Here is a 288,358-nt window from a genome sequence, read left to right on the forward strand (position 1 = left end):
TTGCCATGTGATCAGTGAATGATAGCTACGTGATCAGTGCATGATCAGCCACATAATAAGTGCATGATCAGCCACTTGATCACTGTATGTTCATCCACGTGATCAGTGCATGTGCAGTCACGTGATCAGTGTATAATCAGCCATGTGTTCAGTGCATGATAGAAAAGTGATCAATGCATTATAGTTACGTTATCAGTGCATGCTCAGGTACATGAGCAGTGCATGTGCAGTCACGTGATCAGTGCATGATAGTCACGTGATCAGTGCATGATCAGTCACATGATTAGTTTGTGATCAGTAACGTGATCAGTTCATGATCATCCACATGATCAGTGCCTGCGCAGTCACGTGATCACTGCATCATAGCCAGGTAAACAGTTCTTGATTAGTCTCATGATCAGCACCATTCAGACACGAGATCACTGCATGCTTAGTCACGTGATCAGTTCATGATAGCCACGTGATCTGTGCATGATCAGTCACGTGATCAATGTATGATCAGCGACGTGATCAGTGCATGATAGCCACGTGAGCAGTACATGATTAATCAGTATGATCATTCACGTGATCAGTGAATGATCAGTCATGTGATCAGTGCATGATCAGCCATTTTTTTTGTGCATGATCTGTAACGTGATCAGTGCATGCGCAGTCAAGTGACCAGTGCATGCAGTCACGTATCAGTGTATTATCAGCTTCGTGTTCAGAGTATGATCAGCCACATGATCAGTGCCTGATCAGCCTCGTGATCAGAGGATTATCAGCCAAGTGATCAGTGTATGATCAGCCACATGATCAGTGAATGATCCGCAACATGTTTAGTGCATGATCGGGCACATGAACAGTGTATGATCAGCCACGTGATCAGTGCATGATAGCCAGGTGATCAGTGAATGATAGCCACGTGATCACTGCATGATCAGCCATGGGATCAGTGCATAATAGACATGTGATCAGTGCATGATAGCTACCTGATCAGTGCATGATCAGCCACGTAATCAGTGCATGATCAGCCACGTGATCACTGTATGATCAGCCAAGTGATCAGTGCATGTGCAGTCACGTGATCAGTGTATGATCAGCCATGTGATCAGTTCATGATAGACAAGTGATCAATGCATGATAGCTACGTGATCAGTGCATGCTCAGTCACATGAGCAGTGCATAATAGCGACCTGATCAGTGCATGATCAGGCATGTGATCAGTGTATGATCAACCAAGTGATCAGTGCACAATTAGGCACGTGAAGAGTGCATGATCAGTGAGGTAATCAGTGTATGATAGCCAGCTTATCACTGTATGTTCAGCCACCTGATCAGTGTATGATCAGCCACGTCATCAGTGCATGATCCACAACGTGATTAATGCATGATCATCCACGTGATCACTGTATGATCTACTACGTGATCAATGAATGATACCCACCAGATCAGTGCATGATCAGTCACGAGATCAGTGCATGTTCAGCCACGTGATCAGTGCATGATCAGGCACGTGATCAGTGCATGATTAGTCACGTGATCAGTGCATGATAGCCAGGTTATCACTGCATGATCAGCCAGGGGATCAGTGCATGATCAGTCACGTGATCAGTACATGGTCAGTCACGTGATCACTGCATGATCAGCCACGTGATCAGTGTATGATCAGCCACGTGATCAGTGTATGATCAGTCACGTGTTCAGTGCATGATCAGCCACGTGATCAGTGCATGATAGACTACGTGATCAGTGCATGCTAGCCACGTGATCAGTGCATGGTCAGGCACGTGATCAGTGTATGATCAGCCACGTGATCATTGCCTACAATTACGTCATCAGTGTATGTGCAGTCACGTGATTAGTGCATGCACAGTCACGTGATCATCGTATGATCAGCCACGTGTCAGTGCATGATGGAAAGGTGATCAGTGAATGATAGCCACGTGATCAGTGCATGATCAGGCATGGGATCAGTGCATAATAGCCATGTGATCAGTGCATGATAACTACGTGATCAGTGCATGATCAGCCACGTAATCAGTGCATGATCAGCCACGTGATCACTGTATAATCAGCCACGTGATCAGTGCATGTGCAGTCACGTGATCAGTGCATGATCAGCCATGTGTTCAGTGCATGATAGACAAGTGATCAATGCATGATAGTTACGTGATCAGTGCATGCTCAGTCACATGAGCAGTGCATGATCAGCCACGTGATCAGTGCATGATAGCTTCATGATCAGTGCATGATCAGCCACGTGATCAGTGCAAGATTGCCAAGTGATCAGTGAATGGTTAGTTACGTGATCAATGTAGGATTAGCCACGTGATTAGTGCATGATCTGTCATGTGATCAGTGTATGATCAGCCACGTGATCAGTGCATGATAGCTTCGTTATCAGTGCATGATCAGCCACGTGATCAGTGCAAGATTGCCAAGTGATCAGTGCATGGTTAGTTACGTGATCAATGTAGGATTAGCCACGTGTTTAGTGCATGATCAGACATGTGATCAGTGCATGATCAGCCACATGATGAGTGCATAATATGCAACGTGATTAGTGCATTATCAGCCACGTGATCAGTGTATGATCAGCCACGTGATCAGTGCATGCACAGTCACGTGATCACTGTATGATCAGCCTCGTGATAAGTGCATGATTAGTTACGTGATCAATGTATGATTAGCCACGTGATCAGTGCATGATAGCCACCTGATCAGTGCATGATTTGTCAAGTGATCATGGCATGCACAGTCATGTAATCAGTGCATGATAGCTACACAATCACTTCATAATCAGTCACGTGATCATTGCAGGATCCGCCACTTGATCAGTGCATGATAGCCACGTAATCAGTGCATGAACAGGCACGTGATCAGTTCATGCACTGTCACGTGATTAGTGCATGATAGACACGTGATCAGTGCATGATAGCCACGTGTTCAGTGCATGTGCAGTCACGTGATCAGTGCATGATCAGCCACGTGATCAGTGCATGACAGACACGTGATCAGTGCATGGTCAGCCACGTGATCAGTGTATGATCATCCACGTGATCAGTGCATGATCAGCCACGTGATCAGTGCATGCACAGTCACGTGATCAGTGTATGATCAGCTTCGTGATCAGTGCATGATAGCCACGGAAAGAGTGCATGAACAGGTACATGATCAATTCATGCCCAGTCACGTGATCAGTGCATGATAGACAGGTGATCAGTACATGATAGCCACATGATCAGTGCATGATTTGTCACGTGATCAGTGCATGCGCAGCCACGTGATCAGTGCATGATCAGCCACGTGATCCGTGCATGGTAGCCACGTGATTAGTGCATGATTAGCCACGTGATCAGCGCATGATCAGCCACGTGTTCAGTGCATGATGAGCCATGTGATCAGTGCATGACAGTCACGTGATCAGTGTATGATCAGCTTCGTGAACAGTGCATGATCAGCCACGTGATCAGTGCATGGTCAGGCACGTGATCAGTGCATGATCAGTCACGTAATCAGTGTATGATCAGCCACGTGATCAATTCATGATAGCCAGGTGTCTAGTGCATGATCAGTCACGTGATCAGTGTATGATCAGCCACATGATCAGTGCATGATCCCCAACTTGATTAGTGCATAATCAGTCACGTGATCAGTGTATGATAAGCCAGGTAATCAGTGCATGATCAGACACCTTATCAGTGCATGCAGAGTCACTTGATCAGTGTATGTTAAGCTACATGATCAGTGCATGATCAGCCACGTGATAAGTGCATGATTAGAGACGTGATCAGTGCATGATCAGCCACGTGATCAGTGCATGCACAGTCACGTGATCAGTGTATGATCAGCCACGTGATCAGTGAATGATCAGGCACGTGATCAGTGCATGACCAGTCACGTGATCAGTGTATGATCAGCCACGTGACCAGTGCATGATCAGCCACTTGATCAGTGCATGATCAGCCACGTAATCAGTGCATGCACAGTCACGTGGTCAGTGTATGATCAGCTTCGTGATCAGTGCATGGTCAGTCACGTGATCATTGCATGATCAGCCCCTTGATCAGTGCATGATCAGCCAAATGATCAGTGCATGCAGTCACGTGATCAGTGTATGATCAGGTTAGTGATCAGTGCATGATCAGCCACGTGATCAGTGCATGATCAGTCACATGATCAGTGCATGATCTCTCATATTATCAATGTATGATCATCCACGTGATCCTTGTATGATCAGCCACATGATCAGTGTATGATCAGCTTCGTGATTAGTGCATGATCAGCCACGAGATCAGTGTACGATCAGGCACGTGAAGAGTGCATGATCAGGCACGTGATCAGTGCATGATCAGGCAAGTCATCAGTGCATGATCAGTCACGTGATCACTGTATGATCAGCCATGTGTTCAGTGCATGATATACAAGTGATCAATGCATGATAGCTACGTGATCAGTTCATGCTCAGTCACATGAGCAGTGCATGAGCAGCCACGTGATCAGTGCATGATAGCCACGTGATCATTGCCTACAATTACGTGATCAGTGCATGTGCAGTCAAGTGATCAGTGCATGCACAGTCACGTGATCAGTGTATTATCAGCCATGGGATCAGTGCATGATAGCAACATGATCAGTGCATGATAAGCAACGTGATTATTGCGTGATCAGCCACGTGATCAGTACATGATCACCACGTGATCAGTGTATGTTCATCCTCTAGATCAGTGCATGCATGGTCACAGGATCAGTGCATGATCAGCCATGTGATCAGTGCATTATCAGCCACGTTATCAGTACATGATCGGCAACGTGATTAGTGCATGATCAGTCACGTGATCAGTGAATGATCAGCCACGTGATCAGTGCATGATCATCCAATTCATCAGTGCATGATCAGCCACGTGATCAGTGCATGATCAGCCACGTGATCAGTGCATGATCACCAATGTGATCAGTGCATGCACAGTCACTTGATCAGTGTATGATCATTTCGTGATCAGTGCATGAACAGCCAGGTGATCAGTGCTTGATCAGTCACGAGATCAGTGCATGATTAGTCACGTGATCAGTGTATGATCATCCACGTGATCAGTGCATGATAGCCACGTGACAAGTGCATGATCAGCCACGTGATCAGTGCATGATAGCCACGAGATCATTGCTACAACTACGTGATCAGTTCATGTGCATACACGTGATTAGTGCATGCGCAGTCACGTGATCAGTGCATGATCAGGCACGTGATCAGTGCATGAACAGTCACGTCATCAGTGTATGATCAGCCACGTGATCAATGCATGATCAGCCCCGTGATCAGTGCATGAACAGCCAAATCATCAGTGCATGCAGTCACGTGATCAGTGTATGATCAGGTTCGTGATCAGTGCATGATCAACCACGTGATCAGTGCATGAACAGTCACGTGATCAGTGCATGATCAGCCACGTGATCAGTGCATGATCAGCCCCTTGAGCAGTGCATGATCAGCCAAATGATCAGTGCATGCAGTCATGTGATCAGTGTATGATCAGGTTCGTGATCAGTGCATGATCAGCCACGAAATCAGTGCATGATACCCACCTGACCAGTGCATGATCAGCAACGTGATTAGTGCATATTCAGCCACATGGGCAGTGCATGATCAGCCACGTGATCACTGTAAGATCAGCCACGTCATCAGAGCATGTGCAGTCACGTGATCAGTGCATGATCAGCCACGTGATCACTGCATGATAGACATGTGATCATTGCCTACAGTTACATGATCAGTGCATGCGCAGTCAGGTCGTCAGTGCTTGATACCCACGTGATCAGCGCATGATCAATAACATGATCAGCAATATTCAGACACGTGATCACTGTATGCTCAGTCACGTGATCAGTGCCTGATCAGCCACGTGATCAGTGTATGATCATCCTCGAGATCAGTGCATGCCCAGTCACATGATCAGTGCATGATAGCCACATGATCAGTGCATGATCAGTCACGTATTCAGTGCATGATCAGTCACGTTATCAGTGCATGTTCAGCTACGTTATCAGTGCATGATAGCCAGGTGATAACTGCATGATCAGTCACGAGATCAGTGAATGATCAGTCACGTGATAAGTGCATGATCAGGCATGTGATCAGTGTGTTATCAGCCACGTGATCAGTTCATGATAGCCATGTGACGAGTGCATGATCTTTCACGAGATCAGTGCCTGATCAGCCATGCGATCAGTGCATGATAGCCATGTGATCAGTGCATGATAGCTACGTGATCAGTGCATTATCAGCCACGGAATCAGTGCATGATCAGCCACGTGATCACTGTATGATCAGCCATGTGATCACTGCATGTGCAGGCACGTTAACAGTGTATGATCAGCCATGTTTTCAGTGCATGATACACAAGTGATCAATGCATGATAGCTACGTGACCAGTTCATGCTCAGTCACATGAGCAGTGCATGATCAGCCACGTGATCAGTGCATGATAGCCACGTGATCATTGCCTACAATTACGTGATCAGTGCATGTGCAGTCACGTGATCAGTGCATGCACAGTCACGTGATCAGTGTATGATCAGCCACGTGATCAGTGCAAGATCAGCCACGTGATCAGTGTATGATCATCCACATGATCAGTGCATGCACAGTCTCGTTATCAGTGCATGATAGCTACACAATCAGTGCATGATCAGTCACATGATCAGAGCATGATCAGCCACGTGATCAGAACATGATAGCCACATTATAAGTGAATTATCATTTACATGATCAGTGCATGCACAGTCATGTGATCAGTGCATGATCATCCAAGTTATCAGTGCATGCACAGTCACGTGATCAGTGCATGATAGCCACGTGATCAATTCATGGTCAGTCACGTGATCCGTGCATGATCAGCCATGTTTTCTGTGCCTGATCAGCTACATGATCAGTGCATGATCAGTCACGTGATCACTGTATCAGCAGCCACTTTGATCAGTGCATGCTGTCATGTGATCAATGCATGATAGCCACGTGACATGATCAGTAACATGATCAGAGCCATTCAGACATGTGATCACTGGATGCTCAGTCTCGTGATAAGTTCATGATCAGCAACGTGATTAGTGTATGAAGCCACTTGATCAGTGCATGATCAGCCACGTGATCAGTGTATAATCAGCCACGTGATCAGTGCATGCACAGTCAAGTGATCAGTGTATGATCAGTCACGTGATCAGTGCATGATAACCACGGGATCAGTGCATGATAGCCAACTGATCAGTGCATGATCAGTCACGTGATCAGTGCATGATCAGTCACGTGATCAGTGTATGGTCATCCACGTAATCAGTGCATGCGCAGTCAAGTGATCAGTGCATGATAGCGACGTGACCAGTGCATGATCAGTCACGTGATGAGTGCATGTTCAGCTACGTGACCAGTACATGAGTGCCAGGTGATCAGTGCATAATCAGTCTCGTGATAGGTGTATGATTAGCCACGTGATCAGTGCACGATTGTCACGTAATGAGTGCAGAATAGCCAGGTGATTAGTGCATGATCAGTCACGTGGTCAGTGTATGATCATCCACGAGATCATTGCATGGGCAGTCACGTGATCAGTGCATGATCAGCCACATAATAAGTGCATGATATCCACGTGATCAGTGCATGATAGCCACGTTATCAGTGCATGATCAGTCACGTGATCAGTGCATGAGCAGTCAAGTCATCAGTGCATGACCAGTCACGTGATCAGTGTTTGATCGTCCACTTGATCAGTGCATGATCAGTCACGTGATCAGTGCATAAGCAGTCACGTGATCAGTGCATAATAAGTCACGTGATCTGTGTATGATCATCCACATGATCAGTGCATGCACAGTCTCGTTATCAGTGCATGATCAGTCACATGATCAGAGCATGATCAGCCACGTGATCAGGGCATGATAGCCACGTTATAAGTGAATTATCAGTGCATGATCAGTGCATGCGCAGTCGTGATCAGTGTATGATCATCCAAGTTATCAGTGCATGCACAGTCACGTGGTCAGTGCATGATAGCCACGTGATCAATTCCTGGTCAGCTACATGATCCGTGCATGATCAGCCACGTGATCAGTGCATGATCAGTCACGTGATCAGTGCATCAGCAGCCACTTTGATCAGTGCATGCAACAGTCACATGATCAGTGACATGATCAGCCACGTGATCACTGGATGCTCAGTCACGTGATAAGTTCATGATCAGCACGTGATTAGTGCATGATCGGCCACTTGATCAGTACATGATCAGCCATGTGATCAGTGTATGATCAGCCACGTGATCAGTGCATGCACAATCAAGTGATCAGTGTATGATCAGTGACGTGATCAGTGCATGATAACCACGGGATCAGTGCATGATAGCCAACTGATCAGTGCATGATCAGTCACGTGATCAGTGCATGATAGCACGTGATCAGTGCATGATCAGTCACGTGATCAGTGCATGATCAGCTACGTGATCAGCACATGATGCCAGGTGATCAATGCATTATCAGTCTCCTCATGATCAGTGCATGATCAGTCCACGTGATCAGTGCACGATAGCCACGTGATCAGTCCATGATCAGTCACGTGGTCAGTGTATGATCATCCACGAGATCAGTGCATGATCAGTCACGTGATCAGTGCATGATCAGCCACGTGATCAGTGCATGATCAGCCACGTGATCAGTGCATGATCAGCACGTAATCAGTGTATGATCAGTCATGTGATCAGTGCATGATCACGCAATCAGTGCATGAAAGCCAGGTGATCAGTGCTTGATCAGCCACGTGATCAGTGTATTAGCAGCCATGTGAACAGTGCGTGCTCAGTCACGTGATCAGGGCCTGCTGATCAGCTGCGTGTGCAGCCGCGTGATCAGTGCATGCCTGTCACGTGATCAGTGTGTTATCCCTGGGCTCATCTGCTTGATAACTGCCAGCTGAGCTGATCATCTGCTTGATAATTGCCAGGTGAGCAGTGCGTGATCTGCCACTGTGATCAGTGTGATCAGTGCATGCTTGATGAGCAGTGCATGATGGTCACAGCTCAGTCCATGATTAGCCATGATTGATCAGTGCATTATCAGCCTCTTGATTATTACCTCCTGGGGCACGTCAACAGTGCATGATAAGCCACGTGATAAGTGCATGAGCAGTCACGTGATCAGTGCATGACTCATCCAATGCTCAGTCAGTGCATGATCAGCCACGTGATAAGTGCATGATCTGCCACTTGATCAGTGAATGATAGCCACATAATCAGTGCATGCTCAGTCACGTGATCAGTGCATGAGCACTCAGGTGAAGAGTGCATGATCAGCCACGTGATCAGTGCTTGATAGCCACGTGATCAGTGCATGATAGCCACGTGATCAGTGCATGAGCATCCACGTGATCAGTGCACGATCATCCACGTGATCAGTGCATGATCAGTCACGTGATCAGTGCATAAGCAGTCACGTGATCATTGCATGATCAGTCACGTGATCTGTGCATGATCATCCACGTGATCAGTGCATGCGCAGTCACGTTATCAGTGCATGATAGCTACGCGATCAGTGCATGATCAGTCACATGATCAGAGCATGATCAGCCACGTGATCAAAGCATGATAGCCACGTTATAAGTGAATTAACAGCCACATGATCAGTGCATGCACAGTCATGTGATCAGTGTATGATCATCCAAGTTATCAGTGCATGACAGCCACGTGATCAGTGCATGACAGCCACGTGATCAATTCATGGTCAGTCACGTGATCAGTGCATGATCAGCCCCGTGTTCTGTGCCTGATCAGCCACATGATCAGCATGATCAGTCACGTGATCAGTGTATCAGCAGCCACTGTGATCAGTGCATGCTCAGTCACGTAATCAATGCATGATACCCACCTGATCAGCGCATGATCAGTGACGTGATCAGTGCATGATTCAGCCACGTGGTAAGTTCATGATCAGCAACGTGATCAGTGCATGATCGGCCACGTGATCAGTGCATGATCAGCCACGTGATCAGTGTATGATCAGCCACGTAATCAGTGCATGCCCAGTCAAGTGATCAGTGCCCGAGCAGACGTGATCAGTGCATGATCAGTCACGTGATGAGTGCATGATCAGCCACGTGATCAGTGAATGAGTAGCGTGATCAGTACTATTCAGTCACGTGATCGGTGTATGATTAGCCAGGTGATCAGTGCCGGATAGTCACGTGATCAGTGCATGATAGCCTCGTGATTAGTGCATGACCAGTCACGTGGTCAGTGTATGATCATCCACGAGATCAGTTCATGCGCAGTCAAGTGATCAGTGCATGATCAGCCACATAATAAGTGCATGATATCCACGTGATCAGTGCTTGATAGCCAGGTGATAATTGCATGATCAGTTCCATGATCAGTGCATGAGCAGTCACGTCATAAGTGCATGATCAGTCACGTGATCAGTGTATGATCAGCCACGTGATCAGTGCATGAGCAGTCACGTGATCAGTGCATGATATCACGCAATCAGTGCCTGATCAGTCACGTGATCAGTGCATGATAGCCACGTTATAAATGAATGAACATTAAACTATCAGTGCATGACCAGTCACGTAATCAGTGTATGATCCGCCACGTGATCACTGCATGCACAGTCAAGTGATCAGTGCATGACTGCCACGTGATCAGTGCATGATCAGTCACGTGGTCTGTGCATGAGCTACCACGTTATCTATGCATGATCAGCCACATGATCAGTGCATGCTCAGTCACGTGATCAGTGCATGATCAGCCACGTGATCCGTGCATGCACAGTCACGTGATCATTGCCCGATAGCTACGTGATCAGTGCATGTTCAGTCACGTCATCAGAGCATGAGACCACGTTATAAATGAATTATCAGCCACATGATCAGTGAATGCGAAGTCATGTGATCAGTGTATGATCATCCAAGTGATCAGTGCAAGCACAGTCTCGTTATCAGTGCATGAGCAGTACATAATCAGTGAATGATCAGTCCATGATCAGAGCATGAGCAGCCACGTGATCAGAGCATGATAGCCACATTATAAGTGAATTATCATTTACATGATCAGTGCATGCACAGTCATGTGATCCGTGTATGATCATCCAAGTTATCAGTGCAGGCACAGTCACGTGATCAGTGCATGATAGCCACGTGATTAATTCATGGTCAGTCACGGGATCCGTGCATGTTCAGACTTTTTCTGTGCCTGATCCGCTACATGATCAGTGCATGATCAGTCACGTGATCAGTGTATCAGCAGCCACTTTGATCAGTGCATGCGCTGTCATGTGATCAATGCATGATAGCCACGTGATCAGCACACGATCAGTGACATGATCAGAGCCATTCAGACATGTGATCACTGGATGCTCAGTCTCGTGATAAGTTCATGATCAGCAACGTGATTAGTGTATGAACGGCCACTTGATCAGTGCATGATCAGCCACGTATCAGTGTATGATCAGCCACGTGATCAGTGCATGCACAGTCAAGTTATCAGTGTATGATCAGTCACGTGATCAGTGCATGATAACCACGGGATCAGTGCATGATGGCCAACTGATCAGTGCATGATCAGTCACGTGATCAGTGCATGATCAGTCACGTGATCAGTGTATGATCATCCACGTAATCAGTGCATGCGAAGTCAAGTGATCAGTGCATGATAGCGACGTGACCAGTGCATGATCAGTCACGTGATGAGTGCATGATCAGCTACGTGATCAGTGCATGAGTGCCAGGTGATCAGTGCATGATCAGTCTCGTGATAGGTGTATGATTAGCCACGTGATCAGTGCACGATAGTCACGTAATGAGTGCATGATAGCCAGGTGATTAGTGCATGATCAGTCACGTGGTCAGTGCGTGATAGCCACGAGATCATTGCATGGGCAGTCACGTGATCAGTGCATGATCAGCCACGTGATCAGAGCATGAGATCCACGTGATCAATGCATGATAGCCACGTGATCAGTGCATGATCAGTCACGTGATCAGTGCCTGAGCAGTCAGGCCATCAGTGCATGACCAGTCACGTGATCAGTGCTTGATCCGTCCACGTGATCAGTGCATGATCAGTCACGTGATCAGTGCATAAGCAGTCACGTGATCAGTGCATAATAAGTCACGTGATCTGTGTATGATCATCCACGTGATCAGTGCATGCACAGTCAAGTGATCAGTGCATGATAGCGACGCGATCAGTGCATGATCAATCACATGATCAGTGCATGATCAGCTATGGGATCAGTGCATGATAGCCACGTGATCAGTGAATGATCATCTACATGATCAGTGCATGAGCAGTCAAGTGATCCGTGTATGATCATCCGTGATCAGTGCATGATCAGTCACGTGGTCAGTGCATGATAGCCACGTGATCAATTCCTGGTCAGTCACGTGATCCATGCATGATCAGCCACGTTGTCATTGCCTGATCAGCCACGTGATCAGTGCATGATCAGTCACGTGATCAGTGCATCAGCAGCCACTTGATCAGTGCATGATCAACATGTGATCAATGCATGATCAGCCACATGATCAGCACATGATCAGTGACATGATCAGAGCATGATCAGACATGTGATCACTGGATGCTCAGCACGTGATAAGTTCATGATAGCACGTTAGTGCATGATCACTTGATCAGTACATGATCAGCCACGTGATCATGTGATCAGCCATGTGATCAGTGCATGCACAGTCAAGTGATCAGTGTATGATCAGGACGTGATCAGTGCATGATCAACCACGTGATCAGTGCATGATAGCCACCTGATCAGTGCATGATCAGTCACGTGATCAGTGCATGATCAGCGACGTGATCAGTGCATGATCAGTCACGTGATGAGTGCATGATCAGCTACGTGATCAGCGCACGATAGCCAGGTGATCAATGCATTATCAGTCTCATGATCAGTGTATGATTAGCCGCGTGATCAGTGCACGATAGTCACATAAAGAGTGCATGATCAGCCAGGTGATTAGTCCATGATCAGTCACGTGGTCAGTGTATGATCATCCACGAGATCAGTGCATGCACAGTCACATGATCAGTGCATGATCAGCCACGTGAACAGTGCAAGATAGCCATGTGATCAGTGCATATCAGTTACGTGATCATTGCATAATAGCGACGTAATCAGTGTATGATCAGTCATGTGATCAGTGCATGATCAGCTACGTAATCAGTGCATGAAAGCCAGGTGATCAGTGCTTGATCAGCCACGTGATCAGTGTATTAGCAGCCATGTGAACAGTGCGTGCTCAGTCACGTGATTAGGGCCTGCTGAGCTGCGTGATTCCTGTCTGCTCAGCTGCTTGATAATTGCCAGCTGAGCTGCGTGATTCCTGGCTGTTCATCTGCTTTATAATTGCCAGCTGAGCTGCGTGATTCCTGGGTGGTAATCTGCTTGATTATTGACAGCTGAGCTGCGTGACTCCTGCCTGCTCATCTGCTTGATAACTGCCAGCTGAGCTGCGTGATTTCTGCCTGCTCATCTGCTTGATAATTGCCACCTGAGCTGTGTGATACCTGTCTGCTCATCTGCTTGATTATTGCCAGCTGAGACGTGTGATTCCTGCCTTGTCAGCTGCTTGATTATTGCCAGCTGAGAGCATGATTGGTCACAGCTGAAGTCCATGATTATTGCCTACTGATTGCATGCTTTGTGCAAGCTAAGTCCTTGATTATTGCTGCTGATCAACAGTGCATGATTGATGCGCATGATCAGCTCTTTGATCAGTCCCTCCAGTCACATCATCAGTGCATGCTAGCCACCTGAAGAGCGCACGATCAGCAACGTGATAAGTGCATTCTGTTACTTGCTCAGTGAATGCTCAGTCACATAAACAGTGCATGATCAGTCTCGTGATCAGTGCATGATCACTCAGGTGATGAGTGCATGATCAGCCACGAAATCAGTGCATGCACAGTCACGTGATCAGTGCATGATAGCCACGTGATCAGTGCATGAGCAGTCACGTGATCAGTGTATGATCGTCCACTTGATCAGTGCATGATAGTCACGTGATCAGTGCATAAGCAGTCACGTGATCATTGCATGATCAGTCACGTGATCTGTGTATGATCATCCACATGATCAGTGCATGCACAGTCTCGCGATCAGTGCATGATAGCTATACGATCAGTGCATGATCAGTCACATGATCAGTGCATGATCAGCCACGTGATCAGAGCATGATCAGCCACGTGATCACATGATCAGTGCATGATCAGTCATGTGATTCGATGATCAGTGCATGCACAGTCACGTGATCAGTGCATGATAGTCACGTGATCAATTCATGGTCAGTCACGTGATCCGTGCATGATCAGCCACGTTTTCTGTGCCTGATCAGCTACATGATCAGTGCATGATCAGTCACCTGATCAGTGTATCAGTAGCCACTTTGATCAGTGCATGCGCTGTCATGTGATCAATGCATGATAGCCACGTGATCAGCACATGATCAGTGACATGATCAGAGCCATTCAGACATGTGATCACTGGATGCTCAGTCACGTGATAAGTTCATGATCAGCAACGTGATCAGTGCATGATCAGCCACGTGATGAGTGCATGATCAGCTACGTGATCAGTGAATGAGTGCCAGGTGATCAGTGCCTGCACAATCGTGATCAGTGTATGATTAGCCAGGTGATCAGTGCATGATAGTCACGCAATGAGTGCATGATCAGTCACGTGATTAGTGCATGATCAGTCACGTGGTCAGTGTATGATCATCCACGAGATCAGTGCATGCGCAGTCAACTGATCAGTGCATGATAGCCACATAATCAGCGCATGATATCCACGTGATCAGTGCCATTGATACCAGGTGATCGTTGCATGCTCAGTCCCATGATCAGTGCATGAGCAGTCACGTCATCAGTGCATGATCAGTCACGTGATCAGTGTATGATCATCCCCGTGATCAGTGCATGAGCAGCCACGTGATCAGTGCATGATCAGCCACGCAATCCTTGCATGATCAGTCACGTGATCAGAGCATGATAGCCACGTTATAAATGAATGAACATTAAACTATCAGTGCATGACCAGTCACGTGATCAGTGTATGATCCTCCACGTGATCAGTGCATGCACAGTCAAGTGATCAGTGCATGACTGCCACGTGATCAGTGCATGATCAGTCACGTGGTCTGTGCACGAGCTGCCACGTTATCTGTGCCTGATCAGCCACATGATCAGTGCATGATCAGTCACGTGATCAGTGTATGATCATTCACGTGATCCGTACATGCACAGTCATGTGATCAATGCATGATAGCCACGTGATCAGAGCATGATCAGCCACGTCATCAGAGCATGAGAGCCACGTTATAAATGAATTATCATTTACATGATCAGTGAATGCGCAGTCATGTGATCAGTGTATGATCATCCAAGTGATCAGTGCAAGCAGAGTCACGTGATCAGTGCATGAGCAGTCACGTCATCAGTGAATGATCAGTCATGTGATCAGTGTATGAGCATCCACGTGATCAGAGCATGATAGCCACGTTATAATTGAATTATCATTTACATGATCAGTGCATGGGCAGTCATGTGATCCGTGTATGATCATCCAAGTTATCAGTGCAGGCACAGTCACGTGATCAGTGCATGATAGCCACGTGATCAATTCATGGTCAGTCACGGGATCCGTGCATGTTCAGACTTTTTCTGTGCCTGATCCGCTACATGATCAGTGCATGATCAGTCACGTGATCAGTGTATCAGCAGCCACTTTGATCAGTGCATGCACATTCATGTATTCAATGCATGATAGCCACGTGATCAGCACACGATCAGTGACATGATCAGAGCCATTCAGACATGTGATCACTGTATGTTCAGTCACGTGATAAGTTCATGATCAGTCAACGTGATTAGTGCATGATCAGCCACTTGATCAGTGCATGATCAGCCACGTGATCAGTGTATGATCCGCCACGTGATCAGTGCATGCACAGTCAAGTTATCAGTGTATGATCATCAAGTGATCAGTGCATGATAACCACGTGATCAGTGCATGATCAGTCACGTGATCAGTGCATGATCAGTCACGTGATTAGTGCATGATCATCCACGTAATCAGTGCATGCGCAGTCAAGTGATCAGTGCATGATCAGCACGCGATCAGTGCATGATCAATCACGTGATGAGTGCATGATCAGCCACGTGATCAGTGTATGAGCAGTCACGTGATCAGTGCATGATCAGTCTTGTGATAGGTGTATGATTAGCCACGTGATCAGTGCACGATAGTCACGTAATGAGTGCATGATCAGCCAGGTGATTAGTGCATGATCAGTCACCCGGTCAGTGCGATCAGACAGGCGATCAGTGCATGATCAGTCACTTGATCAGTGCATGATCAGCCACGTGATCAGAGCATGATAGCCACGTTATAAATGAATGAACATTAAACGATCAGTGCATGAGCAGTCACATGATCAGTGCCTGATCAGCCACATAATAAGTGCATGATAGCCACGTGATCAGTGCATGATATCCACGTGATCAGTCATGATCCGTCACGTGATCCGTGCATGAGCAGTCATGTGATCAGTGCATGCGCAGTCATGTGATCAATGCATGATAGCGGCGTGATTTGTGCATGATCAGTCAGGAGTTCAGTGCAAGATCTGTCACATGATCAGTGTATGATCATCCACGTAATCAGTGCACGTGCAGTCAAGTGATCAGTGAATGATCGGGATGTGATCAGTGCATGATCAGTCACGTGATCAGTGCATGATCAGCTATGGGATCAGTGCATGAGTGCCAGGTGATCAGGGCATGATCAGTCTGGTGATCAGTGTATGATCAGCCACGTGATCAGTGCACGATAGCCATGTAATCAGTGCATGATAGCCAGGTGATTAGTGCATGATCAGTCACGTGGTCAGTGTATGATCATCCATGAGATCAGTGCATGCGCCATCACGGGATCAGTGCATGATCAGCCACGTAATCAGTGCATGATCAGCCACGTGATCAGTGCATGATCAGTCACGTCATCAGTGCATGATCAGTCACCTGATCAGTGCATGATCATCCACGTGATCAGTGAATGATCAGTCACGTGATCAGTGCATGATCAGCCACGCGATCAGTGCATGATCAGTCACGTGATCAGTGCATGATCAGCCACGTGATCGGAGCATGATAGCACGTTATAAATGAATGAATATTTAAACGATCAGTGCATGTGCAGGCACGTTATCAGTGTGTGATTCTCCATGTCATCAGTGCATGCACAGTCATGTGATCTGTGCAGGATAGCCACGTGATCGGTGCATGATCAGTCACGTGATCAGTGCATGATCAGCCACGTGATCAGTGCATGATAGCCATGTGATCAGTGCATACAGTTACATGATCAGTGCATGACAGCCAGGTAATCAGTGTATGATCAGTCATGTGATCAGTGCATGATCATCTACGTGATCAGTGCATGATAGCCAGGTGATCAGTGCATGATCAGCCACATGATCAGTGCATGATCAGCCACGTGATCAGTGCATGCACAATCAAGTGATCAGTGTATGATCAGTGATGTGATAAGTGCATGATAACCACGGGATCAGTGCATGATAGCCAACTGATCAGTGCATGATCAGTTAGGTGATCAGTGCATGATAGCGACGTGATCAGTGCATGATCAGTCACGTGATGAGTGCATGATCAGCCACGTGATCAGTGCACGAGTGCCAGGTGATCAATGCATGATCAGTCTCATGATAGGTGTATGATTAGCCACGTGATCAGTGCACGATAGTCACATAAAGAGTGTATGATAGCCAGGTGATTAGTGCATGATCAGCCACGTGATCAGTGTATTAGCAGCCACGTGAACAGTGCGTGCTCAGTCACGTGATTAGGGCCTGCTGAGCTGCGTGATTCCTGTCTGCTCAGCTGCTTGATAATTGCCAGCTGAGCTGCGTGATTCCTGGCTGTTCATCTGCTTTATAATTGCCAGCTGAGCTGCGTGATCCTGCGGTGATCTGCTTGATTTGCTGACAGCTGAGCTGCGTGACTCCTGCCTGCTCATCTGCTTGATAACTGCCAGCTGAGCTGCGTGACTCCTGCCTGCTCATCTGTTTGATAATTGCCACCTGAGCTGTGTGATACCTGTCTGCTCATCTGCTAGATTATTGCCAGCTGAGCTACGCGATTCCTGCCTGCTCATCTGCTTGAAAATTGACAGCTGAGACGTGTGATTCCTGCCTTGTCAGCTGCTTGATTATTGCCAGCTGAAGGGAAAGATTGGTCACAGCTGAAGTCCATGATTATTGATGCTGATTGCATGCTTTGTGCATGCTCAGCTCTTTGATTATTGCCTCCTGAGGCACATCAACAGTGCATGATAGCCACGTGATAAGCGCATGAGCAGTCACATGATCAGTCCAATTCAGTCAAGTGCTCACTACATGCTCAGTCACCTGAACAGTTCATGATCAGCAAAGTGATTAGTGCATGATCAGTTACGTGATCAATGTATGATCATCCACGAAATCAGTGCATGCCCAGTCAAGTGATCAGTGCATGATAGCGACGTGATCAGTGCATGATCAGTCACGTGATCAATGCATGATCAGCTATGTGATCAGTGCATGATAGCCAGGTGATCAGTGCATGATCAGTCACGTGATCAGGGCAAGATCTGTCACGTGATCAGTGTATGATCATCCACGTAATCAGTGCATGCGCAGTCAAGTGATCAGTGCATGATAAGCAATGTGATCAGTGCATGATCAGTCACGTGATCAGTGCATGAGCAGCCACGTGATCAGTGCATGATCAGCCACGTGATCACTGTATGATCAGTCAGGTGATCACTGCATGCACAGTCAAGTGATCAGCGCATGATAGCCACGTGATCAATTCATGGTCAGTCACGTGATCCGTGCATGATCAGCCACGTTTTCTGTGCCTGATCAGCTACATGATCAGTGCATGATCATTCAGTTCATCAGTGTATCAGCAGCCAGTTTGATTAGTGCATGCGCTGTCATGTGATCAATGCATGATAGCCACGTGATCAGCACATGATTAGTGACATGATCAGAGCCATTCAGACATGTGATCACTGGATGCTCAGTCACGTGATAATTTCATGATCAGCAACGTGATTAGTGCATGATCGGCCACTTGATCAGTGCATGATCAGCCACGTGATCAGTGTATGATCAGCCACGTGATCAGTGCATGCACAATCAAGTGATCCGTGTATGATCAGTCACGTGATCAGTGCATGATAGCCAACTGATCAGTGCATGATCAGTCACGTGATCAGTGCATGATAGGTCACCTGATCAGTGTATGTTCATCCACGTAATCAGTGCATGGACAATCAACTGATCAGTGCATGATAGCCACGTGATCAGCACATGATTAGTGACATGATCAGAGCCATTCAGACATGTGATCACTGGATGCTCAGTCACGTGATAATTTCATGATCAGCAACGTGATTAGTGCATGATCGGCCACTTGATCAGTGCATGATCAGCCACGTGATCAGTGCATGATCAGCCACGTGATCAGTGCATGCACAATCAAGTGATCAGTGTATGATCAGTCACATGATCAGAGCGTGATAGCCACGTTATAAATGCATGAACATTAAACGATCAGTGCATGACCAGTCACGTGATCAGTGTATGATCCTCCACGTGATCAGTGCATGCACAGTCAAGTGATCAGTGCATGACTGCCACGTGATCAGTGCATGATCAGTCACGTGGTCTGTGCTTGAGCTGCCACGTTATCTGTGCCTGATCAGCCACATGATCAGTGCATGATCAGTCACGTGATCAGTGTATGATCATTCACGTGATCAGTACATGCACAGTCATGTGATCAATGCATGATAGACACGTGATCAGAGCATGATCAGCCACGAGATAAGAGCATGATAGCCACGTTATAAATGAATTATCATTTACATGATCAGTGCATGCGCAGTCATGTGATCAGTGTATGATCATCCAAGTGATCAGTGCATGCACAGTCAGGTGATCAGTGCATGATTGTCACGTGATCAAAGCATGGTCAGTCACGTGATCCGTGCATGATCAGCCACGTTATCTGTGCCCGGTCAGCCACATGATCAGTGCATTATCAGTCACGTAATCAGTGTATGAGCAGCCACGTGATCAGTGCATGATCAGTCACGTGATCAGTGCATGATCATCCACGTGATCAGTGCATGTGCAGACAAGTGATCAATGCATGATAGCCACGTGATCAGCTCATGATCAGTGACATGATCATAGCCATTCAGACATGTGATCACTGCATGCTCAGTCATGTGATAAGTTCATGACCAGCAACGTGATTAGTGCATGATCGCCACGTGATCAGTGCATGATCATCCACGTGTCAGTGCATGCACAGTCAAGTGATCACTGCATGATACCAATGTGATCAGTACCTGATCAGTCACGTGACCAGTGCATGATCTGCTACGTGTTCAATGCATGATAGCCACGTTATCAGTGCATCATCAGTCTCGTGATCAGTGTATGATCAGCCACGTGATTAGTGCACAATAGCCACATAATCAGTGCATGATAGTCAGGTGATTAGTGCATGATCAGTCACGTGGTCAGTGTACGATCATCCACGAGATCAGTGCATGCGCAGTCACGTGAAGAGAGCATGATCAGCCACGTAATCAGGGCATGATAGCCACGTGATCAGTGCATGATAGCCCGTGATCAGTGCATGAGCAGTCACGTCATCAGTGCATGATCAGTCACGTGATCAGTGTATGATCATCCACGTGATCAGTGCATGATCAGTCACGTGATCAGTGTATGAGCAGCCACGTGATCAGTGCATGATCAGCCACGTGATCAGTGTATGATCATCCACGTTATCAGGCATGCGCAGACATGTGATCAATGCATGACAGCCACGTGATCAGCACATGATCGGTGACATGATCAGAGCCATTCAGACATGTGATCTCTGGATGCTCAGTCACGTGATAATTTCATGACCAGCAACGTGATTAGTGCATGATCGGCCACTTGATCAGTGCATGATCAGCCACGGGATCACTGTATGATCAGTCAGGTGATCAGTGCATGCACAGTCAAGTGATCAGTGCATGATAGCCACGTGATCAATTCATGGTCAGTCACGTGATCCGTGCATGATCAGCCACGTTTTCTGTGCCTGATCAGCTACATGATCAGTGCATGATCATTCAGTTCATCAGTGTATCAGCAGCCAGTTTGATCAGTGCATGCGCTGTCATGTGATCAATGCATGATAGCCACGTGATCAGCACATGATTAGTGACATGATCAGAGCCATTCAGACATGTGATCACTGGATGCTCAGTCACGTGATAATTTCATGATCAGCAACGTGATTAGTGCATGATCGGCCACTTGATCAGTGCATGATCAGCCACGTGATCAGTGTATGATCAGCCACGTGATCAGTGCATGCACAATCAAGTGATCCGTGTATGATCAGTCACGTGATCAGTGCATGATAGCCAACTGATCAGTGCATGATCAGTCACGTGATCAGTGCATGATCAGTCACCTGATCAGTGTATGTTCATCCACGTAATCAGTGCATGGACAATCAACTGATCAGTGCATGATAGCCACGTGATCAGCACATGATTAGTGACATGATCAGAGCCATTCAGACATGTGATCACTGGATGCTCAGTCACGTGATAATTTCATGATCAGCAACGTGATTAGTGCATGATCGGCCACTTGATCAGTGCATGATCAGCCACGTGATCAGTGCATGATCAGCCACGTGATCAGTGCATGATCAGCCACGTGATCAGTGTATGATCAGTCACGTGATCAGTGCATGATAACCACGGGATCAGTGCATGATAGCCAACAGATCAGTGCATGATCAGTCACGTGATCAGTGCATGATCAGTCACCTGATCAGTGCATGTTCATCCACGTAATCAGTGCATGAAATCAAGTGATCAGTGCATGATAGCGACGTGATCAGTGCATGATCAGTCACGTGATTGGTGTATGATTAGCCAGGTGATCAGTGCACGATAGCCACATAATCAGTGCATGATAGTCAGGTGATTAGTGCATGATCAGTCACGTGGTCAGTGTATGATCATCCACGAGTTCAGTGCATGCACAGTCACGTGAAGAGAGCATGATCAGCCACGTCATCAGTGCATGATCAGTCCCGTGATCAGTGCATGAGCAGTCCCGTGATCAGTGCATGAGCAGTCACGTGTTCAGTGCATGATCAGTCATGTGATCAGAGCGTGATAGCCACGTTATAAATGCATGAACATTAAACGATCAGTGCATGACCAGTCAAGTGATCAGTGTATGATCCTCCACGTGATCAGTGCATGCACAGTCAAGTGATCAGTGCATGACTGCCACGTGATCAGTGCATGATCAGTCACGTGGTCTGTGCTTGAGCTGCCACGTTATCTGTGCCTGATCAGCCACATGATCAGTGCATGATCAGTCACGTGATCAGTGTATGATCATTCACGTGATCAGTACATGCACAGTCATGTGATCAATGCATGATAGCCACGTGATCAGAGCATGATCAGCCACGTGATCAGAGCATGATAGCCACGTTATAAATGAATTATCATTTACATGATCAGTGCATGCGCAGTCATGTGATCAGTGTATGATCATCCAAGTGATCAGTGCATGCACAGTCAGGTGATCAGTGCATGATTGTCACGTGATCCATGCATGGTCAGTCAAGTGATCCGGGCATGATCAGCCACGTTATCTGTGCCCGGTCAGCCACATGATCAGTGCATTATCAGTCACGTAATCAGTGTATGAGCAGCCACGTGATCAGTGCATGATCAGTCACGTGATCAGTGTATGATCATCCACGTGATCAGTGCATGTGCAGACAAGTGATCAATGCATGATAGCCACGTGATCAGCTCATGATCAGTGACATGATCATAGCCATTCAGACATGTGATCACTGCATGCTCAGTCATGTGATAAGTTCATGACCAGCAACGTGATTAGTGCGTGATCGGCCACGTGATCAGTGCATGATCATCCACGTGTCAGTGCATGCACAGTCAAGTGATCACTGCATGATACCAATGTGATCAGTACCTGATCAGTCACGTGACCAGTGCATGATCTGCTACGTGTTCAATGCATGATAGCCACGTTATCAGTGCATCATCAGTCTCGTGATCAGTGTATGATCAGCCACGTGATTAGTGCACAATAGCCACATAATCAGTGCATGATAGTCAGGTGATTAGTGCATGATCAGTCACGTGGTCAGTGTACGATCATCCACGAGATCAGTGCATGCGCAGTCACGTGAAGAGAGCATGATCAGCCACGTAATCAGGGCATGATAGCCACGTGATCAGTGAATGATAGCCACGTCATCAGTGCATGATCAGTCCCGTGATCAGTGCATGAGCAGTCACGTCATCAGTGCATGATCAGTCACGTGATCAGTGTATGATCATCCACGTGATCAGTGCATGATCAGCCACGTGATCAGTGTATGAGCAGCCACGAGATCAGTGCATGATCAGCCACGTGATCAGTGTATGATCATCCACGTTATCAGGCATGCGCAGACATGTGATCAATGCATGACAGCCACGTGATCAGCACATGATCGGTGACATGATCAGAGCCATTCAGACATGTGATCTCTGGATGCTCAGTCACGTGATAATTTCATGACCAGCAACGTGATTAGTGCATGATCGGCCACTTGATCAGTGCATGATCAGCCACGGGATCACTGTATGATCAGTCAGGTGATCAGTGCATGCACAGTCAAGTGATGAGTGCATGATAGCCACGTGATCAATTCATGGTCAGTCACGTGATCCATGCATGATCAGCCACGTTTTCTGTGCCTGATCAGCTACATGATCAGTGCATGATCATTCAGTTCATCAGTGTATCAGCAGCCAGTTTGATCAGTGCATGCGCTGTCATGTGATCAATGCATGATAGCCACGTGATCAGCCCATGATTAGTGACATGATCAGAGCCATTCAGACATGTGATCACTGGATGCTCAGTCACGTGATAATTTCATGATCAGCAACGTGATTAGTGCATGATCGGCCACTTGATCAGTGCATGATCAGCCACGTGATCAGTGCATGATCAGCCACGTGATCAGTGCATGATCAGCCACGTGATCAGTGTATGATCAGTCACGTGATCAGTGCATGATAACCACGGGATCAGTGCATGATAGCCAACAGATCAGTGCATGATCAGTCACGTGATCAGTGCATGATCAGTCACCTGATCAGTGTATGTTCATCCACGTAATCAGTGCATGCGCAATCAAGTGATCAGTGCATGATAGCGACGTGATCAGTGCATGATCAGTCACGTGATTGGTGTATGATTAGCCAGGTGATCAGTGCACGATAGCCACATAATCAGTGCATGATAGTCAGGTGATTAGTGCATGATCAGTCACGTGGTCAGTGTATGATCATCCACGATATCAGTGCATGCACAGTCACGTGAAGAGAGCATGATCAGCCACGTCATCAGTGCATGATCAGTCCCGTGATTAGTGCATGAGCAGTCCCGTGATCAGTGCATGAGCAGTCACGTGTTCAGTGCATGATCAGTCATGTGATCAGAGCGTGATAGCCACGTTATAAATGCATGAACATTAAACGATCAGTGCATGACCAGTCAAGTGATCAGTGTATGATCCTCCACGTGATCAGTGCATGCACAGTCAAGTGATCAGTGCATGACTGCCACGTGATCAGTGCATGATCAGTCACGTGGTCTGTGCTTGAGCTGCCACGTTATCTGTGCCTGATCAGCCACATGATCAGTGCATGATCAGTCACGTGATCAGTGTACGATCATTCACGTGATCAGTACATGCACAGTCATGTGATCAATGCATGATAGCCACGTGATCAGAGCATGATCAGCCACGTGATCAGAGCATGATAGCCACGTTATAAATGAATTATCATTTACATGATCAGTGCATGCGCAGTCATGTGATCAGTGTATGATCATCCAAGTGATAAGTGCATGCACAGTCAGGTGATCAGTGCATGATTGTCACGTGATCCATGCATGGTCAGTCAAGTGATCCGGGCATGATCAGCCACGTTATCTGTGCCCGGACAGCCACATGATCAGTGCATTATCAGTCACGTAATCAGTGTATGAGCAGCCACGTGATCAGTGCATGATCAGTCACGTGATCAGTGTATGATCATCCACGTGATCAGTGCATGTGCAGACAAGTGATCAATGCATGATAGCCACGTGATCAGCTCATGATCAGTGACATGATCATAGCCATTCAGACATGTGATCATTGCATGCTCAGTCATGTGATAAGTTCATGACCAGCAACGTGATTAGTGCGTGATCGGCAACGTGATCAGTGCATGATAGCCACGTTATCAGTGCATCATCAGTCTCGTGATCAGTGTATGATCAGCCACGTGATCAGTGCACAATAGCCACATAATCAGTGCATGATAGTCAGGTGATTACTGCATGATCAGTCAAGTGGTGAGTGTATGATCATACACGAGATCAGCGCATGCGCAGTCACGTGAAGAGAGCATGATCAGCCACGTAATCAGTGCATGATAGCCACGTGATCAGTGAATGATAGCCACGTGATCACTGCATGATCAGTCACGTGATCAGTATGATAATCCACGTGATCAGTGCATGATGAGTCACGTGATCAGTGCATGAGGAGTCACATCATCAGTGCATGATCAGTCACGTGATCAGTGTATGAGCAGCCACGTGATCAGTGCATAATCAGCCACGGGATCAGTGTATGATCATCCACGTGATCCGGCATGCGCAGACATGTGATCAATGCATGATAGCCACGTGATCAGCACATGATCGGTGACATGATCAGAGCCATTCAGACATGTGATCTCTGGATGCTCAGTCACGTGATAATTTCATGACCAGCAACGTGATTAGTGCATGATCGGCCACTTGATCAGTGCATGATCAGCCACTGGATCACTGTATGATCAGTCAGGTGATCAGTGCATGCACAGTCATGTGATCAGTGCATGATAGCCACGTGATCAATTCATGGTCAGTCACGTGATCCGTGCATGATCAGCCACGTTTTCTGTGCCTGATCAGCTACATGATCAGTGCATGATCATTCAGTTCATCAGTGTATCAGCAGCCAGTTTGATCAGTGCATGCCCTGTCATGTGATCAATGCATGAGAGCCACGTGATCAGCACATGATTAGTGACATGATCAGAGCCATTCAGACATGTGATCACTGGATGCTCAGTCACGTGATAATTTCATGATCAGCAACGTGATTAGTGCATGATCGGCCATTTGATCAGTGCATGATCAGCCACGTGATCAGTGTATGATCAGCCACGTGATCAGTGCATGATAACCAGGGGATCAGTGCATGATAGCCAACTGATCAGTGCATGATCAGTCACGTGATCAGTGCATGATCAGTCACGTGATCAGTGTATGTTCATCCACATAATCAGTGCATGTGCAATCAAGTGATCAGTGCATGATAGGGACGTGATCAGTGCATGATCAGTCACGTGATCAGTGTATGATCAACCACGTGATCAGTGCATGCACAGTCAAGTGATCAGTGTATGATCAGTCACGTGATCAGTGCATGATAACCACGGGATCAGTGCACGATAGCAACGTGATCACTGCATGATCAGTCACGTGATGAGTGCATGATCAGCTACGTGATCAGTGAATGAGTGCCAGGTGATCAGTGCCTGTTCAGTCTCGTGATAGGTGTATGATTAGCCACGTGATCAGTGCACGATAGTCACGTAATGAGTGCATGATAGCCAGGTGATTAGTGCATGATCAGTCACGTGGTCAGTGTATGATCATCCACGAGATCAGTGCATGTGCAGTCACGTGATCAGTGCATGATCAGCCACATAATAAGTGCATGATATCCACGTGATCAGTGCCTGACAGCCACGTGATCATTGCATGATCAGTCACATGATCAGTGCATGAGCAGTCACGTCATCAGTGCATGATCAGTCACGTGATCAGTGTATGATCATCCCCGTGATCAGTGCATGATCAGTCACGTGATCAGTGCATGAGGAGTCACGTGATCAGTGCATGATAGCTACGCGATCATTGCATGTTCAGTCACGTGATCAGAGCATGATAGCCACGTTATAAATGAATGAACATTAAACGATCAGTGCATGACCAGTCACGTGATCAGTGTATGATCCTCCACGTGATCAGTGCATGCACAGTCAAGTGATCAGTGCATGACTGCCACGGGATCAGTGCATGATCAGTCACGTGGTCTGTGCACGAGCTGCCACGTTATCTGTGCCTGATCATCCACATGATCAGTGCATGATCAGTCACGTGATCAGTGTATGATCATTCACGTGATCCGTACATGCACAGTCATGTGATAAATGCATGATAGCCCCGTGATCAGAGCATGATCAGCCACGTGATCAGAGCATGAGAGCCACGTTATAAATGAATTATCATTTACATGATCAGTGAATGCGAAGTCATGTGATCAGTGTATGATCATCCAAGTGATCAGTGCAAGCAGAGTCACGTGATCAGTGTATGATCATCCACGTGATCAGTGCAAGCAGAGTCACGTGATCAGTGTATGATCATCCACGTGATCAGTGCATGCGCAGACATGTGATCAATGCATGATAGCCACGTGATCAGCACATGAGCAGTGACAGGATCAGAGCCATTCAGACATGTGATCACTGCATGCTCAGTCATGTGTAAAGTTCATGACCAGCAAAGTGATTAGTGGGTGATAGGCCACGTGATCAGTGCAGGATCATCAACGTGTCAGTGCATGCGCAGTCAAGTGATAAGTGCATGATAGCAATGTGATCAGTGCATGATCAGTCACGTGAACAGTGCATGATCTGCTACATGATCAGTGCATGATAGCCACGTTATCAGTGCATCATCAGTCTCGTGATCAGTGTATGATCAGCCACATGATCAGTGCACTATAGCCACGTAATCAGTGCATGATAGTCAGGTGATTAGTGCATGATCAGTCACGTGGTCAGTGTATGATCATCCACGAGATCAGCGCATGCGCAGTCACGTGAAGAGAGCATGATCAGCCACGGAATCAGTGCATGATAGCCACGTGATCAGTAAATGATAGCCACGTGATCACTGCATGATCAGTCACGTGATCAGTATGATGAGTCACGTGATCAGTGCATGAGGAGTCACATCATCAGTGCATGATCAGTCACGTGATCAGTGTATGAGCAGCCACGTGATCAGTGCATGATCAGCCACGTGATCAGGCATGCGCAGACATGTGATCAATGCATGATAGCCACGTGATCAGCACATGATCGGTGACATGATCAGAGCCATTCAGACATGTGATCTCTGGATGCTCAGTCACGTGATAATTTCATGACCAGCAACGTGATTAGTGCATGATCCGCCACTTGTTCAGTGCATGATCAGCCACGTCATCACTGTATGATCAGTCAGGTGATCAGTGCATGCACAGTCAAGTGATCAGTGCATGATAGCCCCGTGATCAATTCATGGTCAGTCACGTGATCCGTGCATGATCAGCCACGTTTTCTCTGCCTGATCAGCTACATGATCAGTGCATGATCATTCAGTTCATCAGTGTATCAGCAGCCAGTTTGATCAGTGCATGCGCTGTCATGTGATCAATGCATGATAGCCACGTGATCAGCACATGATTAGTGACATGATCAGAGCCATTCAGACATGTGATCACTGGATGCTCAGTCACATGATAAGTTCATGATCAGCAACGTGATTAGTGCATGATCGGCCACTTGATCAGTGCATGATCAGCCACGTGATCAGTGCATGCACGATCAAGTGATCAGTGTATGATCAGTCATGTGATCAGTGCATGATAACCACGGGATCAGTGCATGATAGCCAACAGATCAGTGCATGATCAGTCACATGATCAGTGCATGATCAGTCACGTGATCAGTGTTTGTTCATCCACGTAATCAGTGCATGCGCAATCAAATGATCAGTGCATGATAGGGATGTGATCAGTGCATGATCAGTCACGTGATAGGTGTACGATTAGCCAGGTGATCAGTGCACGATAGTCACGTAATGAGTGCATGATAGCCAGGTGATTAGTGCATGATCAGTCACGTGGTCAGTGTATGATCATCCACGAGTTCAGTGCATGCCCAGTCACGTGATCAGTGCATGATCAGCCACATAATAAGTGCATGATATCCACGTGATCAGTGCATGATAGCCACGGGATCAGTGCATAAGCAGTCACGTGATCAGTGCATGATCAGTCACGTGATCTGTGTATGATCATCCACATGATCAGTGCATGCACAGTCTCGTTATCAGTGCATGATAGCTACACGATCAGTGCATGATCAATCACATGATCAGAGCATGATCAGTCACGTGATCAGAGCATGATAGCCACGTTATAAGTGAATTATCATTTACATGATCGGTGCGGGCCAGTCATGTGATCCGTGTATGATCATCCAAGTTATCAGTGCATGCACAGTCACGTGGTCAGTGCATGATAGCCACGTGATCAATTCATGGTCAGTCACGTGATCCGTGCATGTTCAGCCACGTTTTCTGTGCCTGATCAGCTACATGATCAGTGCATGATCAGTCACGTGATCAGTGTATCAGCAGCCACTTTGATCAGTGCATGCGCAACATGTGATCAATGCATGATAGCCACGTGAGCAGCACATGATCAGTGACATGATCAGAGCCATTCAGACATGTGATCACTGGATGCTCAGTCACGTGATAAGTTCATGATCAGCAACGTGATTAGTGCATGATCGGCCACATGATCAGTGCATGATCAGCCACGTGATCAGTGCATGCACAGTCAAGTGATCAGTGTATGATCAGTCACGTGATCAGTGCATGATAACCACGGGATCAGTGCATGATAGCCAACAGATCAGTGCATGATCAGTCACATGATCAGTGCATGATCAGTCACGTGATCAGTGTTTGTTCATCCACGTAATCAGTGCATGCGCAATCAAATGATCAGTGCATGATAGGGATGTGATCAGTGCATGATCAGTCACGTGATAGGTGTACGATTAGCCAGGTGATCAGTGCACGATAGTCACGTAATGAGTGCATGATAGCCAGGTGATTAGTGCATGATCAGTCACGTGGTCAGTGTATGATCATCCACGAGTTCAGTGCATGCCCAGTCACGTGATCAGTGCATGATCAGCCACATAATAAGTGCATGATATCCACGTGATCAGTGCATGATAGCCACGGGATCAGTGCATAAGCAGTCACGTGATCAGTGCATGATCAGTCACGTGATCTGTGTATGATCATCCACATGATCAGTGCATGCACAGTCTCGTTATCAGTGCATGATAGCTACACGATCAGTGCATGATCAATCACATGATCAGAGCATGATCAATCACATGATCAGAGCATGATCAGTCACGTGATCAGAGCATGACAGCCACGTTATAAGTGAATTATCATTTACATGATCGGTGCGTGCCCAGTCATGTGATCCGTGTATGATCATCCAAGTTATCAGTGCATGCACAGTCACGTGGTCAGTGCATGATAGCCACGTGATCAATTCATGGTCAGTCACGTGATCCGTGCATGTTCAGCCACGTTTTCTGTGCCTGATCAGCTACATGATCAGTGCATGATCAGTCACGTGATCAGTGTATCAGCAGCCACTTTGATCAGTGCATGGGCAACCTGTGATCAATGCATGATAGCCACGTGAGCAGCACATGATCAGTGACATGATCAGAGCCATTCAGACATGTGATCACTGGATGCTCAGTCACGTGATAAGTTCATGATCAGCAACGTGATTAGTGCATGATCGGCCACATGATCAGTGCATGATCAGCCACGTGATCAGTGCATGCACAGTCAAGTGATCAGTGTATGATCAGTCATGTGATCAGTGCATGATAACCACGGGATCAGTGCATGATAGCCAACTGATCAGTGCATGATCAGTCACGTGATCAGTGCATGATCAGTCACGTGATCAGTGTATGATCATCCACGTAATCAGTGCCTGCCCATTCAAGTGATCAGTGCACGATAGCGACATGATCAGTGGATGATCAGTCACGTGATGAGTGGATGATCATCTACGTGATCAGTGCATGAGTGCCAGGTGATCAGTGCCTGATCAGTATCGTGATAGGTGTATGATTAGCCACATGATCAGTGCACGATAGTCACGTAATGAGTGCATGATAGCCAGGTGATTAGTGCATGATCAGTCACGTGGTCAGTGTATGATCATCCACGAGATCAGTGCATGCGCAGTCACGTGATCAGTGCATGATCAGCCACATAATAAGTGCATGATATCCACGTGATCAGTGCTTGATAGCCACGTGATCATTGCATGATCAGTCACATGATCAATGCATGAGCAGTCACGTCATCAGTGCATGATCAGTCACGTCATCAGTGCATGATCAGTCACGTGATCAGTGCATGATCCGTCACGTGATCATTGCATGAGCAGTCACGTGATCAGAGCATGATAGCCACATTATCAATGAATGAACATTAAACGATCAGTGCATGACCAGTCACGTGATCAGTGTATGATCCTCCATGTGATCAGTGCATGCACAATCAAGTGATCAGTGCATGACTGCCACATGATCAGTGCATGATCAGTCACGTGGCCTGTGCACGAGCTGCCACGTTATCTGTGCCTGATCAGCCACATGATCAGTGCATGATCAGTCACGTGATCAGTGTATGATCATTCACGTGATCAGTACATGCACAGTCATGTGATCAATGCATGATAGCCACGTGATCAGAGCATGATCAGCACATGATTAGAGAATGAGAGCCACGTTATAAATGAATTATCATTAACATGATCAGTGAATGCGAAGTCACGTGATCAGTGTATGATCATCCAAGGGATCAGTGCAAGCAGAGTCACGTGATCAGTGTATGATCATCCACGTGATCAGTGCATGCGCAGACATGTGATCAATGCATGATAGCCACGTGATCAGCACATGAGCAGTGACAGGATCAGAGCCATTCAGACATGTGATCACTGCATGCTCAGTTACGTGTTAAGTTCATGACCAGCAAAGTGATTAGTGCGTGATCGGCCACGTGATCAGTGCATGATCATCAACGTGTCAGTGCATGCGCAGTCAAGTGATAAGTGCATGATAGCAATGTGATCAGTGCATGATCAGTCACGTGATCACTGCATGATCTGCTACGTGATCAGTGCATGATAGCCACTTTATCAGTGCATCATCAGTCTCGTGATCAGTGTATGATCAGCCACGTGATCACTGCACAAGAGCCACGTAATCAGTGCATGATAGTCAGGTGATTAGTGCATGATCAGCCACGTGGTCAGTGTATGATCATCCATGAGATCAGTGCATGCACAGTCAAGTGATCAGTGTATGATCAATCACGTGATCAGTGCATGATAACCACGGGATCAGTGCATGAGAGACAACTGATCAGTGCATGATCAGTCACGTGTTCAGTGTATGATCATCCACGTAAAAAGTGCATGGGCAGTCAGGTGATCAGTGCACGATAGCAACGTGATCACTGCATGATCAGTCACGTGATGAATGCATGATCATCTACGTGATCAGTGAATGAGTGCCAGGTGATCAGTGCCTGATCAGTATCGTGATAGGTGTATGATTAGCCACATGATCAGTGCACGATAGTCACGTAATGAGTGCATGATAGCCAGGTGATTAGTGCATGATCAGTCACGTGGTCAGTGTATGATCATCCACGAGATCAGCGCATGCGCAGTCACGTGATCAGTGCATGATCAGCCACATTATAAGTGCATGATATCCACGTGATCAGTGCCTGACAGCCACGTGATCATTGCATGATCAGTCACATGATCAGTGCATGAGCAGTCACGTCATCAGTGCATGATCAGTCACGTGATCAGTGTATGATCATCCCCGTGACCAGTGCATGATCAGTCACGTGATCAGTGCATGAGGAGTCACGTGATCAGTGCATGATAGCTACGCGATCATTGCATGATCAGTCACGTGATCAGAGGATGATAGCCACGTTATAAATGAATGAACATTAAACGATCAGTGCATGACCAGTCACGTGATCAGTGTATGATCCTCCACGTGATCAGTGCATGCACAGTCAAGTGATCAGTGCATGACTGCCACGTGATCAGTGCATGATCAGTCACGTGGTCTGTGCACGAGCTGCCACGTTATCTGTGCCTGATCAGCCACATGATCAGTGTATGATCATTCACGTGATCCGTACATGCACAGTCATGTGATCAATGCATGATAGCCACGTGATCAGAGCATAATCAGCCACGTGATCAGAGCATGAGAGCCACGTTATAAATGAATTATCATTTACATGATCAGTGAATGCAAAGTCATGTGATCAGTGTATGATCGTCCAAGTGATCAGTGCAAGCAGAGTCACGTGATCAGTGTATGATCATCCACGTGATCAGTGCAAGCAGAGTCACGTGATCAGTGTATGATCATCAACGTGATCAGTGCATGCGCAGACATGTGATCAATGCATGATAGCCACGTGATCAGCACATGAGCAGTGACAGGATCAGAGCCATTCAGACATGTGATCACTGCATGCTCAGTCATGTGTAAAGTTTATGACCAGCAAAGTGATTAGTGGGTGATAGGCCACGTGATCAGTGCAGGATCATCAACGTGTCAGTGCATGCGCAGTCAAGTGATAAGTGCATGATAGCAATGTGATCAGTGCATGATCAGTCACGTGAACAGTTCATGATCTGCTACATGATCAGTGCATGATAGCCACGTTATCAGTGCATCATCAGTCTCGTGATCAGTGTATGATCAGCCACGTGATCACTGCACAAGAGCCACGTAATCAGTGCATGTTAGTCAGGTGATTAGTGCATGATCAGCCACGTGGTCAGTGTATGATCATCCATGAGATCAGTGCATGCACAGTCAAGTGATCAGTGTATGATCAATCACGTGATCAGTGCATGATAACCACGGGATCAGTGCATGAGAGACAACTGATCAGTGCATGATCAGTCACGTGTTCAGTGTATGATCATCCACGTAAAAAGTGCATGGGCAGTCAGGTGATCAGTGCACGATAGCAACGTGATCACTGCATGATCAGTCACGTGATGAATGCATGATCATCTACGTGATCAGTGAATGAGTGCCAGGTGATCAGTGCCTGATCAGTATCGTGATAGGTGTATGATTAGCCACATGATCAGTGCACGATAGTCACGTAATGAGTGCATGATAGCCAGGTGATTAGTGCATGATCAGTCACGTGGTCAGTGTATGATCATCCACGAGATCAGCGCATGCGCAGTCACGTGATCAGTGCATGATCAGCCACATTATAAGTGCATGATATCCACGTGATCAGTGCCTGACAGCCACGTGATCATTGCATGATCAGTCACATGATCAGTGCATGAGCAGTCACGTCATCAGTGCATGATCAGTCACGTGATCAGTGTATGATCATCCCCGTGATCAGTGCATGATCAGTCACGTGATCAGTGCATGATAGCTACGCGATCATTGCATGATCAGTCACGTGATCAGAGGATGATAGCCACGTTATAAATGAATGAACATTAAACGATCAGTGCATGACCAGTCACGTGATCAGTGTATGATCCTCCACGTGATCAGTGCATGCACAGTCAAGTGATCAGTGCATGACTGCCACGTGATCAGTGCATGATCAGTCACGTGGTCTGTGCACGAGCTGCCACGTTATCTGTGCCTGATCAGCCACATGATCAGTGTATGATCATTCACGTGATCCGTACATGCACAGTCATGTGATAAATGCATGATAGCCACGTGATCAGAGCATAATCAGCCACGTGATCAGAGCATGAGAGCCACGTTATAAATGAATTATCATTTACATGATCAGTGAATGCAAAGTCATGTGATCAGTGTATGATCATCCAAGTGATCAGTGCAAGCAGAGTCACGTGATCAGTGTATGATCATCCACGTGATCAGTGCAAGCAGAGTCACGTGATCAGTGTATGATCATCCACGTGATCAGTGCATGCGCAGACATGTGATCAATGCATGATAGCCACGTGATCAGCACATGAGCAGTGACAGGATCAGAGCCATTCAGACATGTGATCACTGCATGCTCAGTCATGTGTAAAGTTCATGACCAGCAAAGTGATTAGTGGGTGATAGGCCACGTGATCAGTGCAGGATCATCAACGTGTCAGTGCATGCGCAGTCAAGTGATAAGTGCATGATAGCAATGTGATCAGTGCATGATCAGTCACGTGAACAGTGCATGATCTGCTACATGATCAGTGCATGATAGCCACGTTATCAGTGCATCATCAGTCTCGTGATCAGTGTATGATCAGCCACGTGATCAGTGCACTATAGCCACGTAATCAGTGCATGATAGTCAGGTGATTAGTGCATGATCAGTCACGTGGTCAGTGTATGATCATCCACGAGATCAGTGCATGCGCAGTCACGTGAAGAGAGCATTATCAGCCACGGAATCAGTGCATGATAGCCACGTGATCAGTGAATGATAGCCACGTGATCACTGCATGATCAGTCACGTGATCAGTATGATAATCCACGTGATCAGTGCATGATGAGTCGCGTGATCAGTGCATGAGGAGTCACATCATCAGTGCATGATCAGTCACGTGATCAGTGTATGAGCAGCCACGTGATCAGTGCATGATCAGCCACGGGATCAGTGTATGATCATCCACGTGATCAGGCATGCGCAGACATGTGATCAATGCATGATAGCCACGTGATCAGCACATGATCGGTGACATGATCAGAGCCATTCAGACATGTGATCTCTGGATGCTCGGTCACGTGATAATTTCCTGACCAGCAACGTGATTAGTGCATGATCCGCCACTTGATCAGTGCATGATCAGCCACGGGATCACTGTATGATCAGTCAGGTGATCAGTGCATGCACAGTCAAGTGATCAGTGCATGATAGCCACGTGATCAATTCATGGTCAGTCACGTGATCCGTGCATGATCAGCCACGTTTTCTGTGCCTGATCAGCTACATGATCAGTGCATGATCATTCAGTTCATCAGTGTATCAGCAGCCAGTTTGATCAGTGCATGCGCTGTCATGTGATCAATGCATGAGAGCCACCTGATCAGCACATGATTAGTGACATGATCAGAGCCATTCAGACATGTGATCACTGGATGCTCAGTCACGTGATAAGTTCATGATCAGCAACGTGATTAGTGCATGATTGGCCACATGATCAGTGCATGATCAGCCACGTGATCAGTGTATGATCAGCCACGTGATCAGTGCATGCACAATCAAGTGATCAGTGTATGATCAGTCACGTGATCAGTGCATGATAAACACAGGATCAGTGCATGATAGCCAACTGATCAGTGCATGATCAGTCACGTGATCAGTGCATGATCAGTCACGTGATCAGTGTTTGTTCATCCACGTAATCAGTGCATGGGCAATCAAGTGATCAGTGCATGATAGGGATGTGATCAGTGCATGATCAGTCACGTGATAGGTGTACAATTAGCCAGGTGATCAGTGCATGATAGTCACGTAATGAGTGCATGATAGCCAGGTGATTAGTGCATGATCAGTCACGTGGTCAGTGTATGATCATCCACGAGTTCAGTGCATGCCCAGTCACATGATCAGTGCATGATCAGCCACATAATAAGTGCATGATATCCACGTGATCAGTGCATGATAGCCACGGGATCAGTGCATAAGCAGTCACGTGATCAGTGCATGATCAGCCACGTGATCAGTGCATGCACAGTCAAGTGATCAGTGTATGATCAGTCACGTGATCAGTGCATGATAACCACGGGATCAGTGCATGATAGCCAACTGATCAGTGCATGATCAGTCACGTGATCAGTGCATGATCAGTCACGTGATCAGTGTATGATCATCCACGTAATCAGTGCCTGCCCATTCAAGTGATCAGTGCACGATAGCGACATGATCAGTGCATGATCAGTCACGTGATGAGTGGATGATCATCTACGTGATCAGTGCATGAGTGCCAGGTGATCAGTGCCTGATCAGTATCGTGATAGGTGTATGATTAGCCACATGATCAGTGCACGATAGTCACGTAATGAGTGCATGATAGCCAGGTGATTAGTGCATGATCAGTCACGTGGTCAGTGTATGATCATCCACGAGATCAGTGCATGCGCAGTCACGTGATCAGTGCATGATCAGCCACATAATAAGTGCATGATATCCACGTGATCAGTGCTTGATAGCCACGTGATCATTGCATGATCAGTCACATGATCAATGCATGAGCAGTCACGTCATCAGTGCATGATCAGTCACGTCATCAGTGCATGATCAGTCACGTGATCAGTGCATGAGCAGTCACGTGATCAGAGCATGATAGCCACGTTATCAATGAATGAACATTAAACGATCAGTGCATGACCAGTCACGTGATCAGTGTATGATCCTCCACGTGATCAGTGCATGCACAATCAAGTGATCAGTGCATGACTGCCACATGATCAGTGCATGATCAGTCACGTGGCCTGTGCACGAGCTGCCACGTTATCTGTGCCTGATCATCCACGAGTTCAGTGCATGCCCAGTCACGTGATCAGTGCATGATCAGCCACATAATAAGTGCATGATATCCACGTGATCAGTGCATGATAGCCACGGGATCAGTGCATAAGCAGTCACGTGATCAGTGCATGATCAGTCACGTGATCTCTGTATGATCATCCACATGATCAGTGCATGCACAGTCTCGTTATCAGTGCATGATAGCTACACGATCAGTGCATGATCAATCACATGATCAGAGCATGATCAGTCACGTGATCAGAGCATGACAGCCACGTTATAAGTGAATTATCATTTACATGATCGGTGCGTGCCCAGTCATGTGATCCGTGTATGATCATCCAAGTTATCAGTGCATGCACAGTCACGTGGTCAGTGCATGATAGCCACGTGATCAATTCATGGTCAGTCACGTGATCCGTGCATATTCAGCCACGTTTTCTGTGCCTGATCAGCTACATGATCAGTGCATGATCAGTCACGTGATCAGTGTATCAGCAGCCACTTTGATCAGTGCATGCGCAACATGTGATCAATGCATGATAGCCACGTGATCAGCACATGATCAGTGACATGATCAGAGCCATTCAGACATGTGATAACTGGATGCTCAGTCACGTGATAAGTTCATGATCAGCAACGTGATTAGTGCATGATCGGCAATTTGATCAGTGCATGATCAGCCACGTGATCAGTGTATAATCAGCCACGTGATCAGTGCATGCACAGTCAAGTGATCAGTGTATGATCAGTCACGTGATCAGTGCATGAGAACCACGGGATCAGTGCATGATAGCCAACTGATCAGTGCATGATCAGTCACGTGATCAGTGCATGATCAGTCACGTGATCAGTGTATGTATATCCACGTAATCAGTGCATGCGCAATCAAGTGATCAGTGCATGATAGGGACGTGATCAGTGCATGATCAGTCACGTGATATGTGTATGATTAGCCAGGTGATCAGTGCACGATAGTCATGTAATGAGTGCATGATAGCCAGGTGATTAGTGCATGATCAGTCACGTGATCAGTGCATAAGCAGTCACGTGATCAGTGCATGATCAGTCACGTGATCTGTGTATGATCATCCACATGATCAGTGCATGCACAGTCTCGTTATCAGTGCATGATAGCTACACGATCAGTGCATGATCAATCACATGATCAGAGCATGATCAGTCACGTGATCAGAGCATGATAGCCACGTTATAAGTGAATTATCATTTACATGATTGGTGCGTGCCCAGTCATGTGATCCGTGTATGATCATCCAAGTTATCAGTGCCTGCACAGTCACGTGGTCAGTGCATGATAGCCACGTGATCAATTCATGGTCAGTCACGTGATCCGTGCATGTTCAGCCACGTTTTCTGTGCCTGATCAGCTACATGATCAGTGCATGATCATTCAGTTCATCAGTGTATCAGCAGCCACTTTGATCAGTGCATGCGCAACATGTGATCAATGCATGATAGCCACGTGAGCAGCACATGATGAGTGACATGATCAGAGCCATTCAGACATGTGATCACTGGATGCTCAGTCACGTGATAAGTTCATGATCAGCAACGTGATTAGTGCATGATCGGCCACATGATCAGTGCATGATCAGCCACGTGATCAGTGCATGCACAGTCAAGTGATCAGTGTATGATCAGTCACGTGATCAGTGCATGATAACCAAGGGATCAGTGCATGATAGCCTACTGATCAGTGCATGATCAGTCACGTGATCAGTGTATGATCATCCACGTAATCAGTGCCTGCCCACTCAAGTGATCAGTGCACGATAGCGACGTGATCAGTGCATGATCAGTCACGTGATGAGTGCATGATCATCTACGTGATCAGTGAATGAGTGCCAGGTGATCAGTGCCTGATCAGTATCGTGATAGGTGTATGATTAGCCACATGATCAGTGCACGATAGTCACGTAATGAGTGCATGATAGCCAGGTGATTAGTGCATGATCAGTCACGTAGTCAGTGTATGATCATCCACGAGATCAGTGCATGCGCAGTCACGTGATCAGTGCATGATCAGCCACATAATAAGTGCATGATATCCACGTGATCAGTGCTTGATAGCCACGTGATCATTGCATGATCAGTCACATGATCATTGCATGAGCAGTCACGTGATCAGAGCATGATAGCCACGTTACCAATGAATGAACATTAAACGATCAGTGCATGACCAGTCACGTGATCAGTGTATGATCCTCCACGTGATCAGTGCATGCACAGTAAAGTGATCAGTGCATGACTGCCACATGATCAGTGCATGATCAGTCACATGGCCTGTGCACGAGCTGCCACGTTATCTGTGCCTGATCAGCCACATGATCAGTGCATGATCAGTCATGTGATCAGTGTATGATCATTCACGTGATCAGTACATGCACAGTCATGTGATCAATGCATGATAGCCACGTGATCAGAGCATGATCAGCACGTGATTAGAGAATGAGAGCCACGTTATAAATGAATTATCATTAACATGATCAGTGAATGCGAAGTCACGTGATCAGTGTATGATCATCCAAGGGATCAGTGCAAGCAGAGTCACGTGATCAGTGTATGATCATCCACGTGATCAGTGCATGCACAGACATGTGATCAATGCATGATAGCCACGTGATCAGCACATGAGCAGTGACAGGATCAGAGCCATTCAGACATGTGATCACTGCATGCTCAGTCACGTGTTAAGTTCATGACCAGCAAAGTGATTAGTGCGTGATCGGCCACGTGATCAGTGCATGATCATCAACGTGTCAGTGCATGCGCAGTCAAGTGATAAGTGCATGATAGCAATGTGATCAGTGCATGATCAGTCACGTGATCAGTGCATGATCTGCTACGTAATCAGTGCATGATATCCATGTGATTAGTGCATGATCAGTCACGTGGTCAGTGTATGATCATCCATGAGATCAGTGCATGCGCAGTCACGTGAAGAGAGCATGATTAGCCACGTAATCAGTGCACGATAGCCACGTGATCAGTGAATGATAGCCAGGTGATCAGTGCATGATCAGTCACGTGATCAGTGCATGAGCAGTCACGTCATCAGTGCATGATCAGTCACGTGATAAGTGTATGAGCAGCCACGTGATCCGTGCATGATCAGCCACGTTTTCTGTGCCTGATCAGCTACATGATCAGTGCAGGATCAGTCACGTGATCAGTGTATCAGCAGCCACTTTGATCAGTGCATGCGCTGTCATGTGATCAATGCATGATAGCCACGTGATCAGCACATGATCAGTGACATGATCAGAGCCATTCAGACATGTGAACACTGGATGCTCAGTCACGTGATAAGTTCATGATCAACAACGTGATTAGTGCATGATCGGCCACTTGATCAGTGCATGATCAGCCACGTGATCAGTGTATGATCAGCCACGTAATCAGTGCATGATAGCCACGTGATCAGTGTATGATAGCCACGTGATCAGTGCATGATCAGTCACGTGATCAGTGCCTGAGCAGTCATGTCATCAGTGAATGATCAGTCACCTGATCAGTGTATGATCATCCACATGATCAGTGCATGCACAGTCATGTGATCAATGCATGATAGTGGCGTAATCTGTGCATGATCAGTCTGGTGATCAGAGCAAGATCTGTCTCATGATCCGTGTATGATCATCCACGTAATCAGTGCACGTGCAGTAAAGTGATCAGTGAATGATCGAGACGTGATCAGTGCATGATCAGTCACGTGATCAGGGCATGATCAGCTACGGGATCAGTGCATGAGTGCCAGGTGATCAGGGCATGATCAGTCTGGTGATCAGTGTATGATCAGCCACGGGATCAGTGCACCATAGCCACGTAATCAGTGCATGATAGCCAGGTGATTAGTGCATGATCAGTCACGTGGTCAGTGTATGATCATCCACGAAATCAGTGCATGGGCAGTCACGTGATCAGTGCATGATCAGCCACGTGATCAGTGCATGATAGCCACGTGATCATTGCATGATCAGTCACATGATCATTGCATGAGCAGTCACGTGATCAGAGCATGATAGCCACGTTACCAATGAATGAACATTAAACGATCAGTGCATGACCAGTCACGTGATCAGTGTATGATCCTCCACGTGATCAGTGCATGCACAGTAAAGTGATCAGTGCATGACTGCCACATGATCAGTGCATGATCAGTCACGTGGCCTGTGCACGAGCTGCCACGTTATCTGTGCCTGATCAGCCACATGATCAGTGCATGATCAGTCATGTGATCAGTGTATGATCATTCACGTGATCAGTACATGCACAGTCATGTGATCAATGCATGATAGCCACGTGATCAGAGCATGATCAGCACGTGATTAGAGAATGAGAGCCACGTTATAAATGAATTATCATTAACATGATCAGTGAATGCGAAGTCACGTGATCAGTGTATGATCATCCAAGGGATCAGTGCAAGCAGAGTCACGTGATCAGTGTATGATCATCCACGTGATCAGTGCATGCACAGACATGTGATCAATGCATGATAGCCACGTGATCAGCACATGAGCAGTGACAGGATCAGAGCCATTCAGACATGTGATCACTGCATGCTCAGTCACGTGTTAAGTTCATGACCAGCAAAGTGATTAGTGCGTGATCGGCCACGTGATCAGTGCATGATCATCAACGTGTCAGTGCATGCGCAGTCAAGTGATAAGTGCATGATAGCAATGTGATCAGTGCATGATCAGTCACGTGATCAGTGCATGATCTGCTACGTAATCAGTGCATGATATCCATGTGATTAGTGCATGATCAGTCACGTGGTCAGTGTATGATCATCCATGAGATCAGTGCATGCGCAGTCACGTGAAGAGAGCATGATTAGCCACGTAATCAGTGCACGATAGCCACGTGATCAGTGAATGATAGCCAGGTGATCAGTGCATGATCAGTCACGTGATCAGTGCATGAGCAGTCACGTCATCAGTGCATGATCAGTCACGTGATAAGTGTATGAGCAGCCACGTGATCCGTGCATGATCAGCCACGTTTTCTGTGCCTGATCAGCTACATGATCAGTGCAGGATCAGTCACATGATCAGTGTATCAGCAGCCACTTTGATCAGTGCATGCGCTGTCATGTGATCAATGCATGATAGCCACGTGATCAGCACATGATCAGTGACATGATCAGAGCCATTCAGACATGTGAACACTGGATGCTCAGTCACGTGATAAGTTCATGATCAACAACGTGATTAGTGCATGATCGGCCACTTGATCAGTGCATGATCAGCCACGTGATCAGTGTATGATCAGCCACGTAATCAGTGCATGATAGCCACGTGATCAGTGTATGATAGCCACGTGATCAGTGCATGATCAGTCACGTGATCAGTGCCTGAGCAGTCATGTCATCAGTGAATGATCAGTCACCTGATCAGTGTATGATCATCCACATGATCAGTGCATGCACAGTCATGTGATCAATGCATGATAGTGGCGTAATCTGTGCATGATCAGTCTGGTGATCAGAGCAAGATCTGTCTCATGATCCGTGTATGATCATCCACGTAATCAGTGCACGTGCAGTAAAGTGATCAGTGAATGATCGAGACGTGATCAGTGCATGATCAGTCACGTGATCAGGGCATGATGAACTACGGGATCAGTGCATGAGTGCCAGGTGATCAGGGCATGATCAGTCTGGTGATCAGTGTATGATCAGCCACGGGATCAGTGCACCATAGCCACGTAATCAGTGCATGATAGCCAGGTGATTAGTGCATGATCAGTCACGTGGTCAGTGTATGATCATCCACGAAATCAGTGCATGGGCAGTCACGTGATCAGTGCATGATCAGCCACGTGATCAGTGCATGATAGCCACGTGATCAGTGCATGATAGCCACGTGATCAGTGCATGATCAGTCACGTCATCAGTGCATGATCAGTCACCTGATCAGTGCATGATCATCCACGTGATCAGTGAATGATCAGTCACGTGATCAGTGCATGATCAGCCACGTGATCGGAGCATGATAGCCACGTTAAAATGAATGAATATTTAAACGATCAGTGCATGGACAGGCACGTGATCAGTGTATGATCATCCTAGTGATCAGTGCATGCACAGTCACGTGATCAGTGCATAATCAGTCACGTGATCACGGCCTGCTGAGTTACACGATTAGCGCCTGCTCATCTGCTTGATTAGTTCCTGCTCAGCTGCGTGATTAGTGCCTGCTCAGCTGTGTGGTTGGTCCCTCCTCAGCTGCGTGAGAAGTGCCTGCTGAGCTGCCCGTACTGTCTGCTCAGCAACGTGTTTAGAGCCTGCTGAGACATGATTCGAGTGTGCTTAGTCACGTCATTACAGTCTGCTCAGCTCCATGATTATCGACTGCTGGGCTGTGTGATTCCTGCCTCCTGAGCTCATTGTTTATTGCCTGCTCAGCTGCCTGATTCCTGCCTGCTCAGCTGCTTGATAATTGCCAGCTGAGCTGCTTGATTCCTGCCTGCTCAGCTGCTTGATAATTGCCAGCTGAGCTGTGTGATTCGTTCCTGCTCAGCTCCTTGATTACTGCCTTCTGAGATGGGTGATTCGTGCCTACTCAGCTCTTTGATTATTGCCTGCTGAGGCACGTGATCTGTGCATGATAGCCACGTGATCAGTGACTGCCCAGTCACGTGATCAGCGCCTCTCAGTCACGTGATCAGTGCATGATAGCCACCTGATCAGTGCCTGCTCAGTCACGTGATAAACGCATGATCAGCCTGGTGATCAGTGCCTGCTCATTCACATGATCAGGGCCTGCTGAGTTATGGGATTAGCACCTGCTCATCTACTTGATTCATTCCTGCTCAGCTGCGTGAGTAGTGCCTGCTCAGCTGCCTGATTAATGTCTGCTCAGTCACGAGTTCAGAGCCTGCTGAGACATCATTCGAGTGTCCTTAGTCACGTCATTACAGTCTGCTCAGCTCCATGATTATCGACTGCTGAGCTGTGTGATTCCTGCCTCCTGAGCTCCTTGTTTATTGCCTGCTGAGCTGCGTGATTCGTGCCTGCTCAGCTCCTTGACTACTGCCTGCTGAGCTGCCTGATTCCTGCCTGCTCAGCTCCTTGATTATTGCCTGCTGAACTGCCTGATTCGTCCCTGCTGAGCTCCAAGATTATAGCCTGCTGAGCTGCGTGATTCGTGCCTCTCAGCTCTTTGATTATTTCATGCTCAGTCACGTGATCAGCGCCTCTAAGTCAGGTGATCAGTGCCTGCTCATTCACGTGATCAGAGCCTTTCAGTCACGTGATCAGTGCATGATAGCCACCTGATCAGTGCCTGCTCAGTCAGGTGATCAATGCATGATCAGCGTCTTGATCAGTGCCTGCTCAGTCAAGGGATCAGGGCCTGCTGAGTTTCGGGATTAGCGCCTGCCCATCTGTTTGATTAGTTCCTGCTCAGCTGCGTGATTAGTGCTTGCTCAGCTGTGTGATTGGTCCCTGATCAGCTGTGTGATTGGTCCCTGCTCAGCTGAGTTAGTAGAGCCTGCTGAACTGCCTGATTAATGTCTGCTCAGTCACGTGTTTAGAGCCTCCTGAAAAGTGATTGGACTGTGCTTAGTCACGTCATTACAGTCTTCTCAGCTCCATGATTATCGACTGCTGAGCTGCGGGATTCATGCGTGCTCAGTTTCTTGATTATTGCCTGCTGAGCTTCGTGATTCCTGCCTGCTCAGCTCCTTGATTAGTGCCTGCTGAGCTGCGTGATTCCTGCCTGCTCCGCTCCTTGATTTTTGCCTGCTGAGGCACGTGAGTAGTGCATGATAGCCACGTGATCAGCGAGTCTCAGTCAGGTGATCAGTGCATGATAGGCAGGTGATCAGTGCCTGCTCAGTTACGTGATCAGCGCCTCTCAGTCACATGATCAGTGCATGATAGCCACCTGATCAGTGCTTGCTCAGTCACGTGATCAGTGCATGATCAGCCTCGTGATCAGTGCCTGCTCAGTCCCGTGATCAGGGCCTGCTGAGTTACGGGATTATCGCCTGCTCATCTGCTTGATTAGTTCCTGTTCAGCTGCGTGATTAATGCCTGCTCAGCTGTGTGAGTAGTGCCTTCTGAGCTCCCAGATTAATGTCTGCTCAGTCACGGGTTTAGAGCATGCTGAGCCATGATTCGAGTGTGCTTAGTCACGTCATTACAGTCTACTCAGCTCCATGATTATCAACTGCTGAGCTGTGTTATTCCTGCCTCCTGAGCTCCTTGTTTATTGCCTGCTGAGCTGCGTGATACATGCCTGCTAAGCTGCTTGATAATTGCGAGCTGAGCTGCGTGATTCCTGCCTGCTCAGCTCCTTGATTACTGCCTGCTGAGCTGACTGATTCCTGCCTTCTTAGCTCCTTGATTATTGCCTGCTGAGCTGCGTGATTCCTGCCTGCTCAGCTGATTGATAATTGCAAGCTGAGCTGCGTGATTCCTGCCTGCTGAGCTCCTTGATTACTACCTGCTGAGCTGCGTGATTCCTGCCTGCTCAGCTGATTGATAATTGCCAGCTGAGCTGCGTGATTTGTGCCTGCTCAGCTCCTTGAGTATTGCCTTCTGAGCTGCGTAATTCTTGCCTGCTCTGCTCTTTGATTATTGCCTGCTGAGGCACGGGATCAGTGCTTGATAGGCACGTGATCACCGCCTCTCAGTCACATGATCAGTGCATGATAGCCACCTGAACAGTGCCTGCAAAATCACGTCATTAGTTCATGATAGCCAGTGATCAGTGCCTGCTCAGTCACGTGATCAGGGCCTGCTGAGTTCCGGAATTAGCGCCTGCTCATCTGCTTGATTAGTTCCTGCTCAGCTGCGTGATTAGTGCCTGCTCAGCTGTGTGGTTGGTCCCTCCTCAGCTGCGTGAGAAGTGCCTGCTGAGCTGCCCGTACTGTCTGCTCAGCAACGTGTTTAGAGCCTGCTGAGACATGATTCGAGTGTGCTTAGTCACGTCATTACAGTCTGCTCAGCTCCATGATTATCGACTGCTGGGCTGTGTGATTCCTGCCTCCTGAGCTCATTGTTTATTGCCTGCTGAGCTGCCTGATTCCTGCCTGCTCAGCTGCTTGATAATTGCCAGCTGAGCTGCGTGATTCCTGCCTGCTCAGCTGCTTGATAATTGCCAGCTGAGCTGTGTGATTCGTTCCTGCTCAGCTCCTTGATTACTGCCTTCTGAGATGGGTGATTCGTGCCTACTCAGCTCTTTGATTATTGCCTGCTGAGGCACGTGATCTGTGCATGATAGCCACGGGATCAGCTCCTCTCAGTCCTGTGATAACTGCATGATAGAAACGTGATCAGTGCCTGCTCAGTCATGTCATCACCGTCTCTCAGTTACGTGATCAGTGCATGATAGCCACGTGATTAGTGCATGCTCAGTCACGTGATCAGTGCATGATCAGCCTTGTGATCAGTGCCTGCTCAGTCACGTGATCATGGTCCTGCTGAGTTACAGAATTAGCGCCTGCTCATCTGCTTGATTAGTTCCTGCTCAGCTGCATGATTCCTGCCTGCTCAGCTAATTGATAATTTACAGCTGAGCTGCGGGATTCCTGCCTTCTCAGCTGCTTGATGATTGACAGCTGAGCTGCGGTATTCCTGCCTGCTCAGCTGATTGATATTTGCCAGCTGAGCTGCGTGATTTGTGCCTCCTCAGCTCCTTGAGCATTGCCTTCTGAGCTGTGTAATTCGTGCCTGCTCAGCTCTTTGATTATTGCCTTCTGAGGCACGTGATCACTGCATGATAGGCACGTGATCAGCGCCTCTCAGTCACGCGATCTGTGCATGATAGCCACCTGATCAGTGCCTGCTCAATCACGTCATTAGTTCATGATAGCCAGTGATCAGTGCCTGCTCAGTCAAGGGATCAGGGCCTGCTGAGTTCCGGAATTAGCCCCTGCTCATCTGCTTGATTAGTTCCTGCTCAGCTGCATGATTAGTGCCTGCTCAGCTGTGTGGTTGGTCCCTCCTCAGCTGCGTGAGAAGTGCCTGCTGAGCTGCCCGTACTGTCTGCTCAGCAACGTGTTTAGAGCCTGCTGAGACTTGATTCGAGTGTGTTTAGTCACGTCATTACAGTCTGCTCAGCTCCGTGATTATCGACTGCTGAGCTGTGTGATTCCTGCCTCCTGAGCTCCTTGTTTACTGCCTGCTGAGCTGTGTCATTCGTGCCTTCTCAGCTCCTTGATTATTGCCTGCTGAGCTGCCTGATTCGTGCCTGCTCAGCTCTTTGATTATTGCCTGCTGAGGCAGGTGATAAGTGCATTATCGGCACGTGATCTGTGCTGGCTCAGTCACGTGATTAGCGCCTCTCAGTCACGTGATCAGCGCAAGATAGCCAAGTGATCAGTGCTGGTTCAGTCCCGTGATCAGTGCATGATCAGCCTCGTGATCAGTGACTGCTCATTCACGTGATCAGAGCCTCTCAGTCATGGGATCAGTGCATGATAGCCACCTGATCAGTGCCTGCTCAGTCACGTTATCAGGGCTTGCTGAGTTACGGGATTAGCGCCTGCTCATCTGCTTGATTAGTTCCTGGTCAGCTGCTTGATTAGTCTCTGCTCAGCTGCGTCTGAGTAGTGCCTGCTGAGCTGCCTGATTAATGTCTGCTCAGTCACGGGTTTAGAGCCTGCTGAGATGTGATTCGACTGTGCTTAGTCACGTCATTACAGTCTGCTCAGCTCCATGATTATCGACTGCTGAGCTTCGGGATTCATGCCTGCTCAGCTCCTTGATTATTGCCTGCAGAGCTGCGTGAGTCGTGCCTGCTCAGCTCCTTGATTAGTGCCTGCTGAGCTTCGTGATTCGTGCCTGCTCAGCTCCTTGATTATTGCCTGCTGAGCTGCGGGATTCGTGCCTGCTCAGCTCCTTGATTAGTGCCTGCTGAGTTGCGGGATTCCTGCCTGCTCAGCTCCCTGATTAGTGCCTGCTGAGCTGTGTGCTTCGTGCCTGCTCAGCTCCTTTATTAGCGCCTGGTAAGCTGCGTGATTCGTGCCTGTTCAGCTCTTTGATTATAGCCTGCTGAGGCACGTGATCAGCGCCTCTCAGTCACGTGATCACTGCATGATAGGAACGTGATCAGTGCCTGCTCAGTCATGTGATTAGCGCCTCTCAGTCACGTGATCAGTGCATGATAGCCACCTGATCAGTGCTTGCTCAGCCACGTGATCAGCTTAACCATCCTGGGATGAGATATGAAGAAACATGGTAATTTATTGGTTTGGATTAGATTTTGGTTGCCAGAGAATAGTTCTGTAAATCAAACACAAATTATTATTATTAGTTTTTTTTCTTATGGTAGATCCTGGAGATGGTGGTCCAAGAGCTCGTGTGCTCTGTGGAACCAAGCATCTTCTTTCTTACTAATCAGACATTCAGGCCTCTTTTGTTAAGGGACCATAGATGCCCCAAAATTTGCTTCAACTCCAACCTTCATGTTGTCATTCTAGCTAACAAGAAGAAAGGAAGAAAGTTAGAAGAAGGTTACTTTTTAGGAAAATCCCCAGAATCTGCACATGTCATCTTCATGGATATCTCAGAGGCCAAAACCTAGTCATGTGGACACACTCAGCTCCAAGGTACCTGGAAAAATACTGTACTCTTTTCATCCATATTTCTGCTTAAAGTTTGGCGAGCATAACATTGCTAAAGAGGAAGGAACAATTTTCTTCTTTTTTGATGTCTACAACATAAATAAGCTAGCTCAAGTGTATCAATAAATTTGTCTATAAAGAGAATTTAGGAAGAGAACCTTCCATGATGTTTTTTTTTTTTTTATGAGTCACAGGATGCAACAATAAGATATCAGTTATCAGTCCATGATTACACTCTTCTAGGGTGCTTCCTGAGACAGAAATTACCTTCTGTCTCTTGTATGCTATTATTATTTGTTCTGACATAGGCAAACCTAGTTCTACATGATATACAGAAAAAAATCACCTGTTTCTTTCACAATACCTTCATTCAAATTGCTGCCACAATAGAGACCTGTTTTGAAAGTTTTCAAAAGTAAAACTAGGTTTAATTGGTGAATTCACAAAACAAATAGATTTAAATTCATAGATTGCTTACTGAATTTCTACTATGTACCAGACAGTGTGCTAAGACAACAAGAGTGCAGTTTGAGCTGATCTTAACATGGCCCAGCCTTCCTGAAATTTTCTCTCTACTTAAGGGTACATATTGTAATAAGGTGATTTTACAAAAAAAAAAAAAAGTGTATATATATATATATATATATATATATATATATATATATATATAATTTTGGAAAGTAATACCAAAGAAAGGAAAAGAAATTTTAGACGAACTTGCCCATATGATGAAAGTATCACTACTTATTGTTGCTTTTTTCCCTCCCTTAGGCATGAGGTAGATAAAAGCTTTGGAATTCGGTGGCAAAAATCTGTGTGTGGAAAAGAGATCTTGTGAAATTAAAGGTCCTACACAAATCATGCATAGATATTGTGATAAGAAATCTTACAGAAATTATGCTATAAATACTAAGGGTGTTTCAAAAATATATTCTAAAAGCTCTGTTTCACATGATATCTTATATATCACATGAAATGAGCCTTTGATAGATTTCATGGTGTTAAAAGGATCATATTTAATTCCAAATGCATCCTTCAGCCTCCTCAGGAATTATGATGCCATTTATTATCTTCTTCCATGAGGTTTGACAAAATTGTGGCATATATTAACTGCTTGACAATTACATGTTGCCGAGTAACTCATTTGGTCTCAAGCTGATGCTCAATTAAACATCTAGGAAGACAAATAATTAAAAAAAAAAGTATTAGTTTCTGCTTTGTGATGTAAATGCTTTGCAGAATTTAAAGAATTTTAAGAAAGCAATATAACAATCTAAGATAATTGCCTTATTAATCCTGGAAGGGTCCTCATTTTACTGAAAATAACACAGAGCCTCACAAACATCTAACATGAATTTTTAAAAAACATTCTTCTGCAACAGTAGAATGGGGATAAATACTGATGTCTTATTAATTCTGAAGTTAGTGTGTTTGCTCTCCTTAAGTAATCTAATTATTTCACATTGTGAAGCTATTTGAAATTTAGGTTGGCAGTCAAAAGTAGCATAAAAGTGATCTCTAGTTTTATTTTCAGAAGCAATGTTTATCTTTAAATGCCTTTTTGTGGCATTTCATCACTCTCTCCAAGTAAAACTGTTTCCTATTTTCATTAAATACTGAATTAAAAAATGGTGACAATATAATTAGTTGACTTATGAAAGATGTTCTAATGCTTAAAAAATTAAATGACAAAATTATATTAAAGTTTGAGAGCATCTGATAGTACAGATGGAGAAGGCAATGGCGACCCACTCCAGTACTCTTGCCTGGAAGATCCCATGGATGGAGGAATCTGGTAGGCTGCAGTCCATGGGGTCACTGGGAGTTGGACACGACTGAGCGACTTTACTTTCACTTTTCACTTTCATGCATTGGAGAAGGAAATGGCAACCCACTCCAGTATTCTTGCCTGGAGAATCCCAGGGACAGGGGAGCCTGGTGGGCTGACGTCTACGGTGTCGCACAGAGTCAGACACGACTGAAGGGACTTAGCAGATAGTACAGATACTTCTGAAAGCAAAGCACAATACACATTAAAAATATCCCAGTCTTGAGAGTTCAAGATGGCAGTGTTGAAGCCTAACTCACTTCCTCTCATGGATGCAACAAATCTACAATCACATATGGAATAATTCTCGCAGAAAGGGACCTGAAAACTGAATGAACAAAGAGTCTACAACAAAAGGGGGAAAATATAGCATTAATATGGGTGGGAGAGGCAGAGAGACAGTCTTGCCAAGAAAAATACAGCAGTCCAACCAGTGAGCCACAACTGAGTGGAATCACAAAGGGTTAGATCTTTATCCTAACCAGCAAAGAATGCAGGCTCCACATCAGGAATCACAACCCATAATCCTGTATGGGAAGGACCAGCCCCCCAAGCACCTGAGCCAGAACTGTCTTTGAGTGTTTGTCTCCTGCAGAGGCATGGGTTAGCAGTGGCCTGCCATGGGGACAGGGGTGCTGGTTGCAGCAGACCTGGGTCACGCAACATTATTCAACATAGAGCCACAAAGCAGACAACCTACAAACTGCAGAACAAGTATACTAAAGAAATCTCACACTGTTAGGAAAGCTCTAGGACCCATAACAGATTTCCCAACCTGGGGATCTGGTAAAGGGACTGAGAACCCCCAGTAAATTTGACTTAGGGGGCCAGTGGAACTGACTGCAGAACTTTCACAGGACTGGGGAAACAGACTAGGTGACCACGTATAAAACCTTGCATGTGCCAGGATCCAGGAGAAAGGAGCAGTGTTCCCACAGGAGACTGAGTCAGACTTGCTTGTGAGTGTCCACGAGTCTCCTGTGGAGGCATGGGTCAACAGTTCAGCCTCAGGCCAAACAAGAGGAAGGGAACACAGACCCACCCATCAACAAAAAATTGGATTAAAGATTTACTGAGCATGGCTCCCCCATCAGAATAAGACCCAGTTTCCCCCACAATCAGTCTCTCCCATCAGGAAGTTTCAAGAAGCCTCTTATCCTTATTCATCAGAGGGCAGACAGAATTAAAACCAAAATCAGAAAACTAACCAATCTGATCACATGGACCACAGCCTTGTCTAACTCAATGAAACTATGAGCCATGCCATTTAGGGCCACCCAAGATGGATGGGTCATAGTGGAGAATTCTTACAAAACGTGGTCCACTGGAGAAAGGAAAGGCAAGCCACTTCAGTATTCTTCCCTTGAGAACCCCGTGAACAGCATAAAAAGGCAAAAAGATATGATACTGAAATATGAACTCTCCAGGTTGGTAGGTGCCCAATATGCTATTGGAAAAGAATGGAGAAATAATTCCAGAAACAATGAAGAGACGAGGTCAAAGTGAAAATAACACCCAGCTGTGTATGTGACTGGTAATGGAAGTAAAGCCTGAAACTGAAAAGAACAAAATGCGTAGGAACCTGGAATGAATTGCATAGGAACCTAGTCCACGAATCAAGGTAAATTGGAAATGGTCAAGCAGGAGATGGCAAGATCGAACATCAACATTTTAGGAATCAGTGAACTAAAATGGACTGGAATTCAGTTCAGTTCAGTTGCTCAGGGGTGTCCAACTCTTTGTGATCCATGGACTGCAGCATGCCAGACCTCCCTGTCCATCATCAACTCCAGGAGTCTACTCGAACTCTTGTTCATTGTGTTGGTGATGCCATCCATCCATCTCATCCTCTGTCATCCCTTTTCCTGCATTCAATATTTCCCAGCATCAGGGTCTTTTCTCTTTGCATCAGGTGGCCAAAGTATTGGAGTTTCAACGTCAACATCAGTCCTTCCAATGAACACTTAGGACTGATCTCCTTTAGGATGGACTGTTTGGATCTCCTTGTAGTACAAGGGACTCTCAAAGTCTTCTCCAACACCACAGTTCAAAAGCATCAATTCTTTGGCACTCAGCTTTCCTTATAGTCCAACTCTCACATCCATACATGACAAGTGGGAAAACCTTGACTAGATGGACCTTTGTTGACAAAGTAATGTCTCTACTATTTAATATGCTGTCTAGGTTGGTCATAACTTTTCTTCCAAGGAGCAAGTGTATTTTAATTTCATGGCTGCACTCATCATCTGCAGTGATTTTGGATCCCCCCCAAAGTAAAGTCTGTCACTGCTTACGCTGTTTCCCCATCTATTTGCCATGAAGTGATGGGACCAGATGCCATGATCATAGTTTTCTGAATGTTGAGGTTTAAGCCAACTTTTCCATTCACCTCTTTCACTTTCATCAAGAGGTCTTTAGTTCTTTTTCTCTTTCTGCCATGAGTGTGCTGTTGTCTGCATATCTGAGGTTATTAATTTTTCCTGGCAATCTTGGTTCCAGCTTGTGCTTCATCCAGTCCAGCATTTCTCATGATATGTACTCTGCATAATTCAGATGAACATTTTATCTAGTACTGTGGGCAAGAATCCCTTAGAAGAAATTGAGTAACCCACACAGTCAACAAATGAGTCTGAAATGCAGTACTTGGGTGCAATCTCAAAAATGACCAAATGATTTCTGTTCATTTCTGAGGCAAATCATTCAATATCACAATAATCCAAGTCTATGCCCCAAACAATAATCCCAAAGAACTGAAGTCGAATGGTTCTATGATGACCTACAAGACCTCCTAGGACTAACACCAAAAGAAGATGTCCTTTTCATGATAGAGGGCTGGAATGCAAAAGTAGGAAGTCAAGAGATACCCAGAGTAACAGGCATGATTGGCCTTGGAGTGCAAAATGAAGCAGGGCAAAGGCTAACAGAGTTCTGGCATGAAAATGCAGCAGTCATATCAAACACTCTCTTCCAACAACACAAGAGACGACTCTACACATGGACATCATCAGATGATCAATACCAAAATCAATTGATTATATATTTTTTGCAGCTGAAGATGGAGCTCTATAAGGTGAGCAAAATCAAGACTAGGAGCTGACTGTGACTCATATCATGAACTCCTTATTGAAAAATTCAGACTTAAATTGAAGAAAGTAGGGAAAACCATTAAACTCCTCATGCATTACTTAAATCAAAACCCTTCCGATTATACAATGGAATGACAAATAGATTCAAGAGGTTAGATCTGATAGACAGAGTGCCTGAAGAACTGTGGACACAACTCAATTTCATTGTACAGGAGGAGGCAGTGATCAAGAATAAGCCCAAGAAAAAGAAATGCAAAAAGACAAAATGGTTGTCTCTGGAGACCTTAAAAATAGCTGAGAAAAGAAGAGAAGTCAGAGGCAAGGGAAAAAAAGAAAAATATATCCATCAGAATGCAGAGTTGCAAAGAATAGCAAGGAGAGATAAGAAAGCCATCCTCAGTGATTAATGCAAAGAAACAGAGGAAAACAATATTATTGGGAAAACTAGAGATCTCTTCAAGAAAACTAGAGATACCAAGGGAACATTTCATGAGAAGATGGGCAGAAAGGACAGAAATTGTATGGACCTAACAGAATGAGAAGAGAGTGAGAAGAGGGAGCAAGAATACACAGAACTACACTCACACACAAAGCTTAATAACCATGATGCTGTGATCACTCACCTAAAGCCAGACATTATGGAATCAGAAGTCAAGTGGGACTTAGAAAGAATCACTACAAAGGTAGCGGAGGTGATGGAGTTCCAGCTGAGCTATTTCAAATCTTAAAAGAAGATGCTGTTAAGTGCTGCACTCAAGATGCCAGCAAATATGGAAAATTCAGCAGTGGCTACAGGCCACAGGAAAAAGTCAGTTTTCATTACAATCCCAGAGAAAGGCAATGCCAGAGAATGCTCAAACTACCACACAACTGAACTCATCTTTCATGCTAGCAAAGTAATGCTCAAATTTCTTCAAGTCAGGCTTTAACAGTACATGGATTATGAGTTGCCAAATGTTCAAGCTGGTTTAGAAAAGACAGAGAAATCAGAGATCAAATGGCCAATATCCGTTGGATGATCAAAAAAGCAAGAGAGTTCCAGAAAAACATCTACTTCTGCTTTAGTGACTATGCCAAAGCCTTTGGGTGGATCAGAGAAAACTGTGGAAAATATTTAAAGTGATGGGTATACCAGACCACCTGAACAGCCTCCTGAGAAATCTGTGTGCAGGTCAAGAAGCAACAGTTAGAGCTGAACATGGAACAACAGACTGTTTCCAAATCAGGGAAGGAATATGTCAAGACTGTATATTGTCACCCTGCTCATTTAACTTACATACAGAATACATCATTCAAAATACTGGGCTGGATGAAGCACAAGCAGGAATCAAGATTGCTGGGAGAAATCTCAATAACCTCACATATGAAGATGACACCACTCTTATGGCAGAAAGCAAAGAAGAACTATAGAGCATCTCTATGAAAGTAAAAGTGGAGAGTGAAAAAAATGGCTTAAAACTCAACATTCAGGAAAGTAAGATCATAGCATCTGGTCCCCTCACTTAATGGAAAATAGATGCAGGAAACAATGGAAACAGTGACAGACTTTATTTTGGGGGGCTCCAAAATCACAGCAGATATTGACTGTAGTCATGAAATTAAAGACATTTGCTCCTTGGAAGAAAAGTTTTGACTAACCTAGACATCATATTAAAAAGCAGAGACATTTATTTTCCAACAAAGGTCCGTCTAGTCAAAGCTATGGTTTTTCCAGTAGTCATGTATGGATGTGAGAGTTGGACTATAATGAAAACTGTGCCTGGAAGAATTGATGCTTTTGAACTGTGGTGTTGGAGAAGACTCTTGAGAGTCCCTTGGACTGCAAGAAGATCCATCCAGTAAATCCTAAAGGATATCAGTCCTGAATATTTTTTGGAAGGACTGATGGTGAATCTGATACTCCAATACTTTTGCCACCTGATGAGAAGAGCTGACCCATTGAAAAGACCCTGATGCTGGGAAAGATTGAAGGCAGGGGAAGAAGGGGACGACAGAGAATGAGATGGTTGTTTGGCCTCATCGAGTCTATGGACAGGAGTTTGAGTAAGCTCTGGGGGTTGGCGCTGGCAGGGAAGCCTGTCATGCTGCAGTACATGGAGTCATAAAGAATTGGACATGACTGAATGACTGAATTGAACGAGCCTACACAACATGCTACTGAATAACCAACAGATAATGGAAGAATTAAAAAAGGAAATAAAAATATGCATAGAATCAAATGAAAATATAAACATGACAACCCAAATGTATGGAATTCAGTGAAAGCAGTGCTAAGAGAATGGTTCATAGGAATACAAGCTTATCTCAAGAAACAAGAGCGAAAAAAAAAATAGCATAACTTTACATCTATGTCAACTACAAAAAAAAGAAATGAAGAACCCCAAAGTTAGTATAGGGAAAGACATCATGAAAATCAGAGTGAAATAAGTGAAAAAGAAACAAAGGGGACTATAGCAAATACCACAAAAACTAAAAGCTGGTTCTTTGAGAAGATAAATAAAATTGACAAACCATTAGCCAGACTCATCAAGAAAAAGAGGGAGAATAATCCAACCAGCAAAATTAGAAATGAAAATGGAGAAATCACAACAGACAGCACAGAAATTCAAAGGATCATAAGAGACTACTATCAGCAGCTATATGCTAATAAAATGGGGAACTTGGAAGAAGTGGATAGATTCTTAGAAAAGTAAAACCTTTCAAAGCTGAACCAGAAAAACAGTAGAAAGTCTTAACAGACCCATCACAAAGATGGAAATAGAAATTGTAATAAAAAATCTTCAGCAAACAAAAGTCAAGGACCAGATGACTTCATAGGTGAAAACTACCAAAACTTTAGAGAACAGTTAAGATCTATCCTACTCAAACTCTGCCATAAAATTACAGAGGAAAGTAAACTCCCAAAGCCACTCTATGAGGCCACCATCACCCTAATACCAAAACCAGACAAAGATGCCACAATAAAAGAAAACTACAGATCGTATCACTGATTAACATAGATGCAGAAATCCTCAACAAAATTCTAGCAAACAGAGTCCAACAACATATTGAAAAGATCATACATCAGGACCAAGTGGGCTTTGTGCCAGGAATGCAAGAATTCTTCAATTTTTACAAATCAATCAATGTGATACACCACATTAACAAATTGAAAGGTAAAAACCATAAGATTATCTCAATAGATGCAGAGAAAGCCTTTGAAAAAATTTAACAACCATTTATGATAAAAACTCTCCAGAAAGCAGGCAAAGAAGGAATATACCTCGACATAATAAAAGTCATATACGATAAATCTACAGCACATATTATGCTCAATGGCGAAAAATTGAAAGCATTTCCTTTAAAGTCAGGAACAAGACAAGGTTGACCACTCTTACCACTACTATTAAACATAGTTTTGGAATTTTAGTCACAACAATTAAAGAAGAATAAGAAATAAAAGGAATCCATATATAGAAAACTATAAAACACTGATGAAACAAATCCATGACACAAATAATTGGAGAAATATGCTATGTTTATGGATTGGAAGAATCAATTTAGTGAAAATAAGTATACTACCCAAAGCAATCTATAGATTCAATGCAATCCCAACAGTATTTTTCATAGAACTAGAACAAGTAATTTCACAATTTGTATGGAAACACAAAAAAAAACCTCGAATAGCCAAAGCAATCTTGAGAAAGAAGAATGGAACTGGAGGAATCAACCTGCCTGACTTCAGGCTATACTACAAAGCTACAGTCATCAAGACAGTATGGTCCTGGAACAAAGACAGAAATGTAGATAAATGGAACAAAATATAAACCCCAGAGATAAATCCATGCACCAATGGATAACTTATCTTTGACAAAAGGGACAAAAATTTACAATGGAGAAAAAACAATCTCTTTAACAAGTGGTGCTGGGAAAACTGGTCAACCACCTGTAAAAGAATGAAACTAGAACACTTTAGAACACCATACACAAAAATAAACTCAAAATGGATTAAAGATCTAAATGTAAGACCAGAAACTATAAAACTCCTAGAGGAAAACATATGCAAAACACTCTTTGCCATAAATCACAGAAAGATCCTCTATCACTCACCTCCCATAATAATGTAAATAAAAGCAAAAAATAAAGAAACAGAACCTAAATAAACTTAAAAGCTTTTGCACAATGAAGGAAACTGTAAGCAAGGTGAAAAGGCAGCCTTCATAATGGGAGAAAATAATAGCAAATGAAACAACTTACAAAGAATTGAGAGGGTAACAGGCAGGAAGGCCAGGGGTCTCCAAATGGAGGAAATAGCCTGAAAGTGTCAGACATTTTTTATCTCTCTTAAGCGGCAGGAGGAAACAAACTAGCAATAGTTTTTCCTTCTCTATACAAATTTAAAGGGAGGATTCTCTTAAAATACTGTGTTGCCATAATGACACCTGGTTTCACCTGAAGTTAGCTATTCTTGAGCCTAGAGATAACCAATGCCTTTTTCTTATGGAAATGTTTGTCTTAAGCTATGCTAATGTACTATACCTTTACCCCGAACTCTGTCTCCAAGTCAGTTCCGCCTCTTGGCCCAGAACCTACTTGACAAACCAGTATGGATACTGTTCCCCTAATCTATGTAAATGAAACTATTTATATGGTGGTCTGCCCTTCTTCAAGATTCAAGTTAATCATTTTATGGCCCAGGATAAACCATTTGGTGCCAAGATTATCCCAAAATGCATCTTATGGGTGAGGGGCCTGGTGCCATTCTGAATTTTAAGATATTCCTTTCTTTCATTAACAGACTGCTAGTGACTATTTAACATCCAGCTGAAGACTAGCAGGGGGGTACTCTTTCTGCCCCCTTCTGATGCCTATGTCAGAAGCTTTCCTATCTCCTTTATACTTTAATAAAACTTTATTACACAAAAGCTCTGAGCGATCAAGCCTCGTCTCTGGCCCCGAATTGAATTCTTGTCCTCCAGGTGCCAAGAATCCTGGTGTATTTGCGTGAGTCAACAACAACCTTTCAGAATTAATCTCCAGTTACAAGTAGCTCATGCAACTCAATACCAGAAAAATAAACAACCCAGTCAAAAAATGGGCCAAAGAGCTAAACAGACATTTCTCCAAAGAAGACATACAGATGGCTAACAAACACATGAAAAGATGCTCAACCTCACTCATTATCAGAGAAGTAAAAATGGAAACCACAATGAGGTTCCATCTCATGCTGATCAGAATGGCTGCCATAAAAAGGTCTAAAAACAATAAATGCTGGAGAAGGCGTGGAGAAAAGGAAACCCTTTTACACTGTTGGTAGGAATGTGAACATTCCTCCACTATGCGAACATTCTCCACTATGGAGAACAGTGTGAAGATTCCTTCAAAACCTGGAACAGAACTGCCATACCACCCAGAAATCCCACTGCTGGGCATACATGCCAAGGAAACCAGAATTTGAAAGAGATACGTGTACCCCATTGTTCATTACAGCACTGTTTACAATAGCTAGGACATGGAAGCAACCTAGATGTCCATTGGCAGATGAATGGATAAGAAATATGTGGTACATATACACAGTGGAATATTACTCAGCTACAAAAAGAATACATTTGAATCAGTTCTAATGAGGTGGATGAAACTGGAACCTATTATACAGAGTGATGTTAGAAAGAAAAACACCAATACAGTATATTAATGCATATATATGGAGTTTAGAAAGATGGCAACAATGATCCTATATGCAAGACAGCAAAAGAGACATAGGGGTAAAGAACAGACTTTTGGACTCTGTGGGAGAAGGCGAAGGTGAGATGATTTGGAAGAATAACATTGAAACATGTATATACCATATGTGAAATAGATGACCAGTCCATGTTTGATGCATGAAACAGAATACTCAAAACCAGTGCACTGCGACAACCCAGAGGGATGGAATGGGAAGGGAGGTAGGAGGGGTGTTCAGGATGGTGGGAGGGGGGGGTACATGTACACCTGTGGCTGATTCATGTCAATGTATGGCAAAAACCAGCACTGTCAGGAAGCATTTAACAGGAGGCTTTCTGTGTGCTATTTTGGATCTGTCAGGAATTCTCTGTTCCTTATTAAGAATTAAGAGGAGAGGATGTCTCCAAGCATCCCCTGGAGGCTGAAGAATCCAGGCATTTCCTTCGTTATTTTTTCTATATAGTGAGAAGTACCCTCTTTCTTTTTATGAACCATATGGTAAAAGTGATTATTTACCACCCTCTTATCTTTCAATATTAATGACCTCATGTTCCCTTGATAACTTGTAAGTTTTGGTTTTATCTCTGCTGAAAATAGCTAGTCTTGTAAGACAGTATAAATACCTACACAATGTTGAATAAAACACTTTGCTCCATCAGAACTTTGGTCCCTGTGTCTTGCTTTCTCTCTCTCTCTGTCTCTCTCCTTCTCTCCCTTTTTCAGACTGATCCCCTGGAGTGCTGAGGCTCTCTGAGTTCACTTTTCTGCCCGGGCTTCTAAGACCCTCTCAAGAAGGTGCTCTGCAATTGAAAGGGCGCCTGAGGCCTCCATGAACAGAGCAAGCCCCATGTCAGGGACTTTATTGGCTCTCTGCCTTAACGAAGGAATATCAGCCTCTTTCTCTCTCCTTTACTTCCTTATCGGTCGACTCTGGACCACCAGGTTCTGGTCTATTAAAGGACCTCAACAAATGGCACCCAGAACAGGAGCTTGGTACATGTATGAAAATTTGGATGGTGTGACCCCAGGGCCTATTGAGGCCAGTAAGTACTAAGACATGGGTAAAACGGCTGGAAACCCCATCACTTTTCTTCTTTAGTTCACCACTTATTTAAAGTTCAGGGACTTAATGAAACATATGCTGATTTTTTTAGCTAGATTACAAACTGATATTTCCCATACTGTAATTGGAGAAGAAGCCAAAAGGCAACTAGAGAAATTACTTGCTTATGAAAATGCAAATCAGGAATGCCAAAAATCTATAGCTCCAATTCGTGAGACAGGGACTATTATTGATTATTTGAAGGCTTGTTGCAATCTAGGATTAGAAACTCAAAAGATGCAAATGCTAACTGAAACAATGATTGCTGCCTTAAGAAAGGGAAATGAAGGATGCTTTACATGTGGAAATAAGGACCAATTAAAAAGGGACTGCCCTAAGAAAGCAAAAAATAAATAAATAAAAGGAAAAAATAAAAAGACTCCAAAAATCTGCCCTCGCTGCCGTAAAGGAATACATTGGGCAAAAGATTGTAAATCTAAATTTGACGTTAAAGGGAAACAAACCTATTCCAAGAAACTCCAAACAGGGGACCCCCCAGGTCCCCTTCAACAAAAACGGGAAAATTCCATCTTTTCCTTCAAACCCTCAACATCTGGCAGTGCTGCCGTTGATATACCAGCTTTGTTTTTAGATCCTATGAAGTTAATGAGCTCTATTTAAATTCAAATTCATGTGAACGGAAAAATATTTAATATTATAATGTTTATTTAAATATAAATATAATTGTTTGCTAATCTAATTAAGACATGTCTTAAGTCATCAATATTATATAATACTTTTATTATGCCTAGGTTTAAGGTAAACTAAATTTGTCAACAAAAAGGTAACTCTTTATATATGTATATATAAATATATAAATAAGATGAAAACTTTTAGATAAACTCTATAAAATAATCATATTTTTAATAGAATAATCTATTATTATAATCTAAAATAATCTCTTAGGATTGAGATATTTACATTTCTAGAGTTGTACTAAATAGTAAAAGTTTATTAAACAGATAGGTCATTTCCAAATAAAATAAGATTTTAAAACATTAATTACTGAACATTAATTTCCTCTTACAAAAAATTTTTCTTACAGAAAAATGAAAGAGATTTTTAACTATTAATAAATATATTATATAGTGTATAATATATTTATATATAATTTATATATAATAAATATATATAATATGATAAATATATTCACCAATCTATAAAATGCTAACATACAAGATACTTCATACTTGCTAAGGAAAAGTAAGATATATGCTTTTAATAAAAAGACACAAGGTATGACAAATTTGCCTTTAGAAACCCATGAATAGTATGAAAAGGCAAAATAATAGGATACTGAAAAAGGAACTCCCCAGGTCAGTAGGTGCCCAATATACTATCGGACATCAGTGGAGAAATAACTCCAGAAAGAATAAAGGATGGAGCCAAAGCAAAAACAATACCCAGATGTGGATGTGACTGGTGATAGAAGCAAGGTACGATGCTGTAAAGTGACTGGTGATAGAAGCAAGGTACGATGCTGTAAAGAGCAATATTGCATAGGAACCTGGAATGTTAGGTTCATGAATCAAGGCAAATTGGAAATGGTTGAACAGGAGATGGCAAGAGTGAATGACATTCTAGGAATCAGCGAACTAAAATGGACTGGAATGGGTGAATATAACTCAGATGGCCATTATATCTACTACTGTGGGCAGGAATCCCTTAGAAGAAATGGAGTAGCCATCATGGTCAACAAGAGTCCGAAATGCAGTACTTGGAGGTCATCTCAAAAATGACAGAATGATCTCTGTTTGTTTCCAAGGCAAACCATTCAATATCACAGTAATCCAAGTCTATGCCCCAACCAGTAATGCTCAAGAAGCTGAAGATGAACGGTTCTATGAAGACCTACAAGACCTTTTAGAACTAACACCCAAAAAAGATGTCCTTTTCATTATAGGGGGACTGGAATGCAAAAGTAGGAAGTCAAGAAACACCTGGAGTAACAGGCAAATTTGGCCCTTGGAATACGGAATGAAGCAGGGCAAAGGCTAATAGAATTTTGCCAAGAGAATGCACTGGTCATAGCAAACACCCATTTCCAACAACACAAGAGAAGACTCTACACATGGACATCACCAGATGGTCAACACCAAAATCAGATTGATTATATTCTTTGTAGCCAAAGATGGAGAAGCTCTATACAGTCAGCAAAAACAAGGCCAGGAGCTGACTGTGGCTCAGAACATGAACTTCTTATTGCCAAATTCAGACTTAAATTGAAGGAAGTAGGGAAAACCACTAGACCATTCGGGTATGACCTAAATCAAATCCCTTATGATTATACAGTGGAAGTGAGAAATAGATTTAAGGGCCCATATCTGATAGATAGAGTGGCTGATGAACTATGGACGGAAGTTTGTGATATTGTACAGGAGACAGGGATCAAGACCATCCCCATGGAAAAGAAATGCAAAAAAAGCAAAATGGCTGTCTGGGGAGGCCTTACAAATAGGTGTGAAAGGAAGAGAAGTGAAAAGCAAAGGAGAAAAGGAAAGATATAAGCATCTGAATGCAGAGTTCCAAATAATATCAAGAAGAGATAAGAAAGCCTTCCTCAGTGATCAATGCAAAGAAATAGAGGAAAACAACAGAATGGGAAAGACTAGAGATCTCTTCAAGAAAATTAGAGATACCAAGGGAACATTTCATGCAAAGATGGGCTCGATAAAGGACAGAAATGGTATGGACCTAAGAGAAGCAGAAGATATTAAGAAGATGTGCAAGAATACACAGAAGAACTTTGGGAGAATGGCAGTTAAACATGTAAAATATCATGTATGAAACGAGATGCCAGTCCAGGTTCGATGCACGATACTGGATGCTTGGGGCTAGTGCACTGGGACAACCCAGAGAGATGGTATAGGGAGGGAGGAGGGAGGAGGGTTCAGGATGAGGAACACATGTATACCTGTGGTGGATTCATTTTGATATTTGGCAAAACTAATACAATTATGTAAAGTTTAAAAATAAAATAAAATTTAAAAAAATACAAAAAAGATCTTCATGACCAAGATAATCACGATGGTGTGATCACTGACCTAGAGCCAGACATCCTGGAATGTGAAGTCAAGTGGGCCTTAGAAAGCATCACTACAAACAAAGCTAGTGGAGGTGATAGAATTCCAGTTGAGCTATTTCAAATCCTGAAAGATGATGCGTGAAAGTGCTGGACTCAATATGCCAGCAAATTTGGAAAACTCAGCAGTGGCCACAGGACTGGAAAAGGTCAGTTTTCATTCCAATCCCAAAGAAAGGCAATGCCAAAGAATGCTCAAACTACCACACAATTGCACTCATCTCACACGCTAGTAAAGTAATGCTCAAAATTCTCCAAGCCAGGCTTCAGCAATACGTGAATTGTGGACTTCCAGATGTTAAAGCTGGTTCTGGAAAAGGCAGAGGAACCACGGATCAAATTGCCAACATCTGCTGGATCATGGAAAAAGCAAGAGAGTTCCAGAACAACATCTATTTCTGCTTTATTGACTATGCCAAAGCCTTTGACTGTGTGGATCACAATAAACTGTGGAAAAATTTTAAGAAACGGGAATACCAGACCACCTGACTTGCCTCTTGAGGAACCTGTATGCAGGTCAGGAAGCAACAGTTAGAACTGGACATGGAAAAACAGACTGGTTCCAAATAGGAAAAGGAGTACGCCAAGGCTGTATATTGTCACCCTGCTTATTTAACTTATATGCAGAGTACATCATGAGAAACGTTGGGCTGGAAGAAGTAACAAGCTGGAATCAAGATTGCCAGGAGAAATATCAATAACCTCAGATATTCAGATGACAGCACCCTAATGGCAAAAAGTGAAGAAGAACTAAAAAGCCTCTTGATGAATGTGAAAGAGGAGAGTGAAAATTTTGGCTTAAAGCTCAACATTCAGAAAACCAAGATCATGGCATCCGGTCCCATCACTTCATGGGAAATAGATGGGAAAATAGTGGAAACAGTGTCAGACTTTATCTTTGGGGGCTCCAAAATCATTGCATATGGTGACTGTAGCCATGAGATTAAAAGACACTTACTCCTTGGAAAAAAGTTGTGACCAATCTATGTAGCATATTGAAAAGCAGAGACATTACTTTGCCAACAAAGGTTCGTCTAGTCAAGGCTATGGTTTTTCCAGTGGTCACGTATGGATGTGAGAGTTGGACTGTGAAGAAAGCTGAGCGCCAGAGAATTGATGCTTTTGAACTGTGGTGTTGGAGAAGACTCTTGAGAGTCCCTTGGACTGCAAGGAGATCCAACCAGTGCATTCTAAAGGAGATCAACCCTGGGTGTTTTTTGGAAGGAATGATGTTAAAGCTGAAACTCCAGTACTTTGACCACCTCATGTGAAGAGTTGACTCATTGGAAAAGACTCTGATGCTGGGAGGGATTGGGGGCAGGAAGAAAGGGGGACGACAGAGGTTGAGATGGCTGGATTGCATCACAGACTCGATGGTTGTGAGTTTGAATGACGTCTGGGAGATGATGATGGACAGGGAGGCCTGGCATACTGTGATTCATGGGGTCGCAAAGAGTCAGACACGACTGAGCAACTGAACTGAACTGAACTGAAGGAACTTATAGACACACAACTAGAATTAAAACATACTGAGGAATCTTGTTCTCCTTGGAATTCTCCTATTTTTGTTATTAAAAAATATATATATATATATATAACAAATGGTGTCTCCTAACAGACCTTAGAAAAGTTAATGCATCTATGAAACCTATGGGTACATTACAACCAGGAATCCCATCACCTACTACTATTCCTCAAAATTGGCATAATATTATTATTGATTTATAAGATGGTTTGTTTAATATACCTTTACACCCTTTAGACTGAGAGAGATTCACTTTCTCTCTCCTTTATCCTAATCATATTGGACCTCATAAACGGTACCAATAGACTGTACTGCCACAAGAGATGATGAATTTTCCCACCATGTTTCAGTACTATGTAACCAAAGCCCTTGAGCCTGTGAAAAAACAATTTCCTAACTTATTATTCACTATATGAATGATATATTGTTTTCGGCTCCATCTATCTTAGAAACCCAGCACATGTTTGATATAGCTCAACTATGCTTAAAAAATTCTGGATTAATCATTGTCCCTGAAAAAATTCAAACCTCTACACCTTACCATTATTGGGGGTTTGTTGTTAATAGACAATGTATTACTCCCCTCTCTTCATTTTCCCACAAGACTTCTTGAACAAAAACACCCAGTAATATGGATCTATATCCGTTTTAAGAAAATAAAGTTACTTACACCCTACCTTGATTTAATTGCTCTAATCATTATCAATAAAAAAGGACTAAAACTCTAATTGGCTTTGAAATTATTAGTAATTGCTCTACTTGTAGACCTCTACCCATCACACTTGTAGACCTCTACCCATCACACACAAGGTATTAATCCTCACGGTTTACAACCTAATGAACTATGACAAACAGATGTAACTCTTTGCCCTGAACTTTCTCCATTTTCTTTCCTACATGTCTCTACAGACATAAATTCCTCTTTTATCTGGGCCACACCTCTTCACAGTGAAGCTACACAACATGATATACCCTGCCTATATTTCTAGACACGTTAAACGATTTTTACAATCTTTTTCTATTAAACATATCACAGGTATTATAGGGATGTTGAAGCTGAAACTACAATACTTTGGCCACCTGATGTAAAGAGCTGACTCTTTAAAAGACCTTGATGTTGGGAAAGATTGAGCACAGGAGGAGAAGGGGACAACAGAGGATGAGATGATTGGATGGCATCACCAACTCAATGGACATGTGTTTGGGTGGACTCCAGGAGTTGGTGATGGACAGGGAGGCCTGGCGTGCTGCCATTCATTGTGTCGCAAAGAGTCGGACACGACTGAGTGACTGAACTGAATGGAACTGAGCACACCCATGCGTGGCCTCACATGTCCTCACACGCCCTCATTTGCCCTCAAATGCTCTTGCACACACTCACACACTCTTGCACATCCACAAACGTACTCCCAAGCCCTCACATGACCACGCACGCCCTCACACACCCTTGCAGGCCCTAATACACTCTTACCCATGCTCATACATTCTCACACATCCTGGCATGCACTCACATGACATCAAATGGCCTCACAAGCCCTCACACACTCCCTCCTGTATGCCCTTGCACATCCTTGCATGCCCTCTCAAGTGCTCACACAACCTCACACACTCTTAAACATCCTTGCACACTCTCACACACCCTCCCATGACCTCATGCACCCTTCCACGCCCTGTCATGCCCTTACATGCCCTTTAACACCCTAGCATGCCGTCACTTCCTCTCACATGTCCTCGCACCCTCTTGCATGCACTTGCACGCCCTCATGTGCTCTCACATTCCCTCACACACCCTCGCACACCCTTACACGACCTCACATGCTCTTGCCTGTCATCGCACACCCTACCATGCCCTCACACCCATTCGCACCCCTTAGCACGCCCTTGCATGTCCTCGTATCCCCTCACACATCCTTGCATCCTCTCGCACATGTTCACATATCCTCACATGCTCTCATATGGCCTCACACACCCTCGCACATTTTTCACATGCACTTGCATGCCCTCCCACAGCCTCGTACACCCGTACATGTCCTCACATGGCCTCTCATGTCCTCACCTCCTCTTGCATGTCCTTGCACCCTCTGACACCCACTTGCATGCCCTCACGCACTCTCACATGGCCTTGCACTCCCTCGAATGTCCTCACACACTTTCACAACTCCTTGCACACCCTCACACACCCTTGCACATCCTTACACACTCTCACATGACCTCACATGTCCTTGCAAACCCTAACATGCCCTCACATGCCCTTGCACACTCTCGCTAAATCTCGCACATACTCACATGCTTTCATAGGCCCTCGGAAACCCTCACATGCCTTTACATGCCCTCGCAGGCTCTTGCAGGGCCTCACATGCTCTTTCACTCCCTCTCTGTTCTTGCACGTACTCCCATGCCCTTGCACGTCTTTGTACACTCTCACACGTCCTCACACATCTCTCACACCCTTCAGTTTAGAACAGTTCAGTCTCTCAGTCATGTCCAACTCTTTGCGACTCCATGAATCACAGCATGCCAAGCCTCCCTGTCCATCACCAACTCCCAGAGTTCACTCAAACTCACGTCCATCGAGTCAGTGATGCCATCCAGCCATCTCATCCTCTGTCGTCCCCTTCTCCTCCTTCCCCGAATCCCTCCCAGCATCAGAGTCTTTCCCAATGAGTCAACTCTTTGCATGAGGTGACCAAAGTACTGGAGTTTCATCTTTAGCATCATTCCTTCCAAAGAAATCCCAGGGCTGATCTTCAGAATGGACCGGTTGGGTGTCCTTGCAGTCCAAGGGACTCTCAAGAGTCTTCTCCAAAACCACAGTTCAATACCACGCCCTTACCTGCTTTCATACACCATCTCACAGCCTCATACACCCCCACATACTCTCGCATGGCCTTGCATGCCCTCTCATGCTATTCATGCCCTCACACATTCTCGCACACTCACACACATCTGTGCATGCTCTAACATGCCTTTGCATGCCCTCATTGCCCTTGCATGCATTCACATGGCCACACATGCTCTTCCATGTCCTCACATGCTCTCACAAGTCCTCACACTCTTTCCCAACATCGTGCACCCTTGCACATCCTTCTATGCTCTCGCACATCCTTACACATCTTTGAATCTACTTGGCTGCCCTTGCACACCATCACACACTCTCCCACATCCTCGCATGCTCTTGCACACCCTTACACACTATTACACTCCCTCCCACTACCTCACACACTGTTACACTCCTCCCACAACATTGCAATCTTACACCTCCTTGCTCACCCTTACACTCCCTCACACATTGTCACTCACTCTTACACTTCCTCTGACACCCTTGCACACTCTTATACTCCATTGATAACCCTCATGCATTCTTATATTCCATTGCACACGCTCACATACTTACACTGCCTTGCTCACTCTACAGTCCTTGGACACCCTCACACATTCTTATACTTCCTCCCATGTTCTTATAATCCCTGAAATGACCACTAGTTCCAAGTGACTCCAAATCTACTATGCACCTGGGATCTCTCTTAAACTCCCTGGAACACCCTCTCACACTCTTACATTTCATCTCACACCCTATTACACTCTCTCACACACCCTCACACACTCTTATAATCCCTTGCAGACTTTCACAAACTCTTACACTCCTTCACATGCTCTTCCATTCCCTTGCACACCATTCCACACTTTTACACTCTCTCACATGCTACTACAATGTCTCGCACCCTCCTACACTCCTTTGCGCACGCGCACACACACACACACTTACACTACCTCACTCATCTTCGCACACTCTTATAGTTCTTTGCATGCTCTGAGATTTCCTCACACACCCTTAACACTCCATAGCACATTCTTGCACACTCTTGCACTACCTTGCATGCTGTTACAATCCCTTGCACATCATCACACACTCTTACACTCTCTTGCATACTATTACACTCACTTGCACACTTTCAATCTTATAGTCCCTCACACGCTCTTACACACTTTCCCACAACCTTGCACACTCTTACACTCACTATCATGCTCTTATACTCCCTTGCACAACCTTAAATGCACTTAAACTTCTTTGCAAGGATTTACACTCCCTTGCACACCCTTGCTCACCCTTACACTCCATAGCACACCCTTGCACACTCTTACACTATCATGCTTATACTACCTTACACAACCTTAAATGCACTTAAACTTCCTTGCAAGGATTTACAATCCCTTGCACACCCTCACTCACCCTTACACTCCATCAGACACCCTCACACACTCTTACACTCCCTTGATGCTCTTACACTCTGTGGCACTACCTGACAAACTTATACTCCTTCACACACCCTTCCACACTCTTACACTCCCTCTCATGCTCCTATCTCCCGCACACCCTTGCACACTTTTACATTCCATTGCAATCCTCACACACTCTTACACTCCCTCACACACCCTTGAACACTCGTACACATACTCACACACCATCGCACACTATTACATTCCCTCACATGCTCTGAGTCTCCCTCACACATCTTCACACACTCTTTCACTCCATCATACACTGTCTCACACTTTTACTCTCACTCTTACACTCCCCTGCACATTCTTGCACACTCTTACACTCTCTTGCACACTCTTAACAATCCCTCACATGCCCTCATGCACTCTTATTCTCCCTCACATACTCTTAAATACTCTTACACTCCCTTGCACACTCTTAAATTCCCTCTCACACCCTCACACACTCTTACACTCCCTCACAAACATACATCTGTGGTCACCTGCACATTGTCTCAGGGTCAGACCATATACATTTTGTCACAAATTCACAGTCTCCATGATTACCCCACCTACCAGACCGTGTACCTGGAGTCACATTTCCAGTTTCCAGGGTAATCCCCACATCCAGACCTTACACATTATGTCACTTGTCCACAGTCTCTGAGATAGACCCCTCCCAGACCCTACACCTGCAGTCACATGTCCAGTCTCCACGGTGACCTCACATCACCTACCCTGTACCTGGGGTCATGGTGACCCTCCTTCCACACTCTTTACCTGGGCTCACACGTCCATAGTCACTAGGATGACCCCCTTTCCAAACACTGTACCTGCGGTCACACGTACACAGTCTCCAAGGTGACCCCCTCTCCCAGAACCTGTCTATTTATTTTCTATTTGCTAAACTCTCACCCCTTAACAGTTCTTAATGGTGGTGGTTTAGCCACTAAGTCGTGTCCGACTCTTGTGACCCCATGGACTGTAGCCAGCGAGGTTCCTCTATCCATGGGATTCTCCAGGCAAGAATACTGGAGTGGGTTTCCATTTCCTTCTCCAGGAAATCTTCTCAGCCCAGGAATCAAACACGGGCCTCCTGCATTGCAGTATATTCTTTACCGACCGAGCTATGGGGGAAGCTTTTGAGCTATGAGGGAATGCCCAGACCCTGTGCCTGGGGTCACACTTCAACAATATCCAGGGTGTCCCTCCTGCCCATAACTTGCACCTGGTGACATATTTCCAGTCAATAGGGTGACCCCTCTCCCAAATCCTGCACTTGGGGTCACATATCCACAGTCTAGGGTGACACTCTCCCAGAAACTGTATCTGGGGTCACATGTCCAGTCTCCAAGGTGACCCCCTTCCAAGACCCTGCACCTGGGGTCACATGTCCACAGTATCCACAGTGACCCAGTTCCCAAACAATGTACCTGGGATCTTATGTCCACAGTCTCAAGGGTGACTGTGGACCAAGGTCACATGTCTACAGTCTAAAGTGTGATCCCACCTCCAATACCCTATATGTGGAGTCACACATCCACAATCTCCAAGGTGACACCCTCCAAGACCATGCACCTGGAATCACACATCCAGTCTTCAGGGTTAGCCCTCTCCCCAGACCCTACAATTTGGGTCAAACGTCCACATTACCCATGCTGACACCACTTCCCAGATGCTGTACCTGGGGTCACATGTTCACAGTCTCCATGCTGACACCCCTCTTCAGATACTATACCAGGTGTCACATGGCCACAGTCTCCCTGGTGAACACCTTTGCAGACCCTGTACGTGGGATCACATGTCCACATTCTGCAGGGTGAATGTCCTCCAAGACCCTGAACCTGGGGTCACATATCCACAGTTTCCAAAGTGAACCCACCTCAAGACCCTGCACCTGGGGTTGCACGCCCAGTCTTAAGGGTGACCTCACTTCCAAGACCCTTGTCCTGGGTTCACATTTCCACAGGCTCCATGTTGACTGCTTTGACGTACCTGCACCTGGGGTCACATGTCAAAATTCTTGTTGACATCGCTCACACCCCACACTTGGGTTCACATGTCCACAGTATCCAGGGTGACTACACCTTACCAGGTTCACAAGTCCATATTCATCTGGGTGACACCCTCCCAGAGCCTGTATGTGTGGTCACACATCCACAGTCTCCTTGGTGTGACCCCTCCCCAGACCTGGGACCCTGGGTCACATGTCCACTGGCCCCAGGGTAACCCCACTTCCCAGACCCTCTACCTTGGGTTGCATGTCTAGAGTCTAAAGGGTGACTGACCTCCCAGACCCTGCACCTGGGTTCACACATAAACAGTCTCCAGGATGGGACCACCTCCAGACTATGTACCTGGGGTCGCATGACCACAGTGCTCAGTGTGACATCTCCTCCCAGAGCCTGCACCTAAGGTCCCATGTCCATAAGATCCAGGGTGACCCCCTCCCACACCCTGGACCAGGGTCACATTTCTACCGTCTGAAGTGTGACTCCACCTCCCAGAAACTACACGTGGGATCACACATAAAGTCTCTAGGGTAATCCCCTCTTGATCCTGTACTTGGGGTCAAATTTCTGTAGTATCCAGGGTGAATCCCTCCCAGACCACATACATGGGATCACATGTACACAGTCTCTAGTATGAGCCAACATCCAGACTCTGTACCTGAGGTCTCATGACCACAATGTCCTGTGACACCACCTCCCAGTCCCTGCACTTAGGGTAACATGTCCAGAGTCTCCAAGGTAACACCCTCCCAGACCACTCACCTGATGTAACATGTCCACAATCCCCAGAGTGACCCCACGTCCCAGATCCTGCATCTGAGATCACACATCCACAGTATGCAGGGAGAGCACCCCCCAGACCCTGAATTTTGGGTCACACATTCAGTCCTCAGGATGACCCCACCAACTAGACCCAGTAACCAGAAACACTTGCACACAATCTGCACGGTAACCCTACCTCCCAGACCCTATCCCTGGAATTTCACGTCCATAGTCTCCATGATGAACCCCTCTCAGATCATACACCTGGGATCACACACCCACAGTTTCCAGGGTGACCCCCTTTCTCCCCTGCATCGGGGGTTATATGACCACAGTCTCCACGTTCACACTCCACATCAGATCCTTTACCTGGTGTCACATGGCCAAAGTTTCCCTGATGAACCCCTTCATAGACCCGATTCATAGGGTCACATGTTCATAGTCTCCAGGGTGAACACTCTCCCAGACCCTGCACCAGGGTTCACATGTCCACAGTCTCCACAGTGACCCCACCTCCAAGACACTTCACCTGGCTTTACACATCCACAGGCTCCAGGGTCAACCTCTATCCCAGACACTGCATTTTGGGTCACCTGTCCACTTTCTCCAGGGAGAAATCACCTAACAAAACCTTCACCTGGAGTCAAATGTCCAGTCTCCTTGGTGACACCTTGCCCAGACCCTGTACCTGGGGTCACATTTCCAGTTTCCAGGGTAACCGCCTATGCCAGATCCTACACCTGGGGTCACATATCCACATTATCCATGGTGACCCCACCTCACCAGAACTTTTACCTCTGGATAGTCTCCATGGTGACCACCACTCCCAGACTTTGAATCTCTGGTCACATTTCCAGTCACCAGGGTGACACCCTCCCCCTGATCCATACTTGTGGATACAGTCCACAGACTTCAGGGTGACACTACCACATTAGTCCAAGCACTTGGGATGACACAGCCACAGTTTCCATTGTGAGCTCCCTTCCCAGAACATATGCTGGTATTACACGTCTACAGTTTCCAGGGTGACACTGTCCCAGACCCTGTATCTGAGATCACATGTCTTCAGTCCCCAGGGTGACCTCTCCCAGGCACTATATTTGGGGTCACATATATAGTCTCTCCCATATTGCATTGTCTCAGACCCAGTACCTGGTGACACATGTCCATAGTCTCTGGGGTGCTGTCATTTCCCAGATCTTGTACCTGGGTCACATGTCCACAGTCTCAAATGTGAACCCCCACCCAGACCCTGTACCTGGGGTTAAATGTTTGCCATCTCCAGAGGACACCCTTCATACCCAGTACCTGAGGTCACAGTTACAAAATATCCAGAATGACATCCCCAAAAAGATCCTGAATCTGGTGTAATGCATGCACAGACTCCGGTGTGACCGCCCTCCCAGACCCTGCTCAGTTCAGTTCAGTCGCTCAGTCATGTCCAACTCTCTGTGACCCATGAATCGAAGCACGCCAGGCCTCCCTGTCCATCAGCAACTCCCGGACTTCACTCAAACTCACGTCCATCGAATCAGTGATGCCATCCAGCCATCTCATCCTCTGTTGTCCCCTTCTCCTCCTGCCCCAATCCCTCCCAGCATCAGAGTCTTTTCCGATGAGTCAACTCTTTGCATGAGGTGGCCAAAGTACTGGAGTTTCAGCTTTAGCATCATTCCTTCCAAAGAAATCCCAGGGCTGATCTTCAGAATGGACTGGTTGGATCTCCTTGCAGTCCAAGTGACTCGCAAGAGTCTTCTCCAACACCACAGTTCAAAAGCATCAATTCTTTGGCGCTCAGCCTTCTTCACAGTCCAACTCTCACATCCATACATGACCACAGGAAAAACCATAGCCTTGATTAGATGAACCTTTGTTGGCAAAGTAATGTCTCTACTTTTGAATATGCTACCAAGGTTGGACATAACTTTGCTTCCAAGGAGTAAGCGTCTTTTAATTTCATGGCTACAATCACCATCTGCAGTGATTTTGGAGACCCAAAAAATAAAGTCTTACACTGTTTCCACTCTTTCCCCATCTATTTCCCATAAAGTGACTGGACCGGGTGCCATAATCTTAGTTTTCTGAATGTGAGCTTTAAGCCAACTTTTTCACTCTCCACTTTCAATTTCGTCAAGAGGCCTCTGAGTTCCTCTTCACTTTCTGCCATAAGGGTGGTGTCATCTGCATACTTAAGGTTGTTGATATTTCTCCTGACAATCTTGATTCCAGCTTGTGTTTCTTCCATTCCAGCGTTTCTCATGATGTACTCTGTATATAAGTTAAATAAGCAGGGTCACAATATACAGCCTTGACATACTCCTTTTCCTATTTGGAACCAGTCTGTTTTTCCATGCCCAGTTCTAACTGCTGCTTCCTGACCTGCATACAGATTTCTCAAGAGGCAGGCCAGGTGGTCTGGTATTCCTATCTCTTTCAGAATTTTCCACAGTTTATTGTGATCCACACAGTCAAAGGCTTTGGCATAGTCAATAAAGCAGAAATAGATGGTTTTCTGGAACTCTCTTGCTTTTTCCATGATCCAGCAGATGTTGGCAATTTGATCTCTCATTCCTCTGCCTTTTCTAAAACCAGCTTGAACATCAGGAAGTTCACAGTTCACATATTGCTGAAGCCTGGCTTGGAGAATTTTGAGCATTACTTTACTAGCGTGTGAGATGAGTGCAATTGTGCAGTAGTTTGAGCATTCTTTGGCATTACCTTTCTTTGGGATGGGAATGAAACCTGACTTTTTCCAGTCCTGTGGCCACTGCTGAGTTTTTCAAATTTGCTGGCATATTGGGTGCAGCACTTTCACGCATCATCTTTCAGGATTTGAAATAGTGCAACTGGAATTCCATCACCTCCACTAGCTTTGATCGTAGTGATACTTTCTAAGGCCCACTTGACTTCACATTCCAGGATTTCTGGCTCTAGGTTAGTGATCACACCATCGTGATTATCTGGGTTGTGAAGATCTTTTTCGTATAGTTCTTCTGTGTCTTCTCACTACCTCTTCTTGATATCTTCTGCTTCTGTTAGGTCCATACAATTTCTGTCCTTTATTGAGCCCATTTTTGCATGAAATATTCCCTTGGTATCTCTAATTTTCTTGAAGAGACCTCTAGTCTTTCCCATTCTGTTGTTTTCCTCTATTTCTTTGCATTGATCACTGAGGAAGGCTTTCTTATCTCTTCTTGCTATTATTTGGAACTCTGCATTCATATGCTTGTATCTTTCTTTCTTTCTCCATTGCTTTTCACTTCTCTTCTTTTCACAGCTGTTTGTAAGGCCTCCCAAGGCAGCCATTTTGCTTTTTTGCATTTCTTTTCCATGGGGATGGTCTTGATCCCTGTCTCCTGTACAATATCATGAACCTCCGTCCATAGTTCATCAGCCACTCTATCTATCAGATCTGGGCCCTTAAATCTATTTCTCACTTCCACTGTATAATCATAAGGGATTTGATTTAGGTCATACCCGAATGGTCTAGTGGTGTTCCCTACTTCCTTCAATTTAAGTCTGAATTTGGCAATAAGGAGTTCATGTTCTGAGCCACAGTCAGCTCCTGGTCTTGTTTTTGTTGACTCTATAGAGCTTCTCCATCTTTGGCTGCAAAGAATATAATCAATCTGATTTCAGTGTTGACCATCTGGTGATGTCCATATGTAGAATATTCTCTTGTGTTGTTGGAAATGGGTGTTTGCTGTGACCAGTGCATTTTCTTAGCAAAACTCTATTAGTCTTTCCCTTTCTTCATTCCATATTCCAAAGCCAAATTTGCCTGTTACTTCAGGCAAATTGACTTCCTACTCAATATGCAAGCAAATTTGGAAAACTCAGCAGTGGCCACAGGACTGGAAAAGGTCAGTTTTCATTCCAGTCCCAAAGAAAGGCAATGCCAAAGAATGCTCAAACTAACACACAATAGCTCTCATTTCACATGCTAGTAAAGTAATGCTCAAAATTCTCCAAGCCAGGCTTCAGCAATACGTGAACTGTGAACTTCCTGATGTTCAAGCTGGTTAGAAATGGCAGAGGAACAAGAGATCAAATTGCCAACATCCGCTGGATCATGTAAAAAGCAATGGAGTTTCAGAGAAACATCTATTTCTGCTGTATTGACTATGCCAAAGCCTTTGACTGTGTGGGATCACAATAAACTGTGGAAAATTCTAAAACAGATGGGAATACCAGACCACCTGATCTGCTTCTTGAGAAATCTGTATGCAGGTCAGGAAGCAACAGTTAGAACTGGGCATGGAAAAACAGACTGGTTCCAAATAAGAAAAGGAGTAAGTCAAGGCTGTATATTGTCACCTTACTTATTTAACTTATATGCAGAGTACATTCTGATACATATGTTCAATTTCCTGCTTTTGACAATCTGATTGGCTTAGATCTCTCTGGACACGTTCTAACATCAAAGTCTTTTCTCTAAGATCATCTCTCATGTGATGCAGCTTGATTTTCAGCTTATTGAAGATGCTTTCCACCGTAGATAGTTGCCGGGAAAGTGTCTCCTTGTTATCTTTTAGATTAGCCACAGCGTACTTCATTTTGTCCCGCAAGCATAACCACTCGTCTCTTGCTCTCTGGAAGGCAAGTTCCAGATCTCTTTTTGGTGTCTGACCTTGATCATGATCATGTAAGGCAGCAGCCAGTCTAGAACGGTAGGATTTCACTTCCGTTTCCAATCTCTGTTTACTTTCTTTTTTCTTCTCCAGCTTAGAGTTTAGCATCATATTCTCAGCTGTCAGAGCATTAAGCTGGCCTGTATAGTGGGATATAGTTTTTGTTAACATTTCCTCATTCAGTTTTATTGCCTTTTGAATTTTTTATCATCATTCTTTATCATTCGTCTTCATTCTTTACTTTGAGAATTTCAACGTCCTCAAAATAGTTCTCTTCCTTTTCCTGGTGCTGATTTTTCAGTGCATCTATCTCCAGTCTTAGCATGGAAATTTCCTCCTGCAGCATGTGCTTTTTGTGCAACAGGTCTTTTGTTTCTTCACAACTATCATAAACCTAAGTGAAACAAAGGAGATTTTTAGCTAGTACTCAGTAAAGTGACATTCCATGATTTCTTCGGAAATGAAAGACTAACTTGTATGTTTATACAATGAAAAGACTGCACCAAGTGTGTCTCCAACAGGAACAAATAAGGTTCAATTCAATCCTCAGACTTTATACAAGCAGAAATTCCCAAAGGTTCAAAAATTTAATGGAAGACAATGAATCCATGAAAGTAAAAAAAAAAAAAAAAATCCCAAGAGATTTTCAAGAAGCTCAGAACTGGAAAGGCTTCTCTCTGAACTACAACAAACCCAGAAGGCTTAAAATAAAAGATTCATAGATCTGACTACACTTAAAAATTGCATCTGATGTGGAATATTTATATAATGGAAAACTAGTAAGCCATAAAAAAGAATGAAATAATGCTATTTGCATACAGGGACAGACCTAGACATTATCACCCTAAGTGATGTATGTCAGACAAAGACAAGTATTATATCATACTGCTTATATGTTGAATCTAAAATGAACTTATTCACACAACAGAAAGAGACCCATAGACACAGAAAACAAACTTATGGTGACCACAGGGGAAAGCAGGGTAGGGGAAGGGATAAATTAGGATGTTGGGATTAACATATACACACTAGTAGATATAAAATAACCAACAGAGATATATTGTACAACATAAGGAACTACACTTAATATTCTGCAAGAAGAATCTGAAACAGAATATGTGTGTACATGTGAGCATGTGTGTGAGTGAGTGTGCATGTGTATTAGTTACTCAGTCATGTCCAACTCTTTGGGACCCCATAGACTATAGCCTGCCAGGCTTCTATGTCCATGGAATTTCCCAGGCAAGAATACTGCAATGGGTAGCCATTTCCTCCTCCAGGCTGCTGCTGCTACTGCTGCTAAGTCTCTTCAATCGTGTCTGACTCTGTGCGACCCCATAGACTGCAGCCCACCAGGCTCCCCCATCCCTGGGAATCTCCAGGCAAGAACACTGGAGTGGGTTGCCATTTCCTTCTCCAATGCATGAAAGTGAAAAGTGAAAGTGAAGTCAATCAGTCGTGTCTGACTCTTAGCGACCACACAGACTGCAGCCTACCAGGCTCCTCTGCCCATGTGATTTTCCAGGCAAGAGTACTGGAGTGGGGTGCCATTGCCTTCTCCACCTTTTCTAGGGGATCTTCCCAACCCAAGGACTGAACCCAGGTCTCCTGCATTGCAGGCAGATTCTTTACAGTCTGAAACAGCAGGGAAGCCCCATTTATATAATATACACACACATATACATATATATCTGAATAACTGTGCTGTATATCTGAAACTAACAGAATATTGTTAATCAACTATAATTCAATAAACAACACCACCTGCTAGGTTTATAAACGCTGCATTTGATACCTCCTATACATCTACTTCACAGTAAGAGCCTTAACTCTGCATAAATAGACTAAATTTTGTGCAAAAGTTTTTCCTTGAGAATATGCTACCTTCTAACATTTTAATAGGCAATTACAAGAATTACACCTATTGACAACTGTACTAGGCACTTCTACAAACATTAATTAACTCATTAGCTGTAATGATTCTGGAAAGGAAAAGATTAAAAATATGAGTAAGCTGCAGCCTTTTCGCCAGGTCTTTGGACTCAACTAGTCTTCTTGCATCAAACCACTTGTCTCTAGTACAAACATATCAACACAAATAAGCTTCCTATTTCATTCATGGTACATACACTAATGGTAAATAAGCTAAAATTTAGAAAGCTCTTAGAAAACTATGAGATTATTTGCTGCTGCAATAACTTTCATTATCTCTCCATGTTTAAAATAATAAGATGGGGAAAATACAATGAAAAACACTTACTATCACTAAATATATATTATGCCATATCTATCACTGTTTTCAAAAGTTCCTTGTACTGAAATAGGACACTCACAGAGCAGAGTGCTCATTTTCTCACAAGTAGAAGAATCCCATCCAAAATGTGGTCTCTGAACTGCCTATAGTTTCCTCCTTACCATTAGGGGAAGTGATAAACTAACCTAACAATCAATTGAGGAAGTGAAATCATTACCAAAACCCAGAATATCTTTAATTGGTAGCGAGAGTTTCCCCCCACTCCTTGGTGTGGGGGAGGCACTTTTGTAAGTTTATTCTAAAGAAACAAGTTTTTAAAGTGTTCAAAAGTGTTTTTACAACTGATGCCACAGTTTTTACAAAATGAAAAACAGTAAATGATGTGAAAAGCTCGTTGACAGGGCATTGGTTAAAGAAATGACAGTGGAGCCAAGAATGGACTCTGATTCAGACACTGAAGGTGACAACGTGCATGGAGTGACCAACACATTCACTCCAAAGCAGAGGGACTTGGTCGGGTAACGCAGTCAATGGTGGGCCATACATGGTCTTCCTTGCCTAAACCACAATCAGGGTGCTGGCTCCTCTGAGATAGTCAGAAAAGATTTGAGTTTGATTCCTATGGAAAATATTAAAGGCCTCTCCTTGGATGAGGCCATCGTATGTTACTACCTGACTGCTCTAGACAAATGTATTTGAGTTACAAATACTACTTTCCTGAGCTCTTCCCGAGAGCTTTTTGTTGTGGGAATTCTGCTGCTAGGACCTCGGGGATGGGACACAGTCGAAGTTTGAGAGGAACATCGGGTGTGGAAGCAAATTCCTCTGCTGTGAGATGCCATTCGAGAACTCTGCAGAAGGAAGGACAACCAACTTCAAGAGTGTCTGGTTTCTACCAACTGCTAGAAAAAAATTCCTGCACCTCTCAAGGACGTCCGTTAACACCTGTCCTTGAGGACTCCGCTGTGAGGGAGAATGCAGCTGGGAAAGCTGGAGCCAGCTCTGAGCTGTTCATGGGGCAGGTGGACTGGAGGGCTGATGGGCACAGAGGGAGGTGGGTCCACGACCCTCAGCCGCCTGCCAGATTGAAGGCCAGAGGCAAGTTGATGTAAAATTAGGCACGATCTTCCCTCTCACTGCCCCTTCTCTTCTAGACCTATTCACTCATGAATGGTCCATCAAGGCTGAAGGATTGGTTGCCTGAGGTGGGCTGAGAGCTTAACCTCCAGTTTCTACACCATTCTCAACCCTGTGATTTCTCAGGATCTATTGTGTGAGCTACTGACGTGACCTCTTCCTACCTCTGCTCAAAAAAGTGCATCCAGCATGTCAGGATCATACAATTCTTATTTCTGGCCTTGTTACTTTGGGAACATTGAATTTCTTTTCTTTTGTTTTTAACAATTAACCTAAAATTTCCTATAACACTAAACAAAATGACACTAAATAAATGGTATTTTTAAAAGGGGGATATTATAAATAATATTGATTTGGTGAATCTTTGATTCACCAAAGATTACTCTATCCAATTCAGATTATTTCTCTCAGTCTTCACTTTCACTTCTACTGCTTGGAAAGTGAGTTCTAGGTGCTATTTCACTTCAACTTCTTTACTATATTGGTCTTCTTTTCTTCTTAAATGCTCCCTCATTTTTTCATAAAACAACTCAGCATTTCTTCTATTCTCTTCTTCTTGCTTTAAGGTGAATCTGCAAAATTTAAAACTCTTCTTAGAAAATCATGATATTATTCACTGTTTTAATAACTTTTGTTCCCTCTTCACAATTTTTAAAATAGTAAACATGGGGGGAATACAATGAAAAACACTTAATAATGGTCACTGTTTTCAGACAGAGGGTTAAGAATAAAACTGCATAAATTCTGTCCTCATTTTCTCTTGTGAAAAATGGCTACTTCATAAATCTGTGGATGGGAATGTAAAGTAATATAAACCTTCCTAAGAATAGTTTAGAAATATAGATCACAGACCATTTTTAAGTTCTCATACTTTGACCAAATTATACGATATTATTAAAGAAAATGTATTTAAAATAATTAGAAAGGTAGAAATGAATTTATAGAAAAGGTGTTCCTTGCAGTATTAAATAGAGTGCAGAAAAGTGAAAAACAACTGAAAGTCAATTTGGTAAATATTTAATGGGGTTTCCATTATGGTGGACTTCTGTATGCTCATGAAAATGATGATTTGGAAAAATATACATTAAGTTATTGGAAGCATTCACTGTTAAGAAAATGCTATATTATTTCAAAGAATTTCACATTCCACAATACTACTAAAACTTTCTCCTCTGTAAAATCCTAGAGGATATTAGTCCTTATAACATGTCTATGTCTCTGCAGTATTAAAGGAAACAATAATTCAAATATTTCTTTAAAAGCGAGGTGTACAGCACCTCAAGCTGCTGAGCTCTCGTTCCCTCTCCACTTTCTGATGCTCTAACTGTGATTTCACTTCTTTGGTTTCTGACAGCTCTTTTTGTAGCCCATGAACCTTACTTTTCATTCTGTAAAATTCTCCTCTAAGTAGTTCACAGTGGCTTCTTTGAAAATCTACTAATCTTTCATGCAAAAGAATTGTATCCTGAATTTTCAACAAGCCAACAGAACCTGCATGATGAATAAAACAAAGATAGAAACAAACAAAAATTTATATGAGTAATTTTTGAGTATAAAGGACTGTGCAATTCACGTTCACTCATCCACGCACTGAACAAGTATTAAGGGTCTATAATGTGGAAGATATTCTAAAGCTCTGCAAATAAAACAGATGCCCCTGGGTTTTGTTTAGCTTGAAGTCTAGTAGAAGACAAAGACAAATAAAATAATTATGAGCTCAGATAGATACTCTAAGAAAAGAGAGTTCTATGATCACATAACAGAACTGGGTCCAGGAAAGATTTCCCTGGGGAAGAGATGTCACACTGAGAAATGAAGGATGAACAGGAAGTAGTAAGTAGAGTAGGAAGAACAACCCTGTGGACAGTCTCCAGCTGCCATTATGTTTTTACCCAAGACAGAGTGAACAGCTACTGATTTACCTTCCTGAGTGGAGTGAGCAAAAACAACGCCGACAAAATATATTAAACAATGATTTTCATGACAAAGGACTTCAGGGAATGAAAGACAATGATCCTGGAAACACATGAGGTTAGCCTAAGGAATGCCCCAGCTCACTGCCTTGAGAGAATTTCCAGGCCCCAACACAGGGAGAAGGAATGGAAGCTGAGTTAGCCAGACTCCCTGACAGGAGGTGATGAAGCTGACAGTCTGGTGAACCAAAGTGGGCAGAGAACACAGATTAGAACCGCAGAGAGGAGAGAGTGGAAGAGAGAGAAAAAGGACCCTGGAGATCTGAGGAGGAGCCCCTCGGGTATTCAGTAGAGGAACGAACAGAGCCCATCTGGGAGAAACCACCTGACACCAGGGAGAAACCATCTGAAAAGACTATAGGAACCTGTGACTGGTGCTCACTCAGTCCCAGGAATTCTATCGATTCTCATGAGCTAGGCTGGAAAATTCCTAAGGCAGGAAATAATCAGTCCTAGCCCCAGAGCCCCTCTGGATGCACCTATCGAATCATGAGAAGCAAGAGCCACAGAAGGATCTCTGGAAAACTCTCAATATTTGGAAACTAAATCACATGGATCTAAATAACCCTTGGATCAAAAAGGTAATGAAAAGAGAAAGTACAAAGTATTTTGAACTGAAGGAAAATGAAATCGTTAAGACTAGAAGATATTTTAGGGAACTGACAAGCTGATTCTAGAATTCATGTAGAAAGAAGGGTGAAAACTAAAACCAGATTGAACCACACAATTGTGACCTTTAATCACGCAGCAAAGAGAGGCAACAGTTGGGCTTGAAGCAAGGGGGTAGCATGATGAGACCTGAATGTTTAAAAATAGGCAATAATTACAGTTGCTGTGCAGACTGAGGTTCTGCCAGGTGGAGTGGCACGGAAAGAAGTTCTGAGATTATTTCAGTTACTCTAGGAGGAAAATGATGCTGACCTGACCATGGGTGAAGGCATAGGAAAGAAGAGTCAACAGAAGGTACAGTGAGTGAGAGTATCATAGGCCTGTGGCTCAGAGTATACACTGACTTTCATGTCCTTTTAATGCAAATCAAACTTATGAGATGCACAGCACTGTAGCATATCCCTGGCTCTAGAGCAGTACTGACAAGGTGTGCATATATCACTACTCTATACACAGACAGGCTTTCCATTAACACTTACACTGCGGTCCTACCTTTACACCCCACGTTGAGAAGTTTTATTTGCAAAGTGGAATTCGTAGAGTAAAGCAAGTCACCATCCTCAGAAACAGTCTCGGACGACTGAGTAAATCATCCAGTTCATTCACATAATTAATTTGTTCTTTGACTTACACAGAGGTGCCTGGTAGGCTGCAGTCCATGAGGTCGCTAAGAGTCGGACACGGCTGAGCGACTTCACTTTGACTTTTCACTTTCATGCATTGGAGAAGGAAATTGCAGCCCACTCCAGTGTTCTTGCCTGTAGAAACCCAGGGACAGGGGAGTCTGATGGGTTGCCATTCATGGGGTCGCACAGAGTCGGACACGACTGAAGTGACTTAGCAGCTTAGCAGACCTACACATAAACAATACTGTTTTACAATGTCCTTAAAATCTGTATAAATACACCAAGTGTACAGAGGTGATAAATCTCCATATCAAAACAAAATCAGACATTTCTTAAAAGAAGAGATTTTTATCAAAAGGATAACTTTATCAACAGTGTTTCTAAATGACGTGTTCAAAGTAAACTTCTCTACAACAAAGGAAGACTTTCTATTTTACCACTATTCCTTTGACAAAGTATTTTCGACAAGGACAATATTTTTGAAAGTTCTCCTTTTTTTTTTTTTTTTAATATACCTTCTTCTTTTCATAAAGTGTTTTCCTTGCAGGCCTAAAAGAACAAATGATTCTTTTCAGGCTGACAGCAAAAGAGACACTGATGTATAGAACAGTTTTATGGACTCTGTGGGAGAGGGAGAGGGTGGGAAGATGTGGGAGAATGGCAATGAAACATGTAAAATATCATGTAGGAAACGAGTTGCCAGTCCAGGTTCGATGCATGATGCTGGATGCTTGGGGCTGGTGCACTGGGACGGCCCAGAGGGATGGTGTGGGGAGGGAGGAGGGAGGAGGGTTCGGGATGGGGAACACATGTATACCTGTGGAGGATTCATTTTGATATTTGGCAAAACTAATACAATTATGTAAAGTTTAAAAATAAAATAAAATTGGAAGAAAAAAAAAATAAATATTCAAAAATACAAACAATACCTAAACTTTTCTTTTTTATATAACTCTTTGCTTTGGCAAGTAATTGTCTATAAAGGATGCAGAAATAAATGAGAGCAGCATTAAAGGACACAGAAAATATGTCAGTAATATTAATAAAGTATTAAAGTTAGATCCAAGGAAAAGTAAAAACATAAAGTTACTTGTGTTGTGTGATAGGAAACAGTATACCAGTGTTTTTGGCACCTGTTCTTTTCCGTAAGAACTAACTTTTATGGCAATATGACCTATCTGGGAGGTATTCCTTCAGTCCTTCTAAGAAAGAAATCTATTTGAATAACCAAAATATTAGCTTTTTGAGGATGTCCTATGCTTTGGCCATGCATTATTAGAAGCACCTGACATGTCCTAAAGGCATTTTCATTCCCACAGTCATTCTGGGATATAGGTATAGGAAGAAATGGAGCACACAAAGGCTGAGGAACTTGCCCAAGCCCACTCAGTATGTCACCAACAGACCAAGAATTCAAAGCCAGGAAGTCTGGCTTCAACACTGCTCTTTCAAAATATGCTGATAAAGTAATATTGAAAAGTCTTTCTAAGTAATACAATAGCAAATGAATCTATAGTATTATTTCAGGTCTAGTTATAGCTATAAATAATGATTTCTGAATCTTAAAACATATTTCTCAAAAATTAAAAAGACTTCAGAGGTAGGCAAGCCTGCAAATCTACTGTCAATAAAGTTTTGTTTTCTGTAAAGAAATTTATCAATAGGCATTCATTCACCCATTCTACTGTTTCTTCATGCATCTGACATACATGTATTGACCACACATTATGTGTTAATGACACACTTAGTAAAGGAAGCACGGGTATTGTCATTTAGATCTTTATCATACAAAAGGAATAATTTGTGAAAGATTGTTAATAATGTTTTTCTATTGAATATAAACAAAATCTTTCCCTTTTCCCTGGAATCTATAAACAACTATGAAGTTAATATGATGTGATGTTTCAGAGCACTTTACAAAATCATAGCTACTCATCATGCTACTGTCAACTAGAATCAAGGAATGACCATATCCTTATCAGTATGGCCTAAGTGTTTGTAAATTAACAATTAAGTAATTTTTGAAAATCTATATATGATAGAATTAACTTAAGCAACCATCTGCATATTCCATTACATAGAAATATTACACTTCAGAACCAATGAACAAGCCCTTACCATAAAACTACACATGAACAGAAGTAGTATGTACAATTAGTTCACTGTAATTGTTTAAAGATAATGTCATACAGTCAATAAGCTTTCTAGTATTGGAAATGCAAACAAGACTAAACTAAATAAACACGCCCTCTGCTGGCTCATTTCCAATAGCATGTTGCTGCTACTGCTAAGTCACTTCAGTCGTGTCCGACTCTGTGCGACCCCATAGATGGCAGCCCACCAGGCTCCCTCTTCCCTGGGATTCTCCAGGCAAGAACACTGGAGTGGGTTGCCATTTCCTTCTCCAATGCATGAAAGTGAAAAGTGAAAGTAAAGTCGCTCAGTAGTATCCGACTCCTAGAGACCCCATGGACTGCAGCCTACCAGGCTCCTCTGTCCATGGGATTTGCCAGGCAAGGGTACTGGAGTGGGGTGCCATTGCCTTCTCCCTCCAATAGCATACATACTCTAAAAGCTCCCTTCTTAGCATAAAACAAGTAACATCTGTGAACTCCACATTCCTCTTCAGTTACCATCCAGTTCTTCATTGCCTGTCCCAATAACATTCCCTACTGAATGTTTACGTGTATTCATTACAGTCCAGCTTCCAAGGGGACTATTTACTGAAATGACTTCCTGGCCAAAGGCACTGGCCCTCACCTTAACCTTTCAGCAGCGTTAGTCCACTAGAGTTGCGCAATCTCTTGTCTAGTCCTGAGCACTGTATAATGCTGCTCTATTTCCAGAAGAAGTATTCAGTGCTAATATTTCTTCCCCTATAAACAAGGAATCTGGAGAATGTACCTGTCATCAACTTGATCCACTTCCCTTAAAATGATGTCATCATTCACGTGCAGCAGAGCACCAGTCATGTCTTTTCAAATATTGGTGCCATCACACGTTCTTCCAGTGTCCATTTGTCATCATTCTTTTTCTTTACTTTCTTCCTGTGCAAACCAGGATCTCTACTTTAAAAAGTCCACAAAAAAGCCAATGTTTTCTAATAATTCAACTGATAAAGAATAAAAAACAACCAATTCTTATAAAATTCCAACTCTTACCCATCTTAAGTCATTGATTAATTCACAAGACAGTTATAGAGTACCAACCATATTCAAGAAAACAAATTCTTCCTTCAAACACAGATATGATTATGATACAATATGATATATAAAACTTGACATATGAAAGTGGTAAGTGAAATAAGGAAGGATTTGTAGAAGTGAAGAGAGGAGGTCATGAGAAACAGAAAAGGGAGAAAATCATTCTACTTGGAGATTCGAATGTGAGCACAAACATCAGGCACAGGGCATCTGGGTTTTTTCCGAGGAACCTGGAAGGAAGAGCACAAAATACATGGAAGAAAATAGAGAGATGCATCTGGAAAGACACTGAGAAGAACCTCAAGGGCTACACTGAAAACCTGGAGTCTACTGGCTAAGTGCCTTGACTCTTAGACATGGGAGTCCTAAGTAGATTTACACTATATTTTTCGTTTTGCTTCTAAATATAATAATGGTGAATTTAGGGACTTCCCTGGTGGTCCAGTGCTTAGGAGTCCACCTACCAATAAAGGGGGAAGGTGTTCCATTCCTGGTCAGGGAAGATCCCACATGCCATGGTGCAACTAAACTATGCTACACAGCTACTGAAGCTAGTACCCTAGAGCCCACACTCAGCATCAAGAGAAGCCACCACACTGAGAAGCCCAAGCACTGTGGCGGCAAAGACCCAGCAGAGCCAAAAATAAATGAAAAAGAGAATTGACAGAAAAAAGCCACACTTAATTCAGGTGGTATTTTAAATGACATGAGGCACATATACCATGAAAGAAGAAACCAAGGAGATATTTGGCCAGGGGAGGAGAGCTCACTTTTAAACCACCCGCATGATGTGGTGACAGCAGCATCATGGCTGAAAGACTGATGCCTCATTGGTTCTCCCGCCACCAACAGCAATGTGGCCTCCCTCCATGGAGAGTGCTAGGAGAGAAAAACCTGTCAGCCAAGAGTACTCTTTCTAGAAAAGTTGTCTTTCAGAAATAAAAGAGAAATAAAAACTGTCCCACACAAAGCAAACCTGATGGAGTTCATCGCCACTAGTCCCGCCTCATGAGAAATGCTGAAAGAAGTCCTCAAACTGAAATGAAAGGATGTTCATCAGTGACAAAAAAAATTTAAATATACAACACACTGATTAAGGCAAATATGCAGTCAAACCCAGAATACTCTAATATGTAACATTGTGGTATGTTAACAAAGGAACTCTAGTAATAAGGCTAAACGACAAGAGTATTAAAAATAACTGTATCTCTTGTAAAACATAAAATCTGTACATCACAAACATTAGCTCAAGTTAGAAATTATTTTATAGGAACATAACAAGGGACGTGCTGTTAAACAGTGATATAGGATTACCTATCAGAATGCTCATTCTGCACAGCAGGAAACTACTGGTTGCTGTTTCCTCCACTCTTTCTCTGCTGAAACAATCTACTCTCATCAGCAGCATCACATATGTTCTCTGATATTTCCACTTCACTACTTTTGTGTTTCTTTTCTTCTTCAACCTTTAATGGAAGTTGGACACTAAGAATAATTGCTATGTATTGATTATAAAGACCTTTGTTTTCAATTTTATTATTTGACTCAGTGCTCACCCTGAATTTAAGTGATAAAAACATTTTTGTGTTTATTTTAATTTTATCACTTACAAGTCATTGAAATTTTTGTAAAATCTGCTCCTTTCTGTTTGAGGAAAAGATAAAATTCCCCAAATTTTCAAAAATGGCTTTCTTAATAAGATGCAATTATTCATATTCAGTCTTACCCATCTGGCTGGCAGAGACAGTGAAATAAAAAGACAAGGACACAAAATCTGTCCTCTTTGGTCTTTACTACCTGGATTTTCCATTAAACAGCCGGATATAGATGTGACACCTTCGCACCTCAGAAAGGAAACAATCTTCTCTCTGCATTAAAGCTATTCTTTCCCCTCTGTCTTTTACATTTTTTTTTTTTCACTTGGATCTGGGAGATAGCAAAAAGTGACGGTGTTCACTAAATTAAATGAACCAGAGTTTACCAAAACACAAGGAGCAGAATGAAACTGAGGATTTGTTAGTTAATGTGGAATTCTGGAATATAAGTAATGCTTCCCAATTCCACATTCAATAACCATCAAACCTTACAGCTAGAGCATATAGAAATAATTACCTAGTATTGTCCCACTATTTACCAAAAACAGCAATAAAAAAAAAATGTTCAAGGTTTTGTTTAAGGCCCTAAACTGGCACTCCCTAGCATTTTATGGCACCAAAAGAGATGATACAATTCTGGAACGTTGAATGTTTTATATTACCAAATGAATTCATCAGATTAATCAGATAAGTTAAAAGCATGACTTTGACACAGTAACTCAATGCCTTAGTTGGGCATAGGGCTCATCTCCTTTTTTTTTTTTTTAAACAGGAGAATACATAGAGTTTTTTTTTTGTTTGTTTGTTTTTGTTTGTTTTGTATTTCTGTCTGTTGTTCAAACTCAGTCAAAGCACCTCTTACACAAAACAGCAAACAAATAGTTTTAAAAACTTATTACTGAAGAAAGAAAAATCTCACAGCATCTCAGAACTCAGTCTTCTCCTTTGTAGATAAACAGTTATTTTTTTTTTCTTTTTTGCTCAGGGTTTATATTACCTATTGGCTTCCCTGGTGGCTCAAATATTAAAGAATCCACCTGCAATGGGGAAAACCTGAGTTCGATCCCTGGGTTAGGAAGATCCTCTGGAGAAGGGAACAGCTAGCTGCTCTGGTATTCTTTCTGGCCTGGGGAATTCCACGGGCAGAGGAGCCTGGCAGGCTATAGTCCAAGGGTTTGAAAAAAGTTGGACATGACTGAGCTACTATCACACACACACACGCACACTTGTACACACTATCTATGTAACAAAATCACACATGTCAAAACTTTCTACATTTTAGTAAACAACATAATGGAAAGGTCTGTCTCAAAAGATACATCTGCGAGTGCTGATTAAGGCATATGTGGGAGCACATGTGTTTGTTATTAAAAAGATCCTGAAGCAGCCATGCTGGAAATCTAAGTTCCCAGCAATTGTGGAAAGCAGAGAAGATCACACATATTCAACCACAGTGAAGAGATTAGAGGGAACACATGTTCATGTCCCATCTATCAGTCAATGCTTTCTTCCCATCCTATGGAAATATAACTTATATTTAACCCAACAGCTTTAAAGGGAAAAAAAAAAGACACAAAACCTTAGCTGATTATTCTTCTTAAGCAATATCCTTGGTGCTTATTTTGGCTCAGAAGACCACATGGTACATAGCTAAATGAGTTTCCCAGTCCATATGAAGACTGACAGAGAAGAATTAGGTATGAGAATTGATTGAGGACAAAAGCCATGAAAATAGTTTCCTGAATTCCTGTTATTGAGATAATAATCAATTTCTACATAATTACTGTTGGGAAGCATAGTACAAAATAGCCGTATTAGGAGAAAGTCCTTGGGAAAATGGTGAAGGGCCAGAAGTACCCAGCTTTATGTACTGCAGACAGAAAAACATCTCCTGCCTTTGGTTATTCTTGGCACCAGGATTTAATAATAAATAGAGATGTTACTTGAGAAAACAGGTTGTGGGATAAGCACATGAGTCACTTAGAGTGCGCTGTCCTTGAAATGTTTTTACTGATTATGTGTTAACCCTGTATGCACTCTGCTGGCCATATATTTTAAGCTCTTTGTTCCTGCTTCTTTAAAAAGGCTTGACTGGGGAAATAAACTTGTCAGTCCTTGCAAGAGACTGTCCAAGTGTCATTCTTTCAGGTTCATCGCTTCCAAGTCCCGGGGAGAAAATCCCCAACAAGTGGTGCCATGAACAGGGACTTGAAAGGAAGGCTGAACAAAGAGACAAGCCCCTGCAGAAAGAGGTAAGCAGGATGGGACACATAGCAGTAAAATTCCTTTCATTTCTATAATGCATCATTTTTTGAAACAAAACAGTGTTAATGTTTCAAGAGATCAGTTGAATGACTGCTATATTTTACTGGAACAATTCATGGTTCCCAGAAGAGGGGACACTCAATCTAGACATATAGAAAAGGGTTAAAAATAATGTTTTGCGAGCATATCAGCAAGGGTTACATGGTCACTTATACAGGCTATCATAAAACAAATTAAGGGCATAATGTTGATTTGGAAGTAAAAACTATTCAACCTTTACATGAATATGAGCTTAAAGAACAAGATATACAAGGTGCTTTGAAATATAAGAATGTTATGCTCAATCAGACACAATCCTTAGAAAAACAACTTAGAGACATATATATACAGGATGTGTCAAAACTGAAGCCACCTAGAACGGAGATCATTTAATTCAACGGAAAGCCCAAATCTGAGGTTTTTCCTTCTGCTCCGCCTGTAACAGCAATTGCGAACTTTGCTCATACTAACCACTTCACTCCTCCTCGGGAGATGCCTGCTTGTGCTTTTGCTTTCCCAATACAATTTGATCAACCCATCCAAGGTCAAAATTCTTGGGATGGTATAGATTTTGGCATGTTGTCTAATTTTAAGAAAGCATGTACTCTGTATGGACCTATTTCTCCTTACTGTATAGAATTTCTCAGAGGATGGGCTGACCATTGGATGCCATATGATTTTTTTCAAGTAGCAAAGATGGCTTTAAATCCTCAACAATTACTGCAATGGAAAATATGGATTAGTGATGAGGCCCAACAGCTGATGATTGACCAGCAATCTCATGGTAACCCTGCCAATTTAACTTATGATATACTGACTAGAACAAGGACTATGACTGATGTAATGGTGCAATTAGCTAATATTACCCTTGAGATGTTGCATTTCATTAAAGAAACTGCCTGCAGGGCATGGGCAAAGGTTGATAGCGCTAACTCTGATGGTTCATTTGTTAAGATTATTCAAGGACATGAGGAGGAATATTCTCAATTTATAGGAAAATTAAAGGATGCAATTGAAAAATCTATTAAGGATGTGACTTTACAAAATATTATTTTAAAACAACTTGCTTTTTTTTTTTTTTTAACAACTTGCTTTTGAAAACGCTAATGAGGAATGTCAATCCATGCTTAGACCAATTCGAGAGACTAACTCTTTTATGGAATATTTGAAAGCATGTAGGGATATCGGATATATGTCCCATAGAGCAAAATTGGTGGCATTGGAAACCTTTAATGTACAAAAAGCTGCTAATGCCAAATGTTTTAACTGTGGGAAGCCCAACCATATGAAAAAACAATGCCACATACCAACACAGACCAGAAAAAAATAATAATACTTCTAATAAGAAGAAACCCCCAAGAATATGTCCAAGATGTAAAAAGGGGTTCCACTGGCTGAATGAATGTCATTCTAAATTTGATAAGGATGGAAACACCTTGAACCCCAGTGCACAACAAAAACAACAGGGAAACTAATAAAGGGACCATCCTCTAGCCCCACTACAAAAGGAGGACCTAATGTTATGACACTACAAGCAGCTATAACTAAGAGTGCTTGCACTGATATACCTAGTCCCTATGATATGGAACTAATAGAATTATACAACCCCCAGAAAATTCCCACTGGATATAACAGCCCAATTCCACCCAGGACAATGGGACTGATTTGGGGATGTTATAGCTGCACAATGAGAGGTTTAATGGTATTGACCAGTGTTATGGACGAAGATTATGAAGGGGAATACATGCTACAGTAAATGTTATGAAAATGGGAAATATATACTTATAAAAAGGGGAAAGTTTTGCACAATTATTACTTTTACCATATGTCAAACCAATGAAGGCATCTGATAAAGTTCGGCAGGGAGGCTTTGGCAGTACCAACCTTACTGCTGCACTATCCGCCTTATTAAAGGAACATCAGAAACTCATGCTTACTTTACCATACAGGGAAAGAATTTCACAGGCATATTAGATACCGGAGCTAACATTTCAATCATTAGAGCTGCAGAATGGCCCCTTGATTGGGGTAAGGTTATGGCTCCTTCTAGACTATTAGGAGTGGGTGAAACTGATGCCACACAAACTTTTGTCAGAGCATCCTATTTACAAGTGTATGGCCCTAATCAAATTGTAACTTATCTTAAACCATATATTACTAATATCCCAATCAATTTATGGGGACGGGATTTTCTTGAACAAACGAAAGCCACAATTTCTTTAAATGAACCTTTTAATGGGGGCCATTGAGTTAACACTGCTGCCTCTCGATTGGGAATCTGATACCCCAGTATGGACACCTCAATGGCCCCTAACTAAAGAAAAATTGGCAACTCTTATGCAATTCGTTAATGAATAATTACAAAAAGCTCATATAGAACCTTCATTTCCCCCATGGAATTCCCCTGTATTTGTAATAAAAAAGAAATCAGGAAAATGGCGAATGTTGATAGATTTAAGACATGTTAATAATACCATGTTACCTAGGGATCCCTTACAACCCGGATCGCCCTCCCCTTCTATGGTACCAAAAGGATGGTCTGTAGTTATTATTGACTTACAAGACTGCTTTTTTACTATACCTTTGCACCCTAAAGATAGAAAATGTTTTGCCTTTTCAGTTCCTTCTATAAATCACATGGCTCCTGTTAAAAGATTCCAATGGAAGGTGCTACCTCAGGGAATGATGAACTCCCCTACCATTTGCCAATATCTCATATCTGTTTTATTACAACCCATTAGAAATAAGTATCCTACTGCATTTATAATTCATTATATGGATGATATACTTCTCTCTATGGAATCTGAACTCTGTTTACAACAGCTATACAATGAAGTTACTACTACTCTTCAAAATCATGGCCTGCTTGTAGCACCAGATAAAATTCAATGGAAAGCACCCTTTAATTATTTAGGACATGTTATGGAAGAATCTAAAATCAAACCTCAAAAAGCTCAAATTTCTGTGCAATCTCTATGCACGCTGAATGATTTTCAAAAATTGGTAGGAGATATTAATTGGCTGTGGCCATCTGTCGGCATCCCCACCTATGCCTTACCAAATCTATTAAAATTTTAGAGGGATCCCCTGACCCTAATAGCCCTAGGCAGCTAACAAAAGAGGCCAAAGAAGAACTGGCCTTAATGGAGAAACACATTCGACAATCTTTTTCAACTTGGCTAGATTATGATCAACCAGTTTCTTTATATATATATTCCCCACTGAACATTCGCCCACTGCAATTATAGCTCAACATAGCCCAATAGAATGCGTATATTTACACACTAGTCTAAAAAAATTGTATCATATATTGAGAAAATAGGGCACTTAATTGTCAGAAAGAACCCATGTACAAACTTTGATTGGATTTGATCCATATGCAATACATGTCCCCTTGACAAAAAAAGAATTGCAAATTGCCTTACAATATAACTTGACCATGCAAATGGCATTAAATGATTTTCAGAATGTTATCTCATTTCATTTACCGAAAGGAAAATTATGGGACTTTCTACAATGTACTAAATTCATTATAACTAATATCATTGCATCCCAGCCTATTTCCAATGCACCCACCTATTTCATTGATGACAACAAGAAAGGCATAATAGGGATTGTCGGCCCTGATATCAAAGAGAAATTACCCACTACCTATTCTTCAATACAAAAAGTTGAGTTATATGCTTTATATGCTCTTTTGTCACTTCAACCATTATCCTTCAACGTATATACTGATTCCAAATACCTTGCTTCCCTTTTTCCTGATTTTGCTACAGCCTTTTTATACAACCTAGATGAAGAATTATATACTCTCTTTTCACAGACTCAAGCTTTAATTCACTCATGTACGGAACCCTTCATTATTGCACATATACATGCTCATTCAGGTTTACCTGGCCCTCTGGTTGCAGGAAATGGTGCTGTTGACAGGCTCATAGCTCCTATTTTCACATCTGCCAATGGCGAACATGCTAATCTTCATACCAATGCTAACAGATTGCACTCTAAATACCATATTCCTCTCACTGAAGCACGGCATATTATTAAAACCTGTGATGTCTGTGCCCCTCTGCACTTATGAACTACGATTTCAGGAGTTAAACCCCAGGGGCAACAGCCTAATTCCCTTTGGCAATCCGATTTCACTCACTGCTCCTTAGGAAACTTTTCTTTACTTTTTGTCTCAGTTGATACATTTTCAGGCTTTATCTGGGCAGTTCCTGTCTCTTCAGAATCCAGCAAACACGCCATTTCCACACTCTTACTCAACTTTCCCATTATGGGGATTCCTTCTGTCTTGAAAACAGACAATGGACCTACATTCACCTCACATTCATTTCGTTCATTTTTATCAGAATGGAACATAATACACATTACAGGAATACCCTATAATCCTCAGGGTCAAACTATTATTGAAAGAGCCCACCACACCCTAAAAACTCATTTTTTAAAACAGAAAGGGGGAATATGGAAGAGGAGATACACTTCTTATCCCATGAACCCTCAATTACTATTATCTTTAACCCTTTATTCCCTAAATTTTTTAAACTTAACAAAAAATAATTATGATACTCATGCAGATAGACATTTTGCAGAAGACAAAAACAGCAAATTAGACATCAATACACCAATATGGTATAAGCAATTTAATCAATGGCTGCCAGGAATCTTACGACTCCTAGGTAAGGGTTATGGTCTTGTCATTGCAGATGGAGAGGAAATCTGGGTTCCCCTTCACCATGTCCATTACCGAGAGGGACCCCCAAGACTGGACTCCCTTGGGAAGTGACAAAGTTGATGCGAAGGTTCTCATCAATGACCCTGGAGGAGCCAATGAGGAAACGCCATGATCTGAATCCTTACCCAACATGGGCTCAAGTGAAAAACATGACTCGTCAGGCTGAGCAGACACTGAAGAGCAAGAGGAACATCATAACTGCTCCTGGTTTAATAGATCAAGCATTGGAGGCTTTCATAAATCTAAGACAAGTTTGTGGACTGATAAGGACATATTGCTGAATTGGTATAATGGGGGCTTATCACCCTCACGACCCAGGATTATCATCCCCATTGTGGGGCCAAAGCAATGGCACATTTGGAAAATCCCAGCAGCTTTAGAGCACTTCGCTAATGTTTATGGGACTATGAGTGTGTTTCGTCCTTCTAATTATATCTTCCTATATAATAGTACTGGCTATATTCAATAATGTGTTCACTTTCCGTACTTGTTTATTGTAGGGCATTTTGATATTGACTTATTGGCCAAGATTGTCAATTGTACTGCATGTGCATTGTATACCTGCCTTAATCACACCATTTCATATCACAATGTTAGCATTGTGCTAGTTAAACAAAGATCTGAGTTATGGCTTCCTGTAAACTTAACTGAACCTTGGCCTGATTCTGTATTTCTTTCTGTATTGTTGAAAACTGGGCTTAGGTGATGTAAGCGCATCATTGGGTGGATTATTGCAGGCATCTTAAGCCTTATCTCCATTGTGACTGTAGGAACTTTGTCTGGTATGGTTTTACATAATTCTATACAAAATCATGATTTTATCACTGCTTGGCACAAGGACTCACATGATCTATGGACTCGACAAGCTTAAATAGATCAGCAATTACAAACATGAATTAATGAGTTATGAACTGTGATTATCTACTTAGGAGATCAAATGCAGCAACTGACTTTCCAAACACGTATACATTGTCACTGGAATTTTACTTCTTTTTGTCTGACTAACATGCCCTATAATACCACTGAATATCCTTGGGATAAAGTTAAGGCGCATTTGCGGGATCTCACAGATAACTCAAGTTTAGACATCAATTTGTTGAAACAACAAGTTGCTAATTTTCAGGTTAGGGTACCTAGGGAATTGTATAGCACTCAATTCTATGATACTTTAACCAAAACCCTATTGTCTCTAGACCCTAGAGCTTGGCTTTCAGGAAGCAATATTTTTATATATGTATTAATCACCCTGCTCTTTTTGTCATTGCTTATAGGATACAGACATCTTTACTCAAGACTCCATGCCTCCCACAATGGAGTCCACCTAGCAGCTGCCGTGCTTAAATTAAAAACAAAAGGAGGATATGTTGGGAAGCGTAGTCAAAATAGCCGTATTAGGAGAAAGTCCTTGGGAAAATGGTGAAAGGCCAGAAGTACCCGGCTTTGTGTACTGCGGACAGAAAAACATCTCCTGCCTTTGGTTATGCTCGGTGCCAAGATTTAATAATAAATAGAGATGTTACTTGAGGCAACGGGTTGTGGGATAAGCACATGAGTCACTTAGAGTGTGCTGTCCTTGAATGTTTTTACTGATTATGTGTTAACCTCATATGTGCTCTGCTGGCCGTATACTTTAAGCTCTTTGTTCCTGCTTCTATAAAAAGGCTTGACTGCAGAAATAAACTTGTCAGTCCTTGCAACAGACTGTCTGAGTGTCATTCTTTCAGGTTCGTCGCTTCCAAGTCCCAGGGAGAAAATCCCCAACAATTACCTCTTTGGATGACACCACTTTATTCATAAATGGAAAATCAAAACAGACCACATCATCAAGAAAGAGAAAAACTGAAGCAAGAGAAAATGAGAAACTCTTTTGGAAGTTTAATTTTCTTTTTCCAGAGCCAGCAACTCTACTTGAAACATGTCTATTTCATTCTTAAACCTCTGCATATCCTTCTCTAATTCTTCATTTACATACACTTCAGATGCACTGTGACTATTAGGTGGAAAAGAATCCCCATTTTCTAATTCAGGTCCCATGCTTCTATTGTCACTAGTGCTGCAATTATCTGCATGCAGTGGCTTCTGGAACCAGTCCTGTATTGCTTTATTTTTCAGATCAGTATTTTAACAACAGCAAGGGGAACATGAATTTTTATTTGAATTCTATGTTTCATCTTACCAGAGTAGACAAGCCACAGACTAGAATGACATGCCTGTCCCGTATCTAATTTCTGACTAGTGGGATCTTGCCTCATATTTTGTGACATTTGCATATCAATCTCTTGGTCTTTCACTTCAAATATAACTACCGGCTCCCCTACTTTTTTATTTTCTGTATCATTATAAAAACTCTCCTCAATTTTCATAAACACATGTTCAATGTCTAGTTGATAATTTTCAAAGTCTACTTTATTTTCAGGGAAACAAAGCTTTGAAGATGACCGACAAGTCTATCCAAGGGACCCAGAGTTTACAGACCATGGAAAAACATTTTTGAGACTGGGTTCTTTTTGTTCAGGAAATGCTTGGAATACTAGAGAGACAGATACTCCAAATGCATCTTTTTCCTCACAATCAGGTATATTATTTGTGAGATTAGGAGATATTTCCTTTTGGTTTGCTCCTTATTTAGGGTTATCACATAGTCGGTATTTTGGTATTCCTCACAAAATTTCACTGAACTTCTGCTTTAACTCATTTGTGATGGGTGTTAACTTATCTTTCCATTCTAATTTGCCTTGTTTGACACACATTTTTTCATACAGTACTACACCAGATATTGAAATTTACAGTTTTACATACCTGTGCATGGTTATTCTCATCTTCATCAAATTTTCCTTGTTCTTCCTCTGTTATCATTTCCAAGTCTAGTCCTCTTGACAAATCTGCATGTTTCGTTAAAATTACTTAGAATGTTTAGATAAAAGACATAATCCTCATTTAAAACAGAGATCTAAAACATTGTATAAAACAACAGATTAAATCAATCTTAATCTTCAGCTGAATATTTACTTCTTTAAGAACTACTTCCAATGACCTGAAAACTTCAACAAACCATTTAGGAAATACCAAATGTCACCAGGTTACAGGCACACAAACAGCTCAAAGATTCAGTCACAGATTGACCAAAACAGCAGTGAACAAAATAATCAGAAACCAAACAAAATACAAGATAGACATATAAAGTCACCATATATTCTCTTCTCTACTTCCTAACAGGACCTTTTAACAACATGCCAAGCATCAACTGCAACATTATTCATGGTTTACAAAATTCCTCTTCCTTTTTAGCTTTTATCAGTTCCTTCATCTGAAATGCTTCCCTATACTCTTCCGACAAATTACTTTTCATCTTTCAAGGCTCAACCTGCTTTGTGAAGTTGTCTTTGATTACTGCCATCTTTCCCCTGATAAAGAGGTACACCTTTCCTTGTAGCTCCCTTAGTACTTTAAAGATTTTTCTAGTGTACCTTTCTAGATTTTCCTAGTGATAGATATAGATCTGAACTGTAAATTATTTCTTTACATGTCTATCCTCTTGGCTCCTAGACTGCAGGGGACAAGCTCTTACAAGTCACCTTGGTATATATAGCATTTTTGTTTGTTTGTTTTTTAATTTATTTTTTTTATTGAAGGAGAACTACTTTACAGAATTTTGTTGTTTTCTGTCAAACCTCAACATGAATCAGCCATAGGTACAGATAGATCGCCCCTTTTGAACCTCCTTCTCATCTCTCTCCCCATCCCAACCCTCTAGGTTGATACAGAGCCCCGGTGTCTCTTATTCAATAATTATTTCTCAGGATTCTGCTCAGTACTAGACATTGGAGTTTAATGAAAAATGTAGGAAAAGGTGTCAGGGATGGCTTTTCTAGAGATAATGCCTGAGTACAGACTTACACAGTTCAAGGGAACAGAGGGCAGGAAAGGGACAGCATTTCAGGCTGTAGCAAGACTGGGAGAGGAGCACACACACCACAGGGTAGATATTTGTCCAAAGTGAAGGGATGGGACTGACGAAGGTCATGGCATCCAGTCCCATCACTTCGTGGCAAAGAAATGGGGAAACAATGAGAACAGAAACAGATTTTATTTTCTTGGGCTCCAAAATCAATGCAGATGGTGACTGCAGTCATGGAATTAAAGGACACCTGCTCCTTGGAAGAAAAATATGACAAACTTAGTGTATTAAAAAGCAGAGACGTTACTTTGCTGACAAAGGTCCATCTAGTCAAAGCAAAGGCTTTTCCAGTAGTGATGTATGGATATGAGAGTTGGACCAAAAAGAAGATTGAGCACCAAAGAACTGATGCTTTTCAACTGTGGTGTTCAGAAAGACTCATGACAGTCCCTTGGACTGCAAGGAGATCCAACCAGTCAATCCTAAACAAAATCAGTTCTGAACATTCATTGGAAAGACTGACACTGGTGCTGAAGTTCCAGTACTTTGGCCACCAGATTCGAAGAGCTGACTCATTAGAAAAGACCCTGATGCTGGGAAAGGTTGAAGTCGGGAGGAGAAGGGAATGACAGAGGATTAGATGGTTGGATGGCATCACCGACTCCATGAACGTGAGTTGAGCAAGCACCAGGAGATGGTGAAGGACAGGGAAGCCTGGTGTGCTGTGGTCCATGGGGCCATATAGAATCAGACACGACTGAGCGACTGAATAACAGCAACAGGGACAAGCGACGAGGGCACCAGCAGCAGTTCAGAATTCTAGAGCAAAGGACTGAAAGGGCTAGAGATAGAGGGTCAGGCAGAAGTCAAATTATGAGAGCATCAACGGTGCTTTAAGAGGTCTAGACATTAATGTGACTCAGAGTGCCTCATGGTCACGTGTGCTTTTGAGATTGGTGACTCTGAAGACCACGGGAGGGAGGAACCTGAAGGACATACGAATAACCAGAGGAAGGTGAATCTGAAGGCATTAATACTGGGAATAACAAGGTGATGGAGGCCTGAACTGAGGGATTGTTTACAGAAATATTTAGGATATAAAACTTTCAGGGTACAGTATAGAATAAATCTTTAAGAAACCAATAAATGTACAAATCCAAGGGCCCTGAAGGATAAAATAACTGCTAGCTATTTTATAAAATGTACTGGCTGAGAAGAAAATGATCAACATGAATTGACTGAAGCAGCTTCTATCTATTTTTCTATTTTGTAGTTTTCCTATCTCACATCATCCAGTGTTGAAGGGACTCATGTAGGCATTTTTTTTTTTTAATTTGTTTTTCCTGGACCTACCAAGTTCATGGAGAGACAAGAGCAAATGACTCAGTTGTATAGATTAAAAGAAAAAAAGACAAACACGTTGAGTTTAGAGCCTGTGGTCACTATTCTAGGAGATAACTGAGAATATTCTGTAAATGCAAGGTGAAGATAGAAAAGAATAACTTACCATAGTCCTGACCATATGACTGATTAAGGGTGCTAAATTAGTTAGTATTTATGGACAACACTTTCTTAGATGTGGTTACTCAATAGACTGGGCATCCTAATAGAATCAGAATTGACTTCTATATACTGCTTTTAAGTGATACACCACTCCTTTATACCAACTTTTCTTGTGAACTCTTAATTCATTACAAATACTAAAACAAGTTGACATACTATGTGGACACAGCTGAGAAGGAGGTACTATGTAGCAAATTTCCCATGACTCCCACTCCCACTGGGAAAGCTAATTCTAAAAAATATGAAGTCACAGAAAACACAAAAAATATTTTAGTATTTGGTATCAGAGTTGCTTTTGCAGTTATACTGAATATAATCATGACTAATTCTTATGAATTGACAGCCATATAAAAACACTGGTATGAAGTCCCATTTTGAGAAGGCAGTCTCTAGATGGCTACCTAGTCTCCCAACTAGTCCCAGAGTTCTAAATGTAATCCTGCTACCCACTCTCAGGTGTATGCTAAACACCAGCCTGAATGAACTTACATTTTCCTAACTCTCTTTGTTATTTATTGTATTACTTTGGTCAGATGGAGAACGCAAACACCTTGCTAAGAGGTATTGATTGGCTGTAGGCTGCATAAAAGGAGTCAGCACAAGGTAAACTTTGCCACAGAATCTAATTTGGAACCATCAGAAGGATGGTAAGGCCATGCCCAGGTGGCCCACAGCTGAGTGCTCTGGGCTTCTGTATTACCTTCTTTGCTTCCTCTGTTTCCTGGCAGCTCCAACTTGCATAGCTGACAGAGAGAGTAATTCCCTACCAGGAACACTGTTACAGTCTTCATCTTCATTTTATCTATTATGGTCTTCTGTCCAAATTCTGTGGATGCTGACTGACTTTTGGTCATTGAATGGGACACAAATGCACACTGACCATCAACTTTCAAATGCCTGGCTCTTTGACAAGTCTCATTATTGAGGCTCAAAGCAGCAGAAGCCCCATTTGAAAAATGTGAAAACAAAGTCTCCACTTATTAGAATGTGAGAATACAACTCTGACTAACTTGTACAAAGTCTTTCTTCAGAGAATCAGTTCCATGCCCTCCTCTCCCCTGAAACTCACTAGTCCTTCACAGCTTACAGTATCTCACAGGTCACCATCATTCATGAAGAGATGTAAACTAGTGTGTCTCATTTCTTCTACTTTTTAATTGCCTAGTATTACTGATTTTGATTCACTAAACTTCTATTACATATTCTGTATTCCATAAGAACTTTACCAATAATTATTTTTTCAACATCAGTTCAGTTCAGTTCAGTCAATCAGTCATGTCTGACTCTTTGCGACCTCATGAACTGCAGCATGCCAGGCCTCCCTGTACATCACCAACTCCTGGAGTCTACCCAAACTCATGTCCATTGTGTCAGTGATGCCATCCAACCATCTCATCCTCTGTCGTCCCCTTCTCTTCCTGCCCTCAATCTTTCCCAATATCAGGGTCTTTTCAAATGAGTCAGCTCTTTGCATTAGGTGGCCAAAATATTGGAGTTTCAGCTTCAACATCAGTCCTTCCAATGAACACCCAGGACTGATTTCTTTTAGGATGGACTGAATGGATCTCATTGTAGTCCAAGGGACTCTCAAGAGTCTTCTCCAACACTACAGTTCAAAAGCATCAATTCTTCTGCATTCAGCTTTCTTTATAGTCTAACTCTCACATCCATACATGACTATTTTTCAACATACAAGTATATTATTAAGAAAATGTACATCTACCTTATTTTACACTTAATTGTGCCTTATAATACTGTGTGCTCTAGAGACCATGGTTTTAAAAACACTTTTAATGAATGTTACTACTTTAATTAATGTTACAAACCTAGACAACATTAAAAAGCAAAGACATCACTTTGCTGACAAAGGTCCATACAGCCAAAGCCATGGTCTTCAGTAGTCATGTACAGATGTGAGAGTTGGACCATAAAGAAGGCTGAGCACTGAAGAATTGATGCTTTCAAAGAGTGGTGCTAGAGAAGACATCTGAGAGTCCCTTGGACAGCAAAGAGATCAAACCAGTCAATCCTAAGAGAAATAAATGCTGAATATTCACTGGAAGGACTGATGCTGAAACTAAAGCTCCAATACTTTGGGCAACTGATGTGAAGAGCTGAATCACTGGAAAATCACTGGAAAATCCCCTGATGCTGGGAAAGATTGAGGGCAGGAGGAGAAGGGGATGGCAGAGGATGAGATGGTGGGATAGCATCACTGATGCAATGGATATGAACTTGGGCAAACTCTGGGAGATGGTGAGGCACAGGGAGGCCTAGCATGCTGCAGCCCATGGGCTCACAAAGAATTGGACTCGACTTAGCGACTGAACACTACCACCAATGACAACTTCTTTAATTACAATGAGATGGTCTTTCCTCAGATTATCAATATCTTCAGGACTGATTTTTAAGTCCTGGATAGATATCATAAACTTATATAAGACCTGATAGTCTTGTGGGTGACCAATTGTTTCCATGTGAAAATAGGATAAGTCTAGGACAACACTAGATCCAAAGAGCACAGAGCACCATGAGGGAAGAATGAACGCAATACAGAAATATTTGCTTAACAAAAAAGGAACTCTCAGGTCTAAATTTCTTCAGAGAAATCAAAGAGACAAACAAGAAATGTAAAAGTTAAACTTTAAACCCCGTGTCAACACAAGGCTTCCTTTATCATTTCACATCCAACCATGCCAATGGTTTTAAATGGTGGTTCTGTAGTGTGCCCTGAGAATCCCTGAAGTCCAAAGACGCACTGGGCCAGGGGATCCAAGAGGTCAAAACTCTTTTCACAACAACTCTAAACGTAATTGCATGCTCAATTATGTTCTGAGTGTACACAGAAGTTCTCCAGAGACAGGATATGTGATATAAGAACTCTAGTGACGAATGGAATTAGCTATTATGATTGTGTGTGCCTTTTTTAGTTTTATTTCTAGGAGTCTCTGGCTGAGGCGAGGGTTGGAGGTGGCCTGATGCACGGTCAGGATAACTGAGTGCTGCAGTGCATGCATGGGACCTGTTGAAGGAGGTGCCATTATCTTCATTACCTCCACCATAGTTTGGCCTCAGGTCAAACAACAGGGAGGGAACACAGCCCCACCCATCAACAGAAAATTGGATTAAAGATTTACAGAGCATGGCCCCGCCCATCAGAACAGGATCCAGTTTCCCTCTCAATCAGTATTTCCCATCAGGAAGTTTCAGGGCTTCCCTATAGCTCAGTTGGTAAAGAATCCATAAGCTTCTTATCCTTATCCATCAGAGGGCAAGCAGACTGAAAACTTCAATCACAGAAAACAAACCAAACTGATCACATGGACCACAGACTTGTCTAACTCAATGAAATTATGAGCAAGCCATGCCGTGATGGGCCATCTAAGAGAGTCGGGCTATGCTGGAACATTCTGACAAAACATGGTCCACTGGAGAAGGGAATGTCAAACCACTTCAGTATTCTTGCCTTGAGAACCCCATGAACAGAATGAAAAGACAAAAAGATAGGACACTGAAAGATGAACTCCCCATCAGCAGGTCAGTAGGTGTCCAATATGCTACTAGAGATTGGTGGAGAAATAAATCCAGAAAGAATGAAGAGATGGAGCCAAATCAAAAACAACACCTAGCTGTGGATGTGACTGGTGATGGGAGTCAAGTCCAAGGCTGTAAAGAGCAATACTGCATAGGAACCTGGAATGTCAGGTCCATGAATCAAGGGAAATTGAAGTGGTCAAGCAGGAGATGACAAGAGTGAACATCGACATTTTAGGAATCAGTGAGCTAAAAGGAACTGGTTTGTGGTTTAGGCAGTAAGTCGTGTCTGATGCTTCTGACCCCATGGGCTATTTGTAGCTCGCCAGACTCCTCTGGAGATAGGATTTTCCAAGCAAGAATGCTGGGGTGGGTTGCCATTTCTTTCCTCAGGAGATCTTCCTGACCCAGGCATTGAACTCGGGTCTCCTGCATGGCAGGTAGATTCTTTACCAACTGAGCTACGAGGGAAGCCCCCAAATGGACTGGAATGGGTGAATTTAACTCAGATGAACATTATGTCCACTACTGTGGGCAAGAATCCCTTAGAGCAAATGGTGTAGCCATCACAGTCAACAAGAGTCCCAAATGCAGTACTTGGATGCAATCTCAAAAATGACAGAATGATCTCTGTTCATTTCCAAGGCAAACCATACAATATCACAATAATGCAAGTATATGCTCTGACCAGTAACACTGAACAAGCTGAGGTTGAACAGTTCTATGATGACCTACAAGACCTTCTAGAACTAACACCGAAAAAAGATGTTCTTTTCAATATAGGGGACTGGAATGTACAAGAAGGAATTCATGAGATACCTGGAGTAACAGTTAAATTTGGCCTTGGAGTACAAAATGAAGCAGGACAAAGGCAAACAGAGCTTTGCCAAGAGAATGTACTGGTCATAGCAAACATCCTCTTCCAACAACACAAGAGAAGACTCTACACACGGACATCACCAGACAGTCAATGATGAAATCAGACTGATTCTATTCTTTGCAGCCAAAGATGGAGACGCTCTATACAGTCAGCAAAAACAAGACCGGGAGCTGACTGTGGCTCAGATCATGAACTCCTTATTGCAAAATTCAGACTTAAATTGAAGAAAGTAGGGAAAACCATTAGACCATCCAGGTATGACCTAAATCAAATCCCTTAGGGTTATACAGTAGACATGACAAATAGATTCAAGGATTAGTTTTGATAGACAGAGTGCCTGAAGAACTATGGATGGAGATTTGTAACATTGTACAGGAGGCATTGATCAAGAACATCCCAGAGAAAAAGAAATGCAAACAGGCAAAATGGTTGTCTGACAAGGCCTTACAAATAGCTGAGAAAAGATGAGAAGCTAAAGGCAAGGGAGAACAGGAAAAATATACCCATTTGAATGCAGAGTTCCAAAGAATAGCAAGGAGAGATAAGAAAGCCTTTCTCAGTGGTTGATGCAAAGAAATAGAGGAAAACAACAGAATGGGAAAGACTAGAGGTCTCTTCAAGAAAATTAGAGATACCAGGGGACCATTTCATGCAAAAATGGGCACAATAAAGGAGAGAAGTAGTATGGACCTAACAGATGCAGAAGATATTAAGAAGAGGTGGTAAGAACACACACATAAAAACAATATAGAAAAGATCTTCATGATCCAGATAAGCACAATGGTGTGATCCTTTACTTAGAGCCAGACATCCTGGAATGCGAAGTCAAGTGGGCCTTACGAAGCATCACTACGAACAAAGCTAGTGGAGGTGAAGGAATTGCAGTTGAGCTACTTCAAATCCTAACAGATGATGCTATGAAAGGGCTGCACTCAATATGCCAGCAAATCTGGAAATCTCAGCAGTGCCTACAGGATTGGAAATGGTCAATTTTCATTCCAATCCCAACAAAAGGCAATGCCAAAGAATGCTCAAACTACTGCATAATTGCACTCATCTCACACGCTAGCAAAGTAATACTCAAAATTCTCCCAGCCAGGTCTCAACAGAACACGAAATGTGAACTTCCAAACTTTCAAGCTGGATTTAGAAAATGCAGAGGAACCAGAGATCAAACTGACAACATCCACTGGGTCATGGAAAAAGCAAGAGAGTTCCAGAAAAACATCTACTTCTGCTTTATTGACTACCCAAAAGCTTCTAATTGTGTGGATCACAACAAACTGGAAAATACTTAAAGAGATGGGAATACCAGACCACCTGACCTACCTCCTGAGAAATCTGTATGCAGGTCAAGAAGCAACACTTAGAACTGGACATGGAACAACAGACTGATTCCAAATAGGGAAAGGAGTATGTCGAGGCTGTATATTGTCACCCTGCTTATTTAACTTATACACAGAGTACATCATGCAAAATTCTGGGCTGGATGAAGCACAAGCTGAAATCAAGATATCCAGAAGAAATATCAATAACCATAGATATGCAGATGACACCACCTTTATAGCAGAAATCGAAGAAGAACTAAAGAGCCTTTGGATGAAAGTGAAAGAGGAGAGTGGAAAGATTGGTTTAAAACTCAACATTCAGAAAACTCAGATCATGGCATCCGGTCCCATCCCTTCATGCAAATAGATGGGGAAAGAATGGAAACAGTGACAGACTTTATTTGGGGGGGCTCCAAAATCATTGCAGATGGTGACTGCACCCATGAAATTAAAAGATGTTTGCTGCTTGGAAGAAAAGCTATGACCATCCTTGACAGCATATTAAAAAGCAGAGACATTACTTAGCCAACATCAGTCTGTCTCGTCCAAACTATGGTTTTTCCAGTAGTCATGTATGAATGTGAGAGTTGGACTGTACAGAAAGCTGTACACCTAAGAATTGATGGTTTTGAATTGTAGTGTTGAAGAAGGCTCTTGAGAGTCCCTTGGACTGCAAGGATCTCCAACCACTCCATCCGAAGGGAACTCAGTCCTGAATATTAATTGAAAGGACTGATGCTGAAGCTGAAACTCCAATACTTTGGGCACCTGATGTGAAGAACTGACTCACTGGAAAAGACCCTAATGCTGGCAAAGACTGAAGGCGGGAGAAGAAGGGGAAGACAGAGGATGAGATGATTGGATGACATCACCAACTCGATGAGCTTGAGTCTGAGTAAACTCTGGGAGTTCTGATGGACAGTGAAGCCTGGTGTGCTGCAGTCCATAAGGTCGCAAAGAGTCGGACACGACTGAGCAACTGAACTCAACTGAATTCCCATATAGTAAACATCAATAGACATAAACAAAAGTTCCTTGGAATTCTCAATAATTTTTAAGAGTATCAGATCAGATCAGTCACTCAGTCGTATCCGACTCTTTGCAACCCCATGAATCACAGCACGCCAGGCCTCCCTGTCCATCACCAACTCCCGGAGTTCACTGAGATTCACGTCCATCGAGTCAGTGATGCCATCCAGCCATCTCATCCTCTGTCGTCCCCTTCTCCTCCTGCCCCCAACCCCTCCTAGCATCAGAGTCTTTTCCAATGAGTCAACACTTCGCATGAGGTGGCCAAAGTACTGGACTTTCAGCTTCAGCATCATTCCTTCCAAAGAAATCCCAGGGCTGATCTCCTTCAGAATGGACTGGTTGGATCTCCTTGCAGTCCAAGGGACTCTCAAGAGTCTTCTCCAACACCACAGTTCAAAAGCATCAATTCTTCGGCGCTCAGCCTTCTTCACAGTCCAACTCTCACATCCATACATGACCACAGGAAAAACCATAGCCTTGACTAGATGAATCTTTGTTGGCAAAGTAATATCTCTGCTTTTGAATATGCTATCTAAGTTGGTCATAACTCCTTCCAAGGAGCAAGCTTTCTTAAAGCCAACAACTTTCAGAATCACTGTTTCAAAAGATTATGTCTATCCAATAGTCATTAAATTATGATTACTTCCCCTACTTCTAATAATCAAAGATGCCACAAACTCACACACACACACAAACACATGCACATACAAACACAGACACACACAGCCTGCTCATCAAAACATCTGATTGTCCTACATTCATCTGTGTAATAATACTATAATGAAACAATTATAAGCTGAAGTACAACTGACATATTAACAAGTGAAGTTTTACTCTAGGGAAAGGTTCGAGTTCAAACAAGCACTTTTGGACACTGGAAAAAACTTAGAGTCTAAAATTTAATCTCGGAGAGTTCCTGAGAAGTATAGAGATTCCAAATTGAGAACTTCAGAGTGTTGAAGCATATACAGAAACATGTTGAGTTGAAGCTTACAATTTAAAAATTTCTTGTTCTTATCCTTGTAAATATCTTTTATTTCAAGACACAAGTATCAACTATAACATTTGCTTTGTGTATGTCCAATTCTTCAATTAAATTTGCAAAGAAAATATTAGAAGTATGAAGAATGAGCATTTCAAATAGTTCAGTGTCCCTCTTTCCAGACTTAACTGTGTACTGCAAAATTTACCTGAACTGGATATTTGTAAATCCTTCATTCTGACTGTTTTATTAGCTGCAGACTCTTTCATTCTGACTGCTGGCTGAATGGGGTTTGGAAACAAGTTGATTACTAAATAATGTACATAGGAGACGATCCACAGTTCAGAATTCAAGACAAAATCATAAACCTTTTTACCTTCACATTAGGATATTTCCCAGGAGAATCTAAAAGGAAAAAGGGACACAAAGTTAATTACATGTAAATATGAAATCCAGCTGTACATTCATGCAGAGTTAGTACCAAGCAGAATCCTCACACTCAGCCTTGGCACTGAATACATTCAGTTTTAGTGTCTTGTTTTTAGGGGGATCTTAGGACGCTGGTAAGACAGACACCGGAATCCACCAAAGATAATGAAAAGGAAATAATACATTTAATTGCCACAGAATTATTAGAAATTAAAAATCTTACACATTTCAAAATCAGCGTAGTATTTATTAAAAATATTTCTAGCATTTAGGGAATGAACCCTATTAATCTGTTTGGCTTCAAAATTTAGTTTGGTTTGGTACATCATACTAATGCTTCAAAGGATTTCTATGAAACAACTTTCAAAGAATCAGCTATCTTAAAAAAAAAAAAGTCAATGCCTCCTTTTTCAAATTAATCTAATTTGAATAACAAATACCAGCACAACATATATCTTTGATGCCTAAGAGTTACTCGGAGGGTCTGTGGTTTCCCCCACTTCTAGCACTCCCTCCCACCTCCAGGATTCTCTGGAGCAATAATGATCTTATCTCTTTTCAGGGCAAATACACTGAAGTCATCTAGAAGGAGTTCTATCAAGTGTCCTCATGAACTCCAAACTCACCTCCCTAAGGCCTTCTTTTCCTCCCTTTGTCCTTTCACTAGATTCTCTCCTATCCAAAGGGTAGTAATATCTGGATCTGTGGACTTAAATCTTCCTTCTTGACATCCTTTCTATGGATCATCCCTACCTGTGATCTTCTTTATAGACTGGGGCCTGGTGGATTGGAGTCAATGAAAAGAAAGCAAAAGAGAGAGACTAATATTCCCTGGGTTAGGTGGTAAACCAATAAAGCCCTAGAATAGGGCTTGTACTGCTCACTAGGGCACAGGGCGTCTTCTCAAGGTCTTGGTAGCCTGGGCAGGAAAGTGAGCTCGGCAGGCCTCCATGCTCCAAAGAACTAGCCAGAGAAACAAAGAAGGACACAGGAGACCCAAGTCTCCAGTGGAACAAGGGTGCATTATTCATGTTTGTGTGAGTTTATATATTGTTATACAAGGAAGCTTTAGGCAAAAAAATAAAGTTAAGAAAATAACAAAAGCCAGATGTAAAACAATGGTTACCAAGGGAATAACAAGGAATAACAATCGCCACAAGGCCAGAAGACAATCCATATCTTGAGTAAGAGGGTCGTGACTAAACAGTTTTACTGTAGGGTAAAAGTTACTGAAGGAAATCCACGTATGCATTCCGTTCTGTGACCTCAGTCCTGGGAATAGCGTGCCGCTCCACTTGTTCCTGTATACCAGGAACTGATAAGGAACAGAGGGTTCATGAAAAACAGAAAACAACATACAGGAGTCCTAACGTTAAACATTACCTGACACCTACCATTTCTTTCTCCTCTTTGCTTAGCAATGGTATCTTACACCTATAACTGCTACTTCAACTCTTTGCTTCTCTCTGGCTATAAACACACTCAGAAAGAAACACAAAATAATGCTTTTCCTTGATCCTGTTATGTCCTGCATTATCCAATGCTCTTCTTCCAGATTTCTCTATATGCAAGGCTACACCCTTGCTACTCGGAGAGCTTATTAGAAACACAGAATCTCAGACCTCCTGCTCAGCATGTGCACTTCACACATGGTCCCCAAGTGACTAATTAAAATTTGAGAAGCTCTGGTCTACATGAAGTCTGCTTCTACATGACTTCAACTTAATTCATTCTCCAGAAATCTCAACCTCTGTTTCCTCACGTGAACACGTCCCCTCAAACTGAAATGGCATTAGAAGTTGGAAACCTTCCAGTGGACTCTCTATGAGGCTGTGGGTTCCTTGGTCTCCCCCATCACGCATCCTGTTCTCTCCTTCTTCCCAGCTCTCTTGTTTTGTCCCATGTGACACAATGCTGGAAAGCAGCACATTTTGTATGACACCAATTTGTACACATTACAGCTGAGCACCTATGCCCACGCTCCCCCAGAGGATGACACACCACTCTGCACGCCCAGGGACCACAGTTCCGAACGTCTTCCTAATAACGAGTAAACAGGAAGAGGCGAGAACTTTGCTGTTCTTCTCTGACAAGTTTTGGTGCCAGAAGCTCACTTCCAATTCACTGTCCATGTCAAATACTCTCCCTTTATCTAAAGACCTTCATTACTTATTGCCCCCTTCCCCCACAGACCTGTGCTTCCTTTTCTTCATTTCCTCCGTGTACCCTCTGCCTCTCTCATCCTTCATTCCCTCTTGCCTCTTATTTCTTGACTTTCTTTAGGTCATAAAGTATCTTGAAACAGAACTAATAATTTGTTTTTGGTCATGTGTCACATGGAATGTTAATTCCCTGAGCAGGGATCGAAACTGAACCACCTGCATTGGAGAATCTTAACCGGACAAAGTCTTAAACAGTGGACTGCAAAGTAAGCCTAAGAACTAATAATTTAGCTCCTTAAACCGGATTCTCAATGTAATCTGTGGTAGACACCTGATAAGATACATAATTGCCCTCCTTTTCTCATCTTTTTTTCTCACTACCCATCTGACAGGTGATTTTCTTTGCCTATTAGAATGAATCAGCATTCCCATTTTCAATCAATGTTCTGTCAAATGATTTTTCTGTAAAATACAGTTCTTACCTTCTACTTGTCCAATTAATGTCTTTTTTCCTCTTTGACCAGCAGTTCCAGGTAAATGATCCACATACTTCTGTGGAAGGCTCTCAGAGATACTCTGCTAGAATGGATGATAACAATGAGTTGCATGAAGTTTTCCTAATCACTTTTGGAGAAATACCCTACCTTTAACCTGGTTAACACAGGTTTTGCCAAGATCCCACAGTTGCTATATGACAGAACCAGGATGCTGAATTCAAACACGGTGCTGCATCACCAAGCAGTGGCTGCCACATCTAGGAGATCAGGCCCTTATTATCTCCTTCCATAGCTGCCACCTTCAAACAGGGCACCGTTACTTTATGTTACTTCAAGTACGGCTGTCATAAAGGTACTCTGCACGTGCTACTTAAGCTATGCAAAATGGCTTGCACTTACTAAAACATCACTAAAGCTAACTACTGTTATTGTAGCCCCACATATTTATTACTATTTCCCATGCTTTTGCATCTCTTGAAACGTTCCTTGCAGATCAACTTGACAATCCAAATGCAGCAATACTTTCAAGCCTCAAGCACTATCTTGTCAATGTCGATTTGGTAAATAACCACAGTAGAAATAAAAATCAAAACTACACTGAGATACCATCTTACACCAGGCAGAATGGCCATCAACCAAAAGTCTGTTACCTCTGCTGCTGCTTAGTTGCTTCAGTAATGTCTGACTCTGTGCCACCTTAGGACTGAAACCTTCCAGGCTCCCCTGTCCATTGGATCCTCCAGGCAAAAATACTGGAGTGGGTTGTCATGCCCTCCTTTCCGACTCAGGGATCAAACCTAGGTCTCCCACTGAAGGCAGATTCTTTACTGCTCAGCCACAATGAGATACCACTTCACACCAGCCAAAATGGCCATCATAAAAAAAGGCTACAAACAATGAATGCCGGAGAGGGTATGGGGGGAAAGGGAACATTCTTGCACTGCTGATGGCAAGATAAGTTGATACAACCACTATGGAAGATGGTATGCAGGTTCCTTAAGAAACTAGGAATAAAATCACCATATGCCCCAGCAATTCCACTCCTAGGAGTATACCCTAAAGAAATCAAAATGGAAAGAGACACATGCACCCCAATGTTCATTGCAGTGCTGTTCATGATAGCTAGAACGTGGAAGTAACTTAGATGGCCATCGACACATGAATGGATGAAGATGTGGTGGTACATATATACAAACGAACATTACTCAGCTGTAAAGAGGAATGCATTTGAGTCATTTCTATTGAAGTGGATGAACCTAGACCCTATTATACATAGTGAAGTAAGCCAGAAAGAGAAATATAAATATCTGATACTAACACATATGTATGGAGTCTAGAAAGATGGTACTGACAAATTTATTTGCAGGGCAGCAATGGAGAAACAGACAGAGAGAATGGACTTAGAGACACGGGTGAAGGGAAAGAGGGGAGAGGGTGAGATGGATGGAAAGAGTAACATGGAAACTAACAATTCCATATATAAAATAGATGGCCAATGGGAATTTGCCCTATCACTCGGGGAACTCAAAGAGGGGCTCTTCAACAATTCAGAAGGGTTGGATGGAGAGGGAGATTGGAGGGGGGTTTGGGAGGGATTGGACATGGGTGTACCTAAGACTGATTCTTGTTGATGTCTGACAGCAAACAACAAAATTCTGGAAAGCAATTGGACCACTTTCTAACACCATTCACAAAAATAAACTCAAAATGGATTAAAGATCTAAACGTAAGACCAGAAACTATAAAACTCCTAGAGGAGAACATAGGCAAAACACTCTCCGACATACATCACAGCAGGATCCTCTATGACCCACCTCCCAGAATATTGGAAATAAAAGCAAAAATAAACAAATGGGACCTAATTAACCTTAAAAGCTTCTGCACATCAAAGGAAACTATTAGCAAGGTGAAAAGACAGCCTTCAGAATGGGAGAAAATAATAGCAAATGAAGCAACCGACAAACAACTAATCTCAAAAATATACAAGCAACTCCTACAGCTCAACTCCAGAAAATAAACGACCCAATCAAAAAATGGGCAAAGAACTAAATAGACATTTCTCCAAAAGACATACAGATGGCTAACAAACACATGAAAAGATGCTCAACATCACTCATTATCAGAGAAATGCAAATCAAAACCACTATGAGGTACCATTTCACACCAGTCAGAATGGCTGTGATCCAAAAGTCTACAAATAATAAATGCTGGAGAGGGTGTGGAGAAAAGGGAACCCTCTTACACTGTTGGTGGGAATGCAAACTAGTACAGCCACTATGGAGAACAGTGTGGAGATTCCTTAAAAAACTGGAAATAGAACTGCCTTATGACCCAGCAATCCCACTGCTGGGCATACACACTGAGGAAACCAGAAGGAAAGAGACACGTGTACTCCAATGTTCATCGCAGCACTGTTTATAATAGCCAAGACGTGGAAGCAACCTAGATGTCCATCAGCAGATGAATGGATAAGAAACTGTGGTACATATACACAATGGAGTATTACTCAGCCATTAAAAAGAATACATTTGAATCAGTTCTAATGAGGTGGATGAAACTGGAGCCTATTATACAGAGTGAAGTAAGCCAGAAGGAAAACATAAATACAGTATACTAACGCATATATATGGAATTTAGAAAGATGGTAACAATAACCCGGTGTACGAGACAGCAAAAGAAACACTGATGTATAGAACAGTCTTATGGACTCTGTGGGAGAGGGAGAGGGTGGGAAGATGTGGGAGAATGGCAATGAAACATGTAAAATATCATGTAGGAAACGAGTTGCCAGTCCAGGTTCGATGCATGATGCTGGATGCTTGGGGCTGGTGCACTGGGACGGCCCAGAGGGATGGTATGGGGAGGGAGGAGGGAGGAGGGTTCGGGATGGGGAACACATGTATACCTGTGGCGGATTCATTTTGATATTTGGCAAAACTAATACAATTATGTAAAGTTTAAAATAAAATAAAATTGGAAGAATAAAAAAAAATAAATAAAACAAAAATATGGCTACAAAAAAAAAAAAAAAGAATAAATGAATTTTTTACAACCCTATTTGAACATTCAGATGGTTTACGGCCTCTTTCCCTGTAAACAGCACATTAACGACTGTAACTTCTTATCTATGTCTTCTGGAATGGCAGGTAAAGATTAAAGGAATGACCTAGATATAAAAAAAGGAGTAGAACTATGATTATCCAAATTGAAGGTTTAAAAGTTTTCAAATACATTTATGATGATCAATAAGGACTCAATATTCACATTGGGAAAGAAAAAAACAACTAAAAAAATCAAGTAACCACAAGGACTAACTTTTCTATATGGAAGAATTTACATGTTAGTTTCACAAAACACAGAAATGACCTGGTAATTTCACATCTATGAACACTGAAATTAATAGTTTCTTAAAAATAATACGGGGGGCTGGGGCATGGTCCTAAGATGGCAGAGGAATAGGATGAGCAGACCACTTTCTCCCTCACAAGTTCATTGAAAGAACATTTGAACGTTGAGCAAATTCCACAAAACAACTTCTGAATGCTGGCAGAGGACATCAGGCACCCAGAAAGGCAGCCCATTGTCTTCGAAAGGAGGTAGGACAAAATATAAAAGATAGAAAGAGAGACAAAAGAGGTAGGGACAGAGATCCATCCCAGGGAGGGAGTCTTAAAAGGGGAGAAGTCTCCAAACATCAGGAAAAACTCTCACCGGTGGGTCTGTGGGGAGTTTTGGAATCTCAGAGGGCAACATAACTGGGAGGAAAAATAAATACATAAATAAATAAACCCCATGGAACACGTGCCTAACTGGAACTCCCTGTGCTTGCATCCACCACCAGCAAGTGGGGGCTGAACAGGGAGGCACGGGCTGCACTGCTTAGGGTAAGGACTGGGCCTGAATGTCCTGAGGGGGCAATCTGAGGGAACTAACATGAGACAGCAACCCAAACTGTGGGATAGCCAGAGAGAGTGAGAGAGAGGAAAAAAGAGAGAGAGAGACAGAGAGAGAACTATCCTGCAAAAAGCCCTAACCTAAGGCACTGCCAGGCCCGCTCAAAAAACAAAGGAATGATAAGGTGTCCATATGTGCGTGGATTTATCTCTGGGCTTTCTATTTTGTTCCATTGATCTATATTTCTGTCTTTGTGCCAGTACCATATTGTCTTGATAACTGTGGCTTTGTAGTAGAGCCGGAAGTCAGGTAGGTTGATTCCTCCAGTTCCATTCTTCTTTCTCAAGATCGCTTTGGCTATTCAAGGTTTTTTGTATTTCCATACAAATTGTGAAATTATTTGTTCTAGCTCTGTGAAGAATACTGTTGGTAGCTTGATAGGGATTGCATTGAATCTATAAATTGCTTTGGGTAGTATACTCATTTTCACTATATTGATTCTTCCAATCCATGAACATGGTATATTTCTCCATCTATTAGTGTCCTCTTTGATTTCTTTCACCAGTGTTTTATATTTTTCTATATCTAGGTCTTTAGTTTCTTCAAGTGCTGCTGGGAAATCTGGTCAACCACTTGTAAAAGAATGAAACTAGAACACTTTCTAACACCATACACAAAAATAAACTCAAAATGGATTAAAGATCTAAACATAAGACCAGAAACTATAAAACTCATAGAGGAGAACATAGGCAAAACACTCTCTGACATACATCACAGCAGGATCCTCTATGACCCACCTCCCAGAATATTGGAAATAAAAGCAAAAATAAACAAATGGGACCTAATTAACCTTAAAAGCTTCTGCACATCAAAGGAAACTATCAGCAAGGTGAAAAAACAACCTTCAGAATGGGAGAAAACAATAACAAATGAAGCAACTGACAAACAACTAATCTCAAAAATATACAAGCAAATCCTACAGCTCAACTCCAGAAAAATAAATGACCCAATCAAAAAAATGGGCCAAAGAACTAAATAGACATTTCTCCAAAGAAGACATACAGATGGCTAACAAACACATGAAAAGATGCTCAACATCACTTATTATCAGAGAAATGCAAATCAAGACCACTATGAGGTACCATTTCACACCAGTCAGAATGGCTGCGATCCAAAAGTCTACAAATAATAAATGCTGGAGAGGATGTGGAGAAAAGGGAACCCTCTTCCATTGTTGGTGGGAATGCAAACTAGTACAGCCACTATGGAGAACAGTGTGGAGATTCCTTAAAAAACTGGAAATAGAACTGCCTTATGATCCAGCAATCCCACTGCTGGGCATACACACTGAGGAAACCAGAAGGGAAAGAGACACAAGTACCCCAGTGTTCATCGCAGCACTGTTTATAATAGCCAGGACATGGAAGCAACCTAGATGTCCATCAGCAGATGAATGAATAAGAAAGCTATAGTACATATACACAATAGAGTATTACTCAGCCATTAAAAAGAATTCATTTGAATCAGTTCTAATGAGGTGGATGAAACTGGAGCCTATTATACAGAGTGAAGAAAGCCAGAAGGAAAAACACCAATACAGTATACTAACGCATATATATGGAATTTAGAAAGATGATAACAATAACCCTGTGTACAAGACAGCAAAAGAGACACTGATGTATAGAACAGTCTTATGGACTCTGTGGGAGAGGGAGAGGGTAGGAAGATTTGGGAGAATGGCATTGAAACATGTAAAATATCATGTATGAAACGAGATGCCAGTCCAGGTTCGATGCACAATACTGGTTGCTTGGGGCTAGTGCACTGGGACGACCCAGAGGGATGGTATGGGGAGGGAGGAGGGTTCAGGATGGGGAACACATGTATACCTGTGATGGATTCATTTTGATATTTGGCAAAACTAACACAATTATGTAAAGTTTAAAAATAAAATAAAATTGGAACAATAAAAAAAAATAAATAAATAAAATAAAATAAAATTAAAAAATAAATAAATATGATTTTCACTAAAAAAAAAAAAAAAAAAGGAATGAGTGAATACCAGAGGAGAGCTAGATGGCTGTGGATCGGCCCATCCCCCACTGGAGACAGGGAAGCAGGAGGGGGACAGCCAGAGCTGGAAAGAGGCAAACTCGGCTCCAGAGAGGCAGCCTCTAGCAAGCAGGCACCCAGTCGCTAACCAAAACCTCTTGGGATTCTGGATGGTTGACTTCTGCCAGGAGGGTCGCAGCCAGAGATCAGCTCCCCAGAAGAGACATAGGGCACACTGGAGACGGGCGCACCCACTGCCCCCCAGGAAACTGAGTGGCTGGGACCAGGGAGGTGATAAGACAAACTCCCCACCTAGGGAGACAGAGCTCGCCAAGCTCCTGGTCGCCTGAGCTGCTCAGACCTGGGAAGGGCAAAAAACGCAGGCCCAAAGGAGTCTGCCCCTTTGTGGACTACCTGAGAAACTGAACCTGAGTGGCTTAGACCTCAGAAGTGCACACAACCCAGGGCCCGCTTCAGATAGTTCCCTGGCAGAGCAACCTAGAGCCTGAGAAGTGTAGAGTGGGAAAGCACATGAGCCATGAGCAGAGGCAAACCCAGTGTGGCTGAGACACTGTAAGCACTCCCCACACATGCCAGTAATATTTGTTTGCAGTGTCCCTCTGTCCCCACAGCAGTACTGAACAAGTGAGCCTAAATAAGTGACCACCTTTGCCCCTTTGTATCAGGACAGAAATTAGACACTGAAGAGAACAGCAAACGGAAGAAGCTAAAATAAACAGTGGGAACTGCTTTGGAAGTGACAGGTGCAACAGATTAAAACCCTGTAGTTAGCAGCGACTTCATTGGAAGGGGCCTATAAATCTTGAGAAGTATAAGCTGGATCAAGGAACTATCTGAAACTGAACTGACCCCACACTGCCCACAACAGCTCCAGAGAAATTCCTAGATATGTTTTTACTATTATCATTATTTAAATATATATATATATATATATATATATATATATATATATATATATATATAATTTTTAAGTTCTCTATTACTTTGTCATGGTCTTTGTAGATGAGGACCTGGGGACTGGAGTCAATGAGAAGAGGTACACAGGGGACCCAAGTCTCGAGTGAAACAAGGGTGCTTTGTTTGCAGAAAAGCATGTTTATATATCTTTATACAAGGCAGCTTTAGGCAGTTAAAAAAAAAAAAAAAACTGAGCAAAAACAAAGCCAAGCAAATAACCATCTTCGAAGGGCCAGAAAGCATTGCATGTCTGCATAACTGAGCAGATTACGTTTCAGTGAGATCACTGGAGGGAGTCACTGAAGGGACCAAGCAGATCACCCTTTCTCAGGATCTCAGTCCCGGGAAATGCATGCAGCTCTGCTCATTCCTGCAGCAACTGATGAGGAATAGAGAATCCTTGAGAAATGGCACACAAAAGAAAAGAATAACATATTGGATTCCTTAAAGCTGAATGTCCCCTGACATCACTCCTTTAATTTTCATTTTTATAACCTACTATTACCTTGCAAAAAAAGACCCTATTTTTAAAGCAAACTTCATATATATATTTCATAATTTTTGTGACTTTGTTTTGTTTTTCTAATATTGTATTTTTTAGAGTCTAACCTCTACTCTAGATTTTTAATCTTTGCTTTTTGGTATTTGTTATCAATTTTGTGTCTTTAAGAACCCAATCTTCGGTACCCATTTTTACTTTGGAGTGTGACTACTGGCTTGATTGCTCTCTGGCTTGATTGCTCTCTTCCCTTTTTGACTCTGCTTTGTCTCCACCAACCAGGTCGCCTCTATCTCCTCCCTCTCCCTTCTTTTTCTACCCAACTCTGTGAATCTCTTTGTGTGTTCCAGACTGTGGAGAATACTTAGGGACCTGATTAGTGCCTTGATCTGTCTCTCTCCTTTTCATTCACCCTTTTCTCCTCCTGGTCACCTCTGTCTCCTTCCTCCCTCTTCTCTTCTCTTTGTAACTCTGTGAACCTCTACAAGGGGTCCAGACTGTGGAGAGCACATAGGGAATTGATTACTGGCTAGCTTGCTCTCTCCCCTTTTGATTCCCCCTCCCCTACTCCTGGTCACCTCTATCTCCCTTCTCCGTCTTCTCTTCTCCATATAACTCTATGAACCTCTCCAAGTGCTCCTCACTGTGGAGGAGCTTTTCATCATTAACCTAGATGTTTTATCATTTGTGCTGTATAGATGGAGAAGTCTTGAAGCTACTCTAAGAATAAGACTGAAGACCAGAGACAGGAGGCTTAAGTCCAAAACCTGAGAATACCAGAGAGCTCCTGACTCCTGGGAACATTAATCAATGAGAACTCATCCAAAGGCCTCCATACCTACACTGAAACCAAGCACCACCCAAGAGCCAACAAGTTCCAGAGCAAGACAAGCCACACAAATTCTCTGGCAATCTAGGAACATAGCCCTGAACTTTAATATACAGGCTGCCCAAAGTCACACCAAACCCATAGACATCCCAAAACTCACTGCTGGACACTTTATTGCACTCCAGACAGAAGAAATCCAGCTCCATACACCAGAAAACTGACACAAGCTTCCCTAACCAGGAAATCTTGACAAGCCAACCGTCCAACCCCACCCACAGCGAGGAACCTCCACAATAAAGAGGAAACACAAACTGCCAGAGTACTGAAGGGCCACCCCAAACACAGAAATCTACACAAGATGAAAAAGCAGAGAAATACTCAGCAGGTAAAGGAACATGATAAATGTCCATGAAACCAAACAAAAGAGTAGGAGATAGGGAGTCTACCTGAAAAAGAATTCAGAATAATAATAGTAAAAATGATCCAAAATCTTGAAAACAAAATGGAGTTACAGATAAATAGCCTGGAGCCAAGGATTGAGAAAATGCAAGACATGTTAAACAAGGACCTAGAAGAAATAAAAAAGAGTCAATCAATAATGAATAATGCAATAAATGAGATAAAAAATACTCTGGAGGGAACCAACAGTTGAATAGCGGAGGCAGAAGATAGGATAAGTGAGGTAGAAGATAGAATGGTAGAAATAAATGAAGCAGAGAGGAAAAAAGAAAAAAGAATTAAAAGAAATGAGGGCAACCCCAGAGACCTCTGGGACAATGCTAAATGCCCCAACATTCGAGTCAGAGGAGCCCCAGAAGAAGAGGACAAAAAGAAAGGCCATGAGAAAATACTTGAGGTGATAATAGTTGAAAACTTCCCTAAAATGGGGGAGGAAATAGTCCTCCAAGTCCAAGAAACCCACAGAGTCCCAAACAGGATAAACCCAAGGCAAAACACCCCAAGACGCATATTAATCAAATTAACAAAGATCAAACACAAAGAACAAATATTAAAAGCAGTAAGGGAAAAACAACAAATAATACACAAGAGGATTCCCATAAGGATAACAGCTGATCTTTCAATAGAAACTCTTCAGGCCAGAAGGGAATGGCATGACATACTTGAAGTGATCAAAGAGAAAAACCTACAACCCAGATTAAGCTTTACAAATAAGCGAAAGCTGAGAGAATTCAGCACCACCAAACCAGCTCTCCAACAAATGCTAAAGGATCTTCTCTAGACAGGAAACACAGAAAGGGTGTATAAACTCGAACCCAAAACAACAAAGTAAATGGCAACAGGACCATACTTATCAATAATTAACTTAAATGTAAGGAGGTTGAGTGCCCCCACCAAAAGACAAAGACTGGCTGAATGGATACAAAAACTAGACCCCTATATATGTTGTCTACAAAAGACCACTTCAAAACAGGGGACACATACAGACTGAAAGTGAAGGGCTGGAAAAAGTTATTTGATGCAAATGGAGACCAAAAGAAAGCAGGAGTAGCAATACTCGTATCAGATAAAATAGAGTTTAAAATAAAGCCTGTGAAAAGAGACAAAGAAGGAAACTACATAATGACCAATGGATCAATCCAAGAAGAAGAAATAACAATTATAAATATATATGCACCAACATAGGAGCACCACAATATGTAAGGCAAATGCTAACAAGTATGAAAGCTGAAATTAACAATAACACAATAATAGTGGGAGACTTTAATACCCCACTCACACCTATGGATAGATCATCTAAACAGAAAATTAACAAGGAAGCACAAACTTTAAATGATACAATGGACTCGTTAGACCTAAATGATATCTATAGGACATTTCACCCCAAAACAATGAATTTCACCTTTTTCTTCCAAGTGCACATGGAACCTTCTCCAGGATAGATCACATCATGGGTCATAAATCTAGCTTTGGTAAATTCAAAAAAATTGAAATCATTCCAAACCTCTTTTCTAACCACAAAGCAGTAAGATTAGATGTCAATTACAGGAGAAAAACTATTAAAAATGCCAACATAAGGAGGCTGAAGAACATGGTTCTGAATAACCAACAAATCACAGAAGAAATCAAAAAAGAAATCAAAATATGCATAGAAATGAAGGAAAATGAAAACCAAACAACCCAAAATCTATGGGACACTGTAAAAGCAGTGTTAAGGGGAAAACTCATAGCAATACAGGCTTACCTCAAGAAACAAGAAAAAAGCCAAATAAATAACCTAACTCTACACCTAAAGCAACTAGATAATGAAGAAATGAAGAACCCCAGGGTTAGTAGAAGGAAATAAATCTTAAAAATTAGGGCAGAAAGAAATGCAAAAGAAACAAAAGAAACCATAATAAACAAAGCTAAAAGCTGCTTCTTTGAGAAGATAACTAAAATTGACAAACCACTAGCCAGACTCATCAAGAAACAAAGGAAGAAAAATCAAATCAACAAACTTAGAAATGAAAATGGAGAAATCACAACAGATAGCACAGAAATACAAATGATTATAAGAGACTACTATCAGCAACTATATGCCAATAAAATGGACAACTTGGAAAAAATGGACAAATTCTTAGAAAAGTATAACCTTCCAAAACTGAACCAGGAAGGAATAGAAAATCTTAACAGACCCATCACAAGCATGGAAATTGAAACTGTAATCAGAAATCTTCCAGCAAACAAAAGCCCATGTCCAGACAGATTCACAGCTGAATTCTACCAAAAATTTAGAGAAGAGCTAACACCTATCCTATTGAAACTCTTCCAGAAAATTGCAGAGGAAAGTAAACTTCCAAACTCATTCTAGGAGGCCACCATCACCCTAATACCAAAATCAGACAAAGATGCCACACACACACACACACACACACACACACACACACACACAGAAAACTACAGGCCAATATCACTGATGAACATAGATGCAAGGATCCTTACCAAAATTATAGCAAACAGAATCCAACAACATAGTAAAAAGATCATACATCATGACCAAGTGGGCTTTATCCCAGGGATGCAAGGATTTTTCAATATCCACAAATCAATCAATGTAATACACCACATTAACAAATTGAAAGATAAAAACCATATGATTATCTCAACAGATGCAGAGAAAGCCTTTAACAAAATGCAACATCCATTTACGATAAAAACTTTCCAGGAAGCAGAACAGAAGGAACATACCTCAACATAATAAAAGCTATATATGACAAACTTACAGCAAACATTATCCTCAGTGGTGAAAAATTGAAAGCATTTCCCCTCAAGTCAGGAACAAGAAAAGGGTGCCCACTCTCACCACTACTAATCAACATAGTTTTGGAAGTTTTGGCCACAGCAATCAGAGCAGAAAAAGAAATAAAAGGAATCCAGATTGGAAGAGAAGAAGAAAACTTTCACTGTTTGCAGATGACATGATCTTCTACATAGAAAACCCTAGAGATTCCACCAGAAAATTACTAGGCTAATCAATGAATATAGTAAAGTTGCAGGATATCAAATTAACACACAGAAATCCCTTGCATTCCTATACATGAACAATGAGAAAACAGAAAAGAAATTAAGGAAACAATTCCATTCATCATTGCAACGAAAAGAATAAAATACTTAGAATATACCTACCTAAAGAAACAAAAGACCTATAGATAGATAGATAGATAGAAAACTATAAAACACTGGTGAAAGAAATCAAAGAGGACACAAATAGATGGAGAAATATACCATGTTCATGGATTGGAAGACTCAATAAAGTGAAAATGAGTATACTACCCAAAGCAATCTCTAGATTCAATGCAATCGCTATCAAGCTACTGACGGTATTTTCACAGAACTAGAACAAATAATATTACAATTTGTATGGAAATAAAAAAATCTTCGAATAGCCAAAGCAATCTTGTGAAAGAAGAATGGAACTGGAGGAATCAACCTGCCTGACTTCAGGCTATACTACAAAGCTACAGTCATCAAGGCAATGTGGTACGGGCACAAAGAGAAATATAGATCAATTGAACAAAATAGAAAGCCCAGAGATAAATCCATGCACATATGGACACCTTATCAACGATAAAGGAGGCAAGAATATACAATGGACAAAAGACAGTCTCTTTAACAAGTGGTGCTGGGAAAACTGGTCAACCACTTGTAAAAGAATGAAACGAGAACACTTTCTAACACCATACACAAAAATAAACTCAAAATGGATTAAAGATCTAAACATAAAACCAGAAACTATAAAACTCCTAGAGGAAAACATAGGTAAAACACTCTCTGACATAAATCACAGCAGGGTCCTCTATGACCCACCTCCCAGAGTAATGGAAATAAAAGCAAGAATAAACAAATGCGACCTAATTAAATTTAACGGCTTTTTCACAACGAAGGAAACTCTAAGGATGGTGAAGAGATAGCCTTCAGAATGGGAAAAAATAATATCAAATGAAGCAACTGACAAAGAATTAATCTCAAAAATATACAAGCAGCTCCTGCACCCCATTCCAGAAAATTAAACAACCCAATCAAAAAGTGGGCCAAAGAACTAAACAGACATTTCTCCAAAGAAAACATACAGATGGCTAACAAACACATGAAAAGATGCTCAACATCACTCATTATGAGGAAAATGCAAATCAAAACCACCATGAGGTACCATCTCACGTAGGTAAGAATGGCTACTATCCAAAAGTCTACAAACAATAAATGCCGGAGAGAGTGTGAAGAAAAGGGAACCCTCTTCCATTGTTGGTGGGAATGCAAACTAGTACAGCCACTATGGAGAACAGTGTGGAGATTCCTTAAAAAACTGGAAATAGAACTGCCATATGACCCAGCAATCCCACCGCTGGGCATTCACACTGAGAAAACCAGAAGTGAAAGAGACACGTGTACCCCAATGTTCATCGCAGCACTGTTTATAATAGCCAGGACATGGAAGCAACCTAGATGTCCATCAGCAGATGAATGGATAAGAAAGCTGTGGTACAGATACACAATGGAATATTACACAGCCATTAAAAAGAATACATTTAAATCAGTGCCAATGATGTGAATGAAACTAGAGTCTATTACACAGAGTGAAGTAAGCCAGAAAGAAAACCACCAATACAGTATACTAATGCATATACATGGAATTTAGAAAGATGGTAACGATAACCCTATATGTGAGATAGCAAAAGAGACACAGATATAAAGAACAGTGTTTTGGACTCTATGGGAGAAGGCAAGGGTGGAATGACTTGAGAGAATAGCACTGAAACATGTATATTATCATATGTGAGACAGATCGCCAGTCCAGGTTTGATGCATGAGACAGGGTGCTCAGGGCTGGTGCATTGGGATGACCCAGAGGGATGGGATGGGGAGGGAGGTGGGAGGGGAGTTCAGGATGGGGAATATATGTACATCCATGGCTGATTCATGTCCGTGTATGGGAAAACCACTACAATATTGTAAAGTAACTAGCCTCCAATTAAAATAAAAATAAATAAATAAAAATAACGTGGAATGTACATGTTGTTAGAGATATTTTTAAAAGGAAAATTATCTTCCACAGATAATTTTATAAACTCTGCTGGTAATTTTTCTTTCTTTATGATTTAATAATAACAAGTAGTCTATATAAAAAAAAAGCATGAATCATGATTTCATTCATTTACTGTATGTAATTACCCATTATTTGCTGACATTCAGAAAAAAGAAATCAGAATCTCTCCAGAGGAAAAAAATATACTTCTACATTTCTTCTTTCAGACTATTGCAGCTGAAAATTTTCTCATTTAATGAAGAGAGATTTAGAATCTCATTTATAAAATTATAAATTATAATTTTAGTAAAAAGAATAGATAAAATGCTTATGTATTTCCTCTTTATTTTCAGAAAGATCTAAAACATCCACCAAGGTTATAGCAAACAGTAAGATAAATTAAATAAGTGCATTAAGTATTTAGCGTTGGACATGACTGAGTGACTGAACTGAAGTTAGAAACCATAAGAAACAGAAGGGCCAGAAATTCTTAATTCATAATACGTATCCAAAGGCCTAAAACACGGCTCATCTTGAATTATCTCTAAACAAAAGTTTTGCTAGGATAAGTAGAAGACATCACTTCATTTCAAAGTGAGAATTTTTTTTTAAAAGAGAAATCACTTCAAATTTAAATAAACTTCCAGAGGGAACTAAATTAAATATATATATATATATATATATATATATACACACACACACACACACACACACACACACACACACACACACACACAAATACACAAGTATAAACAAATCACATTGCTGTACACCTGAAACTTACACAGTATTTTAAACTGACTGCACTTCAATTCAATGAAAAAACAAGAATCACCACCAACCTCGAAAACAACCACCAAAAAAAATAATGAACACATTTTTTTAAGTTCTTCATAAAAATCAGCTATATGTCTTTCAAAAGAGTATGAGCATTGTTTTTCTACAACCTCACTTTCTCTTCTTAAGTTGAATTTGAAATAATTTCTTGCATATTTATAATATAGAGTTCCTGGTCTGACTGACCCCACTATTTCTGTTGGGTTTGTATAATATCTGTCTCATCTTCATCCTCATTCCATCTTATATTCATCTTGTCCTTCTTAAAGGAATTCTTCCCCTTCATCCTCCTCCCCAACTTCATATTCATCTGGTTGTTTTTCCTTAGTGCTTTGTAATTCTTTTCTTTCATAATGGCATACTTATTATGCCAATATTTATAAATCTGAATCATGTACATGTATGGCTTTTATTATCACGCCATTTCATATCGTGACTTTGAGGGCTTCTATTTCTGCGGTGGGATCTTTTTTGCCACCATAAGGATCAGGGGACTGTTATGTGAACAAATACAGGGAAAGAAGAGTTACAAACAGAACAACTTACCTTTGTACGACCAAGGCCTGCTACAGACTTGAGAAGTTTTGAAACAGGCTCAGGCGATGGGAAGGCAGGATGACAGATGCCCTCAAACCAGGGTGATGGTTTGGGAACTGTTTCAACTACATCTTCAACATTACTATCAGAATTACTGTCCTGAGAGAAAGTTGTACTCTCTGGTCTCAAAATGCCACATTTTTCTTCTAGTACAGTGAAAACAGGAGAGAGTACATGAGAACATGTGTCATTTCAAATCAAGGAATAACACCAGGAGGACAGTCTTCAAATAACTTACTGTTTCTCTTGGATTGCTGAGAAGCCTTCATTAGCCTCGTTAACTTTGATTTCAAGACATGCTGGAGAAGAAAATAAGAGTTTGAAGAATATAACAAGTATCAACCTGAATAAAAGAATTATAATATCCCCCATTCCTCTATGATCTAACACAAAGAGCACAGGCTCTGGAGTCATTCAGATGTGGATTCAAATCCCAGTTCTGTCACTGACCTGCTCGTGGGGAAAGGATTATGATAGATAACATCAGAAGCCCCAGATGTTCCTCTCCTTACCCCTAATTGACTGCTATACAAATACTAGGACACCCACTAGATTACTTTCTCTACCAAAATGTTCTAGAGTAATAATTTATCCCCAGTAGTTTAGCTGCTGTTGCTGCTAAGTCGCTTCAGTCGTGTCTGACTCTGTGCGACCCCATAGACAGCAGCCCAGCAGGCCCCGCCGTCCCTGGGATTCTCCAGGCAAGAACACTGGAGTGGGTTGCCATTTCCATCTCCAATGCATGAAAGTGAATAGTGAAAGTGAAGTTGCTCAGTTGTGTCCGACTTTTAGCAACCCCATGGACTGCAGCCTACCAGGCTCCTCAGTCCATGGAATTTTCCAGGCAAGAGTACTGGAGTGGGTTGTCATGCCTTCTCTGCCAGTTGTTTAGAGCACTATGGAAAAACTAAGACATTTAAATTAATTGCTATATTTTGAAATTTGCTTCCATGATTAATATATACATGGATTATCACTTGTGGAGGGAAATATGAAAGTTTAGGTTTTAACAGAACCTTATTTAGATGGGCTAGAACTGCAAACACGATAAGCTACTTCTGTTTGTCAAACAGCTAGAGACCAATGAAACAGGGAAAGAAATTCAGCTGCTTCCATGAAACAGGGAAAAAACAAGGTTAAACCCATAGGGCAATGATCATGAATGAAAGCCACACTCTAAATAGAAAGCCATAAGCAAACATGTTCACAATAGAGACAGAGAGAGATGAACTGAAATAACAGACACTGAAGAAATGTGTTCTGCAAGGAAAAATTAGGTTAACAGTAAATATTTAAAAAAAAATTTTTTTTAAGGTAGAAGAGGAAGAAGAAAGGAAAAAGTGAGACATTCCTAGTCAAGAACAAACTTTACAGGAAAAAAAAAAAGTATAATAAGGTATGTGGAGAAACATATATTTAGAATTTATATACAATAGATCAGTAACATATCAGTATTCTTAAGGATATACTATGAGCAAAGCCTCCATTTCATATGATTTTATTAATATTTTTTATGCATCTACACTGTTCTTCAAATTTGATGAAAATATCAACATCAGTTCAGCTCAGTTCAGTTGCTCAGTTGTGTGCAACTCTCTGTGATCCCATGGACTGCAGCACACCAGGCTTCTCTGTTCGTCACCAACTCCCAGAGGTTTTACAAACTCTTGTCCATTGTGTTGGTGATGCCATCCAACCATCTTATCCTCTGTCATCCCCTTCTCCTCCAGCCTTCAAACTTTCCCAGAACCGGTATTCTCCAATGAGTCAGTTCTTCGCATCAGATGACAAAACTATTGGAGTTTCAGCTTCAGCCTCAATCCTTACAATGAATATTCAGGACTGATTTCCTTTAGAATGGACTAATTGGATCTCCTTGCCGTCCAAGGGACTCTGAAGAGTCTTCTCCAATACCACAGTTCAAAAGCAGCAATTATTCAGTGCTCAGCCTGCTTTATAGTCCAACTGTCACATCTATACATGACTACTATAAAAACCATAGCTTAGACTAGACAGAACTATGTTGGCAAAGCAATGCCCCTGCTTTTCAATCTACTGTCTAGGTTGGGCATAGCTTTTCTTCCAAGGAGCAAGCGTCTTTTAATTTCATGGCTGCAGTCACCATCTGCAGTGATTTTGGAGCCCAAAAAAAGATGTCTGTCACTGTTTTCATTGTTTCCCTATCTATTTGCCATGAAGTGATGGGACCAGATACCATGATCTTAGTCTTCTGAATGTTTTGTTGTAAGTCAAATTTTTCACTCTCCTCTTTCACTTTCATCAAGAGGTTCTTTAGTTCTTCAATTTCTGCCATCATGGTGGTGTCATCTGCGTATCTGAGTTTATTTATATTTCTTCTAGCTATCTTGATTCCATCTTGTGCTTCATCCAGCCTGGCATTTTGCATGATGTACTCTGCATATAAGTTAAATAAGCAGGGTGACAATGTATATCCTTGATGTACTCCTTTCCTGATTTTGAACCAGTTTATTGTTCCATATCCAGTTCTAATTGTTGCTTCTTGTCCTGTATACAGATTTCTCTGGAAGCAGGTCAGATGGTCTGGTATTCCCATCTCTGGTTCCTCTGCCTTTTCTAAATCCAGCTTGACCATCTGAAGTTCATGGTTCACATACTCTTGAAGCCTGGCTTAGAAAATTTTGAACATTACTTTGCTAGCATGTGAGATGTGTGCCATTATGTGGTAGTTTGAACATTCTTTGGAATTGCCTTTCTTTGGGATTGGAAGGAAAACTGACCTTTTCCAGTCCTGTGGCCACTGATGAGTTTTCCAGATTTACTGGCATATTGAGTGCAGCACTTTCACAGCATCATCTTTGAGGATTTGAAATAGCTCAACTGCAATTCCATCACCTCCACTAGCTTTGATCATAGTGATGCTTCTTAAGGCCTACTTGACTTCACATTCCAGGATGTTTGGCTCTAGGTGAGTGATCACACCATCCTGGTTATCTGGCTCATAAAGATCTTTTTTGTAGGGTTCTGTGTATTCTTGCCACCTCATCTTAATATCTTCTGCTTCTCTTAGGCCCACACCATTTCATCTTTTATGGTGTCCGTCTTGGCATGAAATGTTCCCATGGTATCTCTAATTTTCTTGAAGAGATCTCTAGTCCTTCCCCTTCTATTGTTTCCTCTATTTCTTTGCAGTCATCACTGAGAAAGGCCTTCTTATCTCTCTTTGCTATTCTTTGGAACTCTGCATTCAAATGGGTATATCTTTCCATTTCTCCTTTGCCTTTTGCTTCTCTTCTTTCCTCAGGTATTTGAAAGGCCTCCTCAGACAACCATTTTGCCTTTTTGCTTTTCTTTTTCTTGGGGATGGTCTTGATAACTGCCTCTGGTACAACGTCATGAATCTCCATCCATAGTTCTTCAGGCACTCTGTTTATCAGATCTAATCCCTTGAATCTATTTGTCACTTCCATGTCTAATCATAAGAGTAAATACTACATGAAACTAATTTCAGAGTAGGAAAACTAATTTCACAACAGAACACTTTACCTTGGTTTTAAAATCTAAGACTTCATCATTTGATGTAGGCCCTAAATCAATGCCAGGTTTGTTGGGAAACCTTTAAAGCAAAAACATACAATAAAAATGAGTGACCTCATGTCCTTGAATAAAAGAAGAAAAAAAAAAGCAAGTGAAAGTTTGTCGATATATTAAATGAACTTTCTTGACATTAATAAAATTTGGCCTGTTTTAAAACAGCTTTTTTTTAAATTTTTTTAAAGATTTCTTGATGTGGACCTGGAGAAGGAAATGGCAACCCACTCCAGTATTCTTGCCTGAAAACTTCCATGGACTGAGGAGCCTGGTAGGCTACAGTCCATGGGGCTGCAAAGAGTTGGACACAACTGAGCGACTTCTCTCTCTCTCTGTCTGATGTGGACCACTTTTAAAATCTTTACTGAATTAGTTCCAATGGTGCTTCTATTTTATCTTTTGTCTGTCTGACCCTGGGTCATGTGAGATCTTAGCTTCTCTGACCGAGTATCGAACCCACACTGCCTACATAGGAAGATGTCTTACTAACCATCTTAATCACTGCACCCCCAGGTGCAGTTTTTCATTACCTATTTCTGAATCCATCTCTCCCAACTTATGAAATATCTAGTTAACACTCATTCTTAGTTTCCATAACAGAGAGTGATAGCCAGTGTATCGGCAGAGCCTAAAAATAATTTTTCACTAAAAGTTCTAATTGCTGAACTGAAAATCCAACTGATGGATTGAAATAATTCTTGTTTGCCCAAACTGGAATAAACCTGATGACTTAAAACAAAGTGGAAGAATAGGCTTTTCCTTCTCCATTGTCTGTTCAAGGTTCAGAGACCAATCTGAGTCCATCCAAAATGGGAGTCTTGGTCCGTCAGCAGGGATACCACTTACTGAGATGGCACTTCTCTCCTTTACTCTAAGGGAGTACAGGGAATTTCCCCACAATGTCGAAAACTAAAATGTACACATGTCAAAGAACTAATTTATATCTTTAACTTATATGCTACATAGGTACTTCTGAGTCTCTGCTGAGGGCCATGGGAGTGGACGTGGGAGCCAGGAAGGCCAATTGTCAAATCACAGGTCAGCTCATTTTAACCAGGGTCAATTCATTAACCTCCTGAAACCACAGTTGCCTAATTAAAAGTAGAACACAGCTACTTTACAAAGCTGCTGTGATGACTCTATGAGGTCACAAATGTTAAGCACGTAATGCAGTGTCTAACCCAGAGTAGAACACTCAACAACCATTAGTTTCTCTTCTCCATGTTCCCTTATTTAAACATATAATTTAAAACATCCATAAAATCCTACCTCCTTGAAGAGTCCTCTTCAGAACTCTCATCCACTATTAAAGAAAAAAGCAAGATACATTTTAAATCAATGGAAGAAAAATACAGAGTATTAAAACCTCAAGACTGAGGCTTTGTTTAAAAGTATTCATTTCAAACCACACATGGAGGCCACACTAGAGGAAGAGAACAGTGGTTGTACTATACTCATAGGTTACTAATACCTAAGAACCGCTCCTCCCCTTTATAGTCATCAAATGCCAAACAAAACATCAAAGAAAAGAACTGCTGTTTACAATGACCATAATCCTAACCAAACTCCAGGAAACTGACAGAAAATGATACTATACCATTAATACAATAAGTACTATAAGCTGACAATAGCATGCTTAAACAGCATAGTATTTCTGGATTTCTATTGCCTGGAGCACTGAATAGAGACTATAGACGTCTTGCTGGGACATGACTACTTCTCTGGCTCTTCAGTTCACAATGAAAACGCCCTATCACAGGGAAGCTTGGTCAAAGGCACTGAACCTCACAGCAAGGTAAAATATCAGAAACAAAACTCTTCTCTTCCTGGCCCTCTTTCCAAAGGCAAGAGAAGTATGAAAGATGTAGTGATTCCAGGTTTATAAAGGATAATCTCTTGAAAGGCAGGTGGGGGAGCGCAAACGAGTAAAAGGGCTCAATTCAATGGTGAGAATAGGGACTAGACTTGTAGTGGTGAGCATGAAGTAGGGTACACAGACGCTGAAAAAGTTCAGCTTCTGTGTATATATATATATATACATACATAAATATACACTAACATGTTTAAAAAGAATCTGTTGAGACTATCTCCTTCCATTGCTCAGGAGTATCTGGACCACACAGATCAGGATTGCCCAAAGAGTGCTGTGTACTAGTGAGGGATATCATTATATCAGTCCTTCCCATTATATGGCAAATGTTTATAGAAATCATGCTTTTTCAGCTTGGAAGGCATACATCATCACATCCTAAGCTGATGAACAAAGGGAGTTAGGGAAGGATGGAGGGAACCACGGACTCTGGTGCTGTTGGACAACATTTTCCAGGGTCGTCATGATCTGATGCTGGAGGGATGACTCACATGCAGTGACTCCACGGGGAGAGGAGCACTGCAAGCTTAAGCAAGGAGGGCAGGGGCAGTCATTTGTAAACGTTTTCACCCTGTGACATCAGAACAATGCTTAGTACATAAAAGACACTTGAAATGTATCTGTTTAGTGAACAAATGAACAAATAAATAAGCATGTTTTCTTTGAGAAATTTCTTTAGAAAAATACAGAAATTAACCAGAGAAAAACTGTATTCTGAGCATATTGAAGACCAAGACACTGTCATCACTGTATCTCCTCTGACTAGTGTAATAAACCAAACTACAGCTCTTTGATAGATGTTTTTGTGGTTCAGTCACCAAATCTTGTCTGACTCTTGTGATCCCATGGACTACAGCTCACCAGGCCCTTCTGTCCATGGAATTTCCCAGGCAAGAGTATGGGAGTGGGTTGCCATTTTCTTCTCCAGGGGATCTTCCCGACACAGTGATCAAGCCATATCTCCTGCATTGGCAGGTGGATTCTTTACTACTGAGTTACCTGGGAAGCCCCCTTTGATTAGATAGAGGTCTACTCAGTTAAAGGTATCCTTGGACACCCTGTACAATGTGCTAGATGCCACATCCAGTGGACCTAATGCTGTTTTTGTTAATGCAAAGTATTTTTGTGCTTTTATTAGAACCTGCAGAGTCCCAAGTTGTTCTATTTGAATATCTATTATGATAATCTTTTAACTGATGGCAAGAGAACATCTTATTCTTACAAAACTATACTCTCATGACAATTGTCCAACACACAAAAGAAAATATCTGAGCCTAATGAAGTCAACCTATCTCACTCTCTCTGGATCTGTAAGGAATGAAGTTGGTAATCTAGACCTGCTTGGTACAATAGGCAAAATAACTGGTTCTCAACCAGGCATTGCTTTTCTGCCTTCTGTACAATCGGTAGGTATCTTTCAGAAATAATCTCTCTCTCTACTATGCTGCACACTGCCTCAGCTTTGCAGTTATTGTTTATCATTTCTTATCCTACCAGGAAGGGATTATTCAAGTTCCCAGTTTTAATGATGGTAACTATTTTAGTGAGACTAATCACTACACAGTGAAACTGAAAGTGAAAGTGAAGTTGCTCAGTCCTGTCCGACTCTTTGCGACCCCATGGACTGTAGCCTACCAGGCTCCTCTGTCCATGGGATTTTCCAGGCAATAGTACTGGAGTGGATTGCCATTTCCTTCTCCAGGGGATCTTCCCAACCCAGGGATCGAACCCGGGTCTCCTGCATTGTAGACAGATGCTTTACTGTCTAAGCCATCACTCACTAAATGCAAACCATTTTTAAAAATGAAAGTTCACTTTCATAAGACATCCAATCTGCTGTACTATGACTATAGATGAAATATACATCATACTCACTTAATTTTTTTTTTTCTGATTTACACAAAGATCTAATATAGGACTTTAGGGGCCATATTCAAGAGATAGATTTCTTTTCAGACAATACTGTCTTTGATGTTAAATCACCTACAATTAACTTCTTAAAGAATTCTGAATACTAGAATATAAAGAAATTAATTAAAAAATAAAATACACATGCAATTTACACTACTTTTTTCATAGTTCTTTCATTATTGAAACTTCCTCATTCCTACTTTATCTATGGTAGAATCACCAAGAGTAATTCAGTATCAGATGACGTACCTGGGTTGCTATTTTCAGGAGAAGTTTTAGATCTCTTTTCTTTATATTCAGAAATCAGTTGGCGAAAGCTATGTATTAAAAATGTGATAAATAATATTTTAGCACTGATACAAAAAACTACCAAATTCTTAGATCGTTTCAGACAATGTCAGAAATAATATCAAAACTTCAATTGTCATATACATTTCAAGTTTCTAAGTTCTATAAACTTTTATTTAGCATGTAGTAAAGGAGAAAGTAATGGTATAAATTCACCCTGCTTATTTAACTTATATGCAGAGTACATTATGAGAAATACTGGGGTGGATGAAGCACAAGCTGGAATCAAGACTGCCTGGAGAAATATCAATAACCTTAGATATGCAGATGACACGACCCTTATGGCAGAAAGTGAAGAAGAACTAAAAAGCCTCTTGATGAAGGTGAAAGAAGAGAGTGAACAAGTTGGCTTAAAGCTCAACATTCAGAAAACTAAGATCATGGCATCCAGTCCCATCACTTCATGGCAAATAGATGGGGAAACAGTGACTGACTTTGTGTTTTTGGGCTCCAAAATCACTGCAGATGGTGATTGCAGCCAAGAAATGAAAAGACGCTTACTCCTTGGAAGGAAAGTTAGACCAACTTAGCATATTAAAAAGCAGAGACGTTACTTTCTTATCATAGGTCCAACTAGTCAAGGTTATGGTTTTTCCAGTAGTCATGTATGGATGTGAGAGTTGGACTATACAGAAAGCTGAGCACAGAAGAATTGATGCTTCTGAACTGCAGTCTTGGAAAACACTCTTGAGAGTCCCTTGGACTGCAAGGAGATCCAACCAGTCCATCCTAAAGGAAATCAGTTCTGGGTGTTCAATGGAAGAACTGATGTTGAAGGTACTGATGTTGAAGGTGAAACTCCAATATTTTGGCCACCTGATGCGAAGAGCAGACTAATTTGAAAAGACCCTGATGCTGGGAAAGATTGAAGGCAGGAGGAGAAGGGGACAACAGAGGATGAGATGGTTGGATGGCATCACCGACTCTGTGGACATGATTTTGGGTAAACCCTGTGAGTTGGTGATGGACAGGGAGGCTTGGCGTGCTGTGGTTCATGGGGTCCCAAAGAGTCAAACACAACTCAGCAACTGAACTGAACTGAAAGGAAAAAGAAAAGGAAGATGATATAGTCATGAACTCAGGGCAGTACAGCTCCAATAATTAACTAGATTTAGCTTGGCATACGAAAAATCTCTCGAGCTTGTAAATCCTACCTCTATAACCAACTGCTCTTTGTTTCTGGAGGAGTTGTTTCTCTTCAGTTCAAAGTCTTCCTCTACACAACTGGGATAATACTACCTTATTTCAAAAGAGGATTAATAGGATATAATGAGATAATATATGCCCAAAATGCTTGCAGAAACAAAGAGTGGAATAATTTCATCTTCAACTTTATTGCTGTAACTACTTTGGAATTCCAAGTAAATCCCAATGTGTGCTTTTTCATACGTTTATCATTCAAGTGTTGCATGAAACTGTTATTAATTCTGGTGATTAGCTGTTCTTTGTGGTTTGTAATTTAGGGAATCTCAGCTTTTAGATAATGTATACCTAAATTTATTTATAACATATGAATTCACTACATTAGAGAACATAATGATCCCCCATTATTGCAGCTAATTACACCAAGAACAGAAAACTAATCACAATCAAGACCTGGGCTGGACCACTACTCTTTCTTATCTACCTACTCAAACTCTGAACCAGCAGATCTTTCTGACAATGCTGTTTAATCTCCATGTTCCTCTCCAATTCACTTGGAAGACATATCCCTACTCTTACAGTGGGTACTGGCAAGTTCTAGATAGGGCTTACCTCTCTGAATTCCAACTATCTTACTTGAGATTTAGGGATTTCTGCTGAATGGGTTCCTTATGGGGCAGATTCTGAAAACATTTAAGGTGGAGGCAGACAGAAATCCTTTGGAAGATTTTCATTATTACAGGAAAGAGATCCCATGAGGGGCCAAGCATAATTAGGGAATCTCAGGCAAGCTGGCACCCACTACTCTGGGAAGGATGACAGGGAACCTGTGACCTAAGAAAAGGTGCCCCTACAGGACAGAAAGCTGCCTTGAGGTTCAAGTCTAGATTCAAAGGAGAAAGGGAAGTCTGCTCAATCCCTGCACGAGCACTTGACCCTCTCTGACAGCCTAAAATGGTCCCCCCTGACATCTGCTAGAATAAAAGATAAATAAGAGCCTCAAGGGCACCTCATTGTGAAGATCTAGGCTTCCATGTGGGCTCCACATAAGGTGTCTGAGTGAGGGGGGAAGCTAGGTGGCCCAGCTGCCCGAACTGGGTGCTGTAGCTTTGTTTGCAGCAGTGACTGAGCGACAAGCATACATATGAGAACAAAGGAGTTCTCACTCTGAAGTCGACGTGTGCATCACATTAAAGGCTGGGGAACCTGGACCCAGAGGGGCAGCCTGGGAGCAAAGGTCAATCATGAGCCCACTGAAGGATGAGTTTTGTTTTTTGTTTTTTTTCTTTTAAAATGATTTTATTAAAGGTCTTTATAAAGCCACATCCAGACTCCAGATCCAGCTGCCAAGCAGACCCTGTCAAGACCAGCTGTAGCAGCAGTGCTGCAGCAGTAGAATCAATGCAAGGAACAGAATGATGAGAAGGAATTATTTTCTCCCCTCCAAATGACTTGTGGAAGAGGACTGTTTCATTGATCTTAGGGAACCCTCTGGGTTCTTGGAAAATTCAAGTGGAAGTGTATAGAGAGGAAAGCCCTCAAGAGAAAACAGGATTTGCTGCTGAAATAAATATTGCAAGACCCAAAGAACTACTTAGAAATATCACAACTGTGACACTGTTCATATGCCATACCAAGAGGTCACACTTGGAATGAAATAGCTAATGTCAGGCTTTCTAAGGATCAAGGTCTACATGTCCTGAGATAAAGCACCCCGAGCCCATAGTGAAGAGTATCTAATTGGCCTATGCTTGGCTTTCAGCTCTTGAGGGGGAACATCTCACCACCATTCTCCAAACTGTCTGCACCAAACTGGAACTCTCACTGGTCATGTAGCAAGTAACAGATAAAATTATTTTTGGCTGCAGTTTAGTGAGAACTGGCATTTTATTTTATTTATTTTTATTTTTTTTACAGAATAGTTCAAATTTTATTTTTTTTAAAAAGACTAGTGTATGTAGATAGTAAAATGTCTGGAAGATGTATAAATATATACCAAGATCTTACTGTGTTTATTTCTGCATGATGGAATTACAAATGATAGTTTTCTTCTATATAATAAGAAGAAACTATTATATAAGAAACTTTTATATTATATAAGAAACTATTGTATAAGAAACTTCTATATAAACTATTCTAACTATTCTATATAATGGTTTACATTTACAAAGCCATATTTCCTCTCCTCTAGCTCTCACACCCCAACCCTGATGCCTGGAGAATAGGATATATGCAGTTCTTTGTTTCTTTTTACCACTTGATATAATTATAGGTACACACTAGACACAATAAAATTTATCATCATCATTTTATCAGTTATATTTCTTTTTTTATTTTTTATTTTTTTAAATTTTATTTTTTAACTTTACAATATTGTATTGGTTTTGCCATATATCAACATGAATCCGCCACAGGTATACACGTGTTCCCCATCCTGAACCCTCCTCCCTCCTCAGTTATATGTCTAAGTCATTAAGCAAAGAGTTCAGGTACTGTAATGAAGTGACTTGACCAGAATTACACAACTAAGGGTAAATCAGAATAGGATGTAGGGCTCATACCCCTAATCTATATTTCTTTAAAAAATCCTTTTTTATTATAAAAGTGTTCAAACATACATAAAAGAGGGAATATAATATACTCTCATGTACCACCACCACCACCCAGCTTCAACAGTTATAATTTTGCCATTCTTATTTCATCAGCTTCCAATCATTGTCCATCTACATCTGACTGGAGGATTTTTTTTTTTTTTCCAGAAAAACATCTACTTCTCCTTTATTGACTACGCCAAAGCCTTTGACTGTGTGGATCACAACAAACTGTGGAAAATTCTTTTTTTTTTTTTGCAGAGCTGGTGATATTTATTTTTTTATTTTATTTTTTAAATTTTATTTTATTTTTAAACTTTACAATATTGTATTAGTTTTGCCAAAAATCGAAATGAATCCACCACAGGTATACCTGTGTTCCCCATCCTGAACCCTCCTCCGTCCTCCCTCCCCATACCCTCCCTCTGGGTCGTCCCAGTGCACCAGCCCCAAACATCCAGTATCGTGCATCGAACCTGGACTGGCGACTCGTTTCATACATGACATTATACATGTTTCAATGCCATTCTCCCAAATCTCCCCACCTTCTCCCTCTCCCTCTCCCACAGAGTCCATAAGACTGATCTATACATCAGTGTAGTATCTGTTCTTATCAGAACTGGCATTTTAATGTGAACACTTACATATTAAAACCACTAATAACAGCATATTCTTCTGCAGTCCACCTAAAAAACATCTTGAGAAAAGATGTCAGCACCTTGCTGAAGAAGTCTGACGACATTTGTTGATTCATACTTGACAGCAAGCATGAAGGCTGTTCTAAAACAACAGAGAGATGACTTCAGCCTCAGGAAGTTGAGTTGATTTACTTAAACAGTTAATTTGATATGGTTTACCAAGTGAACGCCTTGCCCTTTCATGAAGAACTGACCATTTACAAGCTCAAGTGTGCATCTTTGCAAATTACCTCCAAGACCAAAATAAAGGGACAGAAAAGAAGCCTCCTGTCCCACTGGGAATCCAGGTAGCAGCACTTACTATTTCAAAAGTCCCTGATGGGGACTTTCCTGGTGGGCCAGTGGATAAGATTCCAGGCTCCCAGTGCAGGAGGCCTAGGTTCCATCCCTGGTCAAGGAACTTGATCCCATATGCTGCAACTAAGAGTTCCCACAACTAGGACCCCACATACCCAAATAAATAAATGTTTTTTAAAAATAATAATGAAGTCCTTGATGGACAAGAAACGATGCTGAGGTCACTTATCTGAGGCAGATGACTATCTAAGGGATAAATTCCCTATTTCCTCCTTAGTCTGATATATTTGGCTTCAAAGTCAGCTAAAGGTTGGGCTAAGGAAAGGCTACTGGCAAGTTTAAATCAAAAATATTGATAATAATGGGAATAAAAATAGTCATGGTGGCAGTTAATGATGTAGACAAGCATGTGCTAGGCGCTAAAAATGAAATACTATATATAAAATCTTTCTCACACACAGGCACCTTTGAAAGATGCATTACTATTTGCCTTTTGTATCAGGAAACTTATTTGCTGATGATAACCCTAATCGGCAGGAAACCTAGGAATTGAACCTAGCCTGAATCTAAAGCCCATCATTTTCATCTGTATCATTCACCTCTGACTTGTCTTGGTTAAAGGAACTGTTTATCCAATAAAAGCTATCTTTCTTGCTTCTACCTGCATTAAAAATGCAAATATAAAAATGTACTAAAATGAGAAAGGATAAAAACTATGAGACCGCAGGATCAGGTGACCGTAAGTAATAATCACCTTTTTGTGGCTGTTGTTATTTAGTTGCTATGTTGTATCTGAGTCTTTTGTAACCTAGTAACATCAGCATTTTTCAATCAGAGTAATTTAAAACAAAGAGTTATCCAAAAGACAAAATCAAGTCTTTTAGGTTTACTATGCATCTTATAAAAATATATACATACAAAGCAGAGGTTAAAGAATTCTTTTAAAAGAATTAAGAAACTCGATACTGTCATGAGGTAAACTAAAAAGCAGAATCCATATTTCACAAAGCTAATAAAACTAATTTGAAATACCTCAGCTATTATAAGATCAACCAACCAAACAAAAAGAGGTTGCATAGGACATCGGTCAATACTTTAAAGGAATATGAATCCTGATATACATTCCTGCTATATATTGTTCATGATTCTCAGTCAGAATAATTGATATTCTACCTAAGTAGATCACAAATGAATTCTCTTATTCATTTAATCTTGATATTATCATCCTAGAATAGCACTAAGGGTTTTAAAAAGAAAAAGAACAATGGTACCTTTTCATCTTATCAACCGCATGTATATTTGCTTCTTTCTTTACTAAAAACTCCACCATTTACCCTCTCCTTTCACATATAGCAAGTAACAGTGGTGTCAGGTCATCCTGTAAAACAGGATGTTTCCAATGTACACAGTTAACCTATTTCTAAACTGAAATTAAAATCGTGCAACCGATTTTCTGAACTTAAAAATAAAAGTCAGAAAGTAAATGAAAGAGAGCCCCCTCCTAATTGCCCTGTGTATCTTCTTTCTCTTTAATATGTTCCTCATCTGGGCCTTCCCTGGTTGTCCAGTGGCTAAGTGTCAAGCTCCCAATGCAGGGGGTGGGGTTATCATTTAGCTACTGTATCAACTGCATATTTTAGGGACAATGCTGAGGCAGAAATATATAATACTATCTATAGCATGCATAACCTATCCAAGGATGACCATGAGTAAACTCAAAAGGTTTACAGACATTCCAGTGGGAATATTATTCTCTATATGAACATGCAAAGAGAGAAACTTTTGTTTTTCTTTTTCAAAAAGCCAACTGTGGGAACCCTGTTTTACTGCTTTCTCAGAAATGTCTCCTGGAATTTAATCTTACTCATTCTCTCTTCCTTGCTTGCTCTTTCCACCGCCCTTCCTTAAGTTAGACGTTCTGGCGGAGAGGTCAGCATTAGCTAGATGCTAACTGCATGCAGAATGAGCACCCTCCCCACCTTATCTTCAAAGACCCTTCTTGATGACTCTCATGTGATTAACTCCAGACCACCAGGAGGAAGCTTCCAAAATTCTAGAGTTCTGGTGTCTGTCTTGCTTTACTGCTCTTAGTTAAAGATTGCAACATAAAATTACCAATATATACATGCTCAACATTTTCTCAGGGAGTTGCTCTTCCACCAGCTCTCCCTGCACTGTATCTTATAATCTTGTGTGTTTGTGAGAGTTATTCAGTGTGAAACTGCCACAACCAACTTAAAAATTCTAATTTGAAAAAATTAATTCCATTCTTAAGAGATTTTTTAAAATATGAAATCAATTATAGATTAATTATACTGTCTTTAAAAACCTTCAAATATTTATCAAAATAAACTATCAAAAATTGGAAACTCAAATGCTTATGGATGGAAAGCTGATGACCTAAGTAAGTGAAAAAGCCAGGTGAGACCAGTAACCCAGAAAACACCCATCCCACACAGAAGGGGTGGCCTCTGCACGCAGACCAAACAGTAGGATGGGCTCAAGGGGGTCCAGATTTGGTCCTTGGAGAAGCCTGAACTTCCGCATGAGCCTCCTAAATTTGAAATGTTGACTCAGTGTATGGAGGTAAACTAAACATATCCAAGGGTCATGTTTGGTTTATGGCCCACTCTTGGTTTTATGTTTGCTGTTTCCAAACAGGTGGGTATAAAGCAAATATTTGTATATGAAACCTTTCCTTTCTTTAGTATCACACAAAAAAAGTTTTTTTTTGTAAAAAATGTTTCACAAAAAAAAGTGGGTCCCAATATGTAATAAATACAGCTATTAAGACTCATCATTCAATTAAACATAAATTCTTTTAAAAAGACTCAAAATTCACAGTCAAGAATGTTTCCACTGCCTGTTGAAACTACAATCTATCTCTAGAATTCTTCTAGATTGTTAATAAAATGGATCATGAGTTTCCAAGCCAGCTGAAAATAAATGCTTACAACAATTCCCCTCTGTACTATTACTAACTTCATGGGTTTTAAAGCTCTCATCTGCTTATGCCAGGGATCAGCAATTCTAACAGACACCCTGCAAGAGTCTGTCCTGAAGCTGACACCAAAAAAGGCTCATGAGTTACTATTACTGCAGTCAGGAAAACCCTGCTGGTAACAAACATCTGTTGACCTAATGACCTGGATGATAAGTGAAGGTGCAAAATCCTTAAAGGGTCAGACTCTACAGATGAAGTGACTTCACCATGAGCAAATTGCTAAAGACTCTTGGAGTGTCACTGAATGATGAGTGGTTGGAAGGAAAAGGAGTTATCGTTCAAGCCCATAGATATTGCCAAAGATACTCCTTTTAGTATCTCAAGCACAGGGGCAGAGAAAAAGTCAGGCTAATATTGTTGAAAAGGAGGGAGCTGATGGAAGTAGCTAGCATTTATCAAACTCCAATGCTTCAGGAGACTACTTTCTTTTGTGAAGGGTGCATTTAGAAATTAGATGTATTCACTCCATAGTTATTCATCAAGGATTGGTTCAGAATCTCAAGGGAATAGTTCTAAATACACACGTCCAAGAGTTCCTCGATTTACTCAGTCAAAATCTACAGCGAACAGCCTAGGCTTATACATTTTTAAAATAAGTTTTCCCAAATAATTGTGGTTCACCAGCAGAATATAGCTGAGAATTAGTGCAGCAACCACTTTAGTCTCATCTCTTACTCACATGGCCAATTCCTTCTCTTACATGAAGGTTTGAATAAAAAAGAAAAGTGTAAGAGGCAAGAGTCATCAAAACTGCAATTTTTAAAATTTTCCTGGGTAAACAGTGGTAGAACAGGGAATAGTAAACCCAAAAGGCAACCTGATCTCATTTATTTATAAACCCCTTACTTCCTTCCCATTGAGACATTCTAGATGGGAGAGCAGAGTCTAGACTCTTATCTAAGTGGATGGTTCTGCCAGAATAGGATAATATCAGGTAGTTATTTGTTCTTCTCTCTTAATTCCCACTTAATCATCACCTGCTCACTGTCAGTCTGTTTTGATCAGAGTCTTCTTAAAACTGGCACCTAGGCAAATTTATAATTCACTCACACTCTTTTTCAAAATAACAACTATTATCCCTGAAAACTGAAAAGCATATAAGAAATATATAAACTGAAGGGAATAAAAAGCACAAACCAAAATCTCAGGACTTCCGTGGTGGTCCCGTGGCTGGATCTCAGTTGTCCCAGGAAAGAGGGCCTGTGTTCGACCCCTGGTCAGGAAACTAGATCCTACATGCTGAAACTAAGCCCAGCTCAGCCAAATAAATATTAAAATAAATAAATCCTCTTCTTGGCATTTCCCAACTGCCAAAATTCCAGCTTGACTTGCACTTTTCACTAGCTTCCTCCTTTTCATTTCCTTTTCCCCTCTTAAGACTTGGGCAGTGAAAGAGAAACTGTGTTTATATAAACCATTTTTCATAAAATGGCAATTTGTGAACAGCACCAAGATTTCTAATATGTTGTAAAATGCTTTTGTTATGTTTGAATTTTAAGACAAAGTCTACTGAGACCAATTTTGCTTTACTCTGCTATTTTAGACTGATTCAAAAAAAAAAAAAAAAAAACCTTAAGTGGGGGAAAATATTTGCAAAATGTTTTACCTTTAACAAGTGCAGTGTTATCATGAATACCAGCCATAAACGCATAAAGGAATGCTTTACTCTCTAATGCTTTGGGAATATAATTTAAATTGAAATCTTAGACAATTTAGTTCCTTCAAAATACTTTTACTCAGGGAAGGCTGGAGCTTCCAAAGAAGGAAAACTGAGCCCACCTGTTAGAGTAGAGGGAGTTCCTGGTGGGGCTGCAGCTGCAGGACGTCACGTGTGTCCTGGAGAAAGCAGGAGAGGCGGCTTCACCGTCACCAGCTCCACACACACACAGCTGCAACCCCACTGAGCAGCTCCCTGGGGCTGATTGCGGGAGACCCTGAAGTGTACATCGCAAACCAAGCAGTCATCAGCACAAGTGAACGCCCTTGCTGGGAGTCAAACATGACCTGACCCTATTGGCCAGATCTTGGAACCGGGGTCCTGGAGGGCTCAGGGCTCCAGGCCTGCTGCCTCCCAGACCCACTTGTACTCACCCAGATCCCCCTCATGGGCACTGGGTCTCCTTCCTCCTTCCACCCACCCCCAGGGGCACCCATTCTTTGAGCCCCTGGAAGCAGCCACTCTTCACATCACTTCACTTCCCCCAGGTCTTCATCATTTGTGGGCTCTCAGTCTACCACCCACTCCAGGCATGTTATGACGGGAAATCTTCCTTCTAGGGTAGATGGCTGGCTGGGAGACAGAGCTTTGCCCTCTCTGTGGGCTCCAACATGTTTCCCACTGCAGTGGCTTTGGAGTTGTTTCCATTGTAACAGGGCTTGATGGACACTATTCAGTTTACCTATTTACATAGTTAGAAATAAAACACTTCTACTCTTTCCTGGAAAATCCCATGGACGGAGGAGCCTGGTAGGCTGAAGTCCATGGGGTTGCAAAGAGTCAGACACGACTGAGTGACTTCACTTTCACTTTCCACTTTCATGCATTGGAGAAGGAAATGGCAACCCACTCCAATGTTCCTGCCTGGAGAATACCAGGGACAGGGGAGCCTGGTGGGCAGCCGTCTATGGGGTCACACAGTGTCGGATATGACTCAAGCGACTTAGCAGCAGCAGCAGTTTAAAAAAAAAAATGCTTTGCAAATATTTTGTAGATAAAGTTAGTTGAGATACACCTTGTTCCTGGCTTCTATATTGGCATCGCAGGAAAGCAGCTTTGTTGCGAGTGATATATTCTGGCAAAAGACAGCGTACTGGAAAGCAGTGTTCCCACAGACATCCAAGACATTTGGGTCAGCACCATGCTCCAGCAGAAGAGTTGCACACTCCTCTTCTTGGCATTCTATGGCCTTGTCAGTGTTGTGCCAAGAAACAGAGTGTAAATTCTAGGAATTCAAAGTAAATAGTCCACAAGCTTCACCAGTTTGCTATATCTAAATGAGATGAATTCACTTTTAGTCTCAGTAGTTAAATCACATCCACCTTGTGTGGACACAATTCGCTGCCCCATACCTTCATCAGTGCTGTCCTGTTTTCATTGTCATAGAGGTTAAGCAGGTATTTTCTCTCCAGGTACAGAGTTACCACTGCTGAATGGCCATTGGCACAGGCCAAGTGGAGGACAGTCCTATGAAAGCAAGAGGAGTTTTCAGGAAACTGTAGCGTTACTGTTTCAAAACAAATAATTGTTCCTGTGATTGAAAACATTCAATACCATGCTATTCCTACCGCTCTAAAACAAATATTTCATTTCCTTCTGGAGAAAGAACATTATATATTAGCATTAGCTCTTCTTAACACTAATGAAAGAACAATTTACTTGAATAGAATGACCATGACCTTGAGATTCAGCTCAACTTGGGTTTGAATTTGACTTTCACTCTGTCACTTAGCTGTTGCTCAGCCTCTCTGTGCCTCAATTTCCTCATCAACAAAATGGAGAGAGAGAAGCAGTTCTCTCACAGGACAGCACTGCTATGCTTAAATGAGATCCATGCAGAGTTTAGAACTGTTCCTGGCACAGGTTACAGCTCAGTAACTGTTAGGTAATATAATGATACTTATTACTATTACTACTATTTTACAAGGACAACATCTCAATGAAGTCAAAGGATATCATACCTCCTTTGCAGATACATTTTGAGGATTAGAGACAACACTGTGCTTCAATGATTCTAATATGTTCATTTCTGACATTTTAATGTCTCTGACATTGGAATGAAATTTATAATTCACAATGTATGTACAACTATAATTGGTAGCATTTTTGCTTGCTCATTTCTCATTTTTCCTGTTGATCTAATTACCATAAAGTCTTTTTGTCTAAGGTTGCTTCTTTTTAATTAAAATACCAGATCAGATCAGATCAGTCGCTCAGTCGTGTCCAACTCTTTGCAACCCCATGAATCGGAGCATGCCAGGCCTCCCTGTCCATCACCAACTCCCAGAGTTCACTCAGACTCACGTCCATCAAGTCAGTGATGCCATCCAGCCATCTCATCCTCTGTCGTCCCCTTCTCCTCTTGCCCCCAATCCCTCCCAGCATCAGTCTTTTCCAATGAGTCAACTCTTCACATGAGGTGGCCAAAGTACTGGACTTTCAGCTTTAGCATCATTCCTTCCAAAGAAATCCCAGGGCTGATCTCCTTCAGAATGGACTGGTTGGGTCTCCTTGCAGTCCAAGGGACTCTCAAGAGTCTTCTCCAACACCACAGTTCAAAAGCATCAATTCTTCGGCCCTCAGCTTTCTTCACAGTCCAACTCTCACATCCTTACATGACCACAGGAAAAACCATAGCCTTAACTAGATGAACCTTTGTTGGCAAGGTAACGCCTCTGCTTTTGAATATGCTCTCTAGGTTGGTCATAACTTTCCTTCAAAGGAGTAAGCATCTTTTAATTTCATGGCTGAAGTCACCATCTGCAGTGATCTTGGAGCCCAGAAAAATAAAGTCTGACACTGTTTCCACTGTTTCCCCATCTATTTCCCATGAAGTGATGGGACCGGATGCCATGATCTTCGTTTTCTGAATGTTGAGCTTTAAGCCAACTTTTTCACTCTCCACTTTTACTTTCATCAAGAGTCTTTTTAGTTCTTCACTTTCTGCCATAAGGGTGATGTCATCTGCATATCTGAGGTTATTGATATTTCTCCCAGCAATCTTGATTCCAGCTAAAATATAGATGATGCATATTACATATTATTATATATTACAGGTACACAACATAGTGATTCACAATTTTTATAGGTCATACTCCATTTAAAGTTATTATATGATATTTTCAATATTCCCCATGTTGTACAATACATTCCAGTAGCTGGCAGGATTTTAGTTCCCCCACCAGGTATTGAACCCTAGGCCCACAACAGTGAGTCTTAACCACTGGATGACTAAAGAACTCCCTAGATTCCCTTGACTTATGAAAAGGCTGAAAGTTGTCTTAAAATATCAATCCTCAAAAAAATAAAAATAAAATAAAAATAAATTGAAATTGTGCCAAAAAGACAAGCCCTGTCTGCTAAGCTGACTTGCCTATAGACAGCTTGATCTACAGAGAGTTTTAAATTTTTTGTGTTGTTAAAATGTTAAATCAACACCCAGATTTATTTTCTTTGTGTGTGTGTGTGTGTGTGTTTGTGTGGAAATCCAGGAAACTCCAGATTTCTTACTTTTGAAATCATTCTTAGAAAGATCTTTGGGGTGGGAGGAAGGCTCACAAGGAAGGGGATATATGTATACTTACAACTAATTTATGATGTTATACAGCAGAAAAGAACACAACATTGTAAACAATTATTCTCCAATTAAAAAAATAAGGTTAAGAAACAGTAGAAATAGAAAAAACAGAAGGTCTCTGTTAGCAGATAAAAAATGTATAAATAGGAATCTGAGTTTTATTCTGGTACTTTTCTCACTCTGCATATTTGAAATGTTTGATCCATACTCTATCTGAAACTTTTTGGTGAGATAAAAATTGAGTTATTTTTCTCTTTTACCAGGTTATTTCTCCACCATCTACACACAGTTTATCATTTCTAACAGAAAAAGTCATCATTTTCAAGTTCTAAAGTGTTACATACATTTGGGTGTTTGGGTATTCTGTTCTATTCATTTATCTATCTTTACAGTTGTTAGTAAATGAACACTTTGTGGGCACTTATAGCACGTTTTGATATCTAGAAGGGTAAATCTTCCTCTACTATACAAAACTTTTAATTTCATCACAACAATTAAAGACAGCATATGTAACCCAAAATCTTTAAAACCATGAAATGTTGATTTGCTTTAAATATAGAAAGACCATACATCCTAAGAAAATGTCTTTCTATTCAAGGACACAGCCAGCTTCCTACCTCAAAGCTGTCTTCTAAGGTCCTTCAGCAAAGAACACATACACCTAAGTGTACACTGATATAAAATGGACATTGAAATGTATCTGAAGAATTTTTAATCCAGAAGTTTATTTGGCATGGGAATTATCTTGCTCACTATGCAGTTTTCTGTAATATATAACCTTATGGTATAAAAAATGTATACATTAAAAATAAGATATTGACAACACCAGAAATCTGTCCACTGCCATGATCCACAATAGGCGATCCATGAAGAAGTGCATTCATAAATCACGTGAGAAAAAAATGTGAGAGCCATAAGGTTGAGAAGATTTATTGAAGGCTATGTAACTTGAGAGCTTTTACTCATGAGTACATCATGCTAACCCATGTGAATAAAAAGTAGGAGGAAGAAAGGAAAAACAGATGCTATTCATGTTTCATTTAATTTCTGTGATTACCGACATTCAGTTAAATGACTTCAAAACTATCAGTAAAGCTCTATAAGGGGAATTATAAATGGGTCCAAAACCAGCTAAGGCTTTTTGCTGCCTTTAAAGTCTGTGGGATGCTGGATCGCAGGAAGGTATCCAGGAGCCTTGGAGGGGAAACTCACAGGAGGGATCTCTGCCAGGCCCTTCCACTCTGCTTACCTGTCCATCTTGTCCCTGTCGTTCAGGCCATTTTTTCCAAATAACAGAACATGCTGCACATTGGCTACGTTGCCCACAATGGCAGCTTTGTGGATCTTTCTGAGGTCTTTGTCTCGGATGCGGTACCCGGGCTGGAAGTTGATTCCATGACCACTGTCTCTCACTGGGTTGATGGAGGAGCCAAAGCGCTACACACCCTTCTTACTCCCAAAGCCAAAAATCTTCATCGCAGAGCCTACAGACACACACACCTTACCTCTCCCTCGGCTCTTCAGAGTCCCCTAAACCCAACATGAGCACTACAGTTAAGCCAGAGCTGTCCTGCCAAAACCTCCCAGCTGGGAAGCTCAACGGTTTGGAATCTTTCATCCCAGAATGATCGTTGCTAAGCAACACTTCTAAACACATTGCCCATTCACACAGAGGCCTGGCATGCCAGCCCAGTGCTCATATGCAAGAACTGTAAGTTGATTTCCTGAAAGAAACAAACACTATCAATAAACCTTTACCTAAACTAAGAAGGAAAGAAACTGAAATATAGAAAAGGAAACTGAAATATAGAAATGAAAGTGACATTATAACTGTATAACTGTCAAAATAACTATAGTATCCAAAGCAATCTACAGATTCAGTGCAATTTCTATCAAATTACCAATGGCATTTTTCACACAACTAGAACAAAAAATTTTACAGTGTGTATGGAAACAAAAGACCCCAAATAGACAAAGCAATCTTGAGGAAGAAAAGCAAAAGCCAACAGAATCAGGTACCCTGACTGCAGACTACTCTGCAAGCTTCAGTTATCAAAACACAGTACTAGCACAAAAACAGAAATATATTGAATTATCAATGGAACAAGACAGAAAGTCCAGAGAGAAACCTACGTACCTGTGGTCAATTAATCTAGGATAAAGGAGGCAAGATTATACAAAGGAGAAAAGATAGCCCCTTCAATAAGTGGTGCTGAGAAAACTCAACAGCTACATGTATAAGAAGGAAATCAGAACACTCCCTAACATCATACACAAAAATAAACTCAAAATGGGTTAGGCACCTAAATATAAGACAGGTCCTGTAAAACTCAGAGGAGAATATAGGCAGAACACACTCTGACATAAATTACAGCAGGATCATTTTCCATCCACCTCTTACAGTAATGAAAATAAAGAGAGAAATAAGCAAATGGGATATAATTAAATGTAAAAGTTTTGCACAGTGCAGGAAATCATAAACAAGAAAGATGACAACCCACAGAATGGGAGACAATATTTGCAAATGATGCAATTGACAAGGGATTAATCTCTAACATATTCAAACATCTCAAAGAGCTCAATATCAAAAAACAAACAACCTGATCAAAAAATGAGTATAAGATCTAAATACACATTTCTGTAAGGAACACCTACAGACGACCAAAAAGCACATGAGGGATGCTCAGAAAGGATGCTCTGCATCACTAATTATTATAGAAATGCAGAAATACTATAATAAGGTATCATTTCAAACCAATCAGAATAGCCACCATCAAAAAATATACAAACAATAAATGCTGGAGAGAGTGTAGAGAAAAAGGAATCCTTCTACACTGCTTATGGAATGCAACTAGGTACACCCAGTGTAGAAAACTCTATAAAGTTTGCTGTAAAAACTAAATATAGAGTTGCCATATGATTCAGCAATCTCAGTGCTGAGCATATATCTGGAGAAAACTATAATTCAAAAAGGTACATGCACCCCAATGTTCACTGCAGAACTATTTACAATAGCCAAGACATTGAAGCAACCTAAATGTCCATCAACAGAAGAATGGGTAAAGAAGATGCAGTATACACACACACACGCACACACACACAGACAGACACACACACACACAGCGAAAATGGAATATTACTCAGTCATAAAAAGAAATAATAACGACATTTGCAACAACACAGATGGATCTCAAATTACAATACTAAATGAGGTAACTCAGACAGAGAAAAACAAGTATCACATCACTTACATGTGGAATTTAATAAAAATAAACTTATTTACACAACAGAAACCAACTCAAAAGATCTGAAAATCAAATTATGGTTATGAAAGGGGAAACATGAGGGGAAGGACAAATTAGAAGATTGGAGTTAACATATATACACTATTTTCTAGTAGTCATGTCTGGATATGAGAGTTGTACAATAAAGAAGGCTGACTGCCAAAGAATTAATGCTTTTGAACTGTGGTGTTAGGAGTAGACTCTCAAGAGTCCTTGGACTGCAAGGAGATTAAACGAGTCAATCCTAAAGGAAATCAATCCTGAATATTCATTGGAAGGACTGATGTTGAGGCTGAAGCTCCAATACTTCAGCCACTTGATGTGAAGAGCGGACTCATCAGAAAAGATCCTTTTGCTGGGAAAGATGGAAGGCAGGAGGAGAAAGGGGACAACAGAGGACGAGAGGGTTGGATAGCATCACCAACTCAATGGGCATGAATTTGAGCTAACCCCACAAGATAGTGGAGGACAGAGGAGGCTGGCGGGCTGCAGTCCATTAGTTGCAGAGTCAGACACGACTGAGTGACTAATACTTTCACTTTGAATATGGAAAACTTAACAGTGCTGGTTTTTAAATCACTTAAGTTAGCTGCAGAGAAAATAGTATCAAAAGTACTTAGATACTACTGTTTAAAAGTAGTATTCAGTTCAGTTCAGTTCAGTCGCTCAGTCGTGTCTGACTCTTTGCGACCCCATGAATTGCAGCACGCCAGGCCTCCCTGTCCATCACCAACTCCTGGAGTTCACTCAGACTCACATCCATAGAGTGAGTGATGCCATCCAGCCATCTCATCCTTTTTCGTCCCCTTCTCCTCCTGCCCCCAATCCCCCCCAGCATCAGAGTCTTTTCCAATGAGTCAACTCTTCGCATGAGGTGGCCAAAGTACTGGACTTTCAGCTTTAGCATCATTCCTTCCAAATAAATCCCAGGGTTGATCTCCTTCAGAATGGACTGGTTGGATCTCCTTGCAGTCCAAGGGACTCTCAAGAGTCTTCTCCAACACCACAGTTCAAAAGCATCAATTCTTCGGCCCTCAGCTTTCTTCACAGTCCAACTCTCACATCCTTACATGACCACAGGAAAAACCATAGCCTTGACTAGACGAACCTTTGTTGGCAAAGTAATGTCTCCGCTTTTCAATATGCTATCCAAGGAGTAAGCGTCTTTTAATTTCATGGCTGCAGTCACCATCTGCAGTGATTTTGGAGCCCTCCCCCCGCAAAAAAAATTAAGTCTCACAGTGTTTCCACTGTTTCCCCATCTATTTCCCATGAAGTGATGGGACCAGATGCCATGAGCTTAGTTTTCTGAATGTTGACTTTTAAGCCAACTTTTTCACTCTCCTCTTTCACCTCCATCAAGAGGCTTTTTAATTTCTCTTCACTTTCTGCCATAAGGGTGGTGTCATCTGCATATCTGAGGTTATTGATATTTCTCCTGGCAATCTTGATTCCAGCCTGTGCTTTTTCCAGCCCAGCGTTTCTCATGATGTACTCTGCATATAAGTTGAATAAGCAGGGTGACAATATACAGCCTTGATGTACTCCTTCTCCTATTTGGAACCAGTCTGTTGTTCCATGTCCAGTTCCAACTATTGCTTCCTGACATGCATACAGACTTCTCAAGAGGCAGGTCAGGTGGTCTGGTATTCCTATCTCTTGAAGAATTTTCCACAGTCTATTGTGATCCACACAGTCAAAGGCTTTGGCATAGTCAATAAAGCAGAAATAGATGTTTTTCTGGAACTTTCTTGCTTTTTCGATGATCCAACGGATGTTGGCAATTTGGTCTGTTTCCTCTGCCTTTTATAAAACCAGCTTGAACAACTGGAAGTTCATGGTTCACGTATTGCTGAAGCCTGGCTTGGAGAATTTTGAGCATTACTTTACTAGCGTGTGAGATGAGTGCAATTGTGCAGTAGTTTGAGCATTCTTTGGCATTGCCTTTCTTTGGGATTGGAATAAAAACTGACCTTCTCCAGTCCTCTGGCCACTGCTGAGTTTTCCAAATTTGCTGGCAAATTGAGGGCAGCACTTTCACAGCATCATCTTTCAGGGTTTGAAATAACTCAACTAGAATTCCATCACCTCCACTAGCTTTGTTCGTAGTGATGTTTTCTAAGGCCCACTTGACTTCACATTCCAGGATGTCTGGCTCTAGATAAGTGATCACACCATCATGATTGTCTGGGTCATGAAGATCTTTTTTGAACAGTTCTTCTGTGTATTCTTGCCACCTCTTCTTAATATCTTCTGCTTCTGTTAGGTCCATACCATTTCTGTCCTTTATCAAGCCCATCTTTGCATGAAATGTTCTCTATTTTTTTTTTGCATGAAATTGGTATCTCTAATTTTCTTGAAGAGATCTCTAGTCTTTCCCATTCTGTTGTTTTCCTCTATTTCTTTGCATTGATTGCTGAGGAAGGCTTTCTTATCTCTTCTTGCTATTCTTTGGAACTCTGCATTCAGATGCTTATATCTTTCCTTTTCTCCTTTGCTTTTCACTTCTCTTCTTTTCACAGCTATTTGTAAGGCCTCCCCAGACAGCCATTTTGCTTTTTTGCATTTCTTTTCCATGGGGATGGTCTTGATCCCTGTCTCCTGTACAATATCACAAACCTCCATCCATAGTTCATCAGGCACTCTGTCTATCAGATCTAGTCCTTTAAATCTATTTCTCACTTCCACTGTATAATCATAAGGGATTTTATTTAGGTCATACCTCAATGGTCTAGTGGTTTTCCCTACTTTCTTCAATTTCAGTCTGAACTTGGCAATAAGGAGTTCATGATCTGAGCCACAGTCAGCTCCTGGTCTTGTTTTGGTTGACTGTGTAGAGCTTCTCCATCTTTGGCTGCAAAGAATATAATCAATCTGATTTTGGTGTTGACCATCTGGTGATGTCCATGTGTAGAGTCTTCTCTTGTGTTTTGGAAGAGGGTGTTTGCTATGATCAGTGCATTAATACTACTTAAATGTAGTATTTTTAAAATGCCATATAAATTTTCATCATATACACAAAAATATTTCCCTTTAATAAGAATTTTCTCATCATGCTTAATGAGAAAAAACTAAAATGTCATGAAAACAGTCCAGAAGGGAATTTTTACTATTTATCTTTCAGATCATATATTTTTTCTTCAAAATCTGTACATATTCTTGTGATGTTTTCAAAAGCAGGTCCTGAGACAGATTTGACCCATCTGTAGCTCCTAAAGGAGACAATCCATAGGACTCAGATTCAAATTTAGCAGCAGCTGGAAAGAAAAAGGATTACATTCTTTATCTAAAATACTTGAGTTAACTCAGTATTAGTAAAAAAAAAAAAAACTGAGATATTTCTAAGTGCTCTGAAAAATTAAACATATCTATAAATGACAGAAAACAAAATACAAGATTACAATTATATAATCATCCCATGGTCCCACATGTGGCTGAGTATCAGAGCTTCTGGATTTCTCATTCTTCACTCATTTACTCAATAACTATCTGCTAAGATGCTGAGACAAACACTGGAATTACAAGATGAAGGTGACCCAGTCACCCTGAGAAGTGATAATGCCATAAACTGTAAAAATAGATGAACAGACAATTTCCATATGGTATCATAAATACTAAGACAGATATACAAGATGGCACAAGGAACACTAAGAAGGGACAGCGGGCTTTGTGTCAATACTGCCAGCTTTTTGGTGGAGGTGGTATGGAAGTAGCTACCTGAAGGATGGGAAAAAGTACAAGAGTCAGAGGGGAGAAGAATGTACAAAGACCAGAGGTGAGGAAAAGAATCTGTGGGATCCTACACAGTCTGGCTGGTTAGATGCACAGCTAAGGGGCAGAATAAGGTGGTAAAGAGATAAGGCCAACTACTTTGGAAGGACCCACATTGATGCAGGTGTTTGGGGCTTTTCCTGAGGGCAAGAGATAAAACTACTGACAAAGTCAATGACACAGAAATTATAAAGTCACCCACCAAGTGACAGCTACACAAACATAACGGTGTGAGTCTGGATGTTCTAGCCTTAACCACTACCAGACACTTGAGACGTTGATGAACTCCATGCTTTCTGAGAATGGTGTCAGGGTGCAGATGGACAGTTCCACAGTGATGGCAGTAGTAGAGAAAGGATACAGCCAGAAATAAATAGAAATACATAGATATTTTGAGATTTTTTTAAACTATGGAACATGATGAATAAATAAGGAAGAAGAATATTTTTCACTATGACTGCTCATGCTTTCACATTTTTCATTAGCTATGTATAAGAGGAAATGGCAACCCACTCCAGTATTCTTGCCTGGAGAATCCCATGGACAGAGGAGCCTGGTGGGCTGCTGTCTATGGGGTCACAGAGAGTCGGACACGACTGAAGTGACTTAGCAGCAGCAGCAGCATGTATAAGAAAAAAAATATTTAACATAGCATCTGCAATCCAAACAATGGAAAGAGATGCCATTTATTGTCTACAGTGTATTTCAGAAATCAATATCTAAATTTAATTCATACATTTTGGCAACATACCTTCTCTTAGTTCTCTAGTTTTACTCCTTTCCAACTCCTGCTGCATCTGAAATAAGTCAAATAGTATTTATCCTTAAGTTAAGCAAGAGATATTATCATAGGAATGTTATACAGCTTACTAAATATGACATTTAAATAATACTTTTAGCGACTAGACCTAACTTGAAGATTACTTAAGTAGAAAAATAATCACATAAATAAAATGCATTCCTACTTATTTCACTTATAAATAACAGAGAACATATATATAGAACGTTAACTGATAAAAAATACAATAAATATCAGTCTATCGAGTACACATAATTTCAAAGAATTAGAGAATGACCCATGATCCTAGGAATGACCCACATGATTACTATCTTCTCCCCCTAACAGCTCCTGCCCTAAATACATACTTCTGAGACCTTTATTTTGATTTCTAGATGAGGATCCTGTTCAAATGGAGGAAGTAGTTTGAGTTGAATGTTTTTAAGGAGAACACACCTGAAATTTTCTTTAAACTTTTCCATTTAACAAAAACACAGAAAGATGAGAAAATTATACACAAGGAAACAATGTACCAGCAAGTTTTTATTCTAAAGGTGTTTAGTGAGAAGGATTAACACATAACTGTTAGTTTCCAAACTATGTCCCATAGAAGGGGAAGGTCCCACAGGGGTCACTGCAGGGTTGAGGAACTGAGAAGTCACAAGTGCAGGACCTCTGGCCACTCCTTTGGCTAAAAGGGTTTACACTTATCTCTGTTTTATATAATATGGTTCCACACAAAATTTTTTTAAAGAAAGTTTGTTTCCTTTGAAAAAAAAAAAACAAACTTTTTTTAAGGTATGAGAGTCATGATTTAGGCAAAGTTCTTAATTCTACAAAAGAAGTAAGAAAGCCAATGACTTTCTTACTGAGTCCAGAGTCCTATGCCAGCTACTTCCTCAGATTAAGAAAAAAACACATAGATTTTTAACTATAATGCAGAGAAAATGAATATGTAAAACCTTCTTACATAGTTCAATAATGCTTGTGACGTGACATGACATAGTAGCTTTCTAAGTAAATCATGTTTTAAAGGTAAGAGGGATGGTATGGAGAGGGATGTGGGAGGGGGCTTCAGGATGGGGAACATGTGTACACCCGTGGTGGATGCATGTTGACGTATGGCAAAACCAATACAATATTGTAAAGTGAAAAAAAAAAAAAAAAAAGATAAAATAAATAAATAAATATCTTAAAAAAAGAGTAAATTATTGTCAAACTCCTATATGTAGCAGTCATTTGACATAGTTAATTCATAAACATACATTTAAAAAAAAAAAAAAACACACACACGACAGGGAACTTGAAGGAGAAAAGTTTCAAGGTGAGGACTTATAATCCTACCCTCCTTATGAGAGGTGAGGAGATTTACCTAATGGGTGAGTTTGGGAGAAGGAACTTCTCCCAAAGTGCTTGCTTGGTTCCAAATCACTACTTTTAAAAGATGTATGTGCCCACAGCACTGTGAACTTGGGTGTGCAGTAAGCGGCCTGTGTCTGGAACGGGGATCAGGCATTTTCTTCCTCCTCTTAAGCCTGCATGGGGAAGTGTCTGACTTGGGATGAAGTGTTCTGAGGCCCGCTGTGACCACACAGCTAAAGCACATCCTCCAGTTTCACAGCTCTCAAGTACTAAGACCCATTGTAGATGCAGTGTTGTCAAAGAAACCTTAATTGCTCTCCTACAATGGCAAGAAGCCAAATGAAAAAAACAGGTTGAGACTGCATTTAACAAGGGCTACTTTTCTGTGCATCACAAACATCAGGAAAACACCATTGAAACCATAAACCTGTGTGCACTGACTGAAATGGATATTTTAATCATAATGATTAACAGTGAAAACTGGTTGCATTTTAAAACTCCCATCATTGCTATCTTAGATACCATTCATCCAGGTGATGTCAAGATAGAGATAAAGTGATCTTCATTTATAATGTTTAAATGTTTGAATTAACTACAAATCTAGGAATATTCTACAAATGCTCAGCAAGATTGTCTTTTTTAATTTTAAATAAAAATGCTATAGGTAAAATAGCAATTAAAGAAAGTGACAAAAATGTCATTTTTGTAAGAAACGACAAAATTTATGTAAGAAAATGACAAAAAATGTTAAGCCAAAACTAGAAATTAATGTTTTGGTTTAGTATTTTAAGTTTATTTAATTCATAAAAAGGATTTACATAGGATTCCTTTAAACAAAAAGCATCCATATGTGGTTAGTGTTTAGATGCCAGTGATTCACTTATGCTTAGAGGTAGAAAAACTTCATTGGGTACAGCAGAGCTTGGAAATGATTATGAAGCATTGCCAACTGAAATCAATTAGAAAGGAAGTGAAACATCTGAAAGAATAATTTTGGATACTAGGCAATAAGATTTCATTTCTAAAGTAGAATTTAAATGCAGCTTTTCAAGAAATTTAATAATTTAGTAAGTATCTCTTAAAATCAAGAACTCTGGGACAAAAAAATCATAAAATTTCTGTCTCCTTTATTAGCATAGCTAATTATGGCTTGTACTTAGTGTGCATTAAGTCAAATAAACAACTCAGAATTTCACCAAATTAAAAACAAGGATCATTCATATCAAAAATCTAAAACCCAGCGCAAAAAAAGATAATAGAACTAACCTTGGTCAAGTAAGGCTCCTCAAGTAACAAGTCACAGTTGGGAGAGGAGAGAAAGGACATCAGGGAGAAAGGGAGGTGGCTTCACAGTGACACCTGCTGCCCTCTGGGACACACCTCCCTCCAGGAAACAGTTCAGGGATGAAGAAACACCCCATCCCACAAAGTCACTTTCAAGCATTTGCTTTCACCACCCTTGTATACATGTTTCACTCATGACCTCGAAGAAATTAAGTTTTGGCTCTGAGGAATCATCTAGAGTCACAATCTAGAGGGGGGGACAAGAAAGTCAATGGGTTATTGAAAAGAGCTAAAACAGCCCCAGGAACAATTACAAGTACCCCCTGCTTTTCCAAAGTTCACTTTATGTTACTTCACTTCTAGGAAAGGCCTAAGTCAGCATCTGTTTTTGATAATAAAAAAAATTTTTTTTGAAGAGACTTTTTGATTTCATATAAAAAGTTTCAGCATACGTTTTACAGTGAGAGGCATCGCGCTCCCCAAGCAGGGAAACTGGCCCCACTGAGCTCCTTCCCTGGAAGCCACACCTCACATCTCAGTGTCAAGTCACCACAACCCTGAACCCTATATGGGAGCACCTGTGTTTCACTTGTGCATATTCATTTTAGGCTTCAACTAGCAGAATGTGCCCTCGGGTACCTGCTTCTCTGCTTTATGCTGCTTTGGCTTATGAAAGGTTTCCTAGGAATGCTCTGCTCTCAGACAGTGGGGAAACCTGGACTAGGCACTGGAGGTGCCATCTGCCCTTTCCATCCTCCACACACCCTCCCTCAGTCAGATAACCATACTATTTCTAGCCACTCTGTGAATTATCCTGTCTTTCACTCCTGTGTTAATTGCCCCCAATTTCACAAGCATGCCTTTATGCAGTGTGCTGCTGCTGCTAAGTCACCTCAGTTATTTCCGACTCTGTGTGGTAAAACTTAAAAGGACACCGTGTTAATAGTTTGTCTTAGGCCACCCTCTAGCAGTGACCATCTAGTTAGCTTTCACTTCCTACTAATCTCATGAACTGTGCTCTATAAAAATTAGGCTTTAGAGACAAATTAACAAACTAAATTTACTTTCTGTGATTCTGTGTTTTGACTTACTTGTCTAGTTTACCTTCCAATGACTTTCTAACTTCTAGTTCTACTAGGTAGAGTTGCTTATATTTTCCCAACTCTGCTTTATGAGAATCTTCTTGCAAAATCTTCTTGGAGAGCTCAGATTCCAAGTCTTTAATTCTGAGTTCCATCTGACTTCTTATGGAAGCATTATTCTTCTCTTGTAACTGCTCTTAATTCTCCTGAGATGTTGCTTGTATCTAAGGCAAATTTAAAAAGATAATATTTTAAAAATAATCATTAACCTGGAAAATGGTATTTACTCCCTTTACTTTTGAGTCAGTGATTCAGAAAACAATTTTAAAGGTTAAGCACTGGGACGACCCAGAGGGATGGTATTGGGAGGGAGGAGGGAGGAGGGTTCAGGATGGGGAACACATGTATACCTGTGGCGGATGCACTTTGATATATGGCAAAACCAATACAATATTGTAAAGTTAAAAAATAAAATAAAATTAAAACAACAACAACAACAAAAAGAGCAGAAGTTTAAAACAATTATTATCAATGTGAAGTGAATTAAATGTGAATTATAAAATTAAAGTGGAATTATTGTTATAGTGGTGTTTATTTAATCTGATAATTCAAAGAACAAGAGGATCAACTTAAAATTTTAAAAATTTAACAAGACAACTTAAACATAATTCAAGAGGATGGGACCAGTTCTAAACCACGATATTTTCTTTTCCTCCTAGTAGTCTTGTTTTATACCAATTGGTCTAATAATTCAAAGGACTCTCCAGTGAGAATCATTCTGATAGGTCAATTTGGTGATAACTGTGATGGAAACAGAAATATTTAAAGGGAGAAACAAATGCCCCCTTCCTTCCAGAAAACTACCAAACCAACTGCTCTAAGGGAAGTAGAGGAAACACAGAAGCTGTATAGATCCAAAACATAATTTACAATGAGGTGAATTCAAGAACATGACAGATGAACAAATTAACCTGCAAAAATAGGTTGACTTCCTTTAATTTCTCTACGAGATCCTGTCTCACCCTTTCATCAATCTCCCATTTATACTGCTCTACTTCACTGTGTTTTATCATATTCATTTCTATATGACTTCTGAGGTTCACTACTTCTTGCTCCAACTTCTTTTTATTCTCTAGTTTTTCACATTTCTTTTGCATTAATTTCATAGATAATAACTCCTCTAGAAGAACTTGATTTTTTGCATCCAGGTGCAGACATTTTGAAGACGCAGTTTCCAGCTCTGCTGTAAGATCATCAATCTGCAAGAATAAAACAATACTGTTTGGTAATGAGGCAAGTGGACTGAGCACAGCCTAACTCAAACCCAGGATCAAATAGATACGATGGTATCTGTATTGTAGAATGTAGGACCAGGGATTACTCAGAGAATCAAGAAAGAAGTTCAAACCACCAGGAGTCACAAAATATATTCTTCACTGTCATCATCTTTGTCACACAACATTTGCACTTGATTTTACACTCTTTTCTATTTTTTCTCCATAAAATCACTACAAGTCACCACTTAGTAGAATGTCTCTTACTCCTTCCCCCCATCTTAATGTCCCATGTTTTAAAGAAGTTTGAGTTATCTAGGGCTGAGTTAATAAACACTTCCCAAAAGAAGATTGTGAAAATAACTCTCATTAATAAATCTTATAAATATGGATTCTAATCCCATGTATTTTTCTGAACTATGAATAGTTTTTGCTAATTTGAACTGCATTCTAAAGAAAAATAATTCAAAAGGTTAAAGAAATCCCATCTAATAGCTTAGTGAGATGATCCACACATTTTTCTGAACAAAAACAACAAAAAAAAAATGCCTCATTTTTGTAACCATTTTTGTTACTTTTCACAGAACAGAACATACCAAACAAAACAACTAACAAAATTTGCAGGAATTTCAGGGACACCAAGTTGCAAAGAACTTTCCTTTAGACAGAATGATTACTCAGTAAGTCGAGGTGAGTGGATGTGGTGGTATTGAAACTGTCTACAAATTCTTTGACACATTTCTCTGAAATTCCCTCCCCTTAAATATGTGCTGGCCTCAGTAACTAATTTCTACTGGATGGAGTCTGGGGAAACTGACTTTTGCTCTGTGGGAAAGCCCACCCTTAGCATAAGTCACTACACTGTGAAGAAGCTCAGACAACATGCTGAGCACCTTCCCAGTACCCCCACTGACCGCCCCCAACTAATGCCCCATACAAAAGCCATCTCCAACTGCCAGACATGTGCATGAACTAATCTTCAGATGACTCTGGTCCTCACATTCATGATATCCCAGCTGATGCTGACTGGAAAAGAAATGTGCTGGCCTCACTCACTGAGTCTTGCCCCAACACAAATGTTTGAACAAAGTAAATGCTGTTTTGAGCCACTAGGCTTTGGCGTGGTTTATTATACAATTTGCTGGCAATAAATACCTGGCACAGATACTGATATTAAAAATGCCATTAAAAAAGAACTAAAAGATGTGAGAATGCCTTTCAACCTGGAGGTAGGTAAGATCTGAATGGATTCAGAGAAAGAAATGAAAACCCAAAGGGCTTCATGACATTGTAAACTGAATCCTGATGGCCCTTAAAGAGGCTGCTGGTAACAGCTTCTAGGCAAGAGAAGAAAACAACACTGAAACACAGGGGAAAGGAGACTCTTGCTACGAACCAGTTGAAAGTAACATCAATGAGAGGGATAAGATATCAAAAAAAAAAAGGGGGGGTAGCTATTAAATATAAAGGAACCAGGCTCAATTACATTTGGGTTCAATATCTGTTATCTCCTTTACAGCATCTCCACATGTCCAGTGGTCACACAATGCTAAAAGAAAGAAACAGCTTCTGGGCTAAGATAAAACCTAGGGTGCTGTCAGGAAAACATGGTCTAAAGGTGAAGCCTGTAGACTGTAAAACCCTTCATTAAGACCATGGAAAGACTTAAGGTGGTGCCTCAAATTCCTTTAAAGATCTTAAGGGCATAAGAATTTTAAAGGCATCATCCTACAAAGCTTCACAAGAAGCCCAAGGTGAAGAGCTTCTCTCAAAAAAAGATTTGTGAGGGTAGCCTCTCCAATGACGTGAACCCCAATCCAATTTTCAGGACAGTAAAAGCTTTAAAGAGAACCTTGGCAGCAAAAAAACAGTGCTTGGCCTAACAGAGACCAAGACATACAAATAAGAATAGCCCTTTGGGATTTTCTTAGAAGTTCAATAAAGAGGAAGCTGGCTTAAGAAACATGACTCAGCTACAGACAGAGGTCATTTCTTATGAAAAGGACAGCACATAGAGCTCAGAGGGTAGAGCAAAGGAGAAGCACTCCTATGGGCAGGACCAAGTCCTCATCAAAGAGCTTGCAGCACCAAACCGGACCTCAGAGCTGCTATGGACTATGGTGCCTCCCATTTCCCATTTCTGAATGGGAGAGTCTAGTCATTCAGCAGAATGGTGGGGGTGTGGGTGGCAGATAACTTATCCCTTTAGTTCTCAAGTCTTAGTACTGAGAAGGTTGTGCTCACAGGGTCACACTCTAGAAACCACACCCAGAAACCTCATCTGCATGTGCCACCTGTACCTGATGAAGATGGTAAGACCTATACTTGAGCCTGGGCCTGACACTGTTAACAACTGAGACTTGTGAGGGAATGGGTAGGGAAAAGGGTATTTTTCATTGGAAGGAATATAAAAAAAATTGTGGCCAGTGAGTAACTGTGCTAGTTTTAAATTTACCCATTATTTTTAAAAACTTTATTCTGTAAAAAAGGTAGAATATAAGCCAAGTATAAGTGACTTGCTCCTATTGAACAGAAGATGATAAAAATGATGCTGTGTGAACTGCAAAGCGAGATTAGACAAGGCAGCAGAGCTTCTGCCTGGCTCTCAACCTGGCAACCAGGCTCCACGTTGTGAGTAAGCCCAGGCTGCAAAGAGAGCCTAGGTGTTCAGGGTAGGTGTTTCACTTGTCTGCCTTCACCAAAGTCCAGCCAACCACAGATACCAACTATCAGACATGGGAATGAACACACCTTCACCCGATTCCAGCCCCCAGGCCTTGAGCTGCCCCACCGGAAGCTGAGGGGATAAGAAGCCAGCCGTCCTGGCCACCTTTTCCTAAGTGTAGATTTTGAACAAAACCAATGTTGTGTATTGAAGCCACTAAACTTAAAGCTGATTAGGAAAAAACAGAAAAATGGATTTTTGAAAAAGAGAAAATAAAGAAACATAACTTGAATGCAGGTAGAAACTGGTCTCCTATAAACTGGAATATAATAAAAGGTGAGATTTTTAATGACAATGTTGATGAGAAGCATATAACTAAAAGGAAGACTTAAGAACTATTCAGGAAGAAGTTTTTTCAGGGTTCCCTTCAATTACAATTTCTTACAAATAGGCAGGTATGACTCCTTAGAATTTCTGCTCGTTTGAAAGCAATGAAGACTAATAAGCAATGAGACATATGATTCGAACTTTAAGAAATAACTAGAAATAGTTTAATTACCAAAATCAGACTTTTGACCTCATCTCAATTTACTGAAATTCTAAAACAGATGGGTAGCTTTGAGTAGTTATTAATCTAGAACTCAATCTTCATTGTCCTTTCCTCAGAGAGAGAAATAAAACACCACGAGATGCCACTTCATACTTTCTAGGATGGCTATACTCACAGAGACAGGTAACGACTAGTGTTGACAGGAATGTATAGAAATGGGAACGTTTTACATACTTTGGATAAAAATATAAAATGATGCAGCCGTGCTGGAAAACAGTCCAGGCAGGTCCTCAAAAGGTTAAACAGAGTTGCTGTGTAATACAGCAATTCTATTCATAACTGCTTTCCCAAAAGAAATGAAAAAATATATTCACACCAAAACTTAGACATAAATGTTCACAGCAACATTACTGACATTAGCCAAAAAGTAGAAACAACCCCAAAGGTCCATCAGATGATGAATGAATAAATCAAATATGGTACATCCATACAATAGAATATTAGTGAGCAATAAAATCAAGGAAATACTGATACATGTTAGATGTACCTTGAAAATATTATGCTAAATGAAAGAAGGCAGTCACAAAGGATCCCATATTGTGTGATTCCACTGACACAAAATGTCCAGAAAAGGGACATCTACACAGTCAGGGAGTGGAGTCATGGTTTCCTCAGACTGGGAAGATCAGGAAAGGAAAACTGGCACAGGGTGTTTTCTTTGAAGGGTGATGAAAATGTTCTAACGTGGTAATGCCTGTATAACTCTTTAAACACAATAAAGTTACTGAACTGTATGGTTTAAATGAATGAACTGCATGGTATGTTCATTAGATTTCAACAAACCTGTCACCCAAAACAATGGATGCTTAGGGTCATTAATGCTGTGCTGGTTAGCTTCAGATCACCAGCCAGAGTTCAAGACAGAGAGAGTCAAGAGTGTGCCCTTTTTATCTCAAAATGATATAGGGAAAAGCTGTCTTTTTTACTGGTGTCCAACCTAAAAAATTAATAGACAAATCTGTGTTTCACTGCTGAAAGCATGGAATGATTTATATTTCCCCAAATTAAGTGATTTAGGGGTTCTAAAACTGATTAAAAATTACCTTATGTTTTAGCATATTAATTTGAATATCCATTTCAGTTTGACTGGTTTTTAAATCTCCATGGAAACTAAGCTCTCCATTTTCATATTCATTTAACTTCCTTCTTGTCATTTTTAAGAGTTTCTTAAATCTGTATAAATGTATAGAATGAGTAAGTTCTTTAAGAGCAGATATCTAATAATTAAACAGATATATGTTCTATCAGATAAAACAAACAAATTATAAATTATAATCCTTTCTCATTGTTCAAATTTAATATTCCTTGAAAGTATAATAACTAAATTCTAATCTTAGATAAATATTATGAAGAAAAATTTTATCACATTTAAATATACTGTGTGTGATATATATAATATATGAGTTCTTATAAATAAGTTAACATCAATTTTTAGCATGCTAGTGTGAAATATTAATTTATTATTAAATGTTAGTTATAAACCAGAGATCAGTATTCAAGCTAAAGATGAAGAGATATTATATATGAATGTTTTTTGAAAAGACACAAGACACGTTTTTTTTCCCTATTGACCACAGCCTCTACAAAAAGAAAACGAAGTAGATACAAAAAGCCAACAAGATTCTTACTCAAAATTGAGAAAAAAAAAAAAGAAAAAGAAAAATATTTGGAGCCTGAGTTAAATGGGAAATAACCCAGGCTGAGAGTTTTAGAAGAAAGGAAATCAGAAGAGAGAGCGAGGGTACCAGTCTCTTCAAGACTGTTTTAAGAGGTGTAGAAATCTTGCCCAGCACATTGTTAACATAATGCAAAGCAATGTAGAGAAAATTAAAAGAGAAAAATATTAATGAGAATCAGAGAAGAACCCTTTGTATAATCATCCCTTGGCATCCACAGAGGACTGGTTCAAAAATCCCCCAACACTCTGTATATACAAAATCCACGGATGCTCAAGTTTCCCAAAGCACATTTTCCTATACTTTCAGTCATCCCTAAATCACTTACATTATCTAATACAATGTAAACGCTTTGTAAATAGTTATAAATACAGTGTAAACACTATGGAAATAGTTGCCAGCTTGAGACCAATCCAAGTTTTGCTTTTTGGAACTTTCTCAAAAAAAATTTTTTTCCCTGAATACTTCTGATCTTGGGTTGGCTGAATCTGTAGATGATGAGAGTTAACTGCACTCAGCAAAAACAAAAAAAAACAAAAAACAGAACAAAAACAGAAGCAGTTTTTTTATCTTACCGATCAAAACATGGTCACTAATTTTATTATTCTTTAAGTTACACATAGATTTTTGTATGTACATTTTATAACTAAAATTTTGGGGCAAAAAGAAAATATAAGACAAATCAAGATACTTTTTAACGTTGTCCAACAATAACACAAGTAGGTTTTTAGATAATAAATTACTTCAATGATGAAGGGAAGGAACACAATTAAAAGAAGGCAGGATTACCAAAAAGAACAAAGATACTTTGCAGAAGTAAAAATTCAGCATAGATAATGAGGAAGAGAGTGACATTACTATATGCAGAGGCATGGTTGTTACTGTTTTAGAAATCATTACAGATAAGTATAACACTGCTGCACTCAAAAACATTTCAGATTGTGCTGACTTTCCACAGTAAACCTGGAAATAGGATAATGTGTTTAATTATGAACATACACATAAAAAATGAATTTGTGTCTAAGGTTTTTAAAAAAATAAAATTATACTTTAATTAATAGTTGAGATTATCAGAAATATTAAAATCTTACCCAGTAATCTCTTTTTCTAACTCACTATTTTTCTTCTTTTCTTTTTCTTCTTTTCTTGGTCCAAGCTATTTTCCAGAGATTGTTTTGTGTGTGTGTGTGTGTGTGTGTGCTTGTGTGTGGTTTTATTTATTTTTAAACTTTACAATATTGTATTAGTTTTGCCAAATATCGAAATGAATCTGCCACAGGTATACCTGTGTTCCCCATCCTGAATCCTCCTCCCTCCTCCCTCCCCATACCCTCCCTCTGGGTCGTCCCAGTGCACCAGCCCCAAGCATCCAGTATCGTGCATCGAACCTGGACTGGCATCTCGTTTCATACATGATATTATATATGTTTCAATGTCATTCTCCCAAATCTCCCCACCCTCTCCCTCTCCCACAGAGTCCATAAGACTGATCTATACATCAGTGTCTCTTTTGCTGTCTCATACACAGGGTTATTGCTATCAGAGATTGTTTTAATTCAATGCATTTCTTTAATTGTTCCTTTTCACCCTCAGACTTAGAAAAAAACAAGTTTAGAAAATTATTTTTAAACACCTAGAGAGACTTACTCTTCCTTAAACATATTATTTCTCATGAGTTCACAAGTTAATACGAATTTATAGTAAACACAGTTTTTAAACCTGATTGATGCCAATAACAGATTTCAAAATTGATGACTTTTCCTAAAACAACTTAAATGATTTCATCATTTTTCTGGAATTTAAATTGCCAACATTTATTTGTTAAAAATAGAGACTTTTACACATAAAATACTAAATGTTAATGAAAGTTCTTATAAACACTGCCTATATTTACATTTTACTTTCTAGAGATGCTCTAACATCATTTTCATCAATAGTTCAAGATATTCCAGGTTTTGTTAAGTCACACCTGACTAAAATAATCTTTGAAAAATTCCCATGCAACTCCCATCTCTAAAAAAAAAAAAAAAAACCTAACAAATGAAAAATACAGTCATTCAGAAAAATGGTTCTATGCAGACATAGTGTCATAGTGTTCATTCTTAATGAAGAGAACAAACTAAAATATTTAAAATGATTCATTCTCAAAAATCTCACAGAAAGATCTTGATTACAAAAGGAACTCAAAATTCTCAATCAAACCATTACTCAAATTTCTGGACTCAGACAGATATTTGTGTACCAATGTTCAAAGCAGCAATATTAACAATAGTCAGAAGGAGGAATTTCATTAACAGATGAATGAATAAACAAAATGTGGTCTATATAAAATATTGCTTTTGGATTATCACAATTTTTTAAATTAAAATCTTACTATAAAAATCATGAATTTCATGAATTCAGTCGACTTCTTCTATAGAGGAATCACAGTACTAGTAGCAAGCAGAATCAATAAAAATACAATAATTTAATCAATGAGACTTTTCATATTGTCCAAAATATTCCTATATATTACTAGTAAAAAAATTAAAATCCCTTCTCAGTATGACAGAAATTAAGAGACAAAGACACCAATGTCCCCGTCTACTCAAGATAAGGCCTGATGCCTCGTACTGACTCCAAAGTAACACCGAGAATAAAGTCACAACACGAAGGGCCACTGACACCCCGGTTGCATCCTCCAGAAAAAGACGCAGTTTCCAAATCCAACTGGACAAGAGGCCTGACACCTAATTCACAACTCAAGGAGCAAGTCTAGTTCAGTGCCTCAACACAAGACGAGGCCTGCCTCCCCTGTTCAAACTCCACAGAAACCTCGAGATCCATGTCAGAAATGGAGAAGAACCCTGAAGGTCCCACCTCAACTCGAGATGAGGCCCTATTCATCCCTGCAGTGATGCAAGACCAATTCCGAGGTGCCCCTCGCAACTCGAAAGCAGATCTGACTTCCCTGAAGAAATACAAGTGGGTCCCGCAAGTCCCCACGCAACTCGAGAGGAACCCTAAGCTTCCCACTATAATTCCACAAAAACCACGAAATTCTCCCATCCACATGAGATGAGGCCTTTTTATGCTGCAGCGTTTCCCAAGAAATCTCACGTTCCCTCTTGGAACTGGAAAGGGAACTTGACACCCTTTCTGAAACCTCAGAAGCTTCCCAAGATATCTGTGCCCACTTAAGAGGAATGCTGAGTTTCCTGCCACAACTCAAGAAGAGCCCTGTTTTCCCTTCCTCAACTCTAGATAACTGTCGATTACGCTGCTTCGTTGGTAAAGGAATCTCAATGTTGCTGTCACCCCTCAAGAGGAGGCCAGTCTCACCTTGAAACTCGAGTGCATTCCCGGCAGTCGTGCCTCAGTTCAAAAAGGCCCAGATTTCCCCATCCATTACAGATAAGACTAATTCCCCTGCACTGACTCGACTGCAATCCCGAGTATCAACTCAAAACATGAATGGAGGTGTGACAACACTGGTGTACCTCGAGAAAAAGCCCCAGATTCTTATGCCAACTTGACAGGAAGCCTGACACCCCTTTTACACCTCGAGAGGGAAGAGGAGTTCCATGTCTCCACACGAAATGAGGCCTGACTCCCCTGTTGACACTCCATAGGAACCCAGAGATCCATGTCAGAACTGGCGAGAAATACTTAGGTTCCAGCCTCAACTCGAGATGAGGCCCTGTGCCCCTGCACCGACTGGAGAGGAATCCTGAGAGCCCCCTTGCAACTCGAATGGAGACTTGACTTTCCTGAGGCAACACGAGTAGGTCCCTGAGGTCCCCGTAGCAACTGAAGAGGAACATCAAGTTTCCTGCCTCAACTCGAGAAAACTCAGGAGATTCTCCTCTCAACGCGCGATCAGGTCCCTTTCCACTGTAGCATCTCGAGAGAAATCCCACCTTCCCTCTTAAGACTCGAAATGGTACTTGAAACTCCTTAGGCAACTCAAAAAGTCTCCACTCAAGAGGAACACCGAGTTTCCCACCACAACTCAAGAAGAGCCCCATTTTCCCCTCCTCATCTCAAGATGAAGGTCCATTCCCCTGCTTCGTCTGCAAAGGAATCGCGACATTCCCGTCGCACCACAGGAGGCCGGTCTAACCTCGAAACTCGAGAGGAACTCAAGGAATGGGCCACCGTTTGAAAAGACCCTGAGGTAACCATCGACTCGAGACAAGGCCTCATTCCCCTGCAACGACTCGAATGTCATCCCGAGTATCAACTCACAACATGAAAGGAGGACTGAGAGCCCCGTGGCACCACTAGAAATAGCACCAGATCCCTACCTCAACTCGACAGGAGGCCTGACACCCCTTTTTCACTTCGAGAGGGAAGCAGAGTTCCATGTCTCCACACGAGACGAGGCCTGACTCCCCTATTGAAACTCCATAGGAACCCAAAGACCATGTCAGAACTGGAGAGGAACCTTGATGTTCCATCCTCAGCTCGAGATGAGGCCCTATGCCCCTGCACCGACTGGAGAGGAATCCCGAGAGGCGCCTCGTAACGGGAATGGAGACTTGAATTTCCCGAGGGAACATGAACGGGTCCCTGAGGTCCCTGTCGCAACTCAAGAGGAACTCCAATCTTCCTGACGCAACTCGAGAAAACCTAGGAGATTCTCCCATCAAGGCGAGATTAGGCCCCTTTCCACTGCAGCAACTAGAGAGAAATTCCACCTTCCCTCTTGAGCCTTGAAAGGGCACTTGACACTGTTTAGGCAACTCAAGAAGTTCCTGACACACCCGTCTCCATTCGAGAGGAACAGCGAGTTTCCCGCCACAACTCAAAAAGAGCCCCATTTCCCCCTAATCTTCTCGAGATGAGGGTCCATTCCCCTGCTTCATCTGCAAAGGAATCCTGCGTTCCCGTCACACTTCAGGAGGAGGCTGGTCTCACATTGAAACTCGAGAGGAACTCCAGGGTCCGGGACACCATTTGAAAAGACACCGATGTCCCCATCCACTCGAAATAAGGCCTCAATCCCCTGCAACAACTCGAATGTCACCCCGAGTATCAACTCACAACACGAAAGGAGGACTGAGAGCCCCGTGGCACCTCTAGAAATAGCCCATGATCCCTACCTCAACTCGACAGGAGGCCTGACACCCCTTTCCCACCTCGAGAGGGAAGCAGAGTTCCATGCCTCAACACGAGATGACTTCTGACTTCCCAAGGGAATGTCCATAGGAACCCAGACATCCCTGTCAGAGTTGGAGAGGAAACCTGTGTTTCCCACCTCAACTCGAGATGAGGCCCTAGTCCCCTGCACCAACTCGAAAGGAATTCTGACCTGCCCCTTGCAACTCGAAAAGAGACCTGAATTCTGTGAGGCAACAGTAGCGGGTCCCTGAGGTCACCGTCACAACCCAAGAGGAACCCCAAGCTTCCCGCCCAAACTCGAGAAAAACCACGAGATTCTCCCCTTAACGCGAGATGAGGCCCTTTTCCAAAGCAGTGTCTCGAGAGAAATACCACGTTCCCTCTTGAAACGCGAAAGGGAACTTGACGCCTTTGATGCAACTTAGGAAGTTCCCCGACATACCTGTCCACACTCGAGAGAAACACCAAATTTCGTGGCACACCTCAATCTGAGCCCCTTTTCCACTTCTCATCTCGAGATGAGGGTCAATTCCCCTGCTTTCTCAGGAAAGGAATCCCAGTGTTCCCGTCACACCTCAAGAGGAGGCTGGTCACACATTGAAACTCGAGAGGAACCCTCGTGGGTTGTGCCAAAATCCCAAAGACACCAATTTCCCCATCCACTCGAGATAAGGCCTGATGCCCCTGCACCGATTCGAATGTACCCCCAAGTATCAAGTCACAACACGAAGGGCCACTGACATCCCGGTTGCATCCTCCAGAAAAAAAAAAAAAAAAACACGCAGGTTCCAAATTTGACTCGACAAGAGGCCTGACACCTCATTCATAACTCAAGAGGCAAGCCAAGTTCAATGCCTCAACACAAGATGAGGCCTGCCTCCCCTGTTCAAACTCCACAGAAACCGTGAGATCTATGTCAGAAATGGAGAGGAACCCTGAGGTTCCCGCCTGAACTCGAGATGAGGCCCTATTCATCCCTACAGTGATGTGAGAGAAATGCCGAGGTGCCCCTCGCAACTTGAAAGCAGACCTGACTTCCCTGATAAAACACGAGCGGGTCTCCCAGGTCCCCATGCAACTCGAGAGGAACCTTAAGCTTCCCACACAAACTCCAAAAAACAATGAAATTCTCCCCTCCACACGAGTTAAGGCCCTTTTACACTGCAGCATTTCCCAAGAAATCCCACATTTCCTCTTGGAACTTGAAAAGGAACTTGACACCCTTCATGAAACCCCAGAAGCTTCCCTAGATACCCGTCCCCACTTGAGAGGGACACTGAGTTTCCAGCCACAACTCAAGAAGAGCCCCGTTTTCCACTCCTCAACTCGATATGAGTGTCAATTCCTCTGTTTCGGCAGTCAAGGAATCCCGATGTTGCCATCACCCCTCAAGAGGAGGCCAGTCTCACCTTGAAACCGAAGCACATCCCTGGCAGTCGTGCCTCAATTGGAAAAGACCCCGATTTCCCCGTCCACTCAAGCCTGACTCCCCTGCACTGACTCAATTGGAATCAAGAGTATCGACGCAAAACATGAAGGGAGGTGTGACAGCCCCGTGGCATCTCGAGAAAAAGCCCAAGATCCCTATGCCAATGGACAGGAAGCCTGCCACCCCTTTTACACCTCGAGAGGGAAGCAGAGTTCCATGTCGCCACACGAGACGAGGCCTGACTCCCCTGTTGAAACTCCATAGGAACCCAGAGACCCATGTCAGAACTGGAGAGGAAACCTGAGGTTCCAGCCTCAAATTGAGATGAGGCCCTATGCTCCTGCACTGACTGGAGAGGAATCCCAAGAGGCCCCTCGCAACTCGAACAGAGACTTGCCTTTCCTGAGGCAAGACGAGCGGGTCCCTGAGGTCCCTGTCACAACTCGAGAGGAACCCCAATCTTCCCGACACAACTCCAGAAAAACCACAAGATTCTCCCCTCAACGCGAGATGAGGCCCTATTCATCCCTGCAGTGACTCAAGACAAATCCCGAGGTACCCCTCGCAACTCGAAAGCAGATCTGACTTCCCTGAGGTAACATGAGCGGGTAGACCAGGTCCCCACACAACTCGAGAGGAACCCTAAGCTTCCCAGCACAACTCCACAAAAGCCATGAAATTCTCCCCTCCACACGAGATGAGGCCCTTTTACACTGCAGCATTTCCCAAGAAATCCCACGTTCCCTCTTGGAACTCGAAACTTGACATCCTTTATGAAAGCCCAGAAGCTTCCCAAGATACCCATACCCACTCGAGAGGAATGCTGAGTTTCCCACCACAACTCAAGAAGAGCCCCGTTTTCCCTGCCTCAATTAAAGATTAGTGTCAATTCCTCTGCTTCATTGGTAAAGGAATCCCAATGTGCCCGTCGCCACTCAAGAGGGGGCCGGTCTCACCCTGAAACCCGAGCGCATCCCTGGGAGTCGTACCTCATTTTGAAAAGACCCCAATTTCCCCATCCACTCCAGACAAGCCTCATTACCCTGAACTGACTCGACTGGAACCACGAGTATTGACTCAAAACACGAAGGGAGGTGTGAAAGCCCCGTGGCACCTCAAGAAAAAGCCCCATATACCTATGCCAACACAACAGGAAGCCTGACACCCCTTTTACACATCGATAGGGAAGGGGAGTTCCATGTCTCCACACGAGACGAATCCTGACTCCCCTGTTGAAACTCCATAGGAACCCAGAGATCCATGTCAGAACTGGAGAGGAACCCTGAGGTTCCATCCTCAACACGAGATGAGGCCCTATGCCCTTGCATCAACTGGAGAGGAATCCTGAGAGGCCTCTCGCAACTGGAATTGAGACTTCACTTTCCTGAGGCAACACGAGTGGGTCCGTGAGGTCCCCGTCACAACTCGAGAGAAACCCCAAGCTTCCTACCCGAACTTGAGAAAACCCAGGAGATTCTCCCATCAAGGCGAGATGAGGCCCCTTTCCACTGCAGCATCTCGAGAGAAATTCCACCTTCCCTCTTGAGCCTCAAAAGGGCACTTGACACCGTTTAGGCAACTCAAGAAGTTCCCGACATACTCATCTCCACTCGAGAGGAACACTGAGTTTTCCACCGCAACTCAAGAAGAGACCCTTTTTTCCGTCATCATCTCGAGATGAGGGTCCATTCCCCCACTTCATCTGCAAAGAAATCCCGACATTTCCATCCCACATCAGGAGGAGGCTGGTCCCACATTGAAACTCGAGAGGAACCCTCGTGGATCTTGCTACAATCCCAAAGAGACTTATTTCCACATCCACTCGAGATAAGGCCTGATTCGAATGGAAGCCCAAGTACTGAGTTCCAACACCAAGGGGCACTGACACCCCAGTTGCATCCTCCAGAAAAAGCCGCAGGTTACAAATCCAACTCGACAAAGGCTTGACATCTCCTTCCTATCTCGAGAATCAAGCCGAGTTCCATGCCTCAACACAACATGAGGCCTGCCTCCCCTGTTCAAACTACACGGAAACCCCGAGATCAATGTCATAATTGGAGAGGAACCCTGAGGTGCCCGCCTCAACTCGAGATGAGGCCCTATTCATCCCTGCAGCGATGTGAGAGGAATCCCGAAGTGCCCCCTCGCAACTCAAAAGCAGATCTGACTTCACTGAGGAAACACCAGCAGGTCCCCCAGGTCCCCACGCAACTCGAGAGGAACACTAAGCTTCCCACCACAACTCCAAAAAACCACGAAATTCTCCCCTCCACATGAGATGAGGCCCTTTTATGCTTCAGCATATCCCAGGAAAAGCCCCGTTCTCTCTTGGAACTCGAAAGGGAACTTGACACCCTTTATGAAACTCCAGAAGCTTCCCGAGATACCCATGCCCACTAGAGAGGAACACTGAATTTCTCACCAAAACCCAACAAGAGCCCCATTTTCCTCTCCTCAACTCGAGATGAGGGTCGATTCCCCTGCTTCGTCTGGAAAGGAATGCCGATGTCCCCATCACACCTCAGGAGGAGGACGGTCTGAACTTGAAACTGGAGAGGAACCCAGGGGTCTTGCCACAAATCGAGAGACTCGGAGTTCCCCATCCACTCGATTTAAGGCCTGATTCCCTTGCACTGATTCAAATGGAACCCTGAGAATCAACTCACAACACGAAGGGAGGACTGATACCCCAGTTGAAAATTCGAGAAAAGCCCCAGGTCCCCAGTTCAACTCGACTGGAGGCCTGAAAACTCTTTTACAGCTCGAGAGGAAAGCAGAGTTCCATTCCTTAACACAAGTCGAGACCTGACTCCCTGTTTGAAACTGCAGACACACCGCAAGATCCATGTCAGAATGAGAGAGGAACCCTGAGGGTCCCACCTCAACTGGAGATGAGGCCCTCTTCCATTGCACTGACCCCAGGGGAATCCTGAGAGGCACCTGACAAATAGACAGGATTCCTGACTTCCAATAGGCACCATGAGAAGTACCCTGAGGTCCACGTGGCAACTCGAGGGAACCCCCACTTCCGGCCACAACTCAAAAAACACCTTGAGATTCCCCCTTCCATGCGAATTGAGGCTTGATTCCCCTGCTGTGACTCCAGAGCACTCCTGTGCTCGCCCTCGCAACTTGAATGGAGACTTGACTTTCCTGAAGCCACACGAGCTGGTTTGAGGTCCCCGTCACAACTTGAGAGGAACCCAAAGTTTCATGCCCCGATTCGAGAAACCCCAGGAGATTTTGCCCCTCAACGCGAGATGAGGCCCCTTTCTTCTACAACATCTCAAGAGAAATCCTACCTTCCCTGTTGAGCCTCAAAAGGGTACTTGACAACCTTTAGGCAACTCAAGAAGTTCCCTGACATACCCGTCTCCACTTGAGAGGAACACCGAGTTTCCCACCACAACTCAAGAAGAGCCCCGGTTTCCCCTCCTCATCTCGAGATGAGGGTCCATTCTAATGCTGTGTCTGCAAAGGAATCCCGACATTCCCGTTGTACCTCAGGAGGAGGCCGGTCTCACCTTGAAACTCGAGAGCAACTCCAGTGGTCGTGCTACCATTCGAAAAGACCCTGATGTCCCCATCCACTCGAGATAAGACCACATTCCCCTGCAACGACTCGAATGTCACCCCGAGTATCAACTCACGACATGAAGGGAGGACTGAGAGACCCGTGGCACCTCTAGAAATAGTCCCTGATCCCTACCTCAACACGACAGGAGGACTGACACCACTTTTGCACCTCGAGAGGGAAGTGGAGTTCCATGCCCCAACACGATACGACATCTGAAACCCGAGTGGAATCTCCATAGGGACCCCCAAATCCCTGTCAGAGCTGGAGAGGAACCCTGAGGTTCCCGCCTCAATTCGAGATGAGGCCCTATTCATCCCTGCAGCAATGGAAGAGGAATCCCAAAGTGCCCCTCACAACTCGAAAGCAGATCTGACTTCACTGAGGAAACACGAGCGAGTCCCCCAGATCCCCACACAACTCGAGAGGAACCCTAAGCTTACCACCACAACTCCACAAAAACCACGAAATTCTCCCCTCAACGTGATATGAGGCCCTTTCCCACTGCAGCATCTTGAGAGAAATCACACGTTCCCTCTTGAAACTCGAAACAGTACTCGACACCCTTTATGAAACTCAAGAAGTTTCATGACATTCCTGTCCCCACTTGAGAGGAACACTGAGTTTCCCAACACACCTCAGTCTGAGCCCCTTTGCCCCTCCTCATCTAGAGATAAGGGGCGATTCCCCTGCTATGTCTGGAAAGGAATCCCAACGTTCCCATCGCACCTCAAGAGGAGGCCGGTCTCACATTGAAACTCGACAGGAAACCTCGTAGGTCGTACCACAATCCCAAAGACACCAATTTCCCCATCCACTCGAGATAAGGCCTTATTCGAATGGAACCCCAAGTACTGAGTCGCAACACCAAGGGGCACTGACACCCTGGATACATCCTCCAGAAAAAGCCCCAGGTCCCCAGTTCAACTCAACTGGAGGCCTTAAACCTCTTTTACAGCTCTAGAGAAAAGCAGAGTTCCATGCCTCAACATAAGTCGAGACCTGACTCCATGTTTGAAACTACAGACACACCGAGATCCATGTCAAAACAGGAGAGGAACACTGACGTTCCCGCCTCAACTCGAGATGAGGCCCTCTTCCATTACACTGACCCCAGAGGAATCCTAAGAGGCCCCTCACAACTCGAAAGGATTCCTGAATTCCCATAGGCACCAGTAGAAGTTCCCTGAGGTCACTGTCAAAATTCGAGGGACTCCAAACTTTACTGCCGCAATTTGAGAAAGACCTTGAGATTCACCCTTCTACGCGAATTGAGGCCAGATTGCCCTGCCGTGACTCGAAAGCAATCCACACTCCCCATTGCAACTCGAATGGAGACTGGACTTCTCTTGGGCAACACGGGAGGCTCCCTGAGTTCCCCGTCATAAATCGAGACAAACCCCAAACTTCCCGCCACAACTCGAGAAAAACCACGAGATTCCCCCATCATCACGAGTTGAGGCCCCTTTTCCTGCAGAGCCTAGAGAGCAATCCCGAGTTCCCTCTCAAAACTCCATAGAAGGCTTGACTCCCTTTAGGCCATTCAAGGGCTCCAGGAGATGCCCGTTGCAACTCAAGAGGAGAGCAGAGTTCCTTCCTTCAACTCGAGACGATGCCTGACTCCCCAGGCGAACCTTGAATGCAACCCGGAGATCCCTGTCCCCACTGGAGAGGAACATGGAGTTTCTGGACACAATTCTATCTGAGGCCTACTTCCATACAGTGAATTGCGAGGAATCCAGAAGTGCCCGACACAACGTGAAATGAGACCTGACTTTCCTGAGGCAATAGGAGCGGGACCATGAGGTCCACGTCGCAACCAGAGAGGAATCCCAAACTTCCTGCCAAACCTTGAGGAAAACCAAGAGATTCCCCCTCAAAGCGAGATGAGGCTCTTTCCCAATGCAGCATTTCAAGAGAAATCAAAAGTACCCTTCTGAAATTCGAATCGGTATTCGACACCTTTATGCAATTCAAGAAGTTCCCTGAATACCTGTCCCCACTTGAGAGGAATACTGAGTTCAGGGCACACTTCATCTGAGCTCTTTTAACTCTCCTCATCTCGAGATGAGGGTTGATTCTCCTGTTTTGTCTGGAAAGCAATCCCGACGTTCACGTCGCAACTCAAGAGGAGGCCAGTCTCACATTAAAACTCGACAGGAAACCTCGTGGGTCATGCCACAATCCTAAAGACACCGATTTCCCCATCCACTCGAGATAAGGCCTGATTCGAATGGAACCCCAAGTACTGAATTGCAACACCAAGGGGCACTGACACCCCGGTTGCATCCTCCAGAAAAAGCCACAGGTTCCAAATGCAACTCTGCAAGAGGCCTTACACCCCACTCACAACTCAAGAGGGAAGCCAAGTTCCAAGCCTCAACACAAGATTAGGCCTGCCTGCCCTGTTCAAATTCCACAGAAACCTGAGATCGGTGTCAGAAATGGAGAGGAACCATGAGGTTCGTGCCTCAACTTGAGATGAGGCCCGATTCATCTGTGCAGCGACGCAAGAGGAATCCCGAGGTGCCCCTCGCAACTCAAAAGCAGATCTGACTTCCCTGAGGAAACATGAGAGGGTCCCCTATGTCCCCACACAACTTGAGAGCAATGCTACATTTCCCACGACAAACCCACAAAAACCAAGGAATTCTCCCCTCCACATGAGATGAGGCCCTTTTACACTGCAGTGTTTCCCAAGAAATCCCATGTTCCTCTTGGAAGTAGAAAGGGAACTTGACACCCTTTATGAAACCCCAGAAGCTTCCTGAGATAACTGTCCCCACTCGAGAGGAATGCTGAGTTCCCTGCCACAATCCAAGAAGTGCCACTTTTTCCCCTCCTCAACTCAAAATGAGGGTCGATTCCCCTCCTTCATCTGGAAGGGAATGCCGAGTACCCATCACACCTCAGGAGGAGGCTGGTCTCAAATTGAAACTGGAGAGGAACTGAGGGTCTTGCCACAATTCGAGAGACACGGAGTTCTCCATCCACTCGAGATAAGGCCTGATTCCATTGCACCCATTCGAATGGAAGCCCGCGAATCAAGTCACAACCTGAAGGGAGGACTTAAACTCAATTTCCTAATTCAAGAATAGCCTCAGGTCCCCAATTCAATCGACTGGAGTCCTGAAACCACTTTAAAGCTCTAGAGGAAAGCAGAGTTCCATGCCTCAACATAAGTCGAGACCTGACTCCATGTTTGAAACTACAGACACACACTGAGATCCACGTCAGAACAGGAGAGAAACACTGACGTTCCCGCCTCAACTCGAGATGAGGCCCTCTTCCATTGCACTGATCCCAGAGGAATTCTAAGAGGCCCCTCAAAACTCGAAAGGATTCCTGAATTCCCATAGGCACCAGAAGTTCCCTGAGGTCACCGTCGCAACTCGAGGGACCCCAAAGTTTCCTGCCGCAACTCGACAAGGACCTTGAGATTCCCCCTTCTCTGCGAATTGAGGCCCGATTCCCCTGCCGTGACTCGAGAGCAATCCCCCGCTCCCCAACACAACTCAAATAGAGACTGGAGTTCTCTTGGGCAACACGGGAGGCTCCCTGAGTTCCCCGTCATAAATCGAGACAAACCCCAACTTCCCACCGCAACTCGAAAAAAAACACGAGATTCCTCTGTCATCGCGAGATGTGGCCCTTCTTTTCCTGAAGGGCCTAGAGAGCAATCCCGAGTTCCCTCTCAAAACTCCATAGGAGGCTTGACTCCCTTTAGGCCACTCAAGGGCTCCAGGAGATGCCCGTTGCAACTCGAGAGGAGAGCAGAGTTCCTTCCTTCAACTCGAGATGATGCCTGACTCCGCAGGCGAACCTTGAACGCACCCGGAGATCCCTGTCCCCACTGGAGAGGAACATGGAGTTTCTGGACACAATTCTATCTGAGGCCTACTTCCCATACAGTGAATTGCAAGGACTCCAAAGGTGCCCGTCACAATGCGAATTGAGACCTGACATCACTGAGGAAATATGAGCAGGACCCTGGGGTCCACGTCACAACCAGTGAGGAACCCCAAACTTCCTGCGAAACCAGATGAGGCCCTTTCGCAGGAAGAAACCAAAGGAATGGATACTTGACCCCTTTAGGCAAAGAAGTTCCCTGAGAGAGGAATGAGGCCCTTTTCCTCTGCAAAGCAATCCCGTTTCCTGTCACAACTCAAGAGAAATCAAAACTTTGTGACAATCCTCCCATTCACTCGAGATATGATTCGAATGGATACTGAGTCGCAACACCTTTAGGCAAATCAAAGGTTCACAACTGAGAGTTGCCTCAACACTGAGGCAAACTCCACAGAAACCCTGAGTTCCCTGAGGTTCACTCGAGATAAGGCCCCTGACATACACTTGCAACTCGAAAGTAGATCTACTCCTGAGGGAATACCAGTGGGTCTCCCAGTTCCGCACACACCTCGGAATTCTCGCTGAGGCTCTTTTACTGCACGAAATTCCCTCCTCCTTTCTCGAGACTCTGGGGGAATCGATTCTCCTGCTCTGAAGAGAGGTCTGGAAAGACAAGTTCCCCATCCAGTCGTAAGGCGTTCCTGTCACAACTCAAGAAGGGAGGACCAGTCTCACATGGAGGCTGAAACCTCCACAGGAAGACCTGCCTGTGGGGCCTGTCGTGCCACACAGATCCACAAAGACACCGATTTACCCATCCACTCGGAGGAATCCCAAGAGCCTGAAAGGATTCCTGAATTTAGGCACCATGAGTAGTTCCTGAGGTCGCGCAACACGGCACTGACACCTCGAGTTGCACGAAGAGGCCTGACCACTGGACTTCGCAACACCTCCCTGAGTTCATCCCCCAAACTTCCCGCCACCTCCAGAAAAAGATTCCCCATCAGCCAGGTTCCAGGAATACCCGTTGCAACTCGAAGAGGCCTTACACCCCAGGGGCCTTGACACCCAGAAATCCCTTCACAACTCGAGAGGGAAGTCGAGGCCTATTTCCAGTGAAGAGGAATCCAGAGTCAACAAATGACCTGAAGAGGCTGAGCGGGACCTGAGGTCCACGTGAGCCCTGCCAAACCTTGAGGTCCAACTCTCCACAGAAATGAACCCTCGAGATTCGAGAAGTTCCCTGTCAGAGGAATGAGAGAGGAACCATGAGGTTCGTGAGGTGCCTCAACTCGACAGATACAGACACCGCCCTCCACTCATAAGGCCATGAATGGAACAGTACTGATGGGGCACTGAGACCCGGATCCTCCATCCCGAGGTGCCCCTTGCAACTCGAAAGTAGATCTGACTTCCCTGAGGAAACACGAGTGGGTCTCCCAGGTCCCCACACAACTTGAGAGCAACCCGGAGCTTCCCACTACAACTCCACAAAAAACACGGAATTCTCTTCTCCATGCGAGGTGAGGCCCTTTTATGCTGCAGTGTTTCCTAAGAAATCCTACGTTCCCTCTTGGAAGTAGAAAGGGAACTTGACACCCTTTATGAAACCCCAGAAGCCTCCCGAAATACCCATCCCCACTCCAGAGGAACCCTGAGTCTCCAACCAAAACCCAAGAAGTTCAGCTTTTTCCCCTCCTCAACTCGAAATGAGGGCCCTCTCAAATCCCTAGGCTTCACTGATCTGGAACTGAGGGATGCCGAATGCTGCGACTCGACCCGAATTCCCCTGAAGAGGTCCACAATGTCGGTCTCAAAGTGAGTCGGTCTCATTGGAAAACTCCTGGGGGTCTTGCCACTTTGGAGTTCTACACGAGGTAGAGTTCCTTCAACCATTTCCCGAGGGGGATTCCCTTGCACCGATTTGAATGGAACCCTGAGAATCAACTCACAACATGAAGGGAGGACTGATACCCCGATTCTAAATTCGAGAAAAGCCCCAGATCCCCAATTCAACTCAACTGGAGGCCTGAAACCTCCTTTACACCTGGAGAGTAAAGCAGAGTTCCATGCCTCAACACAGTTGAGACCTGACTTCCCATTTGAAACTAGACACACCCCGAGATCCACGTCAGAACAGGAGAGGAACCCTGATTTCCCAGCTGAACAGGAGATGAGGCCCTCTTCCATTGTACTGACATCAGAGGAATCCCAAGAGGCCCACCACAACATGAAAGGATTCCTGAATTCCAGTAGGCACCATGAGAAGTTCCCTGAGGTCACCGTGGCAACTCGAGGGACCCCAAAGTTTCCTGCTGCAACTCGATAAAGACCTCGAGATTCCCCTTTCATCACGAATTGAGGCCTGATTCTCCTGCCGTGACTCGAGAGCAATCCCGTGCTCCTATTCTCAAATCTAATGGAGACTGGACTTCCCTGGGGCAACACGGGATGCTCCCTGAGTTCTCGGTTGTAACTCGAGAGAAACCCCAAACTTCCCGCCACAACTCGAGAAAAACAACGAGATTCCCCCATCATCGCGAGATGAAGCCCTTCTTTCTTGGAGGGCCTAGAGAGCAATCCCAAGTTCCCTCTGAAAACTCCATAGGAGTCTTTACTCACTTAAGGCCACTTAAAGGACTCCAGGAGATACCCGTTGCAACTCGAGAGCAGAGTAGAGTTCTTTGCTTCAACTCAGACGAGGCCTGACTCCCCAGGGGAACCTTGAATGCAACCCAGAAATCCCTGTCACCACTGGAGAGTAACACAGAGTTTGTGGATACAAGTCTATCTGAGGCCTATTTCCCCTGCAGTGACTTGAGAGGAATCCAGAGGTGCCCGTTACAACTCGAAATAAGACCTGACTTCCCAGAGGCTATATGAGCGGGACACTGAGGTCCACGTCACAACTCGAGAGGGACCCAAAACTTCCTGCCAAACCTTGAGGAAAACCACGGGATTCTCCCCTCAAAGTGAGATGAGGCACTTTCCCACTGCAGCATCTCGAAAGATATCCCACATACCCTCTTGAAATTTGAATCGGTACTCGACACCTTTATGCACTTCAAGAAGTTCCCTGACATACGTGTCCCCACTTAAGAGGAATACCGAGTTCCAGGGCACACTTCATTCTGAGCTCTTTTACCCCTCCTCATCTCGAGATAAGGGTCGAGTTTCCTGCTTTGTCTGGAAGCGATCCCAACGTTCCCATCACAACTCAAGAGGTGGCTGGTCTCACATTGAAACTCGACAGGAAATCTCGTGGGTCGTGCCACAATCCCAAAGACACCGATTTACCCATCCACTCAAGATAAGGCCTTATTTGAATGGAACCCCGAGTACTGAGTCACAACACCAAGGGGCACTGACACCCCGGTTGCATCCTCCAGAAAAAGCCACAGGTTCCAAATGCAACTCGACAAGAGGCCTGACACCCCATTCACAACTCGAAAGGCAAGCCGAATTCCATGTCTCAACAAAAGACAAGGCCTGCCTCCCTGTTCAAACTTCACAAAAAAACCCTGAGATCGATATCAGAAATGAAGAGGAATCCTGAGGTTCACGCCTCAACTCGAGGTGAGGCCCTATTCATCCGTGCAGTGATGCAAGAGGAATCCCGAGGTGCCCCTTGCAACTCGAAAGTAAATCTGACTTCCCTGAGGAAACATGAATGGGTCCCCCAGGTCCCCACACAACTTGAGAGCAACCCGGAGCTTCCCACTACAACTCCACAAAAAAAAACACGGAATTCTCCCCTCCATGTGAGGTGAGGCCCTTTTATGCTGCAGTGTTTCTTAGAAATCCCACGTTCCCTCTTGGAAGTAGAAAGGGAACTTGACACCCTTTATGAAACCCCAGAAGCCTCCCAAAATACCCATCCCCACTCCAGAGGAACCCTGAGTCTCCCACCAAAACCCGAGAAGTTCCACTTTTTCCCCTCCTCAACTCGAAATGAGGGTCAAATCCCCTGCTTCATCTGAAAGGGAATGCCGACGTTCCCATCATACCTGAAGAGGAGGTCGGTCTCAAATTGAAACTGGAGAGGAACCGGGGGGTCTTGCCACAATTCGAGAGACACGGAGTTCCCCATCCACTCGAGGTAAGGCCTGATTCCCTTGCACAGATTTGAACGGAACCCTGAGAATCAACTCACAACATGAAGGGAGGACTGATACCCCGATTCTAAATTCGAGAAAAGCCCCAGATCCCCAATTCAACTCAACTGGAGGCCTGAAACCTCTTTTACAGCTGGAGAGAAAAGCAGAGTTTCATGCCTCAACACAGTTGAGACATGACTTCCCACTTGAAACTTCAGACACACCCCGAGATCCACATCAGAACAGGAGAAGAAACATGAGGTTCCCGCCTGAACAGGAGATGAGGCCCTCTTCCATTTTACCGATACCAGAGGTATCCTGAGAGGCCCCTCCCAACACAAAAGGATTCCTGAATTCCCATAGGCACCATGAGAAGTTCACTGAGGTCACCGTGGCAACTCGAGGGACCCCAAAGTTTCCTGCTGCAACTCGATAAAGACCTCGAGATTCCCCCTTCATCGTGAATTGAGGCCCAATTCCCCTGCAGTGACTCAAGAGCAATCCCACGCTCCCCACTTCAAATGTAATGGAGACTGGAATTCCCTGGGGCAACACTGGATGCTCCCTGAGTTCTCAGTTGTAACTCGAGAGAAACCCCAAACTTCCCACCACAACTCGAGAAAAACAACGAGATTCCCCCATCATCGCGAGATGAAGCCCTTCTTTCCTGGAGGGCCTAGAGAGCAATACCGAGTTCCCTCTGAAAACTCCATAGGAGTCTTGACTCCCTTAAGGCCACTTAAAGGAGTCCGGGAGATACCCGTTGCAACTCGAGACGAGTGTAGAGCTCTTTGCTTCAACTCAAGACAAGGCCTGACTCCCCAGGGGAACCTTGAACGCAACCTGGAGATCCCTGTTCTCACTGGAGAGGAACATGGAGTTTCTGGACACAAGTCTATCTAAGGAATATTTACCCTGCAGTGACTTGGGAGGAATCCCCAGGTTCCCGTCACAACTCAAAATGAGACCAAACTTCCATGAAGTAATACGAGCGGAATCTTGAGGTCCACGTCACAACTCGAGAGGAACGCCAAACTTCCCACCAAGCCTCGAGGAAAACCACGGGATTCTCCCCTCAACAGGAGATGAGGCCCTTTCCCACTGCAGTGTCTTGAGAGAAATTACACGTTCCCTCTTGAAACTTATACAGTACTCGACACCCTTTATGAAACTCAGAAGTTCCCCGACAATCCTGTCTCCACTTGAGAGTTACACCGAGTTTCCTGACACACCTCAATCTGAGCCCCTTTGCCCCTCCTCATCTCGAAATGAGGGGAGATTCCCCTTCTTTGTCTGGAAAGGAATCCCGACGTTCCTGTCGCACCTGAAGAGGAGACCGGTCTCACATTGAAACTCGACAGGAAACCTCGTAGGTCGTGCCACAATGCCAAAGACACTGATTTCCCCATCCACTCGAAATAAGGCCTGATTCGAATGGAACCCCGAGTACTGAGTCACAACACCAAGGGGCACTGACACCCCAGTTGCATTCTCCATAAAAAGCCGCAGGTTACAAATCCAACTCGACAAGAGGCTTGAAATACCATTCACAACTCTAGAGGCAAGCCGAATTCCATGTCTCAACAAAAGACGAGGCCTGCCTCCCCTGTTCAAACTCCACAGAAACCTGAAATCGATGTCGGAAATGGAGAGGAACCCTGAGGTTCCCGCCTCAACTCGAGATGAGGCCCTATTCATCCCTGCAGTGATGGGAGAGGAATCCTGAAGTGCTCCTCGGGTTTGAAAGCAGATCTGACTTCCCTGAGGAAACACGAGTGGGTCCCCCAGATCCCCACGCAACTCGAGAGGAACCCTAAGCTTCCCGCCACAACTCCACAAAAACCACAAAATTCTCCCCTCAACACAATATGAGGCCCTTTTACAATGCAGCGTTTCCCAAGAAATCCCACGTTCCCTCTTGGAATTCGAAAGGGAACTTGACACCCTTTATGAAACCCCAGAAGTTTCCCAAGATAGCTGTCCCCCTTCCAGCGGAATGCTGAGTTTCCCGCCAAAACCCAGGAAGAGCCCCGTTTTCCTCTCCTCGACTCGAGATAAGGGTCGATTCCCATGCTTAATCTGGAAAGGAATGCCGATGTCCCTCTCACATCTCAAGAGGAGGTCGGTCTCTACGTGAAACTGGAGAGGACCCGTGGGTTTGCCACAAATCAAGAGACACGGATTTCCCCATCCATTCCAGATGAGGCTGATTCTCTTGTACCGATTCTAATGGAACCCCGAGAATCAACTCACAACATGAAGGGAGGACTTATACCCCATTTCCTAATTCGAGAAAAGCCTCAGGTCCCCAATTCAACTCGACTGGAGGCCTGAAACCTCTTTTACAGCTCGAGAGGAAAGCAGAGTTCCATGCTTCAACATAAGTCGAGACCTGACTCCCTGTTTGAAACTGCAGACACACACTGAGATCCATGTCAGAAAAGAGGAACCCTGAGGGTCCCACCTCAACTTCCATTGCACTGACCCCAGAGGAATCCCAAGAGTGCCCTCACAACTGTAAAGGATTCCTGACTTCCCATAGGCACCATGAGAAGTTCCCTGAAGTCACTGTCACAACTCGAGGGACCCCAAAGTTTCCTGCCGCAACACGAGAAAGACCCTGAGATTCCCCCTTTTCTGCCAATTGAGGCCCGATTCCCCTGCCGTGACCCGAGAGCAATCCCCCGCTCCCCAACACAACTCAAATAGAGACTGGAGTTCTCTTGGGTAACACGGGAGGCTCCCTGAGTTCCCCGTCATAACTTGAGAGAAACCCCAAATTTCCCGCTGCAACTCGAGAAAAACCACGAGATTCCTCCTTCATCGCGAGATGAGGCTCTTCTTTTCCTGAAGGGCCTAGAGAGCAATCCCGAGTTCCCTCTCAAAACTCCATAGGAGGCTTGACTCCCTTTAGGCCACTCAAGGGCTCCAGGAGATGCCTGTTGCAATTCGAGAGGAGAGCAGAGTTCCTTCCTTCAACTCGAGACGAGGCCTGACTCCCCAGGTGAACCTTGAACGCAACCCAGAAATCCCTGTCACCACTGGAGAGGAACACGGAGGTTCTGGACACAAGTCTATCTGAGGCCTATTTCCCCTGCAGTGACTTGCAAGGAATCCAGAAGTGCTCGTCACAACTCAAAAGTGACCTGACTTCCCTGAAGCAATACGAACGGACCCTGATGTCCAGGTTGCAACACAAGAGGAACCCCAAACTTCCTGCCAAACTTCGAGGAAAACCACTGGATTCCCCCCTCAAAGCGAGAGGAGGCCCTTTCCCACTGCAGCATCTCTAAAGATATCCCACATACCCTCTTGAAATTCGAATCGACACCTTTATGCAATTCAAGAAGTTCCCCGACATACACGTCCCCACTTGAGAGGAATACCGTGTTCCCAGGCACACTTCATTCTGAGCTCTTTTGCCCCTCTGCATCTCAGGATGAGGGTCGATTCTCCTGCTTTGTCTGGAAAGGAATCCTGACATTCCTGTCGCAAATTAAGAGGAGGCTGGTCTCACACTGAAACTCGACAGGAAACCTCGTGGGTCATGCCACAATCCCAAAGACACTGATTTCCCCATCCACTCGAGATAAGGCCTGATTCGAATGGAACACCGAGTACTGAGTTGCAACACCAAGGGGCACTGACACCCCGGTTACATCCTCCAGAAAAAGCCACAGGTTCCAAATGCAACTCTGCAAGAGGCCTTACACCCCATTCACAACTCAAGAGGGAAGTCGAGCTCCATGCCTCAACACAAGATGAGGCCTGCCTCCCCTGTTCAAACTCCACAGAAACAGAGATCGATGTCAGAAATGGAGAGGAACCCTGAGGTTCATGCCTCAACTCAAGATGAGGCCCTATTCATCCCTTCAGCAATGCAAGAGGAATCCCGAGGTGCCCCTCGCAACTCAAAAGCAGATCTGACTTCCCTGAGGAAACACGAGCGGGTCCCCCAGGTCCCCATGCAACTTGAAAGCGACCCTAAGCTTCCCACTACCACTCCACAAAAACCACAGAATTCTCCCCTCCACGCGAGATGAGGCCCTTTTTCGCTGCAGTGTTTCCAAAGAAATCCCAAGTTCCATCTTGGAAGTAGAAAGGGAAGTTGACAACCTTTACGAAATCCCAGAAGCTTCCCGAGATACCCGTCCTCACTCCAGAAGAATGCTGAGTTTCACGCCACAACCCAAGAAGAGCCACTTTATACCCTCCTCAACTTCAAATGAGGGTCAATTCCCCCGCTTCATCTGGGAATGCCAATGTTCCCGTCACACTTCAAGAGGAGGCCAGTCTCAAGTTGAAACTGGAGAGGAACCCAGGGGTCTTGCCACAATTCGAGAGACACGGAGTTCCCCATCCACTCGAGATAAGGCCTGATTCCCTTGAACTGATTCGAACGGGACCCCAAGAATCAACTTACAACATGAAGGGAGGACTTATACCCAGGTTTGAAATTCGAGAAAAGCCCCAGGTCAACTCCACTGGAGGCCTGAAACCTCTTTTACAGCTGGAGAGAAAAGCAGAGTTTTATGCCTCAACACAGTTGAGACATGACTTCCCATTTGAAACTGCAGACACAGCCCGAGATCCACATCAGAACAGGAGAGGAACCCTGATTTCCCAGCTGAACAGGAGATGAGGCCCTCTTCCATTGTACTGACACCAGAGGAATCCTAAGAGGCCCCTCCCAACACGAAAGGATTCCTGACTTCCCATAGGCACCATGAGAAGTTGCCTGAGGTCACCGTAGCTACTCGAGGGACCCCAAAGTTTCCTGCCACAACTCAAGAAAGGCCTCTAGATTCTCCCTTCAACATGAATTGAGGCCTGATTCCCCTGCCATGACTCGAGAGAAATCCCACATTTCCCATCTCAAATATAATGGAGACTGGACTTCCCTGGAGCAACATGGGAGGCTCAGTTGTTCCTGGTCGTATCTCGAGAGAAACCCCAAACTTCCTGCCACAACTCGAGAAAAACCACGAGATTCCCCCATCATCACTAGATGAAGTCGTTCTTTCTTGGAGCGCCTAGAGAGGAATCCCGAATTCCCTCTGAAAACTCCATAGGAGTCTTGACTCCCTTGAGGCCACTTAAAGGAGTCCAGGAGATACCTGTTGCAACTCGAGAGTAGAATAAAGTTCTTTGCTTCAACTCAAGACAAGGCCTGACTCCCCAGGGGAATCTTGAACGCAACCCGAAGATCCCTGTCCCCACTGGAGAGGTACATGGAGTTTCTGGACACAAGTCTATCTAAGGAATATTTACCCTGCAGTGACTTGCGAGGAATCCCCAGGTTCCCGTCTCAACTCGAAATGAGACCTGACTTCCCTGAGGCAATACGAGCGGGATGCTGAGGTCAAAGTCGCAACTCGAGAGAAACGCCAAACTTCACGCCGAGCCTCTAGGAAAACCAAGGGATTCTCCCCTCAATGCAAGATGAGGCCCTTTCCCATTTCAGGGTATCGAGAGAACTCCCATGTTCTCTCTTGAAACTCGAAACGGTACTCGATACCCTTTATGAAACTCAAGAAGTTCCCTGACATACCCGTCCCCACTTGAGAGGAACACCGAGTTTCCTGACACACCTCAATCTGAGCCCCTTTGCCCCTCCTCATCTCAAGATGAGGTTTGATTCCCCTGCTTTGTCTGGAAAGGAATGCCAACCTTCCCGTCACACCTCAAGAGGAGGCCAGTCTCACATTGACACTCGACAGGAAACCTCGTGGGTTGTGCCACAATCCCAAAGGCACCGATTTCCCCATCCACTCGAGATAAGGCCTGATTCGAATGGAACCCCAAGTACTGAGTCGCAACACCAAGGGGCACTGACACCCCAGTTGCATCCTCCATAAAAAGCCACAGGTTACAAAACCAACTCAACAAGAGGCTTGACACCCCATTCCTAACTCAAGAGGCAAGCCGAATTCCACGCCTCAACACAAGACGAGGCCTGCCTCCCCAGTTCAAACTCCACTGAAACCCCGAGATCGATGTCATAATTGGAGAGGAACCCTGAGGTTCTGGCCTCAACTCGAGATGAGGCACTATGCTCCTGCACCGACTGGAGAGGAATCCGGAGAGGCCCCTCGCAACTCGAATGGAGACTTGAATTTCCTAAGGCGACACGAGGGGTTTGAGGTCATCTTCGCAACTCGAGAGGAACTGCAAGTTTTCTGCCAGGAATCGAGAAACCCCAGGAGATTCTCCCCTCAATGCGAGATGAGGCCCCTTTCTGCTGCAGCATCTCAAGAGAAATCCCACCTTCCCTCTTGAGCCTCCAGAGGATACTTGACACACTTTAGGCAATGCAAGAAGTTCCCCCGACAAACACGTCTCCACTCAAGAGGAACACTGAACTTCCCGCCACAACTCAAGAAGAGCCCCGGTTTCCCCTCCTCATCATGAGATGGGGTCCATTCCCTTGCTTCGTCTGCAAAGGAATCCCAACATTCCCGTCATACCTCAGGAGGAGGCCAGTCTCACCTGAAACTCCAGAGGAACTCCAGGGGTCGTGCCACCGTTTGAAAAGACCCTGATGTCTCCGTCCACTCCAGATAAGGCCTGATTCCCCTGCACCAGCTCCAATGGAACACCAAGTATCCTCTCACGACAGAATGGGAGGCCTTTCGGCCCTGCCTATCCTCTTGAAAAAGCCCAAATTCCCCACCTGAACTTGACTGGAGGCCTGACACGCCTTGGACAATTCGAGAGGAATGCAGATTTCCATGCCTCGACACCAGACGAAGCCTGACTCCTTAGTTGCACCTTGATAGGAAGCCCGAGATCCCTGTCGCCACAGGAGAGGAACACTGAGTTTCCCGACTGAACTCCAGACATGGCCCTATTCACGGGCAGCGACTCGAGAGGAATCCTGACGTGCCCCTTGCAACTCGAAAAGAGACCTGACTTCACTGAGGCAACACAAACAGGTCCCTGAGGTCCCCATAGCAACTCGAGAGGAACCCAAGTTTTTGGCTGCTACTCGAGAAAAACAATGAGATTCTCCCCTCAACGCGAGATGAGGCCCTTTTCCAGAGCAGTGTCTTGAGAAAAATCCCACGATCCCTCTTGAAACGCAAAAGGGAACTTGACACCCTTGATGCAACTCAGGAAGGCCCCCAAGATACCCGTCCCCACTAAAAAGGGACACCAAGTTTCATGACACAACTCAAGAAGAGCCCCGTTTTCTCCTTCCTCAACTCGAGATGAAGGTCGATTCCCCTGCTTCGTCCGGAAAGGAATCCTGATGTTGCCGTTGCCCCTCAAGAGGAGGCCAGTCTCACCTTGAAACTCGGGTGCATCCCCGGGAGTCACGCCTCAATTTGAAAAGACCCCGATTTTCCCAGCCACTCCAGGTAAGCCTGATTCCCCTGCACTGACTCGACTGGAACCCCAAGGATCGACTCAAAACACGAAGGGAGGTGTGATAGCCCCATGGCACCTCGAGAAAAAACCCCAGACCCCTAGGTCCACTCGACAGGAAGCCTGACATCTCTTAGAAACCTTGAGAGGGAAGCAGAGTTCCATGTCTCCACACGAGACGAGGCCTGACTACCCTGTTGAGACTCTATAAGAACCCCAAGATCCATGTCAGAACTGGAGAGGAACCCTAAGGTTCCAGCATCAACTCGAGATGAGGCCGTATGCCTCTGCACCGACTAGAGAGGAATCCCTAGAGGCCCCTCGCTAATCGAATGGAGACTTGACTTTGCTGAGGCAACATGAGAGGGTTTGAGGTCCCCGTTGCAACTCAAGAGGAACCCCAAATTTCCAGCTGCGACTGGAGAAACCCCAGAGGATTCTACAGTCAACGTGAGATTTTGCCCCTTCCCACTGCATCATCTCGAGAGAAATCCCACCTTCCCTCTTGAGCCTCAAAAGGGTACTTGACACCCTTTAGGCAACACAAGAAGTTCCCCGACATATCCGTCTCCACTCGAGAGGAACACCAAGCTTCCCACCACAATTCATGAAGAGCCCCGGGTTCATATCCTCATCTCGAGATGAGGGTCCATTCCCCTGCTTCGTCTGCAAAGGAATCCCGAGGTTCCCGTCGCACCTCAGGAGGAGACCGGACTGACACTGAAACTCAAGAGGAACTCCAGGGGTCGTGCCACTGTAGGAAAAGACCCTGATGTCCCCGTCCACTCGCGCTAAGGCCTCATTCCCCTACAACGATGCGAATGTCACCCCGAAGATCAACTCACGACACTAAGGGAGGACTGAGGGCCCTGTGGCGCCTCTAGAAACAGCCCCTGATCCCTACCTCAACACGACAGGATGCCTGACACCCCTTTTCCACCTCGAGCAGGAAGCGGAGTTCCATGCCCCAGCACTAGAGGACGTCTGCCTCCCCAGTGGAATCTCCATAGGGACCCAGAATTCCCTGTCAGAGCTGGAGAGGAACACTGAGTTTCCCGCCTCAACTCGAGATGAGGCCCTAGTCGCCTGCACCAACTTGAGAGGAATCTCCAGAGGCCAATCACAACTTGAAAGGATTCCTGACTTCCCAGAGACAACATGAGAGCCTCCCTCAGGTCCCCATGGCAACTTGAGGAAACCCACACTTTCTGACGCAATTCGAGAAACACCTTGAGATTCCCCCTTCCATGCGAATTGATGCCTGATTTCCCTGCCGTGACTCCAGATCACTCCCACGCTCGCCCTCGCAACTTGAATGGAGACTTGACTTCCCTGAGGCAACACAACAGGCTGCCTTAGTTCCCAGTGGTACCTGGAGAGGTTACCCAAGCCTCCCGCCGTAACTCGAGAAAAAGCACGAGATTCCCCCGTCAACGCGAAATGAGGCCCTTTTTTCCTGCAGCGCCTCGAAAGCAATCCCGAGTTCCCTCTCAAAACTCGAGAGGAGGCTTGACTCCTTTCATGCAACCCAAGGGGGCCCAGAGATCCCCGTCACAACTCAAAATGAAAGTCAATTTTCCGCCACAACTCGAGAAGAGCCCCATGTGTCCCACCTCATCTGGAGATGAGGGCCCATTCCCTGCTTCAACTCAAGAGGAATCCCAACTTCCCTTCACACCACAAGAGGAAGCCTGTGTCACCAATTGAATCTCGAGTGTATCTGGTGGATCCTGTTGCAAGGAAAAAGGATGCTGAGCTCCCACTCAGTTCCAGATAAGTTTTAATTCCCCTCCATCGGCTCCAATGGAACACCGAGTATCCTCTCACAACAGGATTGGGAAGCCTGTCGGCCCTGCCTATCCTCTTGAAAAAGCCCAAATTCCCCACCTGAACTCGACCGGAAGCCTGACACCCCTTTGACAACTCGAGAGGAATGCAGAGTTCCATGCCTCAAAACCAGACGAGGCCTGACTCCCTAGTTGAACCTTGATAGGAAGCCCTAGATCCCTGTCGCCGTGGGAGAAAAACACTGAGTTTCCCTACTGAACTCTACACACGGCCCTATTCGCGGGCAGCAACTCGAGAGAAATCCCGACATGCCACTCGCTACTTGAATAGAGACCTGACTTCGCTGAGGCAACACGAGCAGGTCCCTGAGGTTCCCATCACAACTCGAGAGAAACCCAAGCTTTGCACAGCATCTCGAGGAAAACCACGAGATTCTCCTCTCAACACTAGATAAGGCCCTTTTCCAGAGCAGTGTCTCGAGAGAAATCCCACGTTTCCTCTTGAAACATGAAATGGTACTTGAAAACCCTTGATGCAACTCAGGAAGGTCCCCGAGATACTAGTCCCCACTCTAGAGGAACACCGAGTTTCATGCCACAACTCAAGAAGAGCCCCATTTCCCTCCTCCTCAACTCGACATGTGGGTCGATGCCCCTGCTTCGTCGGAAAAGGAATCCCGACGTTGCCATTGCCTCACAAGAGGAGGCCGGTCTCACCTTGAAACTCAAGCGCATCCCTGGGAGTCATGCCTCAATTCAAAAAGACCCCGATTTCCCCAGCCACTCCAGGTAAGCCTGATTCCCCTGCACTGACTCGACTGGAACCCTGAGGATCGACTCAAAACACGAAGAGAGGTGTGACAGCCCCGTGGCACCTTGAGAAAAAGCCTTAGACTCCTAGGGCCAATCGACAGGAAGCCTGACACTTTTCAAACCTCAAGAGGGAAGCAGAGTTCCATGTCTCCACAGGATACAAGGCCTGACTCCCCTGTTGAGACTCCATATGAACCCAGAGATCCATGTCAGAACTGGAGAGGAACCCTAAGGTTCCGGCATCAACTCGAGATGAGGCCGAATGCCCCTGCACAGACTGGAGAGGAATCCTGAGAGGCCCTTGCTAATCGAATGGAGACTTGACTTTGCTGAGGCAACATGAGTGGGTTTGAGGTCCCGGTCGCAACTCGAGAGGAACCCCAAATTTCCTGCCACGACTGGAGAAACCCCAGGAGATTCTCCGCTCAACCTGAGATGTGGCCCCTTTCCACTGCAGCATCTCAAGAGAAATCCCACCTTCCCTCGTGAGCCTCGAAAGGGTACTTGGCACCTTTTAGTCAACTCAAGAAGTTCCCCGACAAACCCGTCTCCACTGGAGAGAAACACGGAGCTTCCCGCCACAACTCAAGAAGAGCCCCAGTTTCCCCTCCTCATCTCGAGATGAGGGTCCATTTCCCTGCTTCGTCTGCAAAGGAATCCTGACATTGCCGTTGCACCTTAGGAGGACGCCTGTCTCACCTTGAAACTCGAGAGGAACTCCAGGGGTCGTGCCACCGATTGAAAAGACCCCGATGTCCTCGTCCACTCAAGATATGGCCTCATTCACCTGCAAAGACGCGAATGTCACCCCGAGTATCAACTCACGACATGAAGGGAGGACTGAGAGCCCCGTGGCGCTTCTAGAATTAGCCCATGATCCCTACCTCAACTTGACAGGAGGCCTCACACCCCTTTTCCACTTTGAGTGGGAAGAGGAGTTCCATGCACCAACACGAGACGACATATGACTGCTCAGTGGAATCTCCATAGGGACCCTGAGATCCTTGTCAGAACTGGAGAGGAACCCTGAGTTTCCCCCCTCATCTCGAGATGAGGCCCTAGTCACCTGCACCAAATCGAGAGGAATCCCCAGAGGCCCCTCACAACTTGAAAGGATTCCTGACTTCCCGGAGACAACATGAGAGGCTCTCTCAGGTCCCCGTGGCAACTCGAGGGAATCCACACTTCCTGCCGCAACTCAGAAACACCTTGAGATTCCCACTTCCATGTGAATTGAGGCCTGATTCTCCTGCCGTGACTCCAAAGCACCCCCATGCTCGCCCTTGCAACTCGAATGGAGACTTGACTTAACAGAGGCAACACTAGAGGCTGCCTGAGTTCCCCGTGGTACCTGGAGAGGAATCCCAAGCCTCCCGCCACAACTCAAGACAAACCACGAGATTCCCCAGTTAACGCAAGATGAGGCCCTTTTCTCCTGCAGCACCTCGAGAGCAATCCCGAGTTCCCTCTCAAAACTCGAGAGGAGGCTTGACTCCCTTCATGCAACTCAAGGGGGCCCAGAGATCCTCGTCACAACTCGAGATGAAAGCCGAGTTTCCTGCCACAACTCGAGAAGAGCCCCGTGTGACCCACCTCATCTGGAGATGAGAGCCCATTCCCTGCTTCAACTCAAGAAGAATCCCAGCTTCCCCTCGCACCACAAGAGGAGGTCTGTGTCATCAACTGAGTCTTGAGTGGAACCCCACAGATCCTGCCACAAGGAAAAAGGACAGAGTTCCCCTTAGCTCCAGATAAGTCCTGATTCCCCCACACCGGCTCCAATGAAACACTGAGTATCCTCTCACGACAGGATTGGGAGGCCTGTCGGCCTTGCCTATCCTCTTGAAAAAGCCCAAATTCCCTGCCTGAACTCGATCGGAGGCCTCACAGCCCTTTGACAACTCGAGAGGAATGCCGAGTTCCATGTCTCAACACCAGACGAGGCCTGACTCCCTAGTTGAATCTTGATAGGAAGCCCAAGATTCGTGTTGCAGCCAGAGAGGAACACTGAGTTTCCCGACTGAACTCTAGACACGGGCCTATTCACAGGCAGCATCTCGAGAGGAATCCCGATGTGCCCCTCGAAACTCGAAAAGAGACCTGACTTCGCTGAGGCAACATGAGCGGGTCCCTGAGGTCCCCCTTGCGACTCGAGAGGAACCCCAGGCTTCCTGCCACAACTCGAGAAAAACCACGAGATTCTCCCCTCAATGCGAGATGAGGCCCTTTTCCAGAGCAGTGTCTCGAGAGAAACCCCACGTTCACTCTTGAAACGTGAAAGGGTATTTGACACCCTTGATGCAACTCAGGAAGGTCCCCAAGATACCCATCCCCACTCGAGAGGAACACCGAGTTTCATGTCACAACTCAAGAAGAGCCCTGTTTTCCCCCTCCACAACTTGAGATGAGGGTCGATTCCCCTGCTTCATTGGGAAAGGAATCCCGATGTTGCCGTTGCCCCTCAAGAGGAGGCTGGTCTAACCTTGAAACTCGAGTGCATCCCCAGGAGACATGCCTCAATTGGAAAAGACCCCGATTTCACCAGCCACTCCAGGTAAGCCTGATTCCCCTGCACTGACTCGACTGGAACCCCAAGGACTGACTCAAAACATGAAGGGAGGTGTGACAGCCCCATGGCACCTCGAGAAAAAGCCCCAGATGCCTAGGTCCACTTGACAGGTCCATTCTTTGAAATCTCGAGAGGGAAGTGGAGTTCCATGTCTCCACACGAGACGAGGCCTGATCCCCTGTTGAAACTCCATTGGAACCCCGAGATCCATGTCAGAACTGGAGAGGAACCCTGAGGTTCCGGCCTCAACTCGAGATGAGGCCATATGCCCCTGCACCGACTGCAGAGGAATCCCGAGAGGTCCCTTGCAACTTGAATGGTGAGTTGACTTTCCTGAGGCAACACGAGCGGTTTTGAGGTCCCTGTCGCAACTCGAGAGCAACCCAAAGTTTCCTGCCGCGACTCGAGAAACCCCAGGAGATTTTGCCCCTCAACCCGAGATGAGGCCCCTTTCCACTGCAGCGTCTAGAGGGAAATTCAACCTTCCCTTTTGAGCCCCAAAAGGGTACTTGACAACCTTTAGGCAACTCAAGAAGTTCCCTGACATACCCGACTCCACTCGAGAGGAACACCCAGTTTCCCGCCACAACTCAAGAAGAGCCCAGGTTTCCCCTCCTCATTTCGAGATGAGGGTCCATTCCCCTGCTTTGTTTGCAAAGGAATCCCAATATTGCCATCGCACTTCAGGAGGAGGCTGGTCTCACCTTGAAACTGGAGAAGAACTCCAGGGGTCGTGCCACCATTCAAAAAGACCCCAATGTCCCCGTACACTCAAGATATGGCCTCATTCCCCTTCTACAGCACGAATGTCACCTCACGACACGAAGGGAGGACTGAGAGACCTGTGGTGCCTCTAAAAATAGCCCCTGATCCCTACCTCAACAAGACAGGAGGCCTGACACCCCTTTTCCTCCTCAAGCGGGAAGCGGAGTTCCATGCCCCAACACGAGACAACGTCTGCTTCCCCAGTGGAATCTCCATAGGACCCCTGAGATCCCTGTAAGAGCTGAGGAGGAACCCTTAGTATCACACCTCAACTTGAGATGAGGCCCTAGTCGCCTGCACCAACTGGAGAGGAATCCCCAGAGGCCCCTCACGACGTGAAAGGATTCCTGACTTCTCAGAGACAACATGAGAGGCTGCCTCAAGTCCTCATTGGACTTCGAGGGAGCCCACATTTCCTGCCACAACTTAAGAAACACCTTGAGATTCCCCGTTCCATGCGATTTGAAGCCTGATACCCTGCCTTGACTCCAGATCACTCCTGCGCTTGCCCTCACAACTCGAATGGCAACTTGACTCCCTGAGAAAACATGAGAGGATGACTGAGTTCCCCATGGTACCTGGAGAGGAATCTCAAGCCTCCTGCCTCAACTCGAGAGAAACGACGAGATTCCCCCGTCATTGCCAGATGAGGACCTTCTTTTCCTGCAGGGCCTAAAGAGCAATCCTTAGTTCCCTCTCAAAGCTTCATAGGAGGCTTGACTCCCTTTAGGCCACTCAAAGGGCTCCAGGAGATACCCGTCACAACTGGAGAGGAGAGCAGAGTGCTTTGCTTCAACTCCTGCCACAACTCGAGAAAAACCACGAGATTTCCCAGTCATCACCAGATGAGGCCCTTCTTTTCCTGCAGGACCTAAAGAGCAATCCCGAGTTCCCTCTCAAAGGCTTGACTCCCTTTAGGCCACTCAAAGGGCTCCAGGAGTACTGGTCGAAACTGGAGAGGAGAGCAGAGTGCTTAGCTTCAACTCGAGACAAGGCCTGACTCCCCAGGTGAACCTTGAATGCAACCCAGAGATCCCTGTCGCCACTGGAGAGGAACACAGAGTTTCTGGACCCAAGTCTAGATGAGGCCTATTTCCCCTGCAGTGACTTGCGTGGAATCCCGTGGTGCCTGTCACAACTCAAAATGAGACCTGACGTCCCTGAGGTAATATGAGCAGGACCCTGAGGTCCACGTCGCAACTTGATAGGAACCCCAAACTTCCCGCCAAGCCTCGAGGAAAACCAAGGGATTCTCCCCTAAACGCAAGATGAGGCCCTTTCCCACTGCAGCATCTCAAGAGAAGTCCCACATTCCCTCTTGAAACTCGGAACGGTACTCAACACCCTTTATGAAACTCAAGAAGTTCCCCGACATACCCATCCCCACTCAAGCAGAACACCGATTTTCCTGGCACACCTCAATCTGAGCCCCTTTGCCCCTCCTCATCTCGAGATGAGGGTCGATTCCTCTGCTTTGTCTGGAAAGGAATCCCGAAGTTCCCGTCGCACCTCAAGAGGAGGCCAGTCTCACATTGAAACTCGACAGGAACCCTCATGGGTCGTGCCACAATGCCAAAGACACCGATTTCCCCATCCACTTGACATAAGGTTTATGCCCCTGCACCAATTCCAATGGAACCCCAAGTATCATGAATAAATATGAATAAACATTAAAACCATTTTCAGTGAAAAATATCCATATAAAAAAGGCCACGTGGATCCCATATTCACCATGTCTGCTTTAAATCCATCAAGTTTTCCCAAATCACTGAAAATCTGAGTAACACTCTTAAAAAGAAAAAAAAAAAAGTATGGGAAGAAAAGATATATTCATACAATTGAACAATTGCTGAAATGTAAGTGAGGCTGTGGATTACATTATACTGTACAAACCATATGATTTCCTGATTTTGGAGATTATGTGCAGGTTTTGCTGGAGCATGCACCCATTTTGGATAAAACACATAGAGTATTTCAGATGATGTGGCAAATGCGAGCACTTTTTCCATTGTTAGGTGTTTTCTGTACATTTTAAATTCCTGGAAAGTAAATTATGTCTCAAAACAAACAAGTCAATACCGTAAAAGAAAATCAGATTAGACAGGCATGAAACTTTCCTATAGAGGTCAAGACTTACCCAGACGAAGTTCAAGGGAAGCTGTGATTGATGCTCACTGCCCTTCAAGGAGTGCACATGGAATGAAGAAGTACTGTGGGAAGTCTATTAGTAACCACCATGCCTTGGGTCCTCTGGATGACCTATTGCAGGAAAAACAGATTTTACAAATAAAAGTTTCCCCATAACTTCACAAACAGTTGTTAGACTATATTCAGTAAAGTTGAATAATTTCCGATCAATTTACAATCATATAAAATACTACAACGTACAATCCCAGTCAATATACAAAAATCATTTGTGTTTCTACACACTAATAACAATCAGAAACAAAAATGAAGAAAATCCCACTTATTATTGCATCCAAAAGAATAAAACATGTAGCAACAAACTTAATCAAGGACATAAAAGACCAGTAGTCAGAAAGCTAGAAAGCACTGATGAAGAAACCAAAGAAAACACAAATAAACAGAAAACTATTCCAAGCTCATGCACTGGAACAATGAGGAATGACAATGTCCATTCCAACCAGAGCCATCAAGAAATACACTGACTGCAATCACAAAATAATATTCAATGGCCTTTTTCACAGAAATAGAAATATTCCTAATATTAGGCTGCTAATATTGAACAGGACCTTAAATGGCCAAGAAGACTCTGATAAAGAAGAACATAGCTGGAGGTGTCTTCCTCTCTGACTTCAAACTACATCACAAACTTGTAGTAACCACCACAGTGAGGAACTGGCAGGAACACAGACACATGGAAAGAATAGAGAGCCCAGGAATGAACCCACATGTACGTGGTCAGTTCATGAAAATCAAACCAGGAACAAGCGAAGAGGAAAGGACAGTCTTCTTAAGAAACAGTGACAGGAAAACTGGCCACCTACTCGGAAGGACATCAGTGTAGGTCATCCTCTAGATCATCTAACAGAAATCAAACAGAAAACCCGTCTTTTTGCATATGGAGCTCTTTCCCCCACTGAGTCCTGAGATGGACCTCTGGTCAGCGCTCAGCTGGACATAGGAAACATTTACTTCATCGTCATTTTTCCCTCTTGCAGCGCCGCCCTGCTGGTGGGCACTGAGGCAACCCCGCTCCTCTCAGCTGGGACGCAGCCCCATTACCCAGGAGCCCAAGCCCTGAGGAAACAAAACTGCTGCCAGCTAGTCACCGAGCCCAGTCTGAAGGCAAAGCATCCTGCGCCCGTGGGTCAGAGGGGGTTTTGGCGCCCCCTGCGGGCCTCCAGAGAAAAGCGGGCAGCCCGGTGCTCACAGACCTCAGAGGGCTCACCCAGAAGCAGCTCTGCTGTGAGCACTCAGACTGGAAATCCAAACTGAAATGGAGCAAAATAGCTCCATGACCCTCCTCAAAACATGGCTAAGGAACAATCAGAGCCTGTATGGAATGCAGCCATAAAAAGGAACACATTTGAGTCAGTTCTAATTAAGGGGATGAACCTAGAGTGTATTAAACAGGCAAGTCAGTCAGAAAGAGAAAAACATGGAATTGAGAAGGATGGATTTGATTAATCTGTTCACATAGCAGCAACAGAGATGCAGACATAGAGAACAGACTTACGGACAAGGGTGGGGAACAAGAGGGAGAGGGTGAGATGAATGGAGAGAGCAGCATGGATGCATGTACACCAACATTTGTAAATAGACAACCAGTGGGGGTTTGCTGTATGACTCAGGGAACTCAAACTGGGGCTCTGTAATAACCTAGCTAGAGAGGTGGGGATGGATGGGATGTGGGAGGGAGATTCAAGAGTGAGGGGACACACGTACACCTATGGTTAATTCATGAGGATGTATGACAAATCGAACCAATATTGTAAAGCAATGATCAATCAACTAAAAATAAGTAACTGTCAAAAAAAAGTGAAATGAACAGAAACACAAACTTTGCAACTAACACCATAATTATATTTAAAAAACTATACAATTTTAGAGAACAACAAAAGATCTACATGACCTTTGGTCTAGTGATGAGTTATAACACACAACAAAAAATCCAACTTACCAAATTAGGAATAAAATTATTTAAAACATTGACTTTTACAATTTTATACATTTACTCTGTGAAGGACCTTATTCGAGAGAACCAAAAGAAAACTGTTAAATGAACCACTGACCACCCACCCTTGCCAGGCAACAGAGAAGAGAAAACACTTGCAGGAGTCATCTTACAACAGGAGGTCCTGGTAAGGAACAAGGGACTAACAAGCTACCACCAACCAGGATTCTGGAGAGGTCAAAAAGAGACGGGAGGCTGCAGTCCAGAAGTCCTATCAACTTCCCAGGACCCTCCTCGCTGGAATCCATCTTGGCTGAGTGATGTGTGTGCCCCCAGGAAGGATCCTGGTTCAGAATGACTGGCAAGAGACAAACCAGAAACTAACCCAATGGCCATAAACCTTGAGACGGTGAGCCACGTGGCAGAGCAGTTCTCTCCGTTTCCCTCACCCTCCTGCCTTCTGCCCCGACAGTCCTTCCCAATGAAGTCTCTCACTTGGACGGCACTCCTCTCCTCAGACAATTTGTTTCCAAGTGTCAGACAAGAATCCACTCTCAAGCCCTGGAAGGGATCCTCCTTCCTTCATCAAAACCACAATCCAGGAGAAAATATCATCCAAATGCTACCTTGTAGAGAAGGCAATGGCACCCCCTCCAGTATTCTGGCCTCAGAAATCCCAGGGACAGAGACGCTTGGTGGGCTACAGTCCAACAGCAGGGCATTTCTGAGGGGAGGAAACAGTCCCAGGGAAGCTGAGGTGCTTGCCAAAGCCCCCAGAGCTTTGGATGGCACAGCCAGAACTGTGGCTGAGGACTCCCAGTAGCCAGGCCTCTTGATCTTGGCCTCTCCTACCAGGTACATGTGTGGAAAACTAGAATCAAAAATATGCCTGAGGGCTTCCCTGGTGGCTCCGTGGTAAAGAATCTGCTTGCCAGTGCTGGAGATGCAGGTGTGATCCCTGCTATGGGAAGATCCCACATGCTATGGAGCCCATGTGCCACAACTGCTGAGCCTGTTATCTAGATCCTGGAAGACACAATGCCAAGCTCACATACTGCAACCACTGAAGCCCGTGAGCCTGTGCCCCACAACAAGAGGAGCCACTGGAGTGAGAAGCCTGCACACCACTAGTTATGGCCCACACTCACCCGAACTAGGGAAAAGCCCACACACAAAGACCCAACACAGCCAAAAATAAATACAATTGTTTTCCTTAAAAATGCGTATCTGACAAAGAATCTGTACTCAAATTGTCCAAGAACACTAGAGCAAACAAGCCCATTCATAATTGGTAAAGATTGAAATAGACACCTGGCCATGGAGGGTATACTGATAGTAAACTATCCTACAGAAACATACTCAAGATACTGGTGGGATGCATGCACGGCCCCCTTTGGAAGACAGTATGACAGTTTTTTTCAGTAACCACATGGGACAAGCACTGAATTCTATACATGACAGGTGGTGGACGCCAGGTATCTTACCATTGGAATGGGAAGTTACGGAGAAACAAAAGGAAAGGTTCCAAGATCCATGGAGACATCATCACAAATTACCTTTAACTGAATATGTTCAAAGGTAAGCTGGAATACATGTATATATTTCCTAGTATTGTCATCTGAGCATATTTAGCCCTTACATGTATGTTTTGCATATCATTCTCTAATGAAAGGGAATAGGAAATGTCCCTGGTGGTCTGGTGGTAAAGGATCTGCCTACCAATGCAGGGAACACGGCTTCAATCCCTGGTGCTAGAAGATTCCACATACCCAGGGGCAACTAAGCCCCCATACAACTACTGAAGTACTTGCATGCTCCAGAGCCCAAGTTCTGCAGAGAAACTGCTGCAAGAAGAATCCATGGCACCGCCACTAGAGGGCAGCCTCTGCTCACTACAACTAGACATCTAGCAACGAAGACCCAGCATAGTCAAAAATAATTCAATGTTAAAAGAAATAAAAGGACAGAAGTTCTTTGAATTAATGACTGAGATTAGGGGTGAGGCAGTACATATATGAGACAGGATAATCTTAAAGTATGAGAAAGTAAAGACAATTATCAAGCTGTCCAAACTGATAAAAATGAATGATTACACAGTTTTATCTGTATACACTAGCAAATAATAATCTGAAAAGGAATATAAAAAAAACAATTCCCTTTTAATAATGTCAACATTAATAAAATACTTTGCCATGGATGTAACGAGGATGACAAGACTGGCACACTGGAAATTATACACGATTGCTGAAAAAATATCCTGAATATATGTACAGATATCCCATAGTGATGGAAAGACTTAAAATGGCAATACCATGGAATGCATCTTCAATCTGAAATGAAGATCCAATATGACTTGATCACTCAGAGCTTTTGTCTCATAAGGTTTTATTAAAGTATAAAAGAGACAGAGAAAGCTGCTGATATAGACTTCAGATGTGCGCAGTAAGAATACCCCCTGCTGGTCTTTAGACAGATATTATACAGCCACTGCTAAGTCACCTGAGTCATGTCCGACTCTGTGCGACCCCATAGATGGCAGCCCACTAGGCTTCCCATTCCTGGGATTCTCCAGGCAAGAACACTGGACTGGGTTGCCATTTCCTTCTCCAATGCATGAAAGTGAAAAGTGAAAGTGAAGTCGCTCAGTCGTGTCCGACTCTAGTGACCTCATGGACTGCAGCCTATCAGGCTCCTCTGTCCATGGGATTTTCTAGGCAAAAGTACTGGAGTGGGGTGCCATTGCCTTCTCCAATACAGCCACTAGCAGTCTGCTAAGGAAAGAAAGGCAATGTCTCAGAGAATGGCACCAGGCCTGTCACCCACAACATGCATTGAGATAACATTGGCAGCAGGTGAGTCATCCTGGGCCATAAAATGATTGACATGAATCTTGAAGAAAGGCAGATTTCCAGGCAAATATATCATTTCATTAACATAGATTAGGAGAACAAGGTATGAGTAAGACATACTGGTTTGTCAAGTCAGTTCTGAGCCTTTAGGGGGAACCGACCTGAAGACAGAGTCTAGCGGAAATACGTAGTATATTAACATAGCTTAAGACAAGCAGTTCCTTACGAAAAAATGCATTGCTTAGCTCAAGTTCTGAGAAAAGTTAAGTTCAGGTGGAGCCATGAATCGTCATGGCAACACAGAATTTTCAGAGAAACATCCTTTTAAATTTGTATGGGGAAAAAAAAATAAATTTGTATGGAGAAGGGGAAAAAATGTAACACTAGAGAGATAGAAAAAATCATCTGACACTTACAGCCTATTCCCTCTGTCTGGAGACCCCCAGCCTTCCTGCCTATTACCCTCTCAGGGCCTTTAGGAAGCAATACACAAGCTGAAAATAACATACACGTGGAATGACAAGGGACTCCAAAGAGCCAGAACCATCATGTGAGTCTGCAGTGCTAAGGTCCTCTGGTATGCTGTGCTAAGTCACTTCAGTCACGTCTAACTGTCAGAGCCCACCAGGCTCCTCTGTCCATGGGAATTTTCTAGGCAAGAATACTGGAGTGGGTTGCCCTGCCCTCCTCCAGGGGATCTTCCCAACCCAGGGATCAGATTCCTGCATTGGCAGGGAGGTTCTTTACCACTAGCACCACCTGGGGCAAAAGTGCCTAAAAGGAGATCAGGGAAATCCAGTTAGGAGAAGGGACTCAGAGGAAAGGAAGTGAGGGAAGGAGACTCTTAGTCACACTCAGAGAAGCCCGGCAGGTAGTACTGCAGGTGGAAGAGGGGAGGAAGCAGGCTGGAGCTGTGTAGAAGATGAAAGAGGGAACTAAAGCAGGGGCCCCCAACCTCGAGGATCTAATGCCTGATGATCTGAGGTGGGACTGATGAAATCATACTAGAAATAGGTGTTCGGTCACTCAGCGGTGTCCAGCCCTTTGTAGCCCACCAGGCTCCTCAGTCCATTGAATTCTTCAGGCAAGAATACTGGAGTGGGCTGTCATTTCCTTCAGGAGATCTTCCCCACCCAGGGACTGAACCCGGGTCTCCCACACTGCGGGCAGACTCTTTACCAACAGAACCACCAGGGAACAAAAGTCTAAATAGAGTGCACAGTAAATGGACTGCACTTGAAACATCCCAAAACCTTCCCCCACCCCTGTCTGTCAAAAAATTGTCTTCCAAAAAAACTCCCGAGGTCAAGGAAGGAACTTCAAGTGTACTCAACTGTCCCAGGTTGCTGGCTTAGGGAGATGCTGAAGCAGGGGTGTTCCTAGAGGTAGAACCTCCCTTGCGTGGAGTCCTTAACAGACCTCCGATAGCCTTGGTGATGAAGGGAGAGATTTGTTTCATTTTTTTTTTAATATCCTAGTGGGATAAACTTAAAACTTAGAAATTCTCTTCGTCTTCCTAATAAAATGTTTTATTTCTTTACTGATATGTGAAGTACCAACTGTGACAATCACTGTTCTAATATACCTCATAGTATTGCTGACAATATGGGTATAATTATGTGAAATTAAAGTTATTCAATAAAAATGATGAAGCATCTGCCCTGTGCCCAGCACTTTCCAAGGGTTGGGGAGTACAATGAAAATACTCCATAAGATGCACAGCTGGTAGGCACATTCTTTAAAAAAGCCTTTTACATTTCCACCAATAGTTTATTCTCAATGTCAACACTTGCCAATTAATGACCATGCTGGGTGGGAAGCTCATTAAAAACCCAGGAGCCAGGGTTCCTGGAAGGATATCCCATTCTCCCTTGGACAGTCCTCCACCCTCTCTGGCTCTCAGTTTCCTCATCTGCAAAATCATGGACAACTGACTATAATTCATCCCTGGAACCCATTGAGGGGGAGGGGGAAATATTACTCCAAGGCCTGGATGAGAGACCAGATTGAAAGAAAATATGTCATTGCTGGTTTTTAGTCAAACAGACAGATACAATGAAGGAAGGAGCTCCTGGCCCTGCGGGATTTGCCTAGGGGTCTAGTCTGGGAAATTCTTACACATCAGGAGATGGATCCAAGCCAGATTTCCACCAACAAGAACATCCATACAAAGGACAAGCCTGCATAGCTCTGTGCCCATCAGCCACAGGAAGAGACTGCCTCCAGACAGTCAGCAGTATTTACAAGTGACCTCCTAAGGCCTTCACCAAACTACAGGGACACTTCTTGGTTTTCTGTTTCCCTCACTTTTCTGACTCTTTTCTTAAAAAAACACACATTTCTTTATAGAATGCCACAGTGGAAGGAAAATAGGCCTTCAATTTTTAGACCTCAATTTGCAAAGAATTTGGAGCTTTTTTTTTTTCTTTTAATTAAAGCACCACATAATTTAAAAATTTTACACATTCTAATTATTCAGTTCCCAAACCCCAAACTTATTGCACAGGGTCCCCATGGAAAGGCCCCCTCTCAGCAGGACAGCCACAGATTCCACCATGAAATGGCAGCAAGGTGCCCTCCTCCCTTCTTTTTCTGCCTGGGTGGCCACCAGATGTTTAAATCCATCCACCCTACTATATTTCTAGGGTGCAATTGGTGGCCCCTTCCCTTTCCCATTCCAGCAGGTGGTCAAGGGCCCACTGGGCTGCAAAGCGGCAGAAGCAGGGCTGGGCCAGCCAGCCAGAGTAAGGGTTATGAAGTCCCCGCAGGTGAAATCACCAGGAAGGATAAATCCCTTGGACTTCCAGCAGGCACTAAGCTGCTTTGGAAAATCCACAGGGGTCTGAGCTTTATGCGAAGGGGTAAAGCGGTAAGTAAAGGCCTTGACTCCAAAGGCGAGGCCTTTCCGCGACCACCAGGTTAGGGGGCTCCGAGACTGTGCCAACAGAGAGGGCAGAATACGTAGTTCCCTGCTCCACCGAATCTCAGTTCCCTTACCTGTGGTCCACACCCCTCCACTCTGCTCACTGGATGCCGATCCCTGGGGACCCAGGAGTGCACGAAATGGGCCTTCCCAGCCACAATGGCTACCCCTGAGAGCACAACTGTGACCCCCTGCCCCGGATGCACTCCCAGTGCCCCCCACCCCCACCCCAACACGCACTCCTGGTGCACCTCGCCCCCATGCCCACTTCCAGGAGAGGCACGCGGGCCTCGCTACTGCTCCAGGTGAAATACAAGGACAAGCAAATCCACCCCACAGAGACAATCCAAGCTTTTTATCAGCTGATCTGTCTATGATTCAGCGATAAAACTATGACTACAGAAAGGAAAGATGACCCGACCTAGGACCGCCATGATATTCTATAGAACCAGACAAAATTGGTTACAAGGAAACTTCTTTTTTACTTGGAAACCGTAAAGTTGGTTCTTTTGCATATGCAATTAAAAACAATTAGCTTGTTACAAAGGCCTGCCTAGGGCAACGCTTGAAGTTAATCCTTGCCACAGAATTCAACAACTTCCCTAGTGTCTGCCTACAATGTGGGAGACCTGGGTCCAATCCCTGGGTCGGGAAGATCTCCTGGAGAAGGGAATGGCAACCCACTCCAGTATTCTTTCCACTACCCGCCTCCCCCCACCCTCACCCCCCTAAAAAAAAGCAGCTCAAAGATATTTTTTAAATCTCAGGTGGAAAACTAGAAGATCCCTTGTCTGTCTGTCTGGATTTATGTATGTCTCAGTGTGAGTCTTCTGTTTTTTGATAATATTGCTCAAGTTCTGAGTTCTTATTTAAATGGTCTTAAGAAAAGGAAGCCCTTAGAAATCAAACAGTTGTAAATATAAGAAAACATTGACCTAAATTAATTTCAGATTCACGTGAACTGGGAAATAGTCAATATTAAATATCTAGTATTTTTTTTTTTTTGCTACTCTACTATAGACATGTCTAAGAGTCACTAACATTAAGCACAAAATTTTCATAGTGCCTAGGTTTATTATAAGTTAAAAATTGCTATATTGTTGTATCTGTCACAAGCTTGTCAATAAGAAAGTACCTCTAAACAATAACAAAAAAAAACTAAAAAATGTAAATATGATATAAGCTTTTAGATAAACTATTAACAATAATTATACTCTAAAATTTATATTTTTATAAATATATTATTATTATATTCTAAAATTTTTTCTCAACATTGAAACTCTGGTATCTAACACAGCAGCTGCCTCATGGCAGTCACTCAACAGTCACTTGCTAAAGACTGGACTCAACAATTTCACAAAATGAGGTGTGTATTGATATAATGTCATACATGTCCACACTCCATGTAATATCCATGGACTGGAAACAGTGTAATTACCTATCAACAGGGAACTTGATTAAATACACAGTAAGGCATTAATACAATGGAATATGACACAGCTGTTTAAACCAACATACATGTCTAGATATAGAAACTTACATGTCTACTTACATGTACCCACTTGTGAAAAAAGCAGGGCACAACCACATGTGCACATTGCAGTGCCACTGGTACCAAAAGTGTGTGTTAGTCACACAGTCATGTCGACTCTTTGTGACCCCATGGACTGAAGCCCATCAGGCTCCTCTGTCCATGGGATTCTCCAGGCAGGAATATAGGAGTGGGCTGCCATGCCCTTAAAGAAGACAGTGAATCTTGACTGAAGTGTTTGTTGGGCAAGAATACTCATTGGAAGCTTACAAGAAACTATTAACAGTGGTTACTTGGAGGGTAGGTGGGAACTGGGTGGATGGGTGTCAGAGGTGGGAGAAAAAAACTCTACTGACTACCATTTTATACTTTCAGATTTGGGAATCCACATGAACATGGTTTATAACTCAGTATATGAATTTTTAAGTGCTCTGTGACCAGAACACAGTAAATTCTGTTGAATGAATTACAACACACATGAGAGCTTCCCCATCATTAATTCCCCTCTCCACCACCTACCCTGTCACCATTGCTCCCACTGCCACTGCCCTGGGAAGACACAGGAAGCTTTTTAAAAGTTTCATCATCTTTAAGTTTTAAAGCCATACTTTCTAACTATCCATTTATAGTCATAAACCCGTCCATCACTCTTTACAACTGACAAAGTGCTTTTAATCCTATGATCTAATTGGGTCCTTAGGACAACCTGAGACAGTTTATAGGTTTTGAAAGTGAAAGTCGCTCAGTGGTGTCTGACTCTTTGTGACACCATGGACTATAGAGTTCATGGAATTCTCCAGGCCAGGATACTGGAGAGGATAGCCTTTCCCTTCTCCAGGGGATTTGCCAACCCAAGGATAGAACCCAGGTCTACTGCACTGCAGAGGGATTCTTTACTAGTTGAGCCACAAGGGAAGCCCAAGAATACTGGAGTGGGTAGCCTATCCCTTCTCCAGCAGATCTTCCTGACCCAGGAATCAAACTGGGGTCTCCTACATTGCAGGCAGATTTTTTACCAACTGAGCTATCAGGGAAGGATAAAACTGAAGTTTTGGGAAATTAAAGGTTCTGCCTGAGGTCATGCCTCTGAAAATGACACAGCCAATCCTGATTGCCTGATGAGGATGGCACCTCCCTCACCATCCTTCCCAACTCTGAAAAGGGGGAAAAGAAAGATGACAGGAGGTCTTCCACAGATTTTATGTCAGTCCCATGACACTCTAGGTCAGATTGATGTATGTGTGGGTCAGTCTGAGTCGCGGTCCCGGGGGACAGGACTTGCTGAGAGAGGAAAACAGCCAACTTTTGTTTTGATTGTTACACTCACCCAGCAGGGAAGGAAAAAGGAAAGGAAAATGTTCTTGGCTGGCATGGAGAGAACCCTGCCAGAAAATGAGATGGATGCTCTAACTTGCCAAAGACATCCCCGGAGGCCCCATTAACACCATGATACTGAACCAGAGAGATGCTGAACAGTTAGGAGTGCTGCTGATTCCCTGGAAACTTTTGAAAGCAAGCTTATGTTTCCACTGACTGAAGCAAGGGGTGGGGGTGGGGGTGAGGGGAGGGGGGAGTGGTGGGATGTCTAAGGATGGAATTAGAGAATGGGAGGATTTGGCTGCTGAGGACGGAGTTGCAGGCTGTCCTGGGTATGTATCACAAAAACTTTCCCTACATCAGCTTTTCCTCTGGTTCAATTTCTTAACCTCCAGACTGACCCTAGAGTCCCAGATTCATGTGATACTGCAAGAGAATGAGAAGGAGGAGATGCACCCTTCACGACCACGATCTAAACACACTGTTCGAGATGACTGGGGACTTAGAGAAGAGCAGCAGCAACAGTGGAAATGATGAGAATTCATCAGTGTGCCCCCTGAATTCATCGTCATCTAAGATACGGCATGTGATATAGGGAAATTGTGTAATGTGCACCATCCAAGGCCATTCATAATGGTCTCAGAACAAATGAAGGATTCACATGTTCCCATTAGCAAGAGTCTAACTGGAATAAAAAGGTGACCCAAACAAGCTCCTCTGACCCCATCTAAGATGGAAGACCCATCACCTTAGGAAAAACAGACTGTTTGTGTTGTAACATGATTTATTTACCCTGCATAGGAGAGAAAGCAGGATACTCATCTTCACACAGAAAAAGCAGAGAGGACTTCCTTGGTGGCAAAGTGGATAGGAATCCATCTGCCAGAGCAGGGACATTGCTTCAATCCCTGGTCCAGGAAGATTCCACAAGCTGCAGATCAACTAGGCCCATGTGCCAAAACTAGTGAGCCCACAACCCACAACTACTGAAGCCCATGTGCTCAGAGCCTGTGCTCTGTGATGACGGAAGCTACTGCAATAAGAAGCCTGTGCACTGCAACAAAGAGCAGCTCTTGCTTGCCATAACTAGATAAAAGCCCTCATGGCAACAAAGATCCAGTGCAACTGAACGTAAGTTTTTGTTTGTTTGTTTTGTTTTAAGCAGATAATTTTAAATTTTAGTTTAGTTTAGTTTTTTTTTTTTTTTCAAGAAAGGAACAAGTAACTGTCCATAACTCTTCATCTAATTCTGACACCTTCAATTCACAACAATTTTAATCACTGCAGAGAAAGTAAAAATTTCTCAAGGAATATCATAAAATATAAATGCAGGCACCTTACTTTTATTTTAAACCTAAATTCTCAAATGAACTAGCTAATTTAACTCAGCTCTGATGTGGTATCTTTCAAAGTGGGCAGAAGAAGGAGCCAAGATGTGATACATACAAAGTCCATCAACACCTCAGTTTGGCTCTGCAACAGTTCAGCAACCTGGAACAATTAATTCTCTTTCCCCAAAAGCTTCTGACTCAGTGCAAACACACATACCCACCCTCTGTTATCTAAGAGACCAGGATGATGAAAGGGAAAAGGAATTCTCCCCAAGATCAACATCTGACCACCCAAAATAGGACTGCCTTCACATTAAATCAATTTTTCACAGTTCCATTGTTCTATTTGTTTCAAATGATGGAAAATCTAATTGCACTAAAATGTTAATAGCTTCATTGTGTGACCACAGGGCTAATCAGCTATATTTCTAAAGAGTTTGGGGCTCAGCTGTGAGGAATTTTTGGATCAATATCTGATCTCTTGACATCAATGTACTATTACCAAGGATTTAGGACATGAAACAAAAATCCAACAAAATGGATAACCACAGGACCAAGGCTAAAAAGATTTAATTTGAACATGCTATGGTCTGACCTAGGCTGGGGATCTCAGGCTTATACTTGGTGGGTCCAGTTCAATGTGGAGTGGGCGCTGGCACAGATTGAGTCGGGTAGGAAAAAAAAAAAAAAGAGTGGGGCAGGGGGAAAGAAAGGTGCTTAGATCCATGTGGGGAGTGAAATATATGACAAGCACTCAGAAAATTTTGGCAAATCTTGAAGAGGGGTCAGGGAGTTGAGAACTGTCAGTAGGGCAGGCTGAAGGAAGGAACCCTGGATAATGTATGGAAAGGAAGAATCAACACTTTTCCTCAGTCAGATGTACTTGCCCACGATGAGACCAGTTTCTGTGCAAAGAACATGAAGAAAGGCTCCAGGTGCCATGGAGCCCTGGGCAGGAGGTTTGGAAGAACAAGGCCACTCCCCTAGGCCCACCCACCAGACAAGGGAAAGACAGCGCCCCCACCAAGGGCACCACAGATGGGGGAAAGAAGGAAACCACCTAATACATGCACATTGGTTCATTAACCCACATCAGAACTGTCTCCTGTGGTCTGTCACATGGTCCTATAAACACCTTGGTGGGAGACTGGGAGCAATGGGCCATGGTCTCCCTGCTCCCCTGGCTCAGTTGCAACAATGCCACTGCACAGAGAAAGCGATAGTCCTCGAAATATCCCCACAACTCAGGCATCTGCTTCACACTGAAAGATGCCTTTTCTATCTTCATGCCTAGAGTGATCCGGATCCTTCTGTTCCATGGGAACTAGATCCTGCCACTAAGGGTTTGCATGCTACAACTGAAGATCCTGCATGCTGTAAGGAAGACTGAAGATCCCACATGCCACAACTAAGACCCAGCAGGGCCAAGTAAAAACATGCATAAGTATTTGAAATCAACAACAGAAGTAGTCAATAACAGCTCAGTGTATTGAATGCTTACTCTCAAACACCTCACTAAAGGCTTTACCTATTGACATTCCCTACATAATTAAATCATGTTGCATCTGCCCTGAGATACAGATGTTACGATGGCTTCCAATTTACAGAAGGGGAAACTGAGGCACAGCATGTCAACCTTCAGACCATCTTGTCCCCTCACTCTGGGGACAAGAAGGTTCCTCACTCTGAGGAACCTCATGCCACACAGTACAGCCTGAGGACTCCAGAGTTTATGAGCAGCACTTGTCAACTTCTGGGAGGGCTGTGGAGAGGGTGAAAAATACTTCTTGATCTGGACTTTGAAAGAGGACTCTTGACTCCCTTGCTCACAACATTCATATGAGTCATAGCTATCTTATTATTTTGCACAGGGTACAGCCAATTCTTACCCTAGTGTCTTCTCGGACCTCCCAGTCACTGGAGAAAGATGCCAGCTGCTGCCCTTGTGAAGATTTTGAAAACTGGAAAAGGCTAGGAAACATCCTTGTGTTCTCTTGAGTGTCTGGAAAGATGGTATCTTGGAAATTGACTCCATGAGGCAAGAGGTTATAGTTCTCATCCATCCTAATGGAAAAAAAGGAGGCAAGAGCTATAGACTGGACACCCATGGGGTGTACCGTCTTGAATCGAGAGTCAACAGAAGACTGTGACAGTGTTGCCAGTTATACAATGTCTTTTTTATTTTTTAAGTAGAGTTTAATTACAATATTGTGCTAATTTATGCTGTAAAGTGACTCAGTTATACATATACATACATTTTTTTAATATCTTTTCCATTATGGTTTATCCCAGGAGATTGGATATGGTTCCCTGTGCTAAGGTAGGACCTTGTTGTTTATTCCAAATGTAACAGTTTGCATCTGCCAATCCCAAACACCCAGTCCATCCGTCTCCCTCCCTCCATTGCCCTTGGCAACCACAAGTTTATTCTCTGTATCCATGAGTCTGTTTCTGTTTTGTAAATAGGTTCATTTGTGTCATATTTTACATTCCACATATAAGTGATATAATATGGTATTTATTCTTCTCTTTGTGACTTACTCTGCTTAGTATAATTATCTCTATTTCCATCCATGTTGCTGCAAATGGCATTCTTTCTTTCTTGTTATGGCTGAGTAATATTCATATATATGTACCACATTTTCTTTAATAATTCAACTATCAAGGGACATTTAGGCTGTTTTCATATCTTGTCTGTTGGGAATAGTGCTGCTATGAACATGGGGGTGCATGTATATTCCTGAATTACAATTTTGTCCGGGGATATGCCCATGAGGGGGACTGCTGGGTCATATGGTGGACCTATGAATTTTCTGAGGATCCCGCATATTGTTTTCCATAGTAGGTACCCCAACTTACATTCCCCCCAACAGTGTAGGAGGGCTCCCTTTTCTCCACACTCTCTCCAACATTTGCTATTTGTTCTGTTTTTGATGATAGCCATTCTACCTGATAGGAGATGGTACCTGGCTGCAGCTTTTATTTGCATTTGTCTAAGAATTAGTAACACTGAGTATATTTTTATGTGTCTACTGGCCATCTGCATGTCTTCTTTGGAGAACTGTCTATTAAGGTTTTCTGCCCATTTTTTGATTGTTTTTTTTATTGTTGTTGTTGAATTGTATGGTCTGTATATTTGAAATTAAGCCCTGGTCTATTGCATCAGTTGCAAATATTTTCTCCCATTTTTTAGGTTGTCCTTTTTTTTTTTTTTTTAAATGGTTTTCTTTGCTGTGCAGAAGCTTGTAAGTTTGATCAGGTCCCCTTTGTTCATATTTGGTTTTATTTCTATTACCTTGGGAGACTGACCTAAGAAAAAAAAGGTCCAATTTATGTCAGAGAACATTTTGCCCATGTTCTCTTCTAAGAGTTTTATGGCATCATGTCTTATGTTTAAGTCTTTAAACCATTGTGAGATATTTTTGTGCAGTGTGAGAGCATATTCTATCTTCACTGATTTACATGGAACTTCCAATTATACATCTACACGGCTCAGATTAGAGGAGTCACTCTCTCTAATTGTTTCTCTACCTCACACTGCATGTATCTATTCTTAAGTTTTTCAAAACATGTGAATTGGGGGATGGGTGCGGGTGAACATTTGTGTATCTCCCAAGCCATCTTCCTTCTCCTAGTGGAGTGCTCCTTGTTTCCTGGGCAAAGGAAAGCCAATTGGAATGACCCAAGATTCAAGTCCTATCACTGCTACTTATCTCTTGTTTGACACACAATGGATTTCTTAAATTCTCTAAGCTTAAATGTACAATCTATAAAACGAGGATGAAAACAGCATCCTTCTTTGTTTAATGGTGGTGTAAAGAGTGCATTTTTTTAAAAGTGAGTAAAGTATTTGGCAAAGAGTAAGCACAGTATAAAACTTAACATTTGTACAGAACCCTGCATAAAGTACCTGTTGGCAAGATAGAGAAGTCAAGAGAAGGAAAATGAGAGATGGAAACGGCACTCCAGCCCAAAGTAGGCATTTGGGAGCTCACCAGGGAGTCTCCACTGCCACTTTCTCCTGTGACACTGATCAGAATCTGTTCTTCTCTCCGAGGAGCCCAGAATAACAGAGGAATGATTTGTATGCGGTTGTTAACACACATCAGGGCAACACAGCCCTGTGAAATAGAAATCTTGTCAGACTACCATTTGACTCTGTATCTCTGCCCTAACGTTTTATAAATATATCAGAGAAAAAGAGGAAAGAGCTGGCTGACCACCAGAGAGCCAGTGGACAAAACTGTATTTCATTATAAAGTCGGAAAAGAAAATAATGTCTTCTTAATTACTGTGGCTTTTTTTACTTTGGAAAATAAAGTTTTCTTGATGAATAGTTTTAGAGCTGGTTTCCCTAAATAAAGACATGTAAAAATCTAAGTTTCTCCATATCAAGAAGGTACTACCTCATTCCTTGCCAGTTTTATTTAGAAACTGAACTTCTCCAGTATTTTTTTTTAATTCAACTTAATCTGGCTAAACCACCCAAGCAAACAAAAAGCACGCCATGTATTCTAAACTTAGATATTCTGGCTTTAATATGGAAAACAGGTGTTACCGTGAGCTTATGAACGCCCCTCTGTGGAACCTGTCTTCTTTCTCAGTGATGTGAAATCTCAAGAGCTCAGAGTTAGTCTGTAGACCAAGGTCATGGCCATTCCAACTATCCTTAATGCTATGCCACATACTGGGAAGATGGGACTTATTGTCCAATCACTATCCGTTAGATTCCATTTTGAGGTTCCTCCCAGTTCCTCTGTATCAGCCTCCTCCTCGAGCTGGAGAGAACCAATGCATTAGGGTTCCACTTGCTGTTTTGTATTGTAAATTTCAGTTGAGCCAATAACCTGAACCCTTATCTGCATGCATTTCGTCGTGACCACCCGACAAACTTTCATGGAACTTCACAAGATTCCAGGAGTCTCCCAACAGACAAGGCCTGGTCTAATTCACCTCTCTGTTCTTCAAAGCCCTGTGAGCACCTTCCCAATCCCTTAATGCCCCCGCCCCCAGGCCCTTCCTCTATAAACTTTTGCTATTTGGAGGAGCCTGGCATTGAGGTCTGCTGGCAGCTGATATGAGTGAATCTGAGTGAAACAAGAGGACAGCTGGGCTGTCCACACCAGTCCCATCTTGGCATTTAAGCAGGTGTGCAGGATTGAGTAACTACACATCCCTCATCTAACCTGCACCAGGTGTTCTGCATCAGTTACTAGGATTTAATCTCAACCAACCTTGTTTGGCACATTATGAAGGGGAGGCTCTTGAGGTTCTTAACAAGGTCAGTAACTTGCTCAAAATGACAGGAAGAATGGAGCCAGAATTCCAACAACCATCTGATTCCAAAGGTGTTTGGATTGGTTTTGACCACTGTCCATCCCAAACAACTCCCACGACATCCACTTTAAAATATAGCTTTCCTCCTCTATAAGGATTCCACCTCAATTAGGGTTCCATTTTCTTATTTCAAACTCCAGGAGACGCCATTGCCTGAACTCTTATCCACAGGAATCTCATCTGCACCACAGACCAACTTGCATGGAACTCAGCCAGAGAGGGCTCCTGTCCGATTGCCCTTCATACTCCTGAGAGCACTGTGACCAGGGCCTTCTTCTCCTATTACTCCCCGCATAAACCTCTGCTATTGAAAATGGGCTGTTTGTTGCTGGAAACCACCTTGAGCTTTGGCCTGAAACACTCTTCCCTGGTCAAGCACGGGAGCCATCCCTGTTTTTCCAACAGTGTTAGCCAGAGGCACCCAGGATCTCTGTAGACTCAACATAAGGAGCACCAAAGAGCAGAAAATGGGAAGGAGACCAGGGCATCACTTAACATCACCCAGACAGGATTCTGCAGGAGTTCCAGAGCCTGCTGGGGATAAAGGTACCTCTGCTGGCCATGCCAAGTGGCCAAAGGGATGGTATGGGCGAGAGTTGGCAGGCTCACCTGAGGAAGAAGAAATAGGAGTAATCCTGGACCACAGTGTGGGAGTGACTGGAGAAGTAGCCCAGGCCAGTGAGGTTGAGCCTGGAGCCCCCGGGCACCTCGAGCATGCTGCCCCATGCCTGGTCGCACAGCATCTCGATCTCAGCAGAGTAGAAGAGCCCGGCGTCGCTGGCCTCATACTGCCAGGGCAGGTAGTTGTACAGGCCGTGTACCTCCTCGTGCAGCGCCAGCACCTTGGCGTGCACGATGATCTCGGCCAGCTCCGCTGGGCAGCCCTCGCTCAGGGTTCTCCACTCGGAGGGCAGCTGGCAGCCACGGGCGGCCTCGAGAGCGCCGGGAGCCGTAGCGGGCGCAGCATGCTGGCGGCTAGGGCGGGCGGCGGGAACCGCAGGGTGGGCTCTGTGCCCCAGACGCGCTACCCGGGGCGCATGGCCAGGGAAGGGGGGGAGCCCCGCGGCGGGAGCGAGAGCGTTAGGGAACCCGAAGTGCCAGGCCCCACCAGCGGGAGGCGCAGCCCTAGGACCTCGGTTCCGCACACCTCTGCGGAAGCTCAGCGTGCTGCTCCCTCCTTCGCCGGGATCCTCCTGCGGGGCCTCGCTTGGGAGGCTTTTAGAACAGTCTTATGGACTCTATGGGAGAGGGAGAGGGTGGGAAGCTTTGGGAGAATGGCATTGAAACATGTAAAATATCATATATGAAACGAGATGCCAGTCCAGGCTCGATGCACGATACTGGATGCTTGGGGCTAGTGCACTGGGACGACCCAGAGGGATGGTATGGGGAGGGAGGAGGGAGGAGGGTTCAGGATGGGGAACACATGTATACCTGTGGCGGATTCATTTTGATATTTGGCAAAACTAATACAATTATGTAAAGTTTAAAAATAAAATTAAATTAAAAAAAAAAAAAAAGGGCACGGAGAGGGCCGGCCACCGCCGCCTCCTGCCCCCCGTGGCTGGGGCGGAGGCGGGAAGCCGTCCAGGGTCGCGCGGTGCTGGGGAGACAGAGCAGTCGGCGGTGGACCGGGAGTCCCCCGGCCGAACTCGGTGTTTGCGCCAGCGCAGAGGTCCGCGGCCAAAAAGTCAGTGTGGGAAGAGACGGCCCAGCCCTTTTCCGGAGCCCTGCGCACCGACCAGGTGGAAGCTTTGCAGGCACAAAGCGCGCTCCAGACATGGCCTTCTTAGAATGATTGCCATCAATTGTCATGAGTACTCAGCGTACGTTTTTGCATTTTCTGAGTAGTTCATTTACACTCAAATGGCACAGAAATCTAACTTTATTTATTATTTATAAGTATTATTTATAAGTATAAATATTTTGTATAGTCAAAACATCATATACATGAAATAGCATGGATATAATATACATATCATCATACATATGTCATACATATTATATTTACAATAAGTTGATAAGCAAAACTGCTGTAAAATGGAAGGCTCTTTGTTCTGCAAGCATCTTATTAACCAGGCTTTCTGCAAGTTTAAGTCTTAGAACTCAGCCAAAGTCTTCTCTGACTGAAAGGAAGAGTTCTTAGGGAATTTGGAAAGTAAAGGTAAGGACAAAATTCAGGGGGGGCGGGAGTGGGGGAGAGAGAAAATTCCAAGGCCTCACATCCCGTGACAACCAAATCTTCCTGAGATCCCCAAGTCTTCAGTTAGGACAATTAAATTCATGCATGCTTCTTGTGGCAGGGCAGAAATCCAGATGGCGTGAGGCAGGGACTCAGGAGGAAGAAGCCATGAGCAGCATGGTCTCAGGGAACCAGAAGACCCTGGGAAGTCTTTGGGCATGCCTTGAAGTGAAATGGCCAGGACTCCAGCCAGTGTGGCCCAGCTTATGAGGGAATGAAGGCTAAAGATCCATGGGGTCACACCAATCCAGAACCCAACTGGTGACTCAATGGACAGATGTGTGCTTAATCGCTCAGTCATGTCCTACTCTTTGCGGCCCCAGGGACTGTAGCCTCCCAGGAGCCTCTGTTCATGGGATTCTCCAGGCAAGAGTACTGGAGTGTGTTGCCATGCCCTCCTCCAGGGGATCTTCCCAACCCAGAGATCAAACCCAGATCTCCCACATTGCAGGCAGATTCTTTACCGTCTGAGCCACCAGGGAAGCAGTGACTCAATGGACCAGATTCTTATTCCTACAAGATCATCTGTGTTGGAAGAGGAAAGAAGTAGGAGTAAGAGCTCCTCACGGACAATAACTATCCTCTACATAGCTGAAAGTCATCCTGGAGCCTTGATTAATTCTGTAGAAAACAGTTATATTGAGGGAAGCAAGTGGACAGTAGTCCTGATGGTATATGACTCCTCCCGACAACCCCACCACCACCATGGGAGATGATAGAGTTAAGTTTTTCCCACAAGGAGAAATGGCATTTGAGGATGACATCAGACGTGCTACGTTAGGACTGCCCATTTGTCTCTCCTTCAATATATGAGTTAAAATGTTTCATAACGTCTTAGTCTGTTCAGGGTGCCATGGCAAAATACCACAGCCTGAGGGGCTTAAACAACAGACATTTATTTCCCACAGTGCTGGAGGCTGGAAGTCCAAGATCAGGGTGTCAATGGGATTGGTTCCAGGCTAGTAAACGACCACCTTTCCTCTGTGTCCCCACATAGCCTGTCTTCTTTGTACATGTAGAGAGACAGAAATGTCTGGCCCTTCTAAGGACACCAGGCCTATCAGATTAGACCACACTCTTGTGACCTCATTTAACCTTAATCTCTTCCATAAAGGTGCTATCTCCAAATACAGTCTCATTGCGTGTTAAAACTTGAACAGAAAAATACAGGGCAGAGAGGAGGGGATGTGAACAAGGGACAGAATTCAATCCATAACAGTCATTTAGCAGGTGTTCTGCAGGTCTGTAGAGAGAGAGGGGGTATAAAATGGTTTATATATCTGGAACACTAACTTAGAGCAAGCATTGCCAAATTATAATATTAACAATAACAACTGCTAACATTTATTCACTGCTTATTCAAAAGCAGAGACATTACTTTGCCAACAAAGGTTCGTCTAGTCAAGGCTATGGTTTTTCCTGTGGTCATGTATGGATGTGAGAGTTGGACTGTGAAGAAGGCTGAGCACCGAAGAATTGATGCTTTGGAACTGTGGTGTTTGAGAAGACTCTTGAGAGTCCCTTGGACTGCAAGGAGATCCAACCAGTCCATTCTGAAGATCAGCCCTGGGATTTCTTTGGAAGGAATGATGCTGAGGCTGAAACTCCAGTACTTTGGCCACCTCATGCGAAGAGTTGACTCATTGGAAAAGACTCTGATGCTGGGAGGGATTGGGGGCAGGAGGAGAAGGGGACGACAGAGGATGAGATGGCTGGATGGCATCACTGACTCGATGGATGTGAGTCTGGGTGAACTCCAGGAGTTGGTGATGGACAGGGAGGCCTGGCGTGCTGCAATTCATGGGGTCACAAAGAGTTGGACATGACTGAGTGACTGATCTGATCTGATTCACTGCTTACTATGTGCCAAGCACTATTGTAACATATTGCCTATGTTATTGTAATGAATGCTCCAAACACTCAAAATGGACACTGTTACCATCCTCAGGTTAGAGACAGGGGACTTAGGTATGGAGAGGTTAATTGACTTACCCAGGATCACATAGCCAGAAAGGAACTGAGCCAGGATTCAAACACCAGCATCAGATTTCAGAGTTCATGTTCTTAACTACAGCATTAAAATATGGACAAAACAAGCAATGTTTTAAAGGCACAGGTGAGCCCTTTATCAAGAAACAAGTAGAGGGGACTTCCCTGGTGGTCTGTGGCTAAGACTCCATGATCCAAATTCAGGGAACCCAGGTTCAATCCCTGATCCAGGAACTAGATCCCACATGTTACAACTAAAACCTGGTGCAGCCAAATAAGTAAATGAATATTTAAAAAGAAGCTGAGTTTATAAATAGTAATAACCTTTGCAGAATCACCAGTGATGGCCAAATGAGGGAGTAACCGGACTAACATTAATTTTGTTTTCACCAGCAGCCCTGCTCTATTTTAAGTTAAGTTTATTTTAAATTAGTGCTGTAACTTATGCAGACAAGAGAATAAGGAAATTTTTTTTTAATTGTATCTAGTGCTTCAGAGGGCTGGAAAATTTTTTTCTGTTTCTGCAGACTTGAAGAACCTGATAATTCTTTCCATTTAGATGAACAAATAAATAAAAATCAGTATACACAACTGATGTATCTGTTGTTGTATAAATTGGACAGAATCAAAACTCTTCCAGTACTACCCAGAATGCATTTTCTGGATGCAGGGGCCTATGAGGGTTGTCCTTCTCCTGGATTCTTCACAGACACATCAGTCATGTTTTTGCTTCTTTAGAAGGTCTGCCAAAGTGCCTCCCTGATTGGGGTTGTTCACCTGGAGCCCTGGACATATGTGAGCATCCCCTGGTGAGCAGCTCCCCTTTGGGGACCAAGATCTTCAAGAAAGCAGAGCTCAAGGAAGCCAGGATGGGAAGCAAAAATTCTACAACTGAGCTGTGGGTTCATTGGTGAAATAAGCCACTTCCACCCCTCGATTACAAGACCCGTATGTTCTGGCTGTGGGGGGAAGATAGCACCATTATACTTCAAATATACACTATATCCTTCACAGCATGTACAATACCCTTTAAAACTGCACCCCACCTTTTCAGGATGTTGATTCCCATCTGATACACTTGAGTCTTTATTAGCTGTCACACTGTCTCAGTAAGCTTTCAAAATTTTCCCAGTTGTTTCTAGGTGATGGTGTCCTCGGTAAAACCAGTTAATTCCATGGCCAAGGGCACATTGCTGTATTCCCTTTGCCATCAAAGAAGAGATGCTATGAAAATCACTGATCAGAAGCAATGCTACAGGAAGTACCATGATGCTGGAAAATGGGTTCTGTGGACAGAGTTCCTGGAGGAAGCCCTGTGGGGCAGGAAAGGCAGATCTACACCTAGAATGTATCTACTCCAGTGAGGACAAGTCTCTGTTCTCTCCAAGATGGAAGAGGTTCAGTGTAGTCACTTTAGTCATTTCAGTTGCTCAGTTGTGACTGACTCTTTGCAACCTCATGGACTGCAGCATGCCAGACTTTCTTGTTCATCACCAACTCCCACAGCTTGCTCAAACTCGTGTCCACTGAGTCAGTGATGACATCCAAACATCTCATCCTCTGTCATCCCCCTTTCCTCCTGCCTTCAATCCTTCCCAGCATCAGGGTCTTTGCAAATGAGTCAGTTCTTCACATCAGGTGGCCAAAGTATTGTAGCTTCAGGATCATTTCTTCCAATGAATATTCAGGACTGATTTCCTTTAGGATTGACTGGTTTGATCTTTGCAGTCCAAGGGACTCTCAAGGGTCTTCTGCAACACCACAGTTCAAAAGCATCGATTCTTTGGTTGTTAGCCTTCTTTATGGTCCAACTCTCACTCCATACATGACTACTGGAAAAACCAAAGCTGTGACTAGACGGGCCTTTGTCAGCCAAGTAATGTATCTGCTTTTTAATATGCTGTCTAGGTTGGTCATAGCTTTTCTTCCAAGGAACAAGCATCTTTTAATTTCATGGCTGCAGTCACCATCTGCAGTGATTTTGGAGCCCCCAAAAATAAAGTCCCTTACTGTTTCTATTGTTTCCCCATCTATTTGCCATGAAGTGATGGGACTGAATGCCATGATCTTCATTTTTTGAATGTTGAGTTTTAAGCCTTTTCAGCTTTTTTCACTCTCCTCTTTCACTTTCATCATGAGGCTATTTAGTTCCTCTTCACCTTCTACCATAAGGGTGGTCTCATCTGCATATCTGAGGTTATTGATATTTCCCCTGGCAATCTTGATTCCAGCTTGTGCTTCATCCAGCCCATCATTTCGCATGGTGTACTCTGCATATAAGTTCAATAAGCAGGGTGACAGTATATAGCCTTGACGTACTCCTTTCCCAATTGGGAACCAGTCCATTGTTCCGTGTCTGATTCCAACTATTGCATCTTGTCCACATACAGATTTCTCAGGAGACAGGTTAGGTGGTCTGCTATTCCCATCTCTTTAAGAATTTTCCACAGTATATTGTGATCCACAAAGTCAAAGGCTTTAGTGGAGTCAATGAAGCAGAAGTAGATTTTTTTCTGGAATTTTCTTGCTCTTTCTATGATCCAACAAATGTTGGCAATTTGATCTCTGGTTCCTCTGCCTTTTCTAAACCCAGCTTGAACATCTGAACGTTCATGGTTCACGTACTGTTGAAGTGTGGCTTGGAGAATTTTGAGCATTACTTTGTTAACAAGTGAAATGAGTGCAATTGTGTGGTAGTTTGAGCATTTTTTGGCATTGCCTTTCTTTGGGATTGGAATGAAAACAGATTTTTCCAGTCCTGTGGCCACTGCTGAGTTTTCCAAATTTGCTGGTATATTGAGTGCAGCACTTTCATAGCATCATCTTTTAGGATTTGAAGTAGCTCAACAGGAATTCCATCACCTCCACTAGCTTCATAGTGGATGCTTCCTAAGGCCCACTTGACTTCACATTCCAGGATGTCTGGCTCTAGCTGAGTGATTACACCATCATGGTTATCTGGATCATGAAGATCTTTTTTGTATAGTTCTTCTGTGTAGTCTTGCCCCCTCTTAGTATCTTCTGCTTCTGTTAGATTCATGCCATTTCTGCCCTTTGTTATGCCCATCTTTGCATGAAGTGTTCTCTTGATATCTCTAATTTTCTTGAAGAGATCTCTAGGCTTTTCTTTTCTATTGTTTTCCTCTATTTCTTTGCATTGATCACTTAGGAAAGCTTTCTTATTTCTACTTGCTATTCTTTGGAACTCTGCATTCAGATGGATATATCTTTCCTTTTCTCTTTTTCCTTTTGCTTCTCTTCTTTTCTTGGCTATTTGTAAGGTCTCCTCAGACAACCATTTTTCCTTTTTGCGTTTATTTTTCTTAGGGACGGTTTTGATTGCTGCCTCCTGTACAGTCTTATGAACCTCCATTCATAGTTCTTCAGGCACTCTGTCTATCAGATCTAATCCATTGGATCTGTTTGTCACTTCCACTGTATAATCATAAGGGATTTGAGTTAGGTAATATCTGAATGGTCTGGTGGTTTCCCTACTTTATTCAATTTAAGTTTGAAGTTTGCAATAAAGAGTTCATGATCTGAGCCACAGGCAGCTCCTGGGACCATAATAAGGCATTGGTATAGGTCCCAACTACTGACAGAGTAAGCCCTCAGCCTTGGGGTTAGTGAGGCTGACCTTAGTAAGATAAATTCAGAAACACAAAGTGAGCAAATACTAGTGGGAAAATGGTGCCAACCAACTTGCTCTGCTGCTGCTGCTAAGTCGCTTCAGTTGTGTCCGACTCTGTGTGACCCCATAGACAGTAGCCCACCAGGCTCCCCTGTCCCTGGGATTCTCCAGGCAAGAACACTGGAGTGGGTTGCCATTTCCTTCTCCAGTGCATGAAAGTGAGAAGTGAAAGTGAAGTCGCTCAGTCGTGTCAGACTCTAGCGACCCCATGGACTGCAACCCACCAGGCTCCTCCATCCATGGGATTTTCCAGGCAAGAGTACTGGAGTGGGGTGCCATTGCCTTCTCCGACCGACTTGCTCAACACCAGGCACACACCAAGTTTAACCACAAAACTTCAGTTTGTAAATAACATATCTGTAAAGTACAATGAAGTGAAGCATAATGAAAAAATACATGCCTATATCCTAGGTATATATAAATATAGATATGTTCTTATATATATTATATATATATACATATATACATATCATATATATATATATATATATATATATATATCTTCATCTGTTTTTCTGACAATGCCTGACTAGCACATTATCCAATCAAACCCCTTCACCTGTCATTTTAATATTGTACATGTGGAACAGGGCTGACCAGAGACATATGGAAAGGCTGAGCAGAGACCAACAACTTAAAAGACATTCTTCCCATTATATCATATTTCCCAGTTGTATGGTGCCTTTCTTGGAGGTTCTCAATGCGCTATGTAAATATTAAATCATTCTTCCTTCTGTCCCCTTGGGAGGCAGGAAGCCAGTATTATTTTACAGACAAAGAAGCTGAGTCCCAAGGGTTAAATGCCTTGCCCCAGTCACATAACTACAGGCAGTTAGGGGTGCTGGGAATGGGGCTTGGGGTTAGGAATCCCTGCCTGGGGTCCCTTGGCTCCCAAACAGTGGCTCCCTTAAAGATAATTCTGTGTTCAAACTCTGTGGGAATCTTGCTCTGTAACAGAGAAGTTATGGGACTGCTGACATGCCACATGCATTGTCCTTCCCTTGCCTGTTCATACAGTACATTTTCAGAAGGCAGGTTTAGAACATGTAGGCTTGTCTATAATAGCTTCAATCCATCCAATCTGGGAACCAATATTTAGCCTAAACAAACACTCTGGTGCTGAATCCATGACAATTCTATCAGGAGAAGATAGAAACAAGAGGGATGGACTCTTGATAGACATCTCACTCTATAGTTTTCCATATCTGCATTTCAGAAAAAGAAGGAGCTAAGAGTGGAGTTGACAAGCACCTCGCTGGAATGTATTGCTCTGTTAGGTGTTAAACACTGTGCTCACATTTTTTCCTCACTCTGTCACAGTGAAGACTTGGCCAGACCCCTTTTCACAGTTGGCAAAACAGAAACAGGGGGACTAGTTGATTTTTCCAGAAGCTGAGCTGAGGGTCTAAGAATTCCTGTTGCAATTTTAAATCTATCAAACTGAATCCCCACCATCCTCTTGTGTAAGTTTCTAGATGCCAAATGGAAGTGGTTATGCATAGATTGAGCATCTTGACACTGTCATCAATCACATGTACATTTCAACAAATAACTTGCAACATTTCCCCTTCAACTGCCATGTGTCAGGCACTATTCTAGGCTCTGGGCATACAGAAGTGAATAAAACAGAGCATCCTCATTTTGGGGGTAATATCCACCAAAAGTCAAATTGGTGCCATCAACAGGTTGGGGAGAGAAAGGCTTGCCTTGGAAGACACAGCCTTTACCTGCAGAAGAATGGCTTGAGAACCTTGTTCAACGTCCTCTGAAACACCTTCTCTTAAATAGAGTCCATAGGACTGACCACGGTTAAGATTTAGCATGGTGGGGCTCAGATGAGTCTCTAAGGAACCAAGTTCCCCTTTATATTTCAGAGCATAACCAACCCTCAGACTGAGAGCAAGGTGGGTTTCATTGACGTCAGTATCACACTGTTCCCTTTCACATCAGTGTCCTTGGAAGCAAATAGAAATAAGCCATAGATGAGAAGTGGAGAGAGGGTATCTGTGTGATTATGTGATTATTCTAATGCTGCTCTGACTTTCCCTGAGATATTATCAATGAGTGGTTCTTTCCCACAGGAAGTGAAGTCTCCCGGGGAGGTAGTAGAAGCCATGGCAGGCTGAATGGGACACAGTTCTTAAAAGGGAAGAGCCCTCCTGCTAAAGAGAAGACCCACAGCTGGGTCCACTCTCTAGACTGTGAACTCACACACTGTGTATCCTGGACCAATTCTCACCTCTGAGCACTTGCCTGAGTCCTCAGTTCTTCAGTACCTGTCCTGAGAATGTATGAAGCTGACTCAATAGCACACATGGGAAATTTCATTAAGACCCAAGCATACATACCACTCTGTGTTTTCAATTTGCTGGTTCCATGTTTTGGCCAGCTACATAGAAGAGTTAAAATCCTGTTGGAAAGCTTGCTGTGAAAAAGGCTCTTATTCCAGAGGAAGGATCTCACAGGATTTTTGGCTTGATGGGACACTGTTATGACTGTTGAGAAATGAATAGAAAAGTTGGAAGCAGTTCAGGGATTCTTATGTTTACTGTGAAAGCATTGGAATAATAGGGTTAATAAATATAACTGAAACATAAATAATGCTAGATTGCAGCCCCTTTTCTGGCATCAGGAAAAAGTCCAACAGGTTCATTTATAGCAAAACCCCAAAGGCATCACAGTTAGAATGTTTTTTTCCACCTGATTTTTTTTTTCAGTTGCCTTTGGCACGTATTAACCTTTCGATCTGTGCTCTCATTGCAAAGTCATAATATGGTCAGTATTTCAGCAACTTCTACTTCTAAGATAAAGTACATTGCAGAAGAATATCTGTTTTTCCCCAAATTTTCCATTACTGACTTTTTTCCATTTAAAAATTCTATGACTTACTGCCAGTGCAACTTCTTTACACATTACAGCCTTTAAAAATAAGCTTTCTAAATTTTCATTAATAATATGAACACTACATGTAATGACAAGCAGTGAGCAGGCACTGAATAATTGTTAAATGAATGGACAAATATATACGTTCTGTATCTATAAATGTACAACCTCAGCTGAAAGTTTATCCAACACTGAAACAATTTACTCAGTTTAAATGTCATCTTTTCTTGTAATAAATTTGTGTGTTCAAACTAAGAAAAAAAATGTGGGCTTTGGGATTAGATTATAACTATAATATAATATAGCTATACATGTTCTACTCTTTATTTACAAAAAGGAGTGCATTGTGGAAATACCTAAGCTTAACACTCAGCAATAGAAGCAGGTAACTCTTCTGGAATAACTCTTTTAAAGAATTCCATTTGATGTACAATACGTTCCTTTGGATCTCTCTCCTCTTCTCAATCTCAGCTTAATCTGACACGAATCTCTAGATCTTCACTCCAGAGCTTCTCATTCCACTTCAATCCTTTCCTGGAGTCAATTCCCTCCGATTTCTAGTAACAGACTTTGGGAAAAATCGGCTTTTAAAAACTCTTATGGCTTTTTTTAGCAATAACTTCTGAACTTCAATTTGGAGGAGAGCTCATTCCTGTAACCAACTCCTATCACAGTTGCTAAATCAATGCCGCCCAGAAGTGTGGCTTCCTTTGCTCAGTTCTCTTATCTCCTTTCCAAAGGGGAAACGTGAGAGGGAAATATAGAGGGATCTGCTCTCTGAGTACAATACCTACCTCCTTTTACTACTTTCTGACCAACCAGCCTCCCATCACCTAATGGATGGATTCTCTCCAGTATGAAGGACACTGTAGAGACAGGAGATTCTTTACTCCTTTTCTCCTGCTTTACTACTTCTTTACCCACTCCTTCCTCTATCTTCCCACAAGAGATGAAGATGTACTGATTTTATTGCCCAGCACCCTAGACATGCCTCAGGACACATTTGCCAGGAGCAGGCTCATGGTGCTTTGGAGGATTACACGGATGGGGAGAGCTTTCTTGTCAGCATCCTTCTGCACACTGTGCAGAAGCTCTCTTTACAGAGCATTCATTTCTTTTCTCCACCTCTTCCACACTTTACAGTGGCATGCTAAGTGGGCCAGACTTCTCTCTAGTTCTCTCACACTCCAAAGTTACATCTAAGTGGGTTGCAACAATATTTAGATTCAGGGTGAAAAACATAAGCTCCTTGTAGATGGTGAGCCTGAACCACATACTTCAACTCAGCTTCGACCAGAACGTTAAGCCCTGTCTGGTCCTAGGGCCTGTTCAGTTATAAATTGAGTGGTACCGGAGTGCCTCTCATTATATAAGAATTCAATGTCTGGGTTATTTAAAAGAAGCAAAACTTCTTAAAGAAAAAATATTCATTAATAAACTACTTATAAAATTAATGTCTAACTGAAGACCCATTCTTTCAAGACATTAGTATCCATCCTACTAACATTATAGCAGATAATAAATTCAAGGACAGTAAAAGTGAAAAGAAATTGTAAATATTGCAAAAGGTGCAGGATTTCATGAAGTTGATGAAAGCAATATCATAGAACTGCTTGAAATATATCAAGCCAATAATAAATGAGAATACACACAGCTTGTGAAGGTGGTGGTTTAATCTCTAAGTCATGTCCGACTCTTGCAACCCCATGGACTGTAGTCTGCCAGGCTCCTCTGTCCATGAGATTCTCCAAGCAAGAATACTGGAGTGGGTTTCCATTTCCTTCTCCAGGATATCTTCCCAACCCAGGGATCAAACCCGGATCTCCTGCATTGTAGGCAGATTCTTTACCAACTGAGCTTAGTAGAGAGGCCCTTATATACAACTTGACCAGTTAACAATTTAGGAAGAGAAAATAAAGATGTTGACAAAAATACAGAGCACATGGGTAAAAATTAACATTTTGGATATTTTTGCAAAAGTAGCCCTTTTCTGACTATATGGCAAAAGTCAAATGTGAAGTCAAAAATATTTTATCCTACCATTATACAAGTGCATCTAAAAACCATTAGTGACCTGTTTGGCTGATCTATTGCTACATAAGAAACCACCCATATATTTAAAGACTTAATAACAATGTAACAGTTCTCCCCATTCCTCTGGATGATCTGGTAGTTCTGCTTTACATGGTACCTTTAAGACTCTTAGAATTCTTGTTTAGCTGAGAGGATCACTGAGATACTCTAAATCTTGCTCCTGTTTTAACAGAGACATTGACCCTGAGGTCATGTTTTACTAACAGCATTCTGGATTTCATCTTCAAACCAAGGCCATTTTTCACTTTGAGAAATTTTCCTTGGAGAGATGAAAGCAATTTATTATCAAACCCACAAGGTCTAGTGCCTTTTCAGTTCTTCTAAATTTGCTTGAAATCTAAACATTCCCTTCTTTAGCTCAAGTAGCTCCTCCTGGACTTTACCACAGGTGTCTAAAAGGAGGCAGATGACATGTTCAACATCCTGTCCAGGAAAATCCTTAGCCAGACCCCAAGTTCATGAGGCACCTCTTCTAGTTCCCATATTTCCACCAGCATAGTTCGGGTAACTGTTCTGTGGCTATAGAACTCAAGTTCTCTTTCCTTCAGCTTCCAATAGGATGGCCTCCACTGTGTTTCAGCCTGCACCAGTCTCTTCTTCATTCCTCCAAACTTCTCCACTCTTCCACCAGACACAAAATCAATGCCACCTGTGGTTGCAGGAGTCCACATGGCTCTGTTTTAGCTAACGACTGCTACATAATACATCACCCCAAATCTAATGGCTTCTCACAATTTCTTAGTCCTTCTTACAGCTCTGGGGGTTGACCACAAGGTTACTAGGCTTCAAGGTTACTAGGCTTCAAGAATGTTGCTGGCTTTGAGTTGGATGTCTAGAAGATCTAAAATAGACTCATACAGATGGATGGAAATCAGTACTGGCTGCAGGCTGGGAGCCCAGTTGGAGTTGGTTTAAGGCCTCCATTCTCCTCCAAGTGGGCTTCTCCACATGGCTGCTTATGCTTCTTCACAGCATGGCAGATGGATTCCAAGAAAACAGAGTCCAATGTGCAAGGACTTACCAGGCTTTCACTTGCATCACTCTTGCTAATGCTCCACTGGTCAAGGCTCATCACATGGCCAAGTCCAGAATCAGTGTGTGAGGAGATGCCTGGGGTACAAATTTAAAGCAAGCCAGAATACTGAAGGAGGTAGCCTTTCCCTCCTACAGGGGATCTTCCCAACCCAGGGATTGAACCCAGGTCTCCCACATTGCAGGCCGATTATTTACCAGCTAAGCCACAAGGGAAGCCCACAGTGTATATGAACCCTCTACCACGGACTTTATCATTTAACCATTGCAGCACTGCAAGGTAAATGTTATTAGCCTCATTTATTGATAATGAACTAAAGCAATAGTTTAGAGAGGTTATACTAACTTGCTTAAGTTCTCAGGGTCATACTGCTAGTAAATGCTGGAGCCAGCATTTAAATCTTCTAGTCTATCTTCTCAATGAGTGATGGAAACCAAGGTTAATATTCCTCTTAGAGAGATACCATGATTCTGCAGTGGAATGCTGACCACATTTTTGACCAGGACCCCCCTGTTTCACAAGAGGACTTCCCTGGTGGCTCAGATGGTAAAGCACCTGTCTATAATGTGGGAGACCTGGGTTCAATCCCTGTGTTGGGAAGATCCCCTGGAGAAGGAAATGGCGATCCACTCCAGTACTATTGCCAGGAAAATCCCATGGACAGAGGACCCTGGTCGGCTACAGTCCATGGGGTCACAAAGAGTCGGACACGACTGAGTGACTTCACTTTCACTTTCACCTGCTTTACAAAGGCCAGGTCAACATAAGACATGGTGTCTCAGCATTAATAGTCAATGGAATAGCTCAGAACAGAATTGGGAACACATGTGACCCAGACATCCAAACAACCTCACTGGGATTTCTAATTTATTTGTCAACTTTTCTCTAATTCACAGTTCCTAAAGCACTCCCAGATGACAGAGAAGTACCAAAACTTGAGGGATTTAGTGGATTATGCTACTTCAGCCACCACAAAAAAAAAAAGGGGGGGGGGGCGGGGGGTATTGGAGCCAACTTGTGGACTTCTGTTGGTTTCTTAGACTACTACATAACTGGTCTGAGCTGGAGTCCTAGGAGGACAAATTGATGCAAAAACACAAATACATAAAATACAAGGACAGTAAAGTGTAAAGGGTACTATCTCTTTTTCTGACAATCAAATCTACCAAAACCAGGTTTCCGCCTCTTTATAAATGAGGTTACTTCAGACATTCCTCGACTATAAATGCCACAATGACAGGAAGCATGGTATCTCAGTCCCTGCAACATCGCTGCACCCTGAAAAGTGGTGGCCACACTGTCAGCACTCAGCAGACAGTGAATGGGTCATTGTGTGATCTAACCATGCATAGAACTTCCTGATAATTTAGAGTAACCTGTTCTAAACAAGGTTTGTGGTGTGTAAGCAAGGATGAGAGTGGGGGCTTTTAAGCCTCTCCCCCAGGCTCCTGCTGTAGGTTTTGACACCACTGCCCCCACTGGGGATCCACTTTTAAGTCTCAAACTTCTGGAAATTTTTGTGACATGAGGAAAGCTGCTTTGATACTGCCTGAGGAACTAGTTTCATTCTGTACATTTGAGTTACAAACAGAAAAGACAGAAGGAAATCTCTGTAACATGCAGCTCTGGGATTCTTTCAGGATGCCCAAGTAGAGCGCCCCATGGCTCTCTCTACTTCTGGGTGGCAATCTTACATGTAGGGACTTTACTAGGTGGAAGTGGCCTCTGCAAGCTTCAGTGCTTTTTGCTCCTGTTTTGCTCCAGCATGTCTTACATTAATTCTCTACTAGCTTCCTGAAAGTCAGATAAAGAAACTTGCACCTTTTGGCATGACACTCTGATGGGATTTATAGCACAGCAGCTAGACAGGAGATATTAGGCACCAAAAAAAAAAAAAGAGAGAGAGAGAAAGAAAGAAAACGAATACCACCAAAACTTAACGGATGGAGCAAAAGAAGTTCTCAGAGTGAAGTTTATAACAATAAATGTGTACATGAAGAAAAAAGAACGCTCTCAGATAAGCAACCTAATAAGGAACCAGAAAAATAAGAACATACCAAGCCCAAAATTAATATAGGGAAAAGAACAGAAAGGAAATAAATTAAATAGAAAATAAAAAATGACATAAAATCAATGAAACTAATAAGCGCTGTTGTTTTTAAAAAAATATAAACAAATCTTTAGCTAGACTCATCTAGAAAAAGAAAGGACTAAAATAAAATTCTAAATGAAGGAGAAGACATTACAAATGATAAGATACAAGAACAAAGGATTGTTAGAGACTTCGATGAACATTTATATACCAAAAAGTCGGATAACCTAGCAGATACAGATAAATTCCTCTTTGTTCTCATATATCCTAAAGTTCCTTAAATACCTAAAACACTCTTTCTTATTGTAGGCTTTTTTGAGACACTATGTAAGGTTATTATTATGTGACTTAGGTCTCTTTTACATTTCTTTCACATGAGAGCATTCCCCTTCCTTTCCCATGTCATTGAGTAGCTTGAAAAAAACTGGGCTCAGAATCCTGAAGGACTTGCCACACTGAATAAGTTATGAAGCCACTTCTTAAGCTGTGAACCACCCCCTGGCCAGCTAGGATTTCCAGAGGTGTATCATTTGATATTGTGGACAATCTGCATTGTCTCAGTTAATGAAACTGGTGCACGTATCATCTGTGCCTACACCTCCCTACTCCTCCCCTGAATCCACTTAGAACCCCAAGCAATAGCTTTCTTCTCTAGGAGGTCCATAACAGTTTTCGAAGGAGAGCTGAAAAGGAGAGTAGTGTTTCCACAATCCAGAGAAACAGAAGCCTAGGGCTGTGTAGGCGCTCTGCTGGGAAAGAACAAAAGTTGATTGTCTCAGGAAAACAAACAGCCAACAGTATCTGTGTTCTGGAAGAGGAATCTCCTATCACAAACACATGTAGAGGACTTTCCGAGGTTCAGCAGCAGAGCTGCCACATCTCTTCTTGGAAGGCAGGCAGCAAGCAGCAGGCTGGGGTGCTCAGGTGGATTTCATGTGAACCCAGATTGCTCCTTTCCTTGTACTTACACGCAGCCTGCATCAGCAGGTTAGAAACAATAATATGGATGAAGCGCCCACAGCTCCAGCTCGGAGCACCTGGTAGCCAGCACCTTGCACTGGATGCTAAGGCTCCTGGACAGGGGGATTGATGAGCTGGCCAGGGGTCCTCTTCTACACAGCAGCCCAGCAGCACTGGCAGCTCATCCTGGCCACATCTTGCATGGCTGCTTCAAGGTTCTGAACTTCAAGGCAAGAACTCATGCCTTCTGAGTTCCCACTCACCTGGGCTACTTTCAGGATCCAGTTTCCTCCCAATAATCCAGGGGAGCCTGATAGGAACCCCTGGAGGAACCAGAAATGAAAAACTCTAAGATACTCCTTTTGATGAGCTAAGAGAGCAGCTCAAATGCAAACATGCACGTGCTTCAGTCTGGATGAACACATGCTGGCTGGCTGTCAGCTTTGAGCCAGGCTTGGTGCTCGGCACTCAGGCATAAGGAGAATATTCCAGACTACTCCAGACTGCAATATCCCATTCCTCCCAAAGCTGTCAGTCTGGGCACGGTAGTGTTCTATCCATCCCTGATCTTTTTTTTTTTTTTTCTCTCCTCAAGTATTTTCAGAATGGATTCCAACTTAAATGTTTCGTCTATAGCTTATAATCCTCTTGATACTGCCTTACACTATAAATAGATATCAATCATACTAATTAAATACCATTAGCATCTTTGAAGCCTTTTCAGGTGGCAGAGTGGTAAAGAGTCTGCCTGCCAATGCAGGAGATACAGGAGAGCTTGGGATGATGCCCTAGAGGAGGTAATGGCAACCCACTATTCCAGTATTCTTGCCTGGAAATTCACATGGGCAGAGGAACCTGGTGGCCTACAGTCCATGGGGTCGCAGAGAGTTGGACAAAGCTTAGCAACAAGTATCTTTTGCACAGGACATTACAACACTTCACAAACACTGGCCATGAGTAGTAAATTCATCTGTAAATTGATTCCAAATTCACAGATGGATAGTAGTAGGTGGGTGTATAGATTCGAGAAACATCAGAAAAAATTCTAACTTACCATTAATAACTTGCATTAATATCTCAGGCAAACCCCTCCACCTCCCTGAAGCCTTGTGTCCTCTCTGTATGCAACACTGGCAGCTGAAAATAAAATGATCCTCGGTATTTGAAACTCTGGGAGAGGTGACTTTTATTCATCATAATAGTAGCAGAAGCATTATTGATATGTAGACACCAGGGGTCTGGATGCTGTTTCTCCTGTACAGCAAAGTTTCACAGAAATAGATTTTCCTGCCTCAAATGCCAGGGGAGGTCATTTACACTGGTCTCTTTCACCCTTCTCTGCTGTACAATCTATGCAAGTTGATCATTGACAGTGAGCCTGACTACTCAGCAAGTTGAGCTATGCGCAGAAGGAAACTGGAGAAGACAATGGCACCCCACCCCAGTACTCTTCCCTGGAAAATCCCATGGATAGAGGAGCCTGGTAGGCTGCAGTCCGTGGGGTCGCTAAGAGTCGGACACGACTGAATGACTTGACTTTCATTTTTCACGTTCATGCATTGGACAGGGAAATGGCAACCTACTCCAGTATTCTTGCCTGGAGAATCGCAGGGATGGGGGAGCCTCGTAGGCTGCCATCTATGGGGTCTCACAGAGTCAGACACAACTGAAGTAACTTAGCAGCAGCAGCAGCAGAAGGAAACAGCTGGAGCCAATCCATGAGGACAGGTAGAATAAGTCCAGGTTGCTGAACTCCTGCCCATGTGCTCACTTGAAATTCCAGGTAGTCTTGGAGAGCAACCTTCGGCTGTTTGTAATGCCACAGTCCTTTATTTAGTAATTTATGTCCTGTATGTGCTAAGTGAACTAAAATTATTCACTGTGTATCTGACTTACAAATCGACTCCTTTAAGTCCTAAGGAATCAATCACTCTGTTCAATTGTTGTTTAGTCCCTAAGTTGTGTCTGAATTTTTGTGACCCTAAATTCCAAATAACCTTACAAGGTTCTTAAGGGATGTCTTAAATGAAATACCTCACATTGAAGAATAAAATATAAAGCTCCATAGTTGGAGTAAATTTTTTTTTAAACTGTATGTCTGAATGCACTTAAAAAACAACAACAAAGGTATCCTCAAAAGTTTTCCCAAAAATGACAGAAAAGCATAGGTGAAGTCAACTTATCCAGAAATAACTATAAATTTGGGCACTTTGGTGTAAGTTGAAACAGGTTTAGTATTTCTCTTGGTTTCTAAAAGTCAGAGTCTTTAATTAAAAATAAAACTAAAGTTAGATGACTGGTGTTTTGACATCCAACCAAGTTTTATTTCCGATACAACTATCCAGACTAAAACACCACTCGTGGCAAAACTTGCCCATTTTTATGTGAATGTTTATACTCAGCTCTCTTAGCTCCACACCATCATGTCCTGTTCTAAGTTAAGTAATCTTGTCCAACGGTACGTGGAAGTACACTTACGTGTTCATTTCACCTTGCTGTAAATCCTTTCCAAATGTCTGACAGAGAACCTGGATGAAGTGTGAAGGCCCCAGACGGTAGCCATCAGACAAGAAACATATGCTAACACCCACCACACTCTTCAGGGTTATATGATCAGTAAGGTTTCTGAATGGGCCACCCAAGACTCAAAAGATTCCAATTGGTTTTCTTTCACCTTGGACTTTCTCGTGATGTCGTGCATAAAGCGAAGAGTCTGAAGACAGATAACCTGCGTCCAAATACTAACTCCACCATTTCTTGCTGTGTCATCACAGGCAAACCATTTAAATCCTCTGAGCCCCAGTTTCTTCCTTCTACCTACCCACCTACCTATCCATCCATCCATCCATCCATCTTCTACCTTCATCTATCACAGCAGGTTGTGGTAAAGAGGAAAAGAGGAAATAGAAAGAGGGAGGCACTTTGAAAACTGCAAATGCAAAAATTAACAGCAATCGTTCAGATGATGATAGATGGACAAGGGCTTAGGGCCTAGGCCTAAACTTTGGCTTTCTATTGTCTGAGGGTTTCTGGGATTTGAGGCAAGAGTGAAGCAGGGAACGTGGGCCAGGGGACGATGACTCCCTGGATAGTTCCATGATGTGGTCCCTGGGCCAAGTCAACATGATTGTCATTAAGTGTGAAAGAAATGAGTGTCACACGTCAGAGGAGGAGAGTAGTGGTAACGTGAAATAATAAGTTGGGAGCTGAGGACCTGTTAGACCTGGATCCTGCACTAGAAGGAGGGCAGTAGGAGGAAATGTGGAAAGAGCCTGAACCAGACCAAATGGAGCCATTTCTGGACCCCTGTTTTTTCATTCTCCTTATGTGCTTTTGGATATAGAGACCTTCAATTTCCTGCTTGGTTACCCTTAAAGTAATTCTTTAAACTGTATGTCTTTTCAAATTATTCATTTGTGCATCTTTCAAAATGCATAATAATACTATCATTTGACAAAAAACAAAAACCACTATATGTCTCTTCACATGTGTTTAACATCTCAACCATTTCTTCATCAACTTAAATCGTTGCAAAGGATATAATCTCTGGTGAATCAGAAATATGAAATTTAAAAAATAAAATCCTAATATGACTTCTTCACTGTTTACAGGACAATCTAATACCACAGCAGCAACTTGATATCTACCATAATTAATTTTAATATACACCTACAAGCTCATCTTTAGTAAGCAAAAATTATTTCATTTATTCCTTAAAGTTGTATTTCCACTCTACTTTCTTCACATAATTTTATGTTAATGTGATACATTTTATGCCTAAAATCCTTTCATTTATCATCCATAATTATTTGCAGCAAAAATATCATATAACTTGAATTCAATTTTGTACATTTTAATTTGAAGGTAATGTTTAAAATCCTATAGCCAAATAGCTCTAGATATTAAAGAAATAATTCTAAACTGAATTATCACTATAGATACTATTAATATGTGATTTATAACACAGGATTTTATTAATATAAAACATAAAAAGTAAAATTTTATTGGAAAAAAGTTTTCTTCAGACTTACTAAATTAACTTGCATCTATTTCCTAAAATAGATGGCAATGCTCACCAACATTAATCACATTTTACAATTATTGTTGACATAGTTGTTGTACACACTATGAAACATTTTTCATGAAAATGAAAGGAACTTTATCATAGTAATGTCCATTACCGAGCTCCCTCTGATAGGGTGATCTATCATCAAAATGATTTTTAATGATTTAACTTTTGACAGAGCTCAACTCGATCTTCCCCCAAATTTCATGAAAGCAAAGTATTAGAAATCATCTGAGTTGGAAAAAGATTTAATACTAAATCAACAGACTTTCACTTTCTCAAAAACACTATTTTGTCTGGCACTCAAAAGATTTGTGGACCCTGGAGAAACTCATCATAGTAAGCCGAAGGAGAGAAGGCAGGTCTCACATTTATGGAGAGGTCTTTGTAGAAAGCAAGACTCTCCACCCACCTGGGACTGCTCACTGCTGCTCAGCTCCCAGCAGAGCAACCTTTGGAAAGGGTGCACAGGCAGGCTGTGGATCTTCAATTTATTTTTAATCCATGTATTGATGTAACCTTAGCCAGCATTCACATACCACCAAGCATGTGGGGGTCCAATTGTGAAGGCGACCACTTTGGACTGTCTGGGAGCTGACTCCCACTGACCTGGGAGCTGAGTCTCAGCAGAGCCAGCAACCCTGGACAGTGGGCGATTCCCTGACCTCTCCAGCTGGCATTCTCCAAACAGGGTTGGGGCAAGGGCACAGAGGGGCATCTGTGCTGGTTGAAAATGTGAGTGATTCCCAGTGAAGAGAGAATCCCAGTTGAAAAACATTTGGGAAAGCTCCCTTTTATTTCCCCCTCTTAGAGACTTGCAATCAAACAAGAATGCTAAAGGCTAAAGAAAGCTGTTTAACTTTCTTTAGCATAGATTTTTGGAAATCAGTTTGCTCCCCCACCCCAATCTTTTCTCCCAAAGGACACACAGTTATATAGAAAGTGAAAGTGAAGTCGCTCAGTCATGTCCGATTCTTTGCAACCCCAGGAACTGCAGCATACTAGGCTCCTCCGAACATGGGATTCTCCAGGCAAGAATACTGGAGTGGGTTGCCATTTCCTTTTCCAGGGGAAATTCCCAACCCAGGGATCGAACCCAGGGATCAATCCCTGGTCTCCCGCATTGGAGGCAGACACTTTAACCTCTGAGCCACCAGGGAAGCCTGGTCAGTTATATAGAAAGAGACTTTAAATCATCTGCTCTGATCCCCAGAGTGCCAGACTGAGTCTCCTTTGAGGTTTATGTGGTCTGACCTGTTCGTGACAGCTACAGGCCTCTCTAGTTTCCAGGGGACCTGAGATTGGTTGGTTTTCAAGGACTGTTAACCTGCTAGGGCAGTGTTACCCTCTGCCTCCGTCTTCCTACTGATGTTATCCGTTTTTAGATGGACGTTCTAGTACAACAGGAAGGTTTCTGTGCTACTGATGTAGGGGCAGCACCCACTGCAGCCATGAACTTGAAGCCTTATGATCAGATCTCACATAACCACCAGTGGAGGGTCAGTTTGGTGCCTCCCTAGCTGTCTTTCTGCACCCCATGGTCCATGATGGTGTGCGCCAAGTCAAGAGTGGAGTATAATTAGATGCAGAATACAATTAAACTCAAACATATATGAGTGGAATGTGTGTGTGAGAAAGAGACTGTGTCTTATTAAATGACTGTCTTTTTAACATCCAGAGCCACGTGGATTATAATCATCCTGTTTGAATTGTCCATCTTTTCATTGCCAAGCATGAAGAGTTCGCTACATTACCATGATGAAGATGAGAATACACAGTTCAAGTACCCGCTGGGGAGAGATGTCCCTGAGGCTGTTCACTGCATGCGAAAGAGGGCTGGGTCACCTGACTTGGGTCACATTTTGGAACTTCAAAGGCATTTGATCTAAGACACCACAACTGACAATACACAAGAACAAGTCCCTGCTATCCTTTCCTCCAGGAAGACCCCAGGACATCAAGTTAGAAATCAGTCAACATACAGTGCACCAGTGCTGAACATTTTGGTTAGCATGGAGATCCAACCAGACTTTCCACTCTGACAGCAACTCAGAACTCAAACAAATCTGTCATACCTTCCGGGAACAAGGTTGGAGAGTGGAGCATCTCTGTTCTTGGAACACAGGAACTGTGAAGCGTTCTGACGGTACCTTCACTCTGCACACAATCTTCACTCTACACAGAACAAGACAGCTGATGAGAACCAGAGGCCAACCACATGGATGACTGGTCCAGCCTCAAATGGAACTGGATTGGCCCTTGGGAAGCCTCTGCTCTCACCTGTGAAGCTGCAAAATAACCAGTGCATTTCTTTAAGCCTCTGCAAACCAAGAACAGAACTCAAAACAGCTGGAAGAAATGAGATAAGGCATCACAACTAGCTTTTCATCTTAAAACCACTGGGGATTTCCTGGGAACTCAGGCTCCCAAACTCCTTTTTATGGGAAGACAAGGGTCAAATGGTTTGCCTACAGGTGAAGGGGGGGAGCTTTCAGCATTTCAGGTCATGGGTTCTAGATATTAAGGTTCAGAGAAACCTGCAGGGAAGTGCCAGGGAATAAACACCACACAGAAAGTCTGTGAGCAGGATAATCTACATGCTCAGTGAAACCTCCTGGACAAATTTGGCTTAAATATTTTTTTTTAATGCTTTGTAGGAGGACTGGTAAGAAGAGCTGGGTGAGGAAAACAAAGTACCGAGATTAAAATTTATTCTGTGTAATGAGATAGGCAAAATACAACCTCAAATAATAATATGTCTAAGCATAAGTCTTAAGGAATACAGCTTTATTTATTAAACAAGATGTATGGGGTTGCACAGAGTTGGACACGACTGAAGTGACTTAGCAGCAGCAGCAGCAACTTTTAATTACACTAATATTCCTCCTATGGTTTCAAATCATCCTGATCCTCTTCTTAATATGCTCATTGTCTATGCCCTTCATGTGTCTTATGACCATAATTTTAACTCTTTAAAGCAGCTGCATGACATAAATATGGATCTGTGAAAAGCATATAATAAATATGTCATGTCAAGCTTTCCTACCATTAACAACTTATTAATTTTTTTTAAATATGGTACAATTGATGCGAGAACACTGAAAAACCAAGGAGATGATGTTGCTAAATTAGGAACTTCTGGCTTCTCATCCTTTATAACTGAAGGTTGTTAACAAGATTATTCTTTTAATCCCTTTGCCACTCTGCCATCTTTACTCTAGGTTTATGGATGTTCATAACATCCTTGCTTAACAACTGTTCTAGGAAGCGAATTCTGTTCATTCATCTCAAATATCCTGTTCATTGCCATCAATCAGGGCCCAGGCCATGTCCCAGCCCTCCCAACCTAGTCTTCTCTCCTGACCACACTAGCTCACTTCCATGCAACTTCCTCCTAAATTCCTGCCACACTCTCTTTGCTATCACTGAAAATTCAAAACTTACCACCTGACATTGTCATTCACATATAAAAATATTATATACATTATTTAAAATATGTAAAATATAATATGTAAGATATATGTAAAATATAAAGAAATTATAAAGAGTCCTTCAAATAAAGAATTCCACTGAATTTGTTCCAGATGACTTGGTGTGTTTTTTCTTATCCTCTACTTGTATGACAGTCATTTGAAATTCAACTATTATTAGAACTGCAAGAAAGAGAGGACTAGGATCTTGCCTCCTGGAGCTCCCTTGTCAGTACTTTTATCCACCTTCCCCAGTCTCATGCCCCCTTGAGCTTTCCTTTCTCTCTTTCTCTCTCTTTCATGACCCACTTTTTTATTCTTTTTATAGGTTTTTCTACAATATTTTCTTTTTACCTTTTGTTTTTTTGGAGTATGTTTCATCATTTCCATTCTTTACTGTTTAATCTTTCTCAGAAGCACAAGTACACACACACACACACACACACACACACAAGTTCCCATACAAGCTCTGTGTTTAGGTGCTGTTTGGGCTGTCTCTGTGTTTGATTCACATTTTATTATTCCACAATATTACCACATGCCAGGAGAGGCAACCATTTTCCTGTCTGCTTCTCCTTTTGACCCACATGACACTAAAATGAAGCAAAAGGAAGGGTCGCAGACAGACCACTGAATGCTTTAAGATGCTGCCCTTTTAGAATTACATCTCATGTTTTCCAAAGCATCAGAGCCCTGGACAGTCATTTGGCACCTTCTGCAGGACACAAAGAGCCAGATGCTGGGAAAATCAGATCTGATTGAATCTGATGTAATTCAAGGTGGCCACCCCATACCTAGAACCACTCTGAATAAACCATTTCCTGCTGTCAAAATAACTGTACTAACCAAAGCAATCTACAGATTCGATACAATTTGTATCAAATTACAAATGCTGTTTCTCATAGAACTAGAACAAAACATTTTACAGTGTGTATGGAAATACAAAACACTCTGAAGAGCCAAAACAATCTTGAGAAAGAAGAGCAGGAGCTGACAGGATCAGGCTCCCTGGTCTCAGACTACACTACAAGCTACAGTAATCAAAACATTGGTACTGGCACAAAAACCAAAATATATTGCATAGATCAATGGGACAGGATAGGAAGTTCAGAGAGAAACCCACACACCTGTGGTCAATTAATCTAGGACAAAGGAGGCAAGACTGTACAATGGAGAAAAACAGCCTCCTCAATAAGCAGTGCTAAGAAAACTGGACAGCTACATGTATAAGAATGAAATCAGAACACTCCCTAACACCATCCACAAAAATAAACTCAAAATGGATTAAAGACCTAAACATAAGGACAGACAATATAAAACTCTTAGAGGAGAACACAGGCACAACACTCTGCCACAAATCACAGCAATGTATCTTTTTTGACCCACCCCTTAGAATAATGAAACTAAAATCAAAAGTAAGCAAATGGGACCTAATTAAACTTAAAAGCCTTTGCACAGCACAAGATATCATAAACAAGACAGAAGAAAGCCCACAGAATGGGGGACAATATTTGCAAATGAGGCAACTAACAGATTAATCTCCAAAACATTCAACCAGCTCAAAGAGTCAATATCAAAAAACAAACAACCCATTCAAAAAATGAGTACAAGATCTAAATAGACATTTCTCTAAAGAACACTTACAGATGGCCAAAAAGCACATGGAACGATGCTCAGAAAGGATGCTCAACATCCCTAATTATTAGAGAAGTGCAGAAATTCTACAATGGGGTATCATTTCACACCAGTCAGAATAGCCAGCATAAAAAATCTACAAACAGTAAATGCTGGAGAGGATGCGGAGAAAAGCGAGCCCTCCTACAGTGTTCATGGGATTGTAACTAGGTACACCCACTGTGGAGAACAGTATGGAGGTTTCTTGAAAAACTAAATATAGAGCTGTCATATGAGTCAGCAATCCCACTCCTGGTCAATTATCCAGAGGAAACCATAATTTAAAAAGATACATGCACCCCAATGTTCATTGCAGCAATATTTACAATAGCCAATATATGGAAGCAACCTAAATATTCATCAACAGATGAATGGATAAAGATGTGGTACACACACACATACACACAATGGAGTGTTCAGTTCAGTTCAGTTCAGTTCAGTCGCTCAGTCGACTCCGACTCTTTGCGACCCCATGAATCGCAGCACGCCAGGCTTCCCTGTCCATCCAACTCCCGGATTTCACTCAAACTCACGTCCATAGAGTCCGTGATGCCATCCAGCCATCTCATCCTCTGTCGTCCCTTTTCCTTCTGCCCCCAATCCCTCCCAGCATCACAGTCTTTTCCAATGAGTCAACTCTTCGCATAAGGTGGTCAAAGTACTGGAGTTTCAGCTTTAACATCATTCCTTTCAAAAAACACCCAGGGTTGATCTCCTTTAGAATGGACTGGTTGGATCTCCTTGCAGTCCAAGGGACTCTCAAGAGTCTTCTCCAACACCACAGTTCAAAAGCATCAATTATCTGGCGCTCAGCCTTCTTCACAGTCCAACTCTCACATCCATACATGACCACTGGAAAAACCATAGCCTTAACTAGACGAACCTTTGTTGGCAAAGTTATGTCTCTGCTTTTGAATATGCTATCTAGGTTGGTCATAACTTTCCTTCTAAAGAGTAAGCATCTTTTAATTTCATGGCTGCAGTCACCATCTGCAGTGATTTGGGAGCCCCCCAAAATAAAGTCTGACACTGTTTCCCCATCTATTTCCCATGAAGTGATGGGACCAGATGCCATGATCTTCGTTTTCTGAATGTTGAGCTTTAAGCCAACTTTTTCACTCTCTACTTTCACTTTCATCAAGAGGCTTTTTAGTTCCTCTTAACTTTCTGCCATAAGGGTGGTGTCATCTGCGGTTATTGATATTTCTGAGGTTATTGATATTTCTCCCAGCAATATTGATTCTGGCTTGTGCTTCTTCCAGCCCAGCGTTTCTCGTGATGTACTCTGCATATAAGTTAAATAAGCAGGGTGACAATATACAGTCTTGACGTACTCCTTTTCCTATTTGGAAACAGTCTGTTGTTCCATGTCCAGTTCTAACTGTTGCTTCCTGACCTGCATACAGATTTCTCAAGAGGCAGATCAGGTGGTCTGGTATTCCCATCTCTTTCAGAATTTTCCACAGTTTATTGTGATCCACACAGTCAAAGGCTTTGGCATAGTCAATAAAGCAGAAATAGATGTTTTTCTGGAACTCTCTTGCTTTCGATGATACAGTGGATGTTGGAAACTTGATCTCTGGTTACTCTGTCTTTTCTAAAACCAGCTTGAACAAATGGAGTATTACTCAGTGATAAAAAGAATGAAATGATGCCTTTTGCAGCAACATGGATGGACCTAGAAATTTTCATACTAAATGAAGTAACTCAGAGAGTGAAAAACAAATACCATATGATATCACTTAACAGTGGAATCTAATAAAAATAAGTTTGTTTTCAAAACAGGAACCAACTCCCAGATCTCAAAATCAAACTTATATTTACCAAAGGGGAAATTTGGAGGGAGGGATAAATTAGGAGATTGGAATTAATATATATACACTACTATGCATAAAATAGAAATAGATAACTAATAAGGACCACCAATATATTACAGGGAATTAACTCAATAACCCATATGGGAAAACAATCTGAAAAGAAGGGGTATATATGTGTGAATCACACACACACACACACGCACACACACACATATATAAGTTTTATATATATATAACTTATTCACTTTGCTGTACACCTGAAACTAGCACAACACTGTAAATCATATATACTCCAATAAAAAATTTTTAAAAATTATCTCCTGCTGGGACAAGGCTTTATATCCCTTTAGAACAAATCTCTACAACTCCCAATAAATATCTCAGAAGCTAAGGGGTCTTTCCTATGACTTCCTTCCATTTTCTTTGCTGTTTCATAAAGTATCTTTATTCAGTCCAAAGAGTCATGAGCATTGAGGGGCCCAGTGGCAACCAGTAACAACCAGTGTGAGAGAAGAAGTCACATTTTGTTTGTTTTTTTCCATCTCTAGCATCCAGCACAGAGACTGGACTCTGGAATTGGTTGGTTTTGGTTGTTTGGTTTTTGAAGCACATCATGTGTATTTAATATATGAGGCGGAGAACTATGACACACAGATTATTTTAAGAAGAGAGATTTTTCTAGATGTTCCAGCCTAGGTGGGTTATAAGTGAAAAACTCCTAACTTGGAACCCTCTCTCCACCTCTTAAATCTATTAAAAATAAAGGAGGACACACTAAAAAGAAAAACCAATGGAAACGGAGTAGGACCCTGTGAGGATCTGCCCACAAACACTGCCTTTTGTTTGTAGAAAAGCTTTAGCCTCTGAGGCTTTGACCAAAGAGCAAATGTAATCAGAGAAGTGAGAAAATGCTGAAACAAAAACAGTTGAGCAAGACAAAATAATGGATAGGTAAAACTTCAAACAAAATCAAGGACATTTAATTTCTCCTCAAGGGCTGTAGATAACATTCTGAGCCATATCCTTGAATTCTTCTGCAGATACTGAAATGCCCACCAGCTGGAAGAAGTTAACTGCATGTTGACTAAACCTATGTACACCCCAGACGAGTTGAAACCTGATGTTTGATGATACTGACTCCTAAAGTCACCCAGTTACCTCACCACCACCCAGTCCAGAAGGATGTACACCAGCCATCAGGCACCACACACTCTCACCCCTAACTCTGCCATTAAAAACCCTTCCCTGAATTTGGGGGAGAATGGATACATGTATGTGTGTGGCGGAGTCACTCGCTGTGCTCCTGAAACTATCACCGCATTGTTCGTTGGCTATACTCCAATATAAAATAAGTATCTTTTTAAAAATTGTTTTCATCTTTAGGAAACCTAAGCCACATATTTTTCTTTATTCTAGTTTACCAAAAGGTGCATTCATTTTTTTCCAAGTATTCTAACTATTTGGAAATGTTTAAAATTTTGTTAAATCTCTCATTAACTAGTCTGTCCTCCTTACTTAATACAAATATATGTCCTCCAGTATAATACAAAACTTGGGGACATATATTTCTATACCACTATCTCTATATCTACTGCTGTGTGTGTGTTTATGTGTGTCTATATCTAGCTATTTCTCCATACTGGAAATATGTTGTGTAGTATTTTGAAGCTTGCCTTGCTTAACAATAAATCACTGACATTAAAACAAACAAACAAACAAAAAAAAAAACACCACTGACAATGAAACCCTTCCCTGGAAGCCATCAGAGACTTTGGGTCTTTTGAGAAAGAACCCTCTGTTCTCCTTGCCTGGCCCCACACTGGGCACCTTGCAGGAAACACCAGTTTCCTTCATCACAACCTGGTGTCAGAAGATTGGTTTGACTGTCTATTGGGCAAGTGGACCCAAGTCTGGTTGGGTAACAAAATCAATAACCAACTCCTGCAGGAGGACAGGAAGGAATGAATAGATTGTGGTATAAGTTCTCCATAAAACCTAGCCTAGAACTGGAGAAATACTAGGCGATTTCAATATTCTCCTTAAAATTGATAGTTTAATTATCAGCCCAGTGTGATGGTTAATTAATCTGTCGACTTGGCTAGAATATGATCCCAGCTGTTTGGTCAAACACCAGTTTAGATGTTTCTGTGAAGGTATATTTTATATGTGATTTATATTTAAATCAGTAACTTTGAATACAACTGATTACCCTTCATAATGTCCAGGGGCATCATCAGTTAACAGCTATCAGAGCAAAGACTGAAGTTCCTCAAAGTGGAAGGATGCTTTCAAATTGTGATGCTAGAGAAGACTCTAGGGAGTCCTTTGGAGGTGGGGGTTGGGGGGTGAGATACAGGATGGACAGACACATGAACACCCATGGCTGATTCATGTCGATGTACGGCAAAAGCCACCACAATACTGTAAAGTAATTAGCTTCCAATTAAAATAAATAAATATTTTAAAAAACAAAAATTAAAAAAAAAAAACTAGCACTACACAGACCTTTTGAGATTTTTTTAAAGCTATGGAACATGATGAGTAAATGAGGAAGAAGGATATTTTTTACTATGACTGTTCATGCGTTCACATTTTTCATTAGCTATGTATAAGAAAAATCACTTAATATAGCATCTGTTATCCAAACAATGGCAAAAGATTCCATTTACTGTTTTCAGTGTATTTCAGAAATCAATGTCTAAATTTAATTCATAAGTTTTGGCAACATACCTTTTGTTAGTTCTCTAGTTATACTCCTGGCTAATTCCTGCTGCATCTGAAATAAGTCAAATATTATTTATATTTAAGTTAAGCAAGAGATATTGTCATAGGAATGACACAGAACTGACTAAATGTGACATTTAAATAATACTTTTAGAGACTAGACCTAACTTGAAGATTACTTAAGTAGAAAAATAATCACATAAATAAAAGAAAATGAATTCCCACTTATTCTGCTTTTAGATAACAGAGAACATATATATGGAATGCTATTTAATCTGATAAAATGTACAATAAATACCAGTCTATTGAGAACACACAGTTTCAGAGAATTAGGGAATCATGCATAGTCCTAGAAATGACCCACAAGATTACTATTTCTCCCCTAAAAGCTCCTGCCCTAAATATATACTTCTGAGGCCTTTCTTTTGATTTCTAGGTGAGGATCGAGTTCAAATGGAGGAAGTAGTTTGAAATCAAACTGTTAATAAGGAGAACACATCTGTGATTTTCTTTAAACTTTTCCATTTAACAAAAACACAGAATGGCGAGAAAATTATACACAAGAAAACAAGGTACCAGCAAGTTTTAATTCTAAAGATGTTTAGTAAGAAGGATTCTCTCATGACTGTTAGCTTCCAAACTATGTCCCATAAAAGTAGAAGGTCCCACAGGGGTCACTGCAGAGTGGAAGAACAGAGAAATCACAGCTGCAGGGTCTCTGGTCGTTCCTTTAGCTAACAGGCTCTATACTTGTCTCTATTTTATATAATATGGTTCCATGTAAAAGTTTTTTGTTTTTTTTTTTGAAAGAAAGGTTGTTTTCTTTGGGGGAAAAAAAAAAACTTTTTGTAAGGTACGAGACTCATTGATTTAGTCAAATTTCCGAATTCTACAAAAGAAGTAACAAAGGCAATGGCCTTCTTACTGAGTCCTATTCCAGCTACTTCCTCAGATTAAGAAAAACACATAGATTTTTAACTATAACATAGAGAAAATGAATATGTAAAACCTTGTTTAAAATTCAATAACGCTTATGGCATGACATGACGTAGTAACTTTCTAACTAAATCATATGTTTTAAAGGCATGAATTAGAATAAATTATTTTTTTCAGATTTCTTTCAGTGGTTTATTAATACATGAAAGTATTATAATTTAATATACAGAAATAGAAGCCTGCAGCAATGTGTATGTGTTAGCCTTTTACGAAGAAGATGTAACAGCAATGATTTTATTCCCTATATTTTTTCTCCAACTTTAAAATTTGACATTTGTGGTGAATCATAAGATTTCAAGCATATGGGGGAAAAAAACAGAAATATATGCGATATTTACAGAATCATCTCGGGTGCTTTCATTCACCATTTAAAAACGGTTAAAAAAAATTCATTAAGCTGGATTCTGCCCTTGGATACACACAACAAAACTCCCATTGAAGTCAATGGAAATTGTACATGCATATCCAGGGGCAGAATTTGGCCCGCTGTGTTTAATTCACTCTGATCATTCCTATTAATTCAATATTAATATTTCCGTTCATTTATTCAATTAGTTCTGTGGTATTCAAAATTCATTGTATGTAATACATTGTGATCAGTCAATCATTTCTCAAACTCCTTTGGAGAAGTGGATATATTTAATCTATAAAGCATGAATTTTTTTTTTTTTTTAACACAGGAAAGGGAACTTGAAGGAGAAAATCTTTATTTGAATCAAGCAGGCCAAAACTGAAGAGATTCATCCTTAAAAGGATGTTTGCTCCCTCCAGATAAAACCTGGTTTATTAAAATAAGTCAACAAATGAATTATCCACATTTTGGGTTATTTAGGATAAAATTTAAAACACGCAACAGATCTCTCTTTACTGTCTAGCATACTTCTATCCAAAGCTCTCATCATTAGTTGATACATACAAAAAGCATGAGTGTAATCTCAATTAATAATCTAAATCTGGTCAGAAATTACAGTTGAACTTCATTTCTTCAGGCTGAAGTTTCAAGGGGAGGACTTATACTCCTACCCTCCATATGAGAAGAGAGGAGATTTATCTAACGGGTGAGTTTGGGACAAGGAACTAAGAAGTGCTTGCTTGGTTCCAAATCTGTTCTTTGAAAAGATGTAGGTGCCCACAGCACCGTGAACTTGGGTGTGCAGTAGGCAGCCTGCTCCTGGGACAGGGGTCAAGTATTTGCTTCCTCCCCTTAGGCCTGCATGAGGAAGTGTCTGACTTGGGATGAAGTGTTCAGAGGCCCGCTGTGACCGCACAGCTAAAGCACTTCCTCCAGTTTCATGACTCTCACATATAAGACCCGACATAGTTGCAGTGCTGTTGAAGAAACCCTAGACTGCTCTTCTATGATGGCAAAAAGTCAAATGAGAAAACAGGTTGAGACTGCATTTAAAAAGGGCTACTTTTATCTGAACCATGCTGCTGCTGCTGCTGCTAAGTCGCTTCAGCCGTGTCTGACTCTGTGCGACCCCATGGACTGCAGCCCACCAGGCTTCTCCGTCTGTGGGATTCTTCAGGCAAGAACACTGGAGTGGGTTGCCATTTCCTTCTCCAAAGCATGAAAGTGGAAAGTGAAAGTGAAGTCACTCAGTCGTGTCCGACTCTTAGCAACCCCATGGACTGCAGCCTACCAGGCTCCTCCATCCATGGGATTTTCCAGGCAAAAGTACTGGAGTGGGGTGCCATTGCCTTCTCCTATCTGAACCATAAACATCATGAAAACACTATCAAAATGATAAACCCGTGTGCACTGACAGAAATGGATATTTTAATCACAATGACTACACAATGAAAACTAGTTGCAATTTAAAGACTCTCCATCATTGCTATCTCAGTCATCATTCATCCAGGTGATGTCAAGACAAAGACAAAAGTGAGCTTCATTTACAATTTTTAAATATTTGATTTATCTACAAATTTAGAAACACTATACAAGTGCTCATCAAGATATTGTTTAGAAATTTAAATTAAAAAGAGAGAGAGAGAGAGAAAGAAAATTAATACCACCAAAACTTAAGGGATGGAGCAAAAGAAGTTCTCAGAGGAAAGTTTATAACAATAAATGTGTACATTAAGAAAAAAGAATTCTCTCAGATAAGCAACCTAATAAGGAACCAGAAAAATAAGAACATACCCAGCCCAAAGTTAATATTAGAAAGGCAAAGAACAGAATGGAAATAAATGAAATAGAAACTAAAAGAATAACATAAAATCAATGAAACTAATAAGCTCTGTTTTATAAAAAAATATAAACACATCTTTAGCTAGACTCATCAGGAAAAACAAAGGACTGAAATAAAATTCTAAATGAAGGAGAAGACATTACAAATGATAAGATACAAGAACAGGATCATTATAGACTTTGATGAACAATTATATATCAAAATATCTGAAAAGCTAGCAGATACAGACAAATTCCAATTTGTTCTCAAATATCCAAAAGTTCCTTAAATACCTAAAAAACTTTTTCTTACCATAGGCTTCTTTGAGACACTATATAGAGTTACTATTATGTGACTTAGGTCTCTTTTACATTTCTTTCACATTAGAACATTTCCCCCTCCTTTCCCATGTCATTGAGTAGCTAGAAAATACTGGGCTTAGAATACTGAAGGACTTGCCACATTTTGAACATGTTTCAAAGCCATTTCTTAAACTGAATCCCATGGCCAGCTATGATTTCCAGAGGCGTAACATTTGATATTGTGGACAGTCTTCATTGTCTCATTTGGTGAAACTGATGCATGTATCATCTGTGCCCACACCACCCTACTCCTCTCCTGGATCCACTTAGAACACCAAGCAATAGCTTTCCTCTCTAGGAGGTCCCTAATGGATTTCCAAGGAGAGCTGAAAAGGAGAGTAGTGTTCCCACAATCCATAGAAACAGAAGTCTAGGGCTGTGTAGGTGCTCTGCTGGGAAAGAACAAAAGTTGATTGTCTCAGGAAAACAAACAGCCAACAGTGTCTGTGTTCTGGAAGAGGAAGCTCCTATCACAAACACATGTAGAGGACTTGTTGAGGCTCAGCAGCAGAGCTGCCACATCTCTTCTTGGAAGGCAGCAGCAGGCTGGGGGGCTCTGGTGGATTTCTATGTGAACCCAAGTTGCTCCTTTCTTTGTACTTACACGCAGCCTGCATCAGCAGGTTAGAAACAATAATATGGATGAAGCTCCCACAGCTCGGAGCACCTGGGAGCCAGCACCTTGCTCTGGATGCTAGAGCTCCTGGGCATGAGGATTGATGAGTTGGCCAGGGGTCCTCTTCTACACACCAGCCCAGCAGCACTGGCAGCTCGTCCTGGCCACATCTTGCATGGCTGCTTCAAGGTTCTGAACTTCAAGGCAAGAACTCATGCCTTCTGAGTTCCCACTCACCTGGGCTACTTTCAGGATCCAGTTTCCTCCCAATAATCCAGGGGAGCCTGATAGGAACCCCTGGAGGAACCAGAAATGAAAAACTCTAAGATACTCCTTTTGATGAGCTAAGAGAGCAGCTCAAATGCAAACATGCACGTGCTTCAGTCTGGATGAACACATGCTGGCTGGCTGTCAGTTTGAGCCAAGGTTTGGTGCTTGGCACTGGGGTACATGGAGAATATTCCAGAATACTCCAGACTGGAATATCCCACTCCTCCCAAAGCTGTCTGTCTGGGCACAGTTGTGTTCTATCCATCTCTTATCTTTTTTTTCTTTTTTTTTTTTTCAACTATTTTCAGAATGGATTCCAACTTAAATTTTTCTTCTATAGCTTATATTCTGTTGCTACTGCCTTACACTATAAATAGATATCAAATCATACTAAGAAAATACCATTAGCATCTTTGAAGGCTTTCCAGGTGGCAGAATGGTAAAGAATCTGCCTGCCAATGCAGAAGATTTAAGAGAGCTCAGGAAGATGCCCTGGAGGAGGGAATGGGCACTGACTCCAGTATTTTTGCCTGGTAAATCTCATGGACAGAGGAACCTGCCAGGCCACAATCCATGTGGTCACAGAGAGTTGGACAAAACTTAGCGACTGAGCATGCACACAAGTATCTTTGGCACAGGACATTACAACACTTCACAAACACTGGCCACGAATAGGAAATTAATCTGTGAATTGATTCCAAGTTCACAGGTGGATAGTAGTAGGTGGGTGTTTAGAGTCAAGAGATAACAGAAAATATTCTGACTTACCACTAATAATTTGCATTATGATCTCAGGCAAGCCCCTCCACCTCCCTGGAACCCTGTGTCCTCTCTGTATGCAGCACTGGCAACTAAAAATAAAATGATCCTCAGTATTTGAAATGCTGGGAGAGGTGACTTTTATTCATCCTAATAGAAACAGAAGCATTATTGATATGTAGACACCAAGGGTCTGGATGCTGTTTCTCCTGTACAGCAAAGTTTCACAGAAATAGATTTTCCTGCCCTAAATGCCAGGGGAGGTCATTTACACTGGTCTTTTCCACCCTTTCCTGTTGGACAATATACGAACATTGGTCACTGACAGTTAGCCTGACTACTCACAAGTTGAGTTGTGCTTAGAAGGAAACAACTGGAGCCAATCCACGAGGACAGGTAGAATAAGTCCAGGTTGCTAAACTCCTGGCCATCTGCACACTTGAACTTCCATGTGGTCTTGGAGAGCAACCTTCGGCTGTTTATAAAGCCATAGTCCTTTCTTTAGCAAATTATGTTCTGTGTGTGCTAAGTGAACTAAAATTATTCACTGTGTATCTGACTTACAGATGGACTCCTTTAACTTCTAGGGAATCAATTACTCTGTCGTTCAGTTGCTGTTTAGTTGCTAAAGTTCTGTCTGAAGTTTTTGTGACCCTGAATCCCAACTAACTTTAAAACGTTTTAAGGGCTCAGCCTCAAATGAAATACATCACAATGAAGAATAAAAATATCAAGCTCCATAGTAGGAGTAATTATTTTTTAAATTGTATGTCTGAATGCACTTTAAAAAAAAAAAAGTATCCTCAAAAGTTTTCCAAAAAATGACCCAAAAGCATAGGTGAAGTCAACTTAGCCAGAAATAACTATTAATTTGGGAAATTTGCGGTAAGTTGAAACAGGTTTAGTATTTTCTTGGTTTCTAAAAGTCAGTGTCTCTAATTAAAAATAAAGCTAAAGTTAGACGACTGGTGTTTTGACATCCAACCAAGTTTTATTTCCGGTACAACTATCCAGACTAAAACACCACTTGCAGCAAAACTTGCCCATTTTTATGTGAATGTTTGTTTATACTCAGCTCTCTTAGCTCCACACCATCATGTCCTGTTCTAAGTAATCTTGTCCCACAGTACGTGGAAGTACACATATGTGTTCATTTCCCCGGCTGTAAGTCCTTTCCAAATGTCTGGCAGGGAACCTAGATGAAAGTGTGAAGGCCCCAGACAGTGGCCATCGGACAAGGACCACATGCTAACACCCACCACTGTCTCCAGGGTTACATGATCAGTAAGGTTTGAGTGGGCCACCCCAGGCTCGAAAGATTCCAATTGGTTTTCTTTGACTTTGGACTTGGGTTCAGTGATGTCGTGCATAAAGCAAAGAGTCTGAAGACAGGTGACCTGCTTCCAAATACTAACTCCACCATTTCTTGCTGTGTCTTCACAGTCAAACCATTTAAATTCTCTGAGCCCCAGTTTCTTCTTTCTACATACTTACATATCCATCCATCCATCCATCCATCCATCTTCTACCCTCATCTATCACAGCAGGTTGTGCTAAAGAAGAAAAGAGGAAGTATAAAGAGGGAAGCATAAAGAGGGTTTCTGGGATTTGAGGCAAGAGTGAGGGAGGGAGCGTGAGCCAGGAGACGATGACTGCCTGGATATTCCATGAGGTGGTCCCAGGGCCAAGTCAACATGATTGTTGTTAAGTGTGAAAGAAATGAGTGCCACGGATGGGAGGAGGAGAGTAGTGGTAACGTGGGAAATCAAGCTGGAGCTGAGGACCTGTTAGACCTGGATCCTGCACTAGAAGGAGGGCAGTGGGAGGAAGTGTGGAAAGAGCTTGAACCAGACCAAATGGAGCCATTTCTGGACCCCTGTTTTTTCATTCTCCTTATGTGCTTTTGGATATAGAGACCTTCAATTTCCTGCTTGGTTACCCCTTAAAATAATTCTTTAAACTATATTTCTTTTCAAATTATTCATTTGTGCATATTTCAAAATACATATTAACACTATCTTAACAACAAAAAAACACTATATGACATTTCACACGTGTTTAAGTTAACATCTAAAACATTTCTTCCTCAGTCTAAGTAGTTGCCAAGGATATAATCTCTGGTGAAACAGAAGTAGGAAACATTTAAAAGTAAAATCCTAATATGACTTCTTCACTGTTTCCAGGACAATCTAATGCCACAGCAATTTGAGATCCACCTTAATTCGTTTTAATATACACCTACAAGTTTATCTTTAGTGGGCAAAAGTTATTTCATTTACTCCTTAATGTTGTATTTCCACTGTACTTTTTCACATAATTTTATGTTAATATGATACATTTTATGCCTAAAATCCTTTCATTGATCACTCACATTTATCTGCAGCAAAAGTATGTATATAAATTGAATTTAATTTTGTACATTTTAATTTGAAGGTAATGTTTAAATCCTGTAGCCAAGTAGCTCTAGATATTAAAGAAATAATTCCAGACTGAACTGTCATTATAGGTACTATTAATATGTAATTTATCACAACAGGATTTCATAAATAATTATTACATATAAAAAGTACAATGTTATTGGAAAAACCAGTTTTCATCAGACTTGCTAAATTAAGATGCATCTATTTCCTAAAATAGATGGCAATCCTCACCAACATTTTATAATTATTGTTGTTACAGTTATTATACACACTATGAAACATTTTTCATGAAAATGAAAGGAACTTTATCATAGTTATGTCCATTACCGAGCTCCCTCTGATAGGGTGATCTATCATCAAAATGATTTTTAATGATCTAACTTTTGACAGAGCTCAATTTGGTCTTCCCTCAAATTTAATAAAAGCAAAGTATTAGAAATCATCTGAGTTGGAAAAAGACTTAATACTAAATCAACAGACTTTCACTTTCTCAAAAAACACAATTTTGTCTGGCACTCAAAAGATTTGTGGGCCCTGGAGAAACTCATCATAGTAAGCAGAGGGAGAGAGGGCAGGTCTCTCATTTATGGAGAGGTCTTTGTAGAAAGCAAGACTCTCCCCCCACCTGGGACTGCTCACTGCTACTCAGATCTCAGCAGAGCAACCTTTGGAAAGGGTGCACAGGCAGGCTGTGGATCTTCAATTTATTTTTAATCCATGTATTGATGTAACCTTAGCAAGTATTCACATACCACCATGCCTGTGGGGGTCCAATTGTGAAGGCGACCACTTTGGACTGTCTGGGAGCTGACTCCCACTGACCTGGGAGCTGAGTCTCAGCAGAGCCAGCAACTCTGGACAGTGGGCGATTCCCTGACTTCTCCAGCTGGCATTTTCCAAACAAGGTTGGGGCGGGGGCATAGGAGGGCATTGGTGCATGTTGAAATGTGAGTGATTCCCAGTGAAGAGAGAATCCCAGTTGAAAAACATTTCGGAAAAGCTCCCTTTTATTTCCCCCTCATAGAGATTTGCAATCAAACCAGAATACTAAAGGCTAAAGAAAGCTGTTTAACTTTCTTTAGTGTATATTTTTGGAAATCAGTTTGCTCCCCCACCCCAATTTTTCTCCCAGAGAACACACAGTTATATAGAAAGAGACTTTAAATCATCTGCTCTGATCCCCAGAGCACCAGACTGAGTCTTCTATGAGATCTATGTGGTCTGACCTATTTGTGACAGCTACAGGCCTCTCTACTTTCCAGGGGACTTGAGATTGGTTGGTTTTCAAGGACTGTTAACTTGCTGGGGCAGTGTTGCCCTCTTCCCCAGTCTTCCTACTGATGTTACCTGTTTTTAGATGGATGTTCTGGTACAGCAGGAAGGTTTCTGTGCTACTGATGTAGGGGCAGCACCCACTGCAGCCATGAACTTGAAGGCTTATGATCATCTCTCAAATAACCACCAGTGGAGGGTCAATTTGGTGCCTCCCTAGCTGTCTTTCTGTGCCACATGGTCCATGATGGTGTGGCCCAAGTCAAGAGTGGAGTATAATTAGATGCAGAATACAATTAAACTCAAACATATATGAGTGGTATGTGTGTGTGAGAAAGAGACTGTGTCTCATCATATGACTGTCTTTATTACATCCAGAGACAAGTGGATTATAATCATCCTGTTTGAATTGTCCATCTTTTCATTGCCAAGCATGAAGAGTTCGCTACATTACCATGATGAAGATGAGAATACACAGTTCAAGTACCCGCTGGGGAGAGACATCACTGACGCTGTTCACTACATGGGAAAGAGGGCTGGGTCACCTGACTTGGGTCACATTTTGGAACTTCAAAGGCATTTGATCTAAGACACCACCACTGATTATACACAAGAATAAGTCCCTGCTATCCTTTCCTCTAGGAAGACCCCAGGACTTCAGGTTAGAAATCAGTCAATATGTGGTGCACCAGTGCTGAACATTTTGGTTAGCATCGAGATTCAGTCAGACTCTCCACTCTGACAACAGCTCAGAACTCAAACAAATCCATCATATCTGCTGGGAACAAGGTTGAAGAGTAAGCTGGTGGAGCATCTCTGTGCTTGGAACACAGGAACCGTGAACCATTTCTGCCTGTACCTTCGCTCTGCACACCATCTTCACTCTACGCAGAACAAGACAGCTGATGAGAACCAGAGGCCAACCACATGGATGACTGGTCCAGCCTCAAATGGAACTGGATTGGCCCTTGGGAAGCCTCTGCTCTCACCTGTGAAACTTCAAAATAACCAATGCTTTTTTAAAAAAGCTTCTGCTAACCGAGGAGAATAGAACTCAAAACAGCTGTAAAGAATGAGATAAGGCATCAAAATCAGTCTTTGATCTTAAAACCACTGGAGATTTCCTGGGAAATTATTCTTCAAAACTCCCTTTTATGGGAAGACAAGGGGAGCAGAAATCAAATGGTTTGCCTACAGGGAAAGGAGTACATCAAGGCTGTATATTGTCACCCTGCTTATTTAATTTATATGCAGAATACATCATGAGAAATGCTGGATTGGATGAAGCACAAGCGGGAATCAAGATTGCTGGGAGAAATATCAATAATCTCATTTATGCAGATGACACCACCCTTATGGCAGAAAGCAAAGAAGAACTAAAGAGCCTCTTGAGGAAACTGAAATGAGGAGAGTGAAAAGTTGGCTTAAACTCAATAAAACGAAGACCATGGCATCTGGTCCCATCACTTCATGGCAGCTAGATGGGAAGACAGTGGAAACAGTGGCTGACTTTATTTTCGGGGGCTCCAAAATCACTGCAGATGGTGACTGCAGCCATGAAATCAAAAGATGCTTGCTCCTTGGAAGAAAAGTTATGACCAACCTAGAGAGCCTATTAAAAAGCAGAGACATTACTTTGCCAACAAAGGTCTGTCTAGTCAAAGCTATGGCATTTCTAGTAGTCATGTATGGATCTGAGAGTTGGACTATCAAGAAAGCTGAGCACCAAAGAATTGATGTTTTCGAACTGTGGTGTTGGAGAAGACTCTTGAGAGTCCCTTGGACTGCAAGGAGACCCAACCAGTCCATCCTAAAGGAAATCAGTCCTGAATATTCATTGGAAGGACTGATACTGAAGCTGAAACTCCAATACTTTGGCCACCTGATGTGAAGAAGTGACTCACTGGAAAAGACCCTAATGCTGAGAAAGATTGAAGGCAGGAGGAGAAGGGGGCAACAGAGGATGAAATGGTTGGATGGCACGACTCAATGGACATGAGTTTGAGTAAACTCCGGGAGTTGGTGAAGGACAGGGAGGCATGGTGTGCTGCAGACCATGGGGTCGCAAAGAGCTGGACACAGCTGAGCAATGGAACTGAAGGGGGAGATCTCTCAGCATTTCAGGTCATGTGTTCTAGACATTAAGGTTCAGAGAAACCTTCCAGTAAAGTACCAGGGAATAAACACCACGCAGGGAGGCTGCAAGCAGGATAGTCTACATGCACAGTGAAAATCCCTGGACAAAATCAGCTCAAATATTTTGTTTTTAATGCTTTGAAAGAGGGCTGGGGAAGAAGAGCTGGGTAAAGAAAACAAAGTAACTAGATTAAAATTTCTTTCATGTAATGAGATAGGAAAAATATAGCTAAAAATAATAATATGTCTAAGCATAAGTCTTGAGGAATATAGCTCTCTTTATTAAACAAGAAGTAACTTTTAATTAGACTGATCTTCCTCCTTTGGTTTCAAATAGTCTTGACACTGGTCTTAAGATGCTAACTGTCTACACCTTTCATGTATCTTACGATCATAATTTTAACTTTTTAAAGCATCAAGCAGGATATATACACAATATAATATATATATATTGTATATATATAATAAATGTCATGTCAAATTTCCTATTATTTATCAACTTATTAAACTTTTAAAAAAATGGTACTATTGGCACAAGAACACTGAAAAAACACTGAGATGATGTTGCTGAATCAGGAACTTCTGGCTTATCATCCATTATAACTCCTATGAAGGTAGTTAGCAAGATTATTCTTTTAATCTCTGGCCATGTTTTGCCACTCTATATTTAGTGTAGATTTATGGATGTTCATAACTTCCTTGCCAAACAACTATCATAGGAAGTGAATTCTGTTCATTCATCTCAAATATCCTGTTCACTTCCCATCAGTCAGGCCCAGGCCATGTCCCAGCCCCTCCCAGAGCTGCTGTCCTTCTCTCCTGACCATAGTAGTGCATATCCACGCAACTTCCTCCTAAATTCCTGCAACAGTCTCTTTGGTATCACTGAAAATTTGAAACTTACCACCTTTATATACACATTTATATACACCATTTATATACACATAAATGACACTGTCATTTATGTGTGTATATATATACAATTTTATATTTATATAAATATATTATATATATATATATATATATATACATACATACATAAATACATATATATATATGGAGAAGGCCATGGCACCCCATTCTAGTACTCTTGCCTGGAAAATCCCATGGACAGAGGAGCCTGGTAGGGTGCAGTCCATGGGGTTGCAAAGAGTCGGACACGACTGAGCAACTTCCCTTTCACTTTTCACTTTCATGCATTGGAGAAGAAAATGGCAACCCACTCCAGTGTTCTTGCCTGGAGAATCCCAGGGAAGAGGGAGCCTGGTGGGCTGCCATCTATGGGGTCGCACAGAGTCAGACACGACTGAAGTGACTTAGCAGCAGCAGCAGCAGCATCTGAAATTCAATTATTATTATTATAACTGCAGGAAATAGAGGAATAGGATCTTACCTCCTGGAGTTCCCATGTCAGTACTTTTATCCACCTTCCCTGGTCTCTTGCTCCCTTGAGCTCTCCTCTCTCTTTCATCTCCAAATTTTTATTATTTTCATGGTTTTTTTCCTAAAACATTTTCTCTTTACCTTTTTTTTTTTGAAGTATGTTTCATTACTTCCATTCTTTACTGTATAATCTTTTTCAGAAGACCAACTACACACTCACATCCTGTGTGTTTAGGTGCTTCTTAACTGGGCTGTCTCTTTGTTTGACTCACATTTTCATATTCCACAATATTACCACATGCCAGGAGAGGCAACCATTTTCCTGTCTGCTTCTCCTTTTGACCCACATGACACTAAAATGAAGCAAAAGGAAGGGTCGCAGACAGACCACTGAATGCTTTAAGATGCTGCCCTTTTAGAATTACATCTCATGTTTTCCAAAGCATCAGAGCCCTGGACAGTCATTTGGCACCTTCTGCAGGACACAAAGAGCCAGATGCTGGGAAAATCAGATCTGATTGAATCTGATGTAATTCAAGGTGGCCACCCCATACCTAGAACCACTCTGAATAAACCATTTCCTGCTGTCAAAATAACTGTACTAACCAAAGCAATCTATAGATTCGATGCAATTTGTGTCAAATTACAAATGCTGTTTCTCATAGAACTAGAACAAAACATTTTACAGTGTGTATGGAAATACAAAACACTCTGAAGAGCCAAAACAGTCTTGAGAAAGAAGAGCAGGAGCTGACAGTATCAGCCTCCCTGACTTCAGATTATAACAAAAGCTATAGTAATCAAAACACTGGTACTGCCACAAAAATCAAAACTGGGTCTTTCCCAGTTAGTCAGTTCTTCAAATCAGATGGCCAAAGTATTGGAGTTTCAGCTTTAGCATCAGTCCTTCTGATGAATATTCAGGACTGATTTCCTTTAGGATTGATTTGTTGGATCTCTTTGCAGTCCAAGGAACTCTCAAGAGTCCTCACCAATACCACAGTTCAAAACCATCAATACTTTGGTGCTCAGCTTTCTTTTTAGTCCAACTCTCACATACATACGTGACCACTGGAAAAACCATAGCTTTGACCAGACAGACCTTTGTCGGCTAAGTAATGTCTCTGCTTTCTAATATGCTGTCGAGGTTGGTCATATATTTTTCTTCCAAGGAGGAAACATCTTTCAATTTCAAGGCTGCAGTCACCATCTGCAGAGATTTTGGAGCCCAGAAAAATAAAATCTCCATTGTTTTTAATGTTTCCATTGTTTCTCTACCTACTTACAGTGAAGTGGTGGGACCTGATGCCATGATCTTAGTTTTCTGAATGTTGAGTTTTAAGCCAACTTTTTCACTCTCCTCTTTCACTTTCATTAAGAGGCTCTTTAGTTTTTCTTTGCTTTCTGCCATAATGGCGGTGTCATATACATATCCGAGATTATTGATATTTTCCCAGCAATCTTGATTCCAGCTTGTGCTTCATCCAGCTCAGCATTTTGCATGATGTACTCTACATATAAGTTAAATAAGCAGGGTGACAATATACAGCCTTGATGTACTCCTTTCCCGATTTGGAACCAGTATGTTGTTCCATGTCCAGTTATTGCTTCTTGACCAGCCCAGCACTTTGCATAATGTGCTCTGCATATAAGTTAAATAAGCAGGGTGACAATATAAGGCCTTGACGTACCCCTTTCCTGATTTGGAACCAGTCTGTTGTTCCATGTCCAGTTATTGCTTCTTGACCTGCATACAGATTTCTTAGATGCAGGTCAGGTGATCTAATATTCCCAACTCTTTAAGAATTTTCCAGAGTTTTTGTGTGTGTGTGTGTGTGTGTGTGTGTGTGTGTGATCCACACAGTCAAATGCTTTTGGTGTTGTCAATAAAGCAGAAGTAGATGTTTTTCTGGAACTCGCTTGCTTTTTTGATGATCCACTGAATGTTGGCAATTTGATCTCTAGTTTCTCTTTTTCTAAATCCAGCTTGAACATTTGGAAGTTCAAGGTTCACATACTATTGAAACCTGGCTTAGAGAATTTTGAGCATTACTTTGCTAGTGTGTGAGATGAGTTCAATTGTGCGGTAGTTCAAACATGTTTTGGCATTGCCTTTCTTTGGGATTGGAATGAAAATGGACCTTTTCCAGTCCTGTGGCCACTGCTGTTTTCCAAATTTGCTGACATGTTGAGTGCAATGTTGTCATAGCATCATCTTTTAGGATTCAAAATAGCTCAACCGAAATTTCATCACCTCCACTAGCTTTGTTCGTAGTGATGCTTCCTAAGCCCGTGACTTCACATTCCAGGATGTCTGGCTCTAGAGGAGTGGTCACACTTTTGTGGTTATCTGGGTCATGAAGATCTTTTTTGTACAGTTCTTCTGTGTATTCTTGCCACCTCTTCTTAATATCTTCTGCTTCTGTTAGTTCCATATCATTTCTGTCCTTTATTGCACATATCTTTGCATGAAATGTTCCCTTGGTATCTCTAATTTTCTTGAAGAGATCTCTAGTCTTTCCTATTCTATTGTTTTCCTCTATTTCTGAGAGGGTAACAGGCAGGAATGCCAGGGGTCTCCAAATGGAGGAAATAGCGTGCAAGTGTCAGACATTTTTATCTCTCTTAAGCGGCAGGAGGAAACAAACTAGCAATATTTTTTCCTTCTCTATACAAATTTAAAGGGAGGTTTCTCTTAAAATACTATGTTGCCATAATGACACCTGGTTTCGCCTGAAGTTAGCTGTTCTTGAGCCTAGAGATAACCAATGCCTTTTTCTTATGGAAATGTTTATCTTAAGCTATGCTAATGTACTATGCCTTTACCCCAAACTCTGTCTCCAAGTCGGTTTGCCTCTTGGCCCAGAACCTACTTGACAAACCAGTATGGATATTGTTCCCCTAATCTATGTAAATGAAACTATTTGTATGGTGGTCTGCCCTTCTTCAAGATTCAAGTTAATCATTTTATGGCCCAGGAGAAACCATTTGGTGCCAAGATTATCCCAAAATGCATCTTACAGGTGAGGGGTCTGGTGCCATTCTGAATTTTAAGACATTCCTTTCTTTCATTAACAGACTCCTAGTGACTATATAACATCCAGCTGAAGACTAGCAGGGGGGTACTCTTTCTACCCCCTTCTGATGCCTATGTCAGAAGCTTTCTCTATCTCCTTTATACTTTAATAAAACTTTATTACACAAAAGCTCTGAGCGATCAAGCCTCGTCTCTGGACCCGGATTGAATTCTTCTCCTCTGGGGGCCAAGAATCCCTGTGTATTCACGTGATTCAACAACAACCTTTCATTTCTTTGTATAGATCACTGAAGAAGACTTTCTTATCTTTCCTTGCTATTCTCTGGAACTCGGTATTGAGGAGGGTATATCTTTCTTTTTCCCTTTGCTTTTAGCTTCTCTTCTTTTCTCAGCTATTTGTAAGCCCTCCTCAGACAATCATTTTGCCTTTTTGCATTTCTTTTTCCTGGGAATGGTCTTGATCACTGCCTCCTCTACAATATCATGAACCTCCATTCATAGTTCTTCAGGCACTCTATTGGACCTAATCACTTAAATCTATTTGTCACTTCTACTGTATAATCATAAGGGATTTGATTTAGGTCATGCCTGAATGGCTGCAAAGAATGTAATCAATCTGATTTCAGTATTGACCATCTGGTGATGTCAATGTGTAGAGTCTTGTCTTGTGTAGGTGGAAGACGGTGTTTGTTATGACCAGTGTGTTCCCTTGGCAAAACTCTGTTAGCCTTTGCTTGCTTCGTTTTGGACTCCAAGGCCAAATTTTCCTGTTACTCCAGGTATCTCGTGGCTTCCTACTTTTTCATTCCTGTCCCCTACAATGAAAAAGGACATCTTTTTTGGGTGTTAGTTCCAGAAGGTCTTGTAGGTCTTCATAGAACGTTCAACATCAGCTTCTTCAGCATTAATGGAATTACTGGGTGTTGATATACTACTTAATAAATGATAGGGAGTAGGAGAAAAATGCATCTTCTGAATAACATGTGACTTGGGCGAGGTACTTATGGGAGAACAAATAACATTTAGGAAGGATAAATGGTACCTTAGGAGGATATATGGGAGTTAGGGGAGTTTTGTGATAATGTCTGTTTGTCTGGCGCTTTCTCAAAAAAAAAAAAAAAAAAAAAGTCTTCCAAGACTTTTTCCAAAAAGCAAAGCAAAAATAGATAGATTGGTAGATAGGTAAAGATAAGGTGAAAAGTCATAGGCAAATCTTATTTATCCAGAGGAACTTTCTCTAATTTTAACACTGCCTCCAAAAGTAAATCAAAAGTCAATTAAAACTGACTCAAATGCATTCCTTTCTATACTTTAATAATACACAGCTTCTTATTCCATTCATCTGTTGATGGACATCTAGGTTACTTCCATGTCCTAGCTACTGTAAGTAGTGCTGCAATGAACACTGGGGTACATGTGTCTTTTTGGAATTTGCTGTATGATGCAGTGAACCTAAAGTTGGTGCTTTGTGACAACCTAGAGGGGTGGAATGGGAAGGGAGGTTCAAGAGGGAGGGGCCATATGCATACCTATGGCCAATTCAAATCAATGTTTGGCAGAAACCATCACAATATTATAAAGTAATTATCCTCTAATTAAGAATAAAAATTATAAAAAGTTAATTCATTTAAAAGGCAAAAACTCAGGCAAATCTTATTTCTCCATGAGGAAAGGCCTATGAATCTGTGTTTAAAATTACATATAGTAAGTTTTATGCCACTATTAACAATTGTAACACATCAAAACATTGACGGAAGTCATAACAGCAGTATCTAAATCTTTAAGTAGTAATAAAAACTGGACAATACAAAAATGCTAACAATCAACACCACTAAATATTAATGACAAGTCTGCTTGTTTGGGTGCTGTTTAAATAGCTGGTATTAAAGCTCAGTCTGAGCTCTAATTATTAATTAAATATTAAATTAATTATTAAATATTAAATATTAAATCAATTAAATATTAATGGCAAGTCTGCTTGCTTGGGTGCTGTTTAAATAGCTGGTATTAGAGCTCAGTCTGAGTTTGTAAAGGGCATCCCTGACAGCTAAAATGGTAAAGAATCACCATGCAGGTCACCTCAGTTTGATCCCAGGATCTGGAAGATCCCCTGGAGAAGGGAATGGCTCCCCATTCCAGTATTCTTGCTTGGAGAATTCCATGGACAGAGAAACCTGGTGGGCTACAGTCCATGGGGTCACACAGAGTCAGAAACAATTGAGTGACTAACACTATCACTTAGAATATGGAAAATTCAACAGTGCTGATGTTTAAATCTGCTAAAAAGTAACTTAGATGCAGAGAAACATCACTTAAAATGCTATATAAATTTTCATCATACACACATAATACAAAAACATTTTCCTTTAATAAAGATTTTCTCATCATGTTTAATGGGAAACAACGAAATATCATGGGAACGTTCCAGTAGAGAAACTTTTCCTTTTTATCTTTCTAAATAATGTATTTTTCCTTCCAAATCTGTATATCTTGTTCTTCTGTTTACAAAAGTAGGTCATCACACACATTTGACCAATCTGTAGATCCTCAAGAAGACACACTAAAGGCATCAGATGCAAACTGAACATCAACTGAAAGAAAAGGAAAGAATTATATTTTTTACCTAAAACACTTGGTTTAACTAAGATTAGTAAAACAAACAAACAAACAAAAAAAAACCTGAGACCTTTCCTAGTATTCTGAAAAATGAAATATATCTATAGATGACACAACATCTAATCAAGATTACAATTTTATAATCTGCTTAAGGTCTCATGTGGGGCTGAGTATCAGAGCTCCTGGTTTTCTCATTCTTCATTCACGTACTCTGCAGGTGAGTGAATTGATGAATACTCGTGCATTCATGCAAAGTTCTGTGATAAGCACTGGAATTACAAGATGAAGGTGACCCAGTCCACCCTGAAAAATGATATGCCCTAAACTAGAAAAACAAACAAACAGGCAATTTCCATACAGAGTCACAAATACTAAGATATAAAAGACGGCACAAGGAACACTCAGGAAGGGAAGCCAGCTTTGTGTCAGTACTGCCAGCTTTTTGGTGGAGGTGATATGTATGTAGCTACCTGAAGGACAGGAAAAAGTACAAGAGATGGAGGAGAGAAGCATGTACAAAGACCGGAGGTGAGCAAGCGAATCTGTGGGATCCTACATAGTCTGGCTGGTTAGATGCAGAACTAAGCGGCAGAGTAAGATGATAAAGAGATAAGACAAACTACTTTGGCAGGACCCAAATTGATGTGGGTGTTTGGAGCATTTCCTGAGGGTAAAAGATAAACTGGTGACGTATCTAGTGACAGAGAAATTTTAAAGTCACCTACCAAGTGACAGCTACACAAATGTGACTGCTTGAGTCTGGCTTTTCTAGCCTTAACCTCTACCAGACACTTAAGAAATTGATGAACGCCACGTTTTCTGATAATAGTGTCAGGGTGTAGGAAGATAGCTCCACAAGGATGGAGGAAGTAGAAGAAGGATACATCTAGAAATAAAAAGAAATGCACAGACCTTCAGAGACTGTTTTTCAAGCTATGGCACATGATGGATAAATGGAGAAGGGTATTTTTCACTATGACTGCACATTTTTCATTAGCTATGTATAAAAAATATTTAATATAGCATCTGTTATCCAAACAATGGAAAGAGATGCCATTTATTGTTTACAGTGTATTTCAGAAATCAATGTCTAAATTTAATTCATACATTTTGGCAACATACCTTCTCTTAGTTCTCTAGCTATACTCCTGTCCAACTCCTGCTGAGTCTGAAATGAGTCAAATATTTATCTTTAAGATAAATAAGTTATATGTTTATAACTTATTAAATGTGACTTTTAAATAATACTTTTAGAGACTAGGTCTAATCTTAAGATTACCTCAGTAAAAAAAAAATCACATAAAAAATGAATTACTACTTATTCTGCTTATAGATAACAGAGAACATACACATGTAATGCTATTTAGATTAATCTGATAAACAGTACAACAAATATCAGTCTATCAAGTACACATAATTTCAGAGAATTAGGGAATGACCCATAATCTTCAAAATGATCCATAAGATTACTGTCTTCTCCCCTAAAAGCTCCTGGCCTATATATGTACTTCTGAGACTTTATTTTGATTTCTAGGTGACAATCTTGTTCAAATGGCAGAAGTAGTTTGAGTCGAATGTTCATAAGGAAAACACATCTGTGATTTTCTTTAAACTTTTCCATTTAACGAAAACACAGAAAGGTGAGAAAATTATATACAAGAAAATGTATATAATGTATATACATATGAATGTATGTGTGTGTGTATGTGTGTGTGTGTGTGTATATATATATATATATATATATATGTTGTATACTATACAACAATGTGCCAGCATGATTTAATTCTGAAGATGTTTAGCGAGAAGGGTTCTCTCATAAGTTTTAGTTTCCGAACTACGTCCCATAGAAGGGGAAGGTCCCACAGGGGTCACTGCAGGGTTGAGGAACAGAGAAGTCACAGCTGCAGGGGCTCTGGCCACTCTTAAGCTAAACTGTTCTATACTTCTCTCCATTTTATATAACATTGCTCCATACAGAATATTTTTTTTTTAGAAGAAAGTTTGTTTTCTTTGAAGAAAAAACTTTTGTAAGGTATGAGACTCATTGATTTACTCAAAGTTTCTAATTCTGCAAAAGAAGTAACAAAGCCAATGGCACTCTTACTGAGTCATGTGCCCCCTACTTCCACAGGTTAAGAAAAAAACACATAGATTTTTAACTATAACATGGACAAAATGAATATATAAATCCTTCTTATATAATTAAACAATGCTTGTGGCATGACATGACTTTCTAACTAAATTATGTGCTTTAAATGCATAAATAAGAATAAATCAATAGCAAACTCCTATTTGTAGCAGTTGATATAGTTAACTTATTTTTTTTAATTTTATTTTATTTTTAAACTTTACAATATTGTATTAGTTTTGCCAAATATCGAAATGAATCTGCCACAGGTATACCTGTGTTCTCCTTCCTGAACCCTTCTCCCTCCTCCCTCCCCATACCCTCCCTCTGGGTCGTCCCAGTGCACCAGCCCCAAGCATCCAGTATCGTGCATCGAACCTGGACTGGCGACTCATTTCATACATGATATTATACATGTTTCAATGCCATTCTCCCAAATCTCCCCACCCTCTCCCTCTCCCACAGAGTCCATAAGACTGATCTATACATCAGTGTCTCTTTTGCTGTCTCGTACACAGGGTTATTGTTACCATCTTTCTAAATTCCATATATATGTGTTAGTATACTGTATTGGTGGTTTTCTTTTTGGCTTACTTCACTCTGTATAATAGGTTCCAGTTTCATCCATCTCATTAGAACTGATTCAAATGTATTTTTTTTAATGGCTGAGTAATACTCCATTGTGTATATGTACCACAGCTTTCTTATCCATTCATCTGCTGATGGGCATCTAGGTTGCTTCCATGTGCTGGCTATTATAAACAGTGCTGCGATGAACATTGGGGTACATGTGTCTCTTTCCCTTCTGGTTTCCTCAGTGTGTATGCCCAGCAGTGGGATTGCTGGATCATAAGGCAGTTCTATTTCCAGTTTTTTAAGGAATCTCCACATTATTCTCCATAGTGGCTGTACTAGTTTGCACTCCCACCAACAGTGTAAGAGAGTTTCCTTTTCTCCACACCCTCTCCAGCATTTATTGCTTGTAGACTTTTGGATCGCAGCCATTCTGACTGGCATGAAATGGTACCTCATAGTGGTTTTGATTTGCATTTCTCTGATAATGAGTGATGTTGAGCAATTTAGAAAGGATAAATATTTTATAAAGACAAGACAGGGAACTTGAAGGAGAAAATCCTTATTTGAATCAAGCAGGCCAAAACTGAAGAGATTCATCCTTAAAAGGATGTTCATTTCCTCCAGATAAAACCTGATTAACTAAATTCAGTCAACATTGAATTATTCACATTTTGGGTTATTTAGAGCAAAATTTAAAACATGCAACAGATCTCTGTTTACTGTCTAGCATACTGCTATCCAAGCTCTCATCATTAGTTAGTTTATACAAAAAGTATGAGTGTAATCTCAATTGTAATCTAAATCTGCTCAGAAATTACAGTTGAACTTCATTTCCTCAGCCTGAAGTTTCAAGGGGAGGACTTATATTCTTACCTGCCGTATGAGAAGAGAGGAGGTTTATCTAATGGGTGAGTTTGGGACAAGGAACTAAGAAGTGCTTGCTTGTTTCCAAATCTTTTCTTTGAAAATATGTTATGTGCCCACAGCACCGTGAACTTGGGTCTGCAGTTGGCAGCCTGTGTCTGGGATGGGGGTCAAGCATTTGCTTCCTCCCCTTAGGCCTGCATGGGGAAGTGTCTGACTTGGGATGAAGTTTTCAGAGGCCCACTTTGACTGCACACCTAAAGCACGTCCTCCAGTTTCACAGCTCTCAAGTACTAAGACCCAACATAGCCACAGTGCTGTCGAAGAAACTTTAGGTTGCTCTTCTATGACGGTAAGATGTCAAATGAGAAAACAGGTTGAGACTGCGTTTAACAAGGGCTACATGTCTCTGCATCACCAACATCACACAAACACTATCAAAACGATAAACCCGTGTGCACAGATTGAAATGGATATTTTAACCACAATGATTACACAATGAAAACTGGTTGCAATTTCAAGACTCCCATACCATTCATCCAGATGATGTCAAGATAGAGATAAAGTGAGCTTCATTTATAATTTTTAAATGTTTGCATTAACTACAAATGTACAAACATTCTACAACTGCTCATTAAGATAGTTTTTAGAAATTTTAATCAAAATTCTATAAGTAAAATAGCAATTAAAGACATACTCTTGTACAAGAAAATAACAAAAAATGTTAACCTAAAACCAGAAATTAATCTTCTGATTTAGTATTACAAGTTTGTTTAATTCATAAAAAGGATTTATCTAGGATTTTTTCAAATAAAAACACATCCATATGTGGTTAGTGTTTAGATGCCAGTGATTCACTTATGCTTGCTTCTGCTAAGTCGCTTCAGTTGTGTCTGACTCTGTGCGACCCCATAGATGGCAGCCCACCAGGGTCCCCCATCCCTGGGATTCTCCAATCAAGAACACTGGAGTGGGTTGCCATTTTCTTCTCCAATGCATGAAAGTGAAAAGCGAAAGTGAAGTCGCTCAGTCATGTCCAACTCTTCGCGACTCCATGGACTGCAGCCTACCAGGCCCCTCTGTCCATGGGATTTTCTGGGCAAGAGGATTGTAGTGGGTTGCCATTGTCACTTATGCTTGGGGGTAGATAAACTGCGGTGGGTGCAGCAAAGCTTGGAAATGATTATTAACCACTGCCAAAGTGAATCCATTAGAAAGTAAGTCAAACATCTTAAAGTATACTTTCAGTTACTAGGCAATAAGATTTCATTTCTAAAGTAGAATCTCAATGCAGCTTTTCAAGAAATTTAAAAAGTATTTCTTAAAAACAGGAGATCTAGGACAAAAAAAAAATCATTAAATGTCTCCTTGATTAGCACAGATAATGACAGCTTTTACTTAGTGTACATAAGTCAAATAAACAACTCAGAAGTTCACCAAATTAAAAACAAGGATCATTCATATCAGAAATCTGAAACCCAATGAACAAAAGATAACAGATCTAACCTCGGTCAAGTAAGTCTCCATGCTGTTATTTGAAGGGCATGGAATTGAGGTAGAAAACCCTACGTTTGCTCTTGGAGTGAGATTTCTGTTGAGCACTAAAGGATTATTGAAATTTCCAACACAAGGGGGCTCCAGTACTGGCCTTGTGCTAAGAAGGCTGAGTAAAGATCTGTTCTGCTCTTTCTTCACCTCAAGTTTGTTGCTGGTCACTGCCAGCCTCTCATGTGTCCTGGGGAAGATGGAAAACACCAACTTTACTCATGTTTCCCTGAATTATCAGCATTTTTAAAGTTGCCATATAGTAAATGGAATTCCCAATAAACTTTTTGAACACTGAAAACACAGAGCAGACCTCCTGTAAACAATGACAGTTGTAACCTTGTTCTAAAGAAGTACATATGTGTCTAGGGCTCCTCAACTAACAAGTCACAGTTGGGAGAGGAGAGAAAGGGCATCAGAGAGAAAGGGAGGTGGCCTCACACTGACACCTGCTGCCCTCTGGGACACACCTGCCTCCAGGAAGCAGTTCAGGGATAAAGAAACACCCCATCCCACAAAGCCACTTTCAAGCATTTGCTTTCACCACCCTTGTATACACGTTTCACTCATGACCTTGGAGAAATTAAACTTTTGGCTCTGAGGTTTCACTTAGAGCCACAATCTCAAGGGAGGATGAGAAAGTCAAAGGGTGAGGCTGAAAAGAGCTAAAACAGCTCCAGGATCAATTACAAGTATCCCCTGCTTTTCCAAAGTTCACTTTATGTTACTTAACTTCTATGAAGGGCCTATGTCAGTACCTGTTTTTAATGATAGAGGAAAAAAAATCTGAAGACAATTTCTGGTCTCATTTAAAAAGCCAAAACTCTAAACAGTGTTCAGTGTATGGTTTTACATTGAGAGGCATCGCACTCCCCAAGCAGGGAGACTGGCCCCACTGAGCTCCTTCCCTGGAAGCCACACCCCACATCTCAGCATCAAGTCGCCACAGCCCAAAACCCTGTCTGGGAGCACCTGTGCTGCACTTGTGCATATTTATTTTATGTATTGACTTGCAGAATGTGTCCTCGGGTACCTGCTTCTTTGCTTTATGCTGCTTTGGCTTATGAAAGGCTTCCTAGGAGTGCTCTGCTTTCAGATAGTGGGGAAACCTGGACTAGGTACTGCAGGTGGGATCTGCTCTTTCCATTCTCCAGACCCCTCAGTCAGGTCACTATATTACTTTTAGCCACTTTGTGATTTATCCTGCCTTTAACCCATGTGTTATTTCATAAGTATGCCTTTACATAGTGGAAAAACTTGATACAGTACTAATAGTTTGTCTTAAGCACCCTCTTAGCAGTGATCATCTAGTTAGCTTTCACTTCCTACTAATCTCATGTACCCCACTCTATAAAAATTAGGCTTTAGAGACAAATTAATGAACTAAATTTAGTTTCTGTGATTCTGTGTTTTGACTTGTCTAGTTTATCTTCCAATGACTTCTAACTTCACATTCTACTAGGTTGAGTTGCTTATACTTTTCCAGCTTTGCTTTATTAGAATCTTCTTACAAACTTTTCATTTTGGAGAGATCAGATTCCAAGTCTTTAATTCTGAGTTCCATCTGGTGAAATTCAGCTTTTGTCTAAGGCAAATTGAAAAAGATAACATTTTTAAAATAATCATTAACATGGAAAATTATAATCGTTCCCTTTACTTTTGAGTCAGTAATTCAGAGAGCGATTTCAAAGGTGAAAAAAAAAAAAAAGAGTGGAAGTTTAAAACAATTATCATTAATGTGAAGTGAGTTAAATCTGAACTATAAAATCAAAGTGGAATCACTGTTATAGTAGTACTTATATAATCTGATAATTCAAAGAATAAGAGGGTCAACTTAAAATTTTAAACCTGAACAAGACGACTTGAGAATAATTCAAGAGGATGGTACCAGTTTTAAACCACAATATTTTCTTTTCTTCCTAATGATCTTGCTTTTTACCAATTGGTCTTATAAGTAAAAGGATTCTCCAGTGAGAATCATTCTGAAAGATAAATTTAGTGACAACTGTGAAATCTACAAAACTACAGAAGTCTACAAAACTAACTGCTCTAAGGGAGGTAGAGGAAACACGTAAGCTGTATAGATCCAAAATGTAATGTACAGTGAAAGTGAATTCAAGCATATGACAGATCAACAAATTAACCTGCAAAAATAGGTTGACTTCTTTTCATTTCTCTACGAGATCCTGTCTTGCTCTTTCTTCAATCACCTGTTGATATTGCTCTACTTAACTGTGTCCTATCATATTCATTTCTATATGACTTCTGAGGTACACTACTTCTTGCTCCAACTTCTTTTTCTTCTTCTCTAGTTTTTTACATTTCTTTTGCATTAGTTTCATAGATAATAACACCTGTCAAAAAACTTGATTTTTTGCATCCAGGTACAGACATTTTGAAGATGCAGTTTCCAGGTCTGCTGGAAAATCATCAGTCTTCAAGAATAAAAAGATACTGTTTGCTAGTGACTAAAGTGGACTGAGCACAGCCTAACTCAAACCCAGGATCAAATAAATATGATGGTATTTGTATTGTAGACTGTAGGACCAGAGATTACTCAGAGAATCAAGAAAGAAATTCAAACCACCAAGAGTCACAAAGTATGTTCTTCACTGTCATCTTTGTCACACAACAATTGCACTTGATTTTATACTGTTTTATTGTTCTACAATAATGTTTTTCTATCTTTCTTCATAAAATGACTACAAGTCACCTCTTAATAGAATGTCTCTTACTCCTCCTCCCATCTTAATGTCCCAGGATTTTAAAGAAGTTTGAGGGATACTGTATTGAGTTATCTAGGGCTAAGTTAATAAGTCCCTCCCAAAAGAAGACTGTGAGAATAAGACTCTAATTAATAAATCTTGTAAATATGGATTCTAATCCCATAAGCCTTTTTCTGAAGTACAAAGACTTTTTGCTAATTTGAATTGCATTCCAAAGAGAATTATTTGCAAAGTTAAAGAAATCCCATTTCCTAACAGTTTACAGAGATGATCCACACATTTTTCTGAACAGCAACAACAAAATATGCCTCATTCTTGTAATCCTTTGTTACTGTCCATTTATGCAAGACAAGTGCTGTGCATATCAATAAATACTCCCTGTTACAACAATGTATACTTAGCCAAGATTCCCCCTCATGGAAGAAATGTCAACAGTGTAAAATTAGGGGCTAAACTGTTCCTCAGAGACTAGGTAACAAGCACTGACGTGAAAAGCTCAAAGAGCTGGACAGTCACGAAAGCTCCATGAAGGAGGAGAGACTGGGCACCAGGTCTGAAATAATGAAGGACTACCTAAGAGGAAAATAAACTGTAAAGACAGAAAGGACAGTCTGAGCAAGGGCCAAGAAAAGGTGAAATCAGCCAGCTAACTTTGAGGGTAAGATCCAACCACAGGGAAATAAAAACATGTGCACACAGAATCATGGAAATCAATGTTCACAACAGCATTATTAATAGTCCCAAAGCAGAAACAACCCAAAGCTCCATCAAGTGATGATGGATACATGGCTTAGCTTACTGTTGACAACCAACAGAAATGGAAGAACTGATACTTGTTATCACATGGATTAACTGTGAAAACATGACATCAAATGAGCAAAGCTAATCCCAAAGGAGCATACTGCATGATTCCATTTATATAAAATACTGAGGACAGGCATGTCTACAGAGACAGATATTAGACTGGAGGTTGCCTGGGGCTGAGGGAAATGGGAGGCCATGGGTGGTGGCTAAGGGATACAGGGTTTCTTTTAGGGGGTGATGGAAATGCTCTAAAATTGACTGTAGTCACTGGTTACACCTCTCTAAGAGTTACTGAACTACACATGTTGAGTGGGTGAATTCTATGATACGTCAATTATATCTCAATAGCTTTTAAAAAAATCCAATGGCAGGATCCAGATAATCTTCTTAATTCTCTAGTTTGGATGTACGTATTCTACACCATCTGAGTACCTCCATGCTTTTACAATATCCTTAAAATGAAAAGGAAAGAAAGCAATGCCTAAACTTCAACTGGTTTGTATAATACCCTTTCTGCACAAGTTATTCTGAAATCCATGAAATAAATATCTACAGAACTCTACAGCCATTCACAAAAGGAAAGATGAGAAGTGATTATTTTCTGAATGTTCCATTAAACTAATATTATCCTCTGATTTTAATCTGGCTTGGCTCATCATGGTAATACAGCTATCACTTAAAAAAGTATTGTTTTCAAGAAAAAAAAGGCTCTCAACTTGTGTGAATAATGAGGCACAATTCTCAACTTTCCTAAGGGTAAGTAATATAAGAAAAAAGTAATAGAACGCAAATGGTAGGATGAAAGTCAGAGTTTAAGGAATGAGTGCATTATAAAGATAAGAAAATTGTAGTAAGTTACTTGAAACAAAAATACAGAAGAAAGTTGACCATGAAAATGAGTGTCCTAAAACACTTTATCGGAGAAGGTGATGGCACCCCACTCGGGTACTCTTGCCTGGAAAATCCCATGGACGGAGGAGTCAGACACGACTGAGAGACTTCACTTTCACTTTTCACTTTCATGCATTGGAGAAGGAAATGGCAACCGACTCCAGTGTTCTTGCCTGGAGAATCCCAGGGACGTGGGGTGGGGGTGGGGGGGACCTCGTGGGATGCCGTCTATGGGGTCGCACAGAGTCGGACACGACTGAAGCGACTTAGCAGCAGCAGCAGCAGCAGCAGCAGCAAAACACTTTATCCTACATATTAACTGTTAACATGTTCAATTTCATACATACCTGACTTGTGAGTTGACATAGTTGTAGTAGTTTACAATTGTTCTTCAAATCCTGTGCCTCTGCTTCTAACCTAGCACAATAACATGGCATGACTTTCAGTGAAGCCTCCGACATAGACTGCTTTTTTACAGCGTCATTCAGTTCTTGTTGAAGTTGTCTCACAACTGCCTAATAAGATGCTCTGTCACTAGTTAATCAAATCACTTTACTATTATGTTATGTTAATAATAGATAACTCCAACATATGGACTTTGAAAACTATCACCACAGACAGCAACTCACCTTCTTTTTTCCTCCTTATTGACTCTGGTTATAGACACAGAAGGGGCCACCCTACAGCCTTCCTGATATTAAGTTACTCAGACAAAGGATGCGGTCCCACTGTCCATGTCCTGCCCCTCCCAATAAATCTGCAGAGCTTCACCACCTCACGTCCAGAAAGAAATGAGTGTGTAGGTGGGAAAAGTGATGGAAAATTCCACACTGTTGAAACAGTGTGGAAACATTTTCCTTTCCTTTTTTATTATAAGCTTTGATTAACTCAGAGATCTTCACATATTCCAACCAGTGCTCAGATCTTTCCAATAGATTCCTACCTCAGCAGAAAAATGAGGCCATTTCCTTGTGGCTTATCTATTTTATATCTAGTAGTGTGTCTATATTAATCCCAAACTCCTAATTTATCCCTCCTCCCCACCTTTGCCCTTGGATAACCGCTCTATTCAATATTCTGTAGTCACCTACCTGGAAAAAGGAACTGAAAAATAATGGATATAGTGTACGAATAACTGAATCAACTTGCTGTACATCTGAAACTAACACAAAATTGTAAACCAACCATATTCCAATATAAAAGAAAAATGAAATTTAAAAAATGAGCTTGCTCCCATGGCCTTCAAGGAGCCTCAGTAAGCTGGCCTCTACCTGCCTCCAGACTGCAGCTCCTACAACCCTCTCCCTGACTCACTCCATTCCTGCTGCTCACAAATCCTGCCATCCTTCATTTTTAGAGGACAAGCTTGTATTCAAATGATAGCAATTGATACTTAAAATGATAATTATGAGCAAATTGTTTGTAAAAATGTTAAAGTAAATCATAAATAGCAGTGGGAAGATTAAATCAAGAATAGTTTTGCTAAAGCTCACCACCTGAGTCCCAAATTATGATTTAATGATAAGTAGATGCATTTGAAGAGTTGAGAGGCTTTAATAATAAATCATTCAAGGCTAAAATGTTTCCCATGTTAACTCAAATTCACATGAATAAAAATAAAATTGTACCAATAAATATAACAAAAAGCTATGACAAGCTACTGAAGCCAAAGTACGATATATAAAATACAGCCTCTGGGAAACCTGGAATTGACTATCAAGATAATCCAGGTAACTGAAGCTTCATTTCAAAATATTTATTTCAGGTTTGAGCATTTCATTGATCTGCTTCATCATGATACTGAAATATGGTAACATAAAGATTAAAATTATTACCTTAATAAAGAGTAAGTAACTAGTACCTGTCTATGTTAACAATTTAGAACTAAATTTCTTAACATTTCATAAATGACACAATGTCCCTATGCAAAGTAAAGGATTTCTTTGGTCTAATTTTTATTTCCTGGATACACGGCATGCTTTTAGACTGGTTTAGAGACCATAGATTCACAGCCTGTGTATTTTTTATATTCAACTAGATTCAACATTTAGCCAGAATCAAGAATCACTTTGAACTTTCTTTCAGGAAGTCTGAAAATTATTTCTCCTTCTGGATGCTCACTTCTCCTTCTGCTTTCTCATTTTCATACCAATACATTCTCTCTTTTAAATGATTCCATTCCTCGATTAATTCCTTGTTTCTTTTCTCCAGCATCAGACCTTGTTTCTCATATTCGGCCTGAAGTTTTCTCACGATCTGCTGAAACTGCTCTTGGATGCTAATGACCATCTTCTCTTTACTGTCGGTTCTGTTTCGTGCATTACCCAGTTGCTGTCAGAGCAACATGTTTTCACTCTGGAGTTGAGATAATCTCTCCTCTAAGGATTCCTGCTTTCCAAGGTATGTATTCACTTTGCCTTGTTCATCCTTCATACATGTGTTCAATTTCCTGCTTTTGACACTCTGATTGCCTTAGATCTCTCTGGACACGTTCTAACATCAAAGTCTTTTCTCTAAGATCATCTCTCATGTGATGCAGCTTGATTTTCAGCTTATTGAAAATATTTTCCACTGTAGATAGTTGCTGGGAAAGCGTCTCCTTGTTATCTTTTAGATTAGCCACATCGTACTTCATTTTGTCCTGCAAGCATAACCACTTGTCTTTTGCTCTCTGAAAGGCAAGTTCCAGATCTCTTTTTGATGTTGGACCTTGATCATGATCATGTAAGGCAGCAGCCAGTCTAGAACGGTAGGATTTCACTTCCGTTTCCAATCTCTGTTTACTTTCTTTTTCGTTCTCCAGCTTAGAGTTTAGCATTGTATTCTCAGCTGTCAGACCATTAAGCTGGCCTGTATAGTGGGATATAGTTTTTGTTAACATTTCCTCGTTCAGTTTTATTGCCTTTTAAAGATCATCATTCTTTACTTTGAGAATTTTAATGTCCTCAAAATAGTTCTCTTCCTTTTCCCAATGCTGATTTTTCAGTGCATCTATCTCCAGTCTTAGCATGGCAATTTCCTCCTGCAGCATGTGCTTTTTTGTGCAACAGGTCTTCTGTTTCTTCACAACTATCATAAACTTAAGTGAAACAAAGGAGATATTTAGCTAGTATTCAGTAAAGTGACATTCCATGATTTCTTCTGAAATGAAAGACTAACCTGTATGTTTATACAATGAAAATACTGCACCAAGCACATCTCCAACAGAAAAAAATAAGTTCAATTCAATCCTCAGACTTTATACAAGCAGAAATTCCCAAAGTTTCAAAAATTTAATGGAAGACAATGAATCCACGAAAGTCAAAAAGAAATCCAAAGAGACTTTTCAAGAAGCTCAGAACTGGAAAGCCTTCTCTCTGAACTACAACAAACCCAGAAGGCTTAAAATAAAAGATTTATAGATCTGACTACACTTAAAAATTGCATCTGATGTGGAATATTTATATAATGGAAAACTAGTAAGCCATAAAAAAGAATGAAATAATGCTATTTGCAGCAACAGGGATGGACCTAGACATTATCACCCTAAGTGATATAAATCAGACACAAGTATTATATCATACTGCTTATATGTAGAATCTAAAATGAATTTATTCACACAACAGAAAGAGACTCATAGACACAGAAAACGAACTTATGGTGACCACAGGGGAAAGCAGGGTAGGGGAAGGGATAAATTAGGATGTTGGGATTAACATATACACACTAATAGATATGAAATAACCAACAGAGATCTACTGTACAACATAAGGAACTACACTTAATATTCTGCAATAAGAATCTGAAACTGAATATGTGTGTACATGTGAGCATATGTGTGAGTGAGGGTGTATGTGTATTAGTCAGTCAGTCATGTCCGACTCTTTGGGACCCCATAGACTATAGCCTGCCAGGATCCTCTGTCCATGGAATTTCCCAGACAAGAATACTGGAATGGGTAGCCATTTCCTTCTCTAGGCTGCTGCTGCTATTGCTGCTAAGTCGCTTTAGTCATGTCGGATTCTGTGTGACCCCATAGACTGCAGCCCACCAGGCTCCCCCGTCCCTGGGATTCTCCAGGAAAGGACACTGGAGTGGGTTGCCATTTCCTTCTCCAATGCATGAAAGTGAAAAGTGAACGTGAAGTCGCTCAGTCGTGTCTGACTCTTAGCGACCGCACAGACTGCAGCCTACCAGGCTCCTCTGCCCATGTGATTTTCCAGGCAAGAGTACTGGAGTGGGGTGCCATTGCCTTCTCCACCTTCTCCAGGGGATATTCCCAACACAAGGACTGAACCCAGGTCTCCTACATTGCAGGCAGATTCTTTACAGTCTGAACCAGCAGGGAAGCCCCATTTATATAATATATACACACATATACATATATATCTGAATCACTGTGCTGTATACCTGAAACTAACAGAATATTGTTAATCAACTATAATTCAATAAACCACACCACTTGCTAGGTTTATAAACACTGCATTTGATACCTCCTATACATCTACTTCACAGTAAGAGCCTTAACTCTGTATAAATAGACTAAATTTTGTAAAAAAGGTTTTTCCTTGAGACTATGCTACTTTCTAACATTTTAATAGGCAATTACAAGAATTACAACTATTGAAAACTGTACTAGGCACTTTTACAAACATTAATTAATTCATGAGCTGTAATGATTCTGGAAAGGAAAAAGTTAAAAATATGAGTAAGCTGCATGCCTTTTTGCCAGGTCTTTGGACTCTACTAGTCTTATGGAGAAGGCAATGGCACCCCACTCCAGTACTTTTGCCTGGAAAATCCCATGGACGGAGGAGCCTGGAAGGCTGCAGTCCATGGGGTCACTGAGGGTCGGACACGACTGACTTCACTTTCACTTTTCACTTTCATGCATTGGAGAAGGAAATGGCAATCCACTCCCGTATTCTTGCCTGGAGAATCCCAGGGACGGGGAGCCTGGTGGGCTGCCGTCTATGGGGTCACACAGAGTCGGACACAACTGAAGCGACTTAGCAGCAGCAGCAGCAGTCTTCTTACATAAAACCACATGTCTCTACTACAAACATATCAATACAAAATAAGCTTCTTATTTCATTAATGGTACATACACTAATGGTAAATAAGCTAAAATTTAGAAAGCTCTTAGAAAACTATGAGATTATTTGCTGCTGCAATAACTTTCATTATCTCTCCATGTTTAAAATAGTAAGATGGGGAAAATACAATGAAAAACACTTAATAACTATCACTAAATATATATTATGTCATATCTATCACTGTTTTCAAAAGTTCCTTGTACTGAAATAGGACACTCACAGAGCAGAGTGCTCATTTTCTCACAAGTAGAAGAATCCCATCCAAAATCTGGTCTCTGAACTGCCTATAGTTTCCTCCTTACCATTAGGGGAAGTGATAAATAACCTAATGATCAATTGAGGAAGTGAAATCATTACCAAAACCCAGAATATCTTTAATTGGTAGCGAGAGTTCCCCCCCCCCCTGCCCCGGCTTGGTGCGGGGGAGACACTTTTATAAATTTATTCTAAAGAAACAAGTTTTTAAAGTGTTCAAAAGTGTTTTTAGAACTGATGTCACAGTTTTTACAAAATGAAAAACAGTAAATGATGTGAAAAGCTCGTTGACAGGGTATTGGTTAAAGAAATGACAGTGGAGCCAAGAATGGACTCTGATTCAGACACTGAAGGTGACAACGTGCATGGAGTGACCAACACGTTCACTCCAAAGCAGAGGGACTTGGTCGGGTAGCGCAGTCGATGGTTGGAACACACATGGTCTTCCTTGCCTAAACCACAATCAGGGTGCCAGCTCCTCTGACATAGTCACAAAAGATTTGAGATTGATTCCTATGGAAAATATTAAAGGCCTCTCCTTGGATGAGGCCATCGTATGTCACTACCTGATTGCTCTAGACAAATGGATTTGAATTACAAATACTACTTTCCCGAGCTCTTATCGAGAGCTTTTCATTGTGGGAGATCTGCTGCTAGGACCTCAAGGATGGGACACAGTCCATGTTTGAGAGGGACATTGGGTGTGGGAGCAAATTCCTCTGCTGTGAGATGCCACTTGAGAACTCTGAAGAAGGAAGGACAACCAACTTCAAGAGTGTCTGATTTCTACCAACTGCTGGAAAAAAAATCCCTGCACCTCTGGAGGATGCCAGTTATCACCTGTCCTTGAGGACTCTGCTGTGAGGGAGAACACAGCTGGGAAAGCTGGAGCCAGCTCTGAGCTGTTCATGGGGCAGGTGGACTGGAGGGCTGACGGGCACAGAGGGAGGGGGATCCACGACACTCAGCCACCTGCCAGATTGAAGGCCAGAAGCAAGTTGATGTAAAATTAGGCACGATGGGTCCCTCCCAGCGCCCCTTCTCTTCTAGACCTATTCTCTCATGAATGGTCCATCAAGGCTGAAGAATCGGTTGCCTGAGGTGGGCTGAGAGCTTAACCTCCAGTTTCTACACCATTCTCAACCCTGTGGTTTCTCAGGATCTATTGTGTGAGCTACTGACATGACCTCTTCCTCCCTCTACTCGAAAAAGTGCACCCAGCATGTCAGGATCATACATTTCTTATTTCCAGCCTTGTTACTTTGGGAACTTTGAATATTCTTTTCTTTTGTTTTTAACAATTAACCTAAAATTTCCTATAACACTAAACAAAATGACACTAAATAAATGGTATTTTTTAAGGGGGTATTATAAATAATATTGATAAAATCATGTTAGAAATTTGAAATTTTCACCAAAGATTACTCTACCTGATTCAGATTATTTCTCTCAGTCTTCACTATCACTTTTACTGCTTGGAAAGTGAGTTCTAGGTGCTGTTTCACTTCAACTTCTTTACTATATTGGTCTTCTTTTCTTCTTAAATGCTCCCTCATTTTTTCATATAACATCTCGGCATTTCTTCTATTCTCTTCTTCTTGCTTTAAGGTGAATCTGCAAAATTTAAAGCTCTTCTTAGAAAATCATGAGATTATTCAGTGCTGCAATAACTTTCGTTCCCTCTTCACAATGTTTAAAACAGTAAACGTGGGGGAAATACAATGAAAAACACTTAATAATGGTCACTGTTTTCAGAAAGAGGGTTAAGAATAAAACTGCATAAAATTTTGTTTTCATTTTCTCTTGAGAAAAATGGCTACTTCATAAATCTGCGGGTGGGAATGTAAAGTAATATAAACTTTCCTAAGAATAGTTTAGAAATATAGATCACAGATCATTTTTAAGTTCTCATACTTTGACCAAATAATATATTATTAAAGAAAATGTATTTAAAATAATTAGAAAGGTAGAAATGAATTTATAGAAAAGGTGATCCTTGCAATATTAAATAGAATACAGAAAAGTGAAAAACAACTGAAAGTGAATTTGGTAAATCTTTAATGGGCTTTCCATTATGCTGAACTTCTGTATGGTCACTAAAATGATAATTTGGAAAAATATACATTATTAGAAGCATTCACTGTTAGGAACCTACTATATTATTTCCAAGAATTTCACACTCCACAATACTAGTAACACTTTCTCCTCTGTAAAATCCTAGAGGATAAATTAGTCCTTATAACACATCTACATTTCTGCAGTATTAAAGGAAACAATAGTTCAAATGTTTCTTTAAAAGCAAGGTGTACAGTACCTCAAGCTGCTGAGCTCTCATTCCCATTCCACTTTCTGATGGCCTAACTGTGATTTCACTTCTTTGGTTTCTGACAGCTCTTTTTTAGCCCACGAACCTTACTTTTCATTCTGTAAAATTATCCTCTAAGTAATTCACAGTGGCTTCTTTGGCTTCTTTGAAAATCTACTAATCTTTCATGCAAAAGAATTTTATCCTGAATTTTCAACAAGCTAACAGAATCTGCATGATGAAGAAAACAAAGATAGAAACAAACAAACAAAAATTATGTGAGTAATTTTTGAGTATAAAGGACTGTGCCTTTCAGGTTCACTCATCTACACAATGAACAAGTATTAAGGGTCTATAATGTGGAAGACATTATTCTAAGCTCTGCAAATAAAACAGGTGCCTCTGGCTCTTGTTTAGCTTTAAGTCTAGTAGAAGACAAAGACAAATAAAATAATTATGAACTCAGATATATACTCTAAGAAAAGAGAGTTCTATGATCACATAACAGAACTTGACATAGACTGGGTCCAGGAAAGATTTCCCTGGGGAAGAAATGTCACACTGAGAAATGAAGGATGAGCAGGAAGTAGTAAGTAGAGTAGGAAGAACAACCCTGTGGATAGTCTTCAGCTGCCATTATGTTTTTAACCAAGACAGAGTGAACAGCTACTGATTTACCTTCCTGAGTGGAGCGAGCAAAAACTACGCCAACAAAATACATTAAACAATGATTTTCATGACAAAGGGCTTCAGAGAATGGAAGACAATGATCCTGGAAACACATGAGGTTAGCCTAAGGGATGCCCCAGCTCACTGCCTTGAGAGAATTTCCAGGCCCCAACACAGGGAGAAGGAATGGAAGCTGAGTTAGCCAGACTCCCTGACAGGAGGTGATGAAGCTGACAGTCTGGTGAAACCAAAGTGGGCAGAGATCACAGATCAGAACCACAGAGATGAGAGAGTGGAAGAGAGAGAAAAAGGACCCTGGAGATCTGAGGAGGAGCCCCTCGGGTATTCAGCAGAGGAACGAACAGAGCCCATCTGGGAAAAACCACCTGAGACCAGGGAGAAACCATCTGAAAAGACTATAGGAACCTGTGATTGGTGCTCACTCAGTCCCAGGAATTCTATCTATTCTCATGAGCCAGGCTGGAAAAACTCCTAGGTACCAGCAGAATGAACAGGGTAGTCAGCAAGGTCTTGCCTCCAAGGCAGGAAATAATCAGCCCTAACCCCAGGGTCCCTCTGGATGCACCTAACAAATCATGAGAAGCAAGAGCGCAGAAGGATCTCTGGAAAACTCTCAATATTTGGAAACTAAATCACATGGATCTAAATAACCCTTGGATCAAAGAGGTAATGAAAAGAGAAAGTACACAGTATTTTGAACGGAAGGAAAATGAAAACGTTAAGACCAGCAGATATTTTAGGGAACTTACAAGCTGATTCTAGAATTCATGTAGAAAGAAGGGTGAAAACTAAAACCAGATGGAACCACACAATTGTGACCTTTAACCACACAGCAAAGAGAGGCAACAGTTGGGCTTGAAGCAAGGGGGTAGCATGATGAGACCTGAATGTTTAAAAATAGGCAATAATTACAGTTGCTGTGCAGACCAAGGTTCTGCCAGGTGGAGTGGCAGGGAAAGAAGTCCTGAGATTATTTCAGTTACTCTAGGAGGAAAATGATGCTGACCTGACCATGGGTGAAGGCATAGGAAAGAAGAAGAGTCAACAGAAGGTACAGTGAGTGAGAGTATCGTAGGCCTGTGGCTCAGAGTATACACTGACTTTCATGTCCTTTTAATGCAAATCAAACTTATGAGATGCACAGCACTGTAGCATATTCCTGACTCTAAAGCAGTACTGAGAAGGTGTGCATATATCACTACTCTATACAGAGACAGGCTTTCTGTTAACATTTACACTGCAGTCCTACCTTTACACCCCACATCGAGAGGTTCTACTTGCAACGTGGAATTCATAGAGTAAAGCACATCACCATCCTCAGAAACAGTCTCGGACAACTGAGTTAAGTCATCCAGTTCGTTCATGTAATTAATTTGTTCTTTGACCTACATGTAAACAATACTGTTTCACAATGTCCTTAAAATATGTATAAATACACCAAGTGTACAGAGGTAATAAATCTCCATATCAAAACAAAATCAGACATTTCTTAAAATAAGAGATTTTTAACAAAAGGATAACTTTATCAACAGTGTTTCTAAATGATGTGTTCAAAGTAAACTTCTCTACAACAAAGGAAGATTTTCTATTTTACCACTATTCCTTTGACAATAGTATTTTCAACAAGGATATTTTTGAAAGTTTTTCTTTTTTTTTTTTTTCTATACCTTCTTCTTTTCATACAGTGTTTTCCTTATAGGCCTAAAAGAACAAATGATTCTTTTCAGGCTAATATTAAATATTCAAAAATACAAACAACACCTAAACTTTTCTTTTGTATATAAACCCTTTGCATTGGCAAGTAATTGTCTATAAAGGATGCAGAAATAAGAGCAGCATTAAAGGACACAGAAAATATATCAGTAATATTACAAAGTATTAAAGTTAGATCCAAGGAAAAGGAAAAACATAAAGTTACTTGCGTTGTGTGATAGGAAACAGTATGCCAGTGTTTTTTGCACCTGTCCTTTTCTATAGGAACTAACTTTTATGGCAATATGACCTATCTGGGAGGTATTCCTTCAGTCCTTCTAAGAAAGAAATCCATTTGAATAACCAAGATATTAGCTTTTTGAGGATGTTCTATGCATCGGCCATGCATCATTAGAAACACTTGACATGTCTTAAAGGTATTTTACTCCTCACAGTCATTCTGGGAGATAAGTATAGGAAGAAATGGAGCACACAAAGGCTGAGGAACTTGCCCAAGCCCACTCAGCATGTCACCAACAGACCCGGGAAGTCTGGCTTCAACACTGCTCTTCCAAAATATGCTGAGAAAGTAATACTGAAAAGTCTTTTTAAGTAATATGATAGCAAATGTATCTATAGTATTATTTCAGGTCTAGCTATAGCTATAAATAATGATTTCTGAATCTTAAAACATATTTCAAAAAAATTAAAAAGACTTCATAGTAGGCAAGCCTGCAAATCTACTGTCAACAACGTTTTGTTTTCTGTAAAGAAATTCATCAATAGGCATTCACTCACCCATTCTGCTGTTTTTTCGTGCATCTGATATACATGTATTGAGCACACAATATGTGTTAATGACATGCTTAGTAAAGGAAGCACAGGTTTTGTCATTTAGACCTTTATCATGTAAAAGGAATAATTTGTGAAACACTGCTAATAATGTTTTTCTATTGAATATAAACAAAATCTTCCCCTTTTCCCTGGAATCTATAAACAACTATGAAGTTAATATGATGTGATGTTTCAGAGCACCTTACAAAATCATAGCTACTCACCAATTTACTATCAGCTAGAATCATCAAGAAATGACCATATCCTATTCAGTATAGCCTAAGTGTTTGTAAATTCACAATTATGTAATTTTTGAAAGTCTATATATGATAGAATTAACTTAAGCAATCATCTGCATATTCCATTACATAGAAATATTACACTTCAGAACCAATGAACAAGCCCTTACCATAAAACTATACATGAACAGGAGTATTATGTACAGTTCAGTTCAGTTCAGTTGCTCAGTTGTGTCCGACTCTTTGCGACCCCATGAATTGCAGCATGCCAGGCCTCCCTGTCCATCACCAACACCTGGACTTCACCCAGACTCACGTCCATCGAGTCAGTGATGCCATCCAGCCATCTCATCCTCTGTCGTCCCCTTCTCCTCCTGCCCCCAACCCCTCCCAGCATCAGAGTCTTTTCCAGCGAGTCAACTCTTCGCATGAGGTGGCCAAAGTACTGGAGTTTCAGCTTTAGCATCATTCCTTCCAAAGAAATCCCAGGGCTGATCTCCTTCAGAATGGACTGGTTGGATCTCCTTGCAGTCCAAGGGACTCTCAAGAGTCTTCTCCAACACCACAGTTCAAAAGCATCAATTCTTCGGCCCTCAGCCTTCTTCACAGTCCAACTCTCACATCCATACATGACCACAGGAAAAATCATAGCCTTGACTAGACGGACCTTTGTCAACAAAGTAATGTCTCTGCTTTTGAATATGCTATCTATGTTGGTCATAACTTTCCTTCCAAGGAGTAAGTGTCTTTTAATTTCATGGCTACAGTCACCATCTGCAGTGATTTTGGAGCCCCCAAAAATAAAGTCTGACACTGTTTTCACTGTTTCCCCATCTACTTCCCATGAAATGATGGGACCAGATGCCATGATCTTAGGTACACATATATCACCCCTTTTGAACCTCCTTCTCTTCTCCCTCCCCATCCCACCCCTCTAGGTTGATACAGAGCCCAGTGTCTCTTATTCAATAATTATTTCTCGGGTTTCCACTCAGTACTAGGCACTGGAGTTTAATGAAAAAATGTAGGGAAATATGTCAGGGATGGCTTTTCTAGAGAGAATGCCTGAGTGAAGACTTACAAAGTTCAACGGAACAGAGGGCAGGAGAGGGAGAGCATTTCAGGCTGTAGCAAGATGGGAAGAGAAGCACACACACCACAGGGTAGATATTTGTCCAAAGTGAAGGGATGGGACTGAAGAAGGTCATGGCATCCAGTCCCATCACTTCATGGCAAAGAGATGGGGAAACAATGAGAACAGAAACAGACTTTATTTTCTTCGGCTCCAAAATCAATGCAGATGGTGACTGCAGTCATGGAATTAAAGGATGCCTGCTCCTTGGAAGGTAAGATATGACAAACTTAGCATTTTAAGAGGCAGAGACGTTACTCTGCCGACAAAGGTCCGTCTGTCTAGTCAAAGCAAAGGCTTTTCGAGTAGTCATGTATGGATATGAGAATTGGACAAAAAAGAAGATTGAGCACCAAAGAACTGATGCTTTTCAACTGTGGTGTTCGAAAAGACTCATGACAGTCCCGTGGACTGCAAGGGGATCCAAGCAGTCAATCCTAAACAAAATCAGTTCTGAACATTCATTGGAAAGACTGAGGCTGGTGCTGAAGCCCCAGTACTTTGGCCACTGGATTTGAAGAGCTGACTCATTAGAAAATACCCTGATGCTGGGAAAGGTTGAAGTCATGAGGAGAAGGGAATGACAGATGATGAGATGGTTGGATAGCATCACCGACTCCATGAACGTGAGTTGAGCAAGCACCAGGAGATGGTGAAGGACAGGGAAGCCTGGTGTGCTGTGGTCCCTGGGGCTGCATAGAATCAGACACGACTGAGCAACTGAACAACAACAACAGGGACAAGTGGTGAAGGCGCCAGCAGTAGTTCAGAATTCTAGTGCAAAGGACTGAAAAGGCTAGAGATAGAGGGTCAGGCAGAAGTCAGATTATGAGAGCATCAGTGGCACTTTAAGAAGTCTAGACATTAATGTGACTCAGAGTGCCTCATGGTCACGTGTGCTTTTGAGATTGGTGATTCTAAACACCACGGGAGGGAGGAATCTGAAGGGCATATGAATAACCAGAGGAAGGCGAATCTGAAGGCATTAATACTGGGAATAACAAGGTAATGCAGGCCTGAAGTGAGGGAGTGTTTACAGAAATATTTAGGATATAAAACTTTCAGGGTACAGTATAGAATAAATCTTTAAGAAACCAATACATGTACAAATCCAGGGACCCTGAAGGATAAAATAACTGCTCATTATTTTATAAAATGTATTGACTGAGAAGAAAATGATCAACATGAACTGACTGAAGTGGATT

At 42.4% G+C, this 288,358-nt stretch overlaps 1 protein-coding gene and 1 long non-coding RNA gene across 9 annotated transcripts; both read right to left on the reverse strand.

Moving 5' to 3' along the window:
• Window positions 1-76,977: 76,977 nt before the first annotated feature.
• Window positions 76,978-153,621, reverse strand: LOC133257929 (uncharacterized). 8 transcript variants are annotated; one of them, XR_009740199.1, is made up of 13 exons: window positions 149,561-153,621; window positions 145,831-145,945; window positions 139,407-139,542; window positions 134,930-134,997; window positions 132,169-132,202; window positions 127,279-127,628; window positions 109,408-112,201; window positions 109,240-109,312; window positions 98,614-98,696; window positions 86,879-88,643; window positions 83,980-84,202; window positions 81,984-82,197; window positions 76,978-81,278 (listed from the first exon to the last, which is right to left on the reverse strand). It is a non-coding gene; the product is annotated as an uncharacterized LOC133257929 (long non-coding RNA). The 8 variants fall into 8 exon arrangements; XR_009740016.1 differs by having other exon boundaries at window positions 127,279-127,475; window positions 127,568-127,628; window positions 139,407-145,945; XR_009740258.1 differs by having other exon boundaries at window positions 109,408-109,436; window positions 112,105-112,201; window positions 139,407-145,945.
• Window positions 153,622-155,331: 1,710 nt separating this feature from the next.
• LOC133254947 (coiled-coil domain-containing protein 3-like) lies at window positions 155,332-218,436 on the reverse strand. Its single transcript, XM_061429412.1, has 6 exons — window positions 218,364-218,436; window positions 217,231-217,849; window positions 213,174-213,348; window positions 199,333-199,454; window positions 158,517-160,875; window positions 155,332-155,907 (listed from the first exon to the last, which is right to left on the reverse strand). The coding sequence occupies exons 1-4, from the start codon at window positions 218,434-218,436 to the stop codon at window positions 199,377-199,379; spliced, it is 945 nt and encodes a 314-aa protein (XP_061285396.1). The 3' UTR covers window positions 155,332-155,907; window positions 158,517-160,875; window positions 199,333-199,376.
• Window positions 218,437-288,358: the final 69,922 nt, after the last annotated feature.

Source organism: Bos javanicus, chromosome 1 (genome assembly GCF_032452875.1).
Source record: "Bos javanicus breed banteng chromosome 1, ARS-OSU_banteng_1.0, whole genome shotgun sequence".
NCBI lineage: Eukaryota > Metazoa > Chordata > Mammalia > Artiodactyla > Bovidae > Bos > Bos javanicus.

Coding starts and splice junctions, on each gene's coding strand:
- LOC133254947 (XM_061429412.1), bottom strand. CDS start 218,436: ATGACAATTGATGGCAATCATTCTAAGAAGGCCATGTCTGGAGCGCGC. Junction 217,850..218,363: donor GCCTGCAAAGCTTCCACCTG/GTCGGTGCGCAG, acceptor AGAGTCCATAAG/ACTGTTCTAAAAGCCTCCCA. Junction 199,455..213,173: donor AGGTCCGAGAAGACACTAGG/GTAAGAATTGGC, acceptor TTCCTGCAATAG/GTCATCCAGAGGACCCAAGG.